Source organism: Schistocerca serialis, chromosome 6 (genome assembly GCF_023864345.2).
Source record: "Schistocerca serialis cubense isolate TAMUIC-IGC-003099 chromosome 6, iqSchSeri2.2, whole genome shotgun sequence".
NCBI lineage: Eukaryota > Metazoa > Arthropoda > Insecta > Orthoptera > Acrididae > Schistocerca > Schistocerca serialis.
The window spans coordinates 246,049,981-246,338,338 of record NC_064643.1 but is presented as its reverse complement, the minus strand read 5'-3'; the positions used below and the strand labels follow the sequence as shown (position 1 = coordinate 246,338,338).

The window sequence follows — 288,358 nt, the reverse complement described above, 5'->3', positions numbered from 1 at the left end:
CAACCTATCACTGAATTATTCACAGTAACTCATTTACTGCTCTACTTTCCGATTCATGAGGAATCCTACTCCCATTACACCACTGTTGCTGCTGCTGATTTTACTCTATATTCATCTGACGATAAAGCCTGCCTTCTTTCCATTTCACTTCACTTGCCCCCACTGTATCTAGTTTGAGCCTTAACGTTTCCTTTTTCAGATTTTGTAGCTTCCTTATCATGTTCAAACTTCTGAAGTTCCACGCCTGTACTCGCAAAACGTTATCCTTTCGTTGGATATTCAATCCTTTTCTCACAGACACTCCCCCCTTGGCAGGTCCTTTCAGGAGATCCGATTAGGGTACTAATGCGGAATTTGTTGCCACTGGAGAGCTTCTTCAATTACTAGGATGAGAAGCTTAGATCATCAGAATGTGACGATTAATCACGGAAATTTTTGGAGATATTCAAGCGTAGCAAGCCACTACAGTAAGGTCAGTCCACGGTGCAAACGGTCTAGGCTGTACGAGAGCGTAGAAAAGTGGAAGAGCTGCTTTATTATGTGAGTTACTCTTAACAACTTTTATTATAACCAAATGCCGGCAATAATTCTCAGGCGCAGTGCCCTAGTGCCTTAAGTAATAATTTAGTTAACATAATTTTACTAGAAGTAAAATTTAATTTAACCGATCAGGCCCGACGGCTACATAAATCTCTGGGGCAATGCCTTGAATTACAAAGATTACTTTAGTTTTATTTTTCAAAAATATGATTGAATTACACCACCAAGGCACAAGGGCCACATAACAAGAACGGTAACACAAGTGGTTATCTCCCAATTTTTACAGTTCTTAATAGCTAGAATTGAAATGATATCATTTACATCACGGAGGTTGCCTACAGGAAAAGTAGTCTTCCCCAGGATGTTTCTGGGTTGCTGACGATTGATTCAGGACCTCTGCTGACATGCCGCGCAGAAGAACCCCGCCGCACCCACCGAGACTTCCACGTGCCAACGGAGATGAATCCGTTGCTCTCTGTCAGCAGCGACCACGGGCGCCTTCCTGTGTAACGTTTGACGTATCGGGTCGCCGCCAAACGTCGTTTTCTCCGCGAGAGCCTCGCTGCCCCTCTAACGCCCTCGAAGTTGCGCAGTACATCCTCTCACTTCCGAAAACTTTTCATGGGATAGGAGCTTCTCAGACAAGGAAACAAAAAGACAGTGTTAGAGCCGCCGCTCCACGAGAAACAACATTTAAAACAAAATGCTGGAAGTCCTCCTTTCTTTTATCATAACTTCGTCTCCAATTGACAATTAAACTGAAAGACAGCATGTGTAGAAATCTTACAACGCATACCTTCCTTAAGAATACAAAATCTAATGTACATATGGAGATATATTCGTCCATAACTGCACCAGTTCAACTGAGGATCCTAATTTTGCATTATCAAAACAATTCCCTTTTTTTGTACAGGCTTAAATTTATACAAAATACTGATTAAATTCTTTCATCATTAACACAAAATTCAACTTTGTGTAAGTAATAAAAATTCTTCTACTCTGTGGGCTTTTAACCAGCGGGATGACATTAGTCACAAACCGTAGGACTTGTACCAGCACCATAAATCCGGACAGCAACTTCCCCATTTTTTTATCTTTCGTCTTAATGACTGCCTGGACGTTCCATATCCAGACCCTGTCAACCGGTTTGAGGTGAATATGACGTCTCCACTAGTTGTACCTCTAGGCTTTCCTCTCTTGACTACGTTTCAGTTTAACTCAAGCCCGCTTCCAATTGTCTCGGTTTTGTGCAGCATAAATTTTCTCAGCATATTGGGCTGTACCGCCGTACTGAAAGCAAAAACCAGCCAAGGAAGGAACTAACCCCAACGGGAATGATCTTGAGGGTGGAGTTCTATGAGGGCGGAATGCAAAGTGCAAGCGATCCATTCCACAAATGAAAGTTTAGGATAGTAGGGCGTTGCAGTAGTACGTGCGAGCCCTCTTTCAGAACAGTCCCGACTTAAACGCTGCAGCATTGTCAGAGACTAAATATTGGCATTACCCGAAAGTATCAAACAAGGTCTGTAAACGATTCATAGCGTCTTGCTCTATAGCGGCACGGATCGGGAATAACGAGCAAAAGCGGGTAAAGTCATCCATACAAAAGGGTATGAAACTATTCCTGACTCAGGACCCGGAAGAGGGCTTACATAACCTATGTATAACCTCTATATCAGTGGCGTCACTGTTTCAGAAGCTAGCAATCCCTACCGTGTGCTCGTCTTTGGCTTACTCGTTGCACAGAACTTGCAGGACTGTACCCACTCTTTAATTTCCTTGTCCTTACCATGCTACATAAAATTTTTGTCTGAGTTTTAAATATTCCTAAATGGCCACTGGCTGATGACTCGTGGTAATATTCACATATTATGGGAACTAGTTCAGAATATAAAACTATTTTATCCCGTTTATTCCACCGGACTGAACAAAGCAAAACATATGTGTCCTTTTGTCTTCTCCCTAATTTATTTTAAGCAAATATTGGAATCCCTGTGTTCCGAAATGTCCTTAAACAACCCCATCAGATACATGAGTACAGCGAGAGTGAAGTATTCTTCGTCCAGACTGACGCCCACTAAATGGCTCGCCATACTCTTCCTCAAATATACGACTAAGGCTGTCGGCAACAATAATATCTTTCAAAAAGTCGTCAGTCGTCTGACCATCATCAGTTTCATAAACGTATTCACCGCGTCATGGCAGGCGAAATATAAAATCGCTGTCGTCAGGTGATAAAACCATGAACAATCCACTGTCATCATACCGTAATACGAACTACGTCGTCAGTCTATGAAAACTGTGCTATAGAGTATACACACAGCACATGATGCTGTGAATACTTTTCCGAACTTGATGATGGTCAGACGACTGAAACCGGTCGTATAAATAATTTTACCAGCAGCTCAAGAACAGCTTATCAAAAATTTTAATTTTTTAGGTAACTGAAATAATCACTCTTCCTGTTTAACTAGCTTATTTCTGTGAGATTCATTGCTCATAGAAGGTCTAGGCATCATGATTCCAATGCCAGATATTGCCTTTTCCGACACATGGTAAGAATCAAACGGAATGATATGATGTACGAATACTGGAATACCTCCCAAACAGAAAAGAGGTATACATTCTAACAGACGTTGTAAACAGCCGTTGTAAACCACATAGGTACATTTAAGGGAAGAGAGATCCACTGTGACAAGGAAAAGACAGACAGAATGTCCTTCCAAGAAGACTTGTCAATAAATAAATGCCATGAGTTATATAAAGAAAAATACCCTGAACTTCCTGTTGCATATGGGACATGCCGGAAAATATTTAACAGTAAATTCAATTTCTCATTGGAATACCTGAATACTGATACCTGCTCGACATACGACAAAGTACAAACAGAATGAAAAATTTTGAATGCAAAGCTTTCACAAAATATGTCTAAAAATTAAAAGTTGTAAATCACAAACCAAATTAAAGTACTTAGCACGGAAGACCAGGTTCATAAGCTAAGGGCTGCTACATTCTATTCACGGAAGCGACAAGCAAAGCAAGAAAGTCAAAAGATAAAGGAAAATGAAACAATACGTATCGACTATTGAAAAAACCCACTCTTGCCACGTATCAGCACTATTGATGTTTATTACAAGCGTCAAATATTATTCTGCAGTTTCAACCATCATCAAATGTCTAGGAGTGATGCAACATTTCATACTTAAATTGAAGACCTAGAAAATAAATGAGCAAATGAATTTATTAGTTTTTGACATAATTAAGTGAGTGAAATCCTTGAACCAAGAGTAATGGTCCTTGTAATATTCTGTGATTCGCACTCAGGACAGAATAAGAACTATGCCGTCTTTTTTATACGCTCACTATGTCGTTCATGTCACTAAGAAGTTAGATAGTACCAAATCAGTATTTCCAATATGAGGACACTCTTATATGGAATACGATTAAAACTTTGGTTTTATAAAACAGAAAACTACTACAGAGTTACCGAAAGACCGGATTAAGGTTCTTGGAACCACAAGAGTGTATCCAAGGCCTTACAAAGTCATTCCTGTTCATCAAGAAATTATACTAAACTGGACGTCGTTTTTAGAAGCATGTTACAAACTGAAGTGTTCTTCTAAGACAAGAAACGCTGGTTGTGAAGGGAGATAAGTTGTTCAAATACAGGATAACTTAGAGTGGAACCTGGACCCCAATAGATTTGGAATGTTCTGGTGGTCCACGCTTACTCGTCTAGCCTGAGTATTAAATGCAGGGGCCCGACGAATTCTCATGGACTCAACGAGGATATAATGATACGTGTTTTGTAATATCAAACTTTATTGTAAGGAAAATCAAGAATGTTATGAAGATAACTAAATCGAGGGGCATATTTTCAGAGCTCCCCCCAATATATTACGAAAAATATGCAGACCTTCAAGAACTTTAACAGTTTTGTGGCCAGGACACAAAATCTCTGTTTTTGTGATCAAGACGCAAGAAATATGTATTCATGTATCCCAAAATTAAAGGTCAACAAAACTTCAGAAGCTAAAAATTGACGGGCTTACCAGGTTCTTTTCGTGCCAAAGATGTACATTTTTTACCTGTATTGTCTTCTTATCATATAATTTCAACTGCTTTTTTTTCTAAAGCACTTCCTCTACAATCACAAATTTGGCATCGTAGTTATATCCTTTACACGCGATTGGAAAGTTTTTAAGTTTTTTTTTTTTTTTTTTTTTTTTTTTTTTGTAATCTTGAAAGTTTTCCTCTCCTGTATTATGTATTAAAAGTGACTTACCCATTTACTTCCGTGGGTTCTTTAATTGAGAATAGCCTCAGAGCGGCTCAGTAATATCCTGGAGGAAACTACACTCCTGGAAATAGAAAAAAGAACACATTGACACCGGTGTGTCACACCCACCATACTTGCTCCGGACACTGCGAGAGGGCTGTACAAGCAATGATCACACGCACGGCACAGCGGACACACCAGGAACCGCGGTGTTGGCCGTCGAATGGCGCTAGCTGCGCAGCATTTGTGCACCGCCGCCGTCAGTGTCAGCCAGTTTGCCGTGGCATACGGAGCTCCATCGCAGTCTTTAACACTGGTAGCATGCCGCGACAGCGTGGACGTGAACCGTATGTGCTGTTGACGGACTTTGAGCGAGGGCGTATAGTGGGCATGCGGGAGGCCGGGTGGACGTACCGCCAAATTGCTCAACACGTGGGGCGTGAGGCCTCCACAGTACATCGATGTTGTCGCCAGTGGTCGGCGGAAGGTGCACGTGCCCGTCGACCTGGGACCGGACCGCAGCGACGCACGGATGCACGCCAAGACCGTAGGATCCTACACAGTGCCATAGGGGACCGCACCGCCACTTCCCAGAAAATTAGGGACACTGTTGCTCCTGGGGTATCGGCGAGGACCATTCGCAACCGTCTCCATGAAGCTGGGCTACGGTCCCGCACGCCGTTAGGCCGTCTTCCGCTCACGCCCCAACATCGTGCAGCCCGCCTCCAGTGGTGTCGCGACAGGCGTGAATGGAGGGACGAATGGAGACGTGTCGTCTTCAGCGATGAGAGTCGCTTCTGCCTTGGTGCCAATGATGGTCGTATGCGTGTTTGGCGCCGTGCAGGTGAGCGCCACAATCAGGACTGCATACGACCGAGGCACACAGGGCCAACACCCGGCATCATGGTGTGGGGAGCGATCTCCTACACTGGCCGTACACCACTGGTGATCGTCGAGGGGACACTGAATAGTGCACGGTACATCCAAACCGTCATCGAACCCATCGTTCTACCATTCCTAGACCGGCAAGGGAACTTGCTGTTACAACAGGACAATGCACGTCCGCATGTATCCCGTGCCACCCAACGTGCTCTAGAAGGTGTAAGTCAACTACCCTGGCCAGCAAGATCTCCGGATCTGTCCCCCATTGAGCATGTTTGGGACTGGATGAAGCGTTGTCTCACGCGGTCTGCACGTCCAGCACGAACGCTGGTCCAACTGAGGCGCCAGGTGGAAATGGCATGGCAAGCCGTTCCACAGGACTACATCCAGCATCTCTACGATCGTCTCCATGGGAGAATAGCAGCCTGCATTGCTGCGAAAGGTGGATATACACTGTACTAGTGCCAACATTGTGCATGCTCTGTTGCCTGTGTCTATGTGCCTGTGGTTCTGTCAGTGTGATCATGTGATGTATCTGACCCCAGGAATGTGTCAATAAAGTTTCCCCTTCCTGGGACAATGAATTCACGGTGTTCTTATTTCAATTTCCAGGAGTGTATATGCCCCAAAAACATCTATAACTGAGCTGGCCTTAAAAGGTTTAACTGTGAACACCACTCCCCTTAACCGGCACATCGCTTCCTGAACTCGACTAATATGTCCAGAGATATTGTCACTGGAGATAACCAAGTCATCCAGGTTGGATAGACAAACTAAAATTTAACAGAATTAGATTTTCACTGTGCAGCGGAGTGTGCGCTGATATGAAACTTCCTGGCAGATTAAAACCGTGTGCGGACCGAGACTCGAACTCGGGACCTTTGCCTTTCGCGGGCAAGTGCTCTACCAGCTGAGCTACCCAAGCACGACTCACGACTCGTCCTCACAGCTTCAATTCTGCCAATACATCGTCTCCTACCTTCCAAACTTCACAGAAGCTCTTCTGCGAACCTTGCAGAACTAGCACTCCTGGAAGAAAGGATATTGCAGAGACTTGGCTTAGCCATGGCCTAGGGGATGTTTCAAGAATGAGATTTTCACTCTGCAGCCGAATGTGCGCTGATATGAAACTTCCTGACAGATTAAAACTGTGTGCCAGACCGAGACTCGAACTCGGGATTTGCCTTTCGCGGGCAAGTGCTCTACCAACTGGGCTACCCAAGCACGACTCACGAACCGTCCTCACAGCACCAGTTCTGCCAGTACCTCGTCTCCTACCTTCCAAAATTTAACATCTGGAAAAATGCTATCCCGGAGACCGGACAATGCTGCCACTCCAGTTAATAGTCCAAATGGGACATAATTAAACTCATAGAGATTCCAGTCCGTTGCGAAGGTTGTCATCGGCTTAGAGTCCTCAGTGAACGGACACTGATAATAGGTCTGGTTGAGATCCAGAGTAGTGAAGGATTTAGCATGAAAAACATGAGAAACAGGAATGTAGGTCACCAATGTAACCGTTGGTCTACGGGTAGCGTCTTTGATTAATATTCCAAACGACCTCCGTCCCGCGTTCGAACAACACCAAATCATATATTTTGAATAAAAAACTTCAGCAGTGGTAACCGAAGACTTCCGGCGTAAGAAGTCACCCTCATTCTGCCAACGGCCTTGCCAAAGAGGGCGGAGGACCGGACAGAGGTTCAGGACACTCTCTTGCCCTTGGGTTGGGAAACTGACCCTAAAGGCGGAAGAACGACATGAGGATGCAGAAGGCAATGGTAACGATTGGACGTAATGTGTATGCACAGAAATGAGAAAGCGTCATCTTGATCTCTCCCTTGGCAAATGATTTCGGAATAGTTCCCCATTTTGATCTCCGGGAGGGGACTGCCAATAGCGAGGTGACCATGAGAAAGACTGAATAACCAACGAAAAGGTAACGTTCTATGAGTCGGAGCGTGGAATGTCAGAAGTTTGAACGTGGTAGAAAGCTAGAAAAACTGAAAAGTGGAACGCTGAGGCTCAGTCTAGATACAGTGGGAATCAGTCAAGCGAAATGGAAAAAAGACAAGGATTTCTGCTCAGATAAGTAAAGGGTAGCATCCACGACGGAAGTAGGGCAGATAGTTGCTGTGAACAGTTCAGTGACAGGGTTGTTATCAGAATCAACAGCAAATCTACACCGACGACGATAGCTCAGGTATATATGCAGACATTACAGCAGGAGATGAAGAGGTTGATAAACTATATGAGGATATTGAACGGGTAACTGAGAAAAAGACTAACTGAGTTCTGCGATATTTTCAAGTAGCATAGCGTATACTCTGTTCAAGAATCACAAGATGAGGAGGTATAATTGGGAAAGGCCACGAGATACGGGAAGATCTCAGTTAGATTACTTCATGGTCAGATTCAGAAATCAGATACTGGACTATAAGGCATGTGCAGGAGCAGATATAACTCAGACGGCAATATAGTAGTGATGAACAGCAGGCTGAAGTTTAAGAGATTGGTCAAGAACAACCAATACGCAAAGAAGTGGGATACGGAAGTACGAGTACTAAGGAATGAAGGGAAATTCTTGAAGTCTCTAAGCTTGTAGATATTGCAATAAAGAATAGCTCAGTACGCAGTGCAGTTGAAGCGGAATGCACATTTCTAAAAAGGGCAGTCACAGAAGTTGGAAAAAAAACGAAGGTTCAAAGACGGTAACTGCGAAAAAAACATGGGAAACAGAAGTACTTCCGTTGATCGATGAAGTTGATCGAAGAAGGAAGTACAAACACATTCAGGGAAACCCAGGAATACAGAAATATAAGCTGCTGAGGAATGAAATAAATAGGAAATGGCTGCATGAAAAATGTGAAGAAATCTGAAAATAAATTATTGTTGGGAGGACTGACTCAGCATACGGGAAACTCAGAATATGAAATTCCACTGTTAAAAGCAGAAAAGAGAACGGATAGGTGGAAAGAGTACACCGAAGGCCTCTATGAGGAAGAAGATTTGTCTTATGACGTGATAGACGAAGAAACAGGAGTCGCTATAAGAGAGATAGGGGATCGAGTACCAGAATCAGAATTTAAAAAATATTTGGTAGATTTAAGATAAAATAAGGCAGAAAAGATAGGTAACATTCCATCAGAATTTCTAAAATTATTGGGATAAGTTGCAACAAAGCGACTATTCACGTTGGCGTGTGCGATATAAGAATCTGGCGATGTGACATCTGATTTTCGGAAAAACATAGGACCAAGAACGACGTGCTCGAATTAAATAGAGTGTAACGTAGGGATGTAGTTTTTTTCGCCTCTGCTGTTCAGTCTGTACGTCGAAGAAGCAAAGATGGAAATGAAAGAAAGTTCAAGAGTGGAATTAAAAAGATGAAAGCATATGACTGATTAGATTCGCTGTTGTCACTACTACCCTCAGTCAATATGAAGAAGACTTACATAATCTGCTGAGTGAAATAAACAGTATAATGCTACAGAGTATGGATTGAGAGTAAATCAAAGAAAAACGAATGTAATGAGAAGCAGCAGAAAGGATAACAGCGAAAAACTTAACATCAGGGTTGGTGATCACGAAGTAAATGAAGTTAGGGAATTCTTCTACCTATCAGCAAAATAATCCATGACAGGCGGAACAAGAAGGACAAAAACAGCAGACTAGCACTGACAGAAAAAGGTATTCATGACCAAGAGAAATCTACTAGTATCAAACAGAGGTCTTAATTTGAGGAAGAATTTTCTAATGATGTACGTTTGGAACACAGCATTATGCGGAAGTGAAATATGAGCTGTGTAAAAACCGGAAAAGAAGAGAATAGAAACATTTGAGATGTGGTGCTACAGAAGACTGTCGAAAATTAGGAGGACTGATAACGTAAGGAATGAAGAGGTTCTCCGGAGAATCTGTGAAGTAGGTAAGAAAAGGAAAACATGACAAGAAGAAGGGACGGAATGACAGGACATCTGTTATGACTTCATGGAATGACCTCCATGATACTAGACGAAGCTGTAGAGGAAAACAGGGATTGGAATACATCCAGCACATAAATGACGACGTGCTACTCTGCAGGTGCTGCTCTGAAATGAGGATTTAACACAGGGGAGGAATTCGTGGCGGGTCGAATCAAACCAGTCATAAGACTGATGACAAAAAAGGAAAAAAGGTCATGCAATGGAATGGACTGCAAATTATCTTTTTGTTCAATGCACAATAATCTACACCAGGCAATTTTCCCTCACCCCCTTTTGGAACAAAAGCTATGTCTGAAGAATTCAGAAAGCGGCAAGGTCTAATAATTCTGTCCTTAAGTATTTCCACAGTAACCTACTTAAGGTGGTTCATAGGAAAGGCTGTATGTTGAATGACTGATTGTCAGCTCGTTCTGTCCTGTAGTAACCGAATTTCGCAATCCTCAGAACATCGGTAAACACGTCCGGATATGCCTGATTCTCCATAATTGCGCTTTCTACTAGGAAAACAGAATTGAAATTGTTCTGATTTTCCTGACCGTGTCAATTTTCGCAAAAGTTCTCTCCCCAGCATAACGGAGTGAAAGTTCCCGTTCTCTCCAGTTAATTATCAGGCTGGCGAGTTGGATAAAACCGGAACCAAGAATCACCCGAACAACTAATTGATACACTACCTTCGCCTCAAATTTCGAAGTGAAACCCTGGATCGTCAGCTTAATGGTAAATTCCGCTAACACATGTAGTTTACCAGAGTTTGCCGCCCTGCGATTACAAACTTTCGTACTCAGTGGAGGAAATCGACACCGTAATTGGCACTTACAATACAACTCTGCACTAATTAATGACAATGAGCTCTCCGTGTGAAGCAGTTCCTGGGGTGTACCTAGTGCCGTTGGGAAGCGGGGTGGATGCAGCCCTCGTGAGACCAATATAGGAGCTGAGAAGTAGCGACACCGGTCACGTAAACAGTCAACGGCCGGGAAAGTGGTGTACAGTGGTGTACTGACGACATGCGCCACCGTATCCGCCTAAGGCCGTATCCGCCTAAGGCCTGAGGATGACACGGCAGCCCCGGTCCGTACCGTCGGGTCTTTAACGCCTGTTCGGACGGTGTTTTATATTTTTTATTTTTTTATTCCCCGTATTCACACTCACCGAAGTTAGTTCTTCTGCTTCAGTGCAACTGCTGTTTGTCATAGTTCAGTGCGTGAGGGTCACCGATTTCTGTTGGTCTCTATAAGTGTGATACATGAACGCGCAGCCAGCACGACTTTTTTCTAATTTTCCTGTTGCGTGCTATGTGCAACGAAGGTTCGGCCTACTATTATGCCTCTTACTGTCGTCTTTGTTTGGTAAGTACAGGGTCACAATTATTGAGCTACATGAAAAAAAAACTTCAATTAACTACAAAATAAGGCGTGCACACACTTTATTCAGTATGTAAACGTCACTACAGACATCGGGATTTAGGTTATGACGTCATATTATTGTCATCATTGGTGATGATATGGCACAGGCGAAAAGCGACATTCTGCATGACCCGCTGAAGTTTCGGAACATCGACGCTGTCGATGACCTCCTGAATGGTTGTTTTCAGCTCAGCAATGGTTTTGGGGCTATTACTGTACACCTTGTCTTTAATATAGCCCCACAAAAAGAAGTGGTATGAGTTCAGATCCGGAGAATATGGCGGCCAATCAAGGCCCATGCAAGTGGCCTCTTGGTACTCCAGAGCCACAACGTGGTCCCCAAAGTACTCCTCCAGGACATCACTCTCCTGCTTCGATGGGGTCGAGTTCCGTCTTGTATGAACCACATCTCGTCGAAATCAGGATCACTTTGGATAATGGGGATGAAATTATCATCCAAAACTAACGTACAGTTCGGCAGTCACCGTGCCATCAAGGAATATCGCATCGATAATTCCGCGACTGGACACAGCACACCACAGTCATCTGTTGAGGGTGAAGAGACTTCTCGATCGCGAAATGCAGATTCCCAGTCCCCCAAACGCGCCAGTTTTGCTTATTGACGAATCCACCCAAAAAGTAGGCTTCGTTGCTAAACCAAACCATACAGCGCATACTAATTCCCATCATGCCCCGCGGCCTACCGTGCAATTTGAGCGTCTTAACGCAAAGCATTCAGAGGTTATGGCGATTTTATTTCATATAGTTCGATAATTGTCACCCTTTACATTACAATGATTTCATCTCATGCCTCTGGTCTACTGGCTTTATTCAGATTTCTTGAACTGTTACTAATGAACTCCGATATATGGCCCGCTCAAATGGATAATGCTTGACCTAATTAGTCCACTGTTCTCATGAATGTCTACAAGTTTGTGATGGGATTCCACTATAAGGCCGTTTTCCACAGTTAATGTTTTAAGTGCTAAATATATCAATTCAGTTTTGATATGCCCTTCTTTCCTGGTATATTTTTGATGAGTCTTACGACACTAATTGTCTTGTTAACATTTTATGCGCCACATAATATACAGTCGCCCTCCGTTTTAATTGTTTTACCTTTTTAGACCCCATTTTGTACATTTCGTACACTCATACGTGGTTTTTATTTGTTTACATGATCAGACTCCATCCCATTTTATGACTTGTAGATTTCGTATACGTGTTTCCATTAGTGCATATTAATGCGGCTTTTCACATTGCAGAGTTCATACGTTACTGTGTTCGAATAGTGTTGACACTTTAGTAATAAGGTCATACCTACATGATCCATTTATATTTCACTACCCAACGTAGTAACAGATTTTATGAATGGTTCTATTTTCATTAGTTGGTCCTCTTCTTCCTATCTTGTTTTCATATAAGCTTATGACTGGTTTTGTCCTCTATATTTCCTTAGTTCCTTAGGGATTTTATTTGAGTTTCTAAGCATATTGACGTACATTTTCATTTTTGTTGCTGGTTAAGGTACAGAGCAGTTGTGCAAGTGCATATGTACCTCATACCACTAGGTTACGTTTGCAGTTACGTTTTATGTGCGATAATGCCCAAGATTGGTAGATATTTATTTGCATGTTGTCATTAACAACGTACTTTTAATTATGTCGTTTATTGTGATATATATTGGTATCCGTTGTTTTAGCCGTACAAGTACGTACACGACTGGTTCTGTAATGGATCTGAATTGTATATAGGTGCACATTTACATTTTCACGTTACAGGGAGTGAAGTCCTGTGTGGCATCTGTCTGTGAATAGTGTAAACTTTGTTACCATGTGTTACCGTATTTTAACTGTTTATGTAGGTATTCTTTGAGGCGGAATTTGGGAACCAGCCCAGCATTTGGCTGAACGACCGTGGGGAACCACCTAAAGCCCACACTCAGTTTACCACACACTGTCGTTAAAACGCTGCACCAAATCGATTCGGCTTTGCCGCAGCTCACTGTCTCGCAGGCTAAGGCGCTGCGTGTCACGTTATACAGGCAGGAGCAGCTCTTTAACTTACCGCTTACAGATCTCCCGTGCTGTTCCCTGCGGCGCTCCATTTTTGTTTGTTTCGTCATATTACATGCAGAGCGCGCTTTCATCGACTGGCAGTAGCTTATCACAGCTCCACTTGTCAAAACGTAGTAACGTACAAATAACCGAAGTAAACTGGCCAGTTCCCAGTAGCACTCGCGCACTGAATGTTCCATACAAACTTAATTATGGATATAGAATGTTCATTCATTCCGGGAATCGCGGATTCCACGATTTTTGCTTGTTATCGACATTTATACTGGCAAGACTTTAAAGAACGTTGTAATTTCAAGTTCGAAGTCGGATAGCAAATGATCAAAATTTGTTTCGTGTAGTATAATTACAAATTAACAGTTTTCTGATTTTTTTCCTTTGCCTGTACCATGAAACCTTTCTTCTTCTTACTCGTACTGTGAAAGCTTTCTTCTTGCAATATTTCATCATTGTTTTCAAGGGGAAATACCTTATAGGTTTTAATGAGATAGTTTACTACTATCAAAATTTGTGACATAAATGGTCGTACGACCTGCTAGCATTGACTTAAAAGCTAACGTTTATTGCACCGCAATAGTCATTATTATCTGGTATTAATTTCAACTTGATATGTCCACCTTTTCTTGAGAATAAGGACTCTTAACAGACAGATTGATAACAAAGGACAAAAAAATTTCGTATGATACACTTACAAATTAAAATTTGTCGTATTTTTTCATTTTGTTGTAGTGTGAAACCTTTCTTCTTCCCGAATTTCATGATTCTAGGTCAATGGGAAGTGCCCTGTAGCTTCTGATGTCTGAGTTTGCGAGTATCGAAATATGGCTGTATCTTTAATTGTAACGACTTGGAATCTTGACTTTTTTACAACGTCAAGGGACCATAGACCTTAATATTGTGACACAAATTTCAACCTGATACGCGTACCCGTTCTTGAGAGAAATGGTTCTGAGCAGTCAGACAGAGAGACAAACAGACAGACAGTCGGACAGCAAAGAGATCCTATAACGGTTCCGTTTATATCGATTGAGACGTGGAACCCTGTAAAGAAAAATTTTAACTGGCTTTTCATCCTGCCCCTGCTTGTTTAATAGAGATACAGCATACTCGCTCCTCTTGAGTTCAGACCCCATATTTTCCAACAAGACTAAATTTCTTTTTTTCTACTATACAAATATTTCGACTTTCCTGAACAAATTGGTGCATAATTTATGCAAGAAATCCGTGTAAATGCATTTTAATATTTTTTAAACTTTTATTTGACACATGACGATGTCAGAATCGATCTAAACATCCTTTCAGATTTCTATGCAAATCTCAGAAACTACATGCTCTAGACGGCTGTAGCTTTTTTGTGTTCTGTTTAGATTTGTTTACCACAGATTGGCTGTACTGATTATTAAATATTATTTGCTCATATGCTTGTAAATCTTGGAAAACGAAGCAAATATTCGATATTTGGTAGCTTGCTCTGTTTATAGTGAAAATGTTGCGTGTTGCTGCTGTCATTTAAAATTACTAAACAGAAGATATCTTCAAGAAACCCCCGAAAAGAGGAAACATGTACTGTAGGACTACACCAGTTGTGGACAATAGTTAAATACTGCAGCATAATAGTTTTAATAGCTCGAAGACTGTTGACACGCCTCCCAGTGCATCGAAAAATACTGCAAGCTCACTGTATAGGAAGTACATTACCAACCAATAAGGCAGTTGAGTAAATATAATTATAGATTTGAATATTTTAACATCAGTGTTGAAAGAAACTGTAGCATCCAAGTTACGTGGTGGATATATAGTGCTTTCCGAAGATGGGACAACAGAAATAGATTAATCAGTAAACTTAAAATTACATGACACATTGTGGTGTTGATGAATCATATCTAACTTCAGCCAAATGTTCAAATAACGACTTTTGTGAAGTCAATGTGAAGTTATATTATGGACTTAGGTGTACTGGGAAAGGTACCAGTGATGATAGACTACTTTGTGACCTCCTGAATCTACCAAACCCACCCACACAATATGAGAAATATACTGAAATTGGCCGGCCGGTGTGGCCGAGCGGTTCTAGGTGCTTCAGTGTGGAGCTACGCGACCGCTATGATCGCAGGTTCGAATCCTGCTTGGGGCATGGATGTCTGTGATTTCCTTAGGTCAGTTAGGTTTAAGTAGTTCTAAGTTCTATGGGACTGATGATCTCAGATGTTAAGTCCCATAGTGCTCAGAGCCATTTTATACTGAGATTATTGGCAGCTGCAAAGACTTTGTTGTAACAGAATCCACGAAAACTGCGCCTTTAGAAGCAGGCAATGAGAACGGTGGTGGAATAGGTATTAGTGTAGCATTTGATGGGTTGTGGCGAAAAAGGGGTCACACTTCCAAAAATGGATTTGCTGCTGCAGCAAGTGTTCATACTGGTAAGGTGAGTTTGAAGTTCTTACTAAATATTGCCAAGGATGCACCTTAGTTGGTGATAATAAAAAGAAGAAGAGTGCCCATTGGCCCTCCTGTACAAAGAACTATGAGGGGTCAAGTGGCAGAATGAAGGTAGCAGCAGCTATGGCTATTTCGATCGCTCACAGTTAGAGCGAGGAATGTGCTATATGAAACGTCTGGGAGATCGAGACGGTAAATCGTTCAACACTGTTCTAAAAAGCAAACCCCATTATGAGCCTATTACAAAGCTTGAATTTGTAGACCATTTAAAGAAAAGGATGGGAGCCCGCCTTCGTCAGCTGAAAATGAAACTTGGCGGCACTAAATTATCGGATGGAAAAAGTATAAAATATGCTGGAAGGATTACTAATAAAGTTATTGCTGAATTTCAGGGATACTACAGCAAAGTCATTAAAGAAAACACGCATAATTTGAAATGCATGAAAAGAGCACTGTGGGAAACATACTTTCACAGGCTGTCCACAGATATTAAAACTGCATATAACTTGTCCTCGCCTGCACCAGATACATGTTGCAAGTATAGGAACGCAGAGGTAGCAGGCAAACTAGAGGAATTTAAACGTGAACATTCAGTAACTGAAGCTGTAATGTAGGCCATTGAGCCTATACTCAGAGACACAGCAAAACTTCAGTTGCTAAAGAAATGCCTCCATAGTAAGGCACAGAATGTTAACGAGGCATTTAACAATACTGTGTGGACTCGGATTCCAAAAAATGTCTTTGTAGGTAAAATAAACCTTAAGATTAGGTGTGTGTGATGCAGTCATCTCCTTCAGTGATGGGAATACTGGAATAATAAAAGTCCTGGCACATCTGGGAATAAATATAGAGCGGAATATGGCAAGAAGCAAGAAAGAAGAGATGAAAGAAGAATCTAGGTGAAAAAGAAATATTAGACTATGAAGCAGGTTGCTTTTAACTAGTTTTTTAGGCAGAAAGATGCGTTCCCATACATGTACTGCTTTAACTTGAATTTTCTCAAAACTAAATTTTCTAGCGAAAGACCATTCTCTCAGAAACTTATAAATATTTAAACATAAAAATTGTAGAAGTTATTCATCCAGTGGGGTGATTATATGGATTTACAATCAGTGTTTTGAGAGTTATATAATTGGTCGTATGTTGTATAAAACTTGTTTTTTCGAAAAAACAGGCAAACATTTAAAAAATTGTATCTCATTTCTATTACGTGTACCTTCTCTATTTAAGATTAATGAACTAAATACGTTCAGATGTTCAATTGGTAAAAATTTGGTAGTGATATATTCAACAGTTTCATAAAAATGGGTTGAATGTAGGCAGAAATTTGCATTGCCGATATAGGGTCTGATCTCACCTTAAGATCGTGTTGGTGTACACAGGCTATTCTGATTCCTACAGCGACGTGCCCATTTTGCGAAGATAAGATACTTCAAAATTCTAGTCCAGTAGTTGCTCCGTGAGCAGTGCCCGAACTTGAGCAAAAGAACGATATATCTGGGAGCTCAGGACAGAATGGCTAATGGATCCCTTTCAAGAACCAGGCGCCTGTGTGACAGGGTGTCTTCCGGGTGGCAACAGATTTACGCGCGTCGCGCGCCATTGTCACTGCTTTATTTATCCAAAGCGCCTGCTGGCCTGCTGCCCGCACCACGGACTGCCAGCGCAGCGCGCATCCGGTCCACAGCGATTTCACTGGTTCCTTATACCCGTTATTTATCGCCATCTCTCTCCTTCCGGTGCGACGAAAACGTGTCTTCCCACTCCAATGATGAGACAAACAACTACACCAACTTACAATCCTAAACCTATATTTTGAATATAAAGTATCAGGTTACCAGTTCACAGTTTCATTAACGACAAGGGACATTCAATAAGAAGTGCAACACTTTTTTTCTGAAAGCAGGTTGGTTTTATTCAGGATTCAAATACACCATATTATTCCCCATTCTTTTGACTTAAAATCCTATTTGTCGTCATAATCTACGTTCCATACGACAGCATTATGGCGCCTTACTGAGAGGGTCTGCATGCCCGCGTGGTACCACCCTATTGGTCGAATCGGAATCGACTTCTTGCTGCATCGGTAACCTCCTAACCTCCCCACCATCCACGTACTGCTTCCCGCGGAATGCATCCTTCATTGGGCCAAACAGCTGGAAATCGGAAGGTGCGAGATCCGAGCTGTAGAGTGGATGAGGAGGAACAGTCCAATGAAGTTTCGCGAGCTCCCGCCGGGTGTGCAGACTTTTCAGAGGCTTCGCATGGTCATGGAGAAGGAGAAGTTCGTTTGCATTTTTGTGGTGACGGACACACTAAAGTCGTTCCTTCAGTTTCCTAAGAGTAGCACAATACACTTCGGGATGATCGTTGCACCATCAGGAAGAACATCAGAGTCTCAGTAGATCGTTGTCATGACTTTACCGGCTGAAGGTGTGGGTGTGAGCTTCTTCTTCGGAGGAGAAGTGGTGTGACACCACTCCATCTATTGCCGTTTTGATTCTGTTTCTACGTGATAAACTCATGTTTCATCGCCTGTGACGAAGATTGGACAGGTTTGCGCGACGTTGTTGCGATGGTTAACAGAAGCCTCGCCCAACTACTCACCGTGCTTTAGTTTACTACCAGGTCTCCGTCGACGTTCTGCGAGTTCCTATGAATATCTGATGCTCATATTTTCCGGCAAAAAAAAAAAAAAAAAATCAGTGTCAGCTCTCTGCTTGGAACGCACCTATGTTACAAACGCAGTTCTGAAGGCTACGTATAGCGTCGCCATCTACAGGAACATGAAACTATAGAGGCTGCAGTGCGAATATTCCACGATGTTTCAAAACAAATTCTGCCTTTTTCCAACCGAAATCAGCCGAGAAAAAAAATGAGTTGCGTTACTTATAGAACGCCCCTTGTAGAACCAATTTCAGCAGCGGCAAATATTACAGTACAGACAAACAGGAACAATGGAGGTAAATGTATGGAAATTTAGATGAAAGAAATACGAGAGCAACACAGATTTTTTTTAGAAAATCAAACAAGTGTTAGTTTTAAAACAAATTAAATGTTTTTATTGTCTTTCCAAATATTCCCCTTTAGCATCTCACAAAATGGTCCTTATACCTTATTCCTGAGGCACTTTAGAAACTAGGTTTTGTAACGATCCACTACTTCATCTGATGATGAAAAAGTGATTCTACGCAGTTCATCTTCAATTTTTCGGATCATAGGGAAATCACAAGGAGCACCAGGTGCCAGTAACGGTATGTCTGTATTCTAATGCTATGATAGCAATATAACCTGTTTAAGAAAAAAAGCTAGAAACTACCTATTTAGCAGAACTGCGAATTCGTTGGAGTTTCGTACCCATTGTGCTGATTGACTTTTTTTTTCAGGATTATAGCAACGAATCAAAGATTCATCACAAGTAACGATTTTCCATACCAATTTGAAGTGCGCCTTGAAATTTTTCCAGAGTTTTTTCCACCAGTCAGTCCACTGTCGTTGCCGGCCGCGGTGGCCGTGCGGTTCTGGCGCTGCAGTCCGGAACCGCGGGACTACTACGGTCGCAGGTTCGAATCCTCCCTCGGGCATGGGTGTGTGTGATGTCCTTAGGTTAGTTAGGTTTAAGTAGTTCTAAGTTCTAGGGGACTTATGACCTAAGATGTTGAGTCCCATAGTGCTCAGAGCCATTTCCACTGTTGTTTTTAATCGAAGTCAGTTTATGTGTAATCCATCGACAACAACGTTTCTCTCGTCTGTTGATGTGTAATGTTTTGGATTTGACTCATACTAAGGCTGAATTAACCATGAACCTTGGCGTTGGTGGGGAGGGTTGCGTGCGTCAGCGATACAAATGGACGTACCGCAGGTGCAACCACAACGGAGGGGTATCTGTTGAGAGGCCAGACAAACGTGTGGTTCCTGAAGAGGGGCAGCAGCCTTTTCAGTAGTTGCAAGGGCAACAGTCTGGATGATTGACTGATCTGGCCTTGTAACACTAGCCAAAACGGCCTTGCTGTGCTGGTACTGCGAACGGCTGAAAGCAAGGGGAAACTACAGCCGTAATTTTTCCCGAGGGCATGCTGTATGGTTAAATGAGGATGGCGTCCTCCTGGGTAAATTATCCCGGAGGTAAAATAGTCCCCCATTCGGATCTCTGGGCAGGGACTACTCAAGAGGACGTCGTTATCAGGAGAAAGAGCACTGGCGTTCTACGGATCGGTGAGTGGAATGTCAGATCCCTTAATCGGGCAGGTAGGTTAGAAGATTTAAAAAGGGAAATGGATAGGATACAGTTAGTTATAGTGGGAATTAGTGAAGTTAGGTGGCAGGAGGAACAGGACTTTTGGTCAAGCGAATACAGGGTTATAAATATAAAATCAAATAGAGGTAATGCAGGAGTAGGTTTAATAATGAATAAAAAATAGGAATGCGGGTAAGCTACTACAAACAGCATAGTGAACGCATTATTGTGGCCAAGATAGACACGAAGCCCGCGCCTACTACAGTAGTACAAGTTTATATGCCAACTAGCTCTACATATGATGAAGAAATTGATGAAATGTATGTTGAGATAAAAGAAATTATTCAGGTAGTGAAGGGAGACGAAAATTTAATAGTCATAGGTGACTGGAATTCGAGAGTAGGAAAAGGGAGAGAAGGAAACATAGTAGGTGATATGGATTGTGGGTAAGCAATGAAAGAGGAAGCCGCCTGGTAGGATTTTGCACAGAGCATAACTTAATCATAGCTAACACTTGGTTCAAGATTCATAAAAGAAAGCTGCATACATGGAAGAAGCCTGGAGATACTAGAAGGTATCAGATAGGTTATATGATGGTAAGACAGAGATTTAGGAACCAGGTTTTAAATTGTAAGACATTTCCAGGGGCAGATGTGGACTCGGACCACAATCTATTGGTTATGAACTGTAGACTAAAACTCAAGAAACTGCAAAAAGGTGGGGACTTAAGGAGGTGGGACCTGGATGAACTAAAGGAACCAGAGGTTGTACGGAGTTTCAGGGAGAACATAAGAGAACGATTGACAGGAATGGGGGAAAGAAATACAGTAGAAGAAGAATGAGTAGCTTTGAGAGATGAAATAGTGAAGACAAGGAGGATCAAGTGGGTAAAAAGACGAGGGCTAATAGAAATTCTTGGGTGACAGAAGAAATATTGAATTTAATTGATGAAAGGAGAAAATATAAAAATGCACTAAATGAAGCAGGCAGAAAGGAATACAAACGTCTCAAAAATGAGATCGACAGGAAGTGCAAAATGGCTACGCAGGGATGGCTAGAGGACAAATGTAAGGATGTAGAGGCTTATGTCACTAGGGGTAAGATAGATACTGCCTACGCGAAAATTAAAGAGAACTTTGGAGGAAGGAGAACCACTTGCATGAATGTCAAGAGCTCAGATGGCTGGTTCAAATGGCTCTGAGCACAAAGCGACTTAACTTCTGAGGTCATCAGTCGCCTAGACCTTAGAACTAATTAAACCTAACCAACCTAAGGACATCACACACATCCATGCCCGAGGCAGGATTCGAACCTGCGACCGTAGCAGTCACTCGGTTCCAGACTGTAGCGCCTAGAACCGCACGGCCACTGTGGCCGGCCAAGAGTTCAGATGGAAACCCCTAAGCAAAGAAGGGAAAGCAGTGAGGTGGAAGGAGTGTATAGAGGGTCTATACAAAGGCGATGTACTTGAGGACAATATTAAGGAAATGGAAGAGGATGTAGATGAAGGCGACTTGGGAAATAGGATACTGCGTGAAGAGTTTGACAGAGCACTGAATGACCTGAGTTGAAACAATGCCCCAGGAGTAGACAACATTCCATTAGTACAACTGACGGCCTTGGGAGAGCCAGTCCTGACAAAACTCTACCGTCTGGCGAGCAAGATGTATGAGACAGGCGAAATACTCTCAGATTTCAAGAAGAATATAATAATTCCAATCCCAAAGAAAGCAGGTGTTGCCAGATGTGAAAATTACCGAACTATCAGTTTAATAAGTCCCAGCTGCAAAATACTGACGCGAATTGTTTACAGACGAATGGAAAAACTGGTAGAAGCCGACCTCGGGGAAGATCAGTTTGGATTTCGTACAAATATTGGAACACGTGAGGCAATACTGACCTTACGACTTATCTTAGAAGAAAGATTAAGGAAAGGCAAACCTACGTTTCTAGCATTTGTAGACTTAGAGAAAGCTTTTGACAACGTTGACTGGAATACTCTCTTTCAAATTCTAATGGTGGCAGGGGTAAAATACAGGGAGCGAAAGCCTATTTACAATTTGTACAGAAACCAGATGGCAGTTACAAGAGTCGAGGGGCATGAAAGGGAAGCAGTGGTTGAGAAGGGAGTGAGACAGGGGTGGTAGCCTCTCCCCGATGTTATTCAATCTGTATATTGAGCAAGCAGTAAAGGAAACAAAGGAAGAGTTCGGAGTAGGTATTAAAATCCATGGAGAAGAAATAAAAACTTTGAGGTTCACCGATGACATTGAAATTCTGTCAGAGACAGCAAAGGACTTGGAAGAGCAGTTGAACGGATGGACAGTGTCTTGAAAGGAGGATGTAAGATGAACATCAACAAAAGCAAAATGAGGATAATGGAATGTAGTCGAATTAAGTCGGCTGATGCTGAGGGAATTAGATTAGGAAATGAGACACTCAAAGTAGAAATAGAGCTTAGCTATTTAGGGAGCAAAATAACTGATGATGGTCGAAGTAGAGAGGATATAAAATGTAGACTGGCAATGGCAAGGAAAGCGTTTCTGAAGAAGAAAAATTTGTTAACATCGAGTATATATTTAAATGTCAGGAAGTCGTTTCTTAAAGTATTTGTATGGAGTGTAGCCATGTATGGTAGTGAAACATGAACGATAAATATTTTGGACAAGAAAAGAATAGAAACTTTCAAAATGTGGTGCTACAGAAGAATGCTGAAGATTAGATGGGTAGATCACATAACTAATGAGGAGGTATCGAATAGAATTGGGGAGAAGAGGAGTTTGTGGCACAACTTGACAAGAAGAAGGGACCGGTTGGTAGGACATGTTCTGAGGCAACAACGGATCACAAATTTAGAATTGGAGGGCGGCGTGGAGGATTAAAATCGTAGAGGGAGACCAAGAGATGAATACACTAAACAGATTCAGAAGGATGTAGGTTTCAGTTAGTACTGGGAGATGAAGAAGCTTGCACAGGATAGAGTAGCATGGAGAGCTCCATCAAACTAGTCTCAGGACTGAAGACCACGTCAACAAACTAGGCTGAATATCACCCGAATAAGATATACATCGATCTTCTTCAATAAAAACTTGAACAGCGGCTGTACTTTTGGCATCAGTAACAGCAGTTCTTGTGTGTCCTTTATAAAAATCATCACTAAGAAAAAATCGATTTTCTTTTAATTCCCTGTACCTGTTATAAGTAGTTTCCTTGGAATCGGCTTCTTTGCCAAATACATTTGCAAAACCGATGTTGACATTGTTTAGGCGTTAAATTCGATTTAAAACGGTAAAACGTCATAGCACGGAAACGTTCTTCAGACAGATTCATTTTTCAGTGTTTAAAAGATGTTAACAAGGTATTCGAGAAAATCGAACAGACTACACAGCAATCAATTCCTGGAATATTGCAAAGCAGCCATCAAATATAAACAAATTTCATTTGTTTTTAGAAAAAAGGCATTCTAAAAATTTTCAGAGTCTCTCTTATAATACTGTGAAAAAAGAGACCTGAGATATGTAAAGTTTTATTTATTTATTTACTTACCGGGTTCTATGGGGCCATGCGAGTCCTGGAACGAGTAGGTATATAATTTACAGAATGTTGATTGGAAAATTTATAAGTAAGAGAAATTAAAGAAGTAATAAAGCAGAACAAAAGGTGTGTGAGATTATACGAATAAATAACGCATTACAGGAAAAAGCTCTCAACAGCTAAAAGCAAGTCCTTTACAGAATAGAATGAGTGTCAAGAGAAAGCCTGTCACTTTGCTTTCAAAACTTGGGGTTGCTTACTTTTTTGTGTTATGCTGCACAATTTTCTGTACAGTGCTTAACGAAATGTTATGCAAGAGCGAATCGTTCTTTCCTAGATGAAACTCTCTGCGGACGAGATCAAGATTAGGACTTTTCTTTTTGGGATCATCAGTCTTCTGACTCGTTTGATGCGGCCCGCCACGAATTCCTCTCCTGTATTAACCTCTTCATCTCAGAGAAGCACTTGTAACCTACGTCCTCAATTCTTTGGTGGATGTATTCCAATCTCTGCCCTCTACAGTTCCATCCAGTACCATTGAAGTCATTCCCTGATGTCTTAATAGATGTCCTATCATCCTGTCTCTTCTCCTTATCAGTGTTTTCCACATATTCCTTTCCGCTCCGATTCTGCACAAAACCTTCCCATTCCTTACCTTATGAGTCCACCTAATTTTCAACATTCGTCTGTAGCACCACATCTCAAATGCTTCGATTCTCTTCTGTTCCGGTATTCCCAGAGTCCGTGTTCCACTACCACACAATGCTGTACTCCAGACTTATGTTCTTAGAAATTTCTTCTTCAGATTAAGGCCAATGTTTGATACTAGTATACTTCTCTTGGACAGGAATGCCTTTTTTGCCATCTAGTCTGCTTTTGATGTCCTCCTTGCTCCGTCCGTCATTGGTTATTTTACTGCCTAGGTAGCAGAATTCCTTAACTTCATATACTTCGTGATCATCAATCCTGATGTTAATTTTCTTGGTGTTCTCACTTCTGCTGCATCTCATTACTTTCGTCTTTCTTCGATTTACTCTCAGTCCATATTCTGTACTCTGATATGATGTTTATGTTGACCTCTATTCCAATTTTCTGTACAAGTTCCGGAACTCTCGGAACTGAGATGATGAAAAACTTTTTTGAAGTTTATGTATTCCATAAACACACACTCAGTAATTACAATACAAAAGGACTCTAGCATACAAGAAATTTTTCGTCATTATGCCTCTGCTTGTTTACCTCTGAACACTTTACCTAAATACCAGCTGACAACCAGAAAATCAAACCTGTGGTTATTTCGGAGTGCACAGACACTCACTTAGATTTTTTGTTTTTTGTTTTGTTTTTTTGGTTGTTCGGGGGAAGAGACCAAACAGCGAGGTCATCGGTCTCATCGGATTACGGAAGGACGGGAAAGGAAGTCGGCCGTGCCCTTTTAAAGGAACCATCCCGGCATTAGCCTGGAGCGATTTAGGGAAATCATGGAAAACCTAAATCAGGATGGCCGGACGCGGGATTGAACCGTCGTCCTCCCGAATGCGAGTCCAGTGTGCTATCCACTGCGCCACCTCGCTTGGTCACTCACTTAGATATACGCTCCTTGCCCGTATATCAAGTGCGTTCAAAACAGGCAAACCTCATTCACACAGGTAACCACTATTGAATAAGTTGTGCACAGTGGTCAATACGAAATAGATAACATGGGCGTCCAAACAGTGGGAGAGCCGTTAAATGCAAACACACATAATTCAATATACATATATATATAGCTGGACTTTAAGAACCTGAATAATTCTCACCGTTTTGTAGCGTATGCGGTTGCAGGGCGATACATTCCAAAGCTACATTCTCATGTTCACATCGTTTAACGTCCGCCTCCGTAGCGTAGCGGTAGCGTTACCGCCTACCACGCAGGGGGCCCTGGTTCGATTCTCGGCAGGGGACTGGGTGTTGTCTGTCCATCATCATCATCTTCATCATCATTGACTCGCAAGTCGCCCAAGTGCCGTCAACTAAAAAAAAGGACTTGCAATACGGCGGCCTAACTCCCCTGAATGGGGCCAACAATGCCATACGATCATTTAATTTCACATCGTTTAACAGCACAGACGAGACCATCGCCCTCTCACTAGACGCGTACACACTCGCCGACCGCACGCAGGTCTCCGTCAGCAGCCCCATTGCCCACCTGACAGCAAGAGGCAGAGCAGGCGCAAAGAGCGACCGCCGGCAATCAGACTGCACACCTTAGCGCCAACCAATCTACCTAAAACCAGCCCACTACCCACGGCGTCGTGCGCTTAAATAGCCGAAAAGCAACCAAAGAGGAAAACCGCGGCCAGGCGATACAGAATCGATCGCAGAGATCTTAAATGAATACAGAGAAGCGACTGGCGCCAATGGTGCCACGTATCAATTACTAGAGACTCTATCAGTTTCTTTTTAACCTCAATAGGAAATACTTTTTTATATTTTTCTAGTGAGTGAAGTGACATGGACACCTTCTTACTTACTGCAGTTGTGTGTTCAGACCAGTCTAAGTAATAGTCCACAATTATTCCCATACCTTTTGCAGAAGAATAAAATGTTATTGCCCTGCTGTTTAAGATTAAATCTGGAAGAGATTCTCTGAACTGCGTGGTAATAAGTCCCTTGTGTGCGACTAGACTGTTTGCTTTTTAGATGAGTTAAGTTTCAAACTTTTATTCTGCATACACACTGATAATGCAAGTAAATTATAATTTACATGCTGGATGACTGTGCACAGCTTTGTTGGCTTGCACTTAGATATAACTAAAGATCGTCATTGTATAGATGATATTTGCAGTGGGAGAGAATAGTTGACACATCATTAACGTATAAGGAGCAAAGTAATGGTCCAGTATTGATCTTTGAGGGACCCCTGATCATACAACTACATCCGCAGTTTGGTTATGGGCATGCCCACAATAGTTAATTTCGGCCCCTAGTCACAGCTACATTTCGATATCTCTTTATGTGCTGATTCCATATGTTAAGTGGCAGCTTTTTCCCCAATTTAACACACAAAATATTTTATAATGTAACATGCACATCCGAATAGTCAATTTTGTTTATTCTTTTAAGCTGCATCATAACTGCAGATGCACAGCTAATTACGTCTTATAGTCCTTTCCTTTATTACGGTAAGGGCGACCTGTTATTTTCTCCAGCTGCAGTGGAAGCTCTTTTTTAGCCAGTTCGCGCAACATGGAAGATTACTTAAAATGACAAGAGGGGTGTAAACGTGTTTGGAGCTGAAAGCAGCCCCTGCCTCCAACAGGTAGAAGACGAGCAATTCGCTACGTCCCATCTCAGCACAGCAAGCAAGTTGGGGGAGGCCTGTCCGCCATAAAACTACTTTGTGCAAGACACTAGAAGAAATTCTATTAGGAAGGATAAAAGCTTGGCCACGTCTAGCACTCAGATTAGTAAAAGTGCGGGATCAGCCGTTTCTCTGTAGCCATGCCCTGAGAAAATTTTCGTTTAAAATCCCTGTAACGGAGACTCTGATTCGCTGACAGTAATTATTTCTGTAGAAGTCGCAATTTCCTGCCCGTGCCTATGTGTAGGCCTTTCCAATGCCTGGGGTTCGAAACCAGTAATGGAGTGGGAGAGATTTTCTGCCTTCCTCTCCATGCCAAACTATCACTGGTAAACTATGACAAAATCCACGAGAGTAGGAGTTTGTTAAACTTATTTATGAAATTATTATTGGTCACAACTTACTAGGCCTGCTGCAGTTGGCTGGTGACATTGCTACAGTGGCAGAAACAGCCAAGTTTCGTAGCGTCAGAGGATACTTGCTACCAGGGAGGCTGCTGAGACAGGTAGAAGACGAGGAATTGCGGAGAGGGACAGCTCCTTCTTACGACAGAGTACAGAAGGTAAGCTGGTTTCAGAGTCTCCAGCCATTATGGTCACCGTCTTATACATTCATACAATGTAAGAGTGGTACGGATTAGCTGGTAATGCAGTCAGAAAATTGAGGAGGATGTGAGGCTAGTTAACTGACATCAGGGTTTAATTCCATAGCTTTAATGTTTGCACCTAATTAGTTGCTTCCATCGTTCACTTTTGCAACTGTACCGATGTTGGTACTTATTTATCTGAGTTTCTCAACTGTTACTCATTCTCGCAGTCATTGGCCGTACCCACAATATAGTTTCATGTTATGCTTTCATGTAACCATCCACCTGTAGCAAGACTAGGTTTCATAATTACAATCGTTTTGTCCACTTAGTAAATGTTCATATACTACTATCAGTGCGTAATTCATTTGTCCGACGCTTTATTGCGTTATGATAATAGACCAAATCGTTATACCGATTGCTAGTTTCTTTTGTTGTTAGACGAGGCCCTTCATTAATATAGCCATGTGTAGTGTGGTACCCACACTTTCATGCGTAACTGGGCCATGCCTAGTAGTTTTCCTTCAAGAACGTGTTTGCGTTGCATGACATTGTGTTTTTCTTAAATTTGCATAATCTTATGGGGAGCTTCCCTTTCGGACTTGTAGCATCTTAAGAATATGCCTAACAGCCCAATCGACATCTCGCACATGAAACTGACAGTCACCTACAGCGGAGGGTGACATGGTAGTTGTACACCACCTACAGTGATCCAAAGCGACAGTGGGATCTTTTAACGGCTGGCTAACATTCTGTCAAATAAACTCAGAATAGTGTTATCAGATGGTGCAGAAGACCGAGAGCAGCACAGACACTGCTCATCCCTTCTCCTGTGGCTTCGTGATTGCCAGTGCTAATCATGAGCGGGAGATGCCTCAGACAGAAACTGCCCTGCTGGCGCAGCACCAGCTACGTGTGACCCCGCAGCTCAACACGCGCCACATGTCCGCAGCCATAACTCTCTCTGCCTAAGTAGCAACGAAATAAGCGCCAAAATAACTCATTTCAGCTGCGGTAACACTTACCGTACATTACCTCCCACTGCCGCCTCAGCACTGAGACTGGAGCTGTCATGGAGTAGGGATCAACGTCTCCCTTTCCTCTCAACGGCAGTGTAGTTCTGCCACACCAGAGGAGACGTACACTAAAAGTTTTTCGTAATTAAGAATTGAATACCAACAAATAGCTGCATATACCTCGATTAATACGAAGTACTTCACAGAGGTAGAACTCATACAGAGGTGTAACACTGCTATCACTTCTCGCCTTGTAAAATTTGAAATTTTCCCAGCGAATCAACTGTTCAACAAGATTTCGGGCTTTCAGTTTCGTCGTAAGCTTCTTTGCAAGTTTACGACGACCGGCTGCAAGCCCGAAATCTTTTTGAACACTTCGCGCCTTATTTGACGGTGAAAACTGCTTCTCACTGTGGAGATTTGAAAACTGAAGTCTCATTTTCTTAGCCTTGTCTGAGGGTTCATGAATTCACTTTCAGAGTACTCTCGAATAGCACATTGGAAAAAACGTACCTAAATATTTTTGTGCGAGTTCTGATTTCTCTTATTTTATTACGATGGTGATTTCTTCTTATGTAAGTCGGAGTCAACAAAGTATTACCACATTCTGAAGACAAAGCTGGTGACTGAAGTTTCGCGACACAGTCTCGCCGCAACGAAAACGTCTTTGTTTACATGATAGCCGCCCCAAATCGCGTGGCACTCACTCCCCTTTTTCGTGGTGGTACCGAAAGAGCTTTAAAATCTCCCTCATCTTATTCTCACGATCCCTGGAATATGCTGCACAACGGCGGCAGCAGGTCGCACGGTCTTCCTAGAATAAGGCTTCTCTATATTTACCCAAAGCGTTTTACAAAATGGGCTTTCTTCCAAAGATTCCTATTTAAAGTACCGGATCTATAGTTTCATATGGACTACACCGACCTCTCACGAGCTTAACAGTACGTCTTTTAATTTGTTCTATGCTTACTTGATCAGGACTCCGAGTCCTGGAACAGCACTGTGGAACTGGTCGTGTTAACGGTCGGAACGCAGCTGCTAGCACAAAGGTGCCACCACTTACCAGAACCCTTCTTACAAATTTTTCTTTTCTGTTATACTAGTGACTTTAAACTTTCATCCCATTTCGCACGACTTGTTAGTATTATTTGTAAATACTGAAACAGCGTGACACTACCCAAAACTTTGTCATTAATCTTGCATTCACATACTCTCCGTTTCTTTCTTTTTGTTACGGGAATTAAGCTGCACTTATCCACATTTAAAGAGAGTTGCAATTCATTACATCTAATGGAAATTTTGTCCAAGTGTTGTTAAATTTCTTTATTAGCGTCAAAGACGATACTTTTCTGAAGACAGAGTCCTCAGCGAACAATGTGAAACAGTTGGTATCCTATCTGATAAATTCCTTAGGTATCTTGCAAATATTTTAGGTGCTATTACACTTCCTTTGTGCGCTCCTGATCTTACTTTCGATTCTGATGGACTTTCGTCAGTCTACGTTATATCTAACCTAATACTGTTTTTACTGCTCATGTGCTATACATAGTACAATGTTAACTCACTACGGATGTCTGCTTAAACGTAAGAGAGCACCTGTAGGTCCTAATACTGCCAGGTGAAATAAGTAAATTGTTTGTGTTATTTGGCTCGATTAGTAAAAACTTTTTTCGCGCCAATTGCAGATCTATGAAGATAGTCTGTACAGTCGTGTCTTTGTTCTTAGCAGACAAAGTGATACAGCATGAGACACCTTTCGGAAATCTCAGAAGACAGAAGCCACTTGTTCATCTGCATACATATTGTGCACGAATATAGCAAGTTGTGTTTAAATGAGTGGTTTTTCGCTCAATCCGCTTGAAATCTGGTTTCGCAGGACAGACCGGATCAGGTTGTGGAAAGGGGCCAAGGTCAATTACTGTTAGCTATACAAGAACACACACAACTTTATTCCTCAGACCAACGCACACTTTTCTCTTTAAAACAACAAAGACCAATTCATGGCTGAGGGCCCAAGTAACTTCTCCAGAATAAGTTTGAATGATTGCTTTTAAAACACCAGGATTTAGAGTAAGGGCTGAAGGCCTTACTTAAGCAAAATTACAATATCTTCTCGACTAAAAGCCGAAATAATATTTCAGATCAGCTAAGGAAATTCTTTGAAAGCCAAGCATTTGCAAATTCCAGCTAAACGCCATATTAAGGAATATTCAAGTTAATTCTTCGGCTGAAAGCCCAAAAAAATTTTCTTTACATAATAAAGGAGAGACTTTAAAGATGAGCTTTTACACAATACAACATAAAAACATCTTAAGAAAACTTGAAGTATCTTGTCGGCTGAAGGCCCAAACAATTACTCAAGAATAATTAAATACAACCTAAAGTTACAGAACACGGCTGAAGGCCGTTTCAAGAATTCAAGATAGTTAAACAGAAACCTTACATACAAGGATTTACATATTAAAGCCACAGATTCTGAAACAAACGCTGGTGAAGGCCCAGATAGTAACTGAGGGAGGAATAAGACGCTACTCGATGGTGACCAAATGCCCAAAAGGAAAAATGGCATTAGCGAGAGCCGACCACGGCTCACCGCGGTATTTCTATGTGAGAAGCATATTTTCATCCAGATGCGTCAGTGTTATAGCTTTTAAATATGCTCTGGAATCCTGTAGGAGAGATGTGTTATCGATATTGGTCTGTAGTTATATCTATTTGTTGTTTTACCCTTTCTGTAAACAGGGGTGTGCAGTACTGTTTTACAGTGGCACAGGACTAACCTTGAGTTTATCGATAAATTCATTGCTTGGCAAAAAAATGTGAGGCCCCCAGAAGGGGAAGAGGAACTGAAATAAATCTTAGCCGGTTGAGAGGAGACATGATGCTATTTCAGTTATTACAAAATCAAATCAAATTTAAAAAGAACTCGGCAGTATGAGCCCACTCATCAGCAGGGCGTTGCACCCATTCTGACCTGCATACATGCACTGATTCTATTGGGAAGGATGTCATTAAGCCGGTATGTCATCTGTCAACTGGTCCCTCATATATATTGATACTGGCAGCAGGGCGGAGTTCACGTACGCGCTGGTCCACACCATGTTCTATGGGGGACAGATCTAGAGAATCTTGCTGGGCACGGGAGTACCTCAACATCACACTTGACATTTCTTGGATACACATGCCATGCGTGGACGAGAATTGCCGTCTTGGAAAATGGTACTACGATAGTGTCGTATGAGAGATAATACATGGGGTAATGGGATTCCAGCGACGTACCATTGTGCTGTTCAAAAAATGGTTCAAATGGCTCTGAGCACTATGGGACTTAACATCTTAGGTCATTAGTCCCCTAGAACTTAGAACTACTTAAACCTAACTAACCTAAGGACATCACACAACACCCAGCCATCACGATTGTGCTGTCAGAGTTCCTTCAGTCACTGCCAGCCGTGACCTGAAGTCGTACCCAATGGATCCTCTCACCATGATGCCGCTGTGCCTTTACAAAACATTGGGAATTAGCACCTCTCCCAACGTCGTCGCCATATTCGCCGACGACAGTCATTCGGGGTAGCGCAGAACCGCGATTCATCGCGGAACGCATTGTGACACCATTTACCGGCAGTTCATCCTGGTCATGGCACCGCTCTGAACGCAGCCGTTTGTGTTGTGGTGTTAACTACAGCCCACGCATGGGACGGTAAGTCGCTAGTCCGGCTGTTGCTAGTCTCTGACCAATGATGCGGGATGACACAGTATCTTACGGGAAGTCCGTTAAATTGTTCTCGGTTGGCAGGCTCAGATGTGGATACAGTGTGCTTGGTGCACAATGCGACGACCCTCCCTCGTGGTCGAGCAGAACCTCGAGTATGCCTGCTCTCACGTTCACGTGCAGTCCGACATTGGGCGATTGTCACATACGAATGCGCAGCCTTCTTCATATTGCATGATTCAGCCAGCTTGTGAAACGGAGACGCACGATGAGCCCCTTTCAAACTCAGCCAGTTGCTGATAATGTTGTCCCACATGAGTGTGTGACATCTCTGTGTTCTTCACGGTGATCACTCAATATCTGATGGTGTTCACGCTCCTTATACACATGATGGCCGTTCTACCTGTCACGGAGAATTGCAACTCTAATCATTTACGAAGATACATTGACAACCGACTATGTCCTCCGGGTACTTCACTTTTTTGTCGGGAAGTGTGTGAGCTATGAAAGGAGCTCGTTTCCTGGCTTTCCCTTGTAAAAATTTAACAGGAATTCTCTCAGGCGCTGATGCCCCGTCCGCTTTCAATATTTACCGGTTTTCAGTACGGGAGGTACACCTTTCTATATTTTTATTCGTGATTGTACGGATGCGAACGCGAAGCTCGCAGTACTATTGATGATTCTCGACATGAGTAAGCTAAGTGCTGACATCAGTTTTTAGCCTCTCTCTTCTTTTCATTTACATAATTTTCTCCATAATAACACACTCAATACTACATTGAAGTACTTACAAAATCATCCATCTCCCAGAAATATGCACATGACACCTTGCTCATTATTTCTTTGGTACTTTCTAATATTAACACTCTTAAAGACGAGAGGTACCGGTTGTGAAGATAATCGTTATACACGGTCGAGTCACATTAATGCGACCACGGTTTATGTTTGACGTCCACGTGCAATAACCACCCAGAGAGGGCAGATGGCAATAATAGCAATGAAGAGTATATAAACCTCCCCTTAGAAAAATTAATGAATTACTGTGCTGATAAACCTCTTACGTTATTTGATTTTCGAACAGCTGAGCAGAACTGAACGTACTCAGACATTTCTCTCTTTACGTATTGTGATCAACACTAAACTGAAACACAATATTTTTAGCGCAACGCAATCTGACTTTCAATAATCACTACAAAAGAATGGCCCTGACTAACAATAACCTATACCTTTCATGAATCACTTACTTCACAAAAATCTTCGTTACTCGAACTACTGCAACACAGCGAGCGTCAGTACTGACAGCTAAATAAAAGATTCTAACTACTGAAGGCACTAACTACTGATATCGGCATAGTTAGCAAACGAAAGATTTTGGTAGAGAACAAACAATGTATTTACCTTAATAGTGTTGAAAAGTCATAATATATACAGGGTGATCAAAAAGTCAGTATAAATTTGAAAACTTAATAAACCACGGATTACTGTAGATAGAGAGGTAAAAATTGACACACGTGCTTGGAATGACATGGGGTTTTATTAGAACAAAAAAAAACAAAGTTCACAAAATGTCCGACAGATGGCGCGTGAAAGATCTCTTGCGCGCGTCGTTTGGTGATGATCGTGTGCTCAGCCGCCACTTTCGTCATGCTTGGCCTCCCAGGTCCCCAGACCTCAGCCCGTGCGATTATTGGCTTTGGGGTTACCTGAAGTCGCAAGTGTATCATGATCGACAGACATCTCTAGGGATGCTGAAAGACAACATCCGACGCCAATGCCTCACCATAACTCCGGACATGCTTTACAGTGCTGTTCACAACATTATTCCTCGAGTACAGCTATTGTTGAGGAATGATGTTGTACATATTGAGCATTTCCTGCAAAGAACATCATCTTTGCTTTGTCTTACTTTGTTATGCTAATTATTGCTATTCTGATCAGATGAAGCGCGATCTGTTGGACATTTTTTGAACTTTTGTATTTTTTTGGTTCTAATAAAACCCCATGTCATTCCAAGCATGTGTGTCAATTTGTACCTCTCTATCTACATTATTCCGTGATTTATTCAGTTTTCAAATTTATACTGACTTTTTGATCAGCTGGTATATATCAGCTCATGACATCCAGTCTTACAAATTTCGTTTTTCTGACGGACACACCTCCAGATCGTCCGCTCTCAAAACTCTTCCATCTCTCTTCCCACATCCACCACTGCTGTCGGCTCACCTCCCACTGCACAACGCTACCCGCTGTTCGCATCCAACTGCCCAACACTACAATAGTAAATATTCCAACAACGCCAACCAGCCACAGATTGCACACAGCACAGTCAGTGATTTTCATACAGAGCGCTACGTGGCGTTACCAACACAAAAATCTGAACAGCCTACTTACAAAAGCGTGTCGGGAGAACGATGCGGAAAAGAGTGCAGTCGTTGTCATTATGCAGAAACTGAGCAATTTATCTGACTTCCACAAGGCTTGATCATTGGCTTTCGGTCTAAGGGTGGAAACATTTGCGAAACGAATAAGTCTCTAACTGTTTCCGTGCCACCGTGGTTAGAGTAAATCATGTATGGTAAACTGGCACTAACAAAAGCGAGCACCGAGGTAACTATGATGCACATAGATGACAGGGGTGAATGACGGCTGCGGTGACGTGTACGGGTGAATAGACCTACTGAACAACTGACTACCCTGATGAACCATGGGCCTACCAATAGGAATCTCCTCAACGACCGTTCAGCGAACATTGCTGCATACGGCCTCTGTAGCAGGCAGTAGGCGCCTGGTTCATGCCGCCGGCTGACTGCTGTTCATCGGCGACAAAGGTTGGAATTTGCAGGCCGGTACCGCAAAGTGGACGGCCACTGAATGTCGACATGTGACCTTTTCAGATTACAGATCGCAGATGACGTGTAGGTGTGAAACGTCTTGAAGCAAATTCCCTACAGCAATCGTCGAAAGGTTAGCAGAAGAGCCAACACCGTGTTACGAGTGGAGGCCGAAATCTACGCGTTTTAGCTCACGCAAGCTGGCGTGAGGAGGGAAGAACTATACTGACGTGAGGTCTGGAACATGACAAGGAATGAGAATTCAGAAAGCAGACGTAATTAGTTTGATACTTAACTTTAATCCATTAATGATGAACGTCGCTTTTGACGGTTCATGATTCACAATATTATCTGTTCAGAATACATTCTTGAAGATAGTAATTATAGTAACTAAATATGGCGCCTTGCTAGGTCGTAGCAAATGACGTAGCTGAAGGCTATGCTAAACTGTCGTCTCTGCAAATGAGAGCGTATGTAGACGGTGAACCATCGCTAGCAAAGTCGGCTGTACAACTGAGGCGAGTGCTGGGGAGTCTCTCTAGACTAGACTTGCCGTGTGGCGGCGCTCGGTCTGCAATCACTGATAGTGGCGACACGCGGCTCCGACGTATGCTAACGGACCGCGGCCGATTTAAAGGCTACCACCTAGCAAGTGTGGTGTCTGGCGGTGACGCCACAGGTCCAGCCCATAGGAACGAGCGCTGTGGTCTAGGGAATGTTTTCGTGAAATTTCCTGGGAGATAGGCAATGGATATACACGAGTCTGTATCTGTCCTTGGGGATCGTGTCCATGCATTTTATTTTTACTCGGCACGATGGCATCTGCCAGCAGGACCGTGCAAAGTGTCACACAGCTCGCAGTGTACGTCTGTGGTTCGGAGAGAACTAGGATGAGTTCACATCCCCTGGCCACTAAACTAACGGGGAAGTCAAACCAATCTAGAATCTGAGGAAGCATCTTGATCGGGCTGTTTGTGCCATGGATCCTCAACCGAGAAACCTAGCACCGCTGGACCCGACAATGGAATCGGTTTGGCTCCACATCCCAGTCGGTACGTTCCAGAACATCACTGACTCTCTTCCTGCACGTCTCGGAGTGCTCCGCACCGCAAAAGGACATTTTTCATGTTTTGACAGGTGGTCACATTAATGTGACTGGAGAGTGTAATTCAATCAAACATCCAACCTCTAACGTTAAGAATGTAAACCTCAGAAACCCGTTTCGGGAGACAAGCTCACATCATCTGACTTTCTGTGTTGACCCTGCATAAACATGCACTTAAAAAGCACAAGAAGTCATAAAACAAAACCAAATAAAGTTATTCGGACATAAAGCCCTCGTCTCACTCTGGTGTTGCAGTTTTTATGACTTTGTGCGCTTTTATGTGCATGTTTATGTAGGATTAAGACAGCCAGCCATATGATAAATATATAGCAAAAAAGGGTACATAAATAAAGAAATTAATTTTTTTTACCAAAAATCAATTATTTTCAATTAATACTAAAATTTTGGATTTTTATAGATTCTCTCCTTTGAGTCCGTTTTAACGTGAACTTACTTTCATGTTGTTGCGATTAACACACTTCGGTGTAAATACTTCTGACACAAAACGTTTCATTCTTGACGGTGAATATAACGTATTTTTCATTTATCGGACTTCTTCCTCAGATACACGCAGCGCTCGTGACATGACGTTTCCGTATCGCGCGGAAGATAACTGAGAAGCTTCTTGGTTTTGTTCCAATAATAATTATTATTCAGACTACGCAAATGGCTACCACACACATCTTACAAAAATACGTCTTCTCCACTCGAGAATTAAAGACAGAGTCTCTCTATTCAATGACAAAAAAAATGAATGAGGCTTCCCTCATTTGTTACAGCCTTCCGTCATAGTAAAATACATCTTTTGCTGACTCTTACAGCGGACGCAACCGGCCGAGGTGGCCGAGTGGTTCTAGGCGCTACAGTCTGGAACCGCGCGACTACTACGGTCGCAGGTTCGAATCCTGCCTCGGGCATGGATGTGTGTGATGTTCCTTAGGTTAGTTAGGTTTAAGTAGTTCTAAGTTCTAGGGGACTGATGACCTTAGAAGTTAAGTCCCATAGTGCTCAGAGCCATTTTGAACAGCGGACGCGCTAATGTTTTTTGTCAGTGCTTTTCTTATGTACCAATACAGATGGAGGCTTTATTCCCGAAATATGTTGCTGAGGTTTACGTTCCTAAGATTAGAGGTTGTAAGCTAAATTAATTACAACAATTTTCTTTGATACATAAGTTTGTCTCACGCAAATGTCCGAAACAAGACATGACCTACGAAGAATTTTAAAGCCTCACATCTGGTAGATATCGTGAATATTAAAGAATCGACACTGTCTCATTTAGAAAGATGGGTCCTGGAAGTCATCTTGGCCCCTCCTTGAAATAGCCTTGGGATGCACAAGAAGGTAGTTAAGATAACTGCAGAATACCCAGTTCGTTATGTTCGGATTGAGATCTGAACCCCATACCCTCCGAGTACCAGTCCAGTGCGTAAGTTATTGCCGCATCTCACTCAGTAATGGATTATGGGTGCGTACAACTGTCCAAATATTACCACGTACCGTTCGCCTGCCGGTACATATACGCAATGCGCTCTCTCACAAACAAGTAGGCCTACATACAGTTAATCAAAGTTGATGGTTCATGATTATGAGATAGCACATCCAATATTGACCACGGTCGACGCGATCCGACAGTCAGCTCCCTACCATCGTATTAACACTAATCTTCTTCTTCGTAAACATTGACAAGCAAAAGAATAATAAACGTGCAGGAAATAGCACCGAGAGAGACAGTAGCTTTGTGTCACTGACGTATTATTCAGATATCAGTGCTTCAGGATTTGAGCTCGATCCAGCACAGAAAAATCTGTAAGGGGATTACGATACAAGATACGATTCAGATGCAGTGAATACAGCTAAGCCCCGTCCCCACGTCTTTTCTTCAAGAGGAGCTTGTCCAGCAAGATATCCAAGTGTGTTTGCGCGATTTAGTGTTGTGATGCGAGTCGGCTGCTGTTATGTTCCGAGGCGCCGAATGTTATATCGTAGTTGCTAATGATAAATGGGTGGAAGGGGACCTAAGGGATGTGGGACGTAGGTATCTACACTCCTGGAAATTGAAATAAGAACACCGTGAATTCATTGTCCCAGGAAGGGGAAACTTTATTGACACATTCCTGGGGTCAGATGCATCACATGATCACACTGACAGAACCACAGGCACATAGACACAGGCAACAGAGCATGCACAATGTCGGCACTAGCACAGTGTATATCCACCTTTCGCAGCAATGCAGGCTGCTATTCTCCCATGGAGACGATCGTAGAAATGCTGGATGTCGTCCTGTGGAACGGCTTGCCATGCCATTTCCACCTGGCGCCTCAGTTGGACCAGCGTTCGTGCTGGACGTGCAGACCGCGTGAGACGACGCTTCATCCAGTCCCAAACATGCTCAATGGGGGACAGATCCGGAGATCTTGCTGGCCAGGGTAGTTGACTTACACCTTCTAGAGCACGTTGGGTGGCACGGGATACATGCGGACGTGCATTGTCCTGTTGGAACAGCAAGTTCCCTTGCCGGTCTAGGAATGGTAGAACGATGGGTTCGATGACGGTTTGGATGTACCGTGCACTATTCAGTGTCCCCTCGACGATCACCAGTGGTGTACGGCCAGTGTAGGAGATCGCTCCCCACACCATGATGCCGGGTGTTGGCCCTGTGTGCCTCGGTCGTATGCAGTCCTGATTGTCGCGCTCACCTGCACGGCGCCAAACACGCATACGACCATCATTGGCACCAAGGCAGAAGCGACTCTCATCGCTGAAGACGACACGTCTCCATTCGTCCCTCCATTCACGCCTGTCGCGACACCACTGGAGGCGGGCTGCACGATGTTGGGGCGTGAGCGGAAGACGGCCTAACGGTGTGCGGGACCGTATCCCAGCTTCATGGAGACGGTTGCGAACGGTCCTCGCCGATACCCCAGGAGCAACAGTGTCCCTAATTTGCTGGGAAGTGGCGGTGCGGTCCCCTACGGCACTGCGTAGGATCCTACGGTCTTGGCGTGCATCCGTGCGTCGCTGCGGTCCGGTCCCTGGTCGACGGGCACGTGCACCTTCCGCCGACTACTGGCGACAACATCGATATACTGTGGAGACCTCACGCCCCACGTGTTGAGCAATTCGGCGGTACGTCCACCCGGCCTCCCGCATGCCCACTATACGCCCTCGCTCAAAGTCCGTCAACTGCACATACGGTTCACGTCCACGCTGTCGCGGCATGCTACCAGTGTTAAAGACTGCGATGGAGCTCCGTATGCCACGGCAAACTGGCTGACACTGACGGCGGCGGTGCACAAATGCTGCGCAGCTAGCGCCATTCGACGGCCAACACCGCGGTTCCTGGTGTGTCCGCTGTGCCGTGCGTGTGATCATTGCTTGTACAGCCCTCTCGCAGTGTCCGGAGCAAGTATGGTGGGTCTGACACACCGGTGTCAATGTGTTCTTTTTTCCATTTCCAGGAGTGTAGATAGGCAAGCAAAAGATTAGTTGTCATATTTTATTCAACTTGTTGCTGAAAAATTGATACACTGTTGACAACTTGTGGCAGTCGTGGCTAACTACAAGCATAGGCCCGACACAGGCGTGCGTCTACGTACACTGTATATTAGCCAGTACAGCTAGCTATCAACCGCTAGGTGTAGCGTTCGGCACCAGCTAGCAACACGGAACTAATGTCGAACTAGAAAAAGTGTCCAGGTACCCGGCGCTTGTGACACCGACCTAGCGCTCTTCATTGTTCGGCGGCCTGGAGGTTCTTTATTTGTCATCCTGTTGGTGGCAAAATACTCGTACAAAGCGCCGCTTGCGGCGCTAGCAGGAAACTTCATCGAGCCGCCGGCTCTGGCAGTATTAATAAGTTACTATACCACATCCAAAAAACAGAAGCTTCATTAAGATAGTGTGAAACACTGTATTGAAAGAGGTGTCAAGCAAAGAGATGACATAACTAAAAAAATATTTTCGGACCCACCACAAGAAGTTTCTAGTTCCCTAAACTGGAAAAATGGAAAGGAATAGACCTACGTGGCAATATAACATACCTAAACTACGTTCGTTTTGCTGACATTGTACTGTTTACTCCTAGGTCAGACAAACTTCAACAATTAATGGTAGTACTTTACATAACAAGCGTGAAAGCAGGCCAGAAAATCAATATGAAAATAAGACGTAACTAAGGTACAATCAACTCGTGGCAAAGGAAAATGGACAGTTAAAGAAGAAAGCCATAGAATGAGTTGACGATGTAGGTAACTGAAAGCAAAGCCTGGATGTGTAGGAACAGTTGAAAATGGAGTATAATGCGTTTGGTACTACATGGCTGAAATGTGAAGGTTACAATCAGTGTGTTTTACTAGTTTTTCCAAATGGCTGAGAAATGTGGACTTCAAAAGCTAAAACTAAGCAGAGGGCTGCTACTCTACCAATGGAGAGATGCGTACTGAGAATTACTGTCAGATACAGAAAAATAGACAAACGGATCAGGGCACAGTCTAGTGTGCAAAATATAATAACGCGCGGAATGAAAATAAGTGAAGGTGAACAAGGCATTTAGCCAACTGAATGAACGATAGACGGATCGAGGAAGTTCTGGGCTATCACCACGTGCACATTGACTACTAAATCCATAACTATGGTCAATGAAAAACAAAGTTCGTTTCTTTTTTTCTGTACCGTGGCACATGTTGTTTTGTTGTTGTATTGCTTTGATCTAGAGCTGGTGACTTTTTTCACGTTTTTCCTCCTTAGGCCTCGACATAAAGCAATCTTGTTTCTTATTCTCGGTGTCATACTCCTCAAAATCACCATCAGCTTGTGAATACTTCAGTTTCATATGAATTCGATACTTCCCGAGCACCGTGAAAATCTCCATAATTATCTACTTTGCGCAGCCTTGAAAGCAACTATGGAGGGTGGAGGGTAAAGCTCCGCAGTTTTCAACTTTTCTAACATTATGGTCAATGAGGAGTAGATTTTTCCGCGATTTCAAACTAATTACATAGACTGTGTTGTTACCTATAGCCCATAGAAATTCCAGCTCTGTTTGATTATTAATTACAGATAAACTTACAATTTAGCAACAGAAACAGCGACGTTTTACCCCATAGAATGGGCTGGGTCTTTGCCTCATTTGAGATAAGTGTGGATGTAAAAGGATGTCTGCATAATAAAACACTTGAAATTGCCTTTTGTAACATTGTTTTATAGTAGCCGAGTCATTCAACACAATATTGAATTTAAATATCCCATATATTAGATCATAATGGTTAAAAAATTTTGAACAAACGTAATACTTTCTTTTCCACGAAAGGAGGGTCAGAAAATTCTAATTAATTATAAAGATAGAGTTCAGTGACTGACGCTAAGCTATCTAGGTACCTAGTAAATTTGGTAATTAGTTAGGACCTCAGAAAAAGGTATTGCTTCAGGGGACAGTGCTGTGTCCATCCCTGAGGGTTTCGGCAATTTCAAAATCACATCGTCAGTGCCAACGCGTACCTCTTCCTGTGTCTCAGTAAATTGGTAGACTCCTTGAAGTTTCTTATGAAACACGCGTTCATAACCGTCCTCTTGGAATACTGAAATTATCCTGGCCACAAAGAGCCGGAATGAGTTTTAGATTTTTCCATGAACTTTTAATACAACAATGTTATAGAGTGATAGGGACGTCTGATTCCTCATTGAAGTCTCGGGCTCTTATTCCTCTTCTTCAGACACTTCTGTACCGAATAATAAGTTGTTATCTCTGTATCTGTATAGGCGTTACTTACATGAACTGAGAGGTCTGAATCTGACTCTTAAGAATAATCAACCTGGTGTTTGACCTGTTTTCTTCCTTTTTTGGCACAGATATAATGAAATCTAGCTTATGTCGTATTGTTTCTATAACGCGCTCTTTTCTTTCTTTCACATGCATTTCCTTCTCAGTAACAAGATTTGTTTTCTATGAATTCTTCTTTCATTCGTTCTTTATTCGATGTCGACGTCAGAAGCACAAATTTCAGTGCTTTGCGAGGTCCGCCCCAGTAGCTGAGTGGTCAGCGTGACGGATTGCCGTCCTCTGGGCCCGGGTTCGATTCCCGGCTGGGTCGGAGATTTTCTCCGCTCAGGGACTGGGTGTTGTGTTGTGTTCATCATCATTTCATCCCCATCCGGCGTGCAGGTCGCCCAATGTGGCGCCGAATGTAATAAGACCTGCGATATGGCGGCCGGACCTGCCCCGCGAGGGGCCTCCCGGCCAATGACGCCAAACGCTCATCATCATCATCATCAGTGCTTTGCGAGAACGTTTCCTCTCAACCTTCATTTTAGGCTCCTGAACTGCATCTTCAAGTGAAATACCCTCACACATTTCGGGTTGAATGACATCTTTTTCGGAAGTTATCACTCACGAATTGTCGTCACGTTGTTGTATATTGTTGTGTTGGTATGATAGCAAGAAAAGTGAATAGAAATTTTCCCCAAAATTACTGGCTCAGTCGCATTATTTTGCGTCTTCTATGTCTTCAAAATCGATTATTAGGTCATCTTTGTCGCAGTTGTCTTCTAGTAGCTCCTAGTCAGTAACTTCCGATGACAGAAAGTCAGTTTCTGCAAAGATGTTGGGGTCAAAGAGGAAAATGTCTGTTGATATGAAACCATAAACAGCAGTGGCAATGGTCCCAGCCTTTCCAAAAGCAATTTTGAAACTCACCGCAATTCTGTAAACGTCAAAGTTCCGACCTGGATTAGAAACATCACACTAATCAACAGCGACATCATAATAACCGTTGAATGGAACAAAAAACAACGATCTAGTGGCTGTGTCTTGTGGCTGCTGTGCGGTGGCAACGTGAGCCGATGGACTTGCTTCGATTTTGCAGTATCAGCCTCTAGGCTCTTATGGGAAACATGATTAAAAGAATCAGTAAGACTGAGTTTTCAGTACTTAGGTTGGTGTGCTAGGTGAAATGTTCCAACCGTCTGATGAACGTTGGGAGTGCTCATGTTTCCTTATCTATGACTACCATGTCACATTCAATTGGACCGCCTTGGAGCGGTTGGCGGAACTCTTTTTCTTGCATGAATAAAACATGTTAGGATATACGGCTTAAAGTCAATCGCCGGCACGCCACTCGAGAACGATAGAGCAGAGAGGGCTGTGACAAGACGTCAGCCAATTGCACGCTGACCGACCCCTCTCCAGGACGACAACGCGACAGCAGTGGCCCCTATGCCAAGAAGACATAAGCGGCGCACCCGACTGGTCGCGACCCAGATCTGCAGCAGGCTCAAGACTAGCGTCTTGCATAGAAGCGTCAAAGCTCTTTACTTCGTTTGTACTGTTTATGTATCACGGATTTAGGATTGTATATACTGAAAACATTGTTTATTTTGTCTGTCGCCCTTTGCTTGCGACACATCTGTGACCCACAAAGTTAAATTTTGTAATTGCTCATTTGGTAATAGAACTCATTAATACAACTTGTTTGAATGTTGTCTAGCATCCGAGAAAGCAGTTTTCCTAGACACCTCACATTTGACGCCTAGGCTGGATTTAACAGCTCCCGAGTGCATTCATGGCACGTACATCGGTGACAGTTTGTACACTACTGACCATTAAAATTGCTACACCAAGAAGAAATGCAGATGATAAACGGGTATTCATTGGACAAATATATTATACTAGAACTGACATGTGATTACATTTTCACTCAATTTGGGTGCGTAGATCCTGAGAAATCAGTACCCAGAACAACCACTTCTGGTCGTAATAACGGCCTTGATACGCCTGGGCATTGAGTCAAACAGAGCTTGGCTCGCGTGCACAGGTACAGCTGCCCATACAGCTTCAACACGATACCACAGTTCATCAAGAGTAGTGACTGGCGTATTGTGACGAGCCAGTTGCTCGGCCACCATTGACCAGACGTTTTCAATTGGTGAGAGATCTGGAGAATGTTCTGGCCAGGGCAGCAGTCGAACATTTTCTGTATCCAGAAAGGCCCGTACAGGACCTGCAACATGAGGTCGTGCTGAAAGGTAGGGTTTCGCAGGGATCGAATGAAGGGTAGAGCTACGGGTCGTAACACATCTGAAATGTAACGTCCACTGTTCAAAGTGCCGTCAATGGGAACAAGAGGTGACCGAGACGTGTAACCAATGGCACCCCATACCATCACGCTGGGTGATACGCCAGTATGGCGATGACAAATACACGTTTCCAGTGTGCGTTCACAGCTATGTCGCCAAACACGAATGCGACCATCATGATGCTGTAAACAGAACCTGGATTCATCCGAAAAAATGACGTTTTGCCATTCGTGCACCCAGGTTCGTCGTTGAGTACACCATCGCAGGCGCTCCTGTCTGTGATGCAGCGTCAAGCGTAACCGCAGCCATGGTATCCGAGCTGATAGTCCATGCTGCTGCAAACATCGTCGAACTGTTCGTGCAGATGGTTGTTGTCTTGCAAACGGCCCCATCTGTTGACTCAGGGATCGAGACGTGGCTGCACGATCCGTTACAGCCATGCTGATAAGATGCCTGTCATCTCGACTGCTTGGGATATGAGGCCATTGGGATACAGCACGGCGTTCCTTATTACCCGCCTGAACCCACCGATTCCATATTCTGATAACAGTCATTGGATCTCGACCAACGCGAGCAGCAATGTCGCGATACGATAAACGGTAATGGCGATAGGCTACAATCCGACCTTTATCAAAGTCGGAAACGTGATGGTACTCATTTCTCCTCCTTACACGAGGCATCACAACAACGTTTCACCAGACAACGCCGGTCAACTGCTGTTTGTGTATGAGAAATCGGTTGGAAACTTTCCTCATGTCAGTACGTTGTAGGTGTCGCCACCGGCGCCAACCTTGTGTGAATGCTCTGAAAAGCTAATCATTTGCATATCACACCACCTTCTTCCTGTCGGTTAAATTTCGCGTCTGTAGCACGTCATCTTCGTGGTGTAGCAATTTTAATGGTCAGTAGTGTAAATGCTTAGCTGCGAAATTTTTCGCCACTTCTCTTTTTCATTTGGGAACAACGTGTAAAGAAAGTTTGTTTGGGGCCGTTTTGTTACCAGGTTCATCCGTATTATATATTCGTTTGGGAATAATTTAAATTTTTTCAAGGTGAAACCCAAATTGTCAGAGTATTGAGTAAGCTGATCCCTGTTAAATTCCATGGCTCTAGCATTCCTGGTGTTTCATGGAACTCGCAGAGACAGAACATACCTCCTCATAAATTCGTAGGTAAAATCCCCACAAGAAAGTTGGAACTGGACACAAAATCGATGATGATTTATTTTATTTTCCTCTGCATAATTAAACAGAAAAAAACCTTAAAGATTTCAGAATGACGCCAAAAAATCTCCGGTCGAGAGCAACACTGTGACTCACCAACTCCTTGTCTTAATCTACAGTAAAAGCTGCAAGAATTCTCTCAGGTTTGACACCTCCTCTTTCCTTCAAACGGTTCGTTAACGTGCTCTCGAGGAATCCAATTTGAATGGTTGCCTTACGAATCGAACAACCTGCTGCCATTAAACTGTGTGCCTCATTGAGCTCGACCTTCTTCATAGGTCTAAATACCTGTTTTCATTTGTAGTTCCTAGACCATAAAATAAATGATTAAAATTAGTGCATCATATAAAAACTGTGAATTAATAAATAAATAAATACTGTAATATTCCTGCACAAATTAAAACTTCGTAAGTATCCACTTTAAAAAGAATGAAAATTGCACAAAAACAGTTTCTAAACATTAATGTTACAAAAATAGCGAAAAATGACAACTTTCTGTTGAGTGCGGCAAAACCCCGCGCTTTTGGAGCTGCAGGAATTTACCCCAATATACTTGCATGGAGGTGTCCCAGTTCGCCATTATCTGAAGAATACGCTATGCTGATTTTAGAGACTAATTGGAACAACTATTTCTATGCGACAGTGAAACATAAATGCAGTAGTGTCAACGAGTAATTCACTGATTCTTCTTTTCAAACCAAACATTATACAACGTTCATGTAAAACATCAGAAAGTTACATGTAATTAGTTAAAAGCAGACTTACCTCATTTTTCTCGTCTCTGGAACAACCTGTCGGTACGATTTACGAAACAATATGTTACGATAAGCCACATCTGCCACCTGGTGATCAACTCCTGAATGTGTGGCAGTCTATTCAAAACCTCGGTGCGGGTTTTTACCCCACGTGGGGCTTTACCCCCACCTAAGCCATACGATTTTCGCAGTCTGACGATACATTGCCAAATACGAAGAAAAAATTTAATTTTTCACTTCTGTATGTAGAATAAGGACACACTCCACGAGAACTTCCTACCCGCTGAGAGTACAGTCACGTTGACAAGTATTAGCAACAATATCTTTGGTACACAAGGACAAACGTGATGGCACAACAGCTCGCTATTTAACACTTACACGTCTCACTGACGGATGGGAGTTGCTCTTCGTAGTTCTAAGGATCATGTGCTGTGTCAGGCCAGCGCAATCTACTTGTGAAAAGGGAAGAAATCTGCTAGAACTAAAGAGGATTTTCCCATACCACTCCTGAAAGAAGCTCGTGGTGGGATCTGTTACTTAACTTTTCGTCATTTGAATTTGTTTCTGCTCTTCCCGTGATACACTTATCATTATGTCTCCGTAATACCTTTATATCTTCGCACTCTGTTGTATTGGTGATTTATTTTAAATTTTGAAAATCCAGCGGTGAGGGAATCCTTGTAGGCACATTTTTTAATTGGCATGATAAGAGCTGAATCGCAGATGTCCCCGTTTCATAGACGTAGACCCTTTCCAGTGTCTGCTTTTGTCATATTACTGGGTAATACTCTCCATTCTTACTTTGGCCATCGTTTGGCTATAGATCAAAATATTTTACTTCTCATAATGAACAGTTACGACTGGCATACTCTGTGAGTAAGAAACGTAATTTTATCCAGGAAATAGGTCTCTGTTAGCCGAGTGAAGACTGACGGAGACTATAACTATCCAAAAAAAATTGTTTTGAAAAACTTTTTTTATCGTCCTAACCGATTTCAGAGAGCTGTTTCCATCCTCAGGTAGCTGCATGTGTGTTTTTATGTCACGCTTTGTTTGTTGTCAGGAATATATTTTTTTTGTTAACACTGTTCAGAAAGTCAAGAACATCCTAAGTCGATTACAGAGCTAGCGCGTTTGCACTAAATGTGAAATTAATTATTGGAAAAAACGAAAACTGTATACGTCATGCAGACTTACACCCGCTCTAATGTTCAGCTTTCAGTTCTCCTTTGGTTGTAAGCTGATTTTACGTATTTTGTATCAACACAACATAATCCTCTTTTTACACAGTCTGGTGTTTCAAAATGAATGTCGGGGTTTTAAGTCTTTGTAGCATATATCATATTTAACTTACAGTTGGAAATAATGCATCTAACGAAAGAGCAACTCAAAGGGGTTTTGTTCGTATACCTGTGCGCATGCATATACACTGTTTCCCGTGACTTCCGTCAGAAAGCGCTAACAGCAAAGAGGACGACTAGTGAACAGCCCTATGTGATTTACAGTTTGCAAGAAATGAATGTGTTGTTACAGTGCAACATAAATTACATATTAAGTAGCATTGTAATTTTGCAAGTGATGATAACAGCCATAGATGGTAGCATCCGTTTGTAGACTCCAGCTGTCTTGGCAAATGGAAGAATACGGGAACATGAACGAGTGAAAGAGTCATACACGCGCAGGTCCAAGAAATCGGTTGAGAAGGCTAGTTGTGAATTAGCAATTCCTGTGACATTTGTGTGGAGATCCTTCGATTAAAGGGTCATGTGAATGTGCATCCTCTACACCTGATCTACACGACTTTTTGTTGCAAAAATTACTCCAGACATACTGATCAAAGCGTGGGAAGAACTCATCTACCAACTCGATGTCTGCCGTGTGACGAATGGTGCTCATATTGAACACTTGTAAGAAAAACTGGTTTTGCTCTTTCATTTGATGTGTTGTTTAAAATTGTAAGTTGAATGTAAAAAAATGCTACAAATCCTTAAAACACAGGTATTTATGTTGGAACATTCGGCACAACAAAGTTTTGCTACATAGGTGGGGATCTTGTATTAAACAAAGTGGCTATCACAGGTATGAATGCTACAACAGAACAGACATTAATGGCATTTACAATAAAACTAATTTGAAAGATCATTGTTATCTATGAAAGGTTATAAAATTCTTTCCCTTTACAAGCGAAAATGTGTCTGAAATATGTCTGTGAATATTGTGCCCCTAACTTGATTCAAAGTTCAAAACAAATTCACTCCATCCATTACATATTACCAACCAACACGACCAATGTAAAAATATTAAAAGCTTGATAAGGACAACACAGCCATTCACAGCCGACAACCTTGAAATCCTGTTAATCACAAGTATTCGGCGAGGCTATACTACTAAGCTAAGAACAGCAGAAAAAACTTTTGAATAAAATACCATGGTTAATGTCTTCCTATTCCTCGAACAATAGGCCGCTTTGAATCGTTGTACTTACTGCCTTACATCAAAGTTCCATGGAAAACTGTAGACTCAACACCACATGTATGGAACTCTTCACTTATATCAACAATGAATTTAAATATTGTTATTTCTCAATAAATCCCTGCCGGGGTGGCCGAGCGGTTCTAGGCGCTACAGTCTGAAACCGCGCGACTGCTACGGTCGCAGGTTCGAATCCTGCCTCGGGCATGGATGTGTGTGATGTCCTTAGGTTAGTTAGGTTTAAGTAGTTCTAAGTTCTAGGGGACTGATGACCTCAGAAGTTAAGTCCCATAGTGCTCAGAGCCATTTTTCTCAATAAATACCAATATATTTATTTTGGAGCAGTGTTTTAGCAGCTAAATAAAATTTATCGTGCTGTGCACTTTATGAAACGTTTCGGCAAATGAATCAAGTAATCACCCCCTGGCGCCTCTATTGCACCTAGCCTTTATTCCGAGCACCATCATCGAACCACACGACCCCAATCACAAATTCCCAAATTCCAGGAATCTAATTATTCTTTCTGATCTGGTCTGCCGTTGCCGCGCCTCCTCCTCTCATTACTCGTCCTTAATAGCGATTTTTTTTTTTTTGCTTATAATATCCTGAGATACGAATGTAATCGCATATCACAGTATTGTAGAATGATACAAATTCTATATCAGGAAGCACCTGTACCTCTGTTCAAACCTTGGGATAAGGTTATCGAATTCGTATATTTGCAACAATAGTTCTTAGTTAACCAAATTTTGGGTACAGAGAACACTTCACAAGTAACACACATTTTAAAACAGTACAGTACATTTCCTTTATAAGCAGTACACGAATAATGTACATTGTTTCTTATATACCGTAGCAGCTCGAGTGAGAAAATGCAGCTCCCCCGTTTATTAGTGCTGCTCCGCCCTCCGCAGGAATTTCTCTTCTCTTCCTTTGTTTATTCGCTGTAAATCATTTAACACAACAACACAGTCATCCATCATCTTTTTGTTTCAGGAGTGCATGTAAATCCGCGGATTTTGTCCTCCACTGGAACAATTTTTCTTCTGCAGTCTGACAATTATTTGCTTCGTGCAAATTTTTATCGCTGTCCCTCCCGTAACCGTGTGATCCACAAAACAGCTGTGAATGTTGTTACATGTTAATGTTTGTGTCATTCAAATCTGTTAAAACAATATAACGTCCACATCTATAACCGAAAGCCACCTTATGGTATGCCCTGGAGGATACATACCATACCACTGTGATTTTCCCTTTTAACCGTTCAATTCGTGAATGATGCGCGGGAAGAAGGAATGCCGGTAAGACTCAGTGTGAGATATTCACAAGCTCTCTCTTTCGCAAGTAAATTGTGTTTGCTTATGATACTTCCGATTACTCTCAGCCTGGCATCTGCTTTTCCGACAGTTTATTCTATTTGATCGTTCTACTTTAAGCTGTTCCGAACGCATACTTCTATATATTTTAGGGTGAATACTGTGGCCAGTGATCGGACGTCTAGAATGTAATCGAACAGTAATGGGTCTTATTGCATATTTGTGCGCAGAACGTTACATTTAATGTTTCTGGTGAATTGCAAGTTCTATGTAAAAATACAAGTACTAACTTCAAAATGCCACTATCGCTTTAGTAGAGCACTTATTCAGGGCTCCGGTTTCGGCAAACTATGTTGCCATCTTCGAATCTATAAAGCAGAGACTGAGTAAGCACAAAACGGGCTGTGAGATATCTTCACAACATTTTTAACATAATATGAATCCATGACGCAACCGAGCAAGCTGGCGCAGTGGTTAGCACACTGGACTCGCATTCGAGAGATCGCCGGTTCAATCCCGCGTCCGGCCATCCTGATTTAGGTTTTCCGTGATTTCCCTAAATCGCATCAAGGCAAATGCCGGGGTGGTTCCTATGAAAAGGGCGCGGCCGACTTCCTTCCCCATCCTTCCCTAATCCGATGAGACCGAAGACCTCGCAGTTTGGTCTCTTCCCCCAAACAACCTAACTCAGAGATGGCAGATACTACATTCAGTCGCCAGGTGGCACTGCAACAACATCGCTGAGCTACAGCGTTCTGTATAAAGCCTAAGCATAAATATAAATCACATACGTGTTTACAATGTAATTATACAGAGAATGATCCAAATCAGAGTACACTTATATAAAGCAACTTCTCAAAAATAATTTAAAAATATTCAACTTTATAATTCTTTGTTAACCATAAAAGAAAGTACTGCATATCCATAATTATCATTCAGTGAGTATCATGGAAGTCAAGGAAGCCAAAAATATGGCATGTTCAAATTAAATACATCGACAAGCAGATCGTTAAAGTATCATATCAAGTGTAGAGAACAAGATAAAATATAAACAGTTCGCATTAAAACTCTTTTTATTTAAAAATATTGTAATAGATTATATTTATAGAAAGTTAACATAAAAATATTTTACAATCGTAATCTTAATCTCCTTATATACGTAACCTACGCTATACAATACCAACAGTAGAGTATAAATTCTAAGTACAACGAAAATCTATTATTCAATATTTAGGTGTATTTAATCAAACTGTAGACAGCAAAAAGGACACAAATCGTTCCGTTTGTTACGTATGAAAATAATGTTGTCATTAATTTACAAAATGGAGTCCCGCAACAATACACATACTTCACAACATTGAGTATGTAACTTATTGTTTGAAGTTTAGGTACTAGTTTGGTGCACGAGATCTAGATATAATGAGAAGAGAGAAGGTAGAAAGACTAAACCAGATATAAGTATTGTAAACATAGTACGCACTAAAGTACAAGTACAACATTGTACAGTGGGATAATTTTAAGCATATGCAAGACTATGTAGACGACCATCTCTAGGTCACTCTCTATTTCGCTATGTTATCTCAATCTTCTAGTAACACAATAGAGAAGCTGCGGCACAACGGTTTCGCTAGCGATGGGCGACATGCATACTATGAAAGTCCTTTGCTGTATATAAGGTCTATGTAAGCAATTAATATGGCTCACATGTCACTGCTATCTTAGTGCTCTCCTAGTCCTGTGCGAATACTGTCCGGACAAGGCTGGCAGGAGCGGCACTTATATTCTCTTCGGCTAGAGGGCGCTCCTGTCGTGGTGCGGTCCTTGTCAGCGGGCCAGTGGCTGACCTCGTCTCACCGCATTCTTTGCTCTTGCGATCTTCGTCTTCATACAGGCGCTTGTCGATACGCCGGGCTCTGAGCACTATGGGACTCAACTGCTGAGGTCATTAGTCCCCTAGAACTTAGAACTAGTTAAACCTAACTAACCTAAGGACATCACAAACATCCATGCTCGAGGCAGGATTCGAACCTGCGACCGTATCGGTCTTGCGGTTCCAGACTGCAGCGCCTTTAACCGCACGGCCACTTCGGCCGGCCCGATACGCCGGAACAGATACCGTACCCTTCAAGCAGTCATGTACGTTAGCTACACACCGTTGCCAACAATACTTCCTTTGTTTGAATGCTTCCTACGATACTTTATTTGGGATGTCCTGAAGTTCTCTCGTCGAATTTTCTCTTGGTCTCTACTTTGAAAACGGCGTCCGTTTTATGCAATTTTGAATTTTAGGCAAAAGACAGAAATTGCTGGAGACGTGTCGACAGCACAGGATACGTGCTGCGCTGCAGCTGAGTGATTACACAGACCAGCGAAAAATTTTTTTGAATTTTTTTTTTACTTTGATAGCTGATCTTTATAGATTTTTATGAGCTGAATCCAAATCTAGCCTTCGTTTTTTGCGTCACCCATACTTTTCGAGCAACATGCTTTTTATCATATGGTATAAAAATCCTATGCTATACGGTAAACGGGGAAATTAATGAAACGTTTTGTTACAACATAAGCATGGTTTGTATTTGGAGTAAGCTACTTAAAACAATAATATGTGTTAGTAGAAGTTTCACTTATCAGCTGGAATTGGTTTGTATTTTCTTTCTCCTTTTTCTTTGAAGCTTCTTGTGTAGCTTTTCCTACGATGAGTCGCTTGCTGAACTTCTCGGTTAAGTGGCCAACAGTAGCCCCCATCATGTTGGTGTTCCAGCGGCCTTGGTAGCGTTTCTCCATGACTTTAATGTCCTGGTGAAAACGCTCTCCTTGCTCCTCACTAACATCTCGCATATTGTCCGGGAAGTAATCAAGGTGACTGTTCAAAAAGAGAACTTTCAGGCTCATTAAACATCCTAAAGTTTTAAACTTTTTTAACATTGTAGCTATAATAGAAACATATTCTGTGTCTTTTTCATGTCCTAAGAGCTTTGCAACAACTTGCTTGAATGATACCCATGCTTCTTTCTAATTTAAGGTCATTGTGGATATAAGTTAACATCAGACATCAATTTCCTAATGTCAGGTCCAACAAAGACGCCTTCTTTTAGTGTGGAAACTTTTGGCAGAGATACTTAAAAACATGGTCCATCTTTAGGCAAAGCGCCTTTACAAACTGTTTCATTAGGTCTAACTTAATATGTAGAGGTGTAGGAGTACGGTTTTTGTATCTACAAGATTTTTGCGTAGAACGTTCCTCTCACCAGGTTTTAAAGACTCCCTCACTGGCCAGTTCTTTCTGCACCAGTGTTGATACCTAGCCCTACTGTCCCATTCACACAAGAAACAGGGAAATTTTGTATGGCCGCCTTGCTGACAAAGGAGCATGCATGTTACTTTTAGATCGCCACATATCATCCAACCATGAGCAGAATAGCCTATTTTATTTAACACTATTTCTAGGTTTTTTCAAAGATTTCTTTCATACAGGGTATTTCAAAAATGACCGGTATATTTCAAACGGCAATAAAAACTAAACGAGCAGCGATAGAAATACACCGTTTGTTGCAATATGCTTGGGACAACAGTACATTTTCAGGTAGACAAACTTTCGAAATTACAGTAGTTACAATTTTCAACAACAGATGGCGCTGCGGTCTGGGAAACTCTATAGTACGATATTTTCCACATATTCACCATGCGTAGCAATAATATGGCGTAGTCTCTGAATGAAACTACTCGAAACCTTTGACAACGTGTCTGACGGAATGGCTTCACATGCAGATGAGATGTACTGCTTCAGCTGTTCAATTGTTTCTGGATTCTGGCGGTACACCTGGTCTTTCAAGTGTCCCCACAGAAAGAAGTCACAGGGGTTCATGTCTGGCCAATAGGGAGCCCAATCCACGCCGCCTCCTGTATGTTTCGGATAGCCCAAAGCAATCACACGATCATCGAAATATTCATTCAGGAAATTAAAGACGTCGGCCGTGCGATGTGGCCGGGCACCATCTTGCATAAACCACGAGGTGTTCGCAGCGTCGTCTAAGGCAGTTTGTACCGCCACAAATTCACGAAGAATGTCCAGATAGCGTGATGCAGTAATCGTTTCGGATCTGAAAAATGGGCCAATGATTCCTTTGGAAGAAATGGCGGCCCAGACCAGTACTTTTTGAGGATGCAGGGACGATGGGACTGCAACATGGGGCTTTTCGGTTCCCCATATGCGCCAGTTCTGTTTATTGACGAAGCCGTCCAGGTAAAAATAAGCTTCGTCAGTAAACCAAATGCATATCGCCGTCATCAATCCTGTGCACTTTATCGTTAGCGAATGTCTCTCGTGCAGCAATGGTAGCGGCGCTGAGGGGTTGCCGCGTTTGAATTTTGTATGGATAGAGATGTAAACTCTGGCGCATGAGACGATACGTGGACGTTGGCGTCATTTGGACCGCAGCTGCAACACGGCGAACGGAAACCCGAGGCCGCTGTTGGATCACCTGCTGCACTAGCTGCGCGTTGCCCTCTGTGGTTGCCATACACGGTCGCCCTACCTTTCCAGCACGTTCATCCGTCACGTTCCCAGTACGTTGAAATTTTTCAAACAGATCCTTTATTGTATCGCTTTTCGGTCCTTTGGTTACATTAAACCTCCGTTGAAGACTTCGTCTTGTTGCAACAACACTGTGTTCTAGGCGGTGGAGTTCCAACACCAGAAAAATCCTCTGTTCTAAGGAATAAACCATGTTGTCTACAGTACACTTGCACGTTGTGAACAGCACACGCTTACAGCAGAAAGACGATGTACAGAATGGCGCACCCACAGACTGCGTTGTCTTCTATATCTTTCACATCACTTGCAGCGCCATCTGTTGTTGAAAATTGTAACTACTGTAATTTCGAAAGTTTGTCTACCTGAAAATGTACTGTTGTCCCAAGCATATTGCAACAAACGGTGTATTTCTATCGCTGCTCGTTTAGTTTTTATTGCCGTTTCAAATATACCAGTCATTTTTGAAACACCCTGTATGGTTCAAATGGTTCTGAGCACTATGGGACTCAACTGCTGAGGTCATTAGTCCCCTAGAACTTAGAACTAGTTAAACCTAACTAACCTAAGGACATCACAAACACCCATGCCCGAGGCAGGATTCGAACCTGCGACCGTAGCGGTCTTGCGGTTCCAGACTGCAGCGCCTTTAACCGCACGGCCACTTCGGCCGGCAAACACCCTGTATATACAGAATGTTCAACAGGTATAGATACATACATGTTACCTTTAACATGTTACCTTTAACTACTTTTGGATGAATCATAAACAGCCTCCAGTCTTCCTTTTTGTATTCAATGCCAAACTCTCATCAGACTGGGAATATCTGAGCAGTAGACTAAATCATCTTCTAATTGAAAAAACTTAGAAAATTGCTGTTCTATCTTTCTATACACGCTGGTTCCAACTGCCAATAAGTTCGATCTTTTAATCTAGAGCCAAACAATTCAGCTTTTTCTTTCGTTAAGCCCAGATCCCTAACCAAATCGTCAAGCTCGGCCTGATTAAACAATTTGGGCTCTAGACTTTCTGTATTACAATGGAATTCATCATCATCTGGTTCATCTAAATCACATTGTACATCAGAAAATACTTCTGTTGGAATATAATTTAAATCATCTGGTGGTTCAGGAACCGGCAAATCTACACCATGCCCTACTGGTCGGATGGCAGACGTAAGGTTAGGGCAGCTTATTACCTTCTTTGTTTTCGAATTATGAGCAGTAATTTCAATACTGCAAAAGTAGCAATCATCAGAATGATTTCTTGGCTCCCTCCATATCATAGGAACAGCAAATCTAAAGGCTTTTTTCTCCTTTTTGGTCCATTTTCTCAGATCTTCAACACACACATAACATACCTTATGTAGTGCCCAAGATTCAACTTGATCACCAAGTTTAGAACCAAAGTATGATAGATAAACCTATTTCACAAAGTCTGCAATGTTTCTTTGATGTTTTTAATCACAAATTCACCACAAATATAATAAAAAGTGTCACCAGAGTTTTTACAATCACGAGTAGACATCGTACTGAGCACATGTACAGGAAACGGTAAAGTGAGGTTAGGTTGACAGTAAACAAAACACCATCTGTTAACACAAAAATAGAAGCGACCTTTTTTGGCAGCAAATGTTTTTCGGCAGCGCTACCAACATCATCTACATTCATTACATTTCCTTTTTAAATTATTTTAACTACATAAAATATGGTGGGTGATACAGTTTTTTAAGTATCATATTTGGATTTCCCACCCTAAAGACATAAGAATAAGGTATTTTTCAGCAAAAAAGTTTTTCCATCGCTGGCCTGTGTTATTTGCCAAAAGCCTACACACTGGAAGTGATGTGGGGTGCAGTGACCTGTCGTGATGCAATGTACAGCAGGGGTTTTCATATAACCCAGGTTAAAATCCAGAGCTACACAGTGCATTACCACTCTGATGAGGACTGCCACGAGTCCTCTCCTGTGCCATCCTCTTCGTCTCAGTTTAGCACTTGCTCACAATGTCCTCAGTTATTTGTTGGTGTATCCCAGAATCTGTCATTCCCTATAGTTTTCACTCTCTGCAGCTCCATCTAGTACAATGGAAATTATCCCGGGACGTCATACTAGATGTCCTATCATCCTCTTCCTTCTTCTTGACAGTATTCTCCACGCGTTACTCTCCTCACCGATTCAGCTGAGAACCTCCTCAAAACTTGTCAATCCACCTAATTTTACATATCCTTCTAAAGCACTACGTTTCGATTCTCTTCTTTTCTGATTTTCCTACAACTCGAGAATAGCTTCCGAACAGTGCTATGCTCCAAATGTGCATTCTCAGTAATTTCCTCTTCTTGATGCTAGTAGCCTTCTCTTGGTTAGGAATGCCGCCTGCCAGGAAAAATGAAACGAAAATTTTAATGAAAAATAGTACAAGGACTGATGATAAAAAAAATTTTTTTACAGTTTTTAATCATATAGTATAAATATTTGCAGGAAAGTTAAGATATAATGTCGCTGAAGGGCCAAAGGTCTCTCAAATAAAACTGAAGATTTCCGATCTTCTTTTATCTTCCGTCATCTGTTCTGTGTTCTCATATGAGCAGCACGTTAAGTAGTGTTTGTCTGAATAATTCATAACAAAATTTGTATGTTATACTGAAATATACATCAAGGAGGTGGAAATGATGTCTGAGAGTTATTTAAAACCATTATGCAAATATTAACCAGCAACGGACGAGGAGAAAAGACAACTGAAATGTCCGATCGCTCTTCCATTAGGATTTTACACGGTATAAAATCATTATTCGGAGAACGGTAAAAAGTACAACCTCCGCGGCAAAACTAAATTTCGGAAAGGTAATCTTTATTGGGCGCCAGTTGTAATACGCAACGTGTGCAAATACAGCAAGGCATTTTAAATCCAACTATAAAAACACTTGTAAAATATACATATTTTATTTCATTATAATATTGATATTGTCTGTGAGGAAACCCGTTTCTTTCTATCTACATAAAAGGTTGAAAATCTGCACTGTGCTAGTCCGCTTTCTGTGTCTCCATTGTTTCCTCCGTCAGGTGTTATTTTTGTTTCAAGGTAGCAGAATTCCTTAACCCGGTCTACTTCATGGTCACCAGTTTTTATGATAAGTGTATCGCTAATCTCATTTCTCTTACTTCTCAGTGCTTTTGTCTTTCTTCGGTTTACTTTCATTCAATAGCGTGCGCTCATTAAACAGTTCCTTCCATTCAACAGATCCTGTAATTCTTCCTCGCGCACTGCAGATAGTTCTGTCATCAGCGAATTTTATGACTGATATCTTTTTACCCTGAATTATAGTCCACTCCTGAACCTTTTTTTTATTTCCGACATTCCATTTTTTGTGTATAGAATGAACAGTGGGGATGAAAGACTACATCCTTGTCTTACACCATTTTTAATACGAGCACTTCGTTCTTAGTCTTCCAGTCTTATTGTTCCCTCCTGGTTCTCATATTATTACACAGGGTGTCCCACTCAAACCTCCCTGATTTCAAGTACCCAGAAGAGAAAAACCACAGTAGATATTACAATGAAAAATGCACCACATTGTAGAGCATATCAAAGAATTTATATTCCCCACGTCAGAAGTGCCAAGTATCGTCGTCAGAGTGCAGCATGGCACATGAAGTGAGAATGGCGACTCCACAGCAGCGCGAGTAAGCAGTAGTGTGGTTTGCAGAAACAAAATCGCCGATTACTGTGCAAAGAAATTATCGTCGTGTGTATGAATGTGATCCACCTGCTGTGAAAACAGTTAAGGAATGGTACAGGAAGCTTCTGGCAACAGGAAGTTCGCGGCGCACGAGGCGGAGGGTCAATGTGGAGGCTGGCCGTGTGGCATCGCCCGCTCTGCCTGTGAGTGGACATGTGGCCGCTCCTTCAGCAAGGTCCGAGCAGGCACACGGGGGGAGGGGTTTATTAGTTATTGGGAGCTCCAACGTTAGGCGGGTGATGGAGCCCCTTAGGGAAATAGCGGAAAGGTCGGGGAAGGAGGCCAGTGTTCACTCTGCTTGCCGGGGGATCTCATCCGAGATGTGGAGGAGGCCCTGCCGGTGGCGATAGAGAGCACTGGGTGCACCCGACTGCAAATTGTTGCTCATGTCGGCACCAATGACTCCTGCCGTCTGGGTTCAAAGGTCATCCTCAGTTCGTACAGGCGGTTGGCGGAATTGGTGAAGCCGGAAAGCCTCGCTCGCGGGGTGGAATCAGAGCTATTTGTAGTATCGTTCCCAGAACCGATCGCGGTTCTCTGGTTTGGAGCCGAGTGGAAAGCTTAAACCAGAGGCTCAGACGATTCTGCGGAGATCTGGGGTGCAAATTTCTCGACCTCCGCTATCGGGTGGAGAAATGTAGGGTCCCGCTGAATAGGTCAGGCGTGCACTACACGCCGGAAGCGGCTACAAGGGTAGCGGAGTACGTGTGGAGTGCACATGTGGGTTTTTTAGGTTAGAGAATTCCCTCCCTAGACCCGACAAGACGCCTCCCGAGACGCGGCAAGGTAGGAGTAGGCAAAATGCAACAGGGAATAACAATATTAATGTGCTAATAGTAAACTGCAGGAGCGTCTGTAGTAAGGTCCGAGAACTGCTCTCATTAGTAAACGGTCACAACGCCAATATAGTACTAGGGACAGAAAGTTGGCTGAAACCAGACGTAAACCGTAATGAAATCCTAAACTCAGATTGGAATGTATACCGCAGAGACAGGATTGTCAGTGAAGGGGGAGGCGTGTTTATAGCGATAAGCAGTGCAATAGTGTCGAAGGAAATTGACAGAGATCCGAAATGTGAAATAATTTGGGTGAAGGTTACAGTTAAAGCAGGCTCAGACATGGTAATTGAATGTCTCTATAGGCCCCCTGGCTCAGCAGCTGTTGTGGCTGAGCACCTGAAGGATAATATGGAAAATACTTCGAGTAGATTTCCCCACCATGTTATAGTTCTGGGTGGAGATTTTAATTTGCCGGATATAGACTGGGAGACTCAAACGTTCATAACGGGTGGCGGAGACAAAGAATCCAGTGAAACGTTTTTAAGTGCTTTGTCTGAAAACTACTTTGAGCAGTTAAACAGAGAACCGACTCGTGCCGATAACATATTAGACCTTCTGGTACAAACAGACAAGAACTATTTGAAACAGTTAACGCAGAACAGGGAATCAGCGATCATAAAGCGGTTACTGCATCGATGATTTCAGCCGTAAATAGAAATATTAAAAAAGGTAGGAAGATTTTTCTGTTTAGCAAAAGTGACAAAAAGCAGATTACAGAGTACCTGACGGCTCAACACAAAAGTTTTGTCTCAATTACAGATAGTGTTGAGGATCAGTGGACAAAGTTCAAAACCATCGTACAATATGCGTTCGATGAGTATGTGACAAGAAAGATCGTAAGAGATGGAAAAGAGCCACCTTGGTACAACAACCGAGTTAGAAAACTGCTGCGGAAGCAACGGGAACTTCACAGCAAACATAATCATAGCCAAAGCCTTGCAGACAAACAAAAATTACGCGAAGCGAAATGTAGTGTGAGGAGGGCTATGCGAGAGGCGTTCAATGAATTCGAAAGTAAAATTCTATGTACTGACTTGACAGAAAATCCTAAGAAATTTTGGTCTTATGTCAAAGCGGTAGGTGGATCAAAACAAAATGTCCAGACACTCTGTGACCAAAATGGTACTGAAACAGAGGATGACAGACTAAAGGCCGAAATACTAAATGTCTTTTTCCAAAGCTGTTTCACAGAGGAAGACTGCACTGTAGTTCCTTCTCTAGATTGTCGCACAGATGACAAAATGGTAGATATCGAAATAGACGACAGAGGGATAGAGAAACAATTAAAATCGCTCAAAAGAGGAAAGGCCGCTTGACCTGATGGGTTACCAGTTCGATTTTACACAGAGTACGCGAAGGAACTTGCCCCCTTCTTGCAGCGGTGTACCGTAGGTCTCTAGAAGAGCGTAGCGTTTCAAAGGATTGGAAAAGGGCACAGGTCATCCCCGTTTTCAAGAAGGGACGTCGAACAGATGTGCAGAACTATAGACCTATATCCCTAACGTCGATCAGTTGCAGAATTTTGGAACACGTATTATGTTCGAGTATTATGACTTTTCTGGAGACTAGAAATCTACTCTGTAGGAATCAGCATGGGTTTCGAAAAAGACGGTCGTGTAAAACTCAGCTCGCGCTATTCGCCCACGAGACTCAGAGGGCCATAGACGCGGGTTCACAAGTAGATGCCGTGTTTCTTGACTTCCGCAAGGCGTTCGATATAGTTCCCCACAGTCGTTTAATGAACAAAGTAAGAGATATGGACTATCAGACCAATTGTGTGATTTGATTGAAGAATTCCTAGATAACAGAACGCAGCATGTCATTCTCAATGGAGAGAAGTCTTCCGAAGTAAGAGTGATTTCAGGTGTGCCGCTGGGGAGTGTCATGGGACCGTTGCTATTCACAATATACATAAATGACCTTGTGGATGACATCGGAAGTTCACTGAGGCTTTTTGCAGATGATGCTGTGGTGTATCGAGAGGTTGTAACAATGGAAAATTGTACGGAAATGCAGGAGGATCTGCAGCGAATTGACGCATGGTGCAGGGAATGGCAATTGAATCTCAATGTAGATAAGTGTAATGTGCTGCGAATACATAGAAAGAAAGAGTAGCTACAAAATAGCAGGTCAGCAACTGGAAGCAGTTAATTCCATAAATTATCTGGGAGTAGGTATTAGGAGTGATTTAAAATGGAATGATCATAGAAAGTTGATCGTCGGTAAAGCAGATGACAGACTGAGATTCACTGGAAGAATCCTAAGGAAATGCAATCTGAAAACAAAGGAAATAGGTTGTTCGCCCACTGCTTGAATGCTGCTCAGCAGTGTGGGATCCGTACCAGATATGGTTGATAGAGGAGATAGAGAAGATCCAACGGAGAGCAGCGCGCTTCGTTACAGGATCATTTAGTAATCGCGAAAGCGTTACGGAGATGATAGATAAACTCCAGTGGAACACTCTGCAGGAGAGACGCTCAGTAGCTCGGTACGGGCTTTTGTCAAAGTTTCTAGAACATACCTTCACCGAAGAGTCAAGCAGTATATTGCTCCCTCCTACGTATATCTCGCGAAGAGACCATGAGGATAAAATCAGAGAGATTAGAGCCCACACAGAAGCATACCGACAATCCTTCTTTCCACGAACAATACGAGACTGGAATAGAAGGGAGAACCGATAGAAGTACTCAGGGTACCCTCCGCCGCACACCTTCAGGTGGCTTGCGGAATATGGATGTAGATGTAGATGTAGATTCTGGCGGTGCACATTACGGAGTTTCTGAAGAGACAGTGGAGGACATCAGACAAACGTTTCTCAGAAGCTCACTTAAGTCAATTCGTCAAGCATCTAAGCAACTTGATGTATCTTGAACAACATTGCATCATGTAGTTCACCAGCGTCTTCGTATGTGTGCTTAGAAAGTGCAAATTCTGCAACATCTGACGCCGAACAACAAACCATGCCGACAACAATTTACTGTGGATATGGTGCAGCGTATTGATATGAATGCCAGCTTCCTGGGAAGATGTTTCTTTTCAGATGAAGCAACCTTTCATCTATCAGGGAGGGTTAATAGGCATAATATTCTGATTTGGGGTTCGCAAAATCCGCACATTGTCATTGAACATGTTCGTGATAGCCCTAAACTAAATGTCTGGTGCGGGCTAAAGCACGACAGGATTGTTGGACCTTCTTCTTTGCGGAACAAACAGTGAATGGGTCAGTGTATCTGGACATGTTGGAGCAGTTTGTGTACCCTGAGATACAAGACTTGAACCCAACATCATTTTTCAACAAGATGGAGCTCCGCCGCAGTGGTCAACGGCTGTTCGCAAGTTCCTGGATAGGAAATTGGGTCGGACGCAGAGGACCCATTGCCTGGCCACAACATTCACCCGACATTGCGCCACTTGATTTCTTCGTGTGGGGATTCGTGAAAGACCGCGTGTATGCGACCAGAGTGGGGAATATAAATTCTTTGAGATGCTCTACAACGTGGCGCATTTTTCATTGTAGTATCTACTGTGGTTTTTCTCTCCTGGTTACTTGCGACATCGTATCACTAATGTGATTGTAACAATAACAGAGGAAATGTTACAAAGAACTTGACAAGAAATTAAGTATAGACTTGATATTCTTCGGGCTACAAGTGGTTCACATGTAGAGGTGTATTGATGATAAAAAAATAAATTCTTTGAGATGCTCCATTGCCCTCCATTCCCAACAGCTTACTCGTATTTTTCTCAGAATTTCGAACGTCTTGCACCGATTCACAGCGTAGATCTCTTTTACGGAGTCGACAAATCCTATGAACGTGTTTTGATTTTCATGAAGTCTCGTCTCCATTACCAAACGCAACGTTAGATCTGCTCACATACCGTTTGCTCTCGTACCTAACTGATCGGCGTCTAGCACATCCTCAGTGTCCTCTTCCATTCTTCTGTACATTATCCTCGTCAATAACTTAGAAGCATGAGCTTGTCTGACTGTGCGACAAACTATCGTATAACTATATAGAGATTTTAAATGCCAATCTGATGATGGCTGTGGTCAAAACTCGTTAAGGTGTATGTCAACACTCCTCACACTTATCTGCCCTTGGTACCTTAAGGATCGTGTGGACGATATTTTTTCGAAAGTTTGATGTCATATGGCCAGTCTAGTAGATTCTACATACCACCTTGATTATTCGTTTGCTTTCCCATTCTCCCACTGACTTTAGAAATTCGTTACTTAATCAAAACCTCCAAAGCTCTCTTGAGCTCTGACTCTAACACTGGATCCCCCATATGTTCGACATCGACTCTCATTACTTATTCTATCGCGCCATCAATCGGTTCATCTCCCTCGTAGAGCCCTTCAGTGTATTCTTTCCACCTATTCGCTCTCTCTCAGCGTTTAACAGCGGAATTCCCATTGCAATTATAATGCAGACGCCTGTGTTTTAATTTCTCCTAAGGTTGTTCAGACTTTTCTATATTCTGAATCAATCTTCCCACCGATCGTTTCTCTTTCAATGTCTTCACGTTTTCTCGTGCACCTATTTCGCCTTCGCTTCCCTGCTATTTCAACCCTAAATGATTACCTTTTATGTATGCCTGTCTTTCCATGACCATTACTGTACTTTGTAATGGATCTGGGAGATGTGTTATTTTCTACTGGATTTGTCGATGCCAAATCTAATGAGGGAAGCTGTAAATGTTTTCTTATACTTTTGTAAGAATTTTTTTAAATTGTAATTTACCTTATTTTATGCTAATTCACTTATATTTTTGAGAGTGACAGCATATTGATTACTATTAGTAGATGTGAAGAAGAATATCAAAGAGACTGATTACAAGTGGAAGCTTGTGTGTTGTGTAAAATGTCTTTGACGCTGGAGTCGTCTTTGACTGTAGTCAGTCGGCAGTGAACTCTCGGTGTGTGTTGAAGGTGGAACAATGTGCAGGTCGCCTTTATAAATATTTGCTAGTGAACAGGAAATATGAATTATGTTACTATTTTTATATAACCTTTAAGAAGAAACCACATTCGAAGAAATGGTATTTGAAGCACCAAAAATGAGGCAAACGCAATGAACCACGTCATTTCTGCAGCCGTCGAAACTGCATTGTGGAATCATACTTCCACTAGACAACTGAAGCCAAGACAAATATCGTCTTGTAAACATTTACGGAAAAAGTACTGTCACGAAATATTGCTAAATACACTATATAAAAATAGTGAGCATATTTCAACTGGGGACTGTAGCCGGGATATTGTGTTCACATGCTCTTCAACAGTGCTACGAAGAAGAAAATTTTTGTGTGTTCATACCAGTTTTTCAGAATGTGTGTTACAGTATTTGTGTTCATCGGGAAGTAAAAGTTTTGGAGAAGAAATGTTTCAGTAAAAAATATAATTTTCGACAGAAGAAGTAATTTCAAGAATTTTGGTCAACAATCACATGGATGAAAAACGTGGATTTGCAACAGTAGAAGAGTGTTCCAGATAAGTCACGAAACCTTCGTATTTTGTTAAAACAATATTTTTATCTTGTTTTGTATTGTTGTGTATAATTTTTGTTTCTTCACAATCACTTGTGAGATTTTCGAGAGTATTGTGCATAAGTAGAAAATAGGAATTTCATAGACTTCGAAAATCAGTACAGGTCAAATGAAACAGAAAGAACCGATCAATTTCATTTAAAAAGTTTTCTTGTAAATTTCACGAAAGAAATTAAACAATCAGTTGACGACAATAAGACTTACTGGGATGAAAAAATTGATAACATTTTGTTACAAGTCCAAGCTGTCAATACCCAAGTGGGTGATCTTTCGAACAGAGTTGGCAGTGTTGAGGAAAAAATTGAATCTGTAGAAGCAAAAATAAATGAAATTGATGCTAAATTGAGCGATGAAATTAATACTGTAAAAAATGAGTTACTGGCAGATAGGGAAAGAAATTTAATTGATTTTAATGAGATAAAAGGGGAAATTAAAAATTTGGATGAGAACACAAAAATTTTAGTAAAAATTGTAGAACAAAAAACTGACAATCGTTTCGTTACTCTAGAAAAAAAAGTAGAATGCAATGATTTAGAAAACTAAAAATCTGTCAAAGTGCTTAGCGAAAAAATTGAAAGTTTTGACATTGAATTTCAAAGCAAAAATCACAATGTCAACACATGCAACATTGTATCTAATATTCCAGTGAAGCACTTTTAGGTAGATGGACCCTTACACCCCGTTGATTTTATACAGTATTGTAAGGATAGTTTTTACCTCACTCACCAGATGATATGAAAATTAAATTTGTGAAAAAATTCTTTGAAGGGGAAGCTTTGACTTGGGCACACCAGATTGTAACTGTGGGGATGACCTTTTCAGAATTTGAATCAAAATTTCTGGAAAATTTTTGGGATGGTCTTAAACAAACTAGAATCAAAAATGAATTTTTGAATGGGAGAAACTATAGAGGATCAGATGGGAGCATGAAACAATTTTGCAAAAGTGATCTTCAAAAACTTATTCATTTAACAAAACCTTTGGATGACTTGATCAAAATTGATACCTTAAAGAGAAGATTGCCATCAGCAATGCAGTTGAGTTTAGTTCATTGTCCTGATAGTAATGTTGAGCAGTTTCTCAATTATATTGAAAAGTTGGATAGCGTAACAACAAGAACACACAGTGAGTTTACTCAGAAAGGTAGTGGTCAAAATTGGGGAAATGATAACTTTCAAAAAAGGGAACAAAACAATTATCATGGTGTCAGTCAAAATTCAGGGGGATACAACAAATTTCAAAAGAAAGACCATAATTTTCATCTGAAACAAGAACAACATTTTCGCGGAAATAATCAACAAAATAGAGAACACTTTAGGGATCAAAATCACAGAAATTTTGCTGGAGATCAGTACAACAGAAACTACCAACAACCAGGTAATGTTTGGCATAGGAATGGGAACAGAAATGTTGATCAGAGACTTTGTCAGAACTACAATCAGCAGTTCAAACAGGAACCAGTTGTAATTCAGGAAATAAAAAAAAACTAGTAGACACCCCCTTGAAGGTCCGCAAGGTTGAGGCAGAAGGTGAGCATGATGAAAGGACCAATGGATGTGATTATCATAAACCCAAACATGAGAGTTCCAAACCAGAGCTATCACCTGAGGTTATTAGTTGTTACTTATTGAAGAAATTTCAAGAGGAAAATAATGATGATATTGATAAAGATAAAATTTTTAGTACACAAGGACATACAGGAGATAAAAGTAATTGTGATGCATTTAATTTGACAGAGTTTTACACTTGGGTAGAAAAGAACAACACTTTGTCAGATGATGTAATTTGTAGTAGTTCAGAGACGTGTGTGAATGAAAGAGAGAATGCATGCTGTGAGAATGAAAATATTGGTGAAATGGATCTGGTAACTTTAGAATGGGGAAATAATATTTTGGGGGATAATTTGAATGTGTATGACCTGAATATGTATAATGATAATGATGTTGATGATAAAGTTGATAATGATGGTAATGGTATTGATGATGATGTTGAGAAAAGGTGCTTCATTAGTTTAAATAGGGAGTTGGGTGTACACATGGTTGAAAATGGATTAAATAGTGAGAATATTATAGAAATTCCCAGGGATGTTACCAGGATGAATAAGGCTCACAAGCAGGGTGTATGTGAAAGTGTGAATTTTGATGTTGTTGGTAAAGAATCTGACTGCACACACAATGATGACACATGTATAACTTCTAGCCTAAGTGAAACTTTTACAGATACTAATGACACACACACATTTCTTATGAATCTATGGCTGAACAGTGAAACTATTTCTTTTGACAAGAACTTTAGAAAGATGCTTATTAATGTATGTGAAACTATATGTCCTGAGTGGTGGAAAAAGAAGAGATATTTTATTTTTGGAAAGCTGAAGGAAAAGTACTTCAATAGTATACAATGTGTTTGGACGAAAATTCTTGGCAATTTGAGATAATAGAGAGTACTAATGACAATTTTGTATCTTGTGCAAATTTTATAACTGTGACAAATAATACATATAATGGTATACCATATGATTCTGATAAATATAGGTTTGGTGAAATTGAAAGTGATTTATTACATGAGGATACAGGTTCTGAAAAAAGTGATCAATTTTGCAGTCCTTATATAAAAGTTCAAATTGGGTCATGGATTGATAAATGTTTAATTGATACAGGAAGTGAGATCTCGGGAATATCTGAGAGGTTAAGCAAGAAATTGAAAGTGGGGAATGATTATGTTGAAATGCTAGTAGTTGGGGTAAAGATAAAAGGTGCTACTGGGAAGAGCAGTAAATTGGTAAAAAGCCAGGCTTCAGTGACATTTTTAATTGAAGGCAAGTTGTTCACACATGGATGTTTTGTAATTCAGGAATTTAATGAGGATTTTCTTTTGGATATGAATTGGATAGTAAAAGTAAATACAGCATTTGATTGGGTTGGAAGAAAATTTTTGATAGGAACTAGTGAAAGGGAATACATTCAGACAAATTTTGTGAACACACTTGGTGATCAGAGTAATGAAAATTTTGACAGTATCAATTTACTAAAAGAAAATAAACTGGAGAATATTTAAATTAATAGATTTGATACTGATGAAGTTGAATTTGGGAATGTAGTAAATTTGAAAATTTCAGAAACACAAAATTTATCTGGGGAGCCAAATCAACAGTTAGAAAATCTGCTGTGGGAATACAGTGATGTTTTCAGTGACATACCTGGTAGGGTAAAGGGTTATCAGTGTGAGCTTCAGGTAAAACCTCATGAACCATTTTTCATAAAACCATACAGTATTGCAATATCAAAAAGACCTGCTGTCGAGAAAAAGCTGAAAAAGATGGAAGGATGTAATATAATAGAAAAGAGTCTCAGTGCATATAATAATCCTTTAGTAGTTGTTTCGAAAAAAGATGGTGGAGTAAGATTGGTTTTGGATTCTAGACACTTAAACAAAATTTTGTTCAGACAGACAGACCATCCCGAAAATATTGATGAGTTACTTTATAAATTTACAGATATAAAATATATGTCAAGTTTTGATCTAACTTCGGGTTTTCATCAGGTACCACTTTCGGTTAATTCTAGAAAATATACTGCTTTCTTGTACAATGGTAAGAGTTACCAATATTGTGTTGTGCCATTTGAGTTAAATTCTTCTGTTTCCGAATTTGTAAGAGCTTTGGATCATGTACTGGGGCAAGAACTTGTATCTAAACTGATAATTTATGTAGATGACATTTTGGTTACAGGGCAAAATTGGGAGGAACATTTTTCGATTTTGAAGTCAGTTTGTGAAAAATTTAGGAAATGTAAGTTTGCAGTTTCTGAATTAAAATTTTTGGGTCATGTTGTCACAGACAAGGGAATTTCTGCACATCCAGAAAAAATTAAAGCAATTTCAGAAATTCCTATACCTAAGACTAAAAAACAATTAAAGTCATTCTTTGGGTTATGCGGTTATTACCGAAAACATATAAGTGATCAGAGTCTGAATGCACCATGATTAAGTCAGTTAATTAAGAAAAATACTGATTGGGTTTGGGATAAAAGTTGTCAGGAAGAGTTTGATAAAATTAAGCAAGAGTTGAGGAAGCAACACTTATTACACAGACCTGATTTTAATTTACCGTTTTGTTTGAACACTGATAGTAGTAACTATGGGCTTGGAGCAGAGTTATTTCAAGGAAGAGTAGAGAATGGAGTTAAGATACATTGTACCATAGCATTTGCAAGTAGAATGTTGCTCAAGCGTGAAAAAAATTGTACAGTCACAGAGAAGGAACTTTTGGCAATTCATTGGGCTTTTACAAAATTTAGAATTTACCTTATTGGACATAAAACCATAGTATTTTCGGATCACTTACAAGAGTGCAAATTATACCACAGTAGATTGACCAGATGGGCAATATTTCTGCAACAGTTTGACTTTGAAATCAAGCACATAAAAGGTTCTGAGAATGTAGTAGCTGATTCACTTTCAAGGTTACCAATTGGGGGAGAAAAGGAGATTTTTGAACAAGAGGAGGAAAAGCAATTTAAAATTTGATACTTGAAAGGGGTGTTGTAACAAAGAATGAGAGAAAAGATTTTTTTTTACTTTTTTACAAAAAGGACATGCATGCAAAGACATAAGTTTCAAAACCAATTTTAGATAAAGCCTCATGATATATGAGCAATTTATTGTTCTTTATACTGATGATTGTGGGGAGCGAAAGTACTCTTCACAAGAATGTGACTTGTAGTAATATTGTAGTAGAGAGGCAAGTGTACATAAATAATTGTAAAAAAAATGTAGATAATACTGATGTATCTTTAGCTGTACTAAAATAAAAAAAGAAAATAATAAGTAAAAAAATATACAAAATAAAAAAAACATGAGTAAAAAATATATATATCTAAAATTCAAAAAGAAAATTATAAGAAAAAATAATATACAGAACAAAAAACCCATGAGTAAAAAAAAAATACATAAGAAATTCAAAAAGAAAATCAGAAGTAAAAATATATAAAAGGCAGATATATAGAAAAAAAACACTACACTATATATGTCCAGTATCATTTTTTATTGTACAATATGTAAGCATAATGAAATTAACATTAATATGGGGAACAAAAAATTTAATTATGAGAACCAGTTGGCACAGTGTGACCAAAGAAGTGGTTGTAGATATATTATTCTAGCAAATGAGTTTTACCTTACTATTATTTTCAATCTGTATGCTGTATTTTAGAATATTTCCCATGTCTGTTTTATGTCATGTTAAATAATTTCTTTACCTGAATTTTTTGTGTATGAGATTGATGGGGAAGGATCATTGCAACAACAAGTCCACAGATTCAAAGAGTCCAAATTTGGAAGAGGTTATCAGACTGCATCATTAATGTACTAATTGTGTAATACAGGTCCATTACTGAGTCTGGTCGGGATTTTGTTGTATATGTTCATAACAACAAAAGCCCTAGGGAGCAGTTGTAATGGATCTGGGAGATGTGTCAATACCAAATCTAATGAGGGAAGTCGTAAATGTTTTCTAATATTTTTGTCAGAATTTTTTTAAATTGTAATTTGCCTTAATTTATGCTAATTTACTTATATTTTTGAGAGTGACAGCATATTGATTACTGTTAGTAGATGTGACGAAGAATATCAAAGAGACTGATTATAGGTGGAAGCTTGTGTGTTGTGTAAAATGTCTTTGACGCTGGAGTCGTCTTTGATTGTAGTCAGTCGGCAGTGAACTCTCGGTGTGTGCTGAAGGTGGAACAATGTGCAGGTCGCCTTTATAAATATTTGCTAGTGAACAGAAAAAATGAATTATGTTACTATTTGTTTTATATAAACTTTAAGAAGAAACCACATTCGAAGAAATGGTATTTGAAGCACCAAAAATGAGGCAAACGCATTGAACCAGATCATTTCTGCAGCCGACGGAACTGCATTGTGGAATCATACTTCCACTAGACGACTGAAGCCAAGACAAATATCGTCTTGTAAACATTTCACAGAAAAGGTACTGTCACGAAATATTGCTAAATACAGTATATAAAAATAGTGAGCATATTTCAACTTCCTTCCTTCAAAGATCAATTGAAGTGTTTCTTCTGTTATAAAAGTTTCTTGGCAGATACCTTCGAACTTCTGTGATCGTCATATTTAGATATGTCTGTTCCTCTTCATCTGAATTTCTTTCTGTGATATGCATTATCACAGTACATACATCCTTTGAGAACTTCAAACACATCTCATCTTTCTCAGCACTTCAGTATCCCACTTCTTTCTACATTGATTATCCCAGATGATTGCCGGCCGGTGTGGCCGAGCAGTTCTAGGCGCTTTAGTCTGGAACCGCGCGACCACTACAGACGCAAGTTCGAATCCCGCCTCGGGCATGGATGTGTGTGATGTCCTTAGGTTAGTTAGGTTTAAGTAGTTCTAAGTTCTAGGGGACTGACGACCTCAGATGTTAAGTCCCATAGTGCTCAGAGCCATTTAAATCATTTTGAACACAGACGATTGTTTTGAACTTCACACCTAACATTCCAATACCTGATTTCCGAATCTCTGCCTGGCCATTAATCCAGCCAGAATCTTCCAGTGTCTCTGGGTCTATTCCAAGTGTACCTCATATTCTTGAAATTTTTTGAACAATGCAGTTTATTGCAGAACTCAGTTGATCTTTCTCCTCCCTCATTCCTACTGCCAAACCCATATTCTCACGTAACTTTGTCTTCTGTTCCTCCCATACTACCGCTTTCCAACGCCCCACGATTATTAAATTACCATTTTCCTTCACATACTGAACTACCCATTGAAAATCTTCATAATACTTTCTCTCTATATATATCGTCTGCTTGTGACGTCGACATGTATACGTGAACTGTTGTTGATGGCATCAGTTTGCTGTTGATTATGATGAGAACAACATTATCACTGAACTGTTCAAAACAACACGGTCGTTGCCCTACAATCCGTTTCACAAATGAATCCTACTCCCATAACACCATTTTCTGCTGCTGTCGATTTCACTCTACCTTCTCCTCTCCAGAAACCCATATCTTTTTTCTATTCTTACGATATCTGGATAGGGCCACTGCATTTACTTTTTCAGGTTTTCGCGCTTCCCTACCATTTTTAGACTTCTGACATCCACGCTCTGTTTCACAAAATGTTACCTTTTCGTTGGTTATTCAGTCATTTTCTCATGTTTACCTCCCCTTTGACAGTCCTCTCCCAGACGTCGGAGTAGGGGATTAATCAGGAATTTTTACCAATGACAAGGTCATTACGACACCTTGAAATTACAGGCCACCTGTCACGTGGATACACCTTACGTTTAATTCTGTGGTTTCCGTTGCCTTCTGCATCCTCATGCCATTGATCACTGCTGCTTCTTCCTCCTCTTAGGAGTAGTTTCCCATCTAAATGGTAAGAGGGTGCAGTGAAACTCAGTTCGCTCCTCCGTCCTTTGACAAGGCCGTTGGTAGAACTAGGGTGACTCATTATGGCGAAAGTCTTCGGCTGACTTTGCTGTAGGTTTTATTAAAAATTTAAGCAATAATATCGAACACGAGGCACAGGACAATTTGATTAGTATTCAAAGACGCTACCCCTAGCCATCAGCCTTAACACTTCACAAATGTGACGTATCACAACTTATATTTTTATTCTTTTACGAGTGATGCCTAACGAACTAACACTGTTCCAAAATGTGAACAGAGGAGTGTAATGGGACATCCTCCTCTAGATTTACTTTTCCTCAACAGCAGTCGTCGATACCAGTATTATTTTTCGAATTTTGGACACGTGAATGTTACCTCAGTTGGTTTTCTGAAAACTTTCATATAATTTTATACACAGTATGTTATATTTGAAGTTAAAATTTATCAAAAGGATTTACTTTAGTTCTGAATATACAGTTAAAATTATTTTTTCTTATTATAAACATTTGAAATTACGAATTATTCTCACACTTAAAATTTCTATTATTAATTACGCAATCATGTAGTGTTTACTGTGTTTATGTCTGGATTCATTTATGAAATAATAATCGAAATTAATAATGTAACGATAACTAGCAGGAATTCATTTGTTAAGAAAAATTGTAAAGCCTTTGGAATATTGCGGCAACCGCCTTGCCGTCATGGATACACCGGTTCCCGTGAGATCACCGAAGTTAAGCGCTGTCGGGCGTGGTTGGCACTTGGATGGGTAACCATCCAGGCCGCCGTTTTTCTGGGTGCACTGAGCCTCGAGATGCCAATTGAGGAGCTACTCGACCGAATAGTAGCGGCTTACGTCAAGAATACCATCATAACGACTGGGAGAGTGGTGTGCTGACCCCACAACCCTCCTATCCCCATCCTCCACTGGGGATGACACGGCGGTCGGATGGTCCCGGTAGGCCACTCGTGGCCTGACGACGGAGTGCTATTGGAATATTGCAATTTCCGCAGATTGTGAGAGTCGTAAGCTTGCCTCTGATGTGATCAGACGTATTTTTGTATAATAGGTGCGAAAAATGTAATTTCGGCTTTGTTAATGTGAAAAATCAAGATAGTGTACTGTATACTAAAAAGTGAGAAAATCAGTGGAAAATATATTTACGTAAAAAATTTTGCAACAACTATTTAGTTCAAACCAACCGTGAGGACCTGATGTTAGATTTTCAGCTTCGAGAATCAGACTGCTAGACAAAAAGAACTGGAGCCATCTCAACATAACAAGCTAAGTAAACTTGAAAGTTTATTATAATCTTCGTTCCTCTCAAATCTTCATAAAAGACTTTGCTTATTAATTACTTCCACTAAGCATTTTTTAATGCGGACAATAGATGGAAGAAGGAAGGAGGGGGAATTTACAGGAAGATCCTTGGTAACTAGGACGACGGTGATGCATGTAGGCTTTACTGTGGAGGGATACAAGTATTCTATTGTCGAGGAGAATACAACCTATCTAAAGGGTAACGATCTAAAATAAAGCCTTGGCAGGCGTCCCAGCCATGAGGTGGCAGCCCACCAGAACACACGCTGGCTGTGGGCTGATAACTTGCACAACCAAAAAAATTCGAATCATAGAAACCAAAAGAACAAATAACCAAATGTAACTTAATGATGTGAAAATGAAAATTCATATTGGATATTGGAATGTTAGAACAATGAGAGAGGCGGAAAGGTTAAGACAAGTCGAAAAGAGTGTGGAGAACTACCGTTAGATATATTGGGACTAAGTGATGCAAGGTGGCCACTCACTGGGAAAGTCCAAAGACAAAATGGTGGAGTGATGCTGCACCTAGGGCAGACAGGTGAAGACACAATGTACAGGAATGGCATAGAGCTCTTACTATCTAAAAACTGTGACAGGAGCTTATTCGTCTGTAAGCCAATCTCAGAAACGATAACAGGATGGTTTAAAAGGAATGTTCGAAATATAACTGTAATTCAGCGCTATCCACCTACCAAAGCGCCTAAAGGAAAGTTGAAAGATGCAGTACACACACACACACATATATATATATATATATATATATATATATATATATATATATATATATATACAGAGGTGAGACAACCAGTAGTAGAGAAATAACATTTTTAATGGGAAAATTGAATGCAAAAGTTGATCCAGAAAATGAAGGGCTTGAATACATGTTAAATGCCCATGGCATTGGGAACAGAAATGTAAACGGTGAACTACTGATAGATATAAGCGCTGAGTGTGACCTAATCATTGGCAGTACAATGTTTTCATACCGTAGCGTTCATAAGATAATGTTGGTATCGTCAGATCACGTTACTGTAAATCAAATGGATCACATAGCCGCAAACCGTAAGTTTCGACACACGCTGTTACACATGAGAAATAAGAGAGGAGCGGACGTTGGAAATGACCACCACCAAGATTTGGTAGAGATCAGGCTGTATATAATGAAAATAGAACCAAGCACAATTGCAGGAGCAAAAGATGTGTGTGGGAAGGTTAAAAGAGCAAGATATCAAAGCAATATTTGCCTTTGAGGTACAAAACAGATTTCAAGTCCCCTCTGAAGAAAACTTTATGGAGGAAAGAACTGAAATTAGTTGTCAAAAGCTTAGAAATAGTTACCTAAATGCCGAAGAGAACATCTTAGGACTTAAGATATATCAAAGGAAAGGATGGATCTCTGATTATATGCGGAGTGAAATTAACTGCAGGAAAGAACTAAAACAAGAGTTATGTCTTTGTAACACAAGAGCGCATAAAAAATTTATGGAGGAAAATAAAAGTGTGAAAATGTGGAAAAGGAGAGATAAAAGGAATGGACAGGTGAGCAGGCACATTCAGCAGAAGAGCCAGCAAGACTGTGGAATATAAAGGAGCTACACAGTATCACCAAACTGCTGTCAATGAAGAACTTTATACGTGAAGGGCCAGTTAAGAGCAAGGATGAGGTGATTATTACGACCCAACAGGCACAGCTACAAAGATGGAAAGAGCGTTTCAAGGCTCTGTTAACTCGTGAAGACAAACAAGAGGAACATATGACAGACGATCCAGAGGTAGTCTAGGCGGGTCAGGATATAAATCTGCATTGTACCGCAATGGATTGCTTGGAGAAGCCTAAAAAATGTGAAGGATTAAGGCCTAGACAACACAGCACTGGAGTTTTTAAAAGCCAATATCGAAATTACAGTTAAAATGCTCCACCCTTTGCTGAAGCCTATTTATCTCACCCCAAAGGACTGGTGATAAAGCTTCCAAACTTTTCACATTATAACAATTTAAGTGGCATTTCATTTCTGTCAATGCTCAGTAAGGTCCTCACAAGCATTATTTTTTATACAGTTAGTGATTCACTTGAAAGTCAACTGAGTGAAGAACAGGTCTATTTTCGGGTACAAAACAGATGTTTTGAGCTTATTATATTCTTAGGATGATCTTAGAACAAAGTCACAGAATACAAGCAACCATGTACTTTGAAAGGTAACTTGTTTGGACTCATTTAGTTCTTCAAACCAGACATAAATTATGTTAAACAAGTTATAGATTTAATTCCCTAAACACTTAACAGATGTTTTAATACTTCACTGGTTGGATCTTGGTTAGCAAAGACAGTTTAATTAGGTGATCAGTGAGTCACGTACTCTGGCCCTAAAAATGTGGCTAACACAGGCTGAATTGATCTGACCCTGAGCCGACTTTGATTGATCAAATCTATTGAAGTTTCTCTACATAGGTGCAGCTGAGAGCAAGTGGCGATTGAGATCTGTATACCCTCACAATGCTGGAGCGGCAGTACGTTACCCTGTTTACTTGGTGCGGCCACTTGACTTGCAGCTGGCGAGATGTGTGCGGCGTGAGAGGCAAGACGTGGTGGCGCCACCTGTAAATCGATCGCGACCACGAAAGAAATGCAAAAATCTCACAGTCTAGCGATCAGACAGATGGATAGCAATATACTCTCTACCAGAGCCCTGAAATCACGATAGATTTCAGTGTGTGACACATCCATTCACTGGTCGTACCAAGGACTAATTTGGCTCACTTATACAACAGAGCACACAAGAACATGCCATCGGCAAACGAGCATTCAGAGACATTTGAAGTCACTCTGTTACAGTAAGAACTTCACCACAGGCTCCCCAGTCTAAACTACTTGCAAGTGAAGTCAATCTGAGATCAGGCCCCAAGTACCAACCACATACCAACCACACATGCCAGAGCTTCGACTAGAAAGTGCTTACCAGTCAAAAGTCCCACACCAGACTGCTTCGTACCTCTCCAGAGAAAAATTCCGTTTTCCCGCAAAGTGCACGAACGACACCACCTAAACCCCGTCTTGAGCCAATCACAAGGCTCTAGAGTCACTAAATCTCCTGAACAGATACAATGTCAAAGATATTTATCTAAATCGCCTGTGCCTTGGAGATGGTTAGTCCTAGCTAAGAGGTGTAATAAAGATTCTATCTCTAGACGTTTCTCAGATGCCGGAGTTTTCTTATACAACAGAAAGTGGTTCACTGGCCTACTTGCACTATCAGCAAAAGTGAAACATGTGAATTTTTATTACACACGGCTCTGCACACAGTGCACAGTTTATGACTACACTGGATAGACACATTCCTTTAGACCATCACTTCTGAGGCTTCTGCTGGCACCAGGGCAGGTATCATGGCATTGTTCTGCTGGAGCCCTGTTTCGACAAGAGTCTGCCCTGTATGGTTGTGGGCCTGTCCGGCAAGATTTACTAAGGGGTGGGCTCGCCGCCGATTGCTTTCAATTACCAACAAGCCGTTTCTACAAGATAAGAGTCGTAAAAATAGCTCATGCTTTTAGCGCCCTACCTGGCTCCATCAACATCTGCTCAGGCCGTTAACCTTCTAGAGTCTCGCTCAAGGTGCATCAGGTTGTCATAAAATCTTTAATAAATTTCCATATGCGAAAAATAGGTGAGAGAGTAACTTGCTTTCTCTCATTGCACCCTACCTGCCATTGATTTCTGCTTGGGTAGTGTATAACTTTAGTATTGTTTAGTGTGACACAAACCAGAGGAAATAATTGAAAATAGTAGGAGAATCTCATCCTGATAACCAATATGTGAAAAAGGTAACTTTACTGATCAGGATTGCCCATGGCTAAAACAGATCCTAGCTTGACTTCATTCATTCGAGGGGTCATTCACTCACGTGAAACTGCAGGCCAGCAAGAGTACATGTAAACACTGCTGTGAATGGTATGAATTACTTTAGACCCAGGGGTCGTAGCTACATCACAGACTTCTGTTTAACATTTAATATGTGGTTAAATGGCCTTGCAGCAAAGAAATGTACCCATTCACATCATATCCTGAGGTCAGAGATGTTTAATGTCCCTAATCATCTACAGTGTCCTGGAGTATGAACTGTTCTTTAATGGCTCTGAGCACTATGGGACTTAACACCTATGGTCATCAGTCCCCTAGAACTTAGAACTACTTAAACCTAACTAACCTAAGGACATCACACAACACCCAGTCATCACGAGGCATTGATTCACCCCTACTCTGTCACTCATTTTGTCTCAATCAGCAAACACATACATTCCAAAATTCTCAATGGAGAAGGAAATAACATGTGTAATCTGTTTGTCTTATTACCTAAGTCGTGTAAATTTGTGTTTTATTTTCTATGACACGAAAACAAATACAGGCACATAATCAGTGTCGAGAGCATTAATAACTGTCCAGAAAAAAAGATAGACCTCACAATCAAAACAGTTCAATTGATATATACAGAAACACAAAAAGATATTACATAATGATATTACAGAAAGGTATCCTATTGCTCCCTCCACCAGGGTCCCTGGGGAGGCAAATTTGAAAATGTCATACGAATTGAGAACATGGCACTTATGCACATGCACAAAACTTAAATGGTAGGACTGAATAACAGCAATATGGCCTCTCACTCAGCATATGACATGGCAGCAAAGGCGGCAGACGTCTCTGACGTACCCTCTTGTCTGTGGCAGCATCTGGCATCTTGGCAGCATCTGGCATCTTTGGTAGCTTCCAGATTGCAGCTGGACCCTTGGCCTCATCCTGGTCAGGATGCAGTGTCAGGGACCAGCGTGACAGTGTTGCATTTGACGTGCAGCCCACCCCCTGGCATAGAAATCCATTCAGTGTTAGTGGAACATGGGACAGCCATACTCTTCCCATTCGCCTCTGCATCAGAACGCTCTCCTGTCGGTGTGGGACATCGAATTAGCTCGCCATTAGTCGACAGGACATGTCACTCTCGGCACCCCACTGGGTCGGTTAGGCTCAGCACGCGCATCAACTTCGGTGCCACGCGACTCGCTTGTCCCTCAATTAGTTCTTGGCATGTCACTGGACGCTAAGGGTTGTTGCTGGCACGTGGTGGCGTCCTGCTGCCTGCATTGACTGTCTGTGGGTCGTCCCCCCTCACCTGGGCTGCAACAGCTGACTCATTATGACTGCCTATTCCACTCGCCTTTCGCTGACTGGTGTGGGCCAGTCTGGCATGTTGGTTCTGGAGTCTGCACAATCCTCAAGTATGGTAATGTACCATATTCTCTCACAAATGTCATTACATCGATATAATCAATTTACAGAAAAAAAGTAAAGAAGAGTAAAAAATACTTTTTTTGGAATATTACTAAGGATGCAATATCCAAAAATGAATTTAATGAGAGCAGGGCCCTGTTAATGTTGTATGGCTGTACATTATGGGGTGTGAGGTGTCTTTGTTTGTGTGCGCATGTGTTTTTGTTAGTTTTTGGTTAGTACTACTCCTGTCATCCAACCTAATTTTACGCTGGCGCTACCTCTATACTTCCACCAAATGTGCAGACTTCTTCCAATACTAAATACTAACTTATTGTACTACCGTAAGCCTTCACTAATACTACCAACGCTAAATTTCAAACATTTTATTCCTTGTACACTCCTCATTTATTTTTCAATGTCCGGCGATGTTGTCTGCTGACGCTGAAGTGGTCAGGAAGTGCGTCTACTCACTCAGGTGCTGGTGATTTTCCTCAAATTTTTATAGTGGCATTTTATGATCGTGCACACATAATTTTATATAGTACTAGAATTCCTCCTGTCTCCTCTGTCAGGATCGCTGCTACTGAAATGAAACACAAGCATACTGCATTTTATACCTAATATAAGTTTCATCCATGGTCCATCATTTCGGTACTGCTTCCTATTTCCGGGTCTGGGGTTCGCCAGTCTACCGTGACTTGCACTTGTCCGTACTAATTCCCCATACACAATATTTCGCCGACGGCGCTCACATGGCGCTGGCAAAATTCCACCAGGAAACAGGCTAAAGAGCACATCAGGCGGTGGCTCATAACACAATTCTTAGCGTCGACACGCGCCCAAAGCGTGGACCGCTAACACCATACGAAACTCATCCGAAAATCGAGACGTTCATGCTCTATGGCATGATTTGCCGGCTTGACACCACGAAAAACATAAAATGACGAACATCCGTCCCTTGGACAGTGTACAAGAAACCACGAAAAGCAAACAGAAACAATTTCATTGGCCTTGGTGATACTTGTGAAGGCTCTTCTACGAGAATGCTATGACAGAATATGATGCTCAATTGCGGCCAGATTACGACAGATCTCCTTGATCTCCTGGGAGTGGAAATCGGACAACAATTATGAGGTCCAAAGAAATAATAGCAGTACTCAATTGTTTGGAAAACTCAGTATTGCAACGTGCCTGGTTTGGTATGCCACAAAAAGTGCCAATTGTTGATGACGTATAACTTGCAACGGAATTTTAATTCAATCTACCACTTTCCAGTGAATGTTGGCGTAAAGATGTCACAAATACGAAACTCATTTGACCATGTTCAACAAGGACTCATGCTGAAAACTAATGGAAATGGCAAACAAACAAAATAACACCAAAATAGAACGAATGGAAAATTATGCTAAGCAACACAATATCAACATTAAATTACGTTAAATAGTTCATCAATGGCGATTATTTACATACTGCACCTTCTCTGATCTATAAATCTACTATGTACACTTATTCCACTAATGGCTTGACATGACAGACATAGTGCATGCCAAGAGATTTCATTGATTTCAAGGTCTCTAGCTCCAGATAGTTCAAGTGAGCGTGTAACACTGCGCTATTGCACACGATACTCTTTAAAGCCTGTACTATGGTAAGTTGACGGGCTTCATCTTATAAGAAAGGATTTTGGTATATATGTTGACCGCGTGTACCTGAATGGAGGCAAATTCAGACTTCCACCCACTCAGTAACAACAATGATACGTCAAGCAAGTCTGATGTGCAACTACACGTTAGGACGGACAAGAAACGACACAGCAGATGCTACCAAATTGTTAATAAAACGGTCGCCAGCCTAATTAGGCATTAACTGAGTTTCTTCTCAATACAAGTTGATGTACGTTCATACAAAACAACACGTAATAACACTGTATAATATGGTAAATTTTAGAACCAGAAAATCTACTGAACTAATAATTTCACTTTCTGTACTAATATGAACGAGCCATAAATACACAACAATACACTATAACGTTTACTACAAACTTCGTACTGTCTATTGATCTGATTAAATTCGGGCATAGGTTACCCTAGCAATAGCACTTTCGAAACACATATACAATGTCAATTTTGAAAAGGGTAAAACACTGATAAATTAGGTTTTATATTGACTTTAACTTTGCTGGTCAAATCAGTTCAGTTCACTTCAGAATTCAAATGAATAGAAAAAAAAGGGGGGGGGACCCTGAAACTGTTATGATCACTGTATTGAAAATATTGATTAAAGGATTCATTAAGCACTCAAGATTTCCAATAGGTGAGTTACTACTCATTTTAGCTTATTTCCTGCTCATTTAATTACAATTTTATCTGCCTCAAATAATTAAACTTCATTACTAAACCAATTTCAACATTATCTTCCAACTTTGCCAGACCTATATATTCATTAACAACAAAGTTCTTTAAACATCATTCTAACATAGATAGGTCTGCAGGTAAGTATTATTAACATAAACTTTAAATCTTCATTTCGGGACACTCGGATTGCACAACATGTGGAAAGGACCCTGTCTAGGTTAGTTGTGAGGATAATTAACTGATAGGACAGTTCTGGTAAAAGTTAAGTTGTTATTGAACAGTAAGGAACAAACGTAACACTGGTCCACACGAATACAGTACTAATAGTTTCAACCTGTTCGTATCGATGTGGCAGTTGGCGGGTGGCGAGATGGCGAGGCGCAAAGCACACATACAATCACAGCTTTGGCTCTTGATGTATCGGCACTTTGCTTCTTCTTAGCGTCGCAATACTTTTCCATTTAGTGCCTATGGAATATAGCCATGCTGTATAGTCGTCGGAAACGGCACATCCGAGGCTCAATGAAATCACGTTTTCCAGGAGAGCCTCCTCGATCCAGAGCGTGTTTCTCAGACCGATGCCCAACTCCGACTACCACTGCTGAGCCCGTTAAGCCGTACAGTGCCCGTGTGCATTTTCCCGCGCTCGCCTACCATCCACCTTTTACCGCTCCCCTACAGACAGTGTATTCACCCGAGGTTTTGCATTCTACATATCCTAATACATTGCCTACGTATGGACCAGACGCACAAGTACAACTTTAAGATCTTACAACAGTTTCAACATTTCTTACATTTCCATTTTGTTATAATATTGCTTGCAATTTGACATAAACATTAATATTCACATCGAAAATTGTTTACAGTTTCTTTAACATAATGACATGAAAAGAAAAAAGAAATGAAATCAGAACATCGCTTACACTAATTTATCGAAAATCAGAAGAAAAAATTATTATATGTACAGTTGTTGTTGTTACAAGCGATTCTCTGGACACGGACAAGTCCATAATAGATGAGATAGAATTTGTGGCACAGCTGTTTCTGTTCTACAGCGTAACTCTTGTTTCATTCCATGCAGCTACAGAAGATAAAAATGACGCTGAATAAGGCTGTTTCTACAAAGACCTAGAATCAGTGTATGAAGATGCACCATCATACGATGTGAAGGTTTTCCTTGGTGATGTCAATGCTATAGTAGGTTCAAAAATAGCTCTGAGTATTACGGGACTTAACATCTGTGGTCATCAGTCCCCTAGAACTTACAACTACTTAAAACTAACTAACCTAAGGACATCACACACATCCATGCCCGAGGCAGGATTCGAACCTGGGGCCGTAGCGGTCACGCGGTTCCAGACTGTAGCGCCTACAACCGCTACAGTAGGAAGAGAAGATATTTTGAGACCTTACGCTGGCTTTCACAGTTTGCGAGATTCCTCTAACAACAATGGAATGAGAATAGTCAATCTGGCAGCTTCAAAAAACTTAAGAATTTTACCTACTTTCCTCACAAAGACATCCATAAGGTAACACGGAAGTCAGCTGACCAAGAAACTCAGAACCAAATAGACCACATGCTTGTGGATGCCAGACACAGAAGTGCTGTCCAGAATGTAAAATCTCAAAGAGGTGCAGAAATAGGATCAGACCATTACCTTGTGGTAACAACCATACGGGAGAGGATAGAAAGCCGTAACAGCAAGAAAAGAGAAGCAGGCCAGAAAATAAATGCAGGCCTACTGAAAGAGGACCACATTAAGGAATGATATGCACTTGAAATTGGAAACAGGTTTGCTTCCATAGAAGAAGAAAAAGGCAAAGATGATATTGAAAAGTTTCGGTCGAAAATCAAGACAGGTTTAAAAGATGATGTAAGTGAGGTGTTGAAACCAATGGAGAGAAGGAGGAAGAGCAGAGGGTGGGGTTTGATGACAGGTGTAGACATGGAGTCACCAAGAGAAAAGCAGCGAAACTGTTGTGGCTGACAAACGAACAGGATGAAAGAACAAGGCTGGGATACATGGAAGTAGCTAGAGAAGCAAGACAAGTCCTTCGAACAGAAAAGTGAGAATTCATAAATAGTAAAATAAAACTGGCAATAGAAGGCCGGACAGTAGGAAGTACAAGAGACTTTTACAGGACTGTCAGGTTCTTCAAGAAAGGATACAATCCAAGTATTGACGTGATCAGGATCAAGAAGGACAGATAATCACAGACGAAATGAAAGCCGTGGAGGAATGGAAAAATTACTTCGAAAACCTCCTGAACGTGGATGTAAACACCATGAGTGCTACAACAGAAAATGAAGAAGAAGAACCATATCGAGAAAACAGAGATACTGTACCATTGGCGGAGTATGAACTACCAAGCATGGAAGAGGTAAGAGCGACCATGAAACTGCTGAAGAGAGGGGAGGCACCAGGAACAGATGGCATACCTGCAGAGATGCTGAAGGAGGGAAGAGCTACTCCACAAGCGAGACTATACCACTTAATCTGCTTCATTTGGAAGAAGGAAAGGATCCCAGAAGAATGGAAGGAGTCTGTCATCTGCCCTATACTAAAGAAAGGAGACCCAACGAGATGTAGCAACTACAGAGGAATCACACTACTATGTACAGCTTATAAGATCTTGAGCATGTTGTTACTGAAGCGACTAACACCACATGTCGGGAAAGTACTGGGAGTCCAACAAGCAGGTTTCAGAAAGGGAAAGTCAACTGTAGACAATTTACATACAATACAGCAAGTGCTAGCAAAGAGCTGGGAATTGCGCAAAAATGTCCACTGCCCTTTTGTGGACTTCCAAAAAGCATATGATAGTGTGAATAGACAAGAAATACGGCAAGAACTCGGAAGGGCTCAAGCTCCCAGAAAACTCATTAAACTGACACAGATATGCACCCAGGAGACAACATGCATGGTGAAAGTAAATGGAAACATATCAAAGAAGTTCAAGGTAAGGACGGGAGTGCGACAAGGAGACTGCCTCTCCCCTCTTCTGTTTAACCTGGTACTGGAGGAGCCCTGAGAGAGGTAGCAAGCCTAGAGACAGGAGTACAGCTGACAGCTGGGAAGAAGGATCAACACCATGGCCTAAGCAGATGATGTAGTCTTAATAGAAGAGAAAGATCAAGACCTGTTTCAAATGACAAGAACATTAATGAAAGAGGCAATGAGAGTAGGCCTGAAGTTGAATATGGATGAGATAAAATACCTCGTAGTTAGCAGAGAAAATGATGACAGACCCCTGAAGGTGGAGGACAAAGTCTTTGAAAGGGTAAAAGACTTTAAATATCTCGGGGCTATGCTCAATGAAAGGAATGAGATAGACCAGGAAATTACCGCGGGAGTACAAGCAGGAAACAGATCAAAGTTTGCTCTGGGAAAACTGTTAAAGTCCCGGGTTCAATCGAGATCCTCAAAGACCAAGATCTACAAGACAATAATACAACCAGTAGTCTTATATGGAGCAGAGACCTGGACCATCACCCAAAAGATGGAAAGAAAACTCCTGACATTTGAGAATGCCATCCTCAGGGAGATTTTCGGGCCAGTGAAGGATGGAGAGAATGGAGGAAAAAAGAGAACTGTGAATTGCACGAGCTATATAAGTCGATGGACATCGTGGCAGTGATCAAAGAACGAAGACTGAAGTGGTATGGACACGTAATGCGTCGAGAAGGCCAGATCATCAGGCAGGTAGTGGAGGAAGCTATTAGAGGCAAAATACCACTGGGAAGACCACGACTCCGATGGACTGATCAGGTCAAAGAGAATATGAGTACGCTGGTGCTGTCTGAAGAATAATACACGGACCGAGCACGCTGGAGGAGGCTGACTGGTGAAGCCAAAGATCGACTGCGATTTGTGTGGCCAACGCAGTAAGTAGTAAGTAAGTAAGAGCTGTTTCTGTTTGTTGGATAGACGGAAACTTCCAACGAGCACTTTTTTGGTCCACTCGGTACTTTCTCTCGCGTGATTTTCTATCCCATCGCTCTTTCCGTTTCTCTCCTGTCTCGTGCAATCTCCTGAGTGCAAGGTCAACAACTTGGTGTTGTTCTCGAGATCGCAGGAGAAAATTTACAACTTCACGGATGAGATCTGTGGGTTGCCTGTTCTTGAGAACTATTACTGGTGCTACTCGTATTTTGGTGATACCGGGTGGCAACTCGTTCATCACGTCCTGGAAGTCATGTAGGAAAATATCCCAGGTGACGTGTCGTTTCGCGCAGTAGATACGGCAGAGGTTTCCCAGACTTTTCATCACTCTCTCTGCTGGCGAAGATTGTGGATGTCGTATGGAAGCGAGTATGGGTTTGATTCTGTGCTTCCGCAACATCTCTTTCCACTTCTCTGACGGGAACTGAGGTCCATTGTCTGAAATGATCCTGTCGACATGGCCGACTTGCATGAGGAAATCGTTGCAGAATGCTCTACACACTGACTGCGTAGTTGCTTTCTTGAGCGGGGTTAAAGTGACATACTTGGATGTCAGCTCTACTACAACAAGGATGTAGCAGTATCCTCTATTTGTTAGCACTAGTGGGGCCATTAAATCTGTTGCTGCAAGGTGCTTCAACTTTGTTGGGATGATGGGATATAGAGGTGCTTGCGTTGCCGCAGTGACGTGCTTTGACTTCTGACACGCTTTGCAGACAGCCAAAACTCTCCGGATTATTCTGTCCAAAATCTTGAAATGACACAGTGTACGTAATTTTAAGCAGCACTTCCTGGGTGCAAAATGTGCGTAACTCAGGTGCGTGTGCCGGATGATCTTGTTCACCAGTTCATCTGGAATGCAAACCCGCCAGGGCGCTCCTTCTCCCTCACTTCGAAAGAACAGAATTCCTTTTCGTACCAAGTAAAACTGCCGCAGTTTTGATTCACTGTTTGTTTTTCACCCTCTGTTTAAGAGTAAATAGACCTGGATCCTTCTCCTGCTCCTTGCTGATGCATTTGAGGCTCGATGTTACATATTTCTCAAATGCCACCTTCTTCATATAGAACAAGCTGTAGTGTTTGTCTTCCAGTGGGTTGACCTCAGTTGTTTCTAGCCCCACAGGTGAATGTGACAGCGCATCCGCAATGATGTTCTCCTTCCCTGGCACGTGTATGATCGAAAAGTCATACTCCTGGAGCAAGAGTGCCCATCTCGTTAGACGTTTGTTTCGGAGTTTACTGTGAGTAGGAATTCCAAGACATTGTGGTTGGTATATACTCATGTTTTTGTCCCATACAAGGAAACGAAATTTCTCGAAGCCGAAAACAACCGCCAAAGCTTCTAATTCAGTAAGCGAATAATTTCTTTCGCTCTTGCTGAGGACTCGGCTTCCACAAGCAATGGTTTTGGGCACCATGTTTCGCCCTTGCTGATGTCGTTGGAAAATCACGACAGCAATCCCAGAGTAGGAGCTGTCTGACGCCATGCAAAAGTCCTCCTCCAGGTTGGGGTGCGAAAGTATTGGCCTATTAATCAGGGCGGTTTTGAGGCCTTGGAATTCATCTTCCACCACGTCGTCCCATTCCCACGGCGTCTTTTTTCCTGAGAGCTGGCATAGCCGCGGTGTCGCTAACTTCTTCACATGGAGGAATCGTTTATAGAAATTTGCGATGCCAAGGAAGCAACGTAATTGTTTCTTGCTTGTTGGCGTGGAATATTTCCTAATTGCCTCTTATTTTGTCGTGGTCTAGTGTGATTCCTTCCGCGGTAATGATATGTCCGGGGAATTTTACTCGTGAGGTTCGTGATGTTGGCGGTTATGGCTCAATCTTTGAAGGTCTGTAGGATTTCTCTGACGATCGCGTTGTGTCCTCATCACGTCGGTTCCGCTATCAAGAGGTCGTCCACGTAGGTGGTGACCCCTTGCTTAACGGAGTCCTCTGATGAAGGCAGATGAAGACACGTTTAGCCCGAATGGTAGACGTTTAAATCGATAGCATTTCCAAAATGCAAGGAACGCCGTGTATTTCCTGCAGCCTGGGTGAAGCATAATTTGCCAGAAACTGGACCGCGAGTCAGGAGATGAAAAAACCGTAAACACCATGAAAATTTTGCAGGAGTTCCCCCAGCTTTGCCGGACGATCTGTCTCTGGCTTCATGATTGCATTGATTTTGGCGCGAATCCAGCACCAAACGGACGAGCCGTCAGCCTTCTCTGCCACTGTGAGTGGGTTGTTGTACGTGTAGCTTGTTGGTTCAATGATGTCTTCGTCAAGCATCCTCTTGATCTCGAGAAAAACCTTCTGTCTGTAGGCGAGTGGGATTTGGTAAGGAGGCACGAAGAATTTGTGTGTTCCCGCACCCGAAACGCATACATGAAATTTCAGATTGCTCCGGTTTTCGGTAGAAAGACATTCGCATTTTCCTTTAATATTCCTTCTAGCTCTACATTTTCCTGCGTCGGGATGTTTACTAAATTCCCTAGCATTTGGTGAATAACATCGCGCACCTCCCATCGAGTTTGCTCAACATCTTGAGTGTTGCGGCTACACTCATGGTGCCACGATTGATTTTTTTCTTCCCCTCTTTTTTCTGCGTAGTTTAGATTGAGGCATTCGACAAGGATTTGCGCACCTGGCATTCATTGATTTTGAATAGTGAATAGGTTTTCGGTTTTATGGAACGCCAAGTGTTCTGGAAGCGTGCTATACCACAAAAAATTTTATCGGAGGTCTATGTGATGACCATAAATGTTTTGTGCTCCACAATGGAAATCGCACAGACCCAATAAAAGTAACAACCGGAGTCCGGCAAGGTTGTATTTTCTCACCAACGCTTTGTCTACTTGTCCTTGACCCAATTATGAGATGAGTAACAGCAGGCAGGAGAAGAGGAATCCAGCGGAGGGTCCATGAACGTCTGGAGGATTTGGATTTCTCAGACAACATAGTTTTATTAGCTCAAAGACTGAGAAGTATGAAAGCTAAAGTAAACCCACTGAAAAAAAGCAGGGATTACTGGTCTGAAGCTGAATACAGATAAAGCCAAGGAAAAAGGAGTAGATTCTGGGAACATGCTTCTGTTTATAGGAGAGCAGCAGATATAGAATTCTCAGCTCAGTCTTGCATCTTCGTGATGTGGTGCCAGAAGATGGTTCTGGAGAAGGTGTGAAGAACCACATAACGAAGGCGAATGCTGTATCCAAGATGTGGCAACAGATACATCACTTATAAAACCAAAATTCATATTTTTAATACAAATGTGAAGGCTGTCCTCCTATAAGCCAGTGAAAATTGGAAAGTAGACAGGAAGACAGCATCACTCAGTTACAGAGCTTCTTAAACTGGTGTCTCCGGCGTATCATGAGCATCTGACGGCCAGAAAAGAATAAGTAATGAGGACCTCTAGAGAAAAACAAAATATCTGGAAAAAAAGCAAACCATATACGCACAGAAGACCAGATACGAGAGAGAAATTAAAGATGCCTAATGCACACTTCGAGAAAACTAGACGGAGCAATCGAAAAGACGTCACTGGAATAGAATACCCAGAGAAACAGGATGACAGGTAGTTCTAGACGTTCATAAACAGGATGACAGGTAGTTCTAGACGTTCATAGATGAGGGCGGTGGGAGGAAAGGAAGGAGAGTTTGCGAGATCTGAGTGGAACTGAGGGAAATGGCCAAAAATATGGACGGCAAGTTCTCCTGGATGCCCTATCCTCCCATCGTGCCCAAAGGAATAATGTGAACCAAGTCACACAATTTTGTAATGTAGAAAATCTTCATCACAGTCGGCTGTCCAAATTACCTGCTACGTGAAATAGACGTGAACGTGCTGTGTGACGTGCACCCGTGGTGCTCCAAATCGTCACGCCAGGTACTGTGTCCCTACGGCGATGACGAATATAATCTGATGGTATTCGTTCTCCTCGGAGCCTCTACAAATGCATGCGTCTATCGCTTTGCAGTAGGTATAACTGGTTCTCTGTCTGGAAAGACTACGCTGTGCCACGCATATGTTCAGTGTTGATGTTGGTCGCACCACCACTGCCGCATCAAGGGAAACAGGCGTGCTTATAGTCCTTAGTGCTCCAAACATCGTTGCACTGCCCGTGTGGATACTTGTCTTCCTGCAGCTAGTCCGTTTCCTGACTCAAGGCGTGTGACGTGGCTGTACGACCAAACACGGCCAAGAGAACGATACGTTCGTCCTCTCAGGCGCTAGTCACTTTGGATGGTTGTGGTTCTACAAAGCGTTGCAGAGGAATCTCCAGAACTTGTCGATTCCATACTCGCTTGACAGATGTGGAATCCCGATCAGTATCACGGAACGATAATCCTCAGCCTCGCAGGTAGAGTTCCTGCTACTGTCGAATTCGGAACGTGCTGGTAGATGTTTCTCTTTCTTACAACATATATGACATGATCTTCTCCCACACAAACATTCAAATGCGATTTCTGGATGAGAAAGCTACCGCATAATCTTTACTTGTGAATAGAACGTAGATCGCATTAGTCCTACCTGAATTGTGCGATTGGGTTGTAATGCGGATCATTTGCACACTCAAGCGCATAGCATTCTTCGTACCAGTATAGTACTCTTCGTACAAACTTAACCACGTTCGGTCAAGTTTGTACCAAATGTTCCAGATTAACATCACCCGTTCCTACCACCGCTCTCACTCCTCGTCGTTACATGGTATCAGGAATGTCGCTAACGAGTCTAGAGAAACTGAAAATAAATGTTACTCCTTCCATACTTCACCTCACCTTTAAGGATGCTAGGTGCGTCTTATCCCGACAGAAGTATCCTTTACATACAAGTTTGACTGAAATTGTTTCACCCGTTATACCATTTAGCTTACATGTTATTACTTTCCCACCCCCACCCCCAAAAAATGGCTGTGCTAATAGTATCTCAGTCTCACAGATTTTTTTTTCCTACATAATACCCGAAAATGTACCATTTGGGCTGAAATTAATCCAGAAGTTCCAGAGCTACACTGAGGCGCACACTCACACACATTCCAATTTATGCACAGTGATTCAGACAAAACGCTTTTCACTATAAATTATAAAATAATATGTGAAAGAATATTTTTGTACACAAGTAATCGCACAAAACTTAATTTTTGTACGTAGTTATGAACATAGTTACCTAGTGATTTTTTATTGTTTAGAGTTTTAGTTTTTTACAGTTTTAATTAGAACATTAATTTTTTCTATTGTGTAGCTGATGTACTGAACCCCGTAAGGCCAGGTTATCATTCAACTGAGCAAAAAATAGGCAAAGTATGGATTTTTTTAGCCAATGAAAATGCATACAAATGATTCGTTTGGGGATTATGATTGATCATATTTTGAATGCACAAAAGAAAATAGCGCAGGTTTGATCAGGTGCCAGTGAGTATGAAGTACGCAGACTGCGTGCAATGTAGCCCCTCAGGAGTTACCTGAAATCAAAAATGGATAACATCAGTCGATACTACATTACGTTTGTTGGAGCTTATATCTTCATTTCTTCTTTAGCTCGTGCTATTGTCCCGTAGTCGTCTCGGGGTCAGCTTGGGTACAATCGGATGTGGCATGTTTAATTTGCAGGCGTGGCCGGATGCCCTTCCTGTCACCATCCCATACCCCCCAGGACGGAATCAGTGTACCCCAGTTGTCTGCGTCTAGTGTAAATCATGAAATAGTGCGAACGTGTTTCAAATGTCTGCCAGTCGTGTAACAGGCGGGACATGGGGACCAGCCCAGTATTCTCCAAGTTGGATGTGGAAAACCGCCTAAAAACCACATCCAGGCTGGCTGGCACACCGGCCTTCGTCGTTAATCCGCCAGGTTGATTCCATCCGGGGCCAGTGCGCCTACCCGAGTCCAGGAAGCAACGCATTAGTTCTCTCGGCTAACCTGGTGGGTTTGAGTTTATATCTAACCACAATGAAATAACTTTAAATGTAACGGTGTGATGCTAACTCTAATTCTGAGTTCGATTTTTGGGTGTTTTGTTCACTCTTTATGGCTTTACAAAAAAAATTAGTATTAACAACTTTCATATATTATAGGTACAAGCTCCCAAGGAAAGTGTTTACTTTTCCGGAGTCAAAGACAGAAGTTAATAGATAGAACCATTTCAGTTTTATGCTGCACGCAGTGTTGATAAACCGTTTCTCGAGAAAAAGCCTGTTTAAAGTTTAGGGAAAATTTTATTGTATTATTAGCTCAACTTGCATAAAAGCTACAGGTTATTATATATTTTTCATGTCGCTGAACACAAATCTGAAGTTAGATTTTCAAAATTCTAAATGGTTAATCCAATATGGCGGACCAAAAATTATGTTTGACCAAAATTTACCAAAAAAAGTGTTTTCCATACTCACGTTTAGTCTGCAATTGCAGGAGCGTGTACCAACCCTTTCCCTAACTCAAATTGTTCGTGTAGAGCAACTCCCTCGTTCTTCTTGGAGAGAAAATCCGATCTGGCTGAGCTGGATAAGCTGCGTTCGGCAGCCTGCACACGTTGTTCGTCAGCTTTTTCGGCGAATTTGTTTGCATGCATAACGCAATATAAATCATTTTGTGAGCACGCGCACGGCACGACAAGTTTTCTACCTGAGCCGGGCGTCTCCGGCTGAGAGCGCCCCACGGCGGCCGCCACGCTGCTTCGAACTGTGTGCTGTAGAAACTTTTGTAACGCACACATTAAAAAAGCTTTCCTCACAACAGATATACCTTCCAAAAATGCAATTAAAAAAGTCGAATTTTAGACCATTTTCAATGAGAACTTCGCCTTAATGCCGCGTGTCGCGAATTCGCATCGTTCAAAGTGACGCTAATAAAAGGAAGGTTAAATGTTTCTGACCGCCAGTGGATGTAGTTGCGGATTCAACACGAAGCTGCCAACGCCTCTGACGAGCTACCATTTCTTATGTGTTTCAGTTAATTCAGAAGCGATTTGAATTTCGCGCCTTTTTTTACGACACACACAAATCGCCATTGTTTGGACAATTACAGCTAGATACAAAGGCAATATATCTCTGAAAATTATTGTTTGTTCAGCAGTATCTGTGACATGACGTAAATCACATTTTATGGTAATAAACTAACTGAATTCCAAAACATTGTTTGTGTATGATACGCATCATCATGTGTCTGTGCACCTTTGTGGTCGTATGAAAGAGATGAAATCAAGTGAAATGAAACCAAATATTTCCGTTAATTTGTAGCATCAGAAACAAACCAATGACCAGTTGCGTCTAGTATTTACATGCACATACTTTATTACAACTTTCCAGTAATTGATATGAACGTCGTATCTCGTTACAGTTTTGACTGACTGCATTACACTGTTATTGTGATGTGGACATTCTAAATAACTGGTAGTACTCTGAAGTTTTTGTTTCACTGCTGATGGATCCCGGAGGGTTTATGCTTCACAAAATATAAATGGAAATTTCGATCTCGTTTATCACATCCGAAGAAAATGTCTGACAGTTCCCAAATTCATCCTAACAAAGAAAATGTTCTACTGTAATTGAAATCCAGAGTGACAGTATATCATCAAAATGCTAAATAAAAATCTTTTACTAAATGAAGTGGTGAATTCTCGATACCTGAAATGCCTGTTGTCGCAAATATGCGAAATACCCAATTACACCTGGCAATTACAACATATCTGAGATTTGGCCTTATCTACTCTATTACATTTCATTACTGGTTACAAAACATGATTTTTTATTTTTATTTCAAGGAGAAATTTATTCCGGTATTAAGGAGTCAAACCAACTGTTTACAAATCAAATTAAATCAAATTACTGTCAATTTTGGTTAGAGAATTAGGAACTTCCGTAGTTTTAAGAATGGCTGCATCATGCTGTACGAAACTGACTGTGTTCTGATGGATAGTCTAGTGACGAAATGTTCATTTAAGTGAGTGGCCATTTTCCTGAATGCTCAACTCACACGCCTTCTAAAAGACCGGCAGACGAGATGTAAAGTTGATGGTGTCACGGAGCGACAAGCTTTCTCGGTGCGCCGTTTGAAGTCATCTGGGGTTGTGAGTCCGGTGATATAAACAGGATTCTTTAGATACCCTCACAAAACAACTCTACAGGTGTTAAATCTGGTTCAAATGGCTCTGAGCACTATGGGACTTGACATCTATGGTCATCAGTCCCCTAGAACTTAGAACTACTTAAACCTAACTAGCCTAAGGACAGTACACAACACCCAGTCATCACGAGGCAGAGAAAATCCCTGACCCCGCCGGGAATCGAACCCGGGAACCCGGGCGCTGGAAGCGAGAACGCTACCGCACGACCACGAGCTGCGGACTTAAATCTGGAGACTGTGCAAACCATTCTTGGAACCAAGATGCCCTAACCATCTTCCCGGAAATCTATTGTTCATTTCATGCACAAAATCACGAGCAGAATGGCTGGGTGACCATCCTGCTGCATCCACATACGGCTTCTAATGTCTGAACCGCCATTTTCAAGGAGAGCACCTAACGTGTCGGTGATAAAAGGTCTATAGACTACTTATCACCTGCCACAGTATTTGAGTAGTAGCGGGAACCGCTGATTCCATCTCCAAGGATTCCACAACGGACACTAAAGGACTACCTCCTTCTATGATCTACATGACGTAAAAACCTGGGATTTCTGTGGCTCTGTGATGCATATTATGATTTTTCACTGCTCCGTAGTTTGTGAGCATGATTAATCAAAGAACACAACATTTTGCAGTTACTGCGGTGTGAATTTTATGACGGCCCATTCGGGGAAAGTAAATGTACGATTGAAATCATTCCAATCCAGCTCAGTGACAGGTGGTACGGGTGAAACTTGTGACCGTGTACTATTCTCCGCAGAGAAGTAATGCTGATATCAGCGACCGGTAACATGTCGTAAGCTGACATGCGGACGCCCACGTTCATGTTCACTTGTTGCTGGTCTTCGTCTATTAGCCCCGCGTCTTATCAAATGCATCGGATGGGAAAGGTTCAAATGGCTCTGAGCACTATGGGACTTAACATCTGAGGTCATCAGTCCCCTAGAACTTAGAACTACTTAAACCTAACTAACCTAAGGACATCACACACATCCATGCCCGAGGCAGGATTCGAACCTGCGACCGTAGCGGTCGCGCGGTTCCGGACTGAAGCGCCTAGAACCGCTCGGCCACAATGGCCGGCGGAAGGGAAAGGATTGCCTGTTGACGACCCTGCGAGAGAACGGTTAAAGAGAAGGAACAGGGATATTCGGATAGCCACCTGGAATGTGAGGACACTCAAGAGGCCTGGCAAGGTACAAGAAATTAGGAATGAATTAGATAAGTATCAAGTGAAAATAGCAGCAATACAAGAAACTAGATGGAAAGGGCAAGGAATAATAGCGTCTGGGGAACATTTAATGTTGTATGTCGGTGGAGATACAGGCCTTTATGACACTGGTTTCCTTCTACATAGGTCTATGAAGGCTAATGTAACTGGGTTTACAGCAATAAGTGACAGAATGTGTTCTCTAAGGATAGGGGTAAGATAGGGGTAAGATAGGGGTAAGATAGATACCGCCTACAGGAAAATTAAAGAGACCTTTGGAGATAAGAGAACGACTTGTATGAATATCAAGACCTCAGATGGAAACCCAGTTCTAAGCAAAGAAGGGAAAGCAGAAAGGTGGAAGGAGTATATAGAGGGTCTATACAAGGGCGATGTACTTGAGGACAATATTATGGAAATGGAAGAGGATGTAGATGAAGATGAAATGGGAGATATGATACTGCGTGAAGAGTTTGACAGAGCACTGAAAGACCTGAGTCGAAACAAGGCCCCCGGAGTAGACAATATTCCATTGGATCTACTGACGGCCGTGGGAGAGCCAGTCCTGACAAAACTCTACCATCTGGTGAGCAAGATGTATGAAACAGGCGAAATACCCTCAGACTTCAAGAAGAATATAATAATTCCAATCCCAAAGAAAGCAGGTGTTGACAGATGTGAAAATTACCGAACTATCAGCTTAATAAGTCACAGCTGCAAAATACTAACACGAATTCTTTACAGACGAATGGAAAAACTAGTAGAAGCCAACCTCGGGGAAGATCAGTTTGGATTCCGTAGAAACACTGGAACACGTGAGGCAATACTGACCTTACGACTTATCTTAGAAGAAAGATTAAGGAAAGGCAAACCTACGTTTCTAGCATTTGTAAACTTAGAGAAAGCTTTTGACAATGTTGACTGGAATACTCTCTTTCAAATTCTAAAGGTGTCAGGGGTAAAATACAGGGAGCGAAAGGCTATTTACAATTTGTACAGAAACCAGATGGCAGTTATAAGAGTCGAGGGACATGAAAGGGAAGCAGTGGTTGGGAAGGGAGTAAGACAGGGTTGTAGCCTCTCCCCGATGTTGTTCAATCTGTATATTGAGCAAGCAGTAAAGGAAACAAAAGAAAAATTCGGAGTAGGTATTAAAATTCATGGAGAAGAAATAAAAACTTTGAGGTTCGCCGATGACATTGTAATTCTGTCAGAGACAGCAAAGGACTTGGAAGAGCAGTTGAATGGAATGGACAGTGTCTTGAAAGGAGGATATAAGATGAACATCAACAAAAGCAAAACAAGGATAATGGAATGTAGTCTAATTAAGTCGGGTGATGCTGAGGGAATTAGATTAGGAAATGAGGCACTTAAAGTAGTAAAGGAGTTTTGCTATTTGGGGAGCAAAATGACTGATGATGGTCGAAGTAGAGAGGATATAAAATGTAGGCTGGCAATGGCAAGGAAAGCGTTTCTGAAGAAGAGAAATTTGTTAACATCCAGTATAGATTTAAGTGTCAGGAAGTCATTTCTGAAAGTATTCGTATGGAGTGTAGCCATGTATGGAAGTGAAACATGGACGATAAATAGTTTGGACAAGAAGAGAATAGAAGCTTTCGAAATGTGGTGCTACAGAAGAATGCTGAAGATTAGATGGATAGATCACATAACTAATGAGGAAGTATTGAATAGGATTGGGGAGAAGAGAAGTTTGTGGCACAACTTGACCAGAAGAAGGGATCGGTTGGTAGGACATGTTCTGAGGCATCAAGGGATCACCAATTTAGTATTGGAGGGCAGCGTGGAGGGTAAAAATCGTAGAGGGAGACCAAGAGATGAATACACTAAGCAGATTCAGAAGGATGTAGGTTGCAGTAGGTACTGGGAGATGAAAAAGCTTGCACAGGATAAAGTAGCATGGAGAGCTGCATCAAACCAGTCTCAGGACTGAAGACCACAACAACAACAACAAGGATAAAGGTAAATTTTTTTAACGTTACAATAGTGAATGTCTACGCCCCTACGGAGGAGGCAGATGAAGATGCAAAGGATATATTTTATGCCAAATCGGAAGAAGAAATTGGTAAAATTCAAAGGCACGATGTGAAAATAATACTTGGAGACCCAAATGCAAAAATAGGGAAAGAAGAGGTATATAGAAGTATAATAGGAAAGGAAAGCCTACACAATGACAGTAATGATAATGGGCTCAGACTGATAGACTTCGCCAGTGGGAAGAACATGATAATAAAATGCACGTATCACCCAAGGAAAGATATTAAGAAATGTACATGGGTATCACTAGATGGAAACACAAGAAACAAAATAGATCACGTACTCATAGACAAAAAGCATGCATCAGATATTATGGAATTTAGCAGCTGTAGAGGGGAAGATGGAGACACAGACTACTACTTAGTGCGAATTACATATAGGCAGAAGATAGATTTGGTAAGAAATCAAAGGAGTAAGATAAGAATGAAACACAATATACAAAGACTCCAAACGAAGGAAACACAGGAAGAGTATAGGAAGAAACTAGAAGAGATATTGGAAGCAGGGAGAAATACAGGGAATGAAGATAATGTGGAAACTAAATGGGAGTCGTTGAAAACTGCCATTAGTGTAGCTGCAGAAGAGATACTGGGGAGAGAACAACTCAAAAGGATGGTTAAGTGGTTCGACGAGGAATGCTTAACGGTAGCAGACGAGAGAAACTAAGCGAGACGGAGAATGTTGCAAAGGAACACGAGGTTAGCGGCAGAAGAATACAGAGAAAAGAGGAAAACAGGGGATAAGCCTTGTAGGGTAAAGAAAAGGCAGCATGAAAGGAGAAGGGTAGAGCAGCTGGACGAAATGGGAGACAATAAAGAGATCAGAAGGTTCTATGAAAGAACAAGAGATTTGAAGAAAGGTTTCCAACCTCGGGCAGTTTTCTATAAGGATAAGGACGGAAATCTAATTGAAGATAAAAGCAAAGTCCTAGAAATGTGGAAAAAGTATTTTAGCGAACTGCTTGACGGGAAAGACGGGGATAAAGAAGAAGGAACCATGATTGGGAATGAAAGGGAACAGGGCTCAGAACTGGAATCAGAGTTAGATGTAGAGGATCGGGAAGAGGGAGCAGTACCAGAGCTAGGGGAAATGAAGAATGCTATCAAGAGCATAAAAAATAAAAAAAGCAGTAGGAGAAGACGGCATAGACGCAGAATTATTAAAATATGGCGGAAAGAAAATGGAGGAGGCAGTCCATGAATTGATAAAGGAAATATGGATAAAGGAGGTAATGCCTGAGGATTGGAACAGGGGAATTATCTGCCCGTTACCTAAAAAAGGCGACAAGTCAGAATGTAGCAATTATCGTGGAATCACTCTCTTGGACGTAACATATAAGACATTTAGTAAAATTTTAGCCTCCAGACTTGAAGGAATGGTAGAAGGGATATTGGGGGACTATCAGGCTGGATTTAGAAGGAACAGATCCACGATGTATCAGATATTTTTATTAAGACAAGTGCTAGAGGAGTTTTATGAGTGTGAAAAGCAACGACATGAGTTGTACATTGATTTTAAGCAAGTGTATGACAGCCTACGCAGGAAGAAAATGATACAAATCATGAAAGAATTTAGAATCCCACTAAAACTAGTCAATTTAACAGAAATGACAATGAAAACAGCAGTGTGTAAAGTAAGAAGAGAGCAAGAACTGTCTGGTGAATTCCAAGTACAGAGGGGGCTACGACAGGGAGATGTGATCTCTACAATGCTATTTAATTTAGTTTTAGAAAAGGTGATGCGGAAAATGTCGATAAACCCAGGAGGAACAATACTTAATCGGCAAGTTCAAGTGGTAGCATATACGGATGACTTAGCATTATTGGCAAGGAATGTAAGGGGAACTACGATATGTTAGAGGAACCAGCAAGAAAAGTAGGTTTAGAAGTAAACATAAACAAAACAAAGTATATGGTGATGGGGGAGCCCAATGTAAACGGACAAAAGAATTCAGTAGTAATGAATGGGAAAGAATATGAAAGTGTGAAAACATTTAAATATTTAGGTTCTGTAATAACGGAGGACAATAAAGTAACAGTAGAAATTCAAGAAAGGATAACGAGTGGATATCGTTGCTATTTCGCCTTGCAGAATGTATTTAATTCCAGGAATGTTAGTAGGAATACAAAAATCAAAATATACGCGACCATATTAAGACCTGTAGTTGGTTCAAATGGCTCTGAGCACTATGGGACGCAACTGCTGTGGTCATAAGTCCCCTAGAACTTAGAACTACTTAAACCTAACTAACCTAAGGACATCACACACATCCATGCCCGAGGCAGGATTCGAACCTGCGACCGTAGCGGTCGTGCGGTTCCAGACTGTAGCGCCTTTAACCGCTCGGCCACTGCGGCCGGCTAGACCTGTAGTAATATATGGATCAGAAGGCTGGGTATTGACATTAAAGGAGGAGAACTGGTTATTGAGATGGGAAAGAAAGATACTGAGAAGGATCTTTGGAGCAGTGAGAGTAGAATATGGCTGAAGAGTAAGGACAAATGTAGAACTACAAACACTTTTTCGGCAGATGGATATTGTTGTTAAAATTAAGCAGGGAAGAATAAGATGGGCAGGACATGTACAGAGAATGCCAGAAACTCGGAGTGCCAAAAAAGTTTCCATGGGAAAACCTGACGGGAGACGGAGAAGAGGTAGACCCAGGAAAAGGTGGCTGGACGGTAGGGAAGAAGATCTAAAGGCAATGAGAATAAGAAATTGGAGAAGGAAGGCGATGGACAAAGAAGAATGGAGGCATGTGATACAGGAGGGCAAGGTTCTTCAATGACTATAGAGCCAACCAAGAAGAAGAAGAAGAAAAAGAAGAAGGGATTGATTTCGAGCCAAATTCCTGGATAAGTTTCTTAGGGAAATCAGCAGAGGGAAAACGAATTATCTCGCACAGTAGCAACCCCTAATCAATTTCTTTGGTTGTTCTTCTTATATGGCGACCACAAGTCAACGCAGCTGTTGCCAACAAATTCCAACTGCGATTGACACACTCCTGGGTTGCGGTTCGTACCACAAAACACCTCGCCAATGCCGACAGATGTGTAACATTACAAAAATGGCTCTGGGCACTATGGGACTTAACATCTTAGGTCATCAGTCCCCTAGAACTTAGAACTACTTAAACCTAACGAACCTAAGGACATCACACAACACCCAGCCATCACGAGGCAGAGAAAATCCCTGACCCCGCCGGAAATCGAACCCGGGAACCCGGGTGTGGGAAGCGAGAACGCTACCGCACGACCACGAGCTCATCCAACTGACCATTTTGCTGTTACTGCATCCCTACTGACAAAATAATACTCCCTGGCTCCTTTCATACTGGCGGGTCCAACTCTCGTGAATCTGGTCCGTATTATATGGGATGTCCAGATACTTTTCATTAGATAGTGTATGGTTTCATTTCTGGATTATGCGTAACTTCAAGGCAGCCATTATTTCACCGCAAGCTGCGTCCCGGAACCCCGCCTTCTGCGTTCAGTAGGCTGGTGTGACTGCGCGCCAGGCGTGTCGCTGCGCAAATGAGCCGGCCGGCCGGCCGGCCGCCCGGGCGACGTGGACGCGGCCGGACTGCTTGAAATTGTGCCTAGTCTCGGACGCGTAAATCACGCCGCGCGCTCCCCGCCACAGATACATTACTTCCTCGCCGCTTGCAATAAATTCCCACCGCCGAAACTGCGAGCGTAGCTCTAGCACTGCAACTGTGAAGACCCCCCGCGCGCACACACACACACACACACACACACACACACACACACACACACAAATATGAGGCACAGTGGCCAGCGCAAATAATGTATCTCCGTCTGCGTCATCAATCATTTTCGCCTTTCTTCCAGAGATTCTTCGATATTGTACTCGTCGTCAGATAGCGACAGCGTAGCTCTGCCCATGGCAACAGCACACTATTCGATCACCAAGCTGTGAGGATTCTCCGAATTAAAACGGAAAAAACATGAGAAGCCCTACTACCATTCTCATATGGTAACGCCTGCCTTCATGATCATTCGATTGACATGAACATTTTCCCCCATTTCCTTGGATCTATTGAAATACTGGGGAAGACTCCGTCTAGTATCTTCAGAAAACTTTATCTTTTGCTAAACAGATGATTGGTAAAGAGTGAACATACGAGAAGGTACGAAATTTCGCAGTAGGTTTTGTATTACGTCGTCTGTGCAAGTGCTTAGAAAAGACCTTCGATTTGCCTGAGAATATTTTGCATTTTCGAGTCAGTTGCTGCGGTTATTAATGTCAGAAGTGCATTACTGTAAAGCTCGCGGTGTTAAATTACAATAAACACGCTGTGAACACATATCGATTTTTTATTTAATAATGACAGCTGCCTACAACCTGTCAAAAGCCACACTTTATCAGCTAACAGCATAATATTGCCATAGACTGCAAGAGACATCATTACAAGGAACTGTAACAAGGAGCAGGTACGAACCTGTTCAAATGCTTACTTTATAAAATTTTAGACAAATTTATTAATGTAAATATTGATAAAATATAATATTATATTAGGTTGCTGCATAAGTTCGTACCGTTCTTATTTTGCATGTTGGTATTCCTGTTGCTATGGGTTCATTTACAGATTTCCATGTTTTATTTGTGGTCCACTGTTGCTATTTGAGTTTACATACTGTCATTTCGTCATATGGAGGTAGTCAGCGGAGCCGTGGAAGATAAGAAATGGAGTTCCAAGTGGAGAAATCGGGACATTTCCGACATATACTCCTGTTTGAGTTCAATAGAGAGGTGACAACAGCGGAAACAGCCAGAAACATTTGTGCCGTGTGTGGCGATAATGCCATTGGACAGAACACGCCAAGAAAATGATTCTCTCTACGTTCAGGAAGACCATCGGGGTTTGATGAAAATTGTTTAAACACATTAATCCACCGAGTGAGGTGGCGCAGTGGTTAGCACACTGGACTCGCATGCGGGAGGACGACGGTTCAATCCCGCGTGTGGCCATCCTGATTTAAGTGTTCCGTGATTTCCCTAAATTGCACCAGGTAAATGCCGGGATGGTTCCTTTGAAAGAGCACGGCCGACTTCTTTCCCCGTCCTTCCCTAATCCGATGAGACTGATGACCTCGCTGTGTGGTGTCTTCCCCCACAAACAACCCAACAGGACCGAGCGGTTCTAGGCGCTTCAGTCCGGAACCGCGCTGCTGCTGCTGTCGCAGGTTCGAATCCTGCCTCGGGCATGGATGTGTGTGATGTGCTTAGGTTAGTTAGGTTTAAGCAGTTCTAGGTCTAGGGGACTGATGACCTCAGATGTTAAGTTCCATAGTGCTTAGAGCCATTTTTGATCCACATAAGTGTATTCAAGAACTGGCAAATGTCATGCCACCATCGTGCGACATTTGATTGCACATGCAATGGGCAAGGTTCAAAAATTGGGTGTGTGGGTAGCGCATGATTTAAGCCAAAATCACAAAAATTAGCAGGCATCCATATGCACAGGGTGATCAAAAAGTCAGTATCAATTTGAAAACTGGATAAATCGCGGAATAATGTTGATAGAGAGGTACAAATTGACACACATGCTTGGAATGACATGGGGTTTTATTAGAATCAAAAAAATACAAAAGTTCAAAAAATCTCCGACTGATGGCGCTTCATCTGATCAGAATAGCAATAATTAGCATAACAAAGTAAGACAAAGCAAAGATGATGTTCTTTACAGGAAATGCTAAATATGTCCACCATCACTCCTCAACAATAGCAATAGTCGAGGAATAATGTTCTGAACAGCACTGTAAAACATGTCCGGAGTTATGGTGAGGCATTGGCGTCGGATGTTGTATTTCAGTATCCCTAGAGATGTCGGTCGATCACGATACGCTTGCGACTTCAGGTAACCCAAAAGCCAATAATCGCACGGACTGAGGTCTGGGGACCTGGGAGGCCAAGCATGATGAAAGTGGCGGCTGAGCACACGATCATCACCAAACGACGCGCATCTGTCGGACATTTTGTGAACTTTTTTTTTTGGTTCTAATAAAATCCCATGTCATTCCAAGCATTTGTGTCAATTTGTACCTCTCTATCTACATTATTCCGTGGTTTATTAAGTTTTCAAATTTATACTGACTTTTTGATCACCCGGTATCTCTCTGGTTGCTAGTCATCAAATGGCTCGCAAACAACACCGTCCATTCTTGAAAGTCTCCTCGGGTTTGCTGCCGGATCCTAAAATCAACTTGATTCAATTCTGTCCTTCATATTCAGAATGACGCTGCTGCTGCTGCTGAGTTCCACTGAAAACTGACGCCTAGGCAGACGCAGCAGCTGGACGAGTTTCCTTAGCTCGGCCTGGAGCAGGCTAAGCACAGTGTGCTGTTGTTGCAGTACCTGACGGGATCGTGATTCGTGACCTGACAGATTGAAGGGCCTGACAGGTGGTTTGGGTTTGTCCTGAGTCTGCTGGCAAGTGGGTCACTCCCGCAGCAGGTCCGGTCAACGTGTTGTTGGCCGGTGGTGTGGTTGGTGGCCCAGGTGCCTGATGGGCCTGTTACGCGATTCACACGCTATCTCGTAGAAATTAAGTGTTGTGGACTGGAAGCGGTTCCTCAGCAGCAGGATGCCGGTGTCTTCATGTGTTGTTGCGTGGGTGGGCTCAGGGCGAGTTTAAGCGCCCTGTTTTGGACTCTTTGCAGGACGGCTGTCTTGGAGTCAGCGGCGTTGCCCCACAACACGGTCGCATACTCTAGCACTGGGCGTATCAGTGTGAGGTTCAGCGTAATGCCGTGATGAGGAGGCAGGATCGACTCCAAATTCATCAGAGGCTACAGGGCGCGGAGGCACCCTATAGCCCTCTCACGAGAGGCGCTGGTCTAGCTTGAAGCCGAGGTAAAACTGCTGTCTTGGTCCACGGTATGGGGCCTCCCGCGATGGTCTGATGCCAAGGAGTCAAATTTTTGTTCTACATGGGCCTCCGTACCATACAAGGCGCATGCGCCACCCGCCACAACTGCTGCTCTCCAAGACGGGTTTGGTGGCGACGTGTACGTTACGGAGGCCTATATGGACCACAGTTTACAGCCGTGTCATCAGTTTTCAGGGGGAGTCAACAGCAGCAGCGTTCTCCAGAAGACGGCGGACACTTGGATCGCCGAAATATTGAATCAAATTGATTTTAGGATCCGGCAACAAACCTGAGAATATTTCCAAGACTCATTACGCCGGCAAAGCCTACAAATCGCAACACCGAACATTCCTATCCTGCATCGTTATTGATGACGAAAAATTGTGTCTTTATGCAAACGTAAGGAAAAGAAAGGAATGATTGAGCCTAAGCAAAGTAGCAACTCCCCATCTGTATAAAAGACATTATGCATCTGGTGGAACAGCGACGGTCTGGTAAACCATGAATTGCTTCCCTGAGGTGTAACCATCATTGCTGACATTTACTGTCGACAACTGAGACGTTTTACAAACGCAGTCCAAGAACAAAAACCAAGAACATTGCGTGAGGTGATGCTACTCCCCTAGAGTGCCCATCCGGCTTCTGCTAGATTGTCAGAAAACACTGTACAGGTGTTGGGTTGGGAAGTCATTTCGCACCCACCTCATTCACCTCATCTTGCGCCCTCAGATTTTCGCCCTTTTCGCTCTCTATCGAACAGCCTTCAAGGAACTTCCTCTCCAGGTGCACTCCGAACTTGTCTCGATGAGTTCTTCACCTCAAAACTGTGTGATTGACACAGTCGTGGAATCTAAAAGTTACTCCAACGTTGGAAGACTGTTATAAATAGTGAAGGAAAATATATTATTTATGGCTAAAGTCTCTGTAATGTGTGTCGGTTGTGTTTATGAAACTTCTGGAAAAACGCTGCGAACTTATGCACCAACATACGTTGGACTGCATAATGTTAAGTATTATATTAATATATTTATTGTTTGGAGGTAAATAATTTATATTATTAATCTTTCCTTACACACACTAAAAAGAAAGATGAAATGTAGTAATTTGTGCTACGATAATAATAACATATTTATTAGAAAACTATAATTATATGTTTCACAATTAACGCTATTTTTCAGGAAATTCTGATCACCGACGGTATAATGAATTAATCACTATTTGTTATTAATGATGACAACTATCGATATGGTTACCAAATCTTCAGATGTGTGTTAGGAAAGGGAAACAACGAATAAACGCAAAGTAAAGGTAAACGTAAACACCTTTCTGGTATTAGGCGTTTCTTCCAGCTCGCTGACTGCACCCTACAATGCAGTACGAGGAGCGATCTAGGACCGTGGGACATCTGATCAACATTTTGTCCTACCTCTAAAAGTCATTGGCTATAGATGAATCCCGGTGGCGCCACTGCTGCTTTATTCCAGTAGCTCCTCATTTGGCCTCGCGAGGCTGTGTGGACTCCGTTCCAATCCTCCCCACCTCAGAAAAATCCGAAACTGGATCCTTCCACACCGAAGGCAGTGACGCTAACCATTCGGCTATGAAGGTGGAAATAAAGAGGCATGACAATACAAAATACCACACAGGTGTAATATGTAAAAAATACAGAGGATGTAATGGAGAAAAACTGCATAATCAGTTATTTGGCATAGCAAATATTCTCACAGTATTTTGTACACTGTATATTTTCGTGTTTATTTATACATTTCGTAAGACAGGAGGTGTAAAATTGACGAACATACCTAATTTTTGTTATTTGAGCTCTGTTAAAACACAACTATAAGAAGTTATGCTCATCTAAGAAATAAAAATGCTCAGGACTTTTACTACAAAATAAAAATGTAAGAAGCAACCTGGTTATAAAAACAGTCATAACTCTCAGAAAATATTTTTACAACTTACTAACATAGCAGTATCATGCTAACAGTGTGGGAATACAGAGTGGCCACTAGGGTGCACCAAATACCCAAATACCATAGCAGGTTGAGTGACGAACGAGGCGCTAGTATGTTTATGCATGTAGCGGTGCACAGCTGCGCCGACCATCATCCATCTACAGCCAACTGACAGGATAAACACGTTCAAGTTAGCGGAACGAGGGGTACTTCAGGTACTGTGCATTTATTGGAGGATGTCATCGTACATATTAAAATTAGCGTTCTGGAAAAATGTCATTCTTTTAAGATCTTTGTCTGGCTCTTTGCTTTGACAGTACAAATTTTTAGCTATTCATCACATCAAGATACCGCCCCATATTTGCTCTGTACAAAATCTCCATGTTACTGTCAATACAAGTGATTTCATGACAGTGTTTTGACAAATGTATATTTAGTGCAGTTTTACTTCGTGTAAGAGTATGTCCAATGAAGAGATTTTTAATGTTCTACTCGTCTGCCCAATATACATTTCTAGGTGTTGTTGTTGTGGTCTTCAGTCCAAAGACTGTTGCATCAAGCAATATATCAAGGTCTTTATTTTGGTCATCAAGTTCGTAGTTGTTCCTAATACAAAATTTTGAATAGCTTATACTTTTGCACCATATAATTGTACCTTTAATGTTGGACCGTAACTTTCATTGAGCTCCTTCTCCTCTTCAAATCTTAAATCTTCCTTAACTGCATCGCTCTCCTCAAATCCCAAATAATTAACAGTGGCTGGTCCTTATTCAAAATCAATTCTCGACTGGATCTCATCAGAACTAATTAGTTTTCCGACCTCGTCTTGTCTGTTTCCCTCCTACATCTGAATTTTCTGGCCTCGTCCTTTCTATGTCATCTCTCTGGCGCTCTTTTATACTGTCCATTGAAATTGTGGAAACTTCCACGATTCCATTACCTCCCCATAGTTCTCTATGTTCACTTATGCCAGACAATGAATCTAGCTGCTCAAGAGCTTGCAGTACACCGTCAGCACTATCTTTAGGAATTCCTAATAATATTTCTTGACACCTACAGGTAATTTGACTAATGCAATCGAAATTAAATCTCTTTCCGTCGGAGGATTATCTAAATACGTTTCTTTCCCAGTAATTTTGAAAGAATTCGTTATAGCTTTCACAGTTACAGTTAACAAAATTTCCTCCCATGAAAATGTCACTGCGTACACTATTTTGCGCAGCGTTCGACCAATATTGTTTCAGGAAGGCACTGATAAATTCATCACACGTTCTACAAGAAGAACATATTCTCATTCCCCATGACAATGTTTCGCATTCCAATCTACTAATGACACATCAGTTTTTTTCCTATCTTCCCATGCTTTAGGTAATGCATTCTCGATTTGTTTGGCAAACGCAACATGATGAATTAAACTCCTTGTTGAAAACTGATGGAACTCGCATCCCGAAAAAAACTGTTAGCAATTGTATCACAGTTTTGTATTACAACCTGATTCTTTTCCTGTAAATATCAAGCCCCTAACCGTTCTCTAATGCTATTTTGAACTTGAGTACCGTATTGACTTAATTCTTGCTCATTAACCTCGACATTTTTAGTTACAGTTTCTTCGGTTTCTTTCATCTTTTCAATAACTTCTCCTGCTCTGTTATGACACTGAGATTTGACATTATTTATTTCATGGGTGATTTCTTTTTTTTTTTCATTTATTTGTGTGTTATGCGGTTATGATATTACTGAGCAGTATTATCCGATTTTTTCCGTTACTTGATCAATACTAGATGTTAGGTCACTAATTTTCTTTCCATGTTCCGTGATTTTATGTTCATTAGAGGTAATTCTTTCTGACAATTTCCCTTCTGTTTTCTCCAACGAACTGTTCAGGCCATCAGTTCTGGGGTTTGTTTTTTGATTTTCTGTGCTAAACATTTCCTATACGCCTTTCATTTCAGCCTTAAATTTAGACAGTTCAATCCTAACTTCGCTTTTTAATTTCTCTCAAGATTTGGTCAGCTGATCACATCGCTCATTAATTTTCCTTGATGGGACCTTTCTATTTTTCACTAACTCATGTCTAGTTTGGTCAATTTTTCTACTCAAAATTTTCTCCTAGTCAACCTCATATTACTCCTATGATTTACTTTTGGCACATGCCTTAGTGTATACACAATATTTCTTCTGCTCAATGTTAATACGGTGTTTTTCCATAATGTTATTAGAAAATTATTTATTTAATTAATTATTTGTGTCCAGAAACAGGGATGATATATAAACAAAGAAAATATATGATGTCCTAGCTTAGAGAATAATCTTTGTCCTTCTTGACATAAAGATAATAGTATTCTCTGTCTCTTCGTGACCGCCATTCGATGAACAGCTCTGTATTCAGGTCCGTTGTTAAAACACTAATACTTATTCAGTCGGTTTCATAATATATACTATTATTATTAAATGATAGTACATGTTATCATTTGCAAGATTAGCGCTCCGTGTGAAATCCTTTAAAGATTTCAGCTTTTAGCACTGCGGAAAAGAAAAACACTCTCGAATCGCTTCCGTGGCTAACGGCCGCAAAAAGCGCATTTCAATTTACAGATTTTCTTTCGCAGCATCACGTAGCAGAGGAGCGCCGCAGCATTAATTTATTTCTTTTCAACTAAAGTGCAGTCCTGACAGAAAGCAGTATATCTCAAGTAGGTGCACAGCAGTAATTTAATCTTAGCTGGACTGTTGGAATTGTGTGAACAATATATTTCGTGTGTGACGGCGCAAAGTGCACTGTGTAAAATAGACCTCTTTGGCATTGTCTAACACTCTTTGTGTGCGCTAATTATTCTGTTGTGTTCGCTGTAAATTTTTTTGTTCTTGAATGTGCAAATATAGTTATTAGTAAAATGTCCTTTTTTCTCCTTAATACTTATTCAGCTGCGCAAATTCCAATAGGTTATGGGCCCAGGCTGCATTTGGAATAAGTATATCAATAAAATAGTAGGGAGAAAGTATTGGAAAAGTTCCCCGTTAAGAATGAGTGCGGCACAAATTCCACAGATTGAAAGACTTATAGGTCGCGAAAACTATGCAACCTGGAAGTTCGCAGTAGAAGCGTATTTACGTTTAGACGACCTATGGGACGTGGTAGATGGGACAATGAAATCCACAGATCAGAATTATTCAAGTAAGGATAGGAAAGCAAAATCAAAATTGATATTACTGATTGATTCGGTGAAGAAGTCTGGGACAATTTACGAAGTGCATTCGAGGATGGTGGTCTTACGAGAAAAGTAGGATTATTACGCGAGTTAATTACCACTCGTCTGGACAAATGTAAGAGTGTAGACGAATACGTTAACAAAATAATAACCACGTCGAACCGACTGAGAAACATCAGATTCGAGATCATTGACGAATGGATAGGAACATTGCTGTTGGCAGGACTGCCCGAAAGGTATTCACCTATGATTTTGGGACTTTAAAGCTCGGATGTACCAATCACAGGCGACAGTGTTAAGGTGAAAATCCTGCAGGACGTAAAGAGTGCTCCAAGCTGTTGTACATTGGAGAAGGAAGGTGCGTCTGCTCTCTACTCAAAAAACAAAAAGGAGAAACCGGTGAGATGCTATAAATGTCAGAAGGTGGAACATATTACGTCTCAGTGCAAAGAAAAAGTAAGCCCAAGATCAGACACTCAGCAAAAGAGGTATGTTACTGAGACCCCAGAGAGAAGGACCAATAACAAAGGTAAGGCACTCTCATGTTTTTATTCTTTTGGTGGGATGAGTAATCGTGATATGGAATGGATCTTAGACTCAGGTGCATCTGTGCATATTGTTAAAGATAAATCACTTCTTTATGACATCAAAGATAAGACTCATATGGGAATATCTACTGTTGATGGCAACAAGCTCCAGTATCACCTGGCTGGGAAACTAGATCTACATGTAAGTGTAAATGGTGAATCACATATGGTTACAGCACACAATGTTCATTATGTGAAAAATGTGGCAACTAACCTGCTGTCTGTAGGGGAAATTATCAAGAAAGGAAATACAGTCACTTTTGACATGCAGGGTGCAAGAGTAATCAGTGAAAGTGGTGAAGTTATAGCTACAGCAAGTAACGAAAGGGGTATTTTTAAGTTGGATACCATTGACAGTAAACATAAAAATGTTAGTGATTCAGTATATTCAGCAGAAGTTTTTTTATGGCACCGGAGGCTTGGACATCTAAATAGAAAGAGTATGTCTATAATAAAGGATATGGTAAAGGGAATACAGAATTTTAGTGTGTCCAAGGATCCTTGTGAGACATGTATAAAGGGAAAACAAGCAAGGTTACCCTTCAAGACTAGTAAGAGTAAGTCCACAGAAGTCTTACAGTTAATCCACATAGATGTATGTGGCCCGATGGAGTGTGAATCCATAGGTGGGAGTTCTAAAGACCAAGTGAGAGATATCTTTGAGGAATATTGCAATATGGTTGAAAGGTGTACGGGAAAGAAGATCAAGATCATCAGGTCTGATAATGGGAGAGAATATATTAACCAGAAATTGAAGAAACTTCTGGCAGAAAATGGAATCAGGCATCAAACTACCATAAGGTACAGCCCATCTCAAAATGGGGTTGCTGAGAGGGCTAATAGGACCATTGTTGAGAAAGCAAGGAGCATGATGACTGACGCTGAATTATCCAAAGATTTTTGGGCAGAGGCAGTGTCGACAGCTGTATATTTGAACAATAGATCACCTGCAAAAGCATTAAAGAATAGAACCCCTTATGAGATATGGATAGGAAAGAAAGTGAAGAAGAGGAAGACGACAGCGAAGGACAAATGGATACAATTTATGATGACAATGAGTTAGAGGATGAAAAAAATGAAGAAAACAATGTAAGGCGTTCTTCTCGTGTACCAAAACCGAAGGAATATCCGGATTTTGAGATGTATGCAGGACAGTCTTTTAATGATGAGCCAAGAACAGCAGAAGAAGCGATGAGTGGCCCAAACTCTCAAGAATGGAAAGAAGCGATGAAGAGAGAATTAGAATCTTTATATCAGAACGAAACATTTGAATGGGTAGATATGCCAGGAGATAAGAAACCACTGCAGGCAATTTGAAGAACCCTGAAAGCTCATCACCAAAATACAAAGCAAGACTTGTGGTAAAAGGATATTCACAAAAACAAGGGGTAGATTACAAAGAAACTTTTTCACCTGTAGTCAAGTATGCATCATTGAGATATCTTTTAGCCTTGGCAGTAAAACGAAATTTAATAATTCATCATATGGATGTTAAAACGGCATATTTAAATGGGAAATTGGAGGAGGAGATATATGTCATTCCACCAAGGGATGCCATAAAAACCAGATCAGAAAGTAAAAAGATTTGGCGTTTGAGAAAAAGTATTTATGGGCTTAAACAAAGTGGACGTTGCTGGAATCGATGTCTACATGAAACTCTAATAAATATGAATATGAAGCAATCCAAGGCAGATCCCAGCGTTTACTATAAAGGGAGAAAAGAAGAAATAATAATAATGGCGATATGGGTGGACGATTTCTTTATCCCGACTGAAAGTGAAGGCCAAATGAGAATTTTCAAGAAACAGCTGCAAACCAAGTTTAAGGTGCATGATTTGGGAGATGTCAAACGTTATTTAGGTATGCAGATTACTAAGGATGAAGAAAGACAAGAATTGAGCATAAGTCAATCATCATACACGGAAAAAATATTAAAGAAATTTGGCATGAGTGATTGCAAACCCATAAGTACTCCAACGGAAGTAGGAGTGAAGTTAAGTGTAAATGAGACTGGTGTGGAATGTGACAAGAATGTTCCTTATTTAGAAGCAGTAGGGAGTCTGTTATATTTGTTTCAAACGTCACGACCCGATATTGCTTTTGCCACCAATGCAGTGAGCAGATATTGCAGAGACCCAAAGGAAAACCACTGGAAAGCTGTAAAGAGGATATTCCGATACCTAAGAGGAACCTCAAACTATGAGTTAAAATACCATAGAGACGGTAACGCAAAACTAGAGGGATATAGCGATGCGGACTGGGAGAGTGAATTGGGAGACAGATACTCCACCACTGGCTGCTGTTTTAAATTAATGGGGGGCCTCACATCATGGTCCTGTCAAAAGCAAAAAACTGTTGCATTGAGCACCGTAGAGGCCGAGTATATGGCACTATCTTACACCACACAGGAAGCATTATGGCTACGAACATTAATAAGTGAAATAGAACCCAATTTAATTGAGGAACCTACAACCATCTTCTGTGACAATAATGGAGCCATAAACCTAGCTAAAAATGATGTTACTATAGTTCAATTCTTTTATCTTGGCGGCTCGCGCATGCCCGCCCAGACGCGGGAGATTGCTGCGTTGCCAGTTGCACACAATGCACGCGCCAATAGAAGCAGCGCCATAGTATGGCATAATTCGCAAGCTTACGTGTAGGGGGGAGCGCGCAGTTCATGAAGTAAAGCCACCACGGCCGCATTAACCATTTCGCTACTACAACGACGTGCTCCCTGCATTCCGCGCTGTGCGCGATTTTGTCACTGCACTGTTCGCCTGCACTCTTCAAAATTTCGTGCAATGGTTTACTACATTTAATGCTGCATAATAACTGCGTTGAACATTGAAACAAAATTAAGTCATTTATGGGGGGAAGGTATCAGTCAAGAAGACGTGTAAAAATCAAATTTTTGGGCCAAATAGTTTTTGTCAAAGCAGTGGGAACGCCATGTGTCTGCACAGGGGAGCAGTGCAGTGATGACAAAATCGCGCACAGCGCGGAATGCGGCGAGCACGTGTCTGCAGCAGCGAAAGGGTTAATGAAGAGACAAAGCACTAGAAATTTCAAAAAATTGCATTCAAACGAATATAATTCGTGACGTAAGGCACTTCGATATTGTTTTTAAATAATGAAAATATTAAGCACCGTACAAGGTTTGAACTCTTAACCTTTCACATAGCAACCCAACACCTTAACTGTTACGCTAACGCACCTTGTCTGACTATCTAACGCCATAAGAAGTATAGCACGTCACTCAAAATACTGACAAACACTGTTAGTATGACTATGAATTACTGACGCTTCGTCGAAGTACAATAGGAAATAAACAATTACCGCTGTTCTTTATTGCGAAAAAGCGGTTCGTGAGAGTGATACAAACACCTTTCCTTGCTATCGCCTGAATTAGGAGTCTTATTGCTTGTTTGGTTTAATTAATTAATAGAATATGAAGCAATTGGTATAAAGAATGCTTTTTCCAAACTTTCTATAAAAGAATGTCTGCTATCAAGACATTGCTTTTGTTCTATTACTTTATTTATGACTGAATGTTTCTAAAACTGAAGACTCTCGTCCATGCTCTACACTGCAGTCGAGATGTGGCAACGTCGTTCTCTGTTCATTGGCTGACTGTGTTTTGTGTCGTCAGATGCGCAGAACGAACCTAAACTCGGCCGCCAACATAAATGACGCGCACTTTAGTGCTAGGACAAAGCATACTGATATACGGCACCATTTCATTCTGGACCACATAGAGCGACAGAACATTGCCGTGGACTATCTGCGCACAGAAGACATGTTAGCTGACCTTCTGACCAAACCCTTGGAAAGGGAGAAGTTTGAGAAGATTGTGGGACTATTTGGTTTATCTTGTGGAAGTAACACACAAAATAGAAGTTCAAGGAGGGGTGTTGGAATTGTGTGAACAATATATTTCGTGTGTGACGGCGCAAAGTGCACTGTGTAAAATAGACCTCTTTGGCATTGTCTAACACTCTTTGTGTGCGCTAATTATTCTGTTGTGTTCGCTGTAAATTATTTTGTTCTTGAATGTGCAAATATAGTTATTAGTAAAATGTCCTTTTTTTCTCCTTAATACTTATTCAGTTGCGCAAATTCCAATATGGACTGACTACCCGATTTGCTTACGCAGCATGCGAATAATTTCATTTACAACCGTTCTTGATGCATGTTAAGAAAGTTTATTAATAATAATAACGTTTGTGTCTGAGTTTTTAAAAGCCCTGAGATTGTCTTGAAAGAGCTGGCTGGATTATTTGTGGGTTTATAGAATACGATTAAATACGGAAGCTCAGGTGACTGTAGTTTATCTCGTAAGGAATACCTCAGCACGAGCGGCTCGAACTTACCTTCTACTAAACAGGTCTCAACCAATTAACAATCAAAGCATTAATATTCGAATTTAAATCAATTAAAACCCCTTTGGAACATTAAACTAACCACATCCACATTGCTCGATAATGCTGTTGCTTCAACCTGACTTACACTATCATCTATTTCTTGTTCCTCACAGACTGCAACAGTGTCATGATGTGGTGTCACCGCAAGGTACCACACTGGCTAGGTTGTAGGCTTCAAATCGACCGCGGTCCGTCAGTACACATTGGACCCGCGAGTCGCCACTGTCAACGCTAGTAGACCGAGCGCCGCCACTCGGCTGGTCTTACGAGACAAGCTAGCGTACTGCCCAGTTCTAGAGCTGACTTTAATAGTTCACTCGTTATAGCTTCAGAGATCTCAATTTCAGAGACGCTACTTAGCATAGGCTTCAATTAAGTCAGTAGCTACGACCTAGCCAGGCGCCACATACAGTTTATGCATTGACAATAGATCTATATTTGTGAAGCAATCAGAATTGTAAAGAAGTATTCGCAGTTCAGTCTATAACTGCACTTGTAAAGATTATTGTACAAAGTCGAGATCGACGTTCACCGCTGATGCTGAATTAAACCTAAGTATTTACTTGTATTCCTGTCTACTAACTTTCTAATCACCTAAGACGTTCCAGATACATCCCGTCAAGTATAGTTCATTGATTCTCATGTCAGCCTACGTGATCAACGCGTGCCATTAATGGCCACCCCTTGTGATCAGACTAAGAATCAAATTGCGTGACTCAGCCGGGTCACCCTTTTTCCATGAAGCCCTTAGTTCCGCCTCATACACAACACATGATATGCTGCATGATGAGATTTACTCAGTGGTAGTAAATTACTATCATCTTTATTGATTAACTCATTAGTATTGCTTTCAGCACTATGAACATCTGCCTGGATAGTCATCTCCTTACCAACATTAACGCTGACTACTTCATTATAATTCTCTCCATTGCTCGCAACATTCACTTTAGTTATGGTTTCATTATCCACATGATGGGCTAGTTCAGACTTACAAAGTAAAACAATCTTAAATTACAAAACTGCAAAGTTAATACTTCTTAAAATTACATGAAAAGTCCCTATCTCTAATAATAGCCGGCCGAGGTGGCCGAGCGGTTCTAGGCGCTACAGTCTGGAACCGCGCGACCACTACGGTCGCAGGTTCGAATCCTGCCTCGGGAATGGATGTGTGTGATGTCCTTAGGGTAGTTAAGTTTAAGTAGTTCTAAGTTCTAGGGGACTGATGACCTCAGAAGTTAAGTCCCATAGTGCTCAGAGCCATTTGAACCACTTTTTTTCTAATAATAATGTAAGCACAAGTTACATTAACAACTGCAAAGTCAAAGGCCACCTTCACGTTGTCACGTAGTTGAGTACGCACGCGTTGAAATAGCGTGTAGGGCGAGATCCCTGCCAGACGCCGATAACCGCTGCCGCCGCTATTCGGTCGCCGGTCTGCACGTCGCAGAAGTTCAGGTGACAGTGACGCCGCTGTCGATCTGCGTTGTCAGCCGCCGGCATCACGCCTCTGTCGTCACCGCACTCCAAAATGCGCACGCCGTCCGAGGTCCACTTCTTCATTCTTCCAGTTCCGTCTGTAGTGGCAATTGTTTCATTATAACAGCTCTAACACGCCGTGTTATTAAACATCAGCTAACGCTACTTTGGTTCAGACAGTTTCTGAACACTTTGTCTGTTCATTTGTCGTCAAAACTCTACGTTCAGAATAACTATTAATCATCACTGTTCGTTTAACAACAGTTCAATAAACGGTTCGTGCTACTGTTAACAGTTTTACCAACACTAAGAAATCACTGTTTTTCATAGTTTTGTCAGCGTCAAAATCACTTCTTTTTATGCACTGATTTAAAATTTCTCCCACTTTAATCACATTCTAATCATTGTTTTTCAAAGTTCACTTGTGACTTCAAATTTCACAGTGAGCATTGTCCATTATCACTTTTTAACCACACCGATTAAGCACAGTCTACTGGCCGTTTCCCCCGTTAGAAATGTCTTATTTACCCATATTAGTACGAAAGGATTATTATTATAATGTTTGGTTATATATCGGCTACAGGATGCGTTTCATAAAATGCCTTACCCTTCTTGCAGAAATGCCACATTCTATTAAACTTCCTGGCAGATAAAAACTGTGTGCCGGACCGAGACCCGAAATCGGGACCTTTGCAGGAGAACTTCTGGTAAGTTTAGAACGTAGGAGTCGAGGTACTGGTGGAACTGAAGCTGTGAGGTGAGATGTTCTGAGTCGTGCTTGGGCAGCTCAGTCGGTAGAGTACGTGCCTACGGAAGGCAAACGTCACGAGTTCGAGTCTCGGTCTGACACACAGTTTTAATCTGCCAGGAAGTTTCATACCAGCGCACACTCCGCTACAGTGTGGAAATTTAATTCTATGCCACGTTCTATCAATATACAGTTTATGAGGTTATGTCTTTTCACTTTCATAACATCACTGACTGGTTTGCTTGCAGCGTGTCTTGTAAAGTTGTCTCGTAGATCTTGTCCCGATTAGCTCCTTCTCCATACAGGAGCGGGGTTGGACGTGCAAACAACAAACTATGCTAAATTGAAGCGGCAATATGGCAGAAAATCCAGTGCCCTGAAATAAAGTTATCAAATCACAGGATGTCACTTCATTTTTATTCATTAGCGTTTACTGGTAATCAACAAACTCAAGTAAGAGCCTGATTAAATCAAATTCCGCGGAAGCTAACTATGTTCGGAGCACCGCAACAGGACACAGTGTAATTATTCACAATATTACAAGATGTTCAAAACTTCAGACGACCGTTCACCAAGGCACCGTTCAACACGACAAAGGATTTTTTGTAAATCGTTACAGTATACCGTCCAAAGTGTGTGTTGCATTTGTTTATACCTGATATAAAACTTCTATGAGTTATTAAACACAAACGTTTTCCGAGGCACTGTCAATTGCGACGAATAATTATCAGTACTGAACTCCACTTGACCGTCCGATGCACGCTGCCTCGCTCATGCCCTGCGGAAGGCTCGTAGTGAGTTACAGTAACAATTTGACACCAGCTCATCCATTTGCGCTTCTGATTGATCCACCGTCTTCCAACAGTAACGACAAAATTAAAACGTTCTTTTCATTTACGTTTTTACTGTCTTTAATGACTTTATGAAATTATCATTAGCTTTTTATCAGTGCGACTAATGTTGACGGTATGGCTGGAGGAGCTTACCAGTGTTCAAACAATAAATTTTAACTGTCAACATTTTACAGCTTCGCGCCAAGCTTGTTATGTGATTCCTGGCTGTCGTGCGGTACTCCAGGATAGCACATTCAGCGCTAGCAGGCTCGTTCTCACGCTCTAAAACCATCTATCGCACAAATCAATGCATGGTACTCTCTCCTTACCTTGCTGCTATTGCATGTTCTTGTCCGACTGATAGCAAGTAGAAGTAAAATTAAAATGAAAAGCGTCCGAAAAATGTGGCGGAAACATCACAACTACTGCTCTTTATTGATAACGATGCTTTTCATTTCTTTCAAAGATATCCACTTAACACATAGACCAGGTTTCAGAACTATAGACAGCGGGTCAGACCTCAAAATATTACCAAGAGGATATGTTTTTGATAAATTGGTGGAAATCACATTTTTTATTGTTTCGTGACTCTGTTTTCTTACTACTGTTCCAGGTTCGGGACAACAGAGGGCAGAAAGAGAGCCTCTCGCTTGTGCATAAGCCATTGCAGGTTCTCTCGGAAATACTGAATGTGCGCGTCGAGTCACAGCTCCTTGACAGATCGGATTAAGCGAGCCAAAGACATCTCACAGCTCGGGCTCCGGAGTGTTAAATGGGCCACGACGGATACATTTCAGGGCAAGCTTTCTCCAGATACTTTCAGTGATATTTCTGCTGGACAAACAAGCCGATGAAAGATCTGAGCTGTCGTCATACTTCTGAAGGAGTTTCCGAGGATTTACGAACAGTCCTCCTCAGCCGCTGGAATTGAGCCAAAAGGCCTCGTCTCCGCGAATAAAACTTCAGAAGCATTGGAACGAACAGTCTGTGCGCAGCTTCCTCCGGTGACAAGAAAGCTCTGTGCAACTTTGCTAGACTTTAGTTTAGATACATGCCTGTCATTGCTGCGAAGCTTCTCATTACAAATACGTCTTTGCAGAAGCCAAAACAATATCTTATCCCTTATATTATACAAAGTAACAGTACCTCATTAGAGCTATGGTGACCCTAAACAAAAAGACTTTCTTCTGCAGTATTTCCCCACAGTTTAACTGTAATTCTTAGGAGTAGATGAATCTGTTACAAAAGATCATTTAAAATTCCTTTTTTTTTCTCACTGTGTTTTTTCACATTTCTTTTTATTGCTCTAGTTCAGCGATAGAAATAATCGATACTTCCAAAGAACTGAGAGTTCTATTCGAGAACTTAAAAGAATCGGACGCACTGAAATATTTCCGAAGGAAACGTTCGCGACTCCAATCCACGTGCTGCAGATGCGACCAGTGCAGATCCGCTATGCGACGTAATTGCGAGTACGCCTCACTGTCCTGCACCCCTGTATTTGTGAAAGTGTTTCCCCATAAAGGTCGCCAAGCCCACAGACAGGTTAAATAGTTAAACTGTGTACATCAATAAGAGGTGCATAGCAAGGGCGCTCATACGTCAGTTTCTAGAGGGAGTTGTGGGGGCGGGCTTGACCTGGAAGACGATGTTGACTTGTAAGCAGCCATAAACAGTTCCATTTTCGACCCTGTTAAAATTTTGTGAATATCGATTTTTAAACCATTGTCTTGAAAGATAAACATCTGACTATATACTTTTTCCTTCCGCTGAGAGCTAGCGGGGACCGGCGTCACCCCCCCCCCCCTCCCCTCCCTTACCTACGGGTATGGGTGACCTAGCCGCATGGCACTCTGATTGTCACTCAGAAAACCCTACAAATTCACCACTGAATCTGAAGATAAAAACTCATACCCTCTCCACTCAACCGACAACTATTGTAACAGCAATGTTGGCGAAAGGTAGATACGAGTACTGATCGCAGGGTGTACCTATACACTTTAATAATAAGCATGAGGTGTTGCCTGTTGAAGAGAAGAGGTCTGAGACAGCGTGAGTCGGGACGACGGCCAGTTCTTTCTGCAACGAGAAGTGATAGCTCGATATAGAGATCTCTAGTGTTAGGCTAAGGACGAAGCCTCGTAGATATAACGCAGTCAGGTCAGAAAGAAAGTCCAGTCCACTCAGTAGTTTTGCCTGCGAGAGGTCTCCTCTGTTGTATACAATGACGGAAAAAAATTGCAACTCCAACAGATAATTAATGTAAGTTAATGAAATTTCGGGAATACATTTGTCTAGGTAATATATGTAAATGATTAACATTGCAAGAACAGAGGTTAATGTAAGGGTGAGATAAGCCACTGCAAACGTGAAATGCTGGTACCTTAAAAATGTGTGTAACTGCAAGAATGTTGAATGCAAGCATGCAAATGCGTATGCATAGTGCTGTATAGGTACCAGATGTCAGTTAGTGGCATGGAGTTCCGTGCCTGTTGCACTTGGTCGGTCAGAACAGGGAAGTTTAATACAGTTTTTGGATGACGCTGGTGTTGTTGTCCGATGAAGTCCGATATTGTAACCTCCCCGCAAAATTTTGAAAAGACAATAATTAAATGTAAATGGGCATCGTGCTAAACGTAACCTCTCAGCAGATTTTTACAACACAATATAAATGTTAATGTGAAAAGACCCCAAGTGTGACTTCCCAGCAAAAATAGAAGAAAACTCAATGATAATGAAAACGCGCCAAAAGTTAGTTCCCCACAACATTACTGAATAATAATGACCCAATGTAAACTCGACACAAAAATTGAGAAATGAACATTAATCATTAAACCCACAATAATATGGCAGCAGCGCTGACCTTAGGCCCTGTGCAATAATTAATCTGATAAATTGATTCTGGGAAGAAAAGCATAGGAAATATTGTTTCAATTGGAAAGATTCTTTTTTTTTAAAAAAACGATTGCTTTGAAAACAAAATTATTATTGGGGCATTTCTTGAACAAATTAATTACAATTGACTGATGTTATTGGCTGAGCGCAATGCTGCTTCATTACCTTATTTAACAATATACCTCGTCCCGAACCGTGACCAGAGACCCATGTCGACGCCCGCCGACTCCTCACACACACAACTTCCGACTGAGTTCAACTCGCAACTGAACTCTCGCGCGGTCAAGCGCAGACTAGCAACGATAAACAACTCTCTGGTCAGAGATTCTGTCATGCCTCGCCATCGCTGGTACTGAATACATACGCGTTTCAATATGTGATCGATTGGAGACAGATCTGGTGATCGAGCAGGCCAAGGCAACATGTCAACACTCTTGTAAGCATGTTGGATTACAACAACAGTATGTGGACGGGCATTAACCTGTTGGAAAACACCCCTTGAATGGCACGGTTACAACAGCGGTATGTGGGAGGGCATTATCCTGTTGGAAAACACTCCTTGAATGGCAGCAAAACAGGTCGAATCACCACAGATTTGTAGCTTGGGACGTGGGATAATCATGAGAGTGCTACTGTTGTCATACGAAATCGCATCCCAGACCACAACTCCAGGTGTAAGTCCAGAGTGTCTAGCACGCAGACAGTTTGGTTGCAAGTCCTCAACTGGTTTCCTTCTAACCAACTCGTGGCTATCTCTGGCACAGATGCCGAACCAGCTTTCATCATAAAACACAGCAGACCTCCACCCAGCCCTCCAATGAGCTCTCGCTTGACACCATTCTCAGATGTCGCAAATAGAGGTGGTTTGGGGTCAGTTGAATGCACGCTAGAGGGCGTCTGGCTTGGGACTGCCTTTGAAGTAACCGATTTGTAACAGGTCGTTGTGTGACTGTGGCGCCAGCTGCTGCTGATTTAGTACGATGCACCAGAGCCCTATGCCGAACATGATCTTCCCTCTCGGTGGTGCCATGTGGCCGTCTGGAGCCCGGTCTTCTTGTGACCACACATCCTCGTGACCACCGCTGCCAACAATCATGTACGGTGGCTACATTCCTGCCAAGTCTTTCTTCAATATCGCAGAAGGATCATCCAGCTACCCACAGCCGTATTACACGACCTCGTCAAAACTCAGGAGTTGTTGACAATGGCGTCTTTGTCGCCTTAAAGGCATTCTAGACTAACATCAGCTCATCACGTCCAGTGTCAAAAGTAACTAAGGCTCATGACCGTTACAGCGTCTACTTAGAGCAAACCTGATTGGTGTCCTCATAGTCTCGCTACTAGCGCGCCACTCTTATGCGACTGGCGCGAAATTTTAATAGACAATATCTTTCAGATATAGAAACACGCCTGCCAACTTGTCGCACAACTCCTTCTTGGTGTTGCGATTTTTTTCCGCCAGTGTAGAAGAGACTCTACTGTCAAATGCTATATTTACACTCTAAGACAAAAAAAAAAGATACGCCACGAAGGAGAGATGCAAACTGGTCACAAATTGATATTCGTACAGGGTTCAACGGAAAATGTAAAACCGTAAGCTTCGGTGCCCCATAGATCAACGTGACACGCTGCAGCGCAATTTCAGCGCGCAGCTGGCAAGAATAGTAAGCAGGGGACATATTGATACCAGGACATATAGCCTTTGCGAGTTTCATTCCGTGTATTCAGCTGGACAGTAACTATGCCTCGCAGACAGCCGCGAATGTCAGCACTTGAGAGAGGACGCGTAGTTGGGCTCAAAGAAGCTGATTAGGGTAATCGGCGAATCGATCGACATTTGAATAGGAGCGATGCCGCTATTCGACGATGTTGGCAGGAATGGGTGAACCATGGCCGAAGGCGGCACTCAGAGCGGCACTCAGAGCACCGGATTCATCATTATCATTGATCCAACTTGACACTGGTGCTTCGGTGACCACAAGGACCATTAACTGGCGGCTCACAGAAAGGGGTACTGAGCTCAAGGCACCTCTTGCGCCGACTACCATTAACCTCTGCATACCAACAAGAACGTCCGTGCCGGCCGCGGTGGTCTAGCGGTTCTAGGCGCTCAGTCCGGAGCCGCGTGACTGCTACGGTCGCAGGTTCGAATCCTGCCTCGGGCATGGATCTGTGTGATGTCCTTAGGTTAGATAGGTTTAAGTAGTTCTAAGTTCTAGGGGACTGATGACCACAGATGTTAAGTCCCATAGTGCTCAGAGCCATTTTTTGAAGAACGTCCCGTAGTGGTGTCGGGCACATTGGGCTGAAATCTCATTGACTGGAGTAGAATTGTCTTCAATGATGAGTTCTGCTTCGTACTGAACCCGATGAGCAGCGAAGACATGTCTGGAGACTCCCCGGACTGATAGTAACGGCACACTCCACCTACTTCCGCGCAAAATGTTAAATTTATTTATGTCGAGGGCAACTGTCAGTCTATGTCCCAAATGTCGACCTTCTGCATGTCTTCCTTTATTTCGCTGCAATTTTCTCCATTGCCACATCTCTCTACACAATAATATCATCCATGAACAGTCTCATGGCGCTTCCGACATTATCCGCTTGGTCATTTATGTGCAGGGTGCCGTAATCATTGGTATCTTAATATGTACACACTTCAGTGTTTTTAGTTGTTTTTCCTCTGCACCTAACAGTCTTCCCACAAACACATAACATAATTTACTACATGATATTTTCTGCACAGTTGTAACAGCAATGCGACCCTGTGAGTATATTGCTATGCCTGTCAGTATAGACTATCCGTTTTGCATCCACACGACCGCACTGACCGGCTGCCCAGAGGAAAATAAACAGTAGCAGCTTGCTTGTGCCATAAGTAACTGAGTGTACTAACGAACCTAAAAACGACCTATTTGTAATAGCTATAATTATTAGGCTACAAGTAATGTAAGTATTAATGTAATGTTGTTCAGTACACTGTCGTCAGTCATCAACAGAAATATCTGCCCATATACTCCTAACATCCTGTATATTGTAAACACCAACGGTCCTATAATACTCCTTAGGGATCTATCTGAACACGCTACTACGTCTGAATACTTATCTACGTTAAGAACGACATGCTGCATTCTGCATGTTAGTAACCTCTTAAATCTAATCGCAAAGCAGTTCTCATACTCTGTATCCTCGTATTTGATTATTTGTTCATAACGGTATCTTAGTATCTTATCATAACAATATCTTATCACTTAATATCGAACACCTTCTGGAAGTCAAGTTAGGCGGTGTAATCCCGTGCTCCAGGTCCAACCGCCTTCTGGATCTTGTCAACAAACAGAGCAAGCTGGATTTCACAAAATCATTGTTTGCGGGATCCAAATGCACACTGAGCACGCTTTTGCTCTGTAGAATGTGTTCAAGATTCTCCAACAGATCGATGTCAGCAATATAGAACTTCTTGAAAACGTGAACGATCTGCGAATTTTTGGACCTCCACCGATGTAGGCCGCTACTAGAAGAAACGATAAGCGTCCGCAAGAGGTGACGATAGGGGAAAGAAGTTTACCCCTTCTGGAACCTAGGTACAGACTTCAGTAGTGAACACAGGCCAGTTCATGGACAATGACCCCATTGTTCTAAAAAAAAACAGTTGCCCTAGTCCTTGTTTTATTTATTTATGATCTAATTCCCCCCCCCCCCCCCACGAATCATGGACCTTTGCCGTTGGTCGTGAGCCTTGCGTGCCTCAGCGATACAGATAGCCGTGCCGTAGGTGCAACCACAACGGAAGGGTATCTGTTGAGAGGCCAGACGTGTGGTTCCTGAAGAGGGGTGGCAGCCTTTTTCAGTAGTGGCAGGGGCAACAGTCTGGCTGATTGACTGATCTGGCCTTGTAACATTAACCAAAACGGCCTAGCTGTGCTGGTACTGCGAACGGCTGAAAGCAAGGGAAAACTACAGCCGTAATTTTTCCCAAGGGCATGCAGCTATACTGTATGGTTAAATTATGATGGCGTCCTCTTGGGTAAAATATTCCGGAGGTAAAATAGTCCCCCATTCGAATATCCGGGCGGGGACTACTCAAGAGGACGTCGTTATCAGGAGAAAGAAAACGGGCGTTCTACGGATCGGAGCGTGAAATGTTAGATCCATTAATCGGGCAGGTAGGTTAGAAAATTTAAAAAGGGAAATGGATAGGTTGAAGTCAGATATAGTGGGAATTAGTGAAATTCGGTGGCAGGAGGAACAAGACTTTTGGTCAGGTGAATACAGGGTTATAAATACAAAATCAAATGGGGGTAACGCAGGAATAGGTTTAATAATGAATAAAAAACAGGAGTGCGTGTAAGCTACTAAAAAAAAACATAGTGAACGCATTATTGTGGCCAAGGAAGACACGAAGCCCATGCCTACCACAGTAGTACAAGTTTATATGCCAACTAGCTCTGCAGATGACGAAGAAACAGATGAAATGCATGATGAGATAAAAGAAATTATTCAGATAGTGAAGGGAGACGAAAATGTAATAGTCATGGCTGACTGTAATTCGATGGTAGGAAAAGGGAGAGAAGGAAACGTAGTAGGTGAATATGGATTGAGGGTAAGAAATGAAAGAGGAAGCCGCCTGGTAGAATTTTGCACAGAGCATAAATTAATCATAGCTAACACTTGGTTCAAGAATCATGAAAGAAGGTTGTATACATGGAAGAAGCCTGGAGTTACTAGAAGATATCAGATAGATTATATAATGGTAAGACAGAGATTTAGGAACCAGGTTTTAAATTGTAAGAAATTTCCAGGAGCAGATGTGGGCTCTGACCACAATCTATTGGTTATGAACTGTAGATTAAAACTGAAGAAACTGCAAAAAGGTGTGATTTTAAGGAGATGGGACCTGGATAAACTGACTAAACCAGAAGTTGTACAGAGTTTCAGGGAGAGCATAAGCGAACAACTGACAGGTATGGGGGAAAGAAATACAGTAGAACAATAATGGGTAGCTTTGAGGGATGAAGTAGTGAAGGCAGCAGAGGATCAAGTAGGTAAAGAGACGAAGGTTAGTAGAAATCTTTGCGTAACAGAAGAAATATTGAATTTAATTGATGAAAGGAGAAAATTTAAAAATGCAGTAAATGAAGCAGGCAAAAAGGAATACAAACGTTCTCAAAAATGAGATCGAAAGGAAGTGCAAAATGGCTAAGCAGGGATGGTTAGAGGACAAATGTAAGGATGTAGAGGCTTATCTCACTAGGGGTAAGATAGATACTGTCTACAGGAAAATTAAAGAGACCTTTGGAGAAAAGAGAACCACTTGCATGAATATCAAGAGCTCAGATGGAAACCCAGTTCTAAGAAAAGAAGGGAAAGCAGAAAGGTGGAAGCAGTATATAGAGGGTCTATACAAGGGCGATGTACTTGAGGACAAAATTATAAAAATGGAAGAGGATGTAGATGAAGATGAAATGGGAGATACGATACTGCATGAAGAGTTTGACAAAGCACTGAAAGACCTGAGTATAAACAAGGCCCCGGGAGTAGACAACATTACATTAGAACTACTGACGGCCTTGGGAGAGCCAATCCTGACAAAACTCTATCATCTGGTGAGCAAGATGTATGAGACAGGCGAAATACCCTCAGACTTCAAGAGGAATATAATAATTCCAATCCCAAAGAAAGCATGTGTTGACTGATGTGAAAATTACCCAACTATCAGTTTAATAAGTCACGGCTGCAAAATAATAACATGAATTCTTTACAGACGAATGGAAAAACTGGTAGAAGCCGACCTCGGGGAAGTTCAGTTTTGATGCCGTAGAAATTTTGGAACACATGAGGCTATACTGACCCTACGACTTGTCTTAGAAAATAGATTAAGGAAAGGCAAACCTATGTTTCTAGTATTTGTAGACTTAGAGAAAGCATTTGACAATACTGACTGGAATACTCTCTTTCAAATTCTGAAGGTGACATGGTAAAATACAGGGAGCGAAAGGCTATTTACAATTTGTACAGAAACGAGATGGCAGTTACAAGAGTCGAGGGCTGTGAAAGGGAAGCAGTGGCTGGGAAGGGAGTGAGACAGGGTTGTAGCCTCTCCCCGATGTTTTTCAGTCTGTATATAGAGCAAGCAATAAAGGAAACAAAAGAAAAATCGGAGCAGGTATTAAAATCCATAGAGAAGAAATAAAAACTTTGAGGTTTGCCGATGACATTGTAATTATGTCGGAGACAGCAAAGGACTTGGAAGAGCAGTTGAACGGAATGGACAGTGTCTTGAAGGGAGGATATAAGATGAACATCAACAAAAGCAAAACTAGGATAATGGAATGTAGTCGAATTAAGTCGGGTGGTGGTGAGGGAATTAGATTAGGAAATGAGACACTTAAAGTAGTAAAGGAGTTTTGCTATTTGGGGAGCAAAACAACTGATGATAGTCGAAGTAGAGAGGATATAAAATATAGACTGGCAATGACAAGGAAAGCATTTAAAAGATGAGAAATTTGTTAACATCGAGTATAGATTTAAGTGTCAGGGAGTCGTTTCTGAAAGTATTTGTATGGAGTGTAGCCATGTATGGAAGTGAAACATGGACGATAAATAGTTTAGATAAGAAGAGAATAGAAGCTTTGGAAATGTGGTGCTGCAGAAGAGTGCTCAAGATTAGATGGGTAGCTCACATAACTAATGAGGAGGTATTGAATAAATTGGGGAGAAGAGGAATTTGTGGCACAACTTGAGAAGAAGGGATCGTTTGGTAGGACATGCTCTGAGGCATCAAGGGATCACCAATTTAGTATTGGAGGGCAGCGTGGAGGGTAAAAATCGTAGAGGGAGACCAAGAGATGCATACACAAAGCAGATTCAGAAGATGCAGGTTGCAGTAGGCACTGGGAGATGAAGAAGCTTGCACAGGATAGAGTAGCATGGAGAGCTGCATCAAACCAGTCTCAGGACTGAAGACCACAACAACAACAATGACGTAATTAATAGGCAATTACTGTCATGATAATGACATTGCTGGCCGTTGCGGCCGTGTGGTTCTAGGCGCTTCAGTCTGGAACCGCGTGACCGCTACGGTCGCAGGTTCGAATCCTGCCTTGGGCATTGATGTGTGTGATGTCCTTAGGTTAGTTAGGTTTAAGTAGTTCTAAGTTCTAGGGACTGATGACCATAGATGTTAAGTCCCATAGTGCTCAGAGCCATTTGAACCATTTGAATGGCAATTAATAGCCAATAACGATAATCATAATTGCCATAATTTATAGGCAAGATGGCGGCCTAATAGGGGATTTGCTTTCATGTTTACATAGGTCTTAACTGATGGTCAAATGCTTTTAGCTTAAAGTGATAAGTGTCTTCAAATTATCGTAGTTTATGTCCCAAAAATGGAGCCTCCCCCACCGTGCCTCTGTTGACCTCTACCCCCAATACTCCCCTCCCCCACCGTGCTCCTATCGGTCCTTCTCCAACTTCCAACCCCAACGATTCTTAGTGTCCCCAGCATCCTGAGACTGCCATTCTTAATGTGTCAGGCATCTCCTGGAGCGAACTGCGGCTGTGGCTATCGGTGCAGACAGGAGGACCGCTGGTCATCATCCCTCTTCCTGCTTGCCGGGCACTTGAGTAAACACGTGGACGCCACTGCATAATATGCACCTTGGAAATTTGAAAATTTGTGGTAAGTTCCTATGGGACCAAACTGCCGACGTCATCGGTCCCTAGGCTTATACACTACTTAATCTAACTGAAACTAACCGACACTAAGGACAACACACACACCCATGCTCGAGGGAGGACTCGAACCTCCGACAGAGGAACCGCGCGAACTGTGGCAAGGCGCCTAAGACCACGCGGCTACCCCGCGCGGCAACATATCGTAAATTTGCACCTTGTTCAAAGGACGTACAGATGTGAAACTGGTTTAGCACAGTCAGTATGCTACTTGCAAATAGGGAGCATAGAAGTGGCCCACTCATTACCAATTGATTGTGCGAAATCAGTAACACATTTTATTTGAAAATAATAGTAACAAGGCTCTGAGCACTATGGGACTTAATATCTGAGGTCATCAGTCCCATAGAACTTAGAACTACTTGAACCTAACTAACCTAAGGACATCACACACACCCATGCCCGAGGCAGGATTCGAACCTGCTACCGCAGCGGCCGCGCGGTTCTAGACTGAAGCGCCTAGAACCGCTCGGCCACAACGGCCGGCATAGTAAGAAGAATAAGTATTAAAATACCATTTATTTTTTATTCGATCTCTTTTTTACAACCTTCGCCTCGCAGTTTAATAGGAGGTAGACCATCAACCTTGTAATCTTGATGCACCTGAAAATTCTCTTCACAATAGTCATACTTGCAAATAAGCTCATCACTATGAAACAATGGTGGTAGGTTGTGAAATTTGTCTGTAATATTACACAAAGCAGTTATTTAGTTAACTGGTACTAATCTACTGTATTCGAATTGAAGCACTTGTCCACAATTTTTTTTATAAACTTCAAGAATCACCTTACACACTTTTAGATTTAAGTCGTGTGATATGCATCAACACTCTCCACCTTATCGAATCCGCTGTCTTCTGTTTATACCATCATCATGTATTCCGGTATAAGTTGTTCCAGAATATTTAGAATGGTTGGACTTACATGTTCCCCGAAGATACCAATGTCCTGCAGTCGTCATTCTCCGTTAACAGTACCTTAATGGATAACTGCAGAGTATTGGAAGATGCTTTGGTGCTGAGAACTTGCAGTACACACTTGCCTGCGAGTAAATTAACGACCAATACCACTGCTCTCCACTTATCGCATTTAGCGTCTCGTATCATGCACTTGTTATAGCATGTCATTCGATGAACCGACTGTTGTGCTCTCTGCATGATTCTTCTTATATACCCGAAACCAAAGGTGACCTACATCTAGTTTATCGCTTTTTAGTGTTTCACTGACCACTGCGAACGCTATATATTAATAGCCGTTTAGAATAGAGCTTAATAGTTGAAGAGTTAGAACTGTGCATCGCTGCTCACCTGCTTAATGCAGGCGACAAAGTAAGTATTAATCATCATGGACTTGGTAAAGAAAGAATGTGACCAAACATATATATACCTAACATACATTTCTTCACATTCCTACAGGTGAGGTGCAGTCATCATTTCTTAGAATTATGTTACACAGCGCCACTTACAATTTAAACATAAGTGACAGCAAAAGTGTTAGTGTGAGGATAATCTCAGATCGTGAGTTTCACCCAGAACTGGTTTGCGAAAACCCTTGGTAGTTAATCCCTATACCAACCCATGTTGTCTCCCTTATTAGGAGAGAAGACTTCAAACTTAGCTACCGAATCAAGCACCTCCTCTTTACTAAGGTGCGAATTCAATCATACAACGGCTGTAACATACCTTCCATCTGCTGTAAGTGTCAATGATTGCGACACACCAGTAACTATTGCCCACTGCCTTCATGATCTGTCAAGTGTGCCAGCTCATATGTGTTACATGGCTGCAAACTCCCTGCCTTAGAGAAACCCACTTGCACCCGATGCTTGGGCACTTCTCATGACCTCCACCATCTGGCCTCCTGGAAATGTTATCATATACACCAGAAGGGAATGAAGTCTTCCTGCCCTCCAAGAAGGAAACCGAGGACTGCACCCATTGCCCTGTTTTATGGGGCCAACCCAACGATTGTCAAATCGCACATGCTCAAGTATCTGACACATCTGTGACACAGGGACCTCTCCAGTTCTGTCCTTACAACCATCTCTGCTGCTGCAGCTTGGTCTCCTGCTGCTCATCAATCTCCCATGACGAATACCCACGCCCAGCACACAGAAAAGCCATTTGCTGCCTCCTCATATCTAACTGTTGAAGTTCCCCAACCCTCTGTTGCTGAAACTTCTCCACCTGTCACAACATCCACTCCTGTCCACCATACAGTCAAGCAGCCCACTCAAGATATCGTCCTAGTGATGGAGATAGATGTTACATTTTGGGATAACATGCGAGCGATCTTCCAGGTCATCTTCCTGTTGATCCAGTTCCACATCAGAGCTGTCATTCGTGAAACAGCTCAGAAGACGTGTTGGTCAGTTGGAGGGCTCACAAAGATTATTGTCCTGGTTGAAGGGCTGACCCAGCTTTTGTTATAATGGCGAATTACCCACTGCACAACCACCAGTCCCCTTGGGATCTAGTCATTTGTATTTTAACGCTAATTTCATTAAACAGACGAATACTGAACTGAACCCTTCCTCTATGACCATCATGAGGACATTTGACTTGTTTCAAAAACCCACCTTAAACTGGTGAAAGATTTTCGCCTATGCAAAATGGTTTGCCATCGTACAGACCAGCTCCATTGCCAAGTTGGGAGCACAGCAGTGGTCCTCCATGAGACACTCGTTTACAATCAAAAGGTTCTCCAACCAATGGAATACATAGAAGCTACAGTGGTCACTGTCCCCACCCACATTGGAGCTGTCACTTTTGCTATGACGTCTCTGAGCCCTAACCTGCTACTTCTTGATGCAGAATTACGCACATTGACATTGTTTGATAAGCTCTTCACTGGGGTTGATCTCAATGCCAAGCATCTGGCTTGGTATTCTCATGTTGCTAATCCCAAGGTCAACTCCTCCTCGAACTAGAAGATACTCTGGCACTGCCTGTCTATGCCCCCCACATTTACCATCCACTCCAACTGCCAGCCAGACATTCTGGGTGTGGCCATTTTCAAGAACATCACAGTGCAGTTTTCATTGGAAACACTCCACAAACTGCCCTCCAACCACAACCCGGCGCCTCTGGACCTTACTGATGTAGCCCTGTTCTTGTCCATTCTACCTTGGCCATCCTGGATTGGGACGAATCTGCCAGGTTCCTCAACAACACAACCCACCAAAACCTTGACCTGGCAATGCATGCCAATCTGATTAGCGCTGTTGATTATCTAACCATGAAAATCCAGAAAGCAATGAAGGCCTCTGCTTCCATTGTATCTAGGGCTTTAACCCTACTGGATAACTTGCCTCTCCTGTTGCATGAATTTCAAATCCAGAAGAACCACTACCGCCTGCAGTGGAAGCAGTTTCGTGACCCTCGGGATAAACATCACACGAGGTGTGTCCAACGACAATTTTGCCACTGCCTTCACAATTGGAAAACGGAACTGTGGGAGGACATGATGTTCGCATTCCTCCTCCAACAGAAGTTGGAATGGACTGTTGTCCACGCCCCGAAGCAGTCTGCAGTGGGGGCCATCTGTCGCCTTTGCATGGTTGATGGCTTAACTTATGATGTCCTCGGTGTAGTGGAAACTCTGGGAAATGTACACTCCTGGAAATGGAAAAAAGAACACATTGACACCGGTGTGTCAGACCCACCATACTTGCTCCGGACACTGCGAGAGGGCTGTACAAGCAATGATCACACGCACGGCACAGCGGACACACTAGGAACCGCGGTGTTGGCCGTCGAATGGCGCTAGCTGCGCAGCATTTGTGCACCGCCGCCGTCAGTGTCAGCCAGTTTGCCGTGGCATACGGAGCTCCATCGCAGTCTTTAACACTGGTAGCATGCCGCGACAGCGTGGACGTGAACCGTATGTGCAGTTGACGGACTTTGAGCGAGGGCGTATAGTGGGCATGCGGGAGGCCGGGTGGACGTACCGCCGAATTGCTCAACACGTGGGGCGTGAGGTCTCCACAGTACATCGATGTTGTCGCCAGTGGTCGGCGGAAGGTGCACGTGCCCGTCGACCTGGGACCGGACCGCAGCGACGCACGGATGCACGCCAAGACCGTAGGATCCTACGCAGTGCCGTAGGGGACCGCACCGCCACTTCCCAGCAAATTAGGGACACTGTTGCTCCTGGGGTATCGGCGAGGACCATTCGCAACCGTCTCCATGAAGCTGGGCTACGGTCCCGCACACCGTTAGGCCGTCTTCCGCTCACGCCCCAACATCGTGCAGCCCGCCTCCAGTGGTGTCGCGACAGGCGTGAATGGAGGGACGAATGGAGACGTGTCGTCTTCAGCGATGAGAGTCGCTTCTGCCTTGGTGCCAATGATGGTCGTATGCGTGTTTGGCGCCGTGCAGGTGAGCGCCACAATCAGGACTGCATACGACCGAGGCACACAGGGCCAACACCTGGCATCATGGTGTGGGGAGCCATATCCTACACTGGCCGTACACCACTGGTGATCGTTGAGGGGACACTGAATAGTGCACGGTACATCCAAACCGTCATCGAACCCATCGTTCTACCATTCCTAGACCGGCAAGGGAACTTGCTGTTCCAACAGGACAATGCACGTCCGCATGTATCCCGTGCCACCCAACATGCTCTAGAAGGTGTAAGTCAACTACCCTGGCCAGCAAGATCTCCGGATCTGTCCCCCATTGAGCATGTTTGGGACTGGATGAAGCGTCGTCTCACGCGGTCTGCACGTCCAGCACGAACGCTGGTCCAACTGAGGCGCCAGGTGGAAATGGCATGGCAAGCCGTTCCACAGGACTACATCCAGCATCTCTACGATCGTCTCCATGGGAGAATAGCAGCCTGCATTGCTGCGAAAGGTGGATATACACTGTACTAGTGCCGACATTGTGCATGCTCTGTTGCCTGTGTCTATGTGCTTGTGGTTCTGTCAGTGTGATCATGTGATGTATCTGACCCCAGGAATGTGTCAATAAAGTTTCCCCTTCCTGGGACAATGAATTCACGGTGTTCTTATTTCAATTTCCAGGAGTGTATTTCAATCCTAGAATCAACTGCTCATCCAGGACGTCATACCTAATGAACTCCAAGATGAACACGATATTCTGGCGGTCGTTGCTGCCTCCAGAAACAGACCACCTCTTACTTCCCCTCACCTTATATCATTGGCAAAAGCCCAATGTATCCTCCAGCAGAAGCAAAGGCAGTCGGCTCCCAGACTGGAAGGAATCTGAAATGAACACCTCTGTAGGCTCCTATACAAGAAACTGGTCTTATTCACCATTATTCTGAACCACTGTCTCACAACTGGCCTTTTGCCCCCACTGTGAAAGCAAGCCAAACTGATTGCCATCCCTAAGCTCTTGAAGGATCCTATGGTAACTAACAAAAACAGGCCAATTAGCCTTCTGAATACTATGCTGAAGGTCCTGGGGTCTTTGATCCCCCACCACATTTACCAGCCTCTGGCGGTGGCTGGGACAATCATCCGGAATAGTTCGGTTTCACTTCCCACCTGTCAGCCAAACTACAGGTTCTTAGGATCACAGAACACATCAGCAAGGACTTCAACTTCACCACATTGATGCCAGTAGTTTTCCCGGATCTCCAAAATGCTTGCGATGGGATTTGGCAAGACAGTCTTGTGTACAAAATGCTGTTGCAGACTACCATTCGGGACATCTATACCAAGGTCAAGGATGATTTCCTCCATGATAGCGTCTTCTTGGATACTCAGAAAGGAAAACGCTTGAGCATACGTCACATGTCGATGGGTACCCTTCAAGATTCTATGTTGTCTCCCAACCTCCTTAATATTTATGTTAAAGATGTGCCAGTCATCCCACGCTGCCATTTTGTGCAATATGCCGACGATACGGCGCTCTGTAGCAGCGATCGCAACACCAACCAGCTCATCGCTCTTCTCCAGAGGTAGGTGGATGCAACAGTCATCTGGTGTTCAAACAAGATTGCCCTCAATGCTGCCAAAATTATCACTATTGCAGGCATCTGGATCCCATGATCCCCAGATACTAAATAACTAGTTGTCTGGATGAATAACAAGCTGCTCTTCCATCAACATGCATAATACATCATCCAAAAGGGACAGAAACTGATAAAAGCATTGTGCTTGCTCTTCAACGGCAGGTAACTGATCTTAGACTCCAAGCACTGAATGCACCATATGGTTGTCCACCATTCCCTCACCTATGGCTCCACTGCATGGGCCACAGTTTGTGCCTCCTGGATGCAGACTCTCCAGCACCTGCAGAATAAGGTGCTTTAGTGGAGCCTGCAAGCCCCTCCACTCATGAGAATTGTTACCCTGCATGATGAGACAAACGTGGTCCCTCTAAAGATGTTCATTCAGGAGAAGGCAAGGCACCTCTATGACAAAGCGGATACCCGGAATGTCATGGTCACTGGGTTGCAACACATTGGTACCACAAATCTCCGCCGCTGGCCCCACCACCCTGTTCCATCATGGAGGACTTGCATTCAGACTGTGGCTAACAGTAGCCCTGGTACAGCCACTAATAATATGTCAGTTTTGATGCGGCCAGTCATTCTGTGAAATCCATCGGACTACCACCACGATAACAACTTACGTAGTTGTGTCACCTGTTACCAGAAATCTTGAACTCTCACTGTCGGGGGGAAGGGGGGAGGTGGTACAGGACTTCAGGTCTCACCACCATGCCTTCAACGTCCAGCACAGTGATGTTATTGTATGATAGGAAAAAATTATTCCTACACCAAGGAAGTTGGACTGCTCTACACCGGTGATGCTGTACCACAACCTACCACAAAAAAAGAAAAAGCTAGAGCCAGTTCCGTCTACACTAGTCAGCGACTGATGTACCACCACAATTTGGACACTGCCTTGGATAGGATATCATCTTCGCCACTTGGACGGCTACACTCCTATGATCTGTGCTCTGCGCCTTGGTGTTCTGAGGCGTGTACAAGTCGTGCTGCTCATGAGATATATAATTTGTTTGAAGACAGACTTTTCATTGGTCAAGAGAATGTAATCTATGCTCCCTAGAACCAATTTTCGTTTCGCTGGAGAACAATTGCTTGAGACGAGCTTTTCCTTCACATTACTAAGAAGAATTTCTGGAGAACAGTTATTTTCTTTCGTTGTACTGCATCAGAAACAGCAGACTGTTTATGTTAGAAGTTTACTTGTTCAATTAAACAAAGTTTAATTACATCTACTTGTGAATTTGTTGAAGTATTCTGAGTGAGGAACACTGCAGTTGCCGACGATGTATTTAAAAGACTTTCACTCGACTGTTCCAAGTAGTGTTTTAGTGTCATTTTTTCGTCATGGCAACTCCTGACGAGCCAGTGGACATTCAGTCATCCTTCTCCCGCAGCATATGCAGCACAACGAAGGCTTGCTTCTGGAAAGATTCGCAGCGCTCCTGCAGTCAGCGTCGGAATCTGAGGGACACCTGAATCAGTTCCATTCCTCAGTCTTCAACTTCTGGTCGCCACCATCGCCGTTCCATGAGTTTGACCGCAATGTGGAACCTTGGTAGCGTGGATGTAGCAACATTTCCTCATCCTTGGAATAACAGGTGATACGCAGCAGTGCACCTACCTTCTGGCTGCCCCTCCATCTATCAACTGATCAAGCGACTACATCCAGAGACTGACCCAGACTCTCTTTCCTATGTAGTGATGAAGTCCAGTCTTTTGGACTCCAGTTTTACGTGGCAGCCGCCCACTACAAGTTTTTTCGCTGTCACAAACTGCCCAATGAGTCTAATTGGCAGTGGATCGCACACCTGCTGGCACTATCACGTGACTGTCGCTACTAGTGTGCAAACGCTCAGTGCAAACATTCCTATGTCTCTTCACTGGCGCAGGACATGGTACTAGTACATGCCCCAGGTGAGGCTCTCTGCCATGACGTTCTCAAAGTGAAAAATCCTTCCCTAGAGCCTTGCCTCTGCATCATCCCTGTACTCGCCCATGACTTTTCAGGATCTGGTGATGGTGTTCAACTCCCAGACCTCACAATGGGAACCCTCCTTCCTCTCCAGGCCCTCCGGTAAGATCCAGCAGGATTGGCGCCACACGTGCCAACTGCCCTTTTGTGGTCAATGCATCATTAGCCACCAATGGCAACACTGTCACTTCTGGTGTGCGAAGTGCACCGCGTGAGGAAACTCAAGCCACAAGGTGGTGGTGTGCCATTCCTCACACGCCATGTCAGTCGACTGGGCAGTCGCAGAAGCCCCAAATATGATGTTCCTGTGGCATCACCAGACATTTACTTTGTCCAGCCAATCCTTCCCCAGTAGAACAGGTCCATGACTCTCCTGGTATTGATGGATGGTGTTTCCGGTCCAGTTACAAATCTACACAAGATTGTCCACCACTATTACCGACTGGCAGACTTATCAAGCAACTGACGGACCACCTCTCCAGCGATTCGACATTCCACTCCACAGCTCATTTCTGTCACAGGTGCCTTCTGTGCCTGCAGCAAATATGATGAGGCATCGATCACAGGCCACGTTCTAGTAGCGAACGTTTCTGGAGCTTCCAGTCTTGTTGGTCTTGACCTCTTAGAAGCCCTAAGACTGGAAATTCACAATTCCGATTCACCAGTGAGCCAGGTTGCAGCCAGCTCCTACCCTTCTGACTTGTCTACCAAGTATCCTGTTGTGTTCTCGGCGCTCTCGTCTGGCGTCTGGAGTTTTCAAGGCCTCTCGACTGCCATTACTAAGTTCTTAAGGCTTTCATGGGCCTGTTTACCCTCAGGTACAAGCTGAAACAGGAACTTCAATGTTTGCAGGCATCCTAACGCCTTTATCCAACATTTTTTGGGCAACCCCAATCGCTATCTTCAAAAAACACGAGGCATTACTCTTCTGTGGGGATTTCAGTGCAACAGTGAATGTTCAGTCAGTCATTGGCTCGTACCTCGTTCCAAAAATGGACGAGATCTTGTCAGAAATAGGTAGAGGCGATGTGTTCGCCGAAATTAATCTTTATGAAGCCTACCTCCAGATTTCTCTAGAAACTGCCTCCTGGAAAGTAAGTTGGTGATAAATACACTGTTTTGCGTCTTCTAATACAATCGCCTTCCCTTTGGCATACCAAGTGCACCGACAATGTTTCAATGACACCTTGAATGCTTACTGTGTGAGCTTGGAGGAACTGCTAACTATTTGGGCGGTTTATTAGTGGCTTGGTGCATCTGTGGACGACCTGGCACATAATCTTGACATCTTGATCTCAGTATCTGATCATGCTGGGCTCCAGTGTAACAAAAATAAGTGACATTTTTGTGCAACAAGTGGACCATCTTGGACATGCGTTCAGTGCTTCAGTTATTCGTCCTATTCATCAAGACCTTGGAGTGATCCAAATATTACTAGTCCTTCAGAGCAAATCCCAAATTGAAATCGGTGATGGGGCACCTGAATTACTACTAGTGTTCATCCCACATTAAGTTGCCATCGATAAGCCTTTACATTAACTCCTTCACAAGAATGTTTAGTGACAGTGGTCCCCACAATGCGACAGGGTGTTCCAGATCTGAAACAGGCTCTTCCCCAACTCACGTGCTTGATGACATATGATCCCTCCCTACCTCTCATCCTGGCTGTGGATCCATCTGACTATGGAGTTGGTGCAGTCCTTTCTCATCTAATCAATGGTGTGTAATGCCCAGATGCATTTGTGTAGGAAATTCCTGATGCAGCCCACTGCAATCATAGGCAGGTCAAAAAGGAAGCTTTAACTGTCATCTTCAGCATCAAGAAATTTCATGAATATGTCTACGGTCATTCGTTCTCTCTCCTTATGGATCATATGGCTCTGTTGCCTCTTCTCAAGTCATCGGCACTGATCCCCATGAAGATGTCATGCCACCAGCAATGTTCAGCTCTTTTCAGTTACACTTGCAGGGTCACGTTTTGCCCCACCATGCAGCATTCTAATGCAGACCCACTTTCCAGGTTATCGGTGGGGCAAGATCCGATGTTTAATGCCGAGCCTGAAGTGTGCTTTCACCTGGACTCTGACACAGAAGACGCTATCGCACAGCTCATCCAATGGAACACAGATGGCGACCCCATTCTCTACAACGTGTTGTGGCATGTCCAGCAGGGCCATCCAAACAAATATAAACCCTAGGCACACCTGGATCTACAGACATTCTGGACACGACAACAATATTTGTCCTCATGGGATGGCACCATTCTGACACATGGTGACAATGGTCGCATTCGGGTTGTCATTCCCTGGGCCCTTCACAGCCATGTCCTCATGAAACGACTGGTCAGACAACATGTCTACTGGTGGGGCATGGATACCGCCATCATGGACCTTGTTACAACCTGCCCTACATGCCAAAGTGAGCAAGCAACTCTAATGCTCTGATACCTTCCTTGGCCCTTGGTCCTGTCTCCCTCTTGATTTTGCCACATCCTTCCTCAGTTCCTTATGGCTCACCACCGTGGAAGCTGCAGAGGATTCCCATTTGTCTCCCTTATGACTTCTACTTCCGCTACTCTGACCATTAAGACTCTAGTGAAATGATGGTATAACGTTGATGGCCAGGAGTTCCCCACCTGGGGAAGTACGGTTGCTGAGTTGCAAGTCTTTTCAGCTGCCGCCACATTAGGTGACTTGTGTGTCAACGATGATGAGGACAATGTCTCCAAGAGGATAAAATCTCCAACCCAGCTGGGAATCAACCTGGGACTGCTGCATCACAGTCAGACATGCTGACCCCACAGCTAGGGGGCAGACAGCATAATGAACATGGGGACATCATAGCAACACATCAGACAAAAAAGAAATTTTGACATGCGAGTTTTTTCGTTCTTCTTTGAAGGCATGAACAGGTTCATCAGTTATATACAAGGTGTGTTCAAAAAGAAACTTAACTTTTGAAATAGCACAATAACTGGCAGAGGGAGACACTACACCTATTGAGCGCACGTAGCGGCAGGTTTAGATGACAAACTGTCATTTGCCACATTTGGCTCTGACCATATGTAAGCGACTTACAGCCACTGAAGTGAGCACATGCACAACACATGATGACCATGTCACAAGAGTTCATGCTGTGATTCACAGAAATTGTTGTTTAACTGTCTGAGAATTTACTGATGAATCGTAGCACACATGAGGGATGCTGTGCACAGCAAGAAGCCTGAAAGTGAAATGAAATGATGTATGGCATTGTTGGCCGGGAGGCCCCCATTCAAGGGAGTTTGGCCGCCGTAATGCAAGTCATTTTCAGTTGACACCACTTCAGCGACTTGCAAGTCAATCTACATCTACATCCATACTCCGCAAGCCACCTGATGGTGTGTGGCGGAGGATACCTTGAGTACCTCTATCGGTTCTCCCTTCTATTCCAGTCTAGTATTGTTCGTGGAAAGAAAGATTGTCGGTATGCCTCTGTGTGGGCTCTAATCTCTCTGATTTTATCCTCATGGTCTCTTCGCGAGATATACATAGGAGGGCGCAATATACTGCTTGACTCCTCGGTGAAGGTATGTTCTCAAAACTTCAACAAAAGCCCGTACTGAGCGTCTCTCCTGCAGAGTGTTCCACTGGAGTTTATCTATCATCTCCGTAATGCTTTCGCAATTACTAAATGATCCTGTAACGAAGTGCGCTGCTCTCCGTTGGATCTTCTCTATCTCCTCTATCAACCCTATCTGGTACAGATCCCACACTGCTGAGCAGTATTCAAGCAGTGGGCGAACAAGCTTACTGTAACCTACTTCCTTTGTTTTCGGATTACATTTCTTTAGGATTCTTCCAATGAATCTCAGTCTGGCATCTGCTTTACCGACGATCAACTTTATATGATCATTCCATTTCAAATCACTCCTAATGCATACTCCCAGATAATTTATGGAAATAACTGCTTCCAGTTGCGGACCTGCTATATTGTAGCTACATGATAAAGGATCTTTCCTTCTATGTATTCGCAGTACATTACACTTGTCTACATTGAGATTCAATTGCCATTCCTTGCACCACGCGTCGGTTCATTGCAGATCCTCCTGCATTTCTGTACAATTTTCCATTGTTACAACCTCTTGATACACTACAGCATCATCCGCAAAAAGCCTCCGTGAGCTTCCAAAGTTATCCACAAGGTCATTTATGTATATTGTGAATAGCAACACTCCCCTGCGGCACACCTGAAATCACTCTTACTTCGGAAGACTTTTCTCCATTGAGAATGATATGTTGCGTTCTGTTATCTAGAACTCTTCAACTCAATCACACAATTGGTCTGATAGTCCATATGCTCTTACTTTGTTCATTAAACGACTGTGGGGAACTGTATCGAATGCCTTGTGGAAGTCAAGAAACACGGCATCTACCTGGGAACCCGTGTCTATGGCCCTCTGAGTCTCGTGGACGAATAGCGTGAGCTGGGTTTCACATGATCGTCTTTTTCTAAGCCCATGCTGATTCCTACAGAGTAGATTTTTAGTCTCCAGAAAAGTCATTATACTCGAACATAATATGTGTTCCAAAATTCTACAACTGATAGACGTTAGAGATATAGGTCTATAGATCTGCACATCTGTTTGACATCCCTTCTTGAAAACGGGGATGACCTGTGCCCTTTTCCACTCCTTTGGAACGCTACGCTCTTCTAGAGATCTACAGTACACCGCTGCAAGAGGGGGCCAAGTTCCTTCGCGTACTCTGTGTGAAATCGAACTGGTAACCCATCAGGTCCAGTGGCCTTTCCTCTTTTGAGCAATTTTAATTATTTCTCTATCCCTCTGTCGTCTATTTCGATATCTACCATTTTGTCATCTGCGTGACAATCTAGAGAAGGAACTACAGTGCAGTCTTCCTCTGTGAAACAGCTTTGGAAAAAGACATTTAGTATTTCGGCCTTTAGTCTGTCATCTTCTGTTTCAGTACCATTTTGGTCACAGAGTGTCTGGACATTTTGTTTTGATCCACCTACCGCTTTGACATAAGACCAAAATTTCTTAGGATTTTCTGTCAAGTCAGTACATAGAACTTTACTTTCGAATTCATTGAACGCCTCTCGCATAGCCCTCCTCACACTAAGTTTCGCTTCACGTAATTTTTGTTTGTCTGCAAGGCTTTGGCTATGTTTATGTTTGCTGTGAAGTTCCTGTTGCTTCTGCAGCAGTTTTCTAACTCGGTTGTTGTACCACGGTGGCTCTTTTCCATCTCTTACAATCTTGCTTGACACATACTCATCTAACACATATTGTACGATGGTTTTGAACTTTGTCCACTGATCCTCAACACTATCTGTACTTGAGACAAAACTTTTGTGTTGAGCCGTCAGGTACTCTGTAATCTGCTTTTTGTCACTTTTGCTAAACAGAAAAATCTTCCTACCTTTTTTAATATTTCTATTTACGGCTGAAATCATCGATGCAGTAACCGCTTTATGATCGCTGATTCCCTGTTCTGCGTTAACTGTTTCAAACAGTTCTGGTTGTTTGTCACCAGAAGGTCTAATATGTTATTGCCACGAGTCGGTTCTCTCTTTAACTGCTCAAGGTAGCTTTCAGATGAAGCACTTAAAAAATAATTTCACTGGATTCTATGTCCCTGCCAACCATTGTGAACGTTTGAGTCTCCCAGTCTATATCCGGCAGATTAAAATCTCCACCCAGAACTATAACATGGTGGGGAAATCTACTCGAAATATTTTTCAAATTATCCTTCAGGTGCTCAGCCACAACTGCTGAGCCAGGGGGCCTATAGAGACATCCAATTACCATGTCTGAGCCTGCTTTAACCGTGACATTCAGCCAAATTATTTCACATTTCGGATCTCCGTCAATTTCCTTCGATACTATTGCACTTCTTATCGCTATAAACACGCCTCCCCCTTAACTGTCCAGCCTGTCTCTGCGGTATACATACCAATCTGAGTTTAGAATTTTATTATTGTTTACATCAGGTTTCAGCCAACTTTCTGTCCCGGTGATGATGAAAATGATGATGGACACACAACACCCAGTCCCCTGCAGGAATCGAATCTGGGCCCCTGCGTGGTAGGCAGTATCGCTACCATTATGCTACAGAGGGGGACGAAGAGGCCTGAATTTTGGGAAAACCAGGCTTAGAAGTTGCACACAAGTCTTTACAAAAAGGGGCTAAAGACATACCAGCAACCAATTTCACTTTTGCCAGAATTTTCAAAAATATTTGAAAAGGTTAAGTTCAACCACCTCCTTCAGCATGTGATTGTAAATAATATATTGTACAATTAACAGTCTGGGTTTCTTAAGGGTTCCGATGTAGAGAAAGCTATTTACACATACAGTGAGAATGCACTTACGTCATTAGATAACAAATTAGAAGCTAATGGCATTTTCCGTGACCTGTCAAAAGTCTTTGTCTGTGTGGATCACAGCATTCTCTTGCATAAATTAGAATGTTAGGGTGTCACTGTGAAATACCTACACAATAAGAAGTCAAAAGGCTTTCTATAGGTGGAAGAAACAATAGAAACCTTACCTTGCTGTGGTGTCACCGCCAGACACCACATTTGCTTGGTTGGAAGCCTTTAAATCGGCCGCGGTCCGCTAGTATACGACGGACCCGCGTGTCGCAACTGTCAGTAATTGCAGACCGAGTGCCGCCACACGGCAGGTCTAGAGAGACGTACTGGCACTCGCCCCAGTTGTACAGCCGACGTTGCTAGCCATGGTTCACTGAGAATTACGCTCTCAATTGCCGAGACGATAGTTAGCATAGCCTTCAGCTAAGTCAATTGCTACGACCTAGCAAGGCGCCAATTATCCTTTGCTATGTATCTAATGACGCATATACTGTATCAACAAGACCAATGTTCACCAATTGGTGATTAAAGTTAAGTATTCCAGCAGCTACGTACTTTTCTTTATAGCATTCATTACGTATCCTGTTTCAGACCTCACGCCAGCCTGCGTGAGTTTAAGCGCGTGCCTTTCGGTTACCCGTCTCTGTGGATTGGCTGTCTTGCCAGTCCACAACACTTGCCACTAAAGGTGAGTATTGTGAGGGGGACAGTGCTTAAAATGTACAATAAGCAATAAAGGTGTTACATCAAAAGTGTGGTTTCCTTTTCAACATCCTTTTGAACATGTTCATGTTCCTCAGGGTTCCATCATGGCTCCATTGCTTTCTCTTGTGTACATTAACAGCCAGATGCTAAGTTTGTTTTGTTTGCAGATTACACAAACATTGTTGTAAGTAACAAGTCAAGTACAGATTTGGAAATGGCTGCTAATCAAGTTTTCACTGACATTAATAAATTGTCGAAAGTCAATTCACTGCCATTAAACTTCGAAAAGACCCATTGTATGCACTTCAGAACCCGTAAAAGATTTCCATCAAGCTTGTGTGTAACATATGAAGACATACAGACCAAAGAGACTGACAGTGTTAAATTTCTGGGATTACAACTCAACAATAAAATCAGTTGGGAAGGTCATACCACAGAACTGCTGAAGTGCATAAGCAAACATGTATTTGCAGTGAGAATGATGTCAGATGTAGGAGATATAAACATAAAAAAAACTTGCACACTTTGTTTACTTTCGTTCTATTACGTTTCACAGGGATAACTTGTCAAACCAAGCAGAAGTTTTTAGCATGCAAAAGCGTGTAATAAGACTCATTTGTGGTGTAAATTCAAGAACATCCTGCAGAAACCTTTCAAAGAACTTTGTATTCTAAGTACTGATTCTCAGAATATTTATTACTTAATGAAATTTGTTGCATTTAATATATTTCCATTTCAAACCAATAACTCAATACATAGCATCAATACTAGGAATCAGAACAATCTACATGAAGACCTAAAATCACTTACCTTGGTCCAAAAAAGGATCCAATATTCAGGGACACACACATTTCCAATAAATTGACAGAAACCATTACAAACTTGGTTTCAGATAAAGCACAGTTTAAACAGAGTTTGAAAGACTTTTTAACAGACAACTCCTTCTACTCTGTAGACGAATATCTTAACAGGAACTGTTACACCAGTTTTAGTAAAAATGTGTGTTAGATTTCAGTTTTGTCAGCACTTGGTCACAACAGTCAAGATTAGGTACTTTGTGTATGATAAATTTATTAAAAGTGCATAACTATGTTTCATTCTGACAGCGTATTAATTCTGTAAATATTAGCAGTTACAGTTTCCTGTAATGTATTCACCAATTTTGACAATCTCCTGACACATGCTCAGGACAGTGAGTATTATATTCAAATGCTTTGTGTTATTTATGTTATACTTTCTGACTTGTTCCACACCCATGAGAAAAATCTCATTGTTGGGTCTATGGAATGAAAGCGGGATCTAATCTAATCTAATCATCATTACAATGTGCCAGACCATGCAACACTCCTTGTCTGCAGCTGTTTTGCTAAACATCACATTCCTGTTGTGCACCATCCACCATATTCCCCAACCTAGCCCCAGCAGACATTTTTCTGTATCTTGAACTTAAAACCATGTTGAAAGGATGTCATTTCTAAACCATATAGGGAACCCAGGCCAATGTGACATAAGATCTGTATGCTATCCCAGAAAAGGTGTTCCAGGAGGCTTTCCATAAGTGGAAGAAACAATAAGAACCATATCTTACCAGTAGAGGGGAGTATTTTGAAAGGAACAGTGGTTAAAATGTACAATACGCAATAAAGGTGTTACAGCAAAAGTGTGGTTTCCTTTTGAACATGCTTGTGTTGTCACTGAAAGTTCTGAAGAATTTTAATTACCTGAAACCAATTAAATCAAAAACGCTACAGCAGGCTTCAATCAGTATCAAAAGAAAAATTCAATTTAGAAGTTTATTGCATTACAAACTGACAGTCAGTCTGATTGGTACCCACTTTCAGGAGGCACTACTCAGAACAGTTGGCAGACACCCACAAATATAAATAGACAGTACTCCCAGCTTTCAGTACTCCATATTCCTTCCCCTATCATGTCCACCTATAATACTAACTTCTATCCTTAAGAAGGAACTTCGGGTTCTGAAAGCTCCAAGCACTGCATTTTTATGTGTGTACTGTATTGGGGGTTTCACCATCTGAGACCAAGTCATAATATGTCAAATTAACACTCACCCTAAAAATGAGACACTTTCATACTGGGAGAGTTTCACCATAAATAATACACATTTAATTAGTTACAAAAATCAACCAAACACTGCAATCATGTCAATAACTTACATAAATAATTTTAATTTCACAAATTACAAAACAATAAATATAATTCATTCACACTCCCTTATCATCATCCATACGAACTCCAGTCATTTTCTGTAATAGATTCATCAGCGTCTGAAATCTGTTCTGAATCTGGAAAGAAACAGAACATCATGTAGTATAATTCCAATATCAGAGATATGAAACTAATATTTGAACAGATATACAATCAGAATGAAATGAGTTAAATACAGTATCAGTAGTCATAAACATCATTAATAAAACAAATGGCAAAGATGTATTTTTCTTGATTTGAGATTTTAAGATGTGTGTTATCTCTCTGTGTACTTAACTGCTCTACCACCACCATTTATGACTATCTTATTTTATTTGGGTCTAGGTGCAAAAGAAATCTATTCTGCTACAAGGGCGTATTCACCACTTTATAGGCATTAGAATTTCTGTCTCTCTATCCGTCATTTATTCCTTGTTCCACCTACGTTCTGTGAAGGTGTAAAGTTCAGAATCAGACATTTTGTTTGGAGCTTAAGTTCCCAAAGGATTTGTTCATTTTTTTTGTTTTTCCATGTTGCGCCCAAATAATGGGGGATTCTCACAACATGCTGTTGAGAAACATTCTGCACAAATCACAACATGGCATAGATAATAAATTTTCAGCAAGTAAAACTCTTTACAGAAACAGTGCTAACATAAATGGATATGCGAAGTTTGAGTGAAAGTTCAGAGATTGGAACTGAATCTGGTACATTCTATACTACAGTTCGTTAAGTAAGGTTGGTTGGTTGGTTGTTTGGGGAAGGAGACCAGACAGCGTGGTCATTGGTCTCATCGGATTAGGGAAGGAAGTCGGCCGTGCCCTTTCAGAGGAACCATCCCGGCATTTGCCTGGAATGATTTAGGGAAATCACGGAAAACCTAAATCAGGATGGCCGGGCACGGGATTGAACCATCGTCCTCCCGAATGCGAGTCCAGTGTCTAACCACTGCGCCACCTCGCTCAGTTTAGTTAAGTAAGATCACAATTGGGTTAATCAGTAGAAAAATGTATTTGACAACAAAAGAAAAATGCAACTACAATTAATAATACGCCCACTCATTAATTGCCTCAATAATTGCTTGGTATCTCCAAGGCACGCTTGAAACCAAATTTTCCATGTATTCACATGGAAGAGATCTCCAAATGCATCAAAATGGTGTTGATAGCCATTTCAAAGTTAATTTTGCTTGCACTAGATGCAATGTTAAGAATGGGTTTCCCAAAGAAAGGTTAATAATGATTTTTTTTCCACTTTGGAGTCACTTTACCGATTGAGCCATATTCTTCACAGTCACCCAAATTTCAAATCACTTATAATAGCGTGTTACCCACATTTGCACAAATGATTTTGATTTCCCCATATATTTAGATATCGTGGCATGACCCCATGTTTGAACCTTTGGTGTGGCTACACATAAACATATCCTCAACATGTGACATGTAAGATGCACTCATGTCTCTTCAGGTGTATCTCTGTCAACAATTCAAAGTAAACTAATGTTGTATGGATATTGCAAGAAATATAAAGGTTCACAGACAGCATCACAGACATCACAAGTGGGCTTTCGACTATCAATTTTTGTGAGCACGTGTGAACAATTCCAGTGCGAATTTTGTGCATTTCTATTATTCATTTCCTTTGTAGAGTGTGTGTGTGTGTGTGTGTGTGTGTGTGTGTGTGTGTGTGTGTGTCATAGTATGCCATTTCAAAGCAGCAGCACATTGAAAATTTATCACACACACATCACCCTTATCACTAATAGTCAGTTGAGGGGGGATGTAATGGATTTTGGTGCAAAAAACTATTTTTCACAAGTATTATTTTCTTTATTTACCCAGTTTAATCCATGTTGTGTGTGAATTTTATCATAATAGCAGCCTTACAAATGCCTTTAACTTGTTAAACTGATTAACTCTGCACTGGCAGCCACTCCCACCTTTCAGAAACTGCTTGTTTCAGCAGAATTTTTGTCAATGTGAAGGCTATTTTGTTTCAATATCTTTGGCTGCCACCCATATCTCTGGCTGACACCTACACCTTTGCCTGAAAACTTTCTTGCATTTGGTTTATTTACATTTTGACAATAGTAACACACATATTAGTAGGTGGAAGGTTGAATTCGCAAACCTTTACACGGAAGTCAAGATTTATGCATAATGGGTGGTGGAAAAACTGTGTTTAGGAAATGGAGGTTTCATGGAAATCGGTTTACAAACAAAAAAGAGGAAGCAGCTTGAAATGAAGAACATAAGCTCTCAGTTTCAGCATCGAAACTAGGGACAGGAGAATTGCACAGGTGCGTGAATCATGATGATTTGGATTCCACTGGATTCAGACTTATTGGTTTCGAGATTCTCTGCCAGGCTATAAATTTTTCATGTTCATGTGTTACCTGTAAAAATATTGAATGCATGATTGTTGTTGAAGAAAGAAAAGTAGGAATAGCTTGTAATTTTAAATTAACTTGTGGTTCTTGTGGCTATGAATTTTCATTATCCTCCTCCCAAAAAAACGGACACTGGTACCTATGAAAGCAATTTTAGGTTAGCATATTCTCTGAGATGTCTTTGACAGGGCAGGGAAGGAGATAATTTATTGTTTGGTTTTCTGAACATACCTCCACCTTGTGCAAGGTTTGAAAAAATAAATAAAGAAACGTCTGACGCAGCATGTGGTACTGCCAAAGTTTCTACGAAGAAAGCAGTGGAGGAATTTGTGGAAATAAATAACAAAGAAATAGATACTGGGTAAATATTCATGACATGAATCTCCTTCAAATGTTACTGACCTGTAAGTGCCTGTAGATGGGACCTTGATGAAAAAGGGTCACACATCTCTTTAATGAGGTTCATCTGTTATTGGTATTGACTCAGGTAAAGTTTTGGATGTAGAAATTATGTCTAAATACTGCCACCAGTTTGCAACAAGGAACATGTCCAACAATGAAGACAGTGAGAAACTGTGGCAAGAAAAGTATGCAACAGCATGATCTAAAAATTATAGTAGCTCAAGTGGGGACATAAAAGCTGATGAAGTTGTGAGGATGTTCTACAGATCTGAGGACCAGTACCAGTATGGTGTTAGATATACTAAACACCCTGGTGATGGGGACTCCTCTTCGTTCAAAGCACTAACAGGTAAAAATCCATACAATACAACAATACAAAAGTTGGAATGTGTTGGCCACATCCAAAAGAGGCTTGGTGGTAGGCATCATCACTTGCTGAAAGAGAAGAAAGGTGAGGTACTTGAGGATGCAAAACCAGTAGGAGGAAAAGGCAGGCTTGCTCTGAAAGAAACTGATTCTCTTCAATTATTTTATGGGAGAGCTATCAGGAAAAACACACACAATTTAGAGGCAGTGGGGCGTGCTGTGTGGGCAATTTTTTTCCACAAATTATCCACTGACCAAACACCAATGCACAATCTGTGTGCAAAAGATGACTGGTGTAAGTTCAACAACAGAAATGAGATGTATTCATATAAACATTCATTACCAGAACCTGTTATGAATGCAATAAGCCCATATTCAGGTTTCTTGCAAACCTTGATTTATTGAGGAAGTGTCTTCAAGGAAAGACACAAAATGCAAATGGAAGCCTCAATAATTTAATTTGGATTAGATGCTCAGAAGGACATTCTGGGGACTTGGAAGTACTGAAAATCGGTGACTATGATGCAGTTTTATGTTACAATAACGGAAATAATGGCAGAATTGAAGTGCTGAAGGTGTGTTTACAACAAAAGCATTTTACACCATCGATGAGAGCAGGGTCAAGAAAGCTAACAGATCAGTGTCTTACCTGCAAATACAGGCCCTACAGATTCGAAGAGGAGAGAAGAAAAACCTGGAGGATGAGGAGTATCAGTATGGAGGATTTTAAAATTGAGGTAAGCTTATTACATGTAGAAGTATGAGAAGAAAATCTGTGAACCTCATTTTCGCTGTTTTACATTTTTTACGTTATTAGAAGCCATTTCTCAAAAAGTATATGTGCTAATGCTATAAAAAACGGTTCGCATTGTGTTGCTGTCTCCCTGGAATTAAAAAATATGAGTTCCTGCAATTACATTCTGATTTTTAGATGATTGTATGTAGAAAAAAAGTTACTTTTCGATGTGCAAAATTAAAAACTCTGTTAACAATACAATTTGTACCATAAATTAATAACTGTCACTCAGTGGTCTTATAACTTTCTCAGGACACTACAGTAAAATTTTCAGATTAATTGCATGATTAGAATTTGAGTTAGCTTTTTATAAAAAAGACAATAAAAAATTAAAAATTCAAATTTCTGGCAAAATATTAATCCTACATATTTTATTATATTTTTCCATTAAAAAACAGCTCTCTTCCTCTACACATGCAAAATTTTAGATTTGTACATTAGGTACATTTGCATCCTGCTGCATACAAAAAATTTTTTCCATCTTAGTATCATTAAATTCTGGGAATTTGTTATGAATGTAATACAAGTACATACTGCAATGTTCGATTTTATTTAACATTTCTGTCTGATTGGAGAACAAAGGTTGACATAAACATCTGACTGTCCACTGCCGAACATGTGGTAATTTCTAAGTGGGTGGTTCAGCAGGAACCTTAGGATAGCTTATAATGCTATGAGTGTAATGAGCAGCAATAAAATTCAAATTCTTCCTTGACACTAATAAATCGCTATTTATTTTCGAAAATGTGATGATTTCTGAGTGTATGGTTAGGCAGGAGCCATGGAGACAGCTTTAATTCCTGAGACTAAAAAGAGTAGCAATGAAATTCATATACTTCCTTCTCAGAAGTAATTGGCTCCTTTTTTCTGAATATGTGACAATTTCTGAGTATGTGGTTAGGCAGGAACCTAACAGGACAGTTTAAATTGCTGCAAGTGAAATGATGAGCAGTAACATTCATAGTGTTTCTAGTCACAAGTATTTCACACATTGCATAACCAAAAACACATTCCTCTAAAGAGCTCTCGCCACAACTGTGATTCTCCTGTCAATAACACATCCATAAACATCAACTCGGCACTATAGCTATAGATAAATCGATAGCCTTATTTCTAGTCGCCTTCCTGGTGCCACTATGCCACGATTATGCCAGTTCCTGCAAAAAGTACTGTGAAATGGGCTTGATCCCTCAGCAGGATGAACAAGGAAAATTTAAAAGCAATACAGTAGAGGTCACTGTACTCACATCATCAGAGTATGCTGCACTGCCATTAACTATGAAGTAACAACACACATCCCCACATACTATATTTCAACGCCTTTTACCGTACTTCAGTTTTCTGTTTAATTCACCACGTTCATCAATTTTTGGTTTTTTCTGAGTAAGCACAAAGGAAAAATGGCTCAGAAACGTGTGTTTTGATGCATAATTTGTGGTCACAACATGTTGGAAAATAGCTAGATTACCTTGTACACAGATAACAATACAATTTTTTGACCAGTTTTTGGGAAGTCTGTTAAAAAAATTCTGGAACATTTGTAATTTTGTGCCAATGGTGTGTTGCAGCGAAATGTGGTTGGCATCCCTGCACACACCTGTGTTTTTATGTGTAACTGCCGTAAGTTTCATTGTAGTATGCCTGGTTATCGTTCAGTCTGCCACACAGTTTGCGAAATTGAGATGGCAGGGTCATAGGAGTGATGCGTCTGCATTACATTTTGCATGAAACTCACAGAAACCTTTATAGAGAGACACCAAATGACACAAGAAGCGTACAGTGACGAATGCTTAAGCTGTACTTGACATTATGAATGGTTTACATGGTTTAAAAATGGACAGAAGTTAAACATGACTCTGGTTCAGGACACCCTTCAATGTCAACTGATGACGGTCGTGTCAGGAGTGTCAACGAAACTGCGCATGCCAATCAAAGACTGACTGTCAGAGAGATTGCAGATGAATGTAACACTTCAGTTGGATCACATAATGAAATTCTGACACAGCATGTTTCTGCCAAGTTTGCCCAATGGCTCATGCGTCAAGACAGGAGAGACCTATGCCTTGCAATCTCTGAAGATATTGGATCGCGCAAATGAGAATGAGATGTTCGTTAAGAGAATCAGAACTGATGATGAGGTGTGGATCTATGGTTATGATGTTGAGAGCAGGATTCAGTAATTACAATGAGTTAGGAAAAGTTCTCCAACACCAAAATAAGCTCATGAGGTCAGGTCAAATGTCGAAGCCACACTGATACTTTTCTTTGACTTTGAAGGATTAGTTCATCATGATTTCGTCCATGGGGACAAATTGTTGATCGATGCTACTGTCTGCAACTGTTGCGATGCCTGCGAGAAAATGTGAGAAAAAAATGGACTGAAACATGGTGAGGTAATTCATGGCTCTTACATCACAATAAAACAAATTCGTTCCAAATGGTGCATGACTATTGCACAAAAAAACCAAATCATTGTGCTGCCTCATCCTCTGTACTCTCCAGCCTGCAGACTTTTTTTTTTATTTCCAAAGTGGAAAACCCCAATGAAAGGATAAAGATTTGCAGCAATAGATTAGAGAAAAAAAAACACGCAGATGGAGCTTCACGCCATCCAGCAAAGAAGTGAATGAGGACTGTTTCTGGAAGTGGAAAGGGCATTGGGAGCGGTATATCAATTATGAAGGAGAGTATTTAGAAGGAGACCTTGCACAATAAGTGAAAGGTGAGCATAGAAAACTTTTGTGGACGAAGTTCTGTAATTTTCTGAACAGACTTCGTACTTGCTGCTATACAGCACTTTCTTTAAGAACTGATGAAGTTCATTACCACAAATTATTATATAAACATTGTACTACATATTAATTTCCTTCAATTCTACAGATTTTATACAATGTATCGGAGAGGTTTCAATCATATATGCAATTACCTATGTTTTGCTTTTATTTTGGTGTTTTAAAATTTTCCTCGATTCTGGATCTTCCTGAATTTTGTGTTTTTTAAGTCTGGACCACACAAAAAAATAAAACAGAGATATCACTGTAACATGAAAAGGATAGAATGCTACTCACCATATAGTGGAGATGTTGAGTCATAGATAAGCACAACAAAAATACTGTTAACAAGTAAGCTTTTGGCCAAAAGGCCTTCTTCTGAATTATGCAAAACACACACACACACAAAAACCTGCTGTCTCTGTCTGCTGAGGGCTCTGCTGACAGAGATAGTAGTCATGTGTGTGTGTGTGTGTGTGTGTGTGTGTGTGTGTGTTGTTTAATTCAGAAAAAAAGCCTTTTGGCCAAAAGGTTACATGTTGACAGTCTCTTTATTGTGCCTATCTGCAACTCAATATCTCTCTGCTATATGGTGATCAGTAGAGAACCGATTATATGCATTTGCATGTTGCATATGCATTTACATTTTTGGCTCCTTTACACCGGTTATTGCGTATTTTAACAAAAACTAGAGAGGATGCATATTTTTGCTCCATGTTTACAATATTTTAAAAATTTTGACAGGCAGTCTCTAGCTCGATCTAGTTTTTTTGATGTCTCACAGATTGACTGAAGACCTAGAACTGTGGTCAGTTGCTAACAGAGAGGCCACTGCCTAGCGAAATCATTAAAGAACAGGAACAGGCAGACAGAGTCAATTGTCCTGCGCACACGCCCTCAGTTAATCCCCTCTGCTGTCATACCGTATGCATCAGCAACAATTAAATTAAATTACACAAGCTTTTAGTTGCACGTTCATTGTTTCAGCTTAGCTTTCTATTTACTTGTACACAGTTGAACATGTTTATGATGTGTCATGTGTAATGACTTGTGCAACATGCCACCCGAAAAAAGAAATGTAGTTTCGTGGATAGCTGACCATCCTGGAACATTTACATATGATGGAATTATTGTATATTGTCGAGTTTGCAAGAAAAATGTTTAGGGCAAAAAAAAGTTTCAAACAGACCAGAATGTTAAGAGAAGTCTGCATATCACAGCAATGCCGAAGAAAGGACCACAACAACAACTTCTGACAACAGCAAGTTGCAGTAGCAGGGATCTGTCCAAAGGTAACCAAAAAAGTTGGTTAACATAGATCTATGTGAAGCGTTCATTGCAAGCAATATTCCTCTTCACAAACTTACAAACACAATCCTCAAAGGCTTCCTGTGCAAATATTTGCTTAAATCAAAATGCTGTTGTTGTGGTCTTCAGTCCTGAGACTGGTTTGATGCAGCTCTCCATGCTACTCTATCCTGTGCAAGCTTCTTCATCTCCCAGTACCTACCACAACCTACATCCTTCTGAATCTGCTTAGTGTATTGATCTCTTGGTCTCCCTCTACGATTTTTACCCTCCACGCTGCCCTCCAATGCTAAATTTGTGATCCCTTGATGCCTCAAAACATGTCCTACCAACCGATCCCTTCTTCTAGTCAAGTTGTGCCACAAACTTCTCTTCTCCCCAATCCTATTCAATACCTCCTCATTAGTTACGTGATCCACCCACCTTATCTTCAGCATTCTTCTGTAGCACCACATTTCGAAAGCTTCTATTCTCTTCTTGTCCAAACTGGTTATCGTCCATGTTTCACTTCCATACATGGCTACACTCCATACAAATACTTTCAGAAACGACTTCCTGACACTTAAATCTATACTCGATGTTAACAAATTTCTCTTCTTCAGAAACGATTTCCTTGCCATTGCCAGTCTACATTTTATATCCTCTCTACTTCGACCATCATCAGTCATTTTACTCCCTAAATAGCAAAACTCCTTTACTACTTTAAGTGTCTCATTTCCTAATCTAATCCCCTCAGCATCACCCGATTTAATTTGACTACATTCCATTATCCTCGTTTTGCTTTTGTTGATGTTCATCTTATATCCTCCTCTCAAGACACTGTCCATTCCGTTCAACTGCTCTTCCAAGTCCTTTGCTGTCTCTGACAGAATTACAATGTCATCGGCGAACCTCAAAGTTTATATTTCTTCATCATCTGCAGAGCTAGTTGGCGTATAAACTTGTACTATTGTAGTAGGCATGTGCTTTGTGTCTATCTTGGCCACAATAATGCGTTCACTATGCTGTTTGTAGTAGCTAACCCGCACTCCTATTTTTTTATTCATTATTAAACCTACTCCTGCATTACCCCTATTTGATTTTGTATTTATAACCCTGTAATCACCTGACCAAAAGTCTTGTTCCTCCTGCCACCGAACTTCACTAATTCCCACTATATCCAACTTTAACCTATCCATTTCCCTTTTTAAATTTTCTAACCTACCTGCCCGATTAAGGGATCTGACATTCCACGCTCCGATCCGTAGAATGCCAGTTTTCTTTCTCCTGATAACGACGTCCTCCTGAGTAGTCCCCACCCGGAGATCCGAATGGGGGACTATTTTACCTCCGGAATATTTTACCCAAGAGGATGCCATCATCATTTAATCATACAGTAAAGCTGCATGTCCTCGGGAAAAATTACGGCTGTAGTTTCCCCTTGCTTTCAGCCGTTCGCAGTACCAGCACAGCAAGGCCGTTTTGGTTAATGTTACAAAGCCAGATCAGTCAATCATCCAGACTGTTGCCCCTGCAACTACTGAAAAGGCTGCTGCCCCTCTTCAGGTACCACATGTTTGTCTGGCCTCTCAACAGATACCCCTCCGTTGTGGTTGCACCTACGGTACGGCCATCTGTATCGCTGAGGCACGCAAGCCTCCCCACCAACGGCAAGGTCCATGGTTCATGGGGGTAAATCAAAATATACTACATGAATCAACAATGCATAAATTCACACACCGACAATTTACATAAATGTTCTGGAAGAAATACGCAATGAGCTCAAGGACAGCATTATCTGGATTTCAGCTGACAAAACTAAAGACACTTGTGGCTGTCACATTGCAAATTTGTAGGTGCTTTAAAAGAAGGGTCTTCTTCTTCCTATTTAGTGGCCTGCAAAGAACTTAAAAAAGTAAATCATTCTACAGTCGTCAGATTTGTGAATGAGGGTATTAGAAAAATATTTATAGAATCTTCTGCAGATGAATGGGTGTTTGTATTTATTTCAGTTGCTGATCCCTATACGACCAAAGCAGGAAAAGCCCTCCAAGTATTTTATCCTAATTTCATTCATGTGACGTACTTTGCTCATGGAGTACATGGCCTTGGTGAAGTAGTATGTTCCACATTTGTGAATATAAATAAACTGACTTCATCCACAAAGAAAGTGCTCGCATCAAGACCTACAAAGAAAAACTACCAAATGTGCCTTTAACACCTGAACCAGTGGTAACTCATTGGGGTATGTGGGTCGAAGCTGTGTTTTTCTTTTTTTCCAATGAACATTTTGACGCCATTAGAGTGGTAATAAACGGCTTCAACAGTGCAGAGGCTTTGGCAGTTTGCCAATGCAAGGAAGCCCTTAATGAATCAGGTGTTAAAAAAGACATTATCACTCATTTTCCCCATATCCTGCAATTATTAAAAAGCTTGAAACTCAAGGTCTGGTAATGAATAAAATTATTCTAGTGAACTCCTCATTGCTGGAGATATCCCACGAAAACTTAAAGAAAAGTTTGAAAACATTTTAAACAATAACCCAGGCTTTGAACCCTTGTGCCAAATTGATAGTTTTATTAATGGGACGGGTGAGTTTTTACCAGAAATTGTATGTGCCAACATAGCACCCAAATTCAAATACAGCCCAGTTACCTCAGTTGATGTAGAATGGTCCTTTTCTGCTCATAAAAATGTTTTGAGTGAATGAAGACACAACCTTACTACTGAACATTTGGGACTGTACTTGGTCATTCATGTTTACAACAGTAGAAAAATGTAAAATTGTAAATGATGCTTTGGTCCAATAGTATTAATTATAAGCTAATGCTGTTCAAAAAATTTCGTGCTTGTATGTTGTTTTTTAAATAAAATATTACGGAGTTTTTGAACGTGCCCCTCTGCATGCAATATATCTCAAAGGTGGTCCTGTACATATCGATTATTTCACTGCAACTCACTCATATCCCATCCGATTGTTACCAACAACAATAGCAAAGATGGACCAATTCTTGAAACATGGTATGCATCCCCATTTTGCAAATTTTTAGAAAATAACCCCAGAAAGGCCCCTTCCTAACCTCTACCAGAAAGTATTCGGAAAATGATATCAGTGTTCTAAATGTACCGGTTTGTTTTTTTTTTTTTTTTTGGCACTCTTCCTTGTAACTGATATGCACAGGTTCAACATTGAGATATTATTCCGCCAGTAACTACCATGTCTTTTTATTATTTGATCTTGCATATTTCGACATTTTTGTGCATTTTTATGCATATTTGCATGCATTTTTTAAGGTTTTTATGATGCATATAATCTAGCCTCTGGTGATCAGCAATTTACACTTTTCATAATACTGTCATTATTCTATTTTGCATTTTGCATTGTTTGACACTAATAACAGTTATGCAAAATATAAGAAACACTCAAAAAATTAAAAAGGAACACTCTACCTCAAATTTAAAGGCAACTGACTCCTCACCCTGTTCTCCACTGTAGAACTGCCTGAACTGGCATTTTAAAATCAGCCAACATGACTTAGTAATGTAGTTACTGCAGCAAGACTGAAAGTAAGTGTAAAATACAGCCATCATGTACTATGCAACAAAATTAAAGGGTCGCTTTCTTGAAACACTGCCATAGTACTCCACTATGATGTACTAGTTCCAAATTTGGCTCTAAGGTGGCTACAACCTAACTCTGCAATGTTGCAAAAGTGTGGTGCCCTTGAGGGTCAGAACTCAGAAGTTCATGTGGTAACATTTAAAGAGGGTTAATGATGTCACAATGGTGCCACATTTCATCAGAATTCCACCCAACACTACCACTGACGTGTTACACTATGGGAACATTGTCACATCACCCCTTACCCACATCTCACCCCTTATCTTGACACCCAGGATTGAAATTATGTGTTTTCCTTATGGAATGGCCAAGAAAAACATTTTGGACTCACCAATGCCCAGAATCAACATGAAAAGGTCATAAAAGATATAAATGGAACTACTCCTTCTCGTGGGGCATTCACTTTCATACATTTCACAGTAAAAAATTACCATTTTCATTGTGATGTGCAACAAGATGACATTCTTGACAATCTTTGACACTGTTGACACTCCCTGGCTGATTCAACAGTGCTCTAAGAACATGGCAGGGCTGCAATACCACTGAACATGATCTCACCCCTTTGGAATACAGCGTGACCACAATTTTTTGCTCTGATATACAGGGTGGAACCAGTAGGGTCCACTCAACCAATCCAATGAAATTGGAACATGAACCAAAGCAGAAAATGTTTACTCTTCATCCCTCTTCTTTTGCATGGAGGAGGGGGGGGGGGGGGGGGGGGGAGCTGCAGATGGGAGGGTGGGGAGAAGGGGGTGCGGATACGCAATATTACCACACATATGAATAAAACGGCAGACCCTCTCTAAGACTCCCCCACCCCCACACTTCAGCAAAACCATCAGTGCCACCCATGCACCTTTGTTGGACACTTTAGTAATGTCTCTGTACAGGCCTACCTGTCTACCAATTCCTGCTGCTGGCAGGATAGGCAACCATTTTGACACCCTTCAGATTTCACATGCAGCCAGCAGCCACTAGTGGCAAAAGGGTACCCTGTCATAAAAATATGTATTTTATTTTCTGACAGGGTTGAGTTACTGTAATATCTGAGTTCTTTTAATTGAACATGTATAGTTTGTCCTTAAGCATGTATTGTGCTATTTTTAACAAAATTATCAATACTTTTCTTTAAACTGCACTCTAGAGGAAATCAAAATTTCTGTCATTTTAAAAAGCAGTTCTGTGGTGTTTACAAGGCCAATGTAATGAATATTCATATTAATAACACAGCTCCTTTTATTTCTATTTTTGGTGAAAAACATACAAACCGTGACACTGTGTTGTTTTCAGCTGTCGAATATGTCAAAATACAGTAGTGCACATACTCACTCCATAGTCTGGTTGAATGTAGCCATACAAACACAACTTGGCAGCACTTTTAAAATAAAGAAAAAAAAGAGTCGAATTCCCATTAGTTATAACACAGTACCACTACCATCATACAACATTATTCTACTAACTGAGCCACAATGACATAACATCTCAAAATTCTAAATTAGCGTTCACACACAATATTGTTAGGGCTCTTTGGTAAAGTTGGCAGTTTCTAACTTTCAAAGAAAGAAAAGACAGCAATAGCCTCCAAAATGGCAATGTATATACTCACTCAAGATATAATGAGCTGCTCTTTTATTTCGTCTGTTAAAATGTCTACCACTGTGAAGCATCTCGACCGCAAAAGTCAATAAGTGGCTTCTGTCATCTTCAATACAGCATGTACACATCATAATGACATCACACTTAGGTTTCTCAGTATGCACATAATGTCCTCCATTGCACTAGACTGAGGAAGGGAGACGTTAGTGGATGCCAAAACAGCAATAGCAGGCGGGCGCACAACACCAAGCTGATGGTGAATGATGAGCACAGTGCTGCAATGAGTCAGGCAGAAGGCAAGCAAATGCTTAAACCCAAAAGGCAATCGGGTCCGTGTGTTTTTCAGGGGTTTTTGGACAAAATGGAAGAATGCCCTGAGTTTTCCCAATTTCCCAGGGAACTGGGTATCGCATAGACTGATTCACAAGGAAGGTTTGTGTATATAACTTATTACCACTTACACGAGCCAAGCCATCTGGCTGTAGATACTTAATACTATCCAGACAGGACAGGTCACTAGTACATAAACAAGAAATTATTTCTCTGTGTCTTACCTGTTCTACAGATCGCTGAGGCAGTTGTTGACGTATCATGTAAAGTATTCTTTCTGTAGCACATTCCTGCTGAAACATTTTCAGTATAACTTTATCTTCTTCTTTCGTCCATGTCATCTGTGTAGTGTCCTCTGATATTGAATCAGAAGAGCATACATGAAAGGCCAAGTCATCTCTAGTGTTTCTTTCAACTATTACTTGGTGAGAATTTGAAACACTAACACTCTCCTCACTGCTCTTTCCATACTCTTGTTCAAGCGGCTCAATAACGTTAGAATCTTTTGAGCTGGATTGTACCTCATCACTTCCTAAACATGGGGAAGTACCTTCATTTTGCTGATTATGTTGTTCCATTTCAGCAACCAACTTGACAGGTGCAGTGTCAGTTACTTTGTTCATTATAGATGATGCACAAGAATCACCACAGTTGAAACTATCTTCATTTCTGGATAATGTACTGTCAACACTGAGAGTATTATCATCAGGGCTGCAATGGACTGTTTCATCACTTTCAGTTATACATTTTAATGTTACTGATGGCTGCTTTAGCAACTGCATGTCTAAGGACACATTACAGCTACCCACCTCATTAAGAGAAACTTCTATAGAATTGTTATGCACAACTGATTCCACAGTGGACACATTGTCCATTAATCTACATTGTTTCTTGGCAGGTGGTTTATGTAGCTGACAATCTTGAATTTTCTCATTCTTTTCTTGGGTGCTTGTTATACACGTGGAACAAGCACCATCTAAAGTTTGTTTATCAGATGGTGGTGGTGATTTAGTTCCTGACTCAAGCGACTTTTGTCGAACTCTATTTCTGGAGCTGCTTCTTGATCGTTTTACAGAACCTCTCTTGGACAAGGAGCTGTTACCAGTTTTATTTTCTCCACTTAGTTTTGGAACTTTGATGCACACTTTGAGGGTACCACTTCTGCTGCTTCTGGTAGCTTGAGAAAAGCGAAGATTGTTTCTGGTATTGCTAGTATCTGGACGAATACCTTCAAGAACTTTGTTGTTCCTGTTCACAGCTCGTGGTTTAATATTTTTTGGTTTAACTGCATCCTTGCCTGCCAAATTGCTAATATCTGACTGTGAGCAGCTGTTGTGCTGCATCACAGTTGGATTCAGTGTTGCTTTGGATGGTGATGTTTCCTTCAAAGCACCTGGTTCATTGTGTCCACTATCTTTTTTGCGCGTCTTCTTAATACACTGTTTAGGTGCCAGTCTCTCAATACATGCTGTCATGTCACAATCTGGAAAAATTACCTTTGCTGGTCGAAGAACCTTTCCTATTTGCATGAAGACTCTTCCATGAATGAACTGTAACAAAGAATGATCCATACAATAGGTAACCATTCTTAACATCGGACTGTTTTAGAGCTAAAACACAAGCAGGAATATATACGGAACGATATATAGATACTGAATGAACCTCAAACATAATATTAAGACTTATTTTTAAAATAAACAAAATACATTCTGCAAAAATCAGTCAAATCTAAGCAGCAACATATATTTTTAAAATGAGGAAGAAGGTCTCAATAAAAAGTCACAGAAACTGATAAATGACAGCAAACAGCACTACAATATGATAATGGCGGAAGGGGATTTAATGCATCAGCAACAGAAAACCAAAGAACTAACATTTAGTTGGAAACTCTGACAGGACTATGTTAGCAGAAATGATGAAAGTCATTTGTTAACAGAATTTCTGAAAAATAATATAATGCTGCTTATCATATTCTTCCAGAAAAAATCAGAAGAATAGCAAGAACCAAATGAAACTATAAAGAAACTGTACTAGATGTGCTGGTCCTTAAGCACTTTCATTTTCCATGAACAAGGAGTGGCCAAAAAGATTCCATTTGAGGGTGTTGCTGCAGCATACATGCTATAAAATGTGACTCTGATGCAGTCATATAAGCACTGAAATGTGGCATTCATGTCTTTCCAACATGCAGACCTGCTGAAACGAGAACTACAGTGAAGTTATTACCAACTGCGTCCAAGCAGGACTAACATGCTATTATTCTTTTCTTGGCTGCCAAAGGACCAACATTGGTAGACACTCACAAAAGAATGAAGAATGTATATTCAGCAGCATGTCTGTCAAAAACCATCATTGAGGAACAGTGCACCAAGTTCCATACTGGACATGATTCAACACAAGATGCAGATCAATCTGGGACATCACCCCGATTTCAAGGAACCTAGTGTCTCCATCACTGGGATACAGTACTGCATGCAATTAAGGTAAAACATCTGAGAAAACTGTGACAACGGGTGCTGCTGCATTATGATAACACACATCCACATATTGGAAATGTCTAATGCAGAAGTCATGCTGACTCAAGTGGGAGACACTCGAGCACCCGCCCTATGGACCTAATCTCTGCCCTTGTGGTTATCACATCTTATGCCTCTTAAAAAAGACCTTGAAGAGTTGATGATTCCTATCAGACTAGGATGTGCTGCAGGCTATTACAGACTTCTTCATGCAGTAGAACACAGTGTTTTACCAAACAAGTATCTTCAACCTGGTGCACCGGTGGGATGTTTCCCCCAATGTCCACGGCAATTTTGCCTGATTGGCATATCGCATCCGGACTGTAAGTCCTTCAAGTGGAAAGATTTTGAGTTCCCCTTATAATTACTACCTATAGGAAGTCAGAACTGTAGATCACGAGAAGGAAGTGTACCAGATTAAATTATGCACAAAAAGTTCAGCATCTTAGAAAATGATGATGATACTAACATAGATGAAAGTAGTAATTATTTAACATAATCACTAGTGCAAACAGCAAAAGATGTTGCAGGTGAGAAGAAAGCTAATGAAACAAGATAGCTATTGGAGAGAACGTGACAGTTTTAAATAACCTTATAATTAGTAACTACAGGATGTCAAAATTGTAGAACATGAGAAAGAAGTGAACCAGATTAAATTATGCAAAAAGTCCAGCATCTTAGAAAATGATGAAGATACCAACATAGATGAAAGTAGTAATTATTTCACAAAAGTAGTAATGCAAACAGCAAAAGATGTTGGGCACAAGAAAAAAGCTAATGAAACAAGGCAGCTATCAAACAAAAAGTGAGAGTTTCAAGTATGCATAGAAACTTTGTACAATAAGCTGTCATCATCAAAACCCCTTGGGAACTATCTTTGAGAGGGTATGAAAAGGCACTAGGAAAATTTATCAAGAGGAACAACTGAAACAAAACGAGGAATAACAAAACAAGAGAAACTTACGTTGGGTAAACATCATATTGCACTAATTAATATGATAGGTGGCACAGTAACTAATAAGAGAAAGTAAGGAAACTGTTCAAGCATTCAAAAATTTCTTTACGTGTTTGTCTTGTGATCTCTCAATTTTCCTCCTCATGAATGATTAATAGTGTGCCTTCAGGTGTCTAGTCAAGTTGCTGACTCCACTTCGTTCAAAATATTATGTCAACTGGTCCAGTCTAGATGGAGTCTAGGCAGCGAGTACACATAACAACATAGCAACACAACTTGCAGCATCTGAAGACAAATAGGTTGGTCAACAAAATAGTGTGCATAAAATGGAATCAACAACTCAGTTGAACACCCAAATGGACACTGTTAATGTCCTTAAAGTTCAGGAAAACAGAGGGATAATAATGACAGTCACAGTATTCCAGAAGAAAAGTCATATGAGGTGTCTAGATCCATATAAAGTACAGAGAGAGAGAGAGAGAGAGAGAGAGAGAGAGAGAGAGAGAGAGAGAGAGGACATAAATAAACAACCATCTGGGATTTATAAATTTGAGTAAGTTTCTGATTTTTTCAACAAAAAAATAAAATACATGCAAAAAGAAACCTTTACTGACATGTGTTTGTAAACTTGGCACTGATTCACCATGTGTTAGTACACTAAATAATAAATATGTCAATTCCAATTTTTATAAGACTTAATCAAGACAGTGAGAAATTCAGAATTGAAAGTGGAGTTAGGGAATGTGATTCCACAGCACCAAAATTATTATTAGTAGCCCTATAGGAAATTTTCAGATGCTTAAGCAGAATATGGGTTAGCAAAAACATATCTGACCTTCCTTCAGTTTGTTGATGACACTGTACTGTTTGCTTCTCATGCAGATCAACTTTAGTAACTAATGGGCAAACTTAAAAAAGCAAACTTGAAAGTCGACATGATTACAATAAGACTAAAATATGAGTAATATTTTAAATAACTGTATAAATTAACAGTTAACTGAAAAAATAGGCAATGAGTTTTTCTATTTAGAACAGTTGAAGAAAATAAATGATTGGACACGAAGAGAATTAAGTTTCTGAATGAAATGAGTGGAAAATTTATAATCAATGTGTACCATCAGTTTTGGGCTGTGGTCAAGAGATACAGATTTATAATGTAAAAATCAATAGAAACTGAGGGTTGCCCAGCTAGCAATGGAGAGTTGCTTATTTGAAATAATAATGAGAAACAGTGAAGGGATCAGGGAACAGACTAGAGTAGCAGATGTAATTATGATTGTAATGGAAATAAAATGACAATGGCAGGAACTTTAAGTCAATCAAATGGATGGCAGACGGATTAAAAAAGCTATGTGCTGGTTTTCAAGAAATAAGGAAAAAGATTCAGAATATTCTGGACATAAAACAGTTCCCAATTTGGAACTCCAATTGGTTCGATGCGAGTACCATTTGTGATGCAGCAAACATCCCACCAATAATCAGTTTCTTCCCGGACTCATTGCAGCAAATAAGGCATAACTTGAGCAATGGCGGCATAGATTCAATTTTTCAGATCAGCTAAATTGTTTGATAGGGGAGGAACATACACATGGTCTTTAACGAAACCCCAGAGAAAGTAATCCAGTGATGTCAAGTCTGGAGAGCAAGGTGGCCAGGCGACTGGCCCTTCATGGCCAGCCCATTGACCTAGGAAGCAATTATCAAGGAAATGTCAAGCTTCCATGAGGAAATGAGGTGGTGCACCATCTTGCTCATAGTAAACCATTCCCTCTCAGTCATCTTCATTGATCTGTTGGATTAAGAAGTTTTCAAGGCTATCCAGATACATAATACCAGTGACAGTTTTCTTCTAGAAGAAGGGCACCAAACATGTTATCTTTGAGGCTGTCACGAATGTGTTCCAGGGATGCATATGGATTTTCACTGCCCCATGTTCTGCAGTTGCGTGTGTTCACCATATCACTGATATGAAATTCTGGCTCATTGCTAAAGATTATTGTGTTGAGAATGTCTCGTCATCCTCTATTCAATGCAACATTTTCACACATAATTTCCCACGAGTAATCTTATCTGCATCACTAATGTGCTGTGGCACTGTGAATCTGTTTGGTTTCAAGTGCAAATGTGTATGCAGTACTTGCCAAACAGTGTATTGTGGAATGCGAGTCTAGCGAGATGCACGTCACACTGATTTTTGTGAATTGTGGACAAAGCTCTCCCAAACCTAGTTGACATAATCATCAATGTGGGCTACCAGATGGTTTGTCATGTCACAGTGAACAATGCACCTCAACAAAGTTCTTGTGCCCAGTGTACATTGTAGGCCTGCTTGGAGATTCTTGAGCTTATTCAATGTGAAATTTATGCTGAATATTTGTTGCACAGTTAGTTTCATGAAACCAAAACACACAGGGAGCACGCTCCACACCAGCAAAAGTGGTTACTTTAACTGTGCAGTACGCTGGTGCTACTGTTGGTGTAATGGGGTACTGATGCGCTACTTGAATCAAACTTGAGGTTGTTTGCTACAAAATAACACATCTACTGTTCTGTAAGTTATCTCAATATATTTTTATATCATTCCAAAGTTGTAACGGCCTTTTTGAATCACCCTGCACTTCTGGTAGCACTAGAATATCAGTTCTGTGCTTTGTTCATCTATTGTGGTGCGTTTAAACTGCGGATGATTGTTTCTGCTATTGGATCTACTCTCTTCCTGCCCAAGTCAACAGCCAGCCATTATCTCGCAAAGAGACCATGAGGATAAAATCAGAGAGATTAGAGCCCACACAGAGGCATACCGACAATCTTTCTTTCCACAAACAATACGAGACTGGAACAGAAAGGGGAACTGATAGAGGTACTCCAAGTACCGTCATGTGGCTTGCGGAGTATGGATGTAGATGTACCCATGCCGTTATGGCAGCACAGCAGCTGCATTTCCACTATAACAAGCAATTTGTGTCAGTCGTCACTATGTGTGGGTGGTTGTCGGAGGACCCTATGTTTTCCCTGGTTTCTGAGGCTGTCTCCAACGGCCCACAAATATTGCCCCAGAATATTCTGCTGTCGCTGGTAGTGGATGGGTGACTGATTGAGTTTCACATATCACAGGAATGTCCCTCAGCCTAACTAACTTAGATATGTACCAGCTTTTGGGTTGTTCTGCACTGCAGTGCACTGGCCATTCTGTCAAGTTGTGTCTTATAGTAAACAGTGCTTTCCTTTCTGGGGGCAGTTCTCCATCTTGGCACATTATAAGAATGTGGAACAGCAACTTAGACTGTTGGAGGTTAATTTGCTGATGGCTCAAAATATTTTCAGGTTAGAGACTTTTTCTGTTTTGACTTCCAGATAGTTGACAAAATACATTTACTGTCTCAATCAGCTCCCTCCAAAGATTTAGACTTTTTACTAAAGTTGTACAACCAGCTGTTCAAGAAAACTTTGAGTTGAGCAGGAAATTTGGAGGCACACGCTCCCTTAAGCCATATGCAATCTTTAAATTTTGTCAGCCCTGCCCCATTCCCTTTGACATGTGCAATAAGTTCAAGGTCAAGTTGCAACATTGACAGGATATCAGCGTTGTTTCTTCTATTTTGCTGAGTCTGTGGGCCATCCCTTCAGTGGAGATTCAGAAGCTACAAGGCGCTATCCACTTTTGCAACAATTTTAAACAGACAATCAATGGGCTCAATGGGCAATGTGCGCAGACTCATATCCCATTCTGCAACCTAAGGAGTTGTTGGCAAAGTTGTTAGGGGATCGGTATTTCTTGCACATCAATTTGCACAACACATACCTGCCGTTGTCACTGAAGACTAATTCTCAGAGTTTCTTGGTGCTGGACACCTCCTCTGGGCTCTATCAGTTTAATCACTTGCCTTTTGAAATCTCATCTGCATTTGAAAGTTATTAATATTACTTGGAGCAGTTGAATCAGGACACTCCTTACTGTGTGAAATACCTTGATGACATCTGGGTCACGGCCTCCACATACCTTCACCGAAGAGTCAAGCAGTATATTGCTCCCTCCTACGTATATCTCACGAAGAGACCATGAGGATAAAATCAGAGAGATTAGAGCCCACACAGAGGCATACCGACAATCCTTCTTTCCACGAACAATACGAGACTGAAATAGAAGGGAGAACCGGTAGAGGTACTCAAGGTACCCTCCGCCACACACCGTCAAGTGGCTTGCGGAATATGGATGTAGATGTAGATGTAGATGTAGAAGAGTTGAGCATTTGCAGAATCTGCAAATAGTTTTCCAATGCCTGCTGCCAACTGGAAAAATAGAGTTTTTTCCCCAATGATGCGCTTTTTGGGTCGTGTTCAGCAAAGAAGGCTTTGTCCTGACAGACTACCACCAAAGCCATTGTCAACTGGCTGGCACATGAGAACCTGAACGAGCTCGAGTTCATTATGGGCAAGATTTCGTATTATGGTATGGTCATTCCCCAGGCTGCACACATCTGCCACCCTCTAAATTGGCTTCACCAAATGGGCATCAAAGTTGCCTGATCTGTGGATTTCAGTCCCTCAAGCAGTGTCTGTGCTCCACTTTATGTTTGGCTTCTTTTTACACCAGGTAAACCTTTGACCATTGCCTGTGACGCATCCCAGAGAGGCATTCGCGCAGTCCTGTCACATCGGAATCCAGATGGCACCAAGCATACCATACATTCACATCAAAGACACATTTCACAGCCCAACATATTACTCACTGGCTATCGATTTCAGAACTAAAATATTTCACTTTTATGGCTTGGGGTGAAGTTCCTACTGATCACCAACCACAAGGAATTTGGTTTCTTATTTGGCCCTTGGCCCAAACTGCCAGATAGGACTGCCCACTGATTGCAGAGATGTGTGCTTTTCCTCAGTAATTACGCTTATGAAACTCTGTACCAGTCCAATGTCCATCAATGCCAATGCTAACAGACTATTGCAGTTGCCAGTGGGACTGGATCCAGAGTATGACCAGCACGACGCTCTCAATTTCACCTTTGATTATGTCTTGGAGCAGACCTTGCTGGATTTTCCTTTGGTGGTGTACAAGGCCATGGCTGCCAAGACCACAACCTCCTTTTCTGGAAAATCATTTCTGCTGCTCAGGTGGTGTGGGCTCTTTTTGAGCGGATTTGGTATGGCGGGCGGTTTTTTTTTCCCCCTAAATGGTCAACTCAACATGGATTAGAGGGTCCTTCCACTTGCTATAGAGGCACAACACTGTATACTTGTTGTTCCTCCTGCATTACATCCTTGCATACTTGAGCTACTGCAGGTGTCGTACTAGCGTATGACTCATATGAAAGCATTGGCACATGGTCATGTCTACTCGGCGATGATCGATCACAACATCAAACACCAGTGAGGGCTTGTCAGCCTGTGCACGAAACCTGGCTGCACTGCCGTTTCAGTTTTCCCCTTGGTCAGTCCTGGAGAACCCTTGGAACAGGATGCATTTTGATTTTGTGGGCCACTTTTATTGGTAAGCATGTGGTTGTTGGTGGTCAATACATTATCAAATTTCCTATACATCACCAAGCTATCCTCAGCGATATTGCCAGCAACTGTTCGCACGTTATTGGTCATTTTTGCTATGAGGGCTCCTCCTGGCAAGTTGGCAATTTGTTTCAGAGGAGTTAGAAGATTTCTGCATTCACAATGGTATCCAACATCTGACTACCAACCCGTTCCACCCAGAGTCTAACTTGGAGGTGGAGTGCTTCGTGCCTAGGTTCAAGACCTAAATGAACAAAGTCTGTGTCTGCCTCATCTACACTAATGCCCTGTCAAGTTTCCTGGCTATGTATTGGGTGATAAAGGCAAAAGGGCGTAGTCTGGAATGTTAGCATAGGTGTCAACTGTGAGGTCTTTTGGATTTGCTGCAACCCTAGTCACATACCTGACCACAGCAACCTGCCACGTTTTTCTCCTGGGGCTGCAGTCTATGTCTAGTCTTTTGGCCACAGTCAGTTTAAGCATATGTATTAATGATTATTGGCTGCCAGGTGTTGTGGTGGGCCACAAGGGTCAGCAGCTGTTTGTGGTGGATTTTAGTCGGGAGTAGCTGATCTGTCATTCCAATCAATTGCGGCGACAACCTGTTGGACCTTCAATGCTGCTATCTCCACACCAACTGGTTGATGGAATCAGTCACAGCATTGTTCTGGTGGCAGTCTCCCAATAGTGGCAGCATGCTTTCCTATTGCCACCCCCCTCCCCTTTCCCCTGCACTCTCCGCCATCCTAACTTCAACTACAGAATACATGGCCAGTGAGACTTTTCTCTTGCACTTCCCACTGAGGAGACTATGGAATTTGAAATGGTGTCCTCTTTCCCTTGCTCATCAGTGGTGGAGTCCTCACCCAAGACATTGAGATGCAGGCAATGGAGCTGGCTCGAGTATCATTGCGGGATAGTACACAATGCTGCCCTGCAGGACTAGGGATGGGAAAAACGACCAGTTACAACCAATACCAGTATTATAGAACTGAATAACAGGTCTTTTTTTTTTGTTATTTATTTGGTCTCAAGTATAACAGGTGTTTTTTTAACAACCCAGCAAAAAACCAGAAATATTGATTAGCCATAGTAGAAGTGCTAAAATTTTTCCTTTTTAAATAAACCTCTTTTTTTAAAAAAAAGAAGAAAGAGAAGAAGAGGAGTACTTTTAATCTGTAAAATTTACATTGGTTTGAAACATTGTGTTATTATATAAAATGGGAAAATCCTTCAGTGCTACTTTAGTAACAATGCCATCAAGATATGAGCAGCAACAAATGCATGTCATAATAATTGGTCATAATAATTTCCATGCAAGGAAATAATACTGATCACGAGTCATGGCTCATCTTCTAGTGAGGCTGCGGCTAGCATGGAGCGGCTCTTATATTCTCTTCATATAAGGGCTGCTCCTGTCGTGGTGTGGTTCTGATCAGCGTACTACTGGCTGACGTTGTCCCACAGCCTTCTCTGCCATTACGTTCCAGGACGACATGCCAGCACTTGATGTTACACTAGAACACACTACATGCACACTCATTACAGTCACCTAAACTTAACAATTATACTTACATACACAGCTCACACCTCGCAACGGAAAGGTGCCTGTGTGCGCGAAGTGAATACTTTTCCAATTAGGTGACTGAACCTGGCCTTTGGGGTCTCCCAGCCATTCATGCCATATGGCTTTACTTTACTTTACTAGTGTCAGCAAGGAGAAACTTGTGAACAAGAATCAGGTAAATGATCGAAATTGGTGACACCCAGAAAGAAGAGATGCCTCAAGATGAAGGTCACATATCTCAAGAGTTTTCAGGAAGATGCAATTTGTCATGAAATATTTGCAGATTATTCAGGGGTGGAGCATTCAACACTTAAAAAGTTATGTGCCATTGACATGTTTCAGAATGGTAAATAATCCTTGCTACAAGTTGTGTAAAAGTTAGGATTGTGCTATAAAACTATTTGTCAGGACAAGTTATTAATGGAACATTGAGATATTACAGTCTGACAGTATCATTATCTGAAGAAATTGATAGGGACAAATTTTGATAGTAGTGTTTGACTTGATGAAACACAACTACATGGGGGATACAACTCAAAAAATGGCTGGACACACGATATCATAAGCAGTAGTATGGAAACTCCGATTAGCAGAAGGAAAAGAGTAATTGTATTTTAAAAGGTTTCATTCCCAATTGTTGTTATTATTTCAAGTAAGGCCTCTGATTATCATGAAGAGATGAATCACAGAACTTTTGTGAAATTGGTCAAAGCTCTGTGCTTCAAACCTTAATGAAAACCCTGTGACTGTTACGGTTAACATTCTGTATCAGTCAGTTATACAAGGTAAGGAGCCCATAAAGGCATTCTTTGTTGGCTGGAGAAACAACATACCAGTTGACAATAACTTGAAAAGAGCAAAATTAATAGAACTAACATTGGAACACAATCCAAAGTATCTAGTTTACCTTGTGGATGAAATGGCAAAAATATAGGGTGTGAAGAGGTCAGACTACATCCATATCATTGCCATTCTAATGCAACAGAACTCACTTGGGCTCAGTTCAGACAACATATTGCTACAGAGAATAAAATATTATGTTGACTGAAGTGGAGCACCTTTTGAAGGACACAACAGAAAAAGTGCGCCCACAGATTGGCAAAAAGAAGTAAAACATACGAACAAGCTATACAAGAAGAATGGAATAATAAAGGCATATTACAACAGTCCGACAAAGACTTGATTACATCTGTCACTATGAGCAGTGACACTGCTACTTCCACTGACTCTGAATTAAGCACTGTCTTCCCCTTGTCTGATTAGTGTCCAGTGTCCTTGACAAACCTCTTACTTTGATTAAATCTTGTGTTGTCCATTTGTCAATTTAACTTCTCTGTTGTGAGACTAACGGCCTTGCCGCAGTGGATACACCGGTTCTCGTGAGATCACCGAAGTTAAGCGCTGTCGGGTGTGGACGGCACTTGGATGGGTGACCATCCAGGCCGCCATGCGCTGTTGCCATTTTTCGGGGTGCACTCAGCTTCGTGATACCAATTGAGGAGCTACTCAACCGAATAGTAGAGGCTTCGGTCAAGAACACCATCATTACGACCGGGAGAGCAGTCTGCTGACCCCACGCCCCTCCTATCCGCGTCCTTCTCTGAGGATGAGAAGGCGGTCGGATGGTCCTGATGGGTCACTTGTGGCCTGTAGACGGAGTCCCCCCCCCCCCCCCCCCCCCCGGCTAAGGAATACTGTTCAGCCACCTGACATCACCTCCTTTTGGTAAGTTGGACTGCATTTTAAATAGACTTTATTCTGGGGAAACATAAGATGTCATGTAAGTGAGTTTAACAGTGTTCAAGATATGCAGAGGTAGGAAGGAACTTTTCCAGACAGGAAAATTTCTCCTATTTCAGTAACCAATCCAACACCAACCCTAATTACAATTAAGAAAAGATTTCTGACATGCTCAGGGATGCTACTGAGTAATACCACAAGTAAATTTTGAAATGTTTACTTGATTTATGTAGGCCATACAATCAGCCAGTACAATGTAGTAATAGAGGGATAGAGAGAGAGAGAGAGAGAGAGAGAGAGAGAGAGAGAGATTCCAGTTCATTAAAGGATACGTCCAAAAGCTACCCAAGTTTTCATTCTTTTTTTTGTTTAGTTGTTAATAACTCAATGCTTCTATTATTTGGTGAGTCATCTCCTTTACCTCTAAATTATTTACGATAAGGTCATTTAAATATTGTGTGTGCTTGAACATTTTTGTATGTTTAAAATATGTGTATACTTTTATGTCATCACCATGTAACATGTCATCCCATTAGTTCATAATATGGTTCTCACTGTGATGAAAATACAGGATGGCATAACACATATATGGCTACTGTTGTCATGTATAGTAACCAGTGTGTTTTTGTGACTTTTGTTTGTGTGAATGTGTGTGAGTTTTCTACATCTGATGAAGGGCTTAGTCCAAAAGCTCAATATTTCTCAAATTCAGTTTCATTGTACCTGCCTGTGACTCAATGCCTCCTCTGTGTCATGAGTAGCAATCTATCCTTTTCATATTATTCAAAAATTCTGCAACTGCTTCTCTTTCTTGCTTTAAATTACCTCATTCCTCCTCCTCTTTTTGTTTTCCTGTGTCCTAACTGATGACCTAATAAAGGGCTCCTAAGGAATTTCCAATGAATCTAGTGTTTAAATGATTTTCTCTATCATCTGTGGTTAGCACTTTGGTACTGATGCTAGGTATATTTTTGGCAGAATTCCAGAAAAGATAAAGGAACAAATTATGTGCAGTTTTAGCAGTAAGCACAGTCTTGTGTAATATAAATGCGCAACTTTTCACAAACAGTAATTAATATTCTTACATGTGCAAATCTTACCATAATTACTAAAAAAATTACAGCAAAGAGAGACACACATAAAAGTTACAAAATCAGTAGCACTCAGAGCTCAAGGTTTCTTCAACTAGTAAAGAAGGATTACGGAAATAAGAATACTGAGAAAATAGTTCACAAATTTACTTCTACATCTACTGCCTCTTGTAAGTAGATTTTTTTGATCTGCATTCAACTGTATTTTAATTACGGTGATGATTTTATTTACAGACTTGTTATACAATAGATAACAAATAACACAGGAACCCATTTAACATTTACTCACAATGTTGTGACCAACAACAGGTACTATTGTATAATGTTTACATTATGTATTGTACCTGTAACATTTATAATCAGCATTGTAGGCCACACACAGAATTATTGGATTTGCATTCATTTCTTTCATGATACATAGATGCAGCTCTCAAATGATGAAGAAGAATGACACTAATGCAATCTAACTATTTATTCTAGTTTTTGATATATGTCTGCCTTAAAAAAGTAGAGAGAAAATAATCATAGCCTCCAGCAGCAATATACTAACACTCGATTCAAATGCTGTGTACAATACATCACGCAATGAACTCTCAATTCCTAATTATTTCGTACTAAAGTTTTAATTATATTCTTGTAACAATTACTTGACCTGGAGTTATATTCTCGCTTTAAAGTATAGATAGATAGACAGATAGATACCTTTGTTCCGCATGGTACACAATGATGTATTCGGGAACGATACTTTTGTTTGGTGGAGTTGTGACATGTACATATACAAGTATCACTGCCATATTTGTCTTCTTGATCAGGAACAATTAATGTTTCCATTTGATCATCATCTCCCAAGTTGTCACTGTCAACTTCAGCACAACCCATCTCATCAAAATCAGTCGACAGACTAAAAACGGAAAGTAGGCTTGTACTGATACATGCAATAATGAATTAAACTCCACTGCCACACATGAACAGCTGCATTTAAAATTTATTTTCTGTAAGTATATCAAAATAAATGTTTTATACCTGTCTGGAAGATGCTCTTGTGGTATAATTTCCAATAAACTTTCAATGAGAAAGCTGTTACCTCTCAATAATGGTAAAACAGCACTACGCACATCATTCATGGTTACATTTGTTTGTGTGCTCAGAAGTGTAAGAGCAGTGTAGATTTTGCGTAGCTGTTGTGGCTGTCTTTTAAAATATACCTAGAAATGAAATAATAATAATAAAAAAGATGATTAGAATCTTAAATGTGAAGTATAGTTAACAATTATATATGAAAGAAAACTTTATAATATAAAAAAATTAGTAAAACACATTTTTGGTGTTTACAGAAAACATTAAGAAGTGGTACATAATTAAATGGTAAAGTGTGCTAGTTATGCGAGATGTGGAGGTAGAAAAGAACATTGGCATAATGGAGATGCATTGCATAGAACATGAGTGTACATTTAACACAGAACAGATGACTCAACAAGATGCAGTAGAGCACTCCTTCAACATGTACAGCATGAACAGCTGCAAGAACAGAATCCTGGCACAGAAAATGAGGTTTCTGCACAACGAAACCAGAACGTCAAAAGTGATCAAGTTAATTGAAATATTGATCAAATGGAGATATCCGTGAATGTTCAACCTTTTCATTATGCACAAGTGCTCCCACCTGTTGGGCATCACTATAAAAATATCATCAAATGAATGTAGCAGTGTGCAGCAGCTTGTGACTGCCAGAATTCACAGAAGTAGTTGGTTTGTTATATTGCACTGCATAACTGATTATTATTATTGTTATTTTGCATGGTAATTCTCGAATTATCAGTTTATCTATTACAATAGAAAATATCACAAAATTATTTATTTTAGTCCATAAAAAGAAACCAAATGTTCAAAGTATGTACTGAAAATGGATACATATATCTGTATAAATCATGTGTCTAAAATCATTAAAAACCACTTAGGAGCATTAGAGCATAAAGAAAAATTTTCTTTCCTCCAGAAAAAATTCAGGTCTGAAAGGGTTAAGGAATTTTTAACATGGGAAACACCATCCTCAATCCAGTCCATCAGAAAAAGTGATGAAAGAGATTGAAAGACTTTGTTGTACATATTGTTCAACCAGATATACCACCTGTGCTAAAATGATGACAAAATTTTTGCTTATATTAAATGAATTGCCACATTTACCTGGTGGATATTCCCCAGTGGTACGGGATTTATCAAAGAACCATTGTTAAAGCTGCATAGGTGGCCTGATGGGGTAATTTACAACAGTGGCATTGTTCAAGCAAAGGAAGAGAAGCAATTACTTAAAGAAAGAGTAGAATAAAAAGTAAAAGAGCATAATACAAAATGATGCTACCTATCACAACTGATATTTTTACATTTTATAAAATGTTATTAGTAGAACCTAATCTCAACTTAGACATACATCTCTAAGGTTTAGACTGATTATTTGACAACAAAGTGTCACAAGACTTTATAAGAATAGAGTAACATGAGGAGGAGAGAATAATGCCTATACATTATCTCTTAAAAATAATTCAGTAACTTTTAAGCAAGAACAACAATGGGTCAAACAGGTTCATTCAGTGGCTATGGCTAACATCAACACAGTGGAAGAAATCAAACCAAACAGGAGTATTACTGGAGAGTTTAAAATGAAAACCACACAAATCTAATATATTAATGATGGAACAATGGAGTCAGTTACAAGGTATTTTACTAACATACTTGTAAGAATCTGAGGTGTGAGACATGGTATAGGCAAAAATTCATACAAGAAGATGAATAAATTTTTTCATAAATACATCAGTCCTTGTAAAATCACAGACATACCACATCCAAAGGCACTGTTTTTAAAAGATTCCATAAATGTCATACACAAAGGACTATACAACATAGATTTAATTAAGAGATTTATTATGTACAAATTAGATCTCAGGGATTCACGATTTGTATGAATTTTGTAGAGCGACGCCTATGAGGCCCTAGTCGATCATAATAGTCTTCAGATTTTGGTCTCTGTACAACAATTCTTCATGTTTTACTATTCTGTCTACTGTAAATTATATTTCCCTCTAATACTCCTACCTTTTTCATTGAAGCACTGATACATACGCAGTACAGATTTTATTTCATTTTTATTTTTTCTTCCCCCTCATAACGTAATAATCTAAATCATTTGATTCAGGTACAGGAGACAAGTCAAATTGTGGTAAAATTTGACCATAAACAAAGAACAGCTGAGATTATCAAACAGCATAATAATAATACAATTTCGTTATATATGCATACAATAAAATATAACACTTAAGTACCCCTTGCTCAAATTATCATTCATCTTCTATGAATTCTTTTGTTGAGTAGTAGCATGTCTCTCACACAATCTGCTGTAGCCATTTTTAAAATTTCTGGCTTCATATTAAATATGTTTCTGCCCATTAACTTGTTATACATTGTCATCCCCACATACTGTGGAGTCCGTGCATGTAATTTCAACTGGTGTGTGGGTAGCATAAAATTATTTTTATCTCTTATGTTGTATGTATCATTAAAATGATTCTCCTCAAAGTATTTTGTCTGCTGTATAGGAAGATTATAATTTCATAACTGTATATGGAGGGAACAGTTAGTATTTGTAACGTCCAAAATAATGGGTGACAATACTCTGTTTGGTGTGCAGTAGACATGTATCAACAATTTTCTTTTGCAGTTTCAGTATTCGAGATACACTACTTGAATGTCCCCAGAAAATTGCCCCATATCTAACGACAGATTCAAAATAACTGTGATAAGCAATTTTTCATGTACTTAAGTCAGGGGACTTTGCTAGTATTTGAATTGTAAATGGAAAACTGCTTAGTTTATTTGATATGAAATCAATACATGTATTCCAGCTTAAGTTCTTGTCCACATTTAGTCCCAGGAATTTGACTGTGTCGACTTCTTTCATAGGTTGATTGTTATGTTGTATTTTAAGTTGCACACATTTTGAATGTTTGGTTTTGAAATGTACCATATGGGTTTTTGAAATGTTCAGTTTCAACCCATTTAATGGAACCAGTTTTCTAAGATTACAATGGAGCTCAGAATTTTTTCTGCATCAACATCTTCAATTAAAACAAAAGTACCATCTGTTTAGTTCATCATCATCATCATCATCTTCTCCTTCCCAGGATTAGGTGTTCCAGCTTGTTATCATCTCTCCATCTCTTACAAGGTCTACCTAGTTCTCTCTTTCCAGTCAGTCAATAATTCATTATCTTTTTGGCAATCTATCGTCTATTACTCTACCAATGTGGTCCTTCCATTTCAATCTATTCTCTTCTATCCTGTCATTAACTGCGAAGATTTTTAAATCTGATCTTATTTTGTCCTTTTTATTACAGCCCCATATGTGTAGCATGAACTTTATTACTGATGCCTGTATACATGTGTTTTCTTTTTTGTTACTGTCCATGATTCAGAACAATATACATGAGTAGTTACAGCCCATCAACTTTATAGAAATTTATTTCTCCAGTACAAGTATTAAACAGGTGATTTATCAAAGATAACAGTACAGTAACTTATAAAATATATCCAGTAACACCAAAGTCTTAAATGATCTAAGAGTTGCAAATTTATTTGTACTTTTACCTAAAGTTAGAGGTGAAGTATCTTATATGATGCTGGTTTTTATTCCCTACATTCTTCCAATTGTTCTGCAGATAGCTTGATATATATATTAATGCGCTTCTCAATGTCTTTGTCGTGGTTAAAAGTAATATCACATTCTCAATAATTGAAATGGGATACTTATTCTAAAATTTTCTGTTATTATTTTTAAACTGACTGGATTCTTCTCTTTGAAAGTCAGTATCTTTGTCTTATTTGGAGATATAGTTAAGTTGTAGTATATTGCCTTTTGGCTCAATCTGCATACTGCTCTTTGTAAATTATCTTCTGTTTCCCATATAACTATCTGGTCATCAGCACATAACAATGTATTTAATGGTATACTAGAGCCTACTTTAATTCCAAACTACATTTCATCTTTCTACTTCATAACTTGGTCACCAATATACAAATTAAATAAAGTGGGTGATAGATTACACCCTTGTCACACACCTTGATTTACTAAAATTTCAAACACATTTTACTTCAATATTTTCCAGAAAAGATGTCTTTGTACCTTATCAAAGGCTTTCATGTAATTAATAACTACTTAATGCATTTTTAAGCCAAATTCCTGACATTTTTCGATAATATGTCTTACCAAAAATATCTTATCATTACATGAACATCCCTTTCTGAAGCCCTATTATTCTTTGCAGATTACTGTACAACTTATACTTTGTAGTCTCTGATTAAGAATAGTTATGAATAAACTAGTTATGAACCAATTATTGTATGAAGGACATTCAGATTACTGAGACAGTTAAATTCGCATCACCTGACATCACTATCCTCTACACAAACATACCTGTCAAAGAAACAATAGAAATTATTAAGAACAACTTGCTTAAGCACAAAAAAAGCTTGACTTTAACAGAAATGTATAACTTGACTGATTTGTTAACACTAGCACAATCACATAAGCTTTTCTTTTAATGACAAAATGTACCACTACATCTCCTTCTAAACAACTGGACTGATTTCAACCAGACATGGCACACAACCCCTTTCTGTCAGACTGTGCAGGTAAGAACCACCTACATATCATAAATCAGGAAACATAATGTCATAAACACTAAGGTGTGTGAAAAACTGTCACATTAAGCATGACATACATGCTACCGACTCTAACCGCAACATATTTCGCAGATAGTATCCACATACACTGCTCAATGCACCTAGAAAATTATATCATGGTACTACAGACAGCTCTGGAGATATGAGTCATAACACTGAGATGTATGAAAAAATGCCACATCATGAATGACATTTGAATATGTTTATTCTTTACCACTAAGATACTCCTACAGTCAAGTCAATTTATAGAAATCTTTGACACCTGGCAGCATTTCTGACAGCTTTCAACTGTGAAGCACAAATGGCTGTAGGCAAAACTGGTAGCCATTTACGGAGCAATGAAGAGGTGCTGCCATAACGACATTTATGAAATATGTTGTAGACACAGAAAGCAGCTGTGCAGAAAATCCAGGATGGAATGTAACAATATTCTGAGAAGGAAAGTTGCTACTCACCATATAGCAGAGATGCTGAGTTGCAGATAGGCAAAACAAAAAAGTAAAATATTTTTGTTGTGCCTATCTGCAACTCAGCATCTCAGCTATATGGTGAGTAGCAACTTTCCTTCTCAGAATATTGTTACAAAACCTCCTACCATCTAGAAAAGCACAAACAGATTCATATAGAGCAATCCTCAACAGGATACACAAAATCCCTTTAGAAATAGCTGACAAATCTGATGAACTAAATACTATTAAAGTATAACTGCGTAGGCTCTCATGGCCAGAGTCAGTTCACATAAAAGTTTATTGAATATCCTACTGCACCATAATGAGTAGTAGACCCAGAAGAGGACCACTGAAACTATGGCCAAAATGTTGGTTTCTCCAGTATAGTTTATTGCGTTATGACACAATACAACACTCAGAAATATTTTACGTTCACCATTAAATTTCTTACAACAATGGCCACAATCCAAAATTAATAGATGATCTAAACAGTAAAATTGTCCCCACAGCCAACCACATAGACAAGCGAACACTAAATAACACCACATCACAGCTAACAGAAAACATTGTGAGCATGCCTTTTTTTTTAAGGAAAACTGTCATATAAAGTAGCAAACCTTTTCTGAAGAATAATGTCGGAATCAGCTTTTTCACAAATAACAAAATAAAGGACAAAGCCATCCATACTATTAAAAATAACGGAAAGCCATACCTTCAATCAGGAATATACACAATTAAATCCATTTAACATGTAATATTGTGTGGTTTAATTACTTATTGTGCATAACACTGTTCACTGTGTAAAGTGTAAGATACAAGGGATTGTATCTTCACCTATAATGTTTGGTTACCTAAGAACGAGTGTGTCTTCATTCAAGATGCTAGTCAGTTGTTTCCTGAAGATGGCCTAATAAGCCAAAAATAAAGTTTAAAATAAACAGAAACAAGTAGAACAAAATAGTGTACTTGTTATTCAATGTTAAACAATTAAATGCAATTGATGTTTGAAGATATATATTGGCAAAGCAAGAAGAAATTCCAATACACATTTTTGGGAACACATAGATACTCTTCATTCAAAAAACTCAAGCAAACCCACATTTGCCTTACATGCAGCTCAAGATGAACATTAAGTGACATACACAGCTCACAACCTAATACCCCACCCGACCACAAAAGGGAAAAGAATGAACTTACTGGAAGACATTGAAATTTATTCTCAGAAATGTGCATCCTCTAATGACATCCTAAATGACCAAACAGTTACCCTATAAACTGTATCCAAGGAAATCCATAATTTACTTTCACAATCACATAATAAGTGCAACCATAAACAAGAATAAAAGCAATGATAAATAAAAGACCATATATTTCTGCTGTCACATCAAATGTGAGCCCTTGTAATGCATACAGTGATTCTTCATCACATACGACAGTTGCTTCATCTTTATTCTTCGCAAATGTCACTCCAGCTGTGAGTAAAATATCTAAAATTATTTATTTAATGTAAAACATAACATAATATTTTTGTAATATTCAATATACTTTAATTAAACAGTCACTACTGCACTTATTAAATAACTCTACAAAGCACTCAGTACATTTATGCTAAGCAATTTCAATTTTTAGTTGTACAGAAGTTTAAAATAGAAACAGTATTTTCAGAATCTATAAGTACAATGTAACTTTGGCCATAGACACAATTATCTGATGTAAACAAAGATGTCGGTCAGTAACATGGCAGATATTGTACTGTTTTTGTGCAACATACAAATGGAAAAGTGTTTTTGCCACAAGCAGAAATGTTAAAATTGAAAGAATCAACAAACAAGTTTATCTAACAAGTAATGTATTGTAAATATGAGGGTAAGTCAATTATTATCCACAAAGTAGTTATAAAATTTTATTGTAATCAAATAGGAAACTTACAAGAACATGATTTTTCAACATAGTCTCCTTGTGTTTCAACACACTTGGTCCATTGTTGTACAAGCTTCCGGATGGCCTCATAAAAGAAGGTTCTGGGTTGAGCTGCAAGCCAGGAATGCACTGCTTCTTTCACTGCTTCATCCAAGGCAAGTCAACGGTCCCTTAAGGGAGGTAGGACGTCAAACGGGACGACTTGGAGCAGCAGAGGCACCACAGGACATTTTAATTTCCACTGTCTATACTTTTACCAACAAATTTATAAAACTTTGTCAGCATGACCAGGAAGGATTCAGGATTCACACTCATAGCAGTGGAAGTTCACACACATGACAAAATAATTATTTTTTGTTTTTTTACATGTGAAATTTCTTCATTTTTTCAGTTACTGGTGGCAGAATTTGTTGCTATAGGTACACTTTTCTTCATAAGTAGGAGAGACTCTTCGATGAATTTTGCACAGCATACAAACCATACTTACAGGTGTATGAAACTCTAGAATTTATTTCATTTATGAAAAAATTAATAAGCTGTTACATTTTAAACTTCATGTTTAGAGCAAACTCAAATTTTATAGTTAATTATCTCAATTTTTACCACAGTTTGTAATGGAAAATTCTAGAGTTTCATACAGCTGTAAATATGGTTTGTATGCTGTGCAAAATTCATCGAAGAATCTCTCCTAGTTATGAAGAAAAGTGTACCTATAGGAACAAATGCAGCCAATAATAAGTGAAAAACTGATGAAATTTCAGATATTAAAAAAAAAAATTTTGTTGAGTTTTTGAACTTCCACTGCTAATCCTGAATCCTTCCTGGTCACAATGCAAAAGTTTTATAAATTTGTAAAAGTATAGACAGTGGAAGTTAAAATGTCCTGTAATGCCTAACCTGCTCCAAGTCGTCCCGTTTGACATCCTACCCCCTTAATGCCTGTTTGAGTGGACCAAACAAGTGATAGCCAGAAGGGGCAAGATGGGGACTATATGGAGAATGATCTAGTACTTCAACTTTTGAGTTTCTTGAGCATTTCAGCAGTGTGGGCAGCAGTATATGGACAGGCATTGTCATGCAACAACACAACACTTTTTGACAGCAATCCTCGGCGTTTGCTTCAAACTGCAGGCTTTAGCCTGGCAGTAAGCATCTCACTGTTACATACACTGTTTACTGTTGTGCCCCTGTGTTCCTGTACTGGACCTTGTGCATCTCAAAAACCATAAGCATCAGTTTTCCTGCGGGCAGTTGGGTCTCGAACTTTTTCTTGCGTAGCGAATTTGGATGTTTCCATTCCATACTCTGCCATTTACTCTCCGGCTCATAATTGCGGATACACATTTCATCACTAGTAATGATCCTGTCTAAGAAGCTGTCCCCTTCGTTACCATAGCGATTGCAGATGTTCAAGTGCATTTGTTTATGCAACTGTGTGAGTTGTTTTGGGCCCATCTTGCACAAACTTTTTGAAACCCAAGTCTGTTTTGGATGATTTCGTAGGCAGAACCATGACTAATTTGCAGCCGACGTACCACATCATCAATAGTTAATTGCCTGTCATTTCATGTGAATGCTCAATTGTTTCTTCATTTGTGGCGTAAACGGTCATCCGGCTCCTTCATCGTGTGTAACACTTATGCGACCATTTTGGAAGTTTTCAATTCATTTATAGACACTCTGTTGTGGCAAAACACTGTTCCCATACTGTACTGAAAGTCTTTGATGAATTTTGGCCCCTGATATGCCTTCCGACCACAAAATTTGGATCACTGAACATTGCTCTTCTTTGGTGCAAATAGACAGCAGAGCAGCCATGATTGACAGCATGGCAGCAATAACAAAACCAACCTAGTAGCTTGGAAATTGCAAAGATATAACAACAAATAAACAAAGCATGCATCATCACCACAAAACGACAGTACTACCAAAATAAACAAAAATATAACTAAATTGTGGATAATAATGACCTACCCTCGTATACAACTCACAAAGTATATTAGCTAAACAAATTTGCTCTTTTGTGCAGGCTAACTGCAGCATCCAAATTGCAGTCAGTGTTCTAATGGTGTACTAATTTAAGACTGAATTACACCAATTGAAATTGGGTAAGAGGCCAAAATCCATATTGGTATAAACAAAAATACATAAAAAAGTGGCTGTTTGCTGTATCTCTGAAAAAGCTATAATCCAAGCCACAGATCTCAACCAATAAATTGGATAAATCATTGTTGGCCTTCATGAATCAGCATCCCAGTTTGGAATAGTATAGTGCACCATCCATGAAATGCATGTACCATGCCAATGGCAAGTCATGTCATGGCAGAACAGTAGAGATCTAGATAACTGTCAAAAATGTCTTTAGTCAAATGTACAGACATTGCAGATATGGACATGGATGTTAATTGTTTGATTCCAGTGCTTATGAAACTGTTTATTGAAGTGCAAGTAATGGACAAAGTGCTCAGACTAGAAGTGGACACAGGTGCAGCTGTGGCACTGCTGAACTCACAAACTTATGTAGACTTGGGATCTCCGGCATTATCGCCAGTTACTCAATGTTTCGTGAGTTACATCAAGCACCATAACCTAACTTTGGGGCAATTTAAGGCTCTCACTGAGTATAAATTGTAGTTCATTCCTTCAATTTGCTGTGCTGGTCAGTACTGTCAACTCCTTCACCATCAGTGCCCACCGCACCTCCACTGTACACTGCCAGTGCAGTTCTGCCACGTCAGGATGCTAACAGTGCTCTTATTGCTGGTCCTCCCTTATGGTACTTTGCAGAGAGGGGTGGGGGAGGGGGGGGGGGGAGGCAGGGGGAGTGGGCTCTGCACGTGTCTGTGGCTGCACCAGTTCTGCCCCTATTCACCAGTTTCAGCCCAGAATCTCCTTCTGGTGCCACCATCATCACCTGCAGCACCCACCACTGATGCCATGGATGTGTCATCTGTCACTCCAACACATGCATCAGAGGAACGCCCTTTCTCGAAGAGGGGAGGGGTGCAATAGCCCTATACACCTACACACCCCACATTCCTACCTGCATACACGCCATGGCACCAGGCCACTGGCACACTACACTCAAATACTCTGCAAACAGTACCTCCATGGACCAGCCGCCAGAGACTGCCCACAACTTGTGCACATGGCATCACACCCGCCATGATGTCTGCCGGAGCTCTCTTCTATATAAGGACAGTGCAGTAGGTGCCGATCCTCAGATTATGTTCTGCTGCTTATTGTGCTGTATCTGTGTTTGTTGTTTACTTAATTGTGGATAAATAAGTCCTTGTTCTTTGTGGCTGCACTATTGTTTGTATCTAGCATCACAACAGAAAACACACACATTTACACAAGAACAAAACCCGCACAAATGACCACTGTCTTTGGCCTGTCTTTGGTCTTTGGCCTCTTGCCTGATGAGAGCACCAGCACAGTGGTGGGAGTAAGGAGGAGGCATGGAGCAGGAAGGAGGGCAAAGGGCAGAATGGGGGATAATGTAGTGCTGCTTGTGTGAGCATGCAGGGATGTGGTGGGGACAGGGTAGGGCTGCTGGGTGCTGTCATGATATCTGAGGGTGGTTTTAGGTTGAGTCTGACTGATAGGGTGACAAGAAAGTGTTTCACTGTAGGGACCGGGAGAAGGAGAGAAATCTTTAACAAGTCCAGTATGATTGAAGTTGAGAGTGTGATTAAAGATAAGGCTTTTGGAAAGGAGTGTTACCTCTGTGGGACTAAGGCTTTTGGAGGAAAGGTTCGTGGCTGTTTTGGGTCTCTTTATGTTCTGCATTCTGTATGGTGGTGAGAGCGTCCTCCATAGTGGAGGATAAAAAAATATGCAAAACAATGTAAAATACATAAAAGTGTGGGAAAAACTCATAAAAATACATAGAAATATGCAGAAAAAACTTTGTGGACAGAATGGATGAAGGGGGGGCTGAAACCTTAGGGAGTAGGGCCAGTAGTGAAAGGTGTAAACAAACTAAGAACTCCTTTCCATTGCCCCATAACAACCCCCTGTTAACATTCCAGAATTTCTTAAGCTTAAACCTTGCCTCACCATCATTCCCCAAATCCCTGAAAATGGAAACCAACCTTACCACTGCAGAAAGAACCGCAATCCACAACCTATAAACTGATATCAACCTTATAATCTTATCTGCCAACAAAGGCTCCATCACCATGGTTTCAAACTGCAGCTATTACCTGGGGGAAGAACTCTGCCAGCTGTCAAATTCATCCACCTACAAACCCTGTCACAGTGGCCAGAAATCAACAACAGGATCTCCTCTCCCTCCTCAAATCATTAGGTCCACCCAAGAACCTCTCCCCATGATCTACCTCATTCCTCAATCGGTAACACTACCCACACTCCTACCTTCTACGTACTTCGTAAAGTCCATAAACCTAACCATCCAGTACGCCCCATTGTGTCTGGTTACTGCCCCCACTGAGAGAATCCCTACTCTCACAGAACAACATCTTTAGCCTATTACCTGTAACCTACCTTACTATACAAAAGACGCCAACCATTTCCTCCATCTGCTCTCCACAGTTACTGTTCCTTTACCACATGGCCCCCTGCTCAGCACTGTTGATCCCAGCTACTCTACACACATCCCCAATGCCCATGGCCTTGCTGCTACTGAACACTAGTTTCCCTACACCCAACTGACTCCACACCTATAACCTCCTTCATGGTCACTCTGACCAACTATATTCTCACCCACAATTACTTCTCCTTTGATGGCATCACATACAACAAATCAAATCTATGGTACAGCAGTGGGCACCAGCTTGGCACCATCTTATGGTAACCTATTCATGGGCCATTTAGAGCATGACAGTTATGAGGCTGCTAGGCGAACATGAGTGCTCATGCTCGCTTGCTGCATGGGCAGTAAGTGCTCAGGGTAAAATGGGATGGTCAGACGTCACTATGTAGTGCAGGAAAAGTGCAAACTGTGTGCTTTCTTCACAGAAATGGCTGCTTGTTTAGTTCACCATACCCTTAGATGTAACTATATACACTTAATGACACAGTGCTTAAAGTGGAGAGTAGCTCTTTTTAAATTGATAAAAAGTAGCATTGTGGCCAAATTATGAACTGCAAAGAGAAGGTCAGACACAGTAACTTCAATTTACAAGTTATCAATGCAGGATGCCTAGTCACAGCTAGAATTTATACACGTATAGTGTCACAGGGAGCTGCATGATAAATTTCATAATAAGTCTTGTAGATTCACATAAATTTTTTTTGTCAAAACCAATTACCATGACTACATAAGTCTGCAGCTACTCCACAGTAAAGAGAACAAAGACTGTCCCCAGAAGCTCACTCACAGACTGCAACTTCATAGGCTATCTTCGAATTAGCAGTGCATAGAAAGTGGCATCAGACATAGATACTTTAGTAAAACGCAAAATTAGTAGAACAGATTGACATGCAGTATTTTTATGTTTAATGTGTGAATAACATAGTCACAAAATACATGTTGATGTCAGTTTAAACTTCATCCAAAACATTCTTAAGAATTACCTGGTTCTGTACTTAGCTGCCCCGTATTCTTTGCCTCGTCAACTGAAAGAAATGTAAGTTTCATTTCACTGTGATATCTCATCAATGCAACCATCTTAGGAAATAAATCCATCACGAAGGCTTTAATTAGCCACCATGAAGTGATACATCTCTGTAGAACTAACAATAGTAACTACAGAATAGACTAATTGGCAATAGTTTCTCACTCTGAGCTGCCTTGTTCTGATTCCTTCTTGCATCCCTCCCCTTCCCTTCCCCCACAATTACTCAATGTCAGCCAGCCGATCGCTCACTGCTTAAAGGTATGAACGTGAGCCAGCTGGCACAAGCAGAGCAATGAACAGGCCTGATCTAGAGGAATCCTTCACAACTACCCACAATCCCAAACCCCTCACTGGGTCAAGATTCATTTACAACATCTTTGTGATACGGACCGAAGGCGAAGACACCTTATCCACATTCCATCAGAACCTGAATACTTTCTAGCCCATTCACTTTATATGGTCCTCCTCAACCCAAAATGGCACCTTCCTCGATGTTGACCTCCACCTCAAGGATGGTTACTTCAGTATCTTTGTCCATATAAAACCTACCAACCACCAGCAATACCTCCGCATCAACAGCTGCCTCCCATTCCATACCAAGAAGTTCCTGCCACACAACCAATCCCCCCATCATCATCACATCCACAGTGATGAGCAGTCCCCCTCCAAATATATCTGGTGTCTCTCTGAGGTCTTCGCAGACAAAAATTACCCACCTAACCTAGCAAAGAAACAGATCTCCCATGCCTTACCTCTCCAGTCACCCACCACCTCCCACATACTCATCATCCAGCCACAAAGGAGTGCTCCCCTCATGACTCAGTATCACCCAGGACTGCAGTAACGGAATTATCAATAGGGTTTTGACTACCTCTTGTTTTGTCCTGAAATTAGGAATAGCCTACACACTATCCTTGCCATCCCTCCCACAATGGTCTACTGGCACCCACCAAACCTACACAATATGCTTGCCCATCCATACTCCACCTCTGCCTCAATTCCTTCTTCATGGTTCATATCCCTGAATATATACCTAAACGCAACATCTGTCCCATACATCCTCCCACCACCACCAAAATCCCCACCACCTCCACCAGCACCACCACAGTCATCCCCTATCCCATCAACGGCAGGGCTACCTGTGAAAGCAGTCACGGGATCTATAAACTAAGCTACAACCACTGTGCTGCTTTCTGTGTGTGCACAATGACTAGCAAACTGTCTGTCCATATGAATAGCCATCGATAATGTGTCCAAGAGACAGCTGGACCATCCAGTTGCAGATTATGCTGCCATCCACACATTGCTTCATTTCAACAATTGCTTCACAGCATGCACTATTAGGATACCTCCTATCAATAACAACTTTTCTGAATTGCGCAAGTGGGACCTCTCCCTGCAATAAAGCCTTTGTTTCCATAATCCCCCTGGCCTCTACCTTTTCTAGTCCCAGTCCTCCACTTACCTATCCCCTTCCCTGCCCCTGCTCCATCACAACACAGCCTTCTATTCCACCAATGCACCCACAGTTCTTTTTCCCTTCTTTACATCTCTCCTTCTCCACTCCCCTTCCCCCCCCCCCCCAAACCTAGCAGCCCTAACCTGTTTCCACCACACCCCTGCATGCTCCCGCAAGCAGCATTACAGCTTCCCTCACCCCTCTCTGCTATCATCCCCTCCGCATCCTATCCCATATCTCATCCTAATACCTAACATTTGATTGCTGTTCCAATCAGGCACAGTTACAACTCAGAGCAGCCAGAGACAGTGATCATGTGGGTATGAGTTGTGCTTGTGGGAATGTGTCTGTTTTCTACTTCTGAAGAAGGCCTTTTGGCCAAAAGCTAAAATGTACAGTCTTATTCCGGTACCGAGTGCCGCGGAATTGAATCCCCGCCAGACGTCATGGACGTCGAAGACCCATAGAGGTCTCTGCACCATTGCGCCATAAGCTGTGGCGGCCCGCATTTAGAGTCAGGGCACCATAGTAGAACACGTGGTTTCAGTGGCCAATAGCGGTGTCCCCGATAGAGTACTTATGCGCCTGCCTGTCACTCAGCCTGCCAGTCTAACCTTGTGTACATCTCAGTACATATCGCCTCGCATTAGACAGCGTATTTACTTTCATGTTTTCTTTACGAGTGGACGTGGTTGTCTTGTTTGGTTTTCTTGACTCTGCTGTATTCTTGTTGTTGTCGAAAGGTCCTTCGTTGGTCCATCCTCTCCCGTTGTGTTGTTGTTCGTGGGCCACTCTGCGGGTCCCGCCACGTTTCAGTCACTTCAACCCCACGACTGTTCCGATTGCCGTTACAACACTTGTCATTGTGCCTGTCTGCAACTCAACATCTCCTCTACATGGTGAATAGCAGTCAATCATTTTCAAAATTTTGTTACCATTCCATCCTGGACTTTCCATTGTTTGCTTTTGACAATGTCGACTGGACTACACATTTTAAAATTTTGAAAGTAGCAGAGATAAAATACAGTGAGTGAAAAGTTATTTACAAATTGTACAGAAACCAGACTAGTTATAAGAGTCAAATGAAACGTGAAAGAGAAGCAGTAATTGAGAAGGAGTGAGACAAGGTTATAGCCTATCCCCCATGTTATTCAATCTGACACTGAAAAAGCTGTAAATGAAATTATAGAAAAATTTTAAGTAGGAATTAAAGTTCAGGGAGAAAATCTAAATCAGAAAACAAGACACTAAAGTAGTAGACAAGTTTTGCTACCTGGTCAGCAAAATAACTGATAATGACCGGTTGTAAAATTCAGACTGAAAATAGCACAAAATTCCTTCTGAAAAAAGAGAAATTTATTAACATCTAATATACATTTAAATATTAGGAAATCTTTTCTGAAGGTGGATTCTAGTCCCTGTACGCTCCATCAGACAGTGCTTCTCTCTCCCCACCCACACATTGCTATCGCTTCCCCTTCCCTACCCCATCAAGACTGCTGCTTCCATCCCATGTGATAGTTGCATTCTGCTGGAGTCGGCAGTTGTGTGGGTGAGGTGTGCTTGCATGTGTGAATGAATGGTGTGTGTTTCTTTTTTTCTGACACAGGCTGGGGCCAAAACCGCCAAATGGAAACATCACTGGTTTCGAGTTATTACCAATTCATCATCAGACAAACCATATAAAAACAAACAAAATGCGACTCGTAAGTGACTAAGAAACTAAACTGCAAACCAAAATAACTACTATATACAACTATACATACTTGAATACATTATATGATAACCCATCAACTGAACAGACTCAAGACAGGCACTCACATATCTGTGCTCTGAGTGTCATAACTGAAAGCTACAGTTAACTACATAATGGTATGAAATTGCTAAATCTTAAATTACAAATATAAGGTTAAAAATATGTACAATATAAAAAAAACGCTGTGAAGGTAAGTCTTCTGATGTCAAAGCTAGTGAAAAAATCACTTAACTACTGGTGTAGATGAGTTAGACGTGAACTAGAAGCGGAATAGATTATGTATGCTTGCAGAGGTGATCTGTGGTTGGCAAGCTGGTCACTGACAGGCAAGCTCTATAAACCAAATGATAAATCAATTTAAGTGTAAACTGCACAAAAGGAAACACTACAAAGGTAAAGCCAAAATACAGGGAGAAGAGACACTGTAAAAGATCAGAAAATATTTTGAAACATGCTTTGTTACATAAATTGCTTAATTCATTTAACAACTGCTGTGGTTCCTTTTTTAATTACTTAAAGTTTCAAGCTCTTCAAATGTACCAAATGAATCCACTGGGAATATAATGACAGATATCAAGTTGTTGATCTATGCAACCTACTTTATATCTACTTTTTTTTTTTTTTCCAAAGCCATAATGTTCCCAGCTGACTGTTGGATGATTAAAATCTTCTCCAATGATGACAATATGACTAGGGAATGCACAAGCAATCTTGTGTGTTCTCTAAAGTTTTCAGGGTCAATCTTAAAGATATACTAAAATCCAGAGCCAGGATTATTACGTATCTTGTTCTGTTTTTCTAAAGACATCACATTACTGGCCCCCATCACAGAACTGATGACAACCTCTGGATCAAATAGCTCCCTTAATTCTGTACCATCAGCTTTAAGAGGTTTCACTAGATGCATTCCACTGTCCTGATGGAGGCAGAAGAACTGTCAATGTTTACTTGTGAGTGGCAGTAAGCAGTATGGGTCAGTGCTCTTGCGGAGCTAGACTACAGTGGACATATTCTAGCACTCATGCTGAGATTGTCATGTGCTCAGTCATTAGCTGCCCACACCAGCTGTGTGCTGAGTTATTGTCATTCACATATCCCCCAGGACACAGGTGCTATGCTTCTCACAGTTCTATTTGCACGCCGAGTTAGTCCCATGTTCTTTTCCCCAGTTGTTACCAAGTCTCCGATCGAGTCGAGTAGTGGTCTAGTCATGCCTTCTGCAGTTACTAAACCCTTGTACGAATGAAACAATGTTGTGTCTTGCCCATAGGGACTGAACCCAAGAACAGTGGAGAAATTTCCTGTTTATGAATGAGTCGTGGATTACCCTGGAGAGTGAGGAATGTGAAGACTATGGTCCACAAGGCTGATATGTTGAAATGGTTGTTTTGCAAATAGATGTGGGATCCAACTGATGGTTGACAATGTCTGATCACAAGGGGCTATCCTGGTGGACAAATGCCTGAAATATGAGGACACTATAGTGCCCAGTTCACTTCCTAGACTAAAACTGACTGAACATGAATGGGATGCACTAAGCTAATGGATTAAGGCCCTAATAGTACCATCACAGACTACTGGTGACTGCCACTGGGCAGTTGTTCATTTGTGGGCCATCCAAAATTGTAGGACACGATAATCTTCAGCAAAATTCTGACAATTTTTCAGGCAAAGAATGTGAAATGTGGACACTATAATGAAAACATAGTGTGCAGGAGTGATTAAAACACTGACAAAGAATATGGTATAAAATATCAAACCCCGCAGAAAAAAAGTTAGATACAGCAAAACAAATCATACACAATGGTCATGACTGATTGACTGCAGCTGAATTGTGTTTTTCCTTAGATGTCGCAAAGTCTTAAACTGGAAGAATAAATGGCTGTGGTCAATGTTACAAAGTCTGACTGAAAAACATTATTTAATAATACATGAAAATTTCTTCCTATTGTTCAAACCTGTTTATTGTATTCTATAGATGTTACCATGCCCACACTTCTTCCCAGCCCTTTCAGCACAACAAATTATTTCCTTAATTTTACACTACATTTTAAAATGCAAATCTTGTGAATACTTACTTCCAGCCTCTTGAAAAAGTTGCTCATCTTTGTGAGTATCAAATATTCCATTAATTTCCCACATTGCATTGCTTGCTCTGGCAAAAGGAAAACTACAAATTCAGAGACAAGATCAGGGTAGTTGTGCAGAACAGAAGACACCTTCCTGTACAAGTCAGGAACAGTAGCTATTTTGCTTCCAAAATCATTTAGAACTTCCAAAAACAGTTGATAAGTATCGCTATCCTTCCCTTCCAATGTCTCTTTCACCTTCAGGAAATAGGCCTGTGCAAAACCTGTTTTGCAAATGAAATGTACATATCATCAAATACATTTCTATCTGCACATAGTTATTCATGTAGCAATATCCTGAGAATAACTACAGCAAGCACCCTAAGGGATGAATTACTTCAGGTATGCTCTGTGAAGGCAAGACAAAACGAAGGGATGAAATCAAAGCAATTTAGACATGAAGCACCAACTGAATGAGACCACGATAAATGAATTGTCAATCAACCAGGGTCCATCACTGAAGGCATTCATCTTAAATGAATTAGAGACAGTAGAGACAACTTAAATCAAGCTATTATTAATAAAACATTAAAGTAAATATTGATAATGCAAATGATTATTGTTAAAGAATACCAATTTTCATCTGCAAATGGTGCTTTACAAAAATGTAGATCGAACCAATGGCTTAATGGGTACAAGCTCAATTGACACAAATAACACAGAATAATTATTGCATTAAATGGAAAATTCAATCACAGAAATTGATAAAATCACAGACAAAAAGGTTAGTCTGCACTTATATTCAGCAGACACAATTCCTAGTACTGCTGGCACAAACACTTGAGAAGAAAATAATAATACTAGCTTTCAGAATTAAACACTCTTTCAGCAAAATAGAAAGAGGGACTGACAAAGGAAGGTTGGATTAGGGGAGAGAGGGCAAGTCACTCAGACTCTAGGTTGAGAGATACATGCTCATTGTAAGGGCACAATGGTGAAAAAATTGTCAAGAGAGGATGTGAAAGGTGGTATATTAGTAAGCAATGTGCCAACTTCGGTACAGAGATAATAGAAATGATAGACATAAAGCATTAAAAGATAGAGACAAATGAGAGAAATGAAAAGTGGAAAGAAAATAAAATTACTCTCCAGTGGGTACTCCAACTACAAATAGCATTGTCTTGTACCAGTGCATCTTTGTTTTACAATTGTAAGCCCCTACCTATTCCTTCATCACTGTTCCAGCTAACACAGTTGTTAAGTTGTCTTGTCCTATATCCAGGAGAGCAGCAGTAATATAAAATAAACAGCAAGCTATACGAAAAATTATGATCCATGCAAGAAAATAACCCAGATACTGAGCTAGCAGTACAATCCCACAAGAAGGCAGTTGTCTATGAGATCATTAGTAACCAAATTAAGCGTTTGGCAGGGATCTGATGCAACTACGCTGTTTAATGCTCTGAGGGGATCATTACTGTGGTGTAACACTTGTCTGCAACAACAGAGTGATACAATGAAAGTTTATTTTATTACTGTTAAATTAGTAAGTGGTTTACCTCACATAAGTTCATTTTATTGTTGTTGAATTAAACTACGATTAAACTCTGATTTTGATCAGTATGTTTGCCTTGGTAACACAAACACAGATATTCTTTACATGTGTACAAAGTATGCAATGCATACACTTGTGTTAAGAAAATTGGCACACCTATTTGAGAGTTAAGGAATAAAAAGAGAAAAGTAGATAGTGGGACAGAGAAGAAAAGAAGAGAGAAGGTAGAGTGGAAAAAAGGAGGGACAAAATGAAAATAAAGGTAAAAGAGAAATAAATAAGAAAATAATACAGTAAATGTTGAAAATTTACCATAAAGGTCGAAGGGGGCTTTTCGTTACTGGTGATTAAGCACAGGATTGTGGAGGGATGGAGTGTACATTCAATAGCAAGCTTCCATGCCCAGAGTTTAAGCAAATTAATGAGGAATGGGAGAATACAAATGGCCCACATTGTAAAGCACTCTTTCAGGTCTCTTGGGTCACCCTGCCGAATCTGCTCAGCAACTGGCAGACTGTTATCTTGGGTCCATTTATACTTTCATGCTACATAATAAGCCAGGCAGTGAACATACCACTTTGTGAAAATATCGTTAGTTTCAAATGTTTTGCTGCTACTAATGTTGTAGAATTTACCTGTGGTGGGGCTGGAATCAATGGTAGTGAGCGTGTGCGCAGGCAGATTTTACAGTGGGAGCTACTTCAGGGTTAGAAACCTAAGGGTAGAGGTAATGTTCAGGGAAAATCACAATTTTACAAGAATGGCGAGGATGTTAGGAGGGCAATGGGAGGTGACAGTGGGCAGTGGGGAATTGATATCAAGGACTGATGATCTCATTTCTAAACCACATTTCAGGAAGCTATAGTCCTGGAGGACTAATCTATTGAGACATTCAAGACTCTGACAGAAACCGTTGACAAAGAAGGCGCTTAAAACTTTTCTGAGAGTGGGAGTTATGTTGGTTGGAGGGCCAGAGGGGGAGACTGACTGCGAAATTTATTTATGGATGCATTCAGTGGGGAAGTTGTGGCAGACAAAGGCCTGGGAGAGGTTATTCAGAGATATGTAGAGGGATTTGGCATTGGGGCAGATATCCTGACTACTAATAGACAGACTGTAGGGAAGGGGGTGTTTGACATGGAAGGGATAACAGCTGGCAAAGTGGAGAATTGTAGCTTACTGATTGGTTTGATGTTCATTGAGTTTTGGATGCAACTGGATGGTGATCAACACTCAAAAAAGTGACTTCAATTTTGGAGAATTAACATGTAAATTTGGGAAAAGAAATTAAGCTGTTGCAGGAAATGAAGGAATTGTTCTTCACCATGAATCCACGTCACAAATGGACTGCCAATGAAATTTTACCAAACTATGGTGGTACAGATGCTGAGTGCTGAGAAATACCTCTTCAATGTAGTCAATGAGAATGTTGATGTAAGATGAGGTATCATGGCTTCCATAGATGTCTCCCTCATTTGTTTGTAGGTATGGCCCTCAATGGTGAAAAAGTTATGAGTAAGGATGAAGATGGCTAATGTAACAATGAAAGAGGGAGACTTTCAAGTAGGTGTTGAGACAGGTACTGCTCAATGGTTTATAGGTTTTGTGTACATGGTATGTTGGTGCAGAACAAGGGTCACATCCACTGTTACAAAAGGTACCAACTATCCCATGAGACATCTCAAATCCATTTTCACTCTTCACCCAACTGAAACCTTCCTTGTCACAACAGATAGTACTAGGAACTGCACCCCTAAAGGTAGGTAGTAGCTGATCTTTTTGTTTCTTTGTAATTTTAACATGATAATTATTCAGTTATTAAACTACCTCATTAACTTAATTATTTTTTAATTAGGTGTCTTCAGTTCTAACTAAAACACATTACAAATTCTGATGCAGTGCCTTTATTACACTCAGTATAAGGACTAATTTTGTCTCAAAAAGCAATTGCAATCTGACAAAAGAAATAGATTGTAGAAGAGGAAACATAGTTTTTTGTTTTAAGTATACACAAATAGCAAAACTATATCTCTATAAAAAATTACTGAACTCTGATATGATACTATAGGTGCTGAATGAGATGCAATTGGCTGTCAAAAGGGCAATATGTGAAGCCTTCAATGACTACCACAGCAGATTCTTATCAAAAGACCTCACAAAACCCAAAGATAATCTGGTCATACATAAAATCAGTTAGTAACGCAGCAGTTAGTGGAAAATCTTGTCATACATGAAATCAGTTAGGAACAGAGAAGTTAGTGTTCGAATGCTCACAGATGACATAAGAACTGAAAGAGTAAAAGCAGAAATCACAAAGTTTCAAATGTTCCTTTACAAATGGAGACTCAGGAATACTATCCCGGTTTAATTCTCACACTACCGCAGAGATGAGTGGTATGGAGATTGAAACTTCCTGGCAGATTAAAATTGTGTGCCAATCCGAGACTCGAAATGGGGACCTTTGCCTATTGCGGGCAAGTGCTCTTCCAACTGAGCTATCAAACATGACTCATGCCCCATCTTCACAATTATACTTCCGCCACTACCTCATCTCCTACCTTCCAAACTTCACAGGAGTTCTCCTGCAAAACTTGCAGGACTAACGCTACCACAAGAAAGAATATTGTGGAGACATGGCTCAGCCACAGCCTGGGGCATGTTTCCAGAATGAAATTTTCACTCTGTGGCAGAGTGTGCACTGTTCTGAAACTTCCTGGCAAAATCGAGTCTCGGCCTGCCACACAGTTTAAATATGCCAGGAAGTTTCAAATCAGAGCACAATCCGCTGCAGAGTGAAAATTTCATTCTGCTATGAAAGTTATTTTCAGCAACATTGAGAAATAGCTGGAATCACTAAAACTGAACAAGGTCTCGTGGTCTAACAGAATCCTTGTCAAATTCTTAACAGAATTTGCAGCTGAATTAGTCCCTCTCTTAACCATAATATATCGTACATACCTCAAAGAGGTAGGTAGCAGAAATGATTGGCAAAGCTATTGCCCAATAGCAAAGACTTCCATGTGTTGTAGAACCTTAGAAAATATTCTGTGTGAAAGCATAATGAGTTATCTCAATGCTAACCAGCACAGATTTGATAAACTTCAGCCATGTGAAACCCAACTAATTCACACAAGACATCCTGAAAGCACTGGTCCTGGCAATTTCAATGACTTCCACAAGTATCTGACTAAAGAATCACATCAACACATATCAGCTAAAACATGTTCATATGGGATAGCAAAGGAAATTTCTGTCTGGACTAAGGATTTCTCAGTAGGGAAGGCACAGCCTCTTATGCTGGATGGGGAGCCATTGACAAAAGTAGAAGTAATTCTGTCACATTCCAGGAAAGAGTGTTGGAATCCCTGCTGTTTAAGCTGTATGTTAATGACCTGGACCCCCATGAGCCATGGACCTTGCCGTTGGTGGGGAGGCTAGCGTGCCTCAGTGATACAGATGGCCATACCATAGGTGCAACCACAACGGAGGGGTATCTGTTGAGGGGCCAGACAAACGTGTGGTTCCTGAAGAGGGGCAGCAGCCTTTTCAGTAGTTGCAGGGGCAACAGTCTGGATGATTGACTGATCTGGCCTTGTAACACTAACCAAAACAGCCTTGCTGTGCTGGTACAGCGAACGGCTGAAAGCAAGAGGAAACTACAGCCGTAATTTTTCCAGACGGCATGCAGCTTTACTATATGGTTAAATGATGATGGCGTCCTCTTGGGTAAAATATTCTGGAGGTAAAATAGTCCCCCATTCAGATCTCTGGGCGAGGACTACTCAAGAGGACGTCGTTATCAGGAGAAAGAAAACTGGTGTTCTACGGGCCAGAGCGTGGAATGTCAGATCTCTTAATCGGGCAGGTAGGTTAGAAAATTTAAAAAGGGAAATGGATAGGTTAAAGTTAGATATAGTGGGAATAAGTGAAGTTCGGTGGCAGGAGGAACAAGACTTTTGGTCAGGTGAATACAGGGTTATAAATACAAAATCAAATAGGGGTAATGCAGGAGTAGCTTTAATAATGAATTAAAAAAAAAAAAAAAAAAAAAAAAAAAAAATAGGAGTGCAGTTAAGCTACTATAAACAGCATAGTGAATGCATTATTGTGGCCAAGATAGACATGAGGCCCATGCCTACTACAGTGGTACAAGTTTATATGCCAACTAGCTCTGCAGATGATGAAGAAATTGATCAAATGTATGATGAGATAAAAGAAATTATTCAGGTGGTGAAGGGAGACGAAAATTTAATAGTCATGGGTGACTGGAATTCGAAAGTAGGAAAAGGGAGAGAAGGAAACATAGTACGTGAATATGGATTGGGGGGGTAAGAAATGAAAGTAGAAGCCGCCTGGTAGAATTTTGCACAGAGCGCAACTTAATCATAGCTAACACTTGGTTCAAGAATCATAAAAGAAGGTTGTATACATGGAAGAAGCCTGGAGATACTGACAGGTGTCATATAGATTATATAATGGTAAGACAGAGATTTAGGAAGCAGGTTTTAAATTATAAGACATTTTCAGGGGCAGATGTGGACTCTGACCACAATCTATTGGTTATGAACTGTAGACTAAAACTGAAGAAACTGCAAAAAGGTGGGAATTTAAGGAGATGGGACCTGGATAAACTGACTAAACCAGAGGTTGTAGAGAGCTTCAGGAAGAGCATTAGGGAATGGTTGACAGGAATGGGGGAAAGAAATACAGTGGAAGAAGAATGGGTAGCTTTGAGGGATGAAGTAGTGAAGGCAACAAAGGATCAAGTAGGTAAAAAAACGAAGGCTATTAGAAATCCTTGGGTAACAGAAGAAATATTGAATTTGATTGATGAAAGTAGAAAATATAAAAATGCAGTAAATGAAGCAGGCAAAAAGGAATATAAACGTCTCAAAAATGAGATCGACGGGAAGTGGAAAATGGCTAAGCAGGGACGGCTAGAGGACAAATGTAAGGATGTAGAGGCTTATCTCACTAGGGGTAAGAAAGATGCTGTCTACAGGAAAATTAGAGAGATCTTTGGAGAAAAGAGAACCACTTGTATGAATATCAAGAGCTCAGATGGAAACCCAGTTCTAAGCAAAGAAGGGAAAGCAGAAAGGTGGAAGGAGTATATAGAGGGTCTATACAAAGGCGATGTACTTGAGGACAATATTATGGAAATGGAAGAGGATGTAGATCAAGATGAAATGGGAGATACAATACTGCGTGAAGAGTTTGACAGAGCACTGAAAGACCTGAGTCGAAACAAGGCCCTGGGAGTAGACAACATTCCATTAGAACTACTGACAGCCTTGGGAGAGCCAGTCCTGACAACACTCTACCATCTGGTGGGCAAGATGTGTGAGACAGGCGAAATACCCTCAGACTTCAAGAAGAATATAATAATTCCAATCCCAAAGAAAGCAGGTGCTGCCAGATGTGAAAATTACTGAACTATCAGTTTAATAAGTCACGGCTGCAAAATACTAACTCGAATTCTTTACAGATGAATGGAACAACTGGTAGAAGCCGACCTTGGGGAAGATCAGTTTGGATTCCGTAGAAATGTTGGAACACGTGAGGCAATACTGACCTTAAGACTTATCTTAGAAGGAAGATTAAGGAAAGTAAAACCTCCATTTCTAGCATTTGTAGACTTAGAGGAAGCTTTTGACAACGTTCACTGGAATACTCTCTTTCAAATTCTGAAGGTGGCAGGGATAAAATACAGGGAGCGAAAGACTATTTACAATTTGTACAGAAACCAGATGGCAGTTATAAGAGTCGAGGGACATGAAAAGGAAGCAGTGGTTGGGAAGGGAGTGAGACAGGGTTGTAGCCTCTCCCCGATGTTATTCAATCGGTATATTGCGCAAGCAGTAAAGGAAACAAAAGAAAAATTTGGGTAGGTATTAAAATCCATAGAGAAGAAATAAAAACATTGAGATTCGCCGATGACATTGTAATTCTGTCAGAGACAGCAAAGGACCTGAAAGAGCAGCTGAACAGAATGGACAGTATCTTGAAAGGAGGATATAAGATGAACATCAACAAAAGCAAAACGAGGATAATGGAATATAGTTGAATTAAGTCGGGTGATACTGAGGGAATTAGATTAGGAAATGAGACACATAGCCCTTTCAGACCCGATACGCACAATTGTGTGGGTGCGGTTTATTTGCGTTTCATCATCATATTATCCGGCTATGCAGTTGATTCCCAAGTCACACGCGTGTGCAGGAATCGTTGTTTCGAACACAACTCGATTTATATCAATATCTCGTTACAGACGCGAGATATTGTGTCTTAATCCTTGGGAATTTTCAATATAGCGGGTCGGAAGCATGTCTGTCGAGGTAAATGTTTGTTGTGCTCTATTTATCGCGTTTTGACATTTGGAAAAATGTGTTTGAGATTCCGAAAAGTGTACAGAAGTAAATAAAAATATGTCCGCCACAATTATTTGAATACTTTCATAGCTACAATGACTGTAGCATCCACACGCACAATTGTGCGTGTTGGGACTATTTTACCAGCATATGGTCCATTTTGGTCGATGTTTGTGGTTACGATTCGGAACAGATTACGGAATATATAAGTCATTTTACTATTGTATTTACGCATTATTTTCACAGTTCATTTGTTTGTTTCATTTTAGGGCTTACTGACGAGGAAATTCTAGCTATATTAGATGACTCTGAAGTGGAAGTCTTCAGTAGTGATGACGAATTGTTAGATACAACTTGGACTCTTCCAACAATCAAACCTAGACTTGGAGAAAGCTCTGAATCTTCTGATGAGGAGGAAAATTGTAACAATGCTTCTGCAACAATATTGCCAGTTGCACCAGAAGTTCAGGACAATTTTCCCAGTGAACACAGTAGAAAGAATTCTAAAAAAACAGTGGAAACACATCGTTGTTTGTCCACTTGGAGAAAAAGACCATTCACCTCCAAAATTTTTTGGCACTCAGAGAGTGAGGTCGGACAGGAAATTAGATCTTCGTGGATTCTGACAAGTGACTGGCGAAGCGCTAATTTCTTCTTCTTCAGGACAGGAACATGAAAGTGAATCCGATGAAGAGCCACCAAATAAAATGTACAAACCAGCAAACACACCATGTGATGAGAAGGGCTAGACGGATATCATCACTGGCCAACTGTTGATGATATGCCTTCAGCTCGTTGCTGCAGGCAAAAAAATTGCAAGAAGAGGACGAGAACAAGATGTCTGAGGTGTAATATTTACTTGTGTTTGTCAAAAGACAGTAATTGCTTTCGTGTATATCACTTCAAGAAATGAGATAAATATGGAAGATAATCCCGACCCACACAATCGTGTGGGTTCAAAATTTGTATCAAAATTAAAAAATAAAATTTTCTAACCAATTGGTCCATGATTCTATATTTTTTTAGTTACAAAAATGCATTTATTTCAAAATTTTCATTTCAAGTTTGGGTGGGGGTCTGAAAGGGTTAAAGTAGTAAAGGAGTTTTGCTATTTGGGGAGCAAAATAACTGATGATGGTCAAAGTAGAGAGGATATAAAATGTAGACTGGCAATGGCAAGGAAAGCGTTTCTGAAGAAGAGAAATTTGTTAACATCGAGTATAGATTTAAGTGTCAGGAAGTCGTTTCTGAAAGTATTTGTATGGAGTGTAGCCATGTATGGAAGTGAAACATGGACAATAAATAGCCTGGACAAGAAGAGAATAGAAGCTTTTGAAATGTGGTGCTACAGAAGAATGCTGATGATTAGATGGGTAGATCACATAACTAATGAGGAGGTATTGAATAGAATTGGGGAGAAGAGAAGTTTGTGGCACAACTTGACTAGAAGAATGGATCGGTTGGTAGGACATGTTCTGAGGCATCAAGGGATCACCAATTTAATATGGGAGGGCAGCGTGGAGGGTAAAAATTGTAGAGGGAGACCAAGAGATGAATACACTAAGCAGATTCAGAGGGATGTAGGTTGCAGTAAGTACAGGGAGATGAAGAAGCTTGCACAGGATAGAGTAGCATGGAGAGCTTCATCAAACCAGTCTCAGGACTGAAGACCACAACAACACAACAATGACATGGCAGACAATATAAGGACCAAAATGCAAGCTTTCATTGCCAGTATTTGCATTATTGGTGATATTAGTTCTATTGGCTTTATGCCGTGGTCTAAGATACAATTCTCTCTCTAACATTTCATCTTCCAAAGCTGGAGACATCTTCAGAGTCTTTGTTGTTGTTTGTTGTGTCTTCAGTCCTGAGACTGGTTTGATGCAGCTCTCCATGCTACTCTATCCTGTGCAAGCTCCTTCATCTCCCAGTAACTACTGCAACATACATCCTTCTGAATCTGCTTAGTGTTTTCATCTCTTGGTCTCCCTCTATGATTTTTACCTTCCACACTGGCCTCCAATATTAAATTAGTGATCCCTTGATGCCTCAGAACATGTCCTACCAATCGACCCCTTCTTCTAGTCAAGTTGTGCCACAAACTTCTCTTCTCCCCAATCCTATTCACTACCTCCTCATTAGTTATGTGATCTACCCATCTAATCTTCAGCATTCTTCTGTAGCACCACATTTCGAAAGCTTCTATTCTCTTCTTATCCAAACTATTTATCGTCCATGTTTCACTTCCATACATGGCTACACTCCATACAAATAATTTCAGAAACGACTTCCTGACACTTAAATCTATACTCGATGTCAACAAATTTCTCTTCTTCAGAAACGCTTTCCTTGCCATTGCCAGTCTACATTTTATATCCTCTCTACTTCGACCATCATCAGTTATTTTGCTCCCCAAATAGCAAAACTCCTTTACTACGTTAAGTGTCTCATTTCCTAATCTAATTCCCTCAGCATCACCCAACTTATTTCGACTACATTCCATTACCCTCATTTTGCTTTTGTTGATGTTCATCTTATATCCTCCTTTCAAGACACTATCCATTCTATTAAACTGCTCTTCCAAGTCCTTTGCTGTCTCTGACAGAATTACAATGTCATCGGCGAATCTCAATGTTTTTATTTCTTCTCCATGGATTTTAATACCTACCCAAATTTTTCTTTTGTTTCCTTCACTGCTTGCTCAATATGCAGATTGAATAACATCGGGGAGAGGCTACAACCTTATCTCACTTCCTTCCCAACCACTGCTTCCCTTTCGGGTCCCTTGGCTCTTATAACTGCCATCTGGTTTCTGTACAAATTGTAAATAGTCTTTTGCTCCCTGTACTTTACCCCTGCCACCTTCAGAATTTGAAAGAGAGTTTTCCAGTCAACACTGTCAAAAGCTTTCTCTAAGTCTACAAATGCTAGAAATGTAGGTTTGCCTTTCCTTAATCTAGCTTCTAAGATAAGTCGTAGGGTCAGTACTGCCTCACGTGTTACAATATTTCCACGGAATCCAAACTGATCTTCCCCGAGGTCGGCTTCTGCCAGTTCCATTCGTCTGTAAAGAATTTGCGTTAGTATTTTGCAGCCGTGACTTATTAAACTGATAGTTCAGTAATTTTCACATCTGTCAACACCTGCTTTTTTTTGGAATTGGAATTATTATATTCTTCTTGAAGTCTGAGGGTATTTCGCCTGTCTCATACATTTTGCTCACCAGATGGTAGAGTTTTGTCAGGACTGGCTCTCCCAAGGCTGTCAGAAGTTCTAATGCAATGTTGGTTACTCCTGGGGCCTTGTTTCGACTCAGGTCTTTCAGTGCTCTGTCAAACTCTTCACGCAGTATCATATCTCCCATTTCATCTTCATCTACATCCTCTTCCATTTCCATGATATTGTCCTGAAGTACATCGCCCTTGTATAGACCCTCTATATACTCCTTCCACCTTTCTGCTTTCCCTTCTTTGCTTAGAGCTGGGTTTCCATCTGAGCTCTTGATATTCATAAAAGTGGTTCTCTTTTCTCCAAAGGTCTCTTTAATTTTCCTGTAGGCAGTATCTATCTTACCCCAGGTGAGATACGCCTCTACGTCCTTACATTTGTCCTCTAGCCATCCCTGATTAGCCATTTTGCACCTCCTGTCAATCTCATTTTTGAGATGTTTGTATTCCTTTTTGCCTGCTTCATTTACTGCATTTTTATATTTTCTCCTTTCATCAATTAAGTTCAATATTTCTTCTGTTACCCAAGGATTTCTAGTAGCCGTCATCTTTTTACCTACTTTATCGTCTGCTGCCTTCACTACTTCATCCCTCAAAGCTACCCATTTTTCTTCTACTGTATTTCTTTCCCCCATTCCTGTCAATTGTTCCCTTGTGCTCTCCCTGAAACTCTGTACAACCTCTGGTTTAGTCAGTTTATCCAGGTCCCATCTCCTTAAATTCCCACCTTTTTGCAGTTTCTTCAGTTTTATCAGGGTCTTTAAAGACTCAGGAAGCAGTTACAGCCAGTCTGAAACTAGCTCAGCAAGCCAAACTGTTTATAAATATCCACACAATGGTCACAGAATCATGCCAACATACGAGCTTGCAGGGTGGAAGAGTTGGCACTGCTTGTTTTATTTAGAGCTATGGCTCACAACATATCTAATTTCAAACTGTCTTCTTTTCTGTTAAAGTTGTTTTTGGCTTTTAAATTTATATTGTCTTTCTATACATTCTAGCATAACACAGCATATCAACAAAAATAATCAGTTTTTGAAAATATAATGTACCTGAATAAATTAAAAAATCTACTCACCAAGTACTGGCAGGAGAACACACTTATAAATGTATTGAAATTTGCAACTTTCAGAGCCACTGGCTCTTTCTTCTGGCAGAAGGATTGAAGGGAGAGGAAGAGGGATGAAGGAAAAGGACTGGTGAGATTTAGGAAACATGGAGAGTTTGGAAAAGTTGCGGAAAAGTTGCCAAGAACCCTGGGTCAGGGAAGACTTACCAGTTGGGATGAGAAAGAAAGACTGATTGGTGGGAACTGTACCAGACGAGATTCGAAAACCTGACAGCTTAAAGGTGGAAGAGACGGTAATACGCAAGACAGAAATTACTTCCAAAACACGGTGCATAAGTTAATAAGAGCAGAAAGCTAAGTATGTTGCATGTGAAGGAGGTGGGAGGGAGGGAGTGGGACGTGGAAAAGTAGATAGGTCATAAAATGAAAGATATATAAAACAAAAAGGGAGTGAGTGAAGAAAGGAATAGTTACTGTAAAGAAATGCTGAGACCGAAGAAATTAACATAACGCCAGTTGTCTCCTGTGGAGTTTGAGACACAGATGTCTGGTTGGAACAATCCAGACGATGTTGGTTTAATGTGAACAGAATGATGTAGCTGACCTTCAGTGATGATGGTCCCATTCCAAATCACACACAACTTTCCTTGATGTTGATCCCTGTCTGGTTTCGAAACATGGATGACATCTTTGCCTTATGGAGTCATGATGAGGCTGAAGTGTTAACATTCTTGGAATATCTAATCCAGTCTCCTAATTAAATTTCACATGGTTCTATTCCGAATTCATACTACTTTTCTTGATGTTGACCTCATCCTCACTGAAGGTCAGTTGCACATTTCTGTTCAAATTAAACCTACTAACAAACAACAATTCCATACATGCCATCTGGGTACTTCCCGCAGACACCAGCTTCTCAGAATTCCACAGGTGGGAACTGATGTTATGTTAATTTCTTTGGTCTCAGCATTTATTCACAGTAACTATTTCTTTCTTCACTCTCTTCAAGTTTTCTATATCTTTCACTTTTTGACCTGTCTATTTTTCCCTGCCCCTCTCCCACTCCTATGATATACACTGTACTTAACTTTCCACTCTTATTAACTCATGCACAATGTTTTCGCAGTAATCTCTGTCTTGTGTATTGCCTCAAGTAGCACCTTGAAGTGCTCAGGTTTTCAAATCTCCTCCAGTGCAGTTCCCACAGTCAGTCTTTCCTTCTCATCCCATATGGTAAGTCTTCCCTGAACCAGAGTTCTGAACAACTTTTTTGAATTCTCTCCATTTCCTAAACCACACAAGTCCTTTTCCTTCTCTGTTCTTTCTTTGCCTTCACCCCTTCCGCCACACGAAGGAGCCCCTGCCCCCGCAAGCTTGCAAATTTCACTTATCATTAAATGTGTGTTCTCTTGCTGCTGCTTGGTGTGTAGATTTTTTTATCTATCCAATTACATTACTCTACCATAGTAATGATTATATCTTGACAAAACAACAATGTCAGGGAAATGAATTTGGTGGTTCCCTGATCTCAGTGCATGCTCCGTTACTGCTAATTTATCCATACTGCCCAGGCAACAACTGCTCATGTTCCTTAAGGCAAGTGTTAATGCTTCTTTTTGCAGTTCTTATGTACACTTGACCATAAATGCAAGGGATTTTATATACTCTTACTGTGGCAAACAACAAGCAACATCCTTCGCAGTGTTCAACTATTTGAATAAATTTCTTGTTGGTTTGAACAATGTACTAACACCATGTTTTCTGAGTACTCTGTTGATGCAATTAATAACAGTTTTTACAAAGTGCAAGAAAACTTTCCCTTTAGTTGGTTCGTTTTCACTAGAAGCTCTAGACGTTTTAGGGGGCAGTGCCCTATTCATCACTTTGTCGGAGTAGCTGTTTCTACTTAAGGCAACATTGCTACACAGATTGTTTTAGTCCTGTCCACCAATGTTTTGATTACTCCTCTTTTCTGCTGAGATGGTGAGATTGTGACTGGAATTTCTGTGAAGATCTCTGTCCATGAGAGTGGGCTTTCTGTAGACTTTATGCCCTATACTTCTGTCAGGTTTTCTAAGTATCTGGAACCCAAAAGTGAAATTTTACCTTTTTTTCTCTTTCCATGGTGAACTTTATATCAGAATTAATATTATTCAGAATATTCAGAAATTCTGAGAGTTCCTTTTCTCCATGAGGCCACACATTGAAAAATTTGAAAAAGCAGTCCTTCAGATGGTGAAGAAGAAACACTTATTTTGATTTTGGTATGTGGATAATACTTTCATTATATGACCGCATGAAGAAAAGAAATTCTCAGAATTTTTAAATTTTCTGATTAATATTAATTCAAGTTCACTATGGAAACACAGAAAGATGATCATATTTAATTTTTGGCTGTACAGATACTTAGAAAACCTAACAGAAATTCAAGGCATAAGGTATATAGAATGTCCACTCACATGAAGAGACACCTTCATAAAACCTCCAATTACCTTCTCAAGCAGAAAAGAGACATTATCAAAACACGGGTGGACTTGGCTGAAAAAATATGTGAACCACAATATTTGGAGGACGAGCTTAATTATTTAAGAGCAGCCTTCAGAAAAAACAGCTAGTCTGGGAAAGAGGGAAATAGGGCACCACACCCTACAAGGTCTAGAGCTTATAATGAAAAAGAACCATTTAAAGGGAAAGTTTTCCCTCCATTTGTAAAAATTGTCACAGATCGCATCAGAGGAGCACCCAGAAAACATGGTATTGGTACAGTGTTTAAACTAATAAGAATGGTGAGTGAATATTTGAACACTGCAAAGGACCTAATCCCATTGTTTGCCACAGCAGCAGCATATAAAATCCCTTGAACTTGTGGTCAAGTGTAAATACGAACAGCAAAAAGATGCATTAACATCCACTTAAGCAAAATGAGCAATTGTCACCTAGACAATACAGATAACCCAGCAGTAGCAGATCATGCACCAGGACCAAGGAACCACCAAATTAATTTATTTAATGGTTGGTTGGTTGTTCTTTGGGGAAGGAGACCAGACAGCGAGGTCATCGGTCTCATCGGATTAGGAAAGGACGGGGAAGGAAGTCGGCCGTGCCCTTTGAAAGGAACCATCCCGGCATTTGCCTGGAGCGATTTAGGGAAATCACGGAAAACCTAAATCAGGATGACCAGACGTGGGATTGAACCGTCGTCCTCCCGAATGTGAGTCCAGTGTCTAACCACTGCGCCACCTCGCTCGGTAATTTATTTGACACAGCGGTTTAGGCAAGATGTAATTATCACAATACTAGGTTGTAATCAGAGGCCATTGAAATTCAAAAGCATAAAACAAATTTAATAGAAAAGAAGAATGACTTAATTTAGGCAAGTTGTAGGCCTTAGGGCCAAATTAAATAAACAGCACCAACTCTTCCACACTGCATGTCCCATAACATACTCTGTAATCTTAGGCAGTAGCCTGAAGATGTCATGAACCACCCGATGCATGGAGATGCATCAACAGTTTGATTGCTGAACTCGTTTTAGACTGTAAGCGCTTTCTGAGATGTTTATGCCTCTGATGATGTCTCCAGCATTGGAAGACAAATGTTAGGCACAGTATTATGCCTCTGACTGTGGTATAATGCCCGTAAATCAAATATCACCAGCAATACAAATAATGATGCGAGCTGTGCTGCATGCAGGGTGTTGTAGCAGCTGGAATCAACCACTGGGCATGCCGTAGATCACCAGCCAAAAACCAACCACCAAAAATTATTTTTTTATTCGACAAATCCAGGATTCGATAATCCAGAAGACCCGATAGTCCGGCACACATCAGAAATTTCCCCATATTTTTTTAGCTTGGCACAGTTGGCAAAACAGTCAGATGCCTTTGAAAAACATCTACATCCACTAATGAACTGAGTGCATATTCAGCAGAAGAAGTTGGCGAAGGAATGAACATTAATATAAATTTAGCTATTGAAGAAGATCTGACTGATGATGTGATTTCACGAACTGTTTCCAACACAGAAGGCACCATTAACTGAAAATTATGAGAAAAAATGCCTACAACTCACATCCCTTGCACTGAGGCTTCAGAGGCCTTAAATACTCACGCTAAATTCACTGAAGTACCCAAGAATGCAATGCTCTGAAGTTACGAATCTGCACATCAAACAAAATAATTTTTGTCAACTGGAGCTCAATCCAAGACACAAGTTATCTGTTCTACAATGTTCCAGAGGGCTCAGAAGAAAATTTCAGCTAAACCATCAGTGGCACATACCAGTTCGACATATTCCACACCCTAGAAGTGTCAGATATTTGTACTAGTCCTAAAGACAGTAATTGCAATTAAACTGCACCAAATTCTTGGTAGTAAGTGGTGCGTATTTTATTTTGTATCTATCACACAAAAATTATTTACATATATTGAACTTTTCTAAAACCTCAAGTCTTAAATTGATTTAATACAGCAGTACAGTATTTGACTTTCAATTTCATTTTGTTTTTAGTGGAAAGTAATAGGTACTTCAATTTTAGTACTACAATGTCTACTGTTGTGTTTAATAAGTAACAGAAACTTGTTTTGTACATTAAAGCTGTTAATTTTGCTTATATCCCTTGTTTTAAACCAGGTTTTTAAAAACGATTTTGAAAATCCAGCATATTTGGTAATGTGGCATTTGCAGATTCACTAGCATGTCGGATTATTAAGGTCCTACTGAATTTATTATTTATAGAAGTGTCTCAAAATGTCTTATGTTTGTAATGTTTGCCTATTCTGAAACGTTCTATGTTTGTACAAACAGTAGCACTATCCAGAAGTTCACTTCTGTTCTGTCTGTTGATTGATGAACGTAATAAACGTCCTTTTACTGCTGAGTGTTGTACTTCACTGACAATCCTGCTTTCAGATTTGTGCTTGATTCTGTTTATGGCATGGAGATGGTGAGCAGCTACTTAAATTTGTTGCTCAAATTAGGCAACAGAAAATCCATTCACTTCACAGATAGGAATCAGAATACAAAGCAGAACATCATTCACACAGTCCAAAATAGCTGTAAGTCAGCTGCACATCATGCAAGGAGAAACACTGGTAAGGGACCTGATGAAATGGCTGAAGGGATTTGACAGTCACCAAATACAACAAATGGGAAGACACAACATGTTTGGCAAATGTGTACTTCTAATTAGAACGTACAGCCCAGCAGTGGTTTGAAAGCAACAAGAAGAAATGCAGCAGCTTTGACACATTCCAGCCCGAACAAAAGAAAACATTTGGTGACAATCAGCAGCAAATCTGCTTAGTTGTAGAGCAATCGAAGAATAGGTCCCAACATCAAGCAGAAACGTCACAGTGCTACATATAGCTTGTTTTGCCCTGTGCTACATTTTGAAGCTGACACAATCTCACACTTGATTAATGAGTTGCACAAGACACCGCTTGCTCTTCTGGTAAAGGATGTCACAGCAACTGAGGAATTCATCAAGTGGTGCCATGTGTGAAGTACCTAAATACGGCAGAAAAAGAGTCGGATGAAAGCTGTATGATCGACTCCCTAATTTTGAACAATTTTAATAAACATTTTTGGAACAGCGATCAAAAATTTTTAAAAAAGTTTTCTTTTTAAAATTCAGTCTTGATGGCACCACATATGCTACAAGGACACAGGTGACTGGTTTCGGTTATATCACATGACCATCATCAGTCTGGTCTAACCAGTTGACATCACAGCAGCTGAGAAGAATGCTCTACCTACCATCTATGAAGGATGCCATGGGTCTGATGATGGTCCTGTGATACGACCGAAACCGGCATACATGGTGCGATCACGACTGAATTTTAAAAAGAAAAATTCCCTAATTTTGGTTCCTATTGTAGTTGTGGAAGACTGCCATCGCCTTCCCTCTCTCATATACCACGCTGTAAGAGAAGAGATATAGCATTTTATAAGCCAGTACTGTTGGACCAAGTAAGTGAGAGAGAGCAGCCACTAATGTTGACTCCATACATCAGGAGGTAATAGACAAAGCTGAAGAAGAGTTGTACTAATCTTTAGCACCAATTTCCATCACCAGTACAATGCACCACAAAGAATGGATTTGACCAACTCATATTTATGTCACAGACACCAAACAATAACCCAGAACCTGAACAACATAGGTGCAACTATCTCCTCTGCAAAGTGCAGCACCCCACAGAAGAACAGAGATTTGGAGGATAGAAGACAAAATCCCTTTATGTTTCCATTGTGGACAAGCTGGACACATTGTAGAGACTGAAAGCAAGTTTTAACCAACAGTTTCACTTACATCAGTCAACTGCAGGCAATTATAGTTGGTGCTATGCACTGCAACCATTCTTTACTACCCTACAGAGGTAATAGCTCCTCACCTAGCAGCTGAGATCAGGAAAACTAAGTGAGGTAACCAACTACGGAGGTGAAACCATTAGAGATGACAATCCTCCATGGACTACGAAGATAGTCGGTTAAAAATGGAAAGTGAGGCAGACCTCGATCAAGCGTCACTTCCTTTTGATTGTAAGGTATGTGTTATATTGCATATAGGAACTTTTGGGTAATTGAACATGTATCAATAATTACGGATTTCTGTAGTTGTATATATAAGTTTGGAGTAGCTGTATTGCATTGATGTACTTGTGGATACTGTGTGGTATGACTCCTGTAGTTGATAGTATAATTGGTATAATACCAACTTTATCCTGATGCCACATGTCCTTGACTTCCTCAGCCAGTTGGATGCATTTTTCAATGTTTTCTCCTGTTTTCTTTTGTATATTTGTTGTATTGGGTATGGATATTTCGATTGGTTGTGTTAATTTCTTCTTTTTATTGGTGAGTATGATGTCAGGTTTGTTATGTGGTGTTGTTTTATCTGATATAATGGTTCTGTTCCAGTATAATTTGTATTCATCATTCTCCAATACATTTTGTGGTGCATACTTGTATGTGGGAACGTGTTGTTTTATATGTTTATGTTGTAAGGCAAGCTGTTGATGTATTATTTTTGCTACATTGTCATGTCTTCTGGGGTATTCTGTATTTGCTAGTATTGTACATCCACTTGTGATGTGATCTACTGTTTCTATTTGTTGTTTGCAAAGTCTGCATTTATCTGTTGTGGTATTGGGATCTTTAATAATATGCTTGCTGTAATATCTGGTGTTTATTGTTTGATCCTGTATTGCAATCATGAATCCTTCCATCTCACTGTATATATTGCCTTTTCTTAGCCATGTGTTGGATGCGTCTTGATTGGCTGTGTTAGATGATACGGGTGCTTGCCATGTAGTGTTTTCTTTTTCCAATTTACTTTCTTCGTATCTGTTGATGTTATGTGATCTAAAGGGTTGTAGAAGTGGTTATGAAATTGCAGTGGTGTAGCCGATGTATTTATATGAGTGATCGCTTTGTGTATTTTGCTAGTTTATGCTCGTTCTAGAAAGAATTTTCTTAAATTGTCTACCTGTCCATAATGTAGGTTTTTTATGTCGATAAATCCCCTTCCTCCTTCCTTTCTGCTTAATGTGAATCTTTCTGTTGCTGAATGTATGTGATGTATTCTATATTTGTGGCATTGTGATCGTGTAAGTGTATTGAGTGCTTCTACGTCTGTGTTACTCCATTTCACTACTCCAAATGAGTAGGTCAATATTGGTATAGCATAAGTATTTATAGCTTTTGTCTTGTTTCTTGCTGTCAATTCTGTTTTCAGTATTTTTGTTAGTCTTTGTCTATACTTTTCTTTTGGTTCTTCTTTAATATTTGTATTATCTATTCCTATTTTTTGTCTGTATCCTAGATATTTATAGGCATCTGTTTTTTCCATCGCTTCTATGCAGTCGCTGTGGTTATCCAATATGTAGTATTCTTGTTTAGTGTGTTTTCCCTTGACTATGCTATTTTTCTTACATTTGTCTGTTCCAAAAGCCATATTTATATCATTGCTGAATACTTATGTTATCTTTAGTAATTGGTTGAGTTGTTGATTTGTTGCTGCCAGTAGTTTTAGATCATCCATGTATAGCAAATGTGTGATTTTGTGTGGGTATGTTCCAGTAATATTGTGTCCATAATTTGTATTATTTAGCATGTTGGATAGTGGGTTCAGAGCAAGGCAGAACCAGAAAGGACTTAATGAGTCTCCTTGGTATATTCCACCCATAATCTGTATTGGCTGTGATGTGATATTATTTGAATTTGTTTGGATATTAAGTGTGGTTTTCCAATTTTTCATTACTATGTTTAGGAACTGTATCAATTTAGGATCTACTTTGGATATTTCCAATATTTGTAGTAACCATGAGTGGGGTACACTATCAAAAGCTTTTTGGTAATCAATGTATGCGTAGTGTAGTGACCTTTGTTTAGTTTTAGCTTGATATGTCACCTCTGCATATATTATCAGTTGCTCTTTACATCCTCGTGCTCCTTTGCAACAGCCTTTTTGTTCTTCATTTATAATTTTGTTCTGTGTTGTATGTGTCATTAATTTCTGTGTAATGACTGAAGTTAATATTTTCTATATTGTTGGTAGGCATGTTATGGGGCGATATTTAGCTGGGTTTGCTGTGTCTGCTTGATCTTTAGGTTTCAGATAAGTAATTCCATGTGTAAGTGTATCAGGGAATGTGTATGGGTCTGCAATGTAACTGTTAAATAATTTAGTTAGATGTGAATGTGTTGAGGTGAACTTCTTTAGCCAGAAATTTGCTATTTTGCCTTTTCCAGGGACTTTCCAATTGTGGGTGACTTCATGTTGCAAAATTATCACTTCAGGCATTTGTGGTATCACCTTGTATGTGCCTGTTTCTGATTGTATCCACCGTGCATGCCTGTTATGTTGTACCGGGTTTGACCATATGTTGCTCCAGAAGTGTTCCATGTCTGTTATGTTTGGTGGATTGTCTATTTTAATGTGTGTGTTATCTATTGTCTGGTAAAATTTCTTTTGGTTTGTGTTGAATGTTTGGTTTTGTTTCCTTCTATTTTCACTTTTTTTGTATCTTCTAAGTCGTTTGGCCAATGCTTGTAATTTCTGCTTCTTTTCATCTAATTGCTCTATCGCTTCTTGTTGTGAGATTTTACCTAACCTTTTTCGTTTTTTTTTCTGACATTTCATTTCTTATAAATTGTGTTAGCTGTCCGATGTCTTTTCTCAGTTTTTCTATTCTGATCTGTGGCCTGTGTTGCCATGGTGGTTTTGTGGGTTTCTTCTGTGTGTTGGTTGGTTCTGATCTCTGCCTAGTGTTTATATTTAGTGTAGTGAGTGCTCCTATATAAACCAGTAGTTGTAACTCTTCCATAGTTGTGTTTTCATTTATTTTGTTGTGTATGATTGTGTTGATAGTTTTTATTGTTGTTTCGACTTGTGGGTTATTTGGCGGTCTATCCAAGAATGGTCTAATGTCTGTATTTGTGTTCTTTGTATTCTATATATGTCAGCTTAAATTTTTCTTCTATATCTAACATGTGTGTCACTGCGTGTTCTATTTGTGCTTGTTCTGGTGGCTGTTTTAAGATTTCGTTTTCCTCTGATTGTTTAATTGATGCATGTTGTTCTTTGTTTGTTTGCTCTGGGATGTTTGAGTCCATTACTGTATTTTCTTCTTCTTCTGATTGCACATTATTTTGTTCCAGTATTTGTTGTACTTGTTGTTTGATGTTTTCTAATTCTGACTGGGGCATCCTGTTATTTTTTATTATTACACGGATCTGATCAGCTAGTCGTTGTTCTGTTAAAAATTTTAATTCTGGGTATCTGGTAATAAATGTTGTGTATACTTGTGATCTGTATCCAGTTGTGTTGGTTCCTAGGTTTGTTGCTTGGTAATAACAGAACATGAGGTGTCGATTAACTTCATCTGACCATCTCATCCTCTGTCTTTGTTTTCCTTCTAGGGTGGTTGCAGGAAGCATATCCTGCAAAACACCTCTATTTGGATTTAAATCATTTTCCAGTTGGCTAGCAGTGTCGTTACCATTGTGGGTGGGCATAGGGTTCAAGCGTAGTCCCCGACCACGACGGCACTTGTCCGAGGCTTCTTTAGTTCTGTCCTGAACCAACTAATCGCACTAAAAGGGGGATTAGCCCTATTAGTGGTTTGTTCTTTTTGTCGCCTTTTATGACTGGCAGAACATACCGGAGGCCTATTCTTTATTATTATTATTATTATTATTATTATTATTATTATTATTTTGCAGTTTATGTTGAAATGGGCAGCCAAATACCAGAAGAGGTACACATCCAGTATCGTATGCTTTTCGAGTTTTGCAAGCTCAGCAATGCAATAGTTGCTACCAAAAACATTTTCACTGTTTATCCAAGTGCATCTGATGTTCGTAAATGCCAAAGATGGTTTTCTAAGTTCAAATCAGAAGTAGAAGAAAATCCCTGTCAGACACTCAAGGAACTGTCAAACACATTTAATCAACCTTGGTCAACCATCTGAGAACATATGCAACAGTTGGTAAAAACAAACAAAGGTAACCAATCCACCACACCCAACACACAATTTCAGCAGCACAATACAGAAGCAGTTTTTGATCGCTTGATCGCTGGAGATTGAAAATTGGTCTTCTACAATAATCCAAAACACAAAATACAACGGCTCTCTCCTAAGTGAATTGCCACAAAGTGCAGGAGAACAGTTAAGACAGTTTCACACCACAAAAAGGCTCTTGTATGTGTTTGCCGCAGTATTCAGAGGAGGGGGGGGGGGGAGGGGGGAATTTGCACACTAGATGACATAAAGGCATTGATAATAACTGTGATTACATCATTAATTAAAAATAAAACCTTGTTAACAATTTATCAGTCTGAATTTAGTGTTAAAAAAAAAGACATTATTTCCAGTCCCCTTAATATAATGCTGAATCCTTATCCTCACTGGCTAAACAATGTTCTATGACATGAAAGTGAATTTTCCCTGAAATTCACAAGTGGAAAATACATTCCACCATCAGGAACATGTGTTGCAAGAATAAATATCAATGAGAGAACACAACCCTTCAAATTTGTTGTTTTATCAGAATGTAATCATAATATTATTCTTCAATGGACTTCTTGCAAGCATCACAAGCAGTCATAGAATGTGGAAGAGCAGATTCTTCAATGGACTTCTTAAAGGCATCACAAGCAGTCACAGAATGTGGAAGAGCAGAGCTCCAGACTAACAAAGCTATTTCAACAAGTACATAACAAAGATTGTTCTGGGCAGTTGCTTACCATTGAAGACATTATCCTACTGTCATCAACAAGACAAGTTCCAGTAAGCAATCTAGATGTCCACTGAACTTTGAAGCTTCTGTCGATTCCGAAAAGCTACTCATGCTCACAAAAGAAATCTACACACCAATGATGAACATGATCATCACAGGTCATCAAGGAGAACTTCGGATCACTAACTACCATGAGCAACCACAACTCATGCCATAGGATATGTGCTTAGAAATAGCTGAACCAGTCCAGGAAGGGCAGCTTAATGACATCAACAAAGAATCATGCTCCACTACCACCATAGACAACACAGAGAGGAAGGTAGTGTCAAATTACCGATAGGGGCTGGTTCGAAAGAGGAAGAGTGTCGGCAAGCAGTATCTGTTCTCAGTCAAGACAGGCCAATAGCCCATGGAAAAATACCTTATCAACAATGGGAATTATCCACCAATTAGCCACTGTCCATATAGGGTATTGTTGGCTGAAAGAAAGATAATCCACGTTGATTGATTCAGGGAAGAGCACCGAACAGCGAGGTCATGGGTCCAATAATCGAGGAGACAGCTGACAAGATACTGCAAGATGACATCACTGAATCTACATAAAGTCCTTGGTTCTCTCCTGTGGTCCATGTGAAGAAGGATGACACTTGGCATTTCTGCATCAACTACCACTGACTGAAAAGAAAAGGTCTTTAAAAATATTTCTATCTGTTCCACACACTTATGACACCATAGACTGCTTGAAAGAAGTAGAGTGTTTCTCAAGTATTAATGTGCAAACAGGTAACTGGCAAATCAAGGCTGATGAGGCTGACCAGAGAAAGACTGCTTCCATAACATCTGATGGCCTCTATGAGTTCAAAGTTATGCCCTCTGGATTATGTAACACACCAGCCATCTTTGAGCATGTGATGAACAATTTGGTCCGACACCTTAAACAGATCACAAGTTTTTGTTATCTGGATGACACAATAGTTCTTTTGAAGACATCTGAAGAACATCTAAGCCACATGACAACTATGTTAAGACTCAAGGACTTCACCTAAATCTGAAACAGTGTCCCTTCACTGTTAAAGAAATAAAAATCTTTGAGTAAGTAGTAAATTGCAATTGAGTTCATCCTGATCCAGAGAAAGAAGAGCAGTCACTGCCTTTCCAACTCCTCAGCACATTTCTTATATGAGAAGTTTACTCAGAATGGGTTCATACTTCATAAAGGACTTCTGTACCAAGGAATGTCCCTTGCAACAAATACTGCATGGAGATGCCAAATTTTCCTGGAATGAGGTGCAGGAAAGATCTTTCCTTATCCTTAAGGAGGCACTAACATCTTGTCCAGTCTCAGCTTTGTATGACAAAAATTCCGAGAAAGAACATCACAGTGATGCTAGCAGTTATGGGATAGACTATTACAAATTCAGGAATGTGCTAAAAGGTGGTCATTTATGCTTCAGGAGTACTTTCCATGCTTCCGGAATATTTTCCATGTCTGAGAGGAATTAATCTATGACCAAGAAAGAGTGCTTTGCAGTTGTCTGGGACAACAACTAGTTCCTGCCTTATTTATTTGGCAAACCACCGTTCTCTGTGCTGGCAGTGGCATACAAAAATGGATGCACAAAAATGGAGGCAAACACAAGGTTGAAGAAAGACTTTCAAGGAATCCTATCCTGTGGCAGAATGTAGCAGCATGGATAAAATCTCAGTCAATGCTGCATCAAATGACATTGCCGCTGAACAGCAAGTAACTGACATAGGAAAATTCCAATTATGAAACAGAACATTGTATAAAAGGAAGTGCGATCTGATTGGGTGAAAATAGGTGCTCATCATACCAGTTCCTCTAGTTATTCTGAAGTTATTCCATGAGGCTCTAACATCTGATCACCTAGAAGATTCTACACAGAATCAGACACAGGTATCATTGGCTATTTCTTTAATGAACTGTTAGGCACTATGTGTGCCAGTGCTAAGAAATGCCAGAGACAGAAGCACATGCCGCAATTACCTCCAGAGCATCTGGTACCAATTCTGTTTTTTATTTTTATTTATTTACACGTCAAGTTCAGTAGGACCAAATTGAGGAGCAAATCTCCGAGGTTATGGAACATGTCAGTACATGAAATTACAACATAAAGGTAATAACAGACAAAAATTAATGTTTATGAACCTGAAAAAAGTCAGTCCATAAGTTTGAGTAAACGCAATCAACAATACAACAAGAGTCAGCTTAATTTTTCATGGAACTTCTCGACAGAATAGGAGTGACCCACGAGGAAATTCTTCAGTTTGAATTTGAAAGCGCATGGATTACTGCTAAGATGTTTGAATTCGAGTGGTAGCTTACTGAAAATTGATGCAGCAGTATACTGCACACCTTTCTGCACAAGAGTTAAGGAAGTCCAAGCCAAATGCAGGTTTGATTTCTGCGGAGTATTAACCGAGTGAAAGCTGCTTATACTTGGGAATAAGTTAATATTGTTAACAAGAAATGACAGTAAGGAATACATATATATCTAAAAACAAAGATGATGTGACTTACCAAATGAAAGTGCTGGCAGGTCGACAGACACACAAACAAACACAAACATACACACAAAATTCAAGCTTTCGCAACAAACTGTTGCCTCATCAGGAAAGAAGGAAGGAGAGGGAAAGACGAAAGGATGTGGGTTTTAAGGGAGAGGGTAAGGAGTCATTCCAATCCCGAGAGCGGAAAGACTTACCTTAGGGGGAAAAAAGGACGGGTATACACTCGCACACACACACATATCCATCCACACATATACAGACACAAGCAGAGATGTCAGTCGAGGCGGAAGTGCAGAGGCAAAGATGTTGTTGAATGACAGGTGAGTTATGAGTGGCGGCAACTTGAAATTAGCGGAGATTGAGGCCTGGTGGGTAACGGGAAGAGAGCATATATTGAAGAGCAAGTTCCCATCTCCGGAGTTCGGATAGGTTGGTGTTAGTGGGAAGTATCCAGATAACCCGGACAGTGTAACACTGTGCCAAGATGTGCTGGCTGTGCACCAAGGCTTGTTTAGCCACAGGGTGATCCTCATTACCAACAAACACTGTCTGCCTGTGTCCATTCATGCGAATGGACAGTTTGTTGCTGGTCATTCCCACATAGAATGCATCACAGTGTAGGCAGGTCAGTTGGTAAATCACGTGGGTGCTTTCACACGTGGCTCTGCCTTTGATCATGTACACCTTCCGGGTTACAGGACTGGAGTAGGTGGTGGTGGTGGGAGGGTGCATGGGACAGGTTTTACACCGGGGGCGGTTACAAGGGTAGGAGCCAGAGGGTAGGGAAGGTGGTTTGGGGATTTCATAGGGATGAACTAAGAGGTTACGAAGGTTAGGTGGATGGTGGAAAGATGCTCTTGGTGGAGTGGGGAGGATTTCATGAAGGATGGATCTCATTTCAGGGCAGGATTTGAGGAAGTCGTATCCCTGCTGGAGAGCCACATTCAGAGTCTGGTCCAGTCCCGGAAAGTATCCTGTCACAAGTGGGGCACTTTTGTGGTTCTTCTGTGGGAGGTTCTGGGTTTGAGGGGATGAGGAAGTGGCTCTGGTTATTTGCTGCTGTACCAGGTCGGGAGGGTAGTTGCGGGATGCGAAAGCTGTTGTCAGGTTGTTGGTGTAATGGTTCAGGGATTCTGGACTGGAGCAGATTCGTTTGCCACGAAGACCTAGGCTGTAGGGAAGGGACCGTTTGATGTGGAATGGGTGGCAGCTGTCATAATGGAGGTACTGTTACTTGTTGGTGGGTTTGATGTGGACAAAACGTGTGAAGCTGGCCATTGGACAGATGGAGGTCAACGTCGAGGAAAGTGGCGTGGGATTTGGAGTAGAACTAGGTCAATCTGATGGAACCAAAGGAGTTGAGGTTGGAGAGGAAATTCTGGAGTTGTTCTTCACTGTGAGTCCAGATCATGAAGATGTCATCAATAAATCTGTACCAAACTTTGGGTTGGCAGGCCTGGGTAACCAAGAAGGCTTCCTCTAAGCGACCCATGAATAGATTGGCGTACGAGGGGGCCATCCTGGTACCCATGGCTGTTCCCTTTAATTGTTGGTATGTCTGGCCTTCAAAAGTGAAGAAATTGTGGGTCAGGATGAAGCTGGCTAAGGTAATGAGGAAAGACGTTTTAGGTAGGGTGGCATGTGATCGGTGTGAAAGGAAGTGCTCCATCGCAGCGAGGACCTGGATGTGCGGAATATTTGTGTATAAGGAAGTGGCATCAATGGTTACAAGAATGGTTTCCAGGGGTAACAGTTTGGACCCAAACTCTTTGCCTTTACAAATGTCTGCTTGTGTCTGTATACGAGGTGCGGCTAGAAAAAAACCGGACTGATGCTGGAAAAAACATTTATTTACAATTATTTACAATTTCATGTTATCTCCTTCAATGTACTCTCCTCCTCGGTCTCTACACCGCTCCATACGAATTTTCCACTGTTCATAGCAATGCTGCAGATCATTTTCGGTAAGCCCATACATTACTTCCGTCGCTTTTTCTTTTACTGCTTCAACAGTCTCAAATCTAGTTCCTTTCAAAGCTGACTTGACTTTAGGGAAAAGAAAAAAGTCACAGGGGGCCAAATCAGGTGAGTAGGGTGGATGATCTAAGATGGGAATGTTGTGTTTTGCCAAAAACGTCTTCACTGACAACGCACTGTGAGCTGGGGCATTGTCTTGGTGAAGGATCCATGACTTTTTTCTCCACAAATCGTTCCGTTTTCTCCGTACTCGCTCACGTAGGGTAGCCAGGACGCTAATGTAGTAATGCTCATTCACTGTTTGTCCCTCTGGTACCCAATCAATGTGCACAATCCCTTTGATGTCAAAAAAAACAATCATCATTGCCTTGAATTTCGATTTTGACATTCGTGCTTTTTTTTGTCGTGGAGTAAAAAACCACGATTCATCGCAAGTAATAACATTTTGTAAGAAGGTGGGATCACTTTCAATGTTTTCCAGGATGTCAGAACAAATCATTCTTCGGCGTTCCTTCTCTTCAATTGTGATACACTTTGGAACCATTTTTGAACACACTTTGTTCATGTTGAAACTTTCATGAAGAATCTGCCTAACACTTTCCTTGTCAACTCCTGTTAACTCAGACACTGCTCTGATTGTTAAACGGTGATCTTGTCGAGCAAGTTTACCGATTTTTTCAATGTTTGCATCAGTTTTTGCTGACAATGGTCTGCCAGTGCGAGTGTCATCACGGCCATCTTTAAATCGTGTAAACCACTGAAACACTTGTGTTCGCGATAAACAATCATCGCCGTACACTTGTTGTAACATTACAAACGTTTCACTTGCAGATTTTCCTAGTTTGAAACAAAATTTGATGTTAACACGCTGTTCTTTCTGTACACTCAACATTTTCCGACGCACAGACAAAACGTCAACTACTTAAAACAGACGCCACGGGCAGACTGAGTGCAGGAGGCAGATGAAACTCAAGCAGTAGGCGGAGCGAGAGTCACGTGACAGGCCACGCGACTTTCAGCCTTATTGCATTCGTTTTATTGTTTCACCAGTACTAGTCCGGTTTTTTTCTAGCCACACCTCGTATGTGCGGATGGATATGTGTGTGTGTGCGATTGTATACCTGTCCTTTTTTCCCTCTAAGGTAAGTCTTTCCGCTCCTGGGATTGGAATAACTCCTTACCCTCTCCCTTAAAACCCACATCCTTTCATCTTTCCCTCTCCTTCCCTCTTTCCTGACGAAGCCACCGTTTGTTGCGAAAGCTAGAATTTTGTGTGTTTGTTTGTGTGTCTAACGACCTGCCAGCGCTTTCGTTCGGTAAGTCACATCATCTTTGTTTTTAGATATATTTTTCCCACGTGGAATGTTTCCCTATATATATATTCCAATTCCGGGAGTGGAAAGACTTACCTTAGGGGGAAAAAAGGACAGGTATACACCCGCACACACACACATATTCATCCACACATATACAGACACAAGCATAGATGTCCAAACTCCTTGTCTTTAAATATGTCTGCTTGTGTCTGTATATGTGTGGATGAATATGTGTGTGTGTGCGGGTGTATACCCGTCCTTTTTTCCCCCTAAGGTAAGTCTTTCCACTCCCGGAATTGGAATGACTCCTTACCCTCTCCCTTAAAACCCACTTCCTTTCGTCTTTCCCTCTCCTTCCCTCTTTCCTGATGAGGCAACAGTTTGTTGCGAAAGCTTGAATTTTGTGTGTATGTATGTGTCTGTTTGTGTTTCTATCCACCTGCCAGCGCTTTCGTATGGTAAGTCACATCATCTTTGTTTTTAAATATATATATATATTTATTTCTGAGCCAAAAATATCCTTTTAGAATGGGAAGAGTTACCCCAAAATATAATACCATATGACACGTTGTTGTTGTTGTTCCAGTCTTCAGTCCTGAGACTGGTTTGATGCAGATCTCCATTCTACTCTATCCTGTGCAAGCTTCTTCATCTCCCAGTACTTACTGCAACCTACATACTTCTGAATCTGCTTAGTGTATTCATCTCTTGGTCTCCCTCTATGATTTTTACCCTCCACACTACCCTCCACTGCTAAATTTGTGGACTGATGACCACAGATGTTAAGTCCCATAGTGCTCAGAGCCATTTTTGCTAAATTTGTGATTCCTTGATGCCTCATGATCACATGAGTGGTCTAAGGCGCTGTAGCATGGACTGTGCGACCGATCCCGGCGGAGGTTCGAGTCCTCCCTCGGGCATGGGTGTGTGGGTTTGTCCTTAGGATAATTTAGGTTAAGCAGTGTGTAAGCTTAGGGACTGATGACCTTAGCAGTTAAGTCCATAAGATTTCACACACACATTTTTTTTCTTAATCTATGGATTTCGCTAGTAATTATAACAACGCTGAACTTTCGCAAACTGAATCAACCACATAAACAAGCAGCACTTGGCATTCACCGGTCGGCCTTATTTCGCTCAGCTCGTATAGCCCCGTCCCGCTTTGTCTGCAGGAAAGTTTATTTCTAGATGTGACGAGGATTCCCCTGGCAGAGCCACCACGTACACTATGCACACATTCAAAAATCAACTTATAATTCATTCAGATATCAACTTAGAATATGTTCAAAAACCAGCATGGGTTCGTTTCAAAATCATATGAATAATCGATAGACCGACGTGCGCTGGATGCTAGGTGCTTTGTGAAACAAGTGGTTTTTTTTTCTCAAGAATATTAATTTTCCCCCTCCCTTCAAAATTGCTGCCCAGTTCAGATATCCCGGTTTGCCATCACTCCCCACTAGATCCGAGCCTGGAGCACATGCGTGAAACTGGCAGCCTGGATGCACCAGTTTTTTTTTTTTCCGGGTATCGATGGATGGATGGATATGGTGTTATGGGCGCTCAACAGTGTAGTCTTTAGCGCCCTCCGGGTATCGTGTGGCTGGTTGCTGCTACTGCTGCTTACACAGCCAACAGCCACATTTCTGTAGGCAGAAGCGGGAGAAGGTACTACTCATATGTGACTCAACTGCGCGTGTGCATGAGCCCACTAGTAACTGATTAAATGAGTCTAATGTAAACAGTTGTGATGTCACGCTCATTGAAGGCAATTTGTTGTTATGAAGTATTGAATAGTCCGAAAGCCTTTGACACATTTTGCTGTTGGCAGATGCTTGTACTAGCACTGTGTTATTTTATATGGCGCATTTCCTTTGCAATTTAGGTTTGAATTTCGTTTTTTTCTCGTTCATGTTTTAATGCTGCAGTATTATTCTGCAGTAGCAGGATACAGTAATGGCCTTTGTTACAGTAATGGTTCTTACCAGTCAAAATTACAAAAATTTAATTGAAAACTAAAACAAAACAAAAATTCCCGGAATTCTAAAAAATTCCCGGATTTTTCCCGGTTTTCTGCCGGATAAAAATACTCACGGGTTTTTCCCGGATCTCCCGGTTGTCCCGGGTCGTATACACCCTGTTTTATTTTTGAGAGAAAGTTTACTCTTCTTAATTTCAGAAGAAGAAGTTTGTGAGACATTAATATAATTGAATTATATGTGATTTGCTTCTTTAATATACTGCTTTGATTTTTCTCTTGGGTTGTTTATCCTTACATTTTCTACTCCATTTCAGAAATAATTATTAAAAATATCTGAAATATCTGCTACCTCTGACTGATCATGTATAGCCCTTTCACTTAAATCAATGGTGATGATATGCTGTTCTGTGGCCTACTGCCCCGTCTTTCATTTTACTATGTTCCATACATGCTTAAGTATGTTCCTGGTGCTACTGATTTCAGATATAATGTGCATTTTCCTTTATTTTTAATAAATTTGCTTAGTGATTTTGACTAGTTTTTATAGTGTGCAACTACTGCAGGATTTTCACTTATTTTTGGCAATAGGTACACTGCCCTTTTCCTTTCACAATATACTTCAATCCCTCTAGCGATTCATGGTTTTTTACATGTCTGTTAAATGTCCTTTCTTATTTGTGTTACCAATCCCAGATGACAATATGAAGATATAGCGATAGGAAAAAATAAACAGAAAGAAAATTTGAGTAATTTATGTTCACTGTGAAACAAAATTAATTTGAAAGAATACCAGAAACCTGATTCTCCACCCAATAGGTAACTCTATCTTTTTACCTTCAGTTCAGCTTGATTAACATTGGTTCAGTGGGGAAATACAGGCATAATCCGTATCACTTCAGGTGGGGGAGGGGTGGGGGGGTTTACCTTCATAGTCCCGGATGTTAATTGATTTAGCCTATGTTAAAAATCAGGAGTAAGTAAGAAACACATGCTTTTTTGTTTTATCCAAAAAACTATGAACACCATTTTGACGATGCAAATTTCGGAATTTTTTTTTAAATGCTGTATATCTGTAACAGTTCTAGATATTTTGTTAGGTTTTTTTGATTTGAAAGATAATTGCTTTATGATTACAACAGTATCCTCTGTTTGGACATATCTGTCAAAGTTCTTTTATTGTCGCCTTTTGAATTTTTTTTATAATTTACAGATTTTTTTCCCAAAATACCAATCCAGAAAAGTTGGATTTTTTTCTGTTAATTAGAACCATGTAGTACTATATTCTCATAAAGAAGAGCTTCCACTTTTAAGTTGGACAGGTATTATTTTTACAAAATCATTTTTTTTTAAATTTCAAGGGTAATGTATGTCTTCACTGAAGTTGTTTCTTACTAATTTCTTTGTTACAATGTTTATTTCTATTGTCTTTGTTGCAGTTATTTCTTATCACTTTCTTTGTTGCAGTTATTTCTTTTCACTTTCACTGTTGCAGATATTTCTTACATTTTGTTGTAGTTTCTTATCAGTTTCTTTGTCGTGGTTCTTCATTACAGGTTGTCATGGTTCTTCATTGCAGGTTTCTGTATGTAGTTGTTCAGTGCTAATTTGTTTACTGAAGAGGCTTCTAAGAAATATGAGACCATCCATTGAGTTCTGTGTTTTCGTGAGGAATTTGCCAGTTGACACAGTTGCTGTGTGTTTTGTGAAAAGGACTGTTTAGAAATGTCTGCTGACTATGTTTTGATATATTAACAACAATGACAGTATACGAACAAGGTGAAGCCTCTCATGGTGCAGATGATTCAGACAAACAAAAAAACAGACTTTGCTCAGGTTGGGAATAAGTGTTCTCATTTGAAGACTCTGTTTCAAAGTGAAGATGTTTCCAGTGATGACTTTTTGTGTTCTAAATGTTTTGACATAATAGCAACAATGACAGTATACGAACAGGTGAAGCCTCCCATGGTGCAGATGATGCAGATTTTGCATCAATAGAGGAACAAATAAATACCCTGAATCAGTCAACTAGGTGTTAGTTCTGTTAAGAAGCCATGGTCAGTGAAGTTGAGTCATAAGCTTTGCGCACCAAGAAAGTGTAGAGAAATTACTAAAGCTATGGATGAATACACTACAACAAAACTGACCTCACTCCTCAAAGTAGAAATTCCATCTTCAGAAGAAAATGAACCAAAGCACTCTTGCACCTCTTGCCAGGAATTTTTCACAAATATCAATTCAGCTGTTGAATATTGTGCAGTCTACAGTCAAAAGGTACAAGTTTAATAATTATTCCAGACACGTTTTCAAAGAAAACAATTTTGAACCACAATCCTTGCAGTCATTCGGTCATTTTATCTTATAGATAAATGGGACTGTTCTCCCCAGAGCGCCAACAAAATTTAAGGAACTTTTGCAATTTATAAAAGCAACTATGTAACTTCACATACTGGAAGATCAAAATTTTATGCACTAACCTAAATTCCACACCCACCTAGAGATATCTGTTCATGTGTGTACTGCATGAATTTTGAACTTTCTGTGGTAACTTTGAAAAACTTACTGGAGCACGTGATGTATGATACCTTGGTTGGGCATGTGAAGTCATTAGTAGTCTTTGACATAAAGTGAGAGACTTCAATCAAACAATGGAAAACCCAGCATGAAATGTAACAATACCGGAGAAGGAAAGTTGCTACTAACCATATAGTGGAGATGCTGAGTCACGATACGCACAATAATCTTTTTATTGTGCGAGAGACTTGTTTGTTTCAAGAATGCGGTGACTGCTTTGGAAAGTGAGGACTGTCTTTACAGACACTTGGCCTGGAAGACATAGCAGATAACCCTGTAGAAATTACATATGCGACATGGGAGGAAAATAAACAATTTAAGAAAACTGTTGTCTTTGACAGTTTCATTGATAAACTGGGTAAATGATCAGTGAAAGAAGCAACACACTAGCATCTGAAGAAATTGCAACAACAACACATTGCAGAAGTGAAATGGTGTGTACAGGCTGAAGAACTGTGTTTACTGCTTCACTATGATTTTGCTTAGAACTGGTCTGTAATTCTCCCACAAGAAGTACAAGGGTATCATTGGAGTAATGACTAGATTTCAATTTTTACAGGAGTGACATATTTTCAAAACAAGACCACAAGTGTTGCCAATTATAAGTGATGTCACAGGACATGACTCAGCACACGCTTCGGTAACAATGTGCAAAATTCTTCAACTGGAAACAGTGGCAGAGAAGATCTTCATTATTTCAGATGGTACTCCTAGTCATTTTAAAAACCGTTACCAGCTGTTTGAATTGAGTAAGTCACTTGTGGCAACTGACTGGGTATACAGTGCTACTGGTCATGGGAAGGGGCCTTGTGGTGGTGTACGAGGCCTGCTGAAGCACCACGCTACAAAACATAATCTTCCCAGACCAAATGCAGCTGCGATTCAGAATGCTGAGGGTTTTACGAGAGTCGTGGAATCTTACACATTCACAGCCCTCATTCTTTTGCCCAAAGAGGAAACCGAAGAATTCCACAAGCAGAAAAAAGAAGAATGGTCCAAACAAACCATTCCTGTGAAAGGAATTCAAAAGACACATATTTGGACTCAAAAGTGATGGGCAAACTCATATTGCATCCACTTTAAAGAGCAAGAAAGAAGAAATTTCGTTCGTTCTGCCAACACCTCAGAAACAGCAGGATAATATTCACATTCATAACCTGAGAATGGGGATTGTGGTGTCACCGCCAGACACCACACTTGCTAGGTGGTAGCCTTTAAATCGGCCGCGGTCCGTTAGTATACGTCGGACCCGCGTGTCGCGACTATCAGTGATTGCAGACCGAGCGCCACCACACGGCAGGTCTAGAGAGACTTTCTAGCACTCGCCCCAGTTGTACAGCCGACTTTGCTAGCGATGGTTCACTGACAAAATACGCTCTCACTTGCTGAGACGATAGTTAGCATAGCCTTCAGCTACGTCATTTGCTACGACCTAGCAAGGCGCCATTACCAGGTACTATTGATGCTGTAAAACATGTACCGTCAAGAGCGATGTTCACCAATTATGGATTAAAGTTAAGTATTCAAGCAGCTACGTATGTTTTTTGTTAGTCTCATTTCCTTGACCTGTTCCAGACCTCACGCCAGCCTGCATGAGCTAAAACGCGTGCCTTTCGGCTTCCTCTCATAGTGGGTTGGCTCTCTTGCCAATCCACAACAGGGATGTTTGTGGTGTGTGTGTGTGTGTGTATGGCTGTGCCGCTGGATTGCAGAGATCATAGACACCAGTTATGTGTCAAATGAAATTGTAGTGAACTTTATGCTACCACATGGACCAGGTGCTGGATATAGGTTTCCAGCTGAAGGACAGCAACAATGTCATCAGTGCTCACTTCCTGTTCACAATGTTTTGAAGACTGTAAGTGCTTCAGTTCCTATTGATTCAACAGGAAGACAGCACTCTATATCAAAGGAAGATACTGAAGCCGTGGAACACATTTTTAGTTCATTGACTGGCTAATTTCAGAACAAAACAGAGTGCACACAAGTTGTATAAACTGAAACCTTCACGTCTTTAGACCTTTCACATACATTTTGGAATCATTTAAAATGCTTGAATAATAAGTCTCTTACTCATCTTTCAAAACTAAAATTATGTTAAATAAGGCTAGGTTTTGGTTTTTATGAGCCTGTTATGTGATAACGTGGTAATAAAATAGGTTTTATGTATGGCTAAATTTTCAGTTGTTTATAAAACCTGTTCAAACAAAAAGTGGAAGCTCTCCTTTTCAGGGAATGTAGAACTATATGGTACCAATCAACAGAAAAAAAGCAAAGTTTTATGGATTGGCATTTTTGAAAAGAAAAGAAAAAAATACAAAATATCTATAACTGTTCCAGAGATACAGTAGTTAAAATTTTTTTCCAAAATTCGCACCTTCAAAATCGTATGCGCAATGTCATCTTTGGAGGGCTGTATCTCAGAGCAGAAATGTTTTTGGAGAAAACAAAAAAATGTGTGTTCCTAACTTAGTCCTTTGTTTTAACATGTGCTAAATTCAATAACATCCGAGACTATGAAGGTAAGGTTTTTTCCTAGCCTGCCTGAACTGATATGCACTATGCCACCTCTCAAAGTATTGAAACACACTTACAGCATACTACAGGACATCCATGGAATTAAACAATTACATACATCAGTATTACACTTACTAAATGCCTTTTCCTCAGCTACTTCTATGCTGTCTGGGAGTAATAATGAAAGCGATGTTTCTACATCTCTTATATATTTAGATTTCTTTCTGCCAGCAGCACTGGTTCTCCCTTTAGGTGATGAACGAATATTTGAACTTGCCACAACTAACGCAGTAATATCATCTTCATTATCCTTCAGAAAACAGAAAATACATGTAAAGAAACTAAATTCATAAAAATGAGTGCATGTATAATAATAATTCTGATTCTTTTCAATCAACAGTAGGTTTAAAGCTACTGGTAAGTTTTTTGTCAACACAAGCATTAAAACCTTTCATGGCAAAGTTAAAATCTGACTCATCACTAACCTTTGTTTCTGCAAAATCATTTTCATTCACTGAGGATGTTTTGTCTCTGTTCTTGATGTCATCAACAGTGTTTTCCTCAACAAGAGGAGTACTTTCCATAGTTTCATCAATGGAAGGTAAATCAGTAAGACGGATACTGCTGAAAACAAATAGTATGAAGAGAATTTTCAACTACATCAACAACAAGCATTTACTTCACTACACACAGGGTACCACTGATAAACAATGAAAATATACACTGTTGAAAAGCAAAGCGCACTTAAGAAAGGTTTAAAATTATGAGACAGAATTGCCGGCAACAAGAGGACGTAACAGGCAAATACCTAACACCCGAAGAAAGAATACAAGGAACTGATGGCCCTTACTTACCTTCATGATGAAAAGCGTCTGTACTGCTGATAGACACACATAAAAGTACATACAATAACCTAAAAAGTGGAAGGTCAAATTGGTGAGGCAGTTCACTCAGGTATCAAGAGAGACTCACTTGCTGAGAGGATGACAGAAGACAAATACAATCTTCGTATCCCTTGTTCCTACAACAGGTGGGTTGCTCTCATCCTTGAGTGATGATCTTTTGTCACCTCTTCTTTTTTAACCTTCCCCAAACTGCCCCTCTCTCCTCCCTGATGAAGGTATAATTAGTTCAGAAAGCTAGAAAAGTATATGTGCTTTTAAATGTGTCTAGCAGCAGTACAGACCTTTCGTCTCCTGAAGGTATTTCTCATAATTCTGTCTCATAATATTCAGCTGTTATATATAAAAAGCACAACTGATAGCAAGATATTTTTGACCCCGAGTTTTACTAAAATATCAATTTGTATGTGAAATTTTTTCATAACAGTAACTGTATTTTTGAAATCTAGATAGAAATTTTGTGTGTACTGCAGTGCTGTTCCAGTTTCTGGGAGAGAGATGCTTAGATCAGTTTCCAGCTTTATTTCACTGCAAAAGCACCTGTCTACATTAGGTGCAATGAAATCAACTCAAACCAATACTTTGTGGCTATTAAGTTCGAGAAACACCTTTATCAATAAGGTAAACGAGACATAGTGCAAGGAAAGTGCATCATATGGCAAAGTTGCATGGAGCAAGCAGCACACTTTGTTGCTCCAGACAATATGATAGACATATGTGTCAGTGTCATATTGCTGTCATCCCGATGTGTACCAGTTAAGCAGCTTCAACTATTTTCTTATGAGCTCCACCAATGCAGGTTGCTTCTGTGTCGTATCCCGAGTCACATCGTGTATTGTTAAGAACAGAACTGGACCCAATGTGCTGCCCTTAGGATTCACTACATTTGTACATCTTTTTTGTCTGACAATTGTTTTACTAGAAATTTACCATCAGTAAATGTGTAAACCGTTTCTATCTTCTGCTCCGTTTTTTCCAGATACAACTGGAGCCACTCATTTGCTATTCCCTTTGCAACTTGTGCTTCATTTCATAGTATTTTTTGGCCAACAGTGTCAAAAGCCTTGGACAAGTCTAAGTATATGCCTGTAACACAAAAATTCCTTGTCAAGAGCTCCAAGTATCACTTTTGTGAACCCTATAATGACTGATACTACAATTCATTAGCTTCAGAAGGCACACTATGCTTCATTAAAACTGTTTTATATTTAATGTACTTTATCCATAATTGATGCAGTTGAACTCCATGACTGTTATAGGGTGTAGAATACTGAGCGAACCAATCACATTAGAATGTGATTTTATTTAACACATGACTGGTTTCGGGCTTGTGTCCATCTACATGTGGTTTACAACCAATGTACATGTTCCATACTCAGTGCTGGAGATCACTGTTTAAATCAAACGCAAATAATGTGATGATGACTAAGCACAAATGAAACATTTGGAAGTGGTTATGCAACATGTATTGTAAAATATTACAGTGTATATTTATTCATGTAATGCATCAGTGCATCTTTTATAACTCAATTATTTTTGAGAATGCAGAGAGTGGTGAAACTGAGATGTAGTTTTTAGTACCATTGGCATCTCCTCTCTTTAGTAAGGGCATCACTCAAGAGTGTTTTAGTTACACTGAAAAAATAACTGAAATAAATAACTCATTTACTATGTTTTATAATGGGGCTTGTGTGTTATATATGAATGCCTTTTGCGCAGGGACTGGAACCTGATATACAGCTGTCATCTTCTTATTTTTTTAATGTTCAAATTTTCTTCCTGACTTCCAGCTCTGTAGTGGAAAACAACATCACTGTGCTTGCTGTGTACATCATTGTGGGTGATATACAGGGTGATTCTTATTAATGTTTAAAAATCCCCGAAACAACATAGATGACACTGGGACAAGTTATTTAGTATAAGACACATGGGACTGAAAATGTCGGGAAATGCCCCAAAGGTGGATGACAAAAGTTGAAAATGTGACATCGCCTGGTGACATACCTCGTCGCACATGTTGCAACTGGGCTTGTGGATCCTACCTTAGCTGGTAGGGGGCAGTGCTACATATTGTTCCACAATGCGGCTCTGTTTTCAAATACTTTTGTAAATGTGATCTGTTGTAAACATAGAAGTCACCAAATTATTGTCCTCGCTGTAACAAAGCAAAAGCAGTTCTAATTTTGTGTTTCTTTCTGTTGCTCCCTTCTCTTTTTGTTTACAGACTTTATTTAGTAAAGAATATGCAGGTCATTTACTGGTAGCCATACAATTCAGAAGCTTATACTTATTTACTTGCGATGAAGTGCGGTAGATTTTTGACGTACTGTATTTTGCAAATAATCAGCAGAGAACACAAGACCGGTACATAAAATAATAAATTTTACCTCAATATACATACACAACTGTCTAATGCCATGGAAAAAGAACTGCCTGCAAAATGCACGACTCGAACCCTGAGCCCCATACGCTGCACGACTCGAACCCTGAGCCCCATATGCTAAAGTTACACATGTAGGCCCAGAGCCACACTGACATAAACACTTGGTTTGGTTTGAGATGATCAGATGCGACAGATTGATAGGCTCCAACGCTGCACATGCGGTCAGATACATCTTCTGGTGATGTCACATAGTCAACATTTGTCATCCACTTTTGGGATATTTCCCGACATTTGTAGCCCCATATGTCTTATATTAAATTACATATCTCAGCATTATCTACATCACCTTGGTGATTTTTAAACATTGATTAGAATCTCCTGCATTGTTTCATAAAGATTTAGTTGCAATGTCTCTGCAGTATCAAAGAAACATTCACTTACAAAATTTGTGAATTCCTCATGATTTTCTACTACTCTATCCCTCATTTTTGACTTTTACATTATTACACTACTGTCTGCCTTTTTCAGTTTCATGTTTTATGACATCCCGTAACACTTCACTTTTATATTCTGCCTTATATATTTTTTGTTCTGAATGATTTTACTGTAGCAAGCAGCACCCTCTTGTATATATTTTATACCGTGATAGTAATATAGGAACTATGGAGTACTGTAGTACTTTTGTAAGGAACTTAAGCATCTGGGAGGATTTTCTAAAATCTGCTGTTATCGATACATTTTCCTTAGCTGCTACTGACAAGTGGTTACTTTTGGAAAAGTCTCCTCAAAAATTAATTTACACATTGTACATGATTTAGAAAACTTAGCATCTACAATGGTTCCCATCTATGCCTCATCCCAGGTCTGATTTGCAATGCACTAGAAACAGTATGTATTTTATGTTCCCAGGAAATCCTTTTGTAGGCCTACAGTTTTATGGGTTTTGCAACAGACTGACATACACAAGTCACGACACTCACTGCTGTGGAATTTCTTACCCTCTCACACTTGGGATGACAGTAGCACTCCTAGCACTGAGAAAGAAAGCCATAAGATTAATGTTTGTCTTTAATTATTTCTCTACTTAATTAGCAAATGGTTACTATACTTTTGCATTCCAAGAATCTGTATAACTATCAACACACATGAATGATCATGAAATAAATGTGAAACTAGCCAAATCTCACTGATGCAGTGGCAAACTACAACTTATTCAAGTAAAAATATTTTCAGATATGCGTATAATAACTGCAGCTTACTCTGCTAAAAGTAAGAGAACATAAACACATATTTCATGCATGAGAAGTATATATTTTTCCTTTTGTTCCTATGATAGGCACTTTCCTTGATGTGTAACATTCTTACACCTCACTCGAGTTTCTAATGCACAAATATATTTGTGTACATTACTTTTGCTTCAAAAGCAAATGTGTTGAAAATTTTTGCCATTTTTGGATTGGATGTAGCAACAATTGTGGAATTAGTTCCTTTTATGTTGAGATACAGTTTTATTGCTTTTGACATTTTATTATCAGGTCTGTGTGGTTTTCTCTTCAGTTACAGTTACCGTACCTTATTTAGTATGTTGAATAATGTAGGAATGGTATTCCATTCAAGTGTACGATGTTCCACATTCACTGATTTAGCTGGAAGTGTAATGAAGAAAACTTCACACTGTTGAGCAGATACATGATATCTTTCTGCACAAGGTCAAGTGTACTGTTGCTTACAAGAAAATGACATTCTTCAATAAGTATCTTTATATTACACAAGAATAATAATAGACAGTTCTGTAATGTACAATTTACTGTATCCCAGTGTTTCTGGAAACTGAAGAAAGACAAATGTGGCGTCAGTTTTCAGTTACTGAAGATTTTTATGGCATTACTTAAACACCCATTGTAAAAGCTATGTTACAAATCAATATAAATAATACCATTCGCATTTCCTGATATTGTATTCAGAAGCACTGATGTAATGATGTATAATAAAAATGAGCAGGAGTATTGTGACTGTCATGTTAGATTATGGTTTTACCAATACTAACTTTAGCTTTATTATCTAAAAGTAATGATCAGAGAGGTTAAGAACTTTTATAAATACTTCACAATTTTTCCATCGAGAACTGTAAAGTACGAGGGCATTCTAAAAAGTAATGCCTCCAAATTTTTTGTTTTGTTCTGAATATCGGTTGAGGTATTGCATTTTATTCGGTTGACTACCCCATTTCACTGACACAAATTGCAACATTCTGTTGTGAGAAGGCTCCAAATTGTAGCATGTAACGTGACAGTGTGTAACATAACTATGTCGGTGTATGAGAGACCCTCAGTAACTTGAAAGCATGAATTTGAAGAGTCTGTTCACACATGACACTGTGACACTTGCAGCTATCGGATGCTCTGGGTCATCAATCATCCTCTGTACAGTTCTGACTTAGCCTCAACCAACTCTAATCTGTTTCCAAAACTTAAAGAACACCTTTGAGGACTTCACTTTGATAGTGATGAAGTTGTGCAAGCAGACGTGAGGTTGTGACTCCATCAACAAAGTGAAACATTTTACAGTGACAGTATCCACAAACTGGTCTCTACTTGGGAGAAATGTGTTCATCGCCAGGGTGACTATGTTCAGAAATAAATATGCAGACACTAAGAATAAAGATGTAGAACATTAATGAAAACTAGAGGCATTACTTTTCAACAAGCCCTCATACTAGGACTCGGAATGATGCAGTGTTCACTGACGCAGTGTTTATCATTTGTGTCCCCACTAAAAGTGTTCAGAATGTTTAGGAAGTTATTACCATTTCATCCACCAGCCCTGCGTTAACATTCATGTGTATTATACAATAGAAGTAATAGATGAGAATGTTCAAATAGGATAAACAGGACAAATTGTCCAACTAATTTGTGTGAGCTCATTGTGCTATCATACAAAAGGAAAAAGCAACAATACTAGAGAAGGAAAGTTGCTACTCACCATGTAGCAGAAATGCTGAGTCGTTATAGGCACAACAAAGAGATTCACACAATTTTAGCTTTCGGCCATTAAGGCCTTTGTCAGCAGTAGACACACACACACACACACACACACACACACACACACACACACACACACAAATGCAACTTTAACACACGTCTGCAGTCTCAGAGAGCTGAAACCACACTGCAAGCAGCAGCACCAGTGCATGATGGGAGTGGCGACTGGGTGGGGGTAAGGAGGAGGAGGTGGGGAGGGGGAGGGATAGTATGGTTGGAGCGGCGGACAGTGAAGTGTTGCAGTTTAGACGGAGGGCAGGAGAGAAGGTGCACAGGGGGGAGGGGGTAAGTAGCGGAAAGGAGAGAAATAAAAATAAATAAAAATAAATTAAAAGACTGGGTGTGGCGGTGAAATGACAGCTGTGTAGTGCTGGAATGGGAACTGGGAGGGGGCTGGATGGGTGAGGATAGTGACTAACGAAGGTTAAGGCCAGGAGGGTTACGGGAATGTAGGATGTATTGCAGGGAAAGTTCCCACCTGCGCAATTCAGAAACGCTGGTGTTGGTTGGGAGGATTTATATGGCACAGGCTGTGAAGCAGTCATTGAGATGAGGGATACCATGTTTGGCAGCGTGTTCAGCAACAGGGTGGTCCACTTGTTTTTTGGCCACAGTTTGTTGGTGGCCTTTCATGTGGACAGACAGCTTGTTGGTTGTCATGCCTACATAGACTGCAGCACAGTGGTTGCAGCTTAGCTTGTAAATCACATGATTGGTTTCACAGGTAGCCCTACCTTTGATGGGCTAGGTGATGTTAGTGACTGGACTGGAGAGGTGGTGGTAGGAGGATGTATGGGACAGGTCTTGCATCTAGGTCTATTACAAGGGTATGAGCCATAAGGTAAGGGATTGGGAGCAGGGGTTGTGTAAGGATGGACGAGTATATTGTGTATGTTCGGTGGACAGCGGAATACCAAGGTAGGAGGGGTGATAAGTATAGTGGGCCACACATTTCTCATTTCAGGGCACGGCGAGAGATAATCAAAACCCTGGCGGAGAATGTAATTCAGTTGCTCCAGTCCTGGATGGTACTGAGTTATGAGGGGCATGCTCCTCTGTGGCCGGACTGTGGGACTTCGGGAGGTGGTGGGAGACTGGAAAGATAAGACATGGGAGATTTGTTTTTGTACAAGGATGGGAGGATAATTAAGGTCAGTGAAGGCTTCAGTGAGAGCCTCAGTATATTTTGAGAGGGACCGCTCGACACAGCAGATGCGATGACCAAGGCTAGGCTGTACGAAAGGGACTTCTTGGTATGGAATGGGTGGCAGCTGTCGAAGTGGAGGTATTGCTGGTGGTTAGTAGGTTTGATATGGACGGAGGTACTGATGTAGCCATTCTGAGGTGAAGGTCAACATTTAGGAAGGTGGCTTGTTCGGTTGAGTAGGACCAGGTGAAGCAAATGGGGGAGAAGTAGTTGAGGTTCTGAAGGAAAGTGAATAAGATGTTTCCACCTTCAATTCAGACAGCAAAGATGTCATCAATGAATCTGAACCTGGTAAGGGGTTTAGGATTCTGGGATTTTGGGAAGGATTCCTTTAGATGGCCCACGAATAGGTTTGCATAGGATGGTGCCATGTGGGTGCCCATAGCCATACTGCAGATTTGTTTGTAGGTAATGCCTTTAAAGGAGAAGTAATTGTGGGTAAGGATATAGTTGGTCATGGAGACTAGGAAGGAGGTTGTTGGTTTGGAATCCATAGGGCGTCTAGAAAGGTAGTGTTCGATAGCAGTAAGGCCATGGGCATTAGGAATGTTAAGTGCACAGGGAGGTGGCATCAGTAGTGACGAGCAGGGCACCGTGTGGTAAAGGGACAGGAACTGTGGAGAGTCGGTTGAGGAAATGGTTGGTATCTTTTATGTAGGAGGATTGGTTCCGAGTAACAGGTTGAAGGTGTTAGTCTACGAAAGCAGAGATTCTCTCAGTGGGGGCACAGTAACTGGCCACAATGGGGCGTCCTGAGTGGTTGGGTTTATGGACTTTAGGAAGCATGTAGAAGGTGGGAGTGTGGGGAGTGGTAGGGTTAAGTAGAGAGCTGGACTCTGGGGAGGAGTTCTGGGATGAGCCTAAGGATTTGAGTAGTGACTAGAGATCCTGCAGGATTACTGGAATGGGATCACTGTGGCATGATTTGTAGGTGGAAGTATCTGACAACTGACAGAGTCCTTCTGCCATGTAATCCTTGTGGTTCAAAACAACAGTGGTGGAGCCTCTGTCAGCAGGTAGGATTATAAGGTCGGGATCAGTTTTTAGATGGTGGACTGCGGTTCTTTCTGTGGATGTAAGGTTAGTTTGCATGTTGAGGGATTTGGGGAATGATGTTGAGGCAAGGTTCGAGGTTAAGAAATTCTGGAAAGTTAACAGGGGGTGGTTTGGAGGCAGTGGGGGTGGATCACAGTTGGATGGAGGAGTGAACTGCGTTAGGCAAGGTTCAATATTGGTCTTTGGTTGAGTCTGACTGGCCGGGTTGGTGGCGAAAAAGTGTTTCCACTGTAGAAACCGGGAGAAGGAGAGAAGGTCCTTAACTAGTCCGGCATGGTTGGATTTGGGAGTGGGGCAAAAGGTGAGGCCTTTGGAAAGGACTGATATTTCTGTGGGACTTAGGCTTCTGGAGGAAATGTCAACAACAGTGTCGCGGGTCTGTTTAGGTTTTGGATTCTGTGTGGTGGTGGCAGGGAGTTTTGGAGGGTGGGTAAGTGTAGTAGGTCTGCGAGACAGGGTTTGTCAGCTATGAGGGGGTAAGGGGGAGGTTTGGAGGTTGTTGTAGAAGTGGTGGAGAGTGGTACTCCGAGGCGGGAGTAGGAAGTGAGTAGGATGGAGAGCTTTTTGAGGTGGCGTTGTGCATGTTGCTCAAGTTCCTGCAGGGCAAGAGTTTCAATGTGTGTTTTGGGTTCCAGGAATTTGGGATTACATAGCAGGAGAATTTTGCAGTTGGAGTGAAGGCACTGCAAGGAAAATTGGGCTTGGTTGATATGGCTTTGCAGGACTATGTTGGTGAGGGCTAAGGGTTGGCGGAATCTGAACAGGTGGAGGTCATTGTGAAAGGAGGGGTGGCAATCAGAGACAGAGATGGGTAATTTGATGGTAAGGCCATTAGGAGGGATTTCATGAGCCAAGCAACAACACAGGAACAGTATGTGGGACTGGTATCTGGCTAGAGATAAGGAAACTTTTGTGTATTGACGCAAATGTAAGGAGCAAGGATCCATGGTGGATTTTTGTCGGGAGGGTGGGGGGGGGGGGGGGGGACCAGGAACACCTGTTTGTCTGGTGTTGTTGTTGTTGTTGTGGTCTTCAGTCCTGAGACTGGTTTGATGCAGCTCTCCATGCTACTCTATCCTGTGCAAGCTTCTTCATCTCCCAGTACCTACTGCAACCTACATCCGTCTGAATCTGCTTAGTGTATTCATCTCTTGGTCTCCCTCTACGACTTTTACCCTCCACGGTGCCCTCCAATGCTAAATTTGTGATCCCTTGATGCCTCAAAACATGTCCTACCAACCGATCCCTTCTTCTAGCCAAGTTGTGCCACAAACTACTCTTCTACCCAATCCTATTCAATACCTCCTCATTAGTTACGTGATCTACCCACCTTACCTTCAGCATTCTTCTGTAGCACCACATTTCGAAAGCATCTATTCTCCTCTTGTCCAAACTAGTTATCGTCCATGTATCACTTCCATACATGGCTACACTCCATACAAATACTTTCAGAAACGACTTCCTGACACTTAAATCAATACTCGATGTTAACAAATTTCTCTTCTTGAGAAACGCTTTCCTTGCCATTGCCAGTCTACATTTTATATCCTCTCTACTTCGACCATCATCAGTTATTTTACTCCCTAAATAGCAAAACTCCTTTACTACTTTAAGTGTCTCATTTCCTAATCTAATTCCCTCAGCATCACCCGACTTAATTTGACTACATTCCATTATCCTCGTTTTGCTTTTGTTGATGTTCATCTTATATCCTCCTTTCAAGACACTGTCCATTCCGTTCAACTGCTCTTCCAAGTCCTTTGCTGTCTCTGACAGAATTACAACGTCATCGGCGAACCTCAAAGTTTTTACTTCTTCTCCATGAATTTTAATACCTACTCCGAATTTTTCTTTTGTTTCCTTTACTGCTTGCTCAATATACAGATTGAATAACATCGGGGAGAGGCTACAACCCTGTCTCACTCCTTTCCCAACCACTGCTTCCCTTTCATGCCCCTCGACTCTTATAACTGCCATCTGCTTTCTGTACAAATTGTAAATAGCCTTCCGCTCCCTGTATTTTACCCTGCCACCTTCAGAATTTGAAAGAGAGTATTCCAGTTAACATTGTCAAAAGCTTTCTCTAAGTCTACAAATGCTAGAAACGTAGGTTTGCCTTTTCTTAATCTTTCTTCTAAGATAAGTCGTAAGGTCAGTATTGCCTCACGTGTTCCAATATTTCTACGGAATCCAAACTGATCTTCCCCGAGGTCGGCTTCTACCAGTTTTTCCATTCGTCTGTAAAGAATTCACGTTAGTATTTTGCAGCTGTGACTTATTAAACTGATAGTTCAGTAATTTTCACATCTGTCAACACCTGCTTTCTTTGGGATTGGAATTATTATATTCTTCTTGAAGTCTGAGGGTATTTCGCCCGTCTCATACATCGTGCTCACCAGATGGTAGAGTTTTGTCATGACTGGCTCTCCCGAGGCCATCAGTAGTTCTAATGGAATGTTGTCTACTCCCGGGGCCTTGTTTTGACTCAGGTCTTTCAGTGCTCTGTCAAACTCTTCACGCAGTATCTTATTTCCCATTTCGTCTTCATCTACATCCTCTTCCATTTCCATAATATTGTCCTCAAGTACATCCCCCTTGTATAAACCCTCTATATACTCCTTCCACCTTTCTGCCTTCCCTTCTTTGCTTAGAGCTGGGTTTCCATCTGCGCTCTTGATATTCATACAAGTGGTTCTCTTTTCTCCAAAGTTCTCTGTAGGCAGTATCTATCTTACCCCTAGTGAGACAAGCCTCTACATCCTTACATTTGTCCTCTAGCCATCCCTGCTTAGCCATTTTGCACTTCCTGTCGATCTCATTTTTGAGACGTTTGTATTCCTTTTTGCCTGCTTCATTTACTGCATTTTTATATTTTCTCCTTTCATCAATTAAATTCAATATTTCTTCTGTTACCCAAGGATTTCTATTAGCCCTCGTCTTTTTACCTACTTGATCGTCTGCTGCCTTCACTACTTCATCCCTCAGAGCTACCCATTCTTCTTCTATTGTATTTCTTTCCCCCATTCCTGTCAATTGTTCCCTTATGCTCCCCCTGAAACTCTCTACAACCTCTGGTTCTTTCAGTTTATACAGGTCCCACCTCCTTAAATTCCCACCTTTTTGCAGTTTCTTCAGTTTCAATCTGCAGTTCATAACCAATAGATTGTGGTCAGAATCCACATCTGGCCCAGGAAATGTCTTAAAATTTAAAACCTGGTTCCTAAATCTCTGTCTTACCATTATATAATCTATCTGATACCTTTTAGTATCTCCAGGATTCTTCCAGGTATACAACCTTCTTTTATGATTCTTGAACCAAGTGTTAGCTATGATTAAGTTATGCTCTGTGCAAAATTCTACAAGGCGGCTTCCTCTTTCATTCCTTCCCCCCAATCCATATTCACCTACTATGTTTCCTTCTCTCCCTTTTCCTACTAACGAATTCCAGTCACCCATGACTATTAAATTTTCGTCTCCCTTCACTACCTGAATAATTTTTTTTATCTCATCATACATTTCATCTATTTCTTCATCATCTGCAGAGTTAGTTGGCATATAAACTTGTAATACTGTAGTAGGCATGGGCTTTGTGTCTATCTTGGCCACAATAATGCGTTCACTATGCTGTTTGTAGTAGCTAACCCGCACTCCTATTTTTTTATTCATTATTAAACCTACTCCTGCATTACCCCTATTTGATTTTGTATTTATAACCCTGTAATCACCTGACCAAAAGTCTTGTTCCTCCTGCCACCGAACTTCACTAATTCCCACTATATCTAACTTTAACCTATCCATTTCACTTTTTAAATTTTCTAACCTACCTGCCCGATTATGGGATCTGACATTCCACGCTCCGATCCGTAGAACGCCAGTTTTCTTTCTCCTGATAACGACGTCCTCCTGAGTAGTCCCCGCCCGGAGATCCGAATGGGGGACTATTTTACCTCCGGAATATTTTACCCAAGAGGATGCCATCATCATTTAATCATACAGTAAAGCTGCATGTCCTCAGGAAAAATTACGGCTGTAGTTTCCCCTTGCTTTCAGCCGTTCGCAGTACCAGCACAGCAAGGCCGTTTTGGTTAATGTTACAAGGCCAGATCAATCAATCATCCAGACTGTTTCCCCTGCAACTACTGAAAAGGCTGCTGCCCCTCTTCAGGAACCACATGTTTGTCTGGCCTCTCAACAGATACCCCTCCGTTGTGGTTGCACCTATGGTACGGCCATCTGTATCGCTGAGGCACGCAAGCCTCCCCACCAACTGCAAGGTCCATGGTTCTGGTGTTAAGAGCAGGCATACGCAAAAGGGTAGGGGCCTATTAATCATCAGCAGTTCCAACATATGGTGAATGATGGTACCCCTTAGGGAAATGGCAGCAAGGGACAGGAAAGGACACCACATGTACTCAGTGTGTGTGCCTGGGGGCCTCATTCAACATGTTGAAGAGGCTATTCCTGCAGCCATTGATGGAACAGTATGCAGTCAACTGCTGATTGTGGTGCACGCTGGAACAAGTGATGCCTGTTGTCTTGGGTCAGTCCACCAACTGGCAGAGAAGTTTGAGAAGACCAGCCTTGTGCACTGAGTTTCAACAAAGCTCACAATCTGCAGTATTGTCCCCAAAACTGATCAAGGCTCTTTGGTTCTCAGCTGAGTGGAAAGACTGAAATAGAGACTTCAAAGGTTCTGCAACAAGCTAGGCTAAGACTTCCTGGACTTGCACCATGTGGTTGAGATCTGTAGGGTCCCCCTAAATGGGTCAGGTGTGCACTACACATCAGAGGCTGCAACTTAAGTAATTGACTGTGGTGAGTCTCCATCCAATCCAGAAAACAACAGCTTCGGAAATCCAGTATCATTGTAAGATCGCAACAAAGTGACAGAGTTTGGAGCTCTCATGAAAAGCAGTGAAGCTCACATAATACTAGGTACAGAATGATGGTTGAAACTTAAGATCGACAGCAGTGAGAGTTTTGAGAAAAATTTAAGCACATTTCAAAAGGATAGGCAAATGGGAAATGGAGGTGGTGTATTTGTCGCAGTAGACAAGAAACTCAAATCCACCAAGATAGAAATTGAAGCTGCACGTGAGACTGTTTGGGCACATATCTCAGTATCAGGGGTGGAAATAAAATGATAACTGGATCCTTCTCTATGCAACTGAAAGCCTCAGTGCATTGTATGTAAGTTCCTCAATCATACTTTAATCATTGGTGGTGACTTTAATTATCCCACAATTGATTGGAAAAATTACAGTTTTGTTAGTGGTGGATAACAGATCTTGTGAAACATTACTAAATGCATTCTCTGGAAACTACCTAGTACAGATAGGAACCCCGTACATGATAGAAATATGCTGGAGCTAATGGCAACAAAAAGACCTGACTTCTTTGAGGTGTTCACACCAAAACTGGCATCAGCGAGCATGGCGCAGTTGTGACAACAATGATTACCAAGGTACAAAGACAACTAAAACAAGCAGAAAGATACATATGTTTAGTAAACTAGATTTAAAAAATCAGTAATGCCATATCTCAACGAGGAACTTGAAACTTTCAACACAGGGCAGGAGCATATAGAGGAACTATGGCTCAAGTTTAAAAGATAGTTGAACATGCACTGGACAGACATGTACTCAGTCAAACAGTTCATAATGGAAGGGAACCTCCATGGTATACAGTCACTGCAAAGAAACTTCTAAAGAAACAGAGATTACTGCATAGTAGGTGTAAAACAAAGCTTAGGGCTATAGATAAAGAGATGCTGAACGAAATGCATTTAGCTGTCAAGGGAGAAATGCACGATGCTTTCAATGACTATCGTAGCAGAATATTGTCAGGTGATCTTTTATAATATAAAACTCCAAGAAATTCTGGTCATATGCAAAGGCTATTAATGGCACCAAAGTTAGAGTCCAGTCCCTAATGAATGAGACAGAAAATAAAGCTGAGGGTTGCAGAGCAAAAGCTGAAATGCTTAACTCCATTTTCAAATGTTCCTTTATAAAGGAAGACCCAGGAAGATTGCTCCAATTTAATCCTGATGCCATGGAAAAGATGAATGAAACAAGTATTAGTATCAGTTGTGCTGAGAAACAGCGAAAATCATTAAAATTGAACAAATTCCACACTGAATTTGCAGCTGAGTTAGTCCCTCTTCTAACTATAATGTATTGTAGATCCCTCAAACAAAAAACCTTACCTGGTTCTTGGAAAAAGGCACATGTCACCCCCATCTACAAGAACGATAGTAGAAGTAACTCAAAAAGTATCATCCAATATCCTTGACACTGATTTGTTGTAGAATCTCAGGACATATTCTGAGTTCAAACATACTGATGCATCTTGAACTGAATGACCTCCTCAATTCCAACCAGCACAGATTTCAAATATGTCAGTCATGTGAAACCCAACTCGCATTTTTCTCACATGACATACTGAAAGCTTTGGATCAAGGCAACTGGGTATACGCAGTATTCCTTGATTTTCAAAAAGCATTTGACTCAGTATCACAACTGTACAATCATATGCAGTATCAAGTGGAATTTGTGACTGTATTGAGGACTTCTTGGTAGGGAGGATGAAGCATGTTATCTTGCATGGAAAGTCATTGTCAGATGTAGAAGTAACTTCAGGTGTGTCACAGTGAAGTGTGTTGGGATCCTTGTTGTTCACATTGTATATTAATGAACTTGCAGACAATATTAATAGAAACCTTAGACTTTTTGCAGATGGTGTAGTTACCTATAATGAAGTACTATCTGAAAGAAGCTGCATAAATATTCAGTCAAATCTTTATAAGACTTCAAAATGGTGCAACAATTCGCAACTTGCTTTAAATGTTGAGAAATGTAAAATTCTGCACTTAGCAAAACGAAAAAAAATAATAATATCCTAGAACATCAATGAGTCACTGTTGGAACTGGCCAACTCATACAAATACTGGATGTAACACTTTTTAGGGATATGAAATGGAATGATCACATAAGCTCAGTCATGGGGAAAGCAGGTGACAGACTTCAGTTTACTGGTAGAACACTGGGGAAGTGCAATCAGTATACAAATGAGACTGCTTGAAAATCACTCATATAACCCGTTCTAGAATATTATTCAAATGTGTGGGACCAAACAGGACTAACAAGGCATACTGAACATATACAGAGATGGATGGTCACATGTTTGATCTGTGGAACAGATCATGAATGAACTGAACTGGAAGACTCTTGATGATAGACATAAACTACCCAGAGAAAGTCTATCAACAAAGTTTCAAGAACTGGCTTAAATGATGACTTTAGGAATGTACTACAGTCTCCTATGTATCACTCACATAGGCATTGTGAGGATAAGATCAGGATAATTACATATCCACAGAGGCATTCAAACAATCATTCTCCCCACACTCCATACATGTATGGAATGGGAAGAAACCCTAATAAACAGTACAATGGGACATACCCTCTGCCAGAGTATATATGTAGATGTAAATGTAGTTAGGTGTACTGGGACATCAGCTAGCACCTGGTAGAACATTGTCTCACTAAAGTCCCCCTAACACAACATTTAGAGCAACATTCACTTCTACAATTTTGACTTCCTTAAGTTAATGTAAACTTGACATCAATAACTTGAGAATACAATTTAATTGCAATGTATCAAGTTCATATCTGCTGATATAAATCAGCTAGGTAGGTGTATGTCTTGCAACTTGATTGGAATATGTAATACAGAAAGCTGTATTGAAACAATCTTGATACAACACTTTGGGTGTTAACAGCAAAGAAAATGTAATGCATATGTCAGTCTACTCCCAGATTCATTACATAGAACTGTATTCATAGCAGTCTTTTTAAAGTGAGATTAACTGTAGACTTCAATAAGTATGTTCTCCCTTATGGGGAGGGGGTGACAGTTTTGTTTACTTCCAGCTGACAGACTTCTTACATGATTAATTTTAACCTACAGTAGAAATATTTAAATTAAATTACACATTAAAATGAGTCAAGGAAACCACTGACCTGATGATGATTGCCGGGTGGCACTTACATATACAAAACAGACCAGAAATTCGGACATACATGTATCTACAGTCCACGTATAAATCACCTGATGGTAAGTTGTTATTCTTGTAGTACTGCCAGATGTATTGACGGATCAATCAATGTAATTATACATGCTAAATTTACTCCATCTGGTACCTGGAAGCACTCAGCGACTGTACTTCTTTCAACTAGTGAAAGAAGGTACAGCATACCAGTTGCAACTTGTGTTTATTGTTGCAGATCTCGACTTTGGTCACTGAGTGACCATCTCCAATGCAGCAGATAATGTTAACACATTTCAGCCATAATCTGACATAGTCTCTGTTGGAGTACACACATCAAGAGTTCAAACTGCACTCAATTTGTTAAGTCTTGCTGTATATAGTCCTAGAGGGACTATGTCAAATAACGGCTGAAATGTATTAACTTTATCTCCTGCACTGAAGATGGTTACCCCGTGACCAAAAGCTGGATATGCTGCAATACACACAAGTTGCAACTGACTGCTGTGTCTTCTTACACTGACTGAACTATGCATATGTCTCTTGAGGTCACTATGTGCAGAATGGAGAGAGAACTCCGCTAGCACAAAGTTGCAGTTGCAGTTGCAGTTGCAGTTGCAACAGCAGTAGCAGATTTAAGGACTGCAACTGACGGACTGGGTCTCACTGGTTTAAGGTTGCTGTTGTGTACTATATGCTCTCCATACAACTTATTTATGAGAGTGCTGCATATACTTATCTACTTTCTGGACGATTTGGGACTCTTGTTATTTCCACCTGTTGATGTTTGGCCTGCACACAGATATATCTATTTTCATAATACAGTCCAGTTTCCTTCATCCACTGCATGTTGTGGCTACCACAAGAGCACCAAACAACATGTACGCACCAAGAGAGTGATTTGTATTAGAATGCTTCCCAACTTGATAAAGTTACAGTGTTCTCCAGCACAACATTTGAATTATTCAGCAAATCTCTGGAGTACTTTTATTATAAACATTTGAATTATTCAGCAAATCTCTGGAGTACTTTTATTATAAAGTCTAGAAGTCTTTGTTTCTGTTTGGTTCACAAAGAGTCAGAATCTATTATTTGCTGTGCTTTATTTGTACTTAATGGGTATTCAATAAAATCTGTGTTGTTGAAGAAGCAGGCATACAAAGCTGTATTTCCTTATTTCTGTTTGTCATTTCCATCCTGGAAAATACATTATAAAACAGGCAAGATTAACCTACATTCTAAATCTGTCTGGCAATAGGTAGCTTCTTGCATTTATCAAACTGTTGCTCTGTAGTGTGGTTGGGTATTAAAGTTTGTTTGAGTATGAGGAATCAAATTATTGAATTATCTAAATTAACTTTAAATTAATTCATTAATTATATCTTAGCTATGACTAAAACGAAAGGTTAATAAGTGTGAGGATTATCCTCAAGGCTGAAATTATGACTGAAACACTCTAACTTAGCTAAATAAGGTAAAATGATGCAGGTAATCCTTACAAAAAAACTTTGTTCCCTAAAACACTGCCTCACTGTCAGCTGTTGACAACAACAGTAATACAAAATTACTTGTGTCTTTTTTTATCTATTGCAACAGCTCTCAGAGTTAGCAAATCAACAGCAACACGAAACTGTTATGAGCTTGATCTACTAGTTTCAGTGCACGTATGAGCAGGTCCAAATGTGCACTGGAGCAAGTTGTGACATGTCCACCATGGATCCTGCCTCACAAAATTTGAAAATTTCAGCTGTATCTATTAACATGACTTCATCAAATGTGTTAAGGTATAAAACTACAGAGTGAGGCAAATAAAAGTGGCCCAGACAAGTAGATACAACTGGACATGAATGCATGCATTAACAGAGGAGGAAAAGACCTCCAGTTACATCCAACAGGATGGAGCACCTGCCCATACAGACAGCCAAACATTGGAGCATATTTACACAATCTTCATGCCTGACAGAGATGTTAGCAGAGGTCAGTCTGGTAATGGCCACAGCCAGCCGCCCAGGTCATCAAGAACTACTTTGATATAAATAACAACAAATAGTACCACATGGAACTCATGCTAATTCAATAAAACAAAAAATAAATTACTGAATGTAACTTATAAATTTTGTATTTTAAGCAAGCACTTACGATGGATTGTCTTGTGTACTATCTGTGCCTACTACTGCAGTCTCTGGTGATATTAGGAACATTACTGGTTTAGGTGCAATTGGTCGAGGTCGAAGACTGATTTTCTCAGCCTGTAAAACATAAAAAATTTTAAACCTTATCAAATCATGACAACACAGATATTATATAAAAATCTTATGACAATTTGGAAAGCACATGTATAAAGTTCACATACTTACAAAGCGTGTGAAACATTACTATGAGAAACTGTTACCAAAAACAACATACGAGATGTGTTCATAAAATATGGTCTCCAAGATGCTAGAGCTGTGATAAAATGCTTTTACGTTAATTCCAGCAACACTGGTGCGTAGCTTGGCTCACCCCATTCAAATCCCTACCAACACGAACTTACTGTGACACTGAGTATTAACTGGGCAGCGTTGTGATAGAGTTCCCCCTCACTTCTCCCACCAGGTGCGAGTTGTATGAAGTAATAAGTTTTTTGAGTGCCAAGGACACTATCCCCATTGACATTTGTCGTTAGTACGCAAAGTCTATGGGCCACAGTGTATGGACATCAAAAACATGCAGAAGTGGGTCAGAGAGTTCAAGAATGGACATAAAGACATCCATGACAAATAACATCCTAGTTCACCTTCACCAGTTTTGGCCAAAACAGTTGCAAATGTGGAGGAAGAAATGCTTGAAGATCTGTGAGTGACAGTTTGTGAGCTGTGCAAATGGATCCCTGAAGTCAGTAAGAGTACAACTGACAAGATTTTGACCAAACATTTGCACTATCGCAAGGTGTGCACATGCATCCCCAAAACGCTCATCGAAGATCATAAATGGCAACATGTTGGAGCGGTCCACGGATTCCTGGAGCACAATGAAGAACAGGACGAGGAATTTTTGGATTCAATTATCAATGATGACAAAATCTGGGTACACCACACAGCACCTGAAAGTAAGGAAAAGTCTCGTCAGTGGCGACATTTGAGTTCGTCGAAGCCATGAAAGTTCAAACAAACACGGTCTGCTGGCAAAGTTATAGCCAGTGTGTTCTGGGATAGAAAAGGTGTATTGCTGTGTGAGTTTATGCCTACCAGCACAACCATTAATGCTGATCACTACTGTGAGAGTTTAAAAAAAACTGTATCATTCCATTTGGAATTGAAGGATGGAAATACTGACGAAGGGAGTGTGTTTTCATCATGACAATGTATGACCCCATACTGCCCATGCAACAGCTAATCTCCTGGCTCCGTCTGGATGGGGTATCCTCACCAATCCCCCCCCCCACACACACACACAGCCAGCACACAGCAACTACTGACTTTCACCTGTTTCCTGAGTCGAAGTCGCATCTGGTTGTAATGCATTTCCAGACCAACAAGGTCAAGTACTAACTGCGCAATGTGGCAGGCGAGTTCTATGACAAGGGTAGACAAAAAATGCCACAGCACATGTAAATATGCACCAATCACAATGGTGACTACAACAAAAAAATAGCTGAAAGTGCAACCTTTCCATTAATGTAACATTCATTGCCAATAAATGTGTTTCATATGTGGAAAAAAATGGAGACCTTATTTTACAGACAAGCTTCATCTACATAGAGACATGTATGCACACACATAAAGATGTCTGGCTAAGAACAAACAATCTTTGTTCTCTTGGTATATCAGTCTCCTTTTAATTTCTCAATTAGTCTGTGATTTCTATGGTTAGAGTTTCTGTAATATTATGCTGTTTTGCACAGTAGGAAATGGGTACGGACTGCGCTTGTTGTGTGTCAACACAAGGGGAAATAGCTGCCATCCAGAAACAGCTAGAAGCTGTGCTGGCCACAATTAATTGTATGTAAGCTGCTGCCTTTTCACTCCACTGCAACAAGCAGGATAGAGTTTAACTAGATTCCTATGCAGGCTGTTTAGGGTTAGCCTAGCAGTAGGAATCATTACTAATGCTTGGAATACAGTGAAGATTGTTTTCATTCCGAAACCCGAGAGAACTGATCATACCAAAGCGATGGATATGAGATCGATCAGTCTATCATTCCTTTTAAAGACATTAGGAAAACTGCTTAATGTGCACATTAAGAAAGGGAGGCTAACAGAGGTTCCTTTACATATAAACGAACATGCATATCAACCAGGCACAGCATGTAAAACAGCAACTACCGAACCTGTTGGGAAGGTGGAAAAATCTCTACATTTTCAAGAACTTCCTCTCTGCATCTTCCTGGATATTGAGGAGGCTTTTAGCTATACAACCTTTGAACCCATGGTTATAATTACAGAAGAGCATGGCATTGAGATTACCATATGTAGGTGGATTAGGATCATGTTAAACACAAGAAAGGGTGAAGCCACCACAAAGAACGAACAAATGGTGATCAATATCACCAGAGTGTGTCCGCAAGGAGAGGTTCTGTACCCACTACTATGCAACCTAGAGATGAATGAACTCATTGAAGAGTTAAACACTAGAAGCTACTTTTGCCAAGGATACCCAGATGACTTAGTCGCAGTAATACTTGGCAAATTTGCTTGCATTGTTAGAACAATGGCATTATGTCACTAAACATTGTGCAGAACTGGTGCAGAAAACAGGATCTAAGGTCCAGACTTTAAAAAAAATGGTTGTAGCACCATTTACGAGGAAGGACGTCTATCCCATACACAGGAATTTTAAGCTTTTCCATGAAATTCTATCTGTAGAGGGGGTTGTGAAATATTTAGGAGTAACCCTGTATGTAAAACTGTCACAGATCCTTTACAAAAGGAGTATATATTCCAAGGTGAAAGGTACTCTGATGAACACCAGAAAAGCCTATGGAAAAACTGAGGTCTAAACCACAAGAGTACATACTGGATACACATCACTGTAATAAGACCTATGATAATTTATAGGGCTGCAATATGGTGGAACAAAGTAGAACTGAAGGTGGCTTTTAAGGAGCTTGGCAAAGGTACAAAGAGTGGCCTGCTCAGCCATAACAGGCAGTATTAGCAGCACATCCACTGCTGGGATGGAGACCATGCTGGACATGCCCTCATTACGCTTTTGGGCTAAAGTGAATGCAGCACCAAGGGCATCATCAGGCTAAAACCTGGAAATAACTGGATACCTTTAGGATATCCAGAATTCCACACCAATACAGGGAATCTTGCAAATATAGGAGCGGTCAATTATACAGTAACTTCCAGCTGCTTCAACAAACCTTTCAATGTAACAACTGGAAGTAAAGAACAGTGGAAGAATGAACCATGACACTGTGCAAGAGAATAGTCTGCTTTACAGAGGCACTGGATCCATGGAGCCAGGATATACAAAATACAGCCAAGACTAAGAGTGAAATATCCCTATGGAAGCTGTCTATGGTAAATCAGGAAAAAATATTCACTATTAGGGTGTATTAGGGTGTGCATGGAGGAAAATTTGCGTAGATGCTACAAAGATCATGTTGTTGTCTTCAGTCGTGAGACTGGTTTGATGCAGCTTTCCATGCTACTCTATCCTGTGCAAGCTTCTTCATCTCCCATTACCTATTGCAACCTACATCCTTCTAAATTTGCTTAGTGTATTCACCTCTTGGTCTCCCTCTATGATTTTTACCCTCCAAGCTGCCCTCCAATACTAAGATCATAACACTTGTATTTACTCATACAGCCAAGCAGCTCTGAAACCTTTATCAGCCCCTGCAATGAGCCCTTGTGAGACTAGGGGAAAGCAACAGGGTAAACCTGCTGTTGATCTCTGGTCACTTAGGAATCAGTGGCAATGAACAAGCTGATAGATTGGTCAGGAATGTGTGATGGCTCCATTTATTGGACCAGAACCAAGGTGACAGCTAAAACAAAACTACGAAGATGGATGTGAAAGCAGGACTTAGAATATTGGACTATGATCCAAAAACGAAAATGTGGCACACTAATGGTGCAAAGCCATGTTTTAAGAAACAATCTGTAATCCTGGGTTTGAACAGATAAACTCATGGTAGAACTAATGACAGGCCATGGGAATTTTAGGAAACATCTACGCGCAATGGGTACAGAGAAAAAAACCCCTAAGTGTAGAATGTGCGGTGAGTGTGATGAAACTGCACCCAACCAAATCTTCAAATGTGAAGCATAGGAGATTAAAGGCACAGAAAATTCGGTTATCAAGTCCTGAAGAAACTGTGTCTAACTAAGAATTAGTAAAGGGTCTCCTACTGCTCTTTCAGGGTACTGGTTGGCCTTGCTACAATGACAGGGAGTGAAGCCACACAATAAACCCTGTTTTGGTGTGGCGAATAGTGAGCTGTGTCCACTGTTGGTTTATAACTCCCTGTTCGAACCAAATTACGCTGCTGCCCTAGGCTGCAACAGCATTGGGTTCTATGTGATAAAAGCTGAAAACTCCAGTGCTACTACACCTTCCAACGAATATGGCTGATTTGTCCTCATTCAAAGGCGAGCAGCAGACAGCACTGGTATCCTGTATCTCTAGGCAGAACGTGAATGTTTGTATTGGCTGTACAGCTGTCCCCTTACACAACAGAGATGAATGCTGTCCAGTGCTGATAACACATCTGAGTCAGCATGGGATGTGTTGTCTACTGGCCAGTGGTTGATTTCTTGCAGAGTGTAGATAAAAATCAAAGAATGAATACAGGGTGTTACAAAAAGGTACGGGCAAACTTTCAGAAAACATTCCTCACACACAAATAAAGAAAAGATGTTATGTGGACATGTGTCTGGAAACGCTTAATTTCCATGTTAGAGCTCATTTCAGTTTTGTCGTCCACCTACGCTCAATGGAGCACGTTATCATGATTTCATACGGGATACTCTACCTGTGCTGCTAGAACATGTGCCTTTACAAGTACGACACAACATGTGGTTCATGCACGATGGAGCTCCTGCACATTTCAGTCGAAGTGTTTGAACGCTTCTCAACAACAGATTCGGTGACCGATGGATTGGTAGAGGCGGACCAATTTCATGGCCTCCACGCTCTCCTGACCTCAACCCTCTTGACTTTCATTTATGGGGGCATTTGAAAGCTCTTGTCTACACAACCCCGGTACCAAATGTAGAGACTCTTCGTGCTCGTATTGTGGACGGCTGTGATACAATACGCCATTCTCCAGGGCTGCATCAGTGCATCGGGGATTCCATGCGACGGAGGGTGGATACATGTATCCTCGGTAACGGAGGACATTTTGAACATTTCCTGTAACAAAGTGTTTGAAGTCATGCTGGTACGTTCTGTTGCTGTGTGTTTCCATTCCATGATTAAAGTGATTTGAAGAGAAGTAATACAATGAGCTTAAACGTGGAAAGTAAGCGTTTCCGGACACATGTCCACAAAACATATTTTCTTTCTTTGTGTGTGAGGAATATTTCCTGAAAGTTTGGCCATACCTTTTTGTAACACCCTGTCTATTAGTCATTGTTTGCTCAACAGTCAGTGTGCACTAGTATGTTCTCTGAGAAGTCTTGTTCAAGATGTGGAAGAGGTTCAGCTGACTGCTATTTAACACATTTGGTGTAATTACTTTCACATCTTATCTCATGTCAGCATGAATGACACTTGGTTCTTTGGTTGTCCTTGTTTCCTCTCACAAAAGAGAGGAAGCAAAGGTCACTATCTGCAGCATAGCATTCAGAAATGTTTGCATTTGTCTGACTACAATTTGAATGGACCATCTAAACAAGAGGCTCAGATGATATTACAATGATCTCAGAGATATATTTCTCAATCTGGCAGCTCTCTAAATAGGTGAAGCATCCACTACGCAATGGAATTTATTTATTCCATGTGATCTGATGGTACACAGTGTGTTGCAGATGTCGGAATATATCAGTTAACATTGTTAACATATATTAACATAGGCCTATAGTATCTTAATGTATTACATTGCTCAATGTTTTCAATTTAACACAAATAGCAAGATTACTGTTCTAAGTATTCATTTACAGAGTAAAAACAGTGGCACAACAAATATGACTTCATGGCTTTGCTAAATTTTATGTTGTCTTTGATGGACTTAATACTAGTGGGAAGATTGTTGAACAGTTGGAGGCCCATGTGGAAAGCTCCCTTCTTACACAGTTGAGTGTTTGTACGTAAAACATGCAGATTTGCATTTTTCCTGGTGTTGTGTTCATGTATTTCATTATTTTTTATGACTCTGGTGTCAGCTGGCACTATGTGGTTTCTGAAAAATTTTAGAGTCTCGAGAATGTATAGGCAAGGCAGTGTAAAGATTTCCAACTTTCTGAAGATGGGTTTGCAGAAGTCTCTGGGTTTGCTCCCAGTAATAATCCTCATTGCTCTCTTCTGGATTTTGAATGTGCTCAGAGCAGTTGGAGAATTTCCCCAGAATATCACACCATATTTTAGGTGGGCTTGTATGTAAGCGTAGTACGCGCTGGCTAATGTTTTCAGGCTAGCACATGATTTCAGTATGTTGTTGTTGTTGTTGTCTTCAGTCCTGAGACTGGTTTGATGCAGCTCTCAATGCTACCCTATCCTGTGCAAGTTTCTTCATCTCCCAGTACCTACTGCAACCTACATCCTTCTGAATCTGCTTAGTGTACTCATCTCTTGGTCTCCCTCTACGATTTTTACCCTCTACGCTGCCCTCCAATGCTAAATTTGTGATCCCTTGATGCCTCAGAACATGTCCTACCAACCGGTCCCTTCTTCTTGTCAAGTTGTGCCACAAAATCCTCTTCTCCCCAATTCTATTCAATATCTCCTCATTAGTTATGTGATCTACCCATCTAATCTTCAGCATTCTTCTGTAGCACCACATTTCGAAAGCTCCTACTCTCTTCCTGTCCAAACTATTTATCATCCATGATTCACTTCCATACATGGCTACACTACATACAAATACTTTCAGAAACGACTTCCTGACACTTAAATCTATACTCGATGTTAACAAATTTCTCTTCTTCAAAAGCGCTTTCCTTGCCATTGCCAGTCTACATTTTATATCTTCTCTACTTCGACCATCATCAGTTATTTTACTCCCTAAATAGCAAAACTCCTTTACTACTTTAAGTGTCTCATTTCCTAATCTAATTCCCTCAGCATCACCCGACTTAATTTGACTACATTCCATTATCCTCCTTTTGCTTTTGTTGATGTTCATCTTATATCCTCCTTTCAAGACACTGTCCATTCCGTTCAACTGCTCTTCCAAGTCCTTTGCTGTCTCTGACAGAATTACAATGTCATTGGCGAAACTCAAATTTTTTATTTCTTCTCCATGGATTTTAATACCTACTCTGAATTTTTCTTTTGTTTCCTTTACTGCTTGCTCAATATACAGATTGAATAACATTGGGGAAAGGCTACAACCCTGTCTCACTCCCTTCCCAACCACTGCTTCTCTTTCATGCCCCTCGACTGTTATAACTGCCATCTGGTTTCTGTACAAATTGTAAATAGCCTTCCGCTCCCTGTATTTTACCCTTGCCACCTTTAGAATTTGAAAGAGAGTATTCCAGTCAATATTGTCAAAAGCTTTCTCTAAGTCTACAAATGCTAGAAACGTAGGTTTGCGCTTCCTTAATCTTTCTTCTAAGATAAGTCGTAAGGTCAGTATTGCCTCACGTGTTCCAATATTTCTACGGAATCCAAACTGATCTTCCCCGAGGTCGGCTTCTACCAGTTTTTCCATTCGTCTGTAAAGAATTTGCATTAGTATTTTGCATCCGTGACTTACTAAACTGATTGTTCGGTAATTTTCACATCTGCCAGCATCTGCTTTCTTTGGGATTGGAATTATTATATTCTTCTTGAAGTCTGAGGGTATTTCGCCTGTCTCATACATCTTGCTTACCAGATGGTAGAGTTTTGTCAGGACTGGCTCTCACAAAGCCGTCAGTAGTTCTAATGGAATGTTGTCTACTCCCGGGGCCTTGTTTCGACTTAGGTCTTTCAGTGCTCTGTCAAACTCTTCACACAGTATTGTATCTACCATTTCATCTTCATCTACATTCTCTTCCATTTCCATAATATTGTCCTCAAGTACATCGCCCTTGTGTAGACCCTCTATATACTCCTTCCACCTTTCTGCTTTCCTACTCAATGCATGGCAGCCACTACTAATTATGGCATTTACCTTTCCTGTATGTGTATTCCATATCAGGTTATCTTGAACCCACAGACCCAGGAACTTGAAAACAGTGTCGGTATCTATTGGCTGGTTATTTACAGTGACAAATGGCTGAGAGGAATTTGCATTTTGTGTTGTGTGAAAGTTCATGGAAGCTGTCTTTTTGGTGTTGATAGTTAATCTGTTGATTTTAGCCCACTTGCTCAGTTGTTCAGTGGCCAAGTTCACTGCTTGATAGCAGAGCATGTGTATCATCCAATGGAATTTTTTTTAGGTTAGAGACGCCCCTAAATAGTGTCAGAGATGAATTACAGCGATAGGTCAGCCACATTATTCTCAGAGAAGAATTTTAATCTTTACTGATTAGAAAAAAATATCAGTGTGCTACTACTAAACTGCAAGAGTATACATGGCAAGGGCCCAGAATTGATCTTGCTTATTAAAGGGAACAATGTCCATATGGTATTAGGGAGAGAAACCTAGCTGAAACTAGAAGCGAGTGCCAGTAAAATACCATATATAAACACACACACACACACACACACACACACACACACACACACACACCTCACAAGGATAGACAGAATGGTGGTGGCATATTTATTGTCATAAGGATCTCGTAAATATGGTAATTGGATGCTTTTGTAGACCATTTCCTCAGAATGTGAAGTGCCAAAGAATATAGATATAGTAGAGAAAGACTTCAATTTGCTGTGCCATGAATAAGTACACACACATATTTGGGGAATGGTTCTGTGAGGCAGGTTTACGACAATGTTTGCAAGTGAGGAACCATGGTCTGGCAGGCACTATAATCGTGTATGGAGATGGGTGTGGAGTAATCAGGTGTAATACAGGACACCAACATGCTATAAAAACATGTATGTTACAGCTACAACAGAACCTAGCAACCTGTATGTGGGGGCCACAACGAACTAGAATAAGCTCCAGAGGGACCGCGTCAGAGGCGTAGGAAAAGGAGTATAGATAAGGGAGCCCAGAGGGTCAAGGTATGCAGTCATGTCACCATTCTGCCTGCGGCTGGAACCAGAAAGAATGACGATTGTTTAAGCTGCAGGTCAACCATGACAACCACCTGGTGACGGATTTCGACAGCCATCCATCCCACTGAATCAACTGCCAAGATCCACAGTACGGACAAGCCACAGTCGTGGCGAGGCTGGTTTGAAATTCAGCACTGCATGGTGCAAGGAGCATGGGAGCGGCGAGCCTCCGCACTTTGGGTGATGTCATCAGACAGACTGCAAGCTACTGTCTGCAAGGGCAGAGATGGAGTGCAATCTCACGGCCTTCCGGGTTCAAGGCTTCCTCAATCCCCAACCAAGCCACCTGGAGGGGGGTTGGGGGGGTGGTGTTGGGGAGGGGGGGGGGGGGGGAAGCTGCTAAGGCTCTACTACAGTGACGAAGTAGTACTTGTGAGAATAGTCAGCCAGCCACACTCTGGAGGGTGGGCACAGCACTTCCGGTTTGGATGACAGACGCTGCCGGCCATGCCGCTTGGGCAAGGGCAGGAGCTGTTACGTCACACAGACAGAGTGCCACGGTGCCATGGCAGCAAATTCTGGTGCTGGCATTTGCACTGGCACATGTACACATGCCATGCTGCCAGCATCTGGATCAGCAGGGGCATTGTGTATTCTTCGGAGTAATAAAAGCCAATGCCAAACTTGTCTGTGTATCTCTACATGCCCTCGCATGATTCACCCTCTCTCCTGAGCCATCTCTCTGTCATCCTGGCACATTACACTTACTGAGGCCGGGGGATTGTAAGAACTTTACCTACTAAGGGAGGAGAGACAGAGTATGCACAACAACATTCTAAATGTCGTCTTTAAAAAAAAAAAAAAAAAAAAAAAGTACTTCGCACAGTAAGTTATGGGGCTGTGTGAGGAAATTCTTTGAGCTCCTAGTAATGAAGAGACCTGAATTTTTAAGTCAGTTAATGTATCAGTGAGAATCACTGACCATACAGCTGTTACAGCATCAGATACTAAAGATGTTACAAGGAATGTTCAGAAAGGTAAGAAAATATTTGTGCACAGCAAGAGTGTCTGGAAGCAAACTGTAGAGTAACTGAGCATCAACATCAAATATTCAGCACTGAGGATAAAGATGTGACGCACAAATAAATGTGAATGAAACCACTGTACAACACACCTTAATATAGTACATGCCAAAAAAGGTTGTGAAGGATGGGAACGATCATTCAGCAGTCATATTAGAATATTGCTATGAAAGCAGCACAGATTTAAGTGAAGCTCAAGCCTGGCTGACAAACTAAAAAGTTGGAAAAGATCAAAATAAATGCAAGGAGAACAATATAACATGAATTTAATGCTTTTGAAAGCAAAATTTTGACTATCAACCTGAATAAAAATATTAAGGTGGTTTGGTATTACGTGACTTCTATAAGTGGTTTGAAACCATCTATTTGGTCACTGGGTTACCAAAACGGCACCAAGACAGAAGATAATAGGGACAAGTCCAAACTACTGAATCCCTTCTTCCAAAATTGTTTCACTACTGCAGATTGTAGTAAAGTTCCTTATTTCTCTCATCGCACACATGCCAAAATGGTAGATATTGATATAAGTAATTGCGCAACAGAAGATCAACTAAAATCACTCATTAGTGGAAAGGCATCTAGACCTGTACTTGTAAGATTCTCCATAGATTATACGAAATAATTTACTCCCCATCTAGTAGCAGTTTATCACAGGTTGCTGGACCAACAAAGCAATTGGAAAAAATCCCATATCACTCCTGTTTTCTGGAAGGGCTGTCCGACATATGTACATTGTGTGTGTGTGATTTGCATGTGTGTGTGTATGTGTGTCTTGTTGAGAAAGGTCAATAGCCAAAAGCTTTAATTGTGGAAGTCTTTTTGTTGTGCCTATCAACAACTCAGCATATCCACTATATGGTGAGTAGCAACTTTCTTTCTCATAATATTGTTACAGTCCATCCTGGATTTCCCATTGTTTGATCTCAATCACCTGCAGAATTATGGGACGTGTTTTATGTCCACTGTGATTACTTGGAGGATGAAAATCTCCTCTAAGAAAATAAATATAGATTCTGCAAACATATAGCCTTTAAAACACAGCTCATTCTGTTTGTCTAGTAGATCCAGAGCACTTTAGACATGGATGTTTAGTCCGTGACTGGTTTCAGGCTATGCCCATTTTCAAGTCAACCAATGTTTACCAAGTAAAATGTCTGTCCAAAACAGCAGTTTTAAATGGGTACATATGTGTATGGTCCCAACTAATATTCGTTAATGAATCACTCTGGAGTTATACAATCATATCTATTTTTACTTATTTACACAGAATTAAACACAATTTCTATAAGTTTATTTTGCAAAAATTATATTTAGGCCTATACTATTTTATAGCCACGGACAGGGAGTCCTGTTTCAATTTCAAAAACATTTTGGAATGTGAAACATGTTACTGTACATATTATGTAAATGTCCCATTTCATCACACAAAATGGCCCTCTTTCACAGTTAGAGATAATTATACATGCTGCTCCATGCTTCAAAATTATGTCTCCCATAACAAACCTGGTGGTTCCCAGAGCTTCAACAATTGGAAGAGCCTTGATCTGAAAGATCACTACAGATTCACTACCAATGATGCCTGCTCCTGATCCTGTCCAAGATCTTTGCCAATCCCACATGGGCTGATGTTCGATAGTCATTCAAATACTTTAGTAGGCCTGTTTGTAAATAAACTGGGAGGACAAGCAACCATTTCTGTAGCATTAGGTCATAATTCCTGTGATACAATTATTCATCTGTTATTCTGAATATTCTTTCGACAGTTTCTTCCATATCTAAGATGGTCTTCATTAACAGTACATCTTTGTTTCACTCGGCTACAAAGTTTGTTAGTGCAGCAATGAGTGGGATATCACCAACAATGTAATGTTCTTCCAATGGATTCCACAAAAGGCCCACACTATTTTTGTGTTTCATCCATTTTTGTATACTTCTATAAAAATATAATCTTGAAGATTTAGAGCCCATGTTGCCAATTGTCTGACAGATCCTTCAGGTTTGTCAGAAACCATAAATGGTGGTAGTTAGTCAGTGAGCGGTCTATTGTACAAACAGGGTTGGAAATAGTTAATGCTCTTACAAGGGTATGCAGCCGGATAGCATCGTCCTGACAACATGATATCTTCAGGTGAGATTGCAGGTGCACAGTCACATCAGAACTGAGGCAACATCAGATACAGCGGCTCCTTTACACCACAGAAACAGGCTGCTGCACATGCGCAAGAAGCAAGGAATTGCAGCACCACCAGCGGTAGAAACTAACAAAAGTGATAAATCGCTAACTAAGACACAGCAGGTTGAAAACCAGATCATTGTTATTTTATACCTGATAAAACAGGATGGCATATCTTGCTTAAAGGAAAACCTTTATCTCTGTTAATAATGTCATTGGATAATCTTATTTCGATGTATACAATCCTAGTATCGGGAAGACAGAGCAATAATTTGCATCTCTTTAAATGAGATATTACACCCTTCATTGAGACATTGTTCAGTGACAGTAAATTTTTCAGGCTGGAGCGAATGAGTGTGACGTTGATGTTCCTACAACATTCATGAACCGTACAAATAGTTTGTCCAATATAAGCCTTTCTGCACTGACAAGGAATTTTATATACCCCAGGCTTCCTCAATCCCAAATCATCTTTAACAGATCCAAGAATGGCTCTAGTTTTAGTCAAAAGCAAAAGGAAATTTTTAATATCATATTTTCTGAGGATTCTTCAACTTTTCAAAGAAATACTCCCTGAAATGGGTAAAAAAGCAACAGCTTTAAAAGTGTCCATTGTTGGTTCACATGGTGGTCCAAATTGAAAAGCACAAACAACCTGATGACCAGTACATCTATTTTGTATGAAAACTTCCTTAAGATAATCCAGTTCTGCATCAAATTATCATAATCTGAAATAGCATAGGATCTCTAGGCCAGTGTATGTAAAACTCCCATGTGTTGACATGGTGGATGATAACTAGTAGAATGGAGGCACCGGTCCGTAAACATAGGGTGCAGGTTTATAGTATACGCTCTGTACCAAAGTTCTGTTTTCTTTTTTATGTACTAAAACATCCAAACAATGTCATTTGCCATCTTTTTTAATTTCCATCAAAAATTTGATGCATGGATGAAGGGAGTTAAAATGATCCAAAAGCAATGAGGAGCTTCCATTCCATGAGGCCAAATGATAAAAATATCATCCACAAATCCAAAAAAAATGTGGGTTTAAGAGAAGTAGCCCTGAGTGCAGTATCTTCAAAATCTTCCATGAAATGACTGGCAACAATAGGAGAAAGAGGACTCCCCATAGCCAAACCATCAGTTTGTTCTAAAAAAATGTATCATTACATAAAAAATAAGTTTTATTCAATACAAGGCAGCAAAGCCCAGTAGTTTTATCACCCAAGGCTGACCAATTAGCAACAAAGACTCCTCCAAAGGTAACTGAGTAAAAAGTGAAACAACATCAAAATTAACTAGAAGATCAATGTTACAAAACATTGAGGATTGAATAGAAGCACCTATAGAGGGTGAACATTCCAAGTGAGCCACTCACAACACAAATGTGGCGAGGAGTAGGTAAAATTACATTTTCTGAATCAGGATAGCCCCAATTTCCATTAAGTAGATGCCTCAAGATTTTTATTTCCTGCAGTCTTTATCTAGACAGCCACATCAACCTCTATCTGTGACTAGCAATTTTGCATGTTCATACTGAAGAAATATTTCACTAACATCAGACAGTCCAAGGTATCATCAACTCATGGCAAAGGTGTACATCCTTTTGGTTATCCTGGTCAAAGAACTCCATCAGTCATTACGTTGTTAATTCAGGAAAATGGACTCTCGTTCAAACACTTAAACAAACATTCCACCACCAGAACATCCATCTCAACACAACCAATTATGTACAGTATATTGCATCCATCAACAAAAATATGAAACATTTCTAGTTTTCTCAGTAAAATTGATAGAATTTCGATTTAAACTGATCTGCACACTAGTGGTTTAAATACCTTGGCTACATGACAGAAAAAATAATGCTCTATTTAAAAAACTATAATTTGTAACTTTAATTCTCTGAGAAAAAACTGAATAAACCATGTTTATAACTACACAGAAAGAGTAACTTTTCTTGTGATTACCTATATCAATAACTACTCCTTGTGCTTATCTTTTTGTAAGTTACACAAAAACATCATGTGTGCATCCTGTATATGTTGGTTTCTGTTGAACAATAACTTAAACACTGTGCTCGCATACTGTGATAGAGTTTCCAGAATGAAATTTTCACACAGTGGAGTGTGCGCCGATTTGAAACTTCCTGGTAGATTAAAATTGTATGCCGGACCGAGACTCGAACTCAGAACCTTTTGCAGGCAAGTGCTCTATCGACTGAGTTGCCCAAGCAAGACTCATGACTCATTCTCATAACTTTAATTCCGGTGGTGTCATGTCTCCTACCTCCCAAACTTCACAGAAGCTCTCCAGTGAAACTTGCAGCACTAGCAACCCTGGAAGAAAGGCCACTGCAGAGACATGGCTTAGCCAAAGCCTGAGGGATATTTCCAGAATGACATTTTCACTCTGCAGCAGAGTGTGTGCTGGTATGAAAATCCCCACCGTGTGACCAAGACTCAAACTTGGAACCTTTGCCTCTCGCAGGTGAGGGCTCTAACAACTGAGCTACCCAAGCACGACTCACGACCTGTCCTCACAGCTTTAATTCCACCAGTTCCTTGTCTCCTATTTTACAAACTTCACAGAAGCTCTCCTGCAAAAACATGCAGCACTAGCACTCCTGAAGAAAAGATATTGCAGAGACTTGGCTTAGTTACAACCTGGGTGTTGTTTCCAGAATGAAATTTTCACTCTGCAGCAGAGTGTGCACTGATATGACAATTACTGGCAGATTAAAAATGTGTGCCAAACTGAGACTCGAATCAAAACCTTTGCCTTTTGCAAGCAAGTGCTCTTCTGTGTTCGAGCCTCGGTCCGGAACACAGTATTAATCTACCTGGAAGTTTCATATCAGCACACACACCAGCGCAAAGTGAAAATTTCTTTCTGGAAACATCCCAGAATGTGGCTAATCCTTGTCTCCACAATACCCTTTCTTCCAGGAGCACTAGTCCTGAAAGGCTTGTGGGAGAGCTTCTGTGAAGTCTGGAAATTAGGACACGCAGTCCTGTCAGAATTAAAGCAGTGAGAACAGGTTGTGGGTCATGCTTGGATAGCTCAGATGGTAGAGCACTTGCCCAAGAAAGACAAAAGTTCTGAGTTCAAATCTCGGTCCGCATTCAGTTTTAATCTGCCAGGACGTGTGATACAGTTGTTGACAAACTATAAATAGAGAGAGAAATGTATAGCAATTGATACAAGAACTCTTTCAGAATACTTGTAAATAGCACATACTTATTTCTGTATTTAACAGGTTCATGTTTTATATGCTTCTTGTAGATCTGATGATGGCTGTAGAGCCAAAACTGTTTATCTGTGCAAATAAAACAAAATGTGATACAGTGAATTCTATAATTTATTTAAATATCGGGATCACTAGTCTCCTCCAAAGGTAAAAGCAACCTCATTTCATGCATTATCTTTTGTTCTGAGTGCTGAGCTTCACCTGAAGCTGCTGCATTCTAGTTCTGTATTCATGTTCATAGTATCATTTTATTCACTGTTCAGTTGAAAACTAGAATTAATTCTGTTTTGGCCCAAATTCTGAGGTTGAAATTTATGTTTCTTTTTACACCACGGCTGAAGCATCTATTCCAACTCATTACTCACTCTCACCTTGTTTGTGGTCTCATTCACTCCAGTTTCTGAGAGTCTTAAGTTTACAGCTGTGATCCTACAACAGGCAAACTATGGAAGATGCATGTGCTCATGAGTTGTGCTTATGTGAATATGTGTGTGTGTGTGTGTGTGTGTGTGTGTGTGTGTGTGTGTTGGCCAGAAGCTCACACATTTAGTACTCTTTTTGTTGTGCCTGTCTGTTATGTAAATTTTCATTCACTCCAAATCTTAACCCTTTTAGTGCCAAATACGATCTGATCGTGATCCAGATTTTCGGCGAAAAATGCCAGTAACGATCTGATCGTGATGCCTTTCTCATTCATTTTTTCCGCGCTTGAAGGCAAAATTGTTAGTATTTCCTAGCGAATGAGAAAGGCATCACGATCAGATCGTTACTGGCATTTTTCGCCGAAAATCTGGATTACGATCAGATCGTATTTGGCACTAAAAGGGTTAAATCTCCAAAAACTCTTCACCTTCGAATTACACATGTATTTTACATACCTTCTGGAATGCCGTACGGTGTGCGTGTGTGTGTGTGTGTGGGGGGGGGGGGGGGGGGGTTGCGCATATGTACACGTCACTCCATAAGGCACATAAAAACATATGCATATTTGAATGCAATGCTGGGTCAAAATTTCAAAGCAATTGCTGAATAACTTTCAAAGATTTATGATTTTACACTTTCATTTATACAGATTTCATATCCTGTTTTTCAGCTGGTGATATTTGCTTGGACATAGTGTCAGGCAAAAAGTACATTTGACAAACATTACTTCAAATATTATTACATAGTATATGGAATATAAGAAATAAGAAAATAAGGAACTGTTTAATCAACAACAGTACAGTACAGAAGATAATTAACACAAAGCCATTGTATGCAACATAAATAAACAATGCAGGTTAACAGATAGTGAAAGGAAAACAGAGACTTTTTAAAAGTAAGGAACCATCAGTGAGCATCAATACTTCATCAATTATTAATAGATTCCACCAAATAACATCAGACTTTTTTTTGGAGCTATCAGTCTTCTGACTGACCTGGTGCGGCATGCAACAAATTCCTCTTCTGTGCCGAACTCGTCATCTCAGAGTAGCTCTTGCACTCAACACCCTCAACTACTTGTTGGCTGCTTTCCAATCTCTGTCTTCCTCTACAGTTTTTACCCCCAAAGTTCCAAGTCGCACCATGGAAGTTATTCCCTGATATCGTAAAATGTGTCATATCATCCTGGCCATTCTTCTTGTCAATGTTTTCGATATGTCCTTCCTCCACCAATTCTGTGGAGAACCTTCTTACTCCTTGTCTTATCAGCCAACCTGGTTCTCAACATTCTTCTGTAGCATCACATCTCAAACCGTTCAGTTCTCTTCTGTTCTGGTTTTTTCCATAGTCCATGATTCACTGTCATACATTCCTGTTCTCCTAATATACATTCTCAGAAACTTCTTCCTCAAATTAAGGCCTTTGTTTGATACTAATACATTACTTCTGGTCAGGGGCACCCTCTTTGCCTGTACTACTCTGCTTTTTATGTTCTCCTTTCTTTGTCCATCATGGATTATTTTGCTTCCAAGGTAGCAGAATTTCTTAACTTTGTTTACTTTGTGATCATCAATTTTGATCTTAAATTTCCTGCTATTCTCATTTCAGGTACTTCGTATTACTTTCATCTTTCTTCAGTTTACCCTCAATCCATATTCTGAACTCGTTAGACTGTTCATTCCAATCACTCAACAAATTCTGTAATTCTTTTTCATCTTGACTGATGTCATCAGTGCCCACTCTTGAATCTTTCTTTCATTTCCATCATTGGTTCTTCTAGAACACATTGAACAGTAGGGGCAAAAGACTGCATTCTTTTCTTACAACATCCTTTTTAATCTGAGCACTTCTTTCTTTGTCTTCCAATCTTATTGTCCTCTCTTGGTACTTGTACATATTGCATACTACCCATTCTTTCCTATTGCCTATTGCTATTTTTCTCAGAATTTTGAACACCTTGCACAATTTTACTTTGTCGAAAGGTTTTTCCAGGTTGACAGAACCTACAAACGAGTCTTGATTTTTCTTCACTCATACTTCCACATTATCAAGCAGAATGTCAGGACTGCCTATCTACTTACTGCATTTACCTTTCCTAAACCCAAACTGACTGTCTTCTAACAGATCCTCAATTTTCTTTTTCATTCTTTTTGGATGCGTAAGCTGTTCAGTTGATTGTGCAATAGTTCTCGCAACATGCTAAGGTTCTTTAGTTCACACCATAGATCACTATTTCTCCTCATATTGTCACTATTGCATGAGATATTTGATTTGCTGAGGCCAATTTTTCCAAATACAACACAACACAACACAACAGTTAGTATATATATTGTTGTTAGAATACCTAATGTTCTAAACAGGTCTCTACATGTAAGTCTAGGAACTTTGAACATGTAAAGTTGCTTAGCAACAACCAATCCCCACAGGTTGCACAAAAATTCGCTCTTCAGGTTCTTGTAACTGATTATGAGTTATTATTTCTGTTTCCTTGGGACAACAGTGTGTCTCAGCTATTTTTCATGTGTGCATCCTGCCGCAGATGTGTGATGGAAAATGGCAGGGAACTACTGAACACTTGGAATTGTTTTTTCAGTAGTCCCACACAGGGACTTCAAAGCCATTTATAGTGCTCTTCAGCACCTGAACGCTTTTGAAAACCAAATGTATGAATCCATCAATGAAGTCAACTTAGGTGACAACCAAGAGACGCTTGTCACCAATCACCCATGAAACAGCAAAGCTGCTCACAAGACCAATAAACTTCCCCATGTGACAGGTGGTCCTGAGCAGTGGTGGATACACATTTTTAACAGTTCAACAGGCTGAGAATGATAAGCAATGGATCACCCCAGGGAATAATTCTCCCTCCCCCCTCTGCTTTTCAACCCTTTTACACTGGAACTGCACACTTGTTTGCCATAAAATGTAACAGTTTTACAGGGTGCTGATGACTTGAATATACAGGATGAGCATTAATAAAACCAACAAACTGCAAGGACCAACTCCTGACTGGGACTGGAGGAAAAAAGGTCCTATGTCCAGAAATGCATCACTGCCACAGTATATGGCACTGATGACTGAAAGTCCTTCTGGCCACATGTGTTGTCTGTCACCCACAGATGACAATTATGCAGATTGATGATGTCAGTTCTGGTAATGGTTGCTTCATCAGAAAAGAGGACTGATGACAGAAATCCCATAATTGTGATGCTCTGGTGCAAAAACAGAATCCTTCCTGCAGAGAGATATCTGCTGCTGATAATCATTGCACTTGTTACAGGTGACATGGATAGTAGCAGTTGTCATGCAGAACACACATAATCTTACTTTGGCTTGCAACCTGTTGGTGAGCCATTTGCCTGGAGCTTGTACTAGGGTTCATCTCAATATCCTGTAGAAGCTGATCTTACAAATCTGACGTATCCACAATCCACAGCATCCCTCTATGTTCATCTGTCTGAAAGGGCCCTTGATCACACCAATGCAAAGAAAGGGCTTGAAATGTTGTGTGATGTGGTTGGTGTCTGTGAGGGTACTTGTTCTCATATAGCTATGCGGACTCTCAACCATTTCCATCTGCTTGGCCTGTTCCTGACATGAATACCGGGCCATTCTGCTACTTACAGTACTCTGCATAAATCACACGGCATGCAGCACATAAGGAACACACGGAACGTGGTCAAAAGAAATGTCATTTGTCAGCACTGTCTACCGTGGCACAAATGCATTTCCAGACACATGTTCATAGGACCTTTTTTCCTACATTTCCAGTCAGGAATCAGTTCCTGCAGTATGTTGGTTTTATTAATGTTCACCCTGTATATTCAGTGAGACCCTTTCTAGTGGCCTGCTGAGGGTGGATCAAGTTATGTCTAGGCTACATGTGTATACGGTGAAGAATGGTTTTGATTGATCATCTAGCAAAGTCTTGGTTCTACTCTTCACCAGACACAGGGTTCTTCCAATAGTGATGCTGAAGCCTGGGCCATACAAATTACTAGCCAAGGCAGTGGTCAAATACCTTGTACTCAATATAGAGCACAAATTTCAATGGAAGAAACATATTACAGAAGCTGTTGTTGATAGCAGATGCAGACATTGGACTAAGACTGGCACGCTTTGGCACACCCATACATGGATTACACTTCTCTTTGTTTCGGGGTCAGCTCCAAACACACATCCAAGACAGTTCCACAAATGTCAGTGTGCAATATGCAGTTTATGCCAACTAACATGGTTTTAGCTAAAGCAAATGGGCCTCCCCTACATCTATGTCATGAATACCTGAGTGGAAAATTTTTACTCAAATTATCGCAGTTCATGCCTGATCTGGAATTACAAGATGTCTAGGGTTGACAGAAGCGTCCGATCCCACGCGTCGGCTTTGACCCGTGACATAAGGGTGTTGTCATATGTGCCGTCATGACGGCACGGGGTTTGGTTTGTGAGTGTGGCGTGTTTATAGATGTCGTCGTGTTGTGCTCTCTGGTGGTATGTTCAGGGTTTTCGTTTGTGTGGTGTAATGGGCTCAGTTTGCTTTTGCTCATTATCCAGAATTGTTCGAGTGTCGGCTGTGTTTGTAGTGGAATTCGTTTCAGTGAGTTAACGATTTTGTGTGAAGGTTAATTTAGTGTTGTTCGCTGTACATTGTGTGGTAATTTTAGTAAAATTAATTGGTTGTTGTTTTTGTTCAGGAATAGATATGACGAATAAAATTAACAGTGCGCAGGTCAAGGGAAGTGTTTGATCCCAATGTGTGGCTGTGTATGTTATTGGTATCGGGAGATGTTTTTGAGCTATATAGGCCAAGGGAAGTGTTTGATCCTAATTTATGGGATCTGGAGCTGCTGTTGAGCTACATAGGTCAAGGGACATTCCCGATTCCAGATATTGTGTTTAGTGGTATTTGGGGAGTCTTGTGATGTCGGGTTTTTTTTCGCCGTTTGTGTGGTTTTGTATGGGGATGGGGTGTCTAAATTTGTTTATACTTAGTTCGCCCCCACCCAAAAACACCCTATTTCCTGTGCTTGTCCCATTAGTGTCATTAGGTTTTTTGTGGAAAGTGTGTGTGTTTGTTTTTCGATGTATATTCGTCCTCATAGTGTGTACGTACCGACTTTATATGTGCCATATTGGAATCGTGGTTTATGGTTGTTTCCGCCATATTTGTGACGTCATGGGTCAAAGCAGACGGGTGGGATCGGACACTTCTGTATTTCCTATGTCTATTCCTTAATGGGGTTATGCTATTTCTTTAGATACTGGCTCAAAAGTCTTCCCCCCCCTTGCTGCCGTATACACAGACACTAGTCAATTTCTCAAGCAAAGTGTGTCTGCATTATGACTTTTAGCAGTCTTTTTCTGAGCGGTGAAAATTTTTGTTTTCTGTGGCTCATTCACCTAAAATATAATGCCATAAGATAGTAGAGCGTGGCAGTAGCTGCAGTACGCAGTACTGACAGCATCAGTATCACAAGGAGAAATAATAGTATGGGAGCAAAAGAGGCTGAACTAATCTTGCATTGATGGCGAAGAATACAATCAGTTCCACTTAAGATTACTGTCAGTCTACAGACCCAAAAACTTACAAGATCTCACACTCATTACACCATCAAAATTAATATTAACCTAATTTTAAAACTTTTTGCTCACATATGAACAAATGTCACATGTTTTGACTGCTTTCAGAGAGACTCCATTTGAAACAAATCACTTTAGAACTTCCATAAATACAGTATTTTCAGTTCCTTCAAGATTACTGATGTCTACTTTGTTAATCAAAATGTTTGTGTCAGCAGAAAGGGTAAAATGTGACTCAAAGCTGATACACAGTGGACTTTTGGGACTCCATAGTTCACCATGCCCCACTTATATGCACAGATACTGCTTCTGTGATATTCAGCAAAACAGTCTTCTGTTCTTCAGTTAGAATGTAATCCACATCCAAGGCGACCCACTTAAAACATAAAACTTTTTCTTAAGAGGTCATCATGTTTGACTCGTCTGAAGGCTTTGTAAAGATGACAAAAAATTTCAATGAGACACATTCTTCTATTGATGGATTCTGTGATTTGGTTAGTAAATGAGAATACATCCCGTTCACTTGATGTACCCTGTTGGAAGCTAAACTGAGTTTTGTTTTGTAAGTTGTGGCTGTTGAGAAGATTGACTAGCCTTCTTTGAACAAGTTCCTATAAATTTTTGAGAAGCACATTAGGTGGGAAATCGGATAGTAATTAGTTACTTTTACTTTATCACCCTTTTTATAAAGAGGATTAACAACCATAGTTGTAAATCAGAGCTTGCTCCACCCAAGGTCAACTTCCTAGATTAGATTAGATTAATACTTGTTCCATAGATCATGAATACGACACTTCGTAATGATGTGGAACATGTCAGGTTAATAAAAGATGTCTGTACAAGATATTACATTACACAAAATATTGCATGACACTAATGTTTAAGTTAGGGTTTTTTTCCCCTCCCTTAATTTATATCTAAAAATTCAGCCAATGAGTAGAAGGAGTTGTCATCTAGAAATTCTTTTAATTTATTTTTAAATGTTGGTTGACTATCTGTCAGGCTTTTGATGCTGTTTGGTAGGTGACCAAAGACTTTTGTGGCAGCATAATTTACCCCTTTCTGTGCCAAAGTCGTATTTAACCTTGCATAGTGAAGATCATCCTTTCTCCTGGTGTTATAGCTATGGACACTGCTATTACTTTTGAACTGCGTTGGATTATTAACAACAAATTTCAGAAGTGAATATACACTCCTGGAAATTGAAATAAGAACACCGTGAATTCATTGTCCCAGGAAGGGGAAACTTTATTGACACATTCCTGGGGTCAGATACATCACATGATCACACTGACAGAACCACAGGCACATAGACACAGGCAACAGAGCATGCACAATTTCGGCACTAGTACAGTGTATATCCACCTTTCGCAGCAATGCAGGCTGCTATTCTCCCATGGAGACGATCGTAGAGATGCTGGATGTAGTCCTGTGGAACGGCTTGCCATGCCATTTCCACCTGGCGCCTCAGTTGGACCAGCGTTCGTGCTGGACGTGCAGATCGCGTGAGACGACGCTTCATCCAGTCCCAAACATGCTCAATGGGGGACAGATCCGGAGATCTTGCTGGCCAGGGTAGATGACTTACACCTTCTAGAGCACGTTGGGTGGCACGGGATACATGCGGACGTGCATTGTCCTGTTGGAACAGCAAGTTCCCTTGCCGGTCTAGGAATGGTAGAACGATGGGTTCGATGACGGTTTGGATGTACCGTGCACTATTCAGTGTCCCCTCGACGATCACCAGTGGTGTACGGCCAGTGTAGGAGATCGCTCCCCACACCATGATGCCGGGTGTTGGCCCTGTGTGCCTCGGTCGTATGCAGTCCTAATTGTGGCGCTCACCTGCACGGCGCCAAACACGCATACGACCATCATTGGCACCAAGGCAGAAGCGACTCTCATCGCTGAAGACGACACGTCTCCATTCGACCCTCCATTCACGCCTGTCGCGACACCACTGCAGGCGGGCTGCACGATGTTGGGGCGTGAGCGGAAGACGGCCTAACGGTGAGCGGGACCGTAGCCCAGCTTCATGGAGACGGTTGCGAATGGTTCTCGCCGATACCCCAGGAGCAACAGTGTCCCTAATTTGCTGGGAAGTGGCGGTGCGGTCCCCTACGGCACTGTGTAGGATCCTACGGTCTTGGCGTGCATCCGTGCGTCGCTGCGGTCCGGTCCCAGGTCGACGGGCACGTGCACCTTCCACCGACCACTGGCGACAACATCGATGCACTGTGGAGACCTCACGCCCCAAGTGTTGAGCAATTCGGCGGTACGTCCACCCGGCCTCCCGCATGTCCACTATACGCCCTCGCTCAAAGTCCGTCAACTGCACATACGGTTCACGTCCACGCTGTCGCAGCATGCTACCAGTGTTAAAGACTGCGATGGAGCTCCGTATGCCACGGCAAATTGGCTGACACTGACGGCGGCGGTGCACAAATGCTGCGCAGCTAGCGCCATTCGACGGCCAACACCGCGGTTCCTGGTGTGTCTGCTGTGCCGTGCGTGTGATCACTGCTTGTACAGCCCTCTCGCAGTGTCCGGAGCAAGTATAGTGGGTCTGACACACCGGTGTCAATGTGTTCTTTTTTCCATTTCCAGGAGTGTATATACTGTGAGGATCCCTAGATCCTTAAATAGATGTCTGCAGGATGACCATGGGTGAGCTCCAGCAATTATTCTGATTTCACGTTTTTGAGCAATGAATACTTTTCTACTCAATGATGATTTACCCCAGAATATGATGCCATAAGAAAGCAGTGAATGAAAGTAGGCATAGCAAACTAATTTACTGAGATTCTTATCACCAAAATTTGCAATAACCCTAATAGCATATGTAGCTGAGCTCAGACGTTTCAGCAGACCATCAATGTGTTGCTTCCAGTTTAACCTCTCATCAATGGACACACCTAAAAATTTTGAAAATTCTACCTTAGCTACAGACTTCTGTTCAAAGTCTATATTTATTACTGGAGTTGTGCCATTTACTGTACGAAACTGTATATACTGTGTTTTATCAAAATTTAAAGAGAGTCCGTTTGCTGAGAACCACTTAATAATTTTGTGAAAAACATCATTTACAATTACATCACTTAGTTATTGGTTTTTGGATGTTATTACTATACTTGAATCATCAGCAAAAAGAAATAACTTTGCATCTTCATCAATGTGGAATGGTAAATCATTAATGTATATCAAGAACAGTAAAGGACCTAAGACCGAACCCTGTGGGACCCCGTACTTGATAGCCCCCCAGTTTGAGGAATCAGCTGTTGTTTTAATATTACATGAACCACTTATTTCAACTTTCTGCATTCTTCCAGTTAAGTATGAATTAAAGCATTTGTGCACTGCCCCCCTCAAACCATAATGATTTAGCTTATCTAAAAGAATTCCATGATTTACACAAATTTACCTTCGAAAGTCAACCATGGAAAGGTCTTCCAGGAAAAAATTTCCACCATCCTGTCCAAGAATGCAGGAGATGGCTACATCAGATTTAGTGGGTAGCCACCTAGAAGGCGTTAATGAGTCGGAGCATTGGCGATCACCAATTCTTATGCCAGTTTATAAGAACAGGATCAAACAAGATAAGCTCAACTACACTGCAACTAATAATATTAATCCTCTATTTAAAGCAGGAAAACTAAAGAGTTTGATGGACGAATTAGATAAACACAAAATTTTAGTAGCAGGACTCCAGGAAATGAGAAATACTACAGAAGAACCATTCGAATCACAAGGCTACAGAATTTACATCGGGAAACCTGGAATAAGGGTTATGAAGAATGTCCCCAATTTGGAACTGGGTTTATAGTCAATGTGAAAATAATAGATTCAGTTATCGATTTTCAAGCCATCTCCCCTAGAATCACAACTTTGAGTTTAAAAGCATCCAATAAAATTTATACCATCATTAATGCTCTCATGCCCCTACTAATGAAAAGAATTTTCTGACAAAGACTAGGAAAGAAGTGGAAAAGTTTGGGGATCTCCTTGACAAAACAATAAACCAAGTAAATATTAACAATGTTAAGATCCTGTTAGGGGACTTCAATGTCCAACTCGGAAGAGAAAAGAAATACCGGGATATCACTGGGAAATGGGCTCCACATAAACAAACAAATAATGGTCAAAGACTTGTTGAACTCTGTAGGGAACACAAACTGATCTCAAAGCCCACATACTTCAAAAGGAGGCCAAACAAACTTAAAACTTTGAAACATCCTGATTGGAGAAAAGGAGAATGGCAACTGGATCATGTATTTATCAACAAATTCTTCCACAGAGAAATCTACAATGTTGATGGAAATGAGCGTTTGGCCTACAGGTTCAGATCATTCCATTGTCAAAATCAAAATTAAGTTCACACCACTAAGAAAAGAAGCCAAAGTGCAATAAACGAAAGAGGAACTTTGATCCCCACCAATTAATTAGAAATGATAAATATAGAGAAGTCACACAAAACATAAAGCCGACAGATAATTTAGAAGAACTGGTTCAAGTTCTCAGACAACAAGCAGAAAATTTAGCCCCATTGAGCCCACGAAAAAGATATGTCTTGTGGAACTCAGAATGTGACAAAATTCATGAAGAAAGACACCATGCATGGTTAAAATTTCAAACACACAAAACAGAAGAAAATGCAACCAAACTCAAAAATACCAGGAAAATGTTCACACAAATGATCAGGCAAAGCAAGAGACAATCACAGAAAGATCTAATCGACTTTACAGAAGAAAATTACCATAAAACCAATTCCGGAGACTTTTACAAAATGTTTGGAAGACAATTACAAAAATTTGCCCTGCCCATGTTAAAGCTGAAAAGGGAAGATGGAAAAATGGCACATAATGACAAGTAAAATGCCAAAATCATGGCAAAAGCATTTAGTAAACTTTTGAATTGTGAAGAACCCCAGGAACTTTTAGCAATTAATACAGAATCACCCATCAAGACTCCACATGATCTCAGAAATCCTCCAACAATTCAAGAGGTGGAAACGGCACTTAGAGAGATGAAAAATGATAATCCATGCAGAGAAGATAAAATTATAAGGCATGCAGAGAAGGCCAAGTTTTTGCAGAAATGTGCCAGTGATACAGTTTAAAATCCTTACACATAGCCCTAACAAAAATCTGGATAACAGAAAAGTTTCCCGAACATTGGACCACAGCTATAATCCACCCACTCCACAAAAAAGGAGATAAAGGCAACCCACGTAATTACAGAGCTATCTCTCTCTTAGACTGCACATACAAATTTTCTCCAGAATCCTATACAAGAGGATCAAAGAGCAACTAGAGGAAGAATTAGGCGAATACCAAGGAGGCTTCAGACCTTGGAGAAGCTGTGCAGAACAGATCATCACTTTAAAATTAGCCATAGCATATTACAAGAAATGAAATAAACCTCTTGTAATAACCTTCGTGGATTTTAAAAAAGCATATGACTGTATTCATAGACCTTCAATGTTAAAAATCTTAAGAAATTTCGGGCTCCATACAAAATTAATCAAACTGATAGTACTCACCTTAACCATCACTGTATCAAAAGTCAAGTTCAGGGGGAGGGGGGACTCTCTGTGCCATTCATCATAAAAACAGGTTTAAGACAAGGAGATTGCACCCCTGCTGTTTAATGTGCTTTAAAATACATAATGAGGGAATAGTACAAGACTAACCCAAAGAACATCCAAATCGGGAGACCCAAAGATAACATAAGTTTAAATTTTCTAGGATTTTGCTGATGACCTTGCTCTCTTGTCCAACAGTATTCAGGAAACCAAACAGTTACCTCACTACAGGAAATATCACAGAAAACTGGTCTTGGAATATCCTTTGAAAAAAACAGTCATCACGTTAACTGACACACCACTCATAAACAAAATTGCCATAGGAAACCAAGAAATCAAAATTGTAGATAAATTTAAATATCTAGGAGAAATCATAACACATAACCTCAATGAAAAGCCAACATGGCATAACAGAATAAACAAATTGACTGGAGCACAATATATCACCAAGAAAACCTACAACAAAAAGAGCCTGTCAATAGCAACAAAATTAAAACACTGCAAAACAGTCACTCAACCAGAAATAACATACGCAAGTGAAACCATCTTCAAAACAACTAACATTGCACAAATAAACAAAATACTCAAAATAGAGAGAAGAATCATCCGAATGTGCATCAACGAATCATACCAGAAATATGGACACTGGAGAGTAGTTACAAATGAAACAGTCTACAAGGATATAGAACCGGTAATGAGTACAATCAGGAAGAAACACATTTCATTTTTCGGACATCTAATCAGAACACCAGAGAACAGGATCATTAGGAGAATAACAGAAAAATTGTGGAATAGTAAGTGCAACATTAAGTGGATTGCAGAAATCAAGGAAGATATGGATGAGCTACAGATTACATTGGAAGACCTAAGAAACAAAACTGACAAAATCAGGAAACTCACAGACAAACAAACCAGACTGCAAATGAGAATCAACAGACAGACAATAGAAAGGGTTGTTTCTGATGAAGAAAGAAGGATGGGATCCGAGAGAATGAAGAAGTACTGGGCTGACAGGAAACTGAAAAATTCTTTGTATAAAGTTGGCTAGAGTGGTCCAGTGAAGGCCATAAAATATAGAGAAGAGGATTAACAATGGCATACTTAAGTCTATCTGTGACACTTCTTTGTTACAATGATACATTAAAAATATGGCACAGCATCCCATTTATAAGACAACAGTGCTTAACAATTATTATGGTTCTTTCATCAATCAGTGGACTTTTTATTTTTCATTTTACTAACTGATCTTTCTATTTTATTTACAGTGACAGGAGACATCCGAATCTAGTTAACACTTGAGACACCTGTATCTTAAGAGCCATGGCGTTATCAATAGAGCCCTTACATCCAATTTGGGATGCATTTGACAGGAAATTATAGTTGAAATTCTCTGCTACTTCTCTAGTTTTATTAAAAATCATCTGACTGGTTAAAGAAGCCATCCATAATGCAGCTTATGAACTAAAGAAATCCAAAAGAGCAATAGAATACGTGATAAGTGGTGGAACCACTCAGTACAAGAGAAGGTAGAAAGTAAGAAGAAAACTTATAATAAATGGTTGAACTCAAGATCAGACAATGACTGGCTGGAATACAGAACGGAGAAAAGATGCACAGAAAACAACAATTAAGGCAAAAAACGAAGCCTGGCAGAAAACCGGTAAAGACCGAGAAAAAAGCACGGGGAATACACGAGCAAATAAAGCCTGGAAGGTATTAAAAACAATGACAACACAGAATAAAGATAAAGCAAATATAAACCTCATTAGCATGCAGGAATGGGTACAACACTACCAAGGACTACTAACTGAGAACAGAGCTGCATTCACTGAGAACCCACCAGGCATTGAAACCAGTAATGATAATGTACCATCGATAACCCCAAAGGGAGTCCAAAATGCAATGAATGCCATGAAAAACAGAAAGTCGCCAGGTCCAGGATTAATTTATATAGAACTAGTTAAAGCAGCACCGTCAAAACTCTTTGAGATATTGGCAGTGATTTTTGTCAAACGCCTTAGAGGTGACAAAGCCCCAAAGGACTGGAAAAAGGCAACAATTACATCAATATTTAAGAAGGGCAACAGGAGGAATTGTGCAAACTATCATGGTATTAGTGTGATGCCATCCATGGCGAGAGTCTATGGCCGTATCCTAAAAAAAAAGAGGATAGAAGAAGAAATAACTGAATCTGGAGAACAAAATGGATTCAGATCTGGTCACTCCTGTACTGATGGAGTATTTACCCTCAAAAACCTAGTGGAGAAAAGGGCAGCAAGGGGCCTTACAACCCACCTTGTCTTTGTAGACCTCCAGAAAGCTTATGACACAGTTCCACAGAACAAGCTATGGACAAGTCTAATTGATAATGGTCTGTCACCGAGCTATGTGAAAGCTGTCAGACTCCTCTACCAAGGTTGTACGGCAATGGTTAAAGTGAGAAATTAACTATCTCAAGAGTTTGAGGTGACAAAGGGACTACCCCAGGGATGCACACTTCCCCCTACACTCTTTAAAATCTACCTACAGGCGGCACTAAAATCATGGGAAAGAAAAAGCGAAGGAATGGGTGCCCCTATAGACGACGAGATCTTGTTCACTCTATTTTTTGCTGACGACCAAGTGTTAGTAGCTGGAGATGAGGAAGATACAAATTACATGCTCTGCAAATTAAAAGAATATTATGAAAAATGGGGTCTTGTCACAAATGTATCTAAAACAGAATATCTGAAAGTGGGAGGAAATACTGTTAACGACTTACAGCTCAGTTCTGACACTGCAAAAGGGGTCATAATTTTAAGTACTTGGGAGTGACACTGTCATCCAATGGTAGAAGTATGGATGATGTAAACAATAAAATAGGCCAGGGCAAGCGAGACATAAACAACTAAATGGTATTTTCTGGAACAAGAATATGATGCGCAGAACAAAACTTACCACCTACCACACAATTATTGAAAGTATCACAACATATCGTGCAGAGTTGTGGGAACTAACTCAGAAGCAGAAAGATCACCTGCTGGATGTTAAGGTGGATTTCTGGAGACGGAGTTGTGGATACTCCAGACTTGACCATATTAGAAATGATAGGCTCAGAGAGGTTATGCATGTCAAAAGCACAATCCTAGACTACATAGAAAGGAAGCGCCTACTCTGGTATGGCCACTTACAGCGTATGCCAGGCACAAGATGGCCAAAACGGGTATGGCAATGGACTCCACATCAAAGAAGAAAGCGCAGTAGACCTGCGAGATGCTGGAAAGACGACATCAACAAAGCAATGGCGGTGAGAGGTATTAACGAAGGAGACTGGAATGACCATGAACGATGGAGATTGGGATGCGAGAGGCGGCAGCAGCCGTAGAAATCTCGCTTATATATATACACTGTGTCTGAGTTCACTGATGTCTTATTAAATTTTCTCTGTCTCTCCTTTTATTATACAGCATCTTGTATGGTCTTTATTTTACTATTGTAATGACAAAAACAATTAGTTATTGACAAAATTATTTAACTGGATAGATAAAAAATCTACTCACCAAGCGGCGGCAGAACACACACATAAAAGACAGTTGTAACTGGCAAGCTTTTAGAGCCAGGCAGAAGGGTTGAAGGGAAAGGAATAGCGGTGAAGGAAACGGAATGCAGAGGTCTAGGAAAAGAGGTAGATTTCGGAATAGGCTAAAATGGTTCAAATGGCTCTGAGCACTATGGGACTTAACATCTATGGTCATCAGTCCCCTAGAACTTAGAACTACTTAAACCTAACTAACCTAAGGACATCACACAACACCCAGCCATCACGAGGCAGAGAAAATCCCTGACCCCGCCGGGAATCGAACCCGGGAGTGGGAAGCGAGAACGCTACCACACGACCACGAGCTGCGGGCTCGGAATAGGCCCCCACAACTGTTGGTCAGGGGAGAAAGAGTCGTTCCTTCTCATCCCGTATGGTAAGTCTCAACTGACATGCAGTTAGGTGTGTCTTTCTTGAAATCTCCCCCTTTTCCTAGACCTCTCCAGCCCATTTCCTTCACCCCTCTTCATTCTGCTGAAGGAGGAGCCATTGGCTCCAAAAGCTTGCCAATTTTTATGTGTGTGTTCTGCCGCCGCTTGGTAAGTAGATTTTTTATCTATCCAGTTGACTTACTTTATTATTGGAAGCATCAATTTCAGACTAATTAGACATACTGTTTGCCTTCCCAAAACCTTTTCTTAGAATATTGCCATGTAATTTGTAGAACGAGTCAAGTTTTGCAGTAACAGGCAGAAGCAGTGACCGCACGCTACACCTGTAAAGCATATTTACAACAAATTATGACTACTGATAATTGAAATTGGAATTGCATCTAGATTACCTTACATATTTGTACGTACACGGAGATGAACAAAAATATGGAAACACCACAAAAACAACATTACCATTCCTAATACGCTGCAGTAAAACCAATGACATTCAGAACAGCTTCCTGTCATCTCAATATGGTTGTCAAGGGAATCTTATAAAATTCTTCCAGGAAATTAGGGGCATGTTAAGGAACGATGATGGAGGTGGATTGCTGACACACGCCCTGCTCTCCAAAGTATATCACAAAGGCTCCATAGCATTGAGATCTAGTATCCAGGAGAGATGCAACAATTCTTCTCTGATCTCACAAAACCAGCTCTGGATGCTGTGAGACACGTGAGGGGACTGATGACCTTAGCAGTTTAGTCCCGATCAGCCAAAATGGTCAGATAATCTGCATGAAATTCTTAAACTGTCAAAATATTTGTAGGCCTACATAAAGATGAAAGAATCTAAAATTTTTTGGTTGTGTAGAAATTATTTCCTCCATAACCCCCATCCTAAATGTTCTAAAAATTTCACAGTATGTTAGTTGGTCATTGTACTTAGGGAATGTACAATCACAGTGGACAATACTTGTCCACAGAAAATATGAGAAATCTGCTAGGTGGACCTAGCTCTAGTCTCAAGGCGAAACAGTCATGGGCAATTAAATATTTATACTGTTCCCTGATTTTAAGTAAACTTAATGCAACACTGGTATTTCTGAATCAAAATAAGTACTGTACATTATCATAAGTCAGTGGGAACACAATTCATAATTTTGTTCAAAACCATTTTATAACAAAAATGAGAAACAGCATATTTATAGACAATATTATTCACAAATTATTGTTGTCTTCTGTCACGATTTTACTTCTTTATGACTATCCATGAATTTAAATTGCCTACACTGTAACAATCAACACTGCATTGATGAAAAGAGTTCATTTTTTTCCATCTGCTTTCATTTAGAATTAAGAGTTTCATGATTGTTACTAATGTTGATATGGTGTGTAAAAACCCCGTAGCATCTCTTATGGCATCAACAGCTTCATGCTGGAGATCACATCGTGTTACAATATGTTTACAAAGACATCCTACCCCATCACATTCAGTTTTTCCATGACCTGTTGCTGAAAATATCCATTCTTAATTCCTGTACTACAGTACCAAGTTCATAAAGCTTAAAGCGGTTCTTAAAATGAGATGCTGCACCATCAGTCACATACACATGTTTATGAAATGCATGACCTCCACATGCTATGTCATCAATTATCATGCTGACAGTGTAGCAAGCATGTGCACTGCCATGAATGAGATCGTCACTGACAACAGCAAAACAGTGTGATGTCCCAAGGAAGTTGGAAGGTTTGACCATAATCGCGTAAGACCATAATCTTAAATTTACGACGGCAAAGGGCAGCTCGAAGGCTGTCAGCACTGTTCATAGCAGTTTCTCTCATAAAATTCCCTGTGTCTCGCTGCCCGCTACTGTGCACCAGAGAGACTCCATCAGTTTTAATTGACACACAGTTGGTGGAGAGGGAAATTATTTTTGTCTTCAAGAATGGCGATAAAACTTATCCAGACAACTACAGTTCACAAGTTACGTGAAGGACATAAGCACTGTTTTCTAAATTCGTACCTCCATAATTGAAAGCTCAGAACTCCTATTGGGTTATCACATTATGTGTTTCTTTCATCGCCTTACAAATGAAGACAAGCTGCATATTCCCGCTGAGATATCATCTTACATCATTTGCGTTGTACCAACTTAACACCCCACTGTAGCTTTCTAACGTCTAAACAATAACAAATATCTTGAATCAAAACAATAACAAATCTACACACAACAACAACTGACAAACGACTACATCGCCCATAGACACTAGAGTACAGTCAGAGACTCTGGTACAGTGACGACAAACAGCGCTGCCAATAGCTTATTTGAAGGACTACCATAGAAGTTGCTTAAATTACTAAGAATTTTACGCACAAATATTATGTGTGTACTTGGATTTAATTAATGTATTCGTCAGAGCCACCTTAGCTGCCAAAACTAGCCTTATGTGAAAGGCAGTTTACCCATTTGTGGGCACTGAGATTTGGTGTGAATAGTTTTCATTTCGTAAGCAGCGACACTCATACATTATACCTGTAGAAAGACCGTACCATGGCCAGAATCACGCAAAATTTTTAACTGTGACACACTTTCATTCTCTTCCTTCGTGAGTTTGAGGATGAATGGGGCGGTGAGAGCAAACAGTTACCCCACAAGTGCTTATTTTGTTTTGCTACGTGTTGTAGAAGGCCCATGCTTAGTTAAATTCAAAAATAAGAACATAAGTACAATAAGAGAAAACTATTCATATTGTAGACTGGATTGTATAGCGATAAATGTGGTGCACTCATAAACCCAACAAATAAAGAGATCAAAATAATCTTTACCAAAATGAGAATTTTTCTTCCGCCGATCACTTCAATAAAGCCAGATATACAGATACAATTACAAAAACTTTAGGGTCAGTTTCACGATAGTGTGATAAAGCCAGAAATAGCTGTTTCCGGAAAAGAATACTATATTGCTCCTCAGAACTTTGTGACATACTGAGTTACTTATGTAATGAATCCCTCCACACTGGTACTTTTCCAAATAGGCTTAAATATGCTATTGTTAAACTATTACACAAAAAAGGAGACAAATTATCAGTGGAAACCTTCCATCCCATTTCATTATTGGCAATATTTTCAAAAGTGTTTTGAACGGGGTTATATACAATAGAATTCATAAACACTTAGTAGAGAAAAATATTGTCATTCACAGTCAGTTTGGATTTCGGAAAGTTTTGCAACTGATCAAGTTATATTCACTTTTCCAGATAATATTTTAGAATAAATAAATAAAAAGTTATTACCACTTGTAATAGTCTGTGTTCTGGCTAATGCTTTTGATTGTGTTAAGCATGATATCCTTATACAAAAATTTAAATATTGTTGGAAAATATGAATAGCAGGCTCATGGTTCTAATCCTATCCTTTTAATTGAAAGCAGTGTGTGTCTGTATCAGGTTTACCACACAACAATAGTAATTCAAAACATGAAACTATCAGACAAGGGGGGCCTCAGGGCTCTATTTTAGATCCCTTGTTGTTCCTGTTATATATTAATGACCTTCCATATGCAGTGTCACAAAATGCAAGTTTTGTCTTATTTGCAGATGATATAAGTACTGGTAAAAAAAAACAGTACCCGTGATCTCACTGAGGAATCATCTAATGAAATATTTGTATCAATGGATACATACAGTAGAATACCTCACAAAGAATACCTGACCCTATAAGTATAATGTATTCAAACAATGAAATTAAAGCTGTAGATGGTGTCAAATTTTTAGGGGTACAAATTGACCACAACCTAAATTGGAAAACTCACACTCTAGACTTTAATGCAATCCCATAGTTCAACTACATTTGCAGTACGCATGATAGCAGAAATAGGTGATTTAAATATGAACTAGTTAGTTTATTCGGCTTACTTCTATTCACTAATGAGTTATGGAATCATCTTTTGGGGAAACTCCTCTCACAAAGAGAACATTTTCAAAATTCAGAAACGAGTCATTAGAATTATATCTGGTGTCAGTCCTAGATCATCGTGCAGAAACCTCTTTAAGAAACTTGTATTACTACTACTTCTCAGTACAAATACTCATTGATGTCCATTGACATTTCCAACCTGTCTTTTTTTTCACAAAATAGTGCAAAACATGATTATAATACCAGAACAAAAACAATCTGTATAATGACTATAACAGCTTAACATTAGTACAAAAAGGAGTCAAATATGTGGGCACTCATATATTCAATAACTTTCCAGAGCATATCAAAGGTCTTGTAAGTGATAAAGATCGGTTTCAGAGTGAATTAAAGAACTTCTTGTTGGCTAACTCCTTCTACTCCATCAAGTAGCAGGCAGGACATATAACTAGCTCCATCATGCCAGTATTGTTTAAAAATGTGTATTCCAGCTATATATTAAAAAGTCTTAAAAAAGTTATTAGGAAGGCCAAATTTATATATGTATTTACATCAATGATACCCTTCTGTTCATCATTTTTCCCAGGCTGAGAATGCTGCATCAGGAGGTTCGAAGCAGGCAGGAGGAATTTGTGCCAGCAGTGGAGGGGCGATTCTGTATCTGCATTGTCATAATCAGCACTGCGCACAATGGAACTAATGTGAAGCAGTATGTAACTCAGAATATGAATATTCATCTTAAATGTATTGATATTGAAGGTCTGTTGACATTTGTACCAGTTCAAGTCCAGCCAAGATATGTGTACAGATTTATAAATTACCTTCAATTTTTTCAATTATTCCTTCCAGTCATTTTTTTATTATTCAAGCACCAGTTATTAATCAGTTTCTATTATTTTGTCCCCCCACACATATGCCACTATTCAATGGCGATCGTTTAAAGAGTGACCCCGAGCAGAATTTGAAAAGACATTTCATTTGTTGAGATAAAAAAAATTGAGATAAGTGAAGCATTTTATTGTCAGAAGAAACTAATAAATCCTTGGTTGAGTTTGTTATACATATGTGAGATTGGGAATAAGAAAAATATTGAAGGAGCAATTTAGAAATAAATTCAGCCTAAAAACGAGTCGCACCAGGAATACTAGTTTCAATTATTTGGTTGCGGTTAGTGCCATCTCTCTGGAAGTAGATAATCTCTTTTCCTTCCAATTAATATCCTCTACGGAAAGTGCCTTTATACAGAGAAGTCGAAAACTTGTATAAAGTCATCATGAAAGTGCAAGATAAGTCATCAAATTCTATAAGGCTGTGTCAAATAATAATCAGGTTCATTAGTGAATCTGTGTATAAATCTACCTCTGTTGAAAAGTACCAATACAGACAAAATTTCATTATTCATAAAAAATTTTATAATTTTGTTAAACACTGTGCACATTGGAGTCAAAGGAAATGGCCATTGTTGAAAATTCATTACAAAATGCAATATGCCAATACATTGGAAATCCGAGCTTAGCAACAGTTGAAGGTAACGTGCCAACTCGTGAACTGCCCGATGGTTGCCAAAACGACGAGGTTGGCGTCCACTATCAAAAGATGATGACACTGACAATATAACTAATCATTATGTCACTTTTATGACACTCAGTGAGACAGTTTCTCAATTCTCCCAGGGATACATTTTGCAAATAGTGAAACTGAAGTGCACGAAAGAGAAACTTCCTTTGATTATTTGCTCACGATGTCGCGAACGCAAGAACAGGAAACAGTCCCTAAAATCAATGTAAATACTTCTGAGACACACAATTTCAAACAACTCATGCAACTAATAACACAGCAGAACACAAAATTACAGGAATGTGAAAGTTGATCCGTATCAGAGTGAGGAGGGTACACAGAAAAACTTGACAGTGAGCAAGGTACAAGCTAATATTAAAGCAAAAGTATGTGGCCTTGATGTACACATGTTACTTGGCACAGGTGCTACGACTAATTCGTCATCACAGAGCATCTTTCAAAAACTGAAGAAACGTGGGTGTATACCCACACTGCCAGTGCAAAATTGCAAGGTACAAACAGCCACTGGTCAGAAATCGAAAGAAGTCAAAATATAAACCTTAATTCAAGTACAGCTAGGACAGTGTTCTGTATGATGCAATTTTTTGATAATAGAGAAATTAATAGATGATTATTTAATCATTAGGGATACATTTAGGACATAACAACTACAGATTGACCAATTCTTTGTAATAGACCTAATCAGAGGAAGTACTAATAGACATAAAACCGAAGTTACTCACAACTCTGAAGTTCAGTTGGTAACTACTATAGTTATGTTTGTCAACACATACAATAATCAACAGTCAGCAGCAGAAAGAGTCAATGTCGACACAATAAGTACAAAGATAAGTGAATCAAGGTGCTTGTCTCAAGAGCAGCGAATGTAACTTAGGGAACTGAAATTCCATGATGCTACATTTCTTACTATAATCGACTTCCAGGCATCTTATTGGCAAATAAAACTACACAAAGAAAGTCAGAGGTATTCTGCCTTCGTATGTGGGGGCAGGAGCTTCGAATTTTTGAAGTTTGGATTGAACTTAAGTGTGCGTGTATTTATCTCTGCACTGAACAGTGTACTAGGGCCCAAACTTCTGAGTAAGGTAACAGTATATGTAGACGACCTTTTCATTGCTACATCCACTCGGGTAGAGCGCTTGAGATTAATTGAACAAGTATTGAGCCGCTTTTCCGCATATGAAGTAATAGCTTATATCAAGAAATCTAATTGTAGACAAGGAAAGGTAAAATTTTTAGAGCACTTAAACTCTTTGGAAGGCATAATGCCAGATCCTAAAAGATTTGATGTCTTTAGGAACTGTCCTGTTCCTCAAACCAAGAGACAATTAAAGGCATACTTAGGCTTAGTCTCATTTTTCAGGAAATTCATCGTTAACCAACTTACGACCTTGAGCCGAGCCGGCAAAGCACATTGCGTGCATGGGAGCAAGCAACGCTGCTGGGCGGGGCCGCGTGCCGATTGCGCTCTTTAGGCTTTCTTCTCGGTCTTCTTTGGCAGCAGGACGGCCTGGATGTTGGGCAGGACACCACCCTGTGCGATGGTGACGCCCGACAAGAGCTTGTTGAGCTCCTCGTCGTTGCGGATGGCGAGCTGCAGGTGACGCGGGATGATGCGCGTCTTCTTGTTGTCGTGGGCCGCATTTCCCTCCAGCTCGTGCACCTCAGCCACGAGGTACTCCATGACGGTGGCGAGGTAGACGGGCGCCCCGGCGCCGACGCGCTCGGCGTAGTTTCCCTTGCGCAGGAGGCGGTGGATTCTGCCGACCGGGAACTGGAGCCCAGCCCTGCTTGAGCGGGACTTTGACTTGCCCTTGACTTTGCCTCCCTTTCCGCGTCCGGACATGACAAACAATGTAAAACCGATTTCGAGAACATCAAGCAAGCCATATTAAATGCTAATATTTTATCACAACCAAACATTAAGAAGGATTTCTGTTTATGCACCGACACGTCTTCTAAAGGTCTGGTTGCATGCCTTTTTCAAATGGTGGAAAAAGAGGGAAATCTCATCCCTAAAGTAATTAGCTTCAATAGCCACACCTTATCTGAAGCTGGACGTTCTTATTCAGTGACAGAGTTGGAGGGTTTGGCTGTAATTTGATCCTTTGAAAAGTTTGAATATTTACTTTGGGATAAACACACAAAAGCATACTGTGACATCAGTCCCTATTTTTTCGTTAACTTGTAAATTACTACAGCGACAGATGGCCAGACGATGTATGTATCTTCAGTAACTCGATTTTGAAATAGTGTGTACAAAAGGAAATAAAAAAATAATAGCTGATGCTCTTTCTCGACTACCCATGAAAGCATCAACCACCTGATTTACACTGAAATTTTTATGCACGTTTGTTACTTATGTAAACACTTTTTTATGCTCATTGTACATAACATGTCATAGTGATGATACGACTCTGCATATCTCAGAATGTGACATGGTTATACTTTATAAAATGAACATAACAAGTAAATATTGAGCAGCACTTTTAGACACTAAATAAGTATTTGATATGATTGGTATCGTCAGATTTGACTTGTGTTTATGAACAACAAACAATTTTGTTCTTGGGATGATTGTTAAGTCTAGTAACGAGACGCAACTGAGCACATAAACGCCTTTCTGTGGAATTTCCTCAACCCTGTAGTATGTAGATCCTTCCTGGAGAATACTAAAGAGGCAAGGCCCTGAATAGTTAAATGAGCAGCGTTTAGTGTCTATTGTCGTGACTATTGTGTGCTTCTTTAATTCTTTGGAACTGATAAATATGCTCTGACAAGAAGTTATGCATGTCAGCGTATGCCATTAAGCAAAACAGGATCTATTCTTGTATCAAAGTTATATGAAGAATGTATAACCAAATGAGAGTAAAGAGTGTACTCATATAATTGGAATTGAACAATGTAACAAAATTGTAATTTAACAAAATGTACTGAAACAAAACGACAAGCAGACTATAATGTATACAAGCAACGATAAAGGCATGTCAGCAAATAAATAGGATAAGTGTATTTTGTAATTGTATTTGTATTTTTTTTCTTATATGTATAATGTGTCGAAAGGACAATACACAAATTTCAAAGAATACAACTATATGAAAGATAAAAAAATAAAAGTGTAAGAACATACAAAAGTGTTAAGTATGCATGTGATATACGTTTGTGTGAGAGTGATAATCTAAAGATGCCAATACTTTGAGTGACATGAATTTTGTGTACTTGACAATGTCGTAAAAGCGACAAGAAACTTACCCTGTCGATGGAAGTCAGATGTACGGCTGGTGTCCCCATTGAATAAGTGAGATCAAAGAGGTGAACTAAATTCCTCGTGCCACTGATATGGAAAGTAGTTGTCACCGCATCGAAGATTTCACAAAGGACCATCCCGCTGAACACGAGCTTCACGAATTTGTGCAGTGAAAGCTACTGTAAACATATGACATAGACACCCTGGCTTTGTACTAAACATGAGAGTGTGAACTGAGACGATAAGAGACGTTACGTTGCATGCACAACGCTAAACTAAGAAATTATTTTTTTGGCAAAGGTAATCTTTTGAAACAAAAAGGAAAACAGATATGCTCTTCAATTGATCAATTCCACTACCTCTGATTGTGTGTTTCTGTAAGTGGTAGAGGGTGGACATATGACTAGCTCCATTGTGCCAGTATTGTTTAAAAACGTGTATTCCAACTGTATATTAAACAGTGTTATGAAAGTTATTAGGAAGGCCAAATTTATTCGTATATTTACATCGACAATACCTGTCTATTCATCATTTCGCCTACGCCGAGAATCCTGCATCAGAAGGTTCGAACCAGACAAGAGGAATTTGTGCCAGCAGCAGAGGGGCGATCTTATATGTGCATTGTCATTATCAGCACTATGCCTAGTAGAACTAATGTGAAGCAGTACGTAACTCAAAATCTAAATATTGATCTTAAATGTATTGACATTGAAGGTCTGCTGATATTATTACCAGTTCGAGTTCACCCAAGATATGTATACAAATTTATAAATTACCTTCTAGTTTCTTTCAATTATCCCTTCCAATCATTTTTTTAATTATTCAAGCAGCAATTATTAATCAGTTTCTACTATTTCGTCCCCCCACTCATATGCCACTATTCAAATGACAGAAATTCCTCTACAGAGAAGAAGGAGTTTTCAAGAAAAACTCTTTCAGTTTGTTTTAAAATACTACTTTACTGTCTGTCAGACATTTTACATCACTGGGTAAGTTATCAAAAAATTTTGTGTGGCATCGTGCACCCACTTTTGTGATAAAGACAACCTTAATGTGTGATGAATGTCATGTTTCCCTCTTGTGTTGTAGTTACACACCTCATTGTTTCTTCTTGAATTACAGTGGATTACATACAGTAAACTTCACAGGGAAGCTCAAGGCAGACGTGCTGGACGTGCAGACCGCGTGAGACGACGCTTCATCCAGTCCCAAACATGCTCAATGGGGGACAGATCCGGAGATCTTGCTGGCCAGGGTAGTTGACTTACACCTTCTAGAGCACGTTGGGTGGCACGGGATGCATGCGGACGTGCATTGTCCTGTTGGAACAGCAAGTTCCCTTGCCGGTCTAGGAATGGTAGAACGATGGGTTCGATGACGGTTTGGATGTACCATGCACTATTCAGTGTCCCCTCGACGATGACCAGTGGTGTACGGCCAGTGTAGGAGATCGCTCCCCACACCATGATGCCGGGTGTTGGCCCTGTGTGCCTCAGTCGTATGCAGTCCTGATTGTGGCGCTCACCTGCACGGCGCCAAACACGCATACGACCATCATTGGCACCAAGGCAGAAGCGACTCTCATCGCTGAAGACGACACGTCTCCATTCGTCCCTCCATTCACGCCTGTCGCGACACCACTGGAGGCGGGCTGCACGATGTTGGGGCGTGAGCGGAAGACGGCCTAACGGTGTGCGGGACCGTAGCCCAGCTTCATGGAGACGATTGCGAATGGTTCTCGCCGATACCCCAGGAGCAACAGTGTCCCTAATTTGCTGGGAAGTGGCGGTGCGGTCCCCTACGGCACTGTGTAGGATCCTACGGTCTTGGCGTGCATCCGTGCGTCGCTGCGGTCCGGTCCCAGGTCGACAGGCACGTGCACCTTCTGCCGACCACTGGCGACAACATCGATGTACTGTGGAGACCTCACGCCCCACGTGTTGAGCAATTCGGCGGTACGTCCACCCGGCCTCCCGCATGCCCACTATACGCCCTCGCTCAAAGTCCGTCAACTGCACATACGGTTCACGTCCACGCTGTCGCGGCATGCTACCAGTGTTAAAGACTGCGATGGAGCTCCGTATGCCACGGCAAACTGGCTGACACTGACGGCGGCGGTGCACAAATGCTGCGCAGCTAGCGCCATTCGACGGCCAACACCGCGGTTCCTGGTGTGTCCGCTGTGCCGTGCGTGTGATCATTGCTTGTACAGCCCTCTCGCAGTGTCCGGAGCAAGTATGGTGGGTCTGACACACCGGTGTCAATGTGTTCTTTTTTCCATTTCCAGGAGTGTATTTAACCAGAGGTCTACAAGACGACCATGGGAGAACACCATATACTATTCTTACAGTACATTTCTGAAAAATGAAGACATTCTTTCTCGGAGATAAGTTATCCCAGAACATTATTCCATATGACATTACTGAATGACAATATGCAAAATAAGTCAACTTACTGATTTATTCCTCCTAAAGTTTGCAGTGATTCTAGTACAACTTAAGTCAGCCACATACGCACATACATTTGAAAAAGAAGTGGTAGATATACAGAAGTTCCATAACATTCAGAATAAGGATTATCTCGAACATGTGTTTGAGAAAGAAGGCTAGGGAATGATCCAGGAACTTAGAAAATTTTTATTCGTCTTAATTGGGTGGAAATAGGGCTTCAAAGGAATGTTTGGGAGTTAATGTCCATAACATTCCCCTTTCATGCATACCAGTGATCGTTATTTGTCTTCCCATTCATGCCTTGTTGTTGTATACTGTGTAGGCTTCAGTTGTGAAGGCGATACTAATATATTTTTAAACGATCTGTTGTGAGCAATCGTTGTTTACTGTATTTGATGATAGTGTGTTCCACCAATCCACACAAATTTTATCTGATTTCTGAGACTTCTGTTTAACTTGTTAGCTTTGATGATGTCCAATAGCAATGGATTAGTTTTATTGAGAATGGCTAGTCTCTGCATGTATTAGACTAAACTTCTAAATACATTAAAATAAGAATGATTTTTATTGCGTGATTCGGCAAGTAATTTAAAGCTGGGAGTATAGCTGCAGCTTCTGAAGAAAAACTAGAAGTTTCACTTGGAAGCGAAATCAATTCCCTGTACCATGTGCTTGGGCTTAGGAACATGCAACCCACTTTGCCATTATTTGGGGCATTGGAAGCTGCCAGTCTAAATCTCGAATATTTAGGGAAATTATCAGCATTCCAGATTTTGATGTGCTCTAGTGTTTGTTTGTTTTGGGGAGT

At 40.8% G+C, this 288,358-nt stretch overlaps 1 protein-coding gene across 7 annotated transcripts; it reads right to left on the bottom strand.

Moving 5' to 3' along the window:
• Positions 1-143,733: 143,733 nt before the first annotated feature.
• On the bottom strand, positions 143,734-278,603 carry LOC126483869 (uncharacterized). Of its 7 annotated transcripts, none has more exons than XM_050107103.1 (10): positions 278,384-278,603; positions 276,559-276,700; positions 245,215-245,324; positions 226,922-227,060; positions 226,572-226,746; positions 190,086-190,360; positions 172,129-172,310; positions 171,808-172,006; positions 157,950-159,275; positions 143,734-144,260 (listed from the first exon to the last, which is right to left on the bottom strand). In XM_050107103.1, the coding sequence occupies exons 3-10, from the start codon at positions 245,274-245,276 to the stop codon at positions 144,180-144,182; spliced, it is 2,439 nt and encodes an 812-aa protein (XP_049963060.1). In that variant the 5' UTR covers positions 245,277-245,324; positions 276,559-276,700; positions 278,384-278,603; the 3' UTR covers positions 143,734-144,179. The 7 variants fall into 7 exon arrangements, with proteins under 7 accessions (XP_049963060.1, XP_049963061.1, XP_049963058.1 ...); XM_050107104.1 differs by having other exon boundaries at positions 226,922-227,057; XM_050107101.1 differs by lacking the exon at positions 276,559-276,700.
• Positions 278,604-288,358: the final 9,755 nt, after the last annotated feature.

Excerpts from the sequence above, each read along its gene's own strand:
- LOC126483869 (XM_050107099.1), bottom strand. Across the intron at positions 159,276-171,807 it reads GTGTACCATGCGGAACAAAG|TTCATTCATGGAAGAGTCTT; the intron begins GTATCTATCTGT and ends TCTTTGTTACAG. Across the intron at positions 144,261-157,949 it reads CTCAGCGATCTGTAGAACAG|ATTCAGAACAGATTTCAGAC; the intron begins GTAAGACACAGA and ends GTTTCTTTCCAG.